This window comes from Alosa alosa, chromosome 14 (genome assembly GCF_017589495.1).
Source record: "Alosa alosa isolate M-15738 ecotype Scorff River chromosome 14, AALO_Geno_1.1, whole genome shotgun sequence".
In the NCBI taxonomy this organism is placed as follows: Eukaryota; Metazoa; Chordata; class Actinopteri; order Clupeiformes; family Clupeidae; genus Alosa; species Alosa alosa.
Genome location: NC_063202.1, coordinates 28,730,655 through 28,980,805, shown reverse-complemented (window position 1 = coordinate 28,980,805; position 250,151 = coordinate 28,730,655). Strand labels below are relative to the sequence as shown.

Below are 250,151 nucleotides of genomic sequence, written 5' to 3'. Positions count from 1 at the left end.
AGAGCATCGTATTACTCTGTAACACCCTCTCAATAGCTTCAATCAACGGTCCAAAGCATAACCATTTTCATTTGTCAATTTAGCCTGTACAGCAGTAGTAAGACTTTCACCCCTTAACACAATGTTGATAACTGCATTTTTCCCCACCTAATCTCCTTGAAATCCACAATATCGTTCAAGATAGCGTAACAGTGTTCTATGTATGAAGCCATGTCAGTATCCATGCCAGCCCCTAAAATTTAGCGCCTACTTAGTTCCATACTGTTGAAACGGGGCCTGGCTATAACTCGCATGACTGTCACATGACACCACATCCAATATGGATGCCAAGGGGGGCGTGGCATTGTTTGACAACAGACACATGACTGTCACATGACTTTACATTCAATATGGCCGCCCAGGGGTTTGACACCAGTCACATGACTGTCACATGACTCACAAAACAATAACAATAACAAACAACACGTGGCGACAACCACGTGGCTAATTTGCATAAAAAGGAGGCGTGGTTATGACGTGATTTATGACGTTTCAGGGGGCGGGGCTTATTTTGACAGATAGTTCATGATAATATACTACTCATAGGTCACTAATTTGTGCGTTATTTACGTTTAATTACATTTCAGATACATGTTGGTTTCCTGTAGGCCTAGTATAGCGCTTTATTCCCCCCACATACACAGCACATTGTCTTCAGGATCTTCTCCAACACACATCCTCTACATACTTACAGCACACTGCCCCCACCTACCCACACTCACACACTACACACACACACACACAGTCACTGCTCCACTCCGTACACACACACTTCTTCACTGTCATCCCTCTCATACATTACATACAGTACTCTGCTTGCAATAGTAAGTCCCTGCCCCAAATACACACAGCACATTGTCTCATGAGGAAGCTTCTCCAACACACATATTGCACACTGCCCTCTCCCACATACACAGCACACTATCCCATCTCCCCCGTCATCCCCCCAACACACACACCAAGACCCCTGGCAGTTGGGTTAGCCCCTGAGCCGTGGATCTGCCCAAGGTTTCTTCCTTTGGTAAGGGAGTTTTTCCTTGCCCTGTTGCTCTTGGGTGCTCCTTGTTGGTGCCCCCCACCCAATCCCAATCCTCCCCACCTTTTTATGCAGCCCCTTGCCACTTAATCTACTAATCCCCCCCCATTAATGCACAAATAGGCTGACACCAGACATAATTTCACTGCATTTCTTACTTCCAGTAACTATATGCATGTGACAATAAACTTCCTTGTATCCTTGTATCCTTGTATTCTTTCTTCATTTTTCTATGTCCGAATATTGGGGGGGGGGGGGACATTTTGGTCATATTTGAATATGGTCTATGGTGCCCTGGCCAAGTTGGAGATGAAACATTTGGACATAGACAGAAGAATGCCAAGAATAGAACTCGAGTCATTCGTCTTTCAACCACAGCAGAACAAATTAAAGTGGAGTTCAGGGTGCCAGGCAGCCAGCACAAAGAGCAGCCAAATTAACTACAAGGGCCACTACCACCATTACTGAGGAAGTGCCATGGCAAAGAGCAGAACGAAGCGTGAACACCATCCAAAACTGCACCCACAAAGAGATCATATCTGGAGCCCCTCGGAGGGGTGCACAGCGACTTGATTGGATATGTGCTTCCAAGACTGCCTCTGAGGAGTTGTGTAATGCTTAAAGCCCCTGAGTCCATGCCCATGTCAATCTGAATGTATGTGTGTATGCCAAGGTCACACAAATGAATAGAGCTGGGAGGGAAAAGCTTCTTTCTGTAGTTTAGTCGAGAGTCAAATTGATTAATACCTTTAATTACCATCAAATACAGAAGAGAAGCCACTGGACTGGAATGGAAAGGAATGACTAATCACAGGCGATATGAAAAACAGAGAGGTGCTTGTCTACGCCTTGTATGCCATATCAATTTTATATTTTGAGCAATCACAGTCCAGTCACAAAGGAAAAGTGAAAATGATTGCCTTGTATCGTATTAAAAACACAGGGACTTCATTTAGTATCATTAAGTGAATTCATCCGAGCAGCTCGTACTGCAAAATGGCACAGGCATCCTGTTGCCTCATTAATAACAATGGCATCATGTGGCAGAAAAAAGATTGATCTTTTACGGGTAGTTTTCTTCCATGAAATTGTCCTACATTGCTGTGTTTTTCTGCCCTCTCGAATTACTTATTTTCATTGGCCGACAGCAGGCAAAAGCAACTCCCAAGAGGACATGCTTGGAGAGGTACTAAATACTTACCTTTTACAGGATTCAATCTGCCTGTAAGGCTCTATGACATGAATGGCGCTCTCCATAACTACACATCTCTCAGCGCCAAGGGCTGCGTCTTGCCTGGCAAAGTGCGGATATCTGTTTGGTCCCGTGGGCTGCAAGGCTGTTTTGTGAGCAGCTTAAAGTCAAGCCCATAGACAGGGTGCAAGAGCAATGGCGGCAGTGGCCATATTTTACAGCCGCAGATTTGAGCACAGGAGACGCTGACGTGCACAAACTGTTTTCTGTCACAGCGGTGCACTGGGCACTACCTGCCTCTCACTCACAGGGCCCAGGCTCGTCACGGCGATGCAACAGTGACACCACATGGAGCAGTGCACACCTCCACCCACCAGGCCTGGGGGAAAATGCTTCATTGGATACATATTACATGGAGAAGCATCGGAAAAATAATAACGAAAGATCAAGGATGTGATCAATAAATAGATTGTATAATTCAACAGCGTTGTAATCAGCACAACAACAAAAACATTTTGTTTTACTTGTTTTATTTGTATTTATGTTCCATAATTGTTGGATATAGAATTATCCTAGAAACTAAATGATCAGCTGCATTGCAGATTGCCAATTTTAGATATAATAAGACAGCCAAAATAGAATGCCTTGGGTTTAAAAGGAATTATACATCTGAGAGGAAGACCAAGGCAGGCCAAGAGACCAAGAGACTCAGAAGTTAAAAGTCAATCATCTGGGCTTGGACTTTAAGAGGAATTTGTCAACAGTAAAGAGAATGCACAATGAGGTCAAGACATGTATTCAAAATGCATATCACAGTTGGAAACTACCATTAGAAGTCCATGAGAATGCTTCTTATCTTCACCTGCAATGTTCTTTGTCAAACAAAATCTTACATCTCCACTTTATGAACACAGGCTCAGATCCAAAATGTAAGCTTTAAAAGGAGAGGCCGAAGCTTGTGACCAGGAGACTCCATTTAACATTACCTTTGTCGGCTAAATCTAATAAATCAGCCGATCCTGTCACTAGGAAGCATGCCACGGAGAATAAATGGCATTCAAGGAGACAGTGTGCCAAGAAGCTTTATGCAGTTGGCAGCACTTCTAAATTCGATTCAGTTGGAGATAAATATTTGTTCGCTTTTTCCACTTCATGTCAGTGCAAAATGAGGTGCAATTAAGAGAGTATCTTGATGATTAAGTAAAGCTTCACGTGTGTTGCATCCCTATACACTTAATGATGGCTTTTTAATCAGACTTGTGTAGTAAGCTCAAGAATTTATATCCAGTTCCTGGACAAAGATGAGAACTATCTAAATGAAAAATAAGGCAGTAGAGGATCGCGTGAGACTTCTCTCCATATGCTCCTTTGATAAGATACGGCACTATGAACACGGCCTCTTTCAAAGGTCTCGGGAATGTCACCATCAAATGATCAGAAAATTGGCTGAGACATTTGTTTGGTGGCCAAGTCAGCCTCTGATCTGACAGCAAGCAATCTCTGTATGCTTTTTGACTGATGCTCAGTAAGTACAGACAATATTGAGATTAAAAGGAATCTGTGAACACAGAGCTTTTTGTTTGCTTTGGATTTTATTTCAAACACAAGAGGACAAAAGGCATTGTTTAAAAAAATCCTTCAGCAGTTTGCATGCCAAAAACTGCAAACAGTATTGTTAGCAAATGCAACATGCTACATTCAGCATTTGGCAAGATATAAATCATCACATCAAAAATATACTAACACTGCATAACATTTTCTCTCTCAAAAATAGGGTTCAATGTCAGTGTTTCAGCACAGGCAGAGGAACCTCTCTACATCCAGAATGGCAGAGCAGGACTCCCGCCCTGAAAGTCTGGCTCCGCGTTTGAAGCAGGTGCACGGGTGGCGCAGCCCATATGGCAGCCCCCCGCTAAACGCAGTCCGAGTCGCTGGAGTCCAGGCTGACCTGCGTAGGTGTGCGGGCACCGGACTGCCACTCTTGCCAGTGGCGCCACTGGGCTCCCCTGCACAGGGTTTCCAGGCTCTGTTGGAAGGAGCGCCGCGCTCTCTCCTCCTCCAAGTTGGAAACCCCCTCCTCCTCCTCAGGTATGCCGGCACAGGTGAACTGCATCTCCTGGTGCCAATTAGAGGCCTTGGCCGCGTGCGGGCGCTGGGGGAATTCCTCCACGGCCAGAGCTGTGAGGCGAGCAGGCAGTGCGTTTAACCTAGTCGTCTCCATCTGACCATAAATGAGATCCTGAAAAGAGTTCTTAACCCAGATTTCAAGGATCTCAGCGGGACTGGAGGTGGCGAAACCCCCGTTACTCTCCTCTCCCAGAAGATTAGCAGTAGCAATGAGGAGGTGGTCTCTGAGGTCCTAGTGCTGTCCTCACCGTGTCTGATCCTCCCACCACAATGTGCTCTGGCACTCGCAGCTGCTCTCTCTTCAGCACGGTAGACTTTTCTTTGCTTTTTTTTTTGCAGTTCTCTGGTGGCTGCCCTCTCTCTTCCGTTTCTTCACACGAGTCACACTTGTTTCTCAGGAGCAGCCGGTGCTTTTTTCCGTGGTGCCCTACACCAGCCGGGGTTTATATAGGCCTCAGCTTCCCACTCAGACGCACTGCCATTGGCAGGCCCCTCCTCTCGGCGCGCTGTCACAGTTCCGGCTTCCATTCTCATCCTCCGGAATCGAGGCCCAGAAATAGACATGCACTGAGCGAGCAAAGAGCAAGGGGATGTGCCGGTGGAGCTTTCTTGGCAACCACAGAAACTATCGAGCTGGATTAGAAAACACTGACAAGCTGGAACAATGAGAAGAAACACATCAGAGGGCTACTTGAGAAGATAATGAGAGAGTGATGCCGCTCATTCTTACAAAACAACAACCAAAAAAACAAGAGCAGCTAGTATCTCCCGCCCACACATATGCAAACATGCACTCTTGCTCAAACAACCTGGGGCCATTTGTGGGTGAGCTGTAGCTTCAGTCCTATTTTGGAGGCAGGGTGCAGATGGCCCCTGGCTGCAGGGGGGAGGCAAGCCTCTCACGGAGTAACAGTAGAGAGAGAGGACGGCTCGGAAAAGATGAGGGGGGACGAATTACGGAAACCCTCATCTAATGTGATAAAAGGCAACACATTAAGTGTGTCTTGGCAACAATGCAAACAAGGAGGATCTCTCATTGTCAGTACTGTACAGTCTACTCTAATGGACAGATCACCAAACACTGACCCCAGGTCAGGTGAGATGAAACGGCGCTGTGTTTCAATAATGAAATATGTAGCCAGGAAAATCTATGAACAAGTCTAAGGCGGTGCTTTAAAGTGAGGTGACTAAAGTATTTGTGTACACTTGGCTCCGATAAGCTCCCTGCAGGGTATCCATATGCCAATTACGCGGGAAGTGCACACGCAGCAATTCTGCTGTCTCCCTGGGACAGTCTGGTTGCGGAGCAGGATTCTTTGAGTCGGTGCCAGCAACAGAAGAAACACTTGAAGCCGAGGGAGTAGAGGATGGCGCATGTTACTGGTGGATATGTGACGTGTTGGGAGGGCCAGGAGGTGGCGTTCTAGATTCTCAATGAGGAAGCTCTCTAGACCCTTCCTCTCAAGGACCATGGATATCAAATAGCGTCTCTTTATGGCCAGCTGACAGGGATGAGGTGCGTAAGTGGATGTACAGCGCACACACTCAGAGGCAGACCCCAGTGACCAGAGAGCCTGGCAGCCTCACATAGCCAATGCTTAAAGGTTTAGCCATCACTTTCCCCTGGTTTGTTTTCCTGTCAACAGAATGATCAACTATGACAGACTAATTCCAAATTTCTCACAAGGGTCTGACCAAGTCTGCAAACCACAGGAATGGGGCTGGGCCAGTACATGACTACTTCAAATCCCAACACACAACAACAAGCAATACCCATTAGATAACATAGTGACTTTTCACTGGTGCTATGGAATGACAAAAAATGTCAAAACCACTTTTGTGCACAGAATACAAAGTGGATGATTCAGGTTTTGTACTAACGTTTTATTGTATTGGTGGGTATACTGATGCCACTTAAGGTTCATTTCACCCATATGTTGCCATGTTACATAAAGTATGAAAAAAATTAATCATGTCAATAAGTAGACAAAATGAACATTTGATGCTACGGATAGAATGATCACACTGGGACACATTGTGCACTTCCAGTTGTTTAGGGGTCAAGATTGCCACAGGCCAGTGGGATTTGTGGCAGCCATTAGAAAACGTGTTGTGCAGCTTAATGCCGTATGACCAGAGTGGATCATGGACATCTTCCATTTCCATGTCTAACTGCAACCCTTTTCACCCGAGGACACCAAGGTTGCATTTTTGTAGCCAACCTTAGCTACAGGAACATACAATAATCTGCCAGAGCAGCACGTTCGAGCAGCTCTAACAATTGCTGCCACTCGCCTTGTCGTGATAATCCCTTAGTATGGGCAAGCCTTCACTGGCAGATGCACAAGGACAACAGGAGAGGAAAGGTCATAGAATTGTCCTTGAAATAAAAAAATAGGTCTGCATTATTTAAAAGGATGAGACTGTCATGAAAGAAAATGATCAGCACAGAATGGTGTAATAGTGCAATAGGCTGCTTAGCCATAACACAAATGTTGAGTATAGAGCAGTCTTCTGTATTAATCAAGAAGCTGTGGTCATATTCATGTATGCAAAACCCATGATATGAAAATCTCAGAGAGCAGCAACCTCTTGTGGGGACTGTGCTTGAATCATCTCCACCAGTGGGATGGTGCCCTTGGAGCTGTAACAGTGGAGGGGAAAAAAACCCTTTGGCAGAACTTTCAATATATAGCGTTTTAAATATTTCAGTCTGGGAGCAGCCTTAAGGGTCCCCTCCATCTCCGGGACCTTGGGCCCTCAGGGTGATGGGCAAAAGAATGCAGGCAGTCCTTCATGAAAAACCAGCAACAGCGATTTGGGTTGGTGTGCACTGCATTATTCTCTTGTCACAATGCACACAATGAACCAGCCAAGGCCACATACTAGATCATCTTATGAAGCAGCTGTTCCACAGAGGTCAACAACATTTCAGTCATTTCCTCAGAGTCAAGTGCATTGTTTACCTGATGTCAGCAATCCATTATGTGACTGTACTGCATAACAATAACAATATTTGCATTTACATTTGCATGCATATTAAATTTAGACACAACCAATAAATAGCACATGAAAACAGACATAACTTTCAAAGCACTTTAATCACCACTGGGGGTTAACTGATACAGTAAAGAAGCATCATACAGATGAAACTCAAAAATCAGTTTCAAGCCAATTTCATAATGCTGCTCAAGGGAGCCCCTTAATAAAGGTCATCCATTGTGACAAATTTTTGGTCATTACAATGTTTCCAGTACACAATTTTGGAATGAGTGGGTATCTGTCAACTATTCACAGGGAAAATTGTTGCTATTATGTTACAAATGCCTGCAGTTCCTCAACACTTGGAAAAACAACAATCATATTTTAACGGACAGGACAAATATAAAAGACTCCAATTTCAGTGAGATTCACCAGCATCTCTTTCAAACAGATGTAGTGCGAACTAAGAGAAGTGCATGTCTCTGAGAACAATCCATTAAAAGTGTGACTGATAACACCATGTGGTGATAAGATGCCCTGCATATCCCAGCAGGAGAGTGCATTATGCAACCTGACTGGAGAGAATTTACACATTCAAAGACGGAGGCCCTAACATCACAGCATCTAAAACTAGAAACACAGAAATGTATATGACCAAAATCCCAGAATATGCTGGCGGGGGAAACATTCTTGCTTTGCAATGTACTTCAAAGACAGATGGCATGTTTTACACTGTTTCCATGGATATGAGTTGAACACTGAACTTCACATCTTCACATTGAAATAAAACAAAAAAAGTTTGTCTATGTTGAAAGCTGAAGAAAAAAAGTTAGTTCACATTTATGAAACAAAAAACCCATCACAAGTTAAATGGACAGTATGTTATAAACATGTGAGGTTTCTGACATTGTCTTTTTTTCCTCGTGTGTCAAGAAGTAATTTGTTTTTTCTTGTTAAATTGGAATACGCATGTTTTTGATACAGTGAGTGATGCAGGCAACCAACTGTCCTTTCTCTATAGCAAAAAGGACTGGCTGTAAAGCATTAATTCTTCAATCAGTAGTAATTTCTTTAAAAAAAAAAGTAAGTTAGTTAAGTGCTGATACAAACTTCATGACAAAAAAAAAAAAAAAAAAACAAAAAAAAAAAAAACCTCATCCTTTCAATTCCACTTTCACACAAACCTCATTTGAGCCCCTAATATTAAGACTGATATGGACACGCCTGTTCTTGGTCCCTCTAGAGCAGAGGAGGAAACGTGGAGGTGATGCTGATGGCTTTTTATGGTCAGCCTCTTCACCACTGGGTGTCCAGTGCGCTCCCCTCCCTCGTCTTGTCCAGCCTGTGTGGGCTCTAGCCCTGCTTCTGCTTTTTGAGGTAGCGTGCGCGCTGGGACAGATGCAAGCCCATGATGTGCTGGTTGAGCAGTCTGGCAGGGAGCAGCGCGGTGGTCACCCAGCCCTGGGGCGAGAGAAAGGGGGGACAAAACCTCACGTCAACACAGCGCAGGCCACGGGCTAACAATTCCCAGCAGCCATACAGGTGTAAACAGAGCTGACGCAAAGTTACACTTTGTCCCAGGATAATTGTTCATTTCGCATTAATACACTGTGTTTCCTCATCCGACTTCTCTGACACACACACGCACACACACACACACGAACACACACAGGCACACATACATGCATGCACACAGACACACACAGGAACAAACACATACAGTCTCTTCTTCCGAGGAGTTAACTTTGACAGCGATTGACTCACCATGATGGCGTGGGGCAGGTAGCCGTTGGTTTGACTCTCCAGGCCCACAGTGTTGAGCGCGGCAGCCACGTAGTGCTCCGGAGTGGGCTTGTCCAGAGTCGCTCTCCTGATCTTACTCAACTTGGTCGCCACAAAGAATGGCAGCACACTCTGGAAGGAAGCCAAGGCACCAAGCAGAAACTAACGTTAGCTGTACTAAGATGGCACATGCGCACAACTCAATCCTACATATCAGGCAGAACAAGGATGACAAAGATAAAACAGTTTCACATGACATGTTATGAGCACGAAAATAATTGTTTTTTTTTACAATAAGGATTGTTTAATGGTGTAATGCAGGGATGGGCAAACTTTTTGGCTCAAGGGCAACATTGGGTTTTGAAAGTTGCCCCCCCAACGACACACACATACATAAAAAAAAAATACATTTTTTATAGCCTATAATTTAGTACAAAAAGTATTTCTTTTAAAATATTAATTGCTTAAAAATACTGTTAATTGTATGCTGTTTAACAAATGTATAAATTGTGCACTGTCGCTTTAAGACAGTCGCTTTAATTCACGTTTATTTCTGATCTTCTGCCTGCTCCACTATGGCTAGTGCTGTACCTACGGCTGGGCCCTCTCACAGTTTTTAAATGGTCAGTAGTGGGAACGTCCCAATTAAGCGTTCCCAATTAAATGGATCGCATAATGTTCACGTTAGATCTGCTGCGAAGGAGATAACTAAGAGTTAACTTAATTTAACATGATGTTATCTCTATTCAACATGATGTTTTGACACTGACATTGTAAACGTTCTCTAAGGAGAGTGAAAAGCAGTTTGCAGTAAAGCTAACCAACGTCGTGTCTATCGCAGGAAAAAAAAATAGCGAGCAGCCTGATAACCAAATGAAATGCTCGGCGGGCCGGATGAATGTGCTTGGGGGCCGGATTCGGCCCGCGGGCCGCAGTTTGCCCACCCCTGGTGTAATGGTTAGATATACTCCCTCTTAATTGTACGTCAATCTATTTGAATTCGTGGCGAGATGGACAGGACAAAGCACTGGCAGTTCCTCCGTCTAACAGATTGACACTCAAATTTCTTTGAAATTCATTATTATTGTAACACTGGTTTTTTTATACTCACTCTGATTAATTATTTGTCTGTACATGCTGATTAAATTTGTTCAGCCAAACCTCGGGGATACACTCCCCCACTTTCACTGAGCTAAATTACACCCATTTCTGTGTTTATAGAGACTGCAGTATACCCATTGTTGAGGGCCTGTACCATTTTAAGAGTATCCATATAGTCTAAGACGCAACTTTACGTAAATCTTCCTTGAAGGGAAGAGAGACTATAGCATAACATATGGCTACAAGATAATGTGAGGTGGAGCCAGTGCATTACTCAACGCATGAAAGATGCAGCGTACAGTATGTTCAAGGTCATTCTGCTGTGGGTCTGGTCTATAAGGGCACAGAGAGGAGGCCTGCATTGATCTCACCTGAATGATGATGCCTTTCTTCCTGTACTCAGCTTCAAGCCCACGAGAGAAGAAATCCACAAAGGCCTAAGAGAGACAGGAGGCATCGCAGAGGAGATTTCCACACATCAATCAACTGCATCTCCACACATCATGGGTAACTAAGGTGATGGAAGCCTAGTGCAGTCATGCGGAGTGAGCCGTTTGCTTTGGGTTGACACTGTGTGGCTCTGTACTTCCATGTCTCCACAAATTGAAAATTAGTCTGGATGACTGGATGGGACTTTAGTTATTAAAAACATCATTTCTGACCGTGTGGGCTTATGCCTGTGATCGCACCCTTTTCTGTCATCAAACTCACAGCCTCTTATGGGAGGCCGAACAGACTAGTTCTAGTTGGTAAGCATGTTAGCTTTAGTAGACATAACAGGAGTAGTTACAGCATGAAATAGTTAAGAAGGCATTTCAATTGTGTGGGGAGAAAAAAGAAGGCCTAATCCTCGAAATGAGTCTAAATTGTTAAATCTCGATTGAACCATTGATCTAACATGTTTGTCTACAGATGTTAGTTTAATAACTAGATGTACTGCAAAACGGTACAAAATATGACCGCCACCCAGTCCTGCACATTATCTCTGCAAAAAATAAATCACTCGTCAATTTGTCTCCATCTCCTACTCCATTCTCTACTCTTGCAGGTAAATGAGTGTGTGCATGTGTGTGTGTGCTTTTGTGTACATGTGCGCTTCTCTGTGTGTGTGTGTTCGCTTGTGAGTGTGTGTGGGGGTCATGGTGTGTGTGTGTGTGTGTGTGTGTGTGGTGTCTGTGTGTTGCGTGCGTGCGTGCATGTGTCTTTATGTGTGTGTGTGTGTGTGTGGTTATGTGCGTGTGTTTGTGTGCAACTCTTTGCTCAACTCCACCATCTACAGGCCTACTGGTGTACAGTCACTAAATGTCCACATAATTTATTGTATGGCCCCCCATGAACGGAATTCCACGAAACTCAGCATGCATTCAGAGGCTGTCATAGTGATCTTAAAACGTCAAATTTTGTGCAGTTCTGAAAACGTCAGCCAAAGATACCTGCCATTACAATGCCTCATTTTTGCCTTTTCATTTTTAACTAGGTAGCACCATGTTCCTACTCTTCAAATTTCGTGTAGTTTTGAACATGTCAGCCAACTCTGACTAAACCTATATTCGCCAGAGCGACGGTCATAATAAATCAAACAAATTAGTGTATAGACAAATAGGTGGTGGTTGGTGAGGTTCCCCCCTTCACTGTAAAGCACTTTGGGTGCCTTGAAAAGCACTACGTAAATGCAATGTGTTGTTGTGTTGTATAAAAAATTACTATGACCGCTGTGCAAGCAAAGTGACGGTCATAGGATTTCTTTCATAGAGTTTCTTTCTTCCGGATTTTTTTTTTCCTTCAGTAATTTTTTGTCAACGATTCCCAGGACACTGAAAGACCGGGCTGCACGAAACTTAGTGGGGATGTAGACCCACAAGAATGACACGGATCCATTGATTTTCGTTTTGATCCGTCGCACCCCCCCACCCCCGAAATGTGGGTAGGGAGTGATTTATATTTGTGGACATAATGTGCAGCACTGGATGGCGGTCATATTTTGTACCCCTCTGCGGTACATCTAGTTTGTATTCATACTGAAATTATATTAGCACAAGACACAAAACACACTGTACTCCACCATGACAAATTATGCACATGCACACACACAATAATAACAACCTAATCAAAAGCATCAAAGGCAAATCAGTCCCACACATTAGTCTTTTGTGCACATGTACCTTGGTAGCAGAGTAGATGGTGAGAAGTGGGACAGGGTACATGCCACTGGCAGATGAGATATTTAAAATCACCCCTTTCGACCTGGAAAAAAGCCAAAACTCACATTAGAGGTTATCTGCATGTAAAAATGGCTCTAAAATGTCCTCTTGAAAGTTTTGCCTTTTTGCAGTTTTGAATGCCAGTAAGATTGGCTTAGAAAACAGGACCAAATGTGTCTGTAGAGGCACCTTGTTGAATTACAGGCCTTTATCAAACCTATGGCCTTGGAAGCTCGTCAAGGCAACTGTGAAATCTGGCGGTGACCTTGGTGTGGCCCATAATGTGAATTCTCATCCTGTTAAGGAAGCACTATGCAACAACTTTAGCAAAAATGTCCTTAATTATGCAGGTTGACACTTTCTGGGTCGTTTGGTGGGTGCTTCGTCTCCCCCCATCACTTCTCCGCGGAAAAAACGAATATGCAACTTTCTGAACCCGGTCCGAGTAAATCCGGATGTGACTCCGATTGTAGTTTCGAAGACTGCAAAACGGACGCCGACTTGGCTTTGTTGCTGCTGAAATTGTAAGTAGCCTACCCTTGGGTGAACTTCGTCTTTGTAATGTGGTTTGATAGTCTCTTGAACAATGGGTTTGCTCGACTGTTTTATTGTGAGCCCTGTATGTGTTTAGCTTGGTTTCTTGATGGCTAGCTGGCTAGCTAGTGGGGGTTTAGCGTAGCAGTAACATGCTACCGAAGCTGCAGGGGGAGCTGTGTAGTGAAAAATGCGAGCCCAAATCCGGTGAAAACCCAGAAACAGTGAAGGAATAACCAGACCTGCATAGTGCTTCTTTAACTTTCGCTTGGACCAATCATGTCTTACACTATTGTACAGCCACTGTATAGTAATGTGTGTGAAGCAGTACATATTTCAGTCTGGGGAAGGGGTAGGGGGTGCTTTGTTTGGCAGAAGTGCAAAAGTATCATACTGTCTCCAAGAGGGATGTCTTGAAATGTCTTGAATTTAGTATATATAGCAACATCTTCCTCGTAATATTTACATGTGCCAGTCACAAGCCACCACGTCCCTGTTCTGAATTACAGTATGTTCTGTATCTGGCAAAAAGAATCATGTAATCTTCATAGGGAGAGTGGTGCATTATGCCTAGCAACAAAGCAAGGCCAAGTTATGGGTATTTCAAAAGGTTAGACTCCATATACCTAAAGATATGGAAGGAAGTGGTTTAATTTATCCAACTTAAATTACATGTAGTCAGCAGTAAACAGAAGTTAGAAGCTACATGATATAAACACAAAGAAATGTCTTTCTTGTTGTTTCTATTCAGACAATGCAGCCTAATTAAAAAAGAAAGGAGTCACACGAGCCTACAGTTTGAATGCCATAGCTACCTGACAAACCCAACATGCGGTTGCAGTTAATACTTGAGATCACTAAATGTATACTATGAACAGTGGTCTACTAAGAAAAACAGGTTTCCATCTCAGAAAATGGAGCTGACCTCTCCATCTCACACAAGTCACACTGAAGCAAGTACCAGAATGTCTGATGAAACTAACATTTCAACAGAGAATGTAAGATGTTTTTTTGTTTCAGTATATAGCTATGAAGTTGCATTTCCAAACGAATGGATATCACATATTTTTAAATGCTAGGCCTAAATAAATTCTTCAGAATGGCCATGTGTATTGGATAGGCTATACTGATCTAGACAAACATTGCTTGCCATGGCTTGCTGTGACATGTTATTTTATTTTCAGGATCATCAAACATCACAGCTAAAATCAAGAGTGTTCAAACACAGTAAGTGGTGAGAGCCTGGCAGCAAATCATTTGTGGAGATGGCCATACCCTTGTGGGTTCTGGACAGTGTACTTTTGTGGTGCTTTTTCTGCTGTAAGACAATTACATTTGGGAACACATAATTGTTAATCCTCAGACATGTTTTAAAATACCCCACACCCATTTGGACTGGCTGTTTTGTTGTCACATCAACCATCAGAATGTCAGAATGGGGGAGGGGGGTGTCATCTTAGTGACTTTAACCGTGGCATGATTGTTGTACCCGAAGAGCTGTTCATTTCTGTACAAAGTAGAACTGCTGATGCCGCTGGAAGTCTAACACAAAAGTCTCTACCATGTACTCAGAATAGTGTGGGGGGAAAAAAGTCCAGCGAGCGGCAGTTCTGATGACAGAAAAGCCTTGTTGAGGAGAGAGAAATCAATGCCTTGCTTCTGATGAGAGAATGCCCAGACTGGTTGGACATGCCAAAAAGGCTACAGTACCTCAGATGCCCAGTCTGTACAACTATGAGGAGCAGAAAAACATCTCAGAATGCACAACACATCAAAACGTGAGGCCGCTGGGCTCCCACAACAGGAGACCACATCAGGTTCCACTTCTGTCAGCCAAGATCAGAGAGCTGATCTGAGGCTGCAGTAGGCACAGGCTCACCAAAACTGGACACTCAAAGACTAGAAACACACAGCCTGGTCAGATGGATCTCCATTTTTGCTGAGTCACACAGACAGTTGGGTCATTTGGCGCAAATAGCATGAATCCATGGACCAAGCCTGCCTTGTGTCAACAGGCCAGGCTGGTGGCGGTAGTGATTGGTCTGGAGAAAGTTTTCTTGGCACACTTTCGGCCTTTTAATTCCATTCGATCACTGCTTGAATGCCACAGCCTACACTCTTTAAACGAATGTGTTGGAAACAGCACATACTGTGTTGTCCTTTTCTGGATATATAGATGTGTCAAAAACAACACAAGTTGTGTTGTTTTCAGCACATTCATTTTAAGAGTGTATTTGAGTAGTGTTGCTGACCGTGTGCATCCCTTTGTGGCCACAACTCGCCCATCCTCTGATGGAACCAGTAAGGTAACAAATGCATCATGTCAAAAATCAAAAGTCATCTCAAACCCAGTCTCCAGATCTGAATCCAACAGCTTTTATTTGGGGTTTGATGGAATAGGTGACTCACAGCATGAACGTGCAGTTGACAAATCTGCAGAAACTGTGATGCAATCGTCTCAATAGCAATAAAGTCCGCACATCCAACAGCTCCCAAGCAAATATTTAATTATGTGACATTTCGGGGCAAGCCCTTCCTCAGACGTGAGTAATCATCTCAACATGGATCAGGATCTCAAAGGAATGATTCCAATATTTTTTGAGATCCATTACCCAGCCAGGAACTGCCTACTGACCTACAGAAACTGAGAGCTCCATCATCGGTTTTGGTTTCCAGTTTGAGATTCTACTGAAAAGAAATCCAAACACTCCAGAAGAGCTCTGTCACACACATACACCCCCTTGTGCTCTTCTATGGAACATTTATACTCAAGTGAAACATGCCATTAGCAACCTCAAGCTTGAGAACTACACAATACACATATTAAGGAAATAGGATGTTGTGGCAATATGGGGTGGATTAGATAAATGGGTAACTCACCTGTCTACCATCAAGGGCAGAACAATCCGGGTCATCTAGAAAGCAAGACAGAGACAATAAGTCAGGTCAAGTGATGTACAGGATTAAGATAGATTGTGAATTAGATCTGTTTATAGATTTATATAAATCTGTAATATCAGCATCATGTGTACATAACGTGTACATCTTCTTGGGACTGTTATTGATAGTAAACAAAAATGGCAGACACATATAGTTTGCATCAATTGATGAAGGATTTCCTTTTAATTACTGAAATTCACTGACATTGTTTTGCTCATAAGGTCTCTAATAAAGGGACGACTTGTAACTTCTAACTGTCCTTCGACTAATGATCATGTAGCTGGTCCATGTTGTGAACTGACCACGTGACAACATGCCTGATTGAAATCTATGTGGGGTAGATGAGTACAGGGGCAGAGTGCAGAATTGTAAGGGAGAGCCAATGCCTGCCTCACCATACTTTCCAACGCATACAGCACTCCCCCTACTGGGAACAGCTGAACAAGTTTTGAAATCGAGAAGAAAAATTGCTGTCCTCAAGTGCTACATGCACAAATATATAGATCATATATATTTGTATATATATTTATATATCATATATAAATATAGGGCTGCAACCATCATATATAAATATAGGGCTGCAACAATTAATAAGGAAAATGATTGCAGCTTCTTAAAATATATATTTTTTCTGCTTTCCTCTAACAAAGTAAGCTAAATATGTTCAGCGTGTGGAACACAACCAAAACGTTTTATATCCAACACATGCAACGCTCAATAGCAGAGTTAATAACAATTCCAATAATTGTAATAGGTTTAATAATTAGAATTATGCAACAACTTTTTGAAGTATGCCTTAATATTACAACTAATTTTGGTATAATTTTTAAATTGATAATGTGTAGTCATGTAAAAGGACAGAAGAACATGTGTCGTTCCCACCAGCCATCCAGGATATGCACTTTGCAGTTCAGTGCTCATGGTAGGAACATACTGCGAAAATGAAAGAATACCTTTCACAGCATGACATTGTTGGCTATATCACCAAAAGACATCAGTTAGCCCATGTCAGCTAGCCAACAAGCTTCTAGCGGTGCTTACAAGGCTTTGGGTGGTGTTTTGCAAGGTCTTAAAGCGCTGCTTTAAAGACAACACACAATGCGCTGCTTTAAAGACAGCACTTAATATCATTTTTAAACACTTACATGATTTACCAAAAAAATAAAAATACTTAAAAGTTATTAGATGTGCATTATACTTTTCAGTGGGCACTGATTTGAGAACACACTCAACGAGTGCAGCAGACGCCGTATGGTTTGGTAGGTGGACTGTGTGCTGGATCTAGAGCTATGGTCACTCAGGGTCTCTAATATGGATCTCTGGGCAGCCATGCTGGTGTGGGGCAGGGTGGCTACTCTAGCTGCTTCTGTCATGAAGGCACAATGTTTGTTTCTTGTGTTTCCTTTTGAGTTAACCTATTAGACACGACATATTATGGGGAGGCCGGTACAGGGTAACCTATGGTATAGGCTACTGGGCATGTGGCCTTGACATGGTCATGTTCCTCTACCGTGGACACTCAAGACATATCTTTGCTTTCAGCTTTGGGTTGGACCACATTTTTGTTTCTGTTGTGTGTGCTTAGGGCACTGTGCACGGGTGACCTCTCCCCATGCCCCAGTTTTGGTTGTGCCTACAGCATGCATCTTCATTTCATTGAACCTGGTCCCCCATTATTCCTTTCTTTTTTCTGCCAATATAGAGTGGCATCTAATCTTAGTAATTACATTTTTGAAAGATTCAGTATAATATGCATCAACATATCACACCAGTGTCACTAAATCAGGTTCATAACATACAGGTGATGCCATTTAATTTAAAGAATAACATTATGTGATTCATACCACTGTTCAGTAACAATGATGAATGTGGCCAATTGTGTTTGTGAAGCTTTAAACAACACCAGTAAGGTGAAACAAGTGATAACAACAACAACTAATAAAACAGAAATATTATAATGGCAATGGCGGGGCTTATTCCAACAAATAGACCTGCATGTGACGTTTGAATGTCTCATTTTTGGTCTATTGTTGTTGGAGAGGTAAACTTCACATTCAATAGCAAGAACACAATTATTCTAAAAGAACAAACCTGACAGACAGAGGTGATGTTGACATTAATCATTGTGTCGATAAACTGCAAAAAGGGAGAAAAATAGGCATAATGTCATGTCAACGGATTAACAATGCTGTCTGAGTTATGACCAGACAACAGTAATAATAAACTTGTTCAATGTGGCACACACATCCTGTCTTGATATACTTACTTGGTCCAAATTGGGGACGTTGAGGAAGAACTCCGGGTAAGAGTAGGAAATTCCAACATTGTTTACTATGGAGAGAAGACTATGATCAAATTTTCTGGCTAGCATTTAACCAGAAAGCAGGTAAGTATAAAAGAGTGTGTCTTTGTATGGAGTGCAACAGCCATCATATAGCGCCAAACAAATTAACCATTGGCAATGTAAACATAGGCAATACATTCTATACTAGACACACATGCCAATGGTAGATGAGGGTCTGACACTGGCTCGCTTGTAGAGGAGCTCTGGACCCAGAATGGACTTATGAGTGGCCTGCGTTGGTAAATGAGTTGGGTTGGCCGCTCATCGCACAGCCCATGTATTTAGTGGGGACAAGCGTGAACTCCAACCAAACCTAAAATACATTTAGCATCTATAACCCAGGGAGAATGCAGACATGAATTCTGAGATATTGGCAAAGAGAAGATGCTGTGTATTTTCATTTAATATAATATATGCTATATGATAACATTGAATTAAAGTAGCCCCACAATTCAGATTCAAACAAAACGGCCTGATGAAATAATCAACTCTCAAGCATCAATTTCAGCCACAAGGTGGCAGCAGTGTCTTTGAAAAAAGGAGGCTCCCTGCAATGGAATCACCCAACACCAACCCCAGCTACTCCGCCTTCGTACAGTGTGTTAACAGTATGGACGTGTAAAACGCCACTTACCTAAAACCCCAATCTCTAGTCCAGCCAGTCCATTCTCAATCTTTGGATAGATGTCAGTAGACCCAAAGTCCGCAGCGATGGTTTTGGTCTCAACACCATATTTACTTTCTAAAAAAATGTGGAATCAAGTTAGTGCATAAAAATACACATTAGGCCACTCCAGGGAGAAATCTAGTTGGCATTGTGTTGAACCTTACACTATGTAATGTTTATGTAGCATAGTATGCAGTATATATTTTAGTTTTGAGTGATGGAGAAGCACAGTAAAGAAAGCGAGAGAAACCCTGATCACCAATGTGGGTAACCATTGTGGGTAACAAATACATAGAGTGACATTTTTCAACAGGTTACTGTGAATGACCCATGCCTTTTGCATTCATAGAGTTATTCGATCAAAATTGAACAGACGTTTTTAAAGGCACTGCTTCGTACTGTAGTGGGTAGAGGTCTTCAAACACGTTTGACACAGCCTTGTCCTTATTTTAGCAGCACTGAGTCAAAGCAGCAGTCACGCTGCCCAAATCTGCTTCTCCATCAGTGAACACGAAAGAGAAAGTGTGTGTGTAAGAGAGGGAGAGAGTAGGGCGTGTGTGGCTATGAGCTGCTAGAGGAAGCAAAGTGGATGTGAGTGCATGTGAGAAACAGTCAGAGAGTTTGTGTGTGTGTGAGTGTGTGTGAGAGAGGGAGAGAGAAAAAGAGAGAGAGACAGAGTGAGACCATTTGCTGGCACTGTGTGCCATTCACAATTTCCCCTCAGCCCTACCCACATTCCCTTCACTGAGAAATATATTTGAGCGTTTTAACAACCCTCGGCAAAATAGCCTTTGTCTCTAGCTCACCTGAACACCACATTAGTCCAACAGAAAGAGGGGGAATTAAAAACTAAATTATCCTTAAATTGTATAAATCCTATCTGATAAACCATTAAACCATATTCACTACAGCAAAGATGACAGAAATAACTAAAATAAAGAATACAATACAACAAAGAATTATTATTAGTGATTAAATTAAATGTAAGTCTTTATAAAAAACGATCACGCAACATGGTGTTGCTGTTGCAATGGTTCAAATTGTACCAATGCCAGCGATAAAACCATGTGTACCTTGATCAAGGGCGCTTGATCAAATGCCCCAGTTAAGGCCACACTGCATAATGCAAACAGTCCTGTGCCAGAGCCAGAGCTCGTGACCATTTTAACCAGCATGCCCACATCTGGCTGGAGGGGTGTGCCAGCGCTCCTGAGTGGAGAGTTGGGAGTCGCTTCGCTCCTGAGCACCCTGGCGTCCCTCTCCCACCTCCCCTCCCTGGCGTCACGTCACGTCACATGCTCCCCGAGTTCGCCTCCATCTGCGCAGCCCCGCTCTGTCGCAGCAGCCAGGCAACTCGGCTGGCAGAGTGCCGGCCACTAAAAATACCCTCGGTGCTCATTAACATCGGCCTGACTGACATTCATTCAGCAGAGACACATACCCATTCCATCTCACTCTCTCTCTCTCTCTCACACACACACACACACACACACACACACACACACACACACACATTTGAAGAACAGAGACAGCCTCACCCGAACAGCCAACCACACTCCCCATTCATATAAATCACCTCTACAAAATTGACTAAGGCCGCATCTGTGCTTAACCAAAACAACAGAGTGTCTTACTGAATACAGAAAAAAAACACACCAAAAGCCCTCACCTGTTTACAAAGAACTGCTCTTTCTAACGTAGGTGTAAACATTCAACATCCTCTGCATTTACCTACAGAGGTCCTTAAACTGAGCTCACCATGGAGGGGTGTGTGTGTGTGTGTGTGTGTGTGTGTTGTACAGAGTGTGACGAGTACCCACCGATGGCTTTGGAGACGTCATCCAGCTTCTCCTGTGAGCGGCTGACCAGCACAATAGCAAAGCCTCGCCGTGCGAGCTGAGAGAAAAAAAAAAAACACAAACAATCAACACCAAATACACTTCCTAGCGCACTGACATGGAAATATGGAGATAATCACATGGCAACTTTATTTGTAAAACAAGATTTTTTTTTTTTCATATTACATCAAGAACATGACAAATTTGCAGACTGTTAAATACCAAGATAAATCTAGCTTTCAAACCATACCTCTAAAACAATCTGCTCTTCCTTTAGAACCACAGAGATTGACTCATATTTTGCTTCTCTTCTCTACCACCTCTACTGACTGAATTCCTGCACAGTCTATTTTCTTCAACATATTTTTGAAAATCTCCAAATAAATCCTTCTGACTGAGCTGCGGTGAATGCGCTAGTAGTCCTGAATTGACGTGGGGTCTTGCAGTGGACACGCAGCCCTCCGCTAGATGCCTGTGAATGCACCGAGGCACTGAGAGGCCTCCCCAGTCCTCTGGGTAAAAACCTCTCCGCTGATGACTCATCGTGATTTCCATCAAAAAAAAAAGAAAGAAAGAAAGAAAAAAAAAAAAAAAAAAAAAAAAAAAAAAAAAAAAAAAAAAAAAAAAAAAAAAAGGAACCCCGGGAATCTTACCTCCTCCGCATAGGCCTTCCCGATCCCATCTGTGGCTCCAGTTACAACTAATGGGAGAGAGAACAGGGGATGCAGGAGGCATTATATTGTGCTAGAACAGGATAGAGGCTCCTAGCCTTTCATTTCATGACCTTTCATTTCATGCCTGTTGTGTAAGGAGAACTTATCAATGAAAATGAATGAATGGCACATTGAATATTACAACTGCGGTCAGAATGCTTTGCCATAGCGGCCGGGAGCTGCAGAAATGACAAAGGGCCATAGCAGGGTAGGGCGTGTTCTTCTGCATTTCTCTCTTTGCCTGTCTTGCTTTACCAATGTAGCGATGCTATTTTTAGCCGCTCGGTACATTGCCTCTCTTTCAGCTCCTCGGCTAAAAATAGCATGTGGAGGGAAGCAAAAAAGGCAGGCAGCCTAGAGCGAACTGTATGCATTTTCAGCAACAGGAGACACCAACAACAAAAAAATAGAAGACACAAAAAAATGATGCATTCACTGAGGACATGTCTGTCTCTCTCTCTCTCTCTCCTCAGCCCAGGACAGCCCCAAGGACAGCCCTCTCATCCCCAGCCTTAACCTTTGCATCTTCAGTGTCAGAAAACCCTTGGCTGATTAAACATTAATATGTGCAGCCAGCTTCCATTGGAAATACAAAAGAGAGAGCTAAGGAGAGGAAAGGAGAGGAGAGGAGAAGAGAGGAGACGAGAGGAGACGAGGAGAGGATGGAGGGAGGCAGGCATGCAGGCAGGCGGAGAGGGAGGGGTGGATGACGAACAATAAGACAAGAAGGGAGGGGAGAGTGAGGACAGATCCTAGGGGCAGCTAAAAATAGAAAGAAGCAAGTGAAAGGCAAGCGGCAAACAGAGAGCATGAGGAGGCACGGGAGATTCATGCAGTCAGGCATCTCTAAAATGGACTGCCACACACAAATGTCAATGGGTGCGCAGCACAAAGGCACATTCTTTTGGAGACGCACCATTTTTGTACATTTGCCGTATTTGTCGAGACCAGTAGTAAAGCAAATAAAGGTTTTCTCCTGAATTGAAAAGGATCTGACAAGGTTTGTGCAGTTTATTCTTCTCATCTCACAGGTGAATGGCATCTGATGCTACGTTTCCATTATAATGTCTTAATTATCAGCCATATCATCAATACTGATGAAAAAGCTTTATTATCAAGGAGCAAGAACATTTCCTTGAAAACATGGCACAATTGACACTGGAGGTTGTTGGCTCCAACACAGGCCCCAGTAGCATCAAAGTCAATGTGATTAAAGTTGTCTTAATCTCATTAAAGCATGCCGTAAAGTACTCCATTCATAAAAGGCTGCTCCAGACACAAAGGATCTGTGGCTAATATCTCTAGTCCTGGATGGACTTCACTCTATACATGCCCCTGCCTTTTTTCTGATGCTCTCTACTGTCAAAATAATGTGTAGTAAAACATAAGGAAAGACACAAAGCAAGAGGTAAAGACCTACATCACGATTAAAGCTATAAGGGACTGCTGCTGATCCCAAAGGAGATACGTATATCCAGCAAGGTCTGTGAATGTGGTTGTAGCCTTGGCACAAGCATAAGCCATTCATAATCCTCACAATATTAACGGCAAATGACACACAACAGTAAATATGGTCAATCGCAACAAAATTTTTCTTAAAATAAAATGAGACAAAGAGAGTTGATTACTATGCAAGCTGATGCAGGCGAGAGGATTGAAATTAGAAATGTGATTTTATAAAACAAAAGACACCCTCTCACACTGCACACGGATGCAAATACTGCTGCCACTGCTGCTGCTGCTGCTGCTGCTGCTGCTGCTGCTAAATATTCCACAGGCTAAAAAAAGAACTGAAGATTAAAAATACCACGCAGCCACTGCAGCCTTGTCTGGAACAGCCGCAGCACTTGAATACCAACGAGATGCTACTCTCAGCAGCCCCCGGCATCTCTTGCACTCGTGCACACACACGCAACACACACACACACCATCACTCCACTCTTCCTTCCAGGGTACAGTGCAGCACTCTGAGGCTATGTGTGCATCTGCACATTGTGTGAGCAGAGGCCTGCCTGCCTGCCCGAGCAGCGCCAAAAGCCATTTAGTGTTGCCGTGGCTCCTGAGGCACATGTCCTCTGCGTGCGCATGAATGGGACATTCACAATTCCACAGGCGCAGCCTCCTCATTGGGTCCCAATGGCTAATATTCATGGCACCTTCTATTTTTAGATTTGCAAGACATGTCAAAGCGATTCATTCAGAGGCTAAAATTTTTTCAAAAAGTGAATGGTATGGAGTGATGGTGGTGGTAGTTGGGGGGTGGGGTGGGGCTGGGGTGGTTGTCATCTCCCTGTGTATGCAGAGTTATGCAACTACGCATCCAGCTCTACCCAGGCACTGGGATCCTCCCACTCCATTGGATGCTGCAGCAGAGACTTCAAAGGGCCTCCTGGGTCCCTGCTCAGAAACATGCCTCTCTAAATAGTATGGGCTGCCACATGCTGCGCGATGGCTTTATATGCTGCACATCAGGGCTACGTGCAATAAAAGGGGGAGGCTTCAAAATTGGCTCCTCTAAAAATAGTCCATAGATGTATTTAGTATCCCCGAGGCTGGATTTGAGCGAAGAGGATGGGGGCATGAATGTCTCTGTGCATTGCTCCAGTGTACATTAATTCATAAAAACGCATTAATGAGCCATTCTTAAGCTTCCATTACACCTAGAGAATCCCTCTTAGTGCTTCTGATGACCAAGCTACATTCAGGAAAAAGCCTAAGCTGCAAAAATCAGCATGCACAGATTGAGGCTCAACATCCTTGTCAACACCATAACTTATGCTCTATTATTAACCCACTGGTTTAATAATATAACAGTTTTGGTTGTGGTGGTACAGGCATTCATAGGATTTAACATGTGATTGGTATGGGTAACTGCAATCCAAAATCTACATATTGAATGAACCAGAAGAGGTTTTTGGGTTTGCAGAAGGATGCTGCATGACATAACTTTTCTTGTGTGTGTGTGTGTGTGTGTGTGTGTGGGGAAGTGAACGAGCACGCATGCATAATGGGGGAGGGGAGGGCATGGCATGGTGAGCGAGGCATGATGCTGAGCGGAGGGCTCAGTGGGAGGAGGTACTGTATGTAAAATGAAGAGCAGCAGCACGTGTCTCGGAGGGTGCCCATCACAAGATGACTCCATTCACAGAGAACGCACAGAAAACCACCATCCAATCACAAGCTTGCCGCCCAGGGAAGCCATAACAAGGAGCCTACTTTGGCCATGGTGTGACAAAAGCACCCATTCACAAAGATACTTTCCCTATAGACAAATGCTTGGAAATACATGCAATCCGTTGCAGCAGAAGTATATATTAGGGATGCACGATATATCGGCGGCCGATATATTATTAGCTGATAAGTGAAAAAATTAAAATATTATTATCGGTCCGCTAACTTTACCGCGCTGGTCGGGGAAACAAATAAACAAACTCGTTAGTGGGACGAGTACATAAGTAGGCCTAGTTCTAAGTTGTGTTTTAGTATTATATTTGCATTACTTTAGCTTGGGTTTTGTATTATTACCTAGAAATATGCTAACCATTCGTGCTTCAGTTCCAGACATGTCATCATAATATGTTATTAAAACCTTCAGGGCTTCGCCTTTCATTTCTGCTGCAGCAGGTTGTGCAACAGAGTAGACGGACATAAGATACAGTATGAGGAGTTGCAGCTTTATTCAGTTACCCGCAGTTGAAACTAAACCTAAGTTTCCCTCACAAACTCTGATTTGGTCGCTATACTGTAGCTTATTCCAAGCTGAGCCGTTTATGAGCGTTTAGTCCTAAATGAAAACGATTCAAACTCTCTAGCCACTCACTCGCAATTTACTGACGTCAGGTTCACTTAAAAGAGCCACACATACTGTAGGGCTAGGCTACTGTTATGTTGTTGACTGCCATACTATTGAGGACTAATATGAGTTCTGTCCATCATTTGGTGGTAGGTAAAATTACGCTTATTAAATGCTTTCCCCAAATCACTTTTCACATTTTTTTTTTCAAGAGTAATATTATCTGTTATCATATTGGCCACAACAAACCAATACATATCGGTTATCGTTATCGGCCCTAAAATTCCATATCGGTGCATCTCTAGTGGTGACCACAAGCATCTTGAACCATGGTGGTTTGCCATTGACATAAGTCAATTGTCCAGGCATTCAAGATGTCTACATGAGGAAAAAACACGTTGTTTTCACCTTATATTCATTAGTTTACCAAATCTTTTCCTTTCATGAAGAAGCAACCTGAAGTAGCACTCCTCTATGGGGAGTACCTTTCTATGGAACACCCAACAGACTTGTCCTAAGAAAACTACAAACAGCCAAGTTGGCACCACAGAATGCTAGCTAGCATGCTAACCAAAGTATTTCTTTCTTTGTCAATGCCAATATACATTCTACGCATAATGTCCATAAAACTAAGAGTATAAACTATTGCCCAGGACTAGGTTAAGATGATGCATGTTCAAAAATTATCTGAAATACACAAATTATTTATTCAAGATGAACTTGTGATAACATCTCATTCTTGCTAGCATAGAACATATATTTTGCTCACATGCCACTGCCTAATTCATAACATAGTAGTCCAAAACTGCTCTACCAAGATCAGTGTATTCTGTACCTCAGCACCAGTCATCCTTAGTGAAATGTCAACCAAGTCAACCCGCACTTCTGCAACTTCCTGCGTCATAGCAGAGCTCCCAGGAACCCATTCATCCGGTGGGAGTAGGCGCTCTCCAAATCTAATATATCTCAGTGATGCCCACCAAGAGCGTACTTCCTGGGATTCACGCACCACTGGGCTGCTCCAGCAGGTACTCATTCATGCAGTTGAGCCCTATCCTTAGGGGAAGTGAAGCAGCACTGGGAGATGTGCTTAAATATTTTCTCTGTGACCAAACCTCATATCAAAGAAATAATAATTCTCTTGAAGGTACTTAATAGCATGTAACATGATATATTAGCTATTCTATAAAGCTACTTTTTTCCAGTTTTTGAAGAACAAGCATGCACAGCATTCTGCACTCTGCACAAGCATGCACAGGTGAAAGGGTGTTGATGTTGAAATTTTTGGTGTTAGCTAAACTGTCCTTCACCATTCCAGTGTCATTGTGAACTGACAGCAGAGGAGAGGAGGACAAACCCAAACATACAGATAATAAACTAAAACAAATGTTTCACCTCATCCTTAAATGTATGGCCTTGGACATAGAATAACATAATAATAATGAAGCTCAACCAAAGCAGCAGGGAGCACGTGTTAATGATAGAATATAATCATACTGAAAGAATAGAATTATACTGAAAGAACAGGATTGGGCACCTGTAGGCCAGAAATCATACAGTATAATCAAGCTAACTCCAGAGTTTTGCCATCAAGTATGGAGTCAAAATAGGGTCTTTAATATTGAGAGCTTGTGTAAAGATGTTCACATGTGTAATAAAGTTTTGCAGCTGTGCAAAAGGAGTTCTGTGTGTGCAAAGACATTTCGTACCTGTAGAAATATTTTGTACATGTGTGATAAAATGTGTACCTGTAGAAATATGATGTACTTGTGTGAAAGAAATGTGTATTTGTAGAAATGTTTTGTACATATATGGGGGGGAAATGCGGATCTGTAAAAATATTTTGTACACGTGTGTAAAAAATATGTACCTGCACAAATACTTTGTATGTGTGTGAATCTCCTACGCGACGCTACGCTAAGCTTTCCTGCACAACACAGAAAGTTCGAGCTTGTGAAACTGATATAGAATGCGTACGGACTTTTGACCCTAATTTTACTGCCTTTCTGAAGAGCCAATCAACACATTGCTTACTGCCAACCAATCAGCCTTCCCCACCGACCACCCAGATTTTGCCGCTAAACCACAGATCTAGAATTAAAACCGGTGGTAACAGCAAGGGCAGATAGGTCGTAACATTACTACCGATAAGTATTTCTGGACTAAAATACTGCAAAGCGATTTGGTTACTTTATTTGTCATGCTTTTATCAGTTGTAACATAGTCAAACAGTTAAGAATATCATATCAGAACATGAAATGATAAGTGTAGCTGCCATCCTCCTAGCTGACATTTATCGTAGCTCATAGTGCTAGGGCATAGATATATTGTCAGTATATATATCTATGGTGCTAGGGCTAATGTAACTCGTCCGTTTGTACGTTGCCCAGCGAATAAGTAGGCTTAATTCTTACATGTCTTAAGTTAAAGAATTGAAAGAAATAGGAAATAAAGAAAACGCTTGAACGGGTTTATCCATTTACATTCAGATCTTGCCATAGACTTTTCCTAAGCGCTTGCTTGCTTGGTAGTCTACCGTCCTGTTCAGTCTATGGTTGCTATAGCAACCGCTGCTGTGTTTTATAAACTGACGAGATAACCGTGCAGTTGTGGTTGAAATACTCCCGAAACACAAAGAAAACAAAACAAAATGTACCTATGTAAGAAAATGGGATATTGTTGTATTCCAAACAATAAACCAACAGTCCTGGAAGGGCATTACTACGGTTAAATCTCACTATAATCTCCTAGCTGTGGATGTCCCATTAACACATTCATTTGATTCGTCTTTTTGCTGTCCACTAGGCTATTATAGGCTTGCAAAGGGTGATAAAATAAACGTATTCTCATATCAAATAATAGTAGCAGATAAACATAAATGTGTGTACAGTATTACTGTGTTATAATCATAAACTGAATCACCCTTTCGGAAATGGCTTTGAGTATACTCTTTGATATGAAGCCAATCTGTTTAGCACCAAAATCTGGGTGGTCGGTGGGAAACGCTGATTGGTTGGCAGTAAGCAGTAAGCGATTGGCTCTTTTGAAAGGCAGTAAAATTAGGGTCAAAAGCAAAGATTCGCTCTGTTCTAGAATCTTTGGTCAAAAGTCCGTATGCATTGTAAATCAGTTTCACAAGCGCGTACTTTCAGTGTTGCGCAGGAAAGCATCGCGTAGCTTAGGAGATTCACACACGTACAAAGTATTTGTGCAGGTACATATTTTTTCCCCACGTGTACAACATATTTTTACAGATACACATTTCTTTCACACAAGTACATAATATTTCTACAGGTACATATTTTTTTCACACATAGGCCTACAAAATATTTCTACATGTACGAAACGTCTTTGCACATGCAGAACTCCTTTTGTACAACTGCAAAACTTTATTACACATGAACATCTTTTCACAAGCTCTCAATATTAAAGACCCTATTTTGACTCAATAATAAAACTTGTTGAAGATACTGGATCATGTCCTGACATTACAACGTTTGCATGAAATAGTTAGGAATCCTACATTTATTCTATTTGATAGTGCAATTAATAGGAGAGAATCTACCATATTCATTCTGATCTTTGATTACAGGTACCTTGATGAGTGGCCTTTGAACAACATTTCACCTACTTCCTCTACTTGGGCAGGCCCAGAGTCAGAAAGAATTGCAACACTCGATCACGCCATCAATAGTTTCAAAAAACCTGTGCTGAATGGCTGTATCACAGGAGGGTGGTGTGTATTTCTGGATGCTGGAGGGCATTTAGCAACTCATTGGCTACTGACCAAGTGATTGGCCATTTCCAGTTCCAAAAATGTCTCCATAACCTAGAAACTGGAACAGAAGCTGCCATCTTTTCCCACGGTCTCTTATGGGAGTGTCACCACTTTCTAGTTTGAATTATGTCTCACTAATGATAAGAATCATGCTCGCCTGGTTAGTATTGCTAGGCCTACATTAAATTGCATTAAGCATATAAGGGATAAGAAACGTTACGTGAAATGAAAACTAGGACACACCGGACAGACCTACAGTGTGCACACTGTGTGTGAACAGTTGAACAATTTGGCCAAGTCCTTCCTTTATTCAGGAAGCTATCTGGAAATCACACCCTAGAAAGGACAATTGAATCAGATTAAGTTGATGGGCTACACATTCCTGTGTATTCGCATTAGATAAGCAGCCTTGCAGCGATTCTGGCAAGCTATCTACAGTGAGAACAAGACAAAAACGTGTCTGGAATTATTAACAAAGATCTTCAGAAGACCTTATTCCTAGTTAGCAAGGCAGTTAGCACATTTGAGTGTTATCCCGGATTTACCCGGCTTACTACTGAAGCAATGCTATCTGCATGGTTGCCAGTTTAAGCAGGAAAACGTTAGCTTGCACATTCTTGTTTGCATCGTTATGTGCGATTATACTGACCTGCCCATTTTCCAAGTTTAGCGGGTGAAACCAGCTTTCCATTACCCAATATCCATATCTTCAGGCCGTTTAAGAGTCGGTATACGGAGCAGACAGAGAACCAGGCCGCAGTTAAAGCACCTAGCCAAAACAGTGCTGGTTTCACGAGCTCTAGTATGGACTCCATAGTACAATTCAAAACGTTACGTGCATATGAGTTCCCGCTATTTAAATGCAACCAATTATTGGCTCAATTAGCGTTGCATACAGCTTCTTAGTATGCACTTGCTACTGATGCATGGAACCGGTTCGCGAAATCTTCCCTCTCCTGTCAGTGGTGCTTGCTCCGACAGATTGCTTCCGCGTGTCAGTGGATACTTCCGTTCGACGTTTCACCTGCTTGGACAACGATTGGTGGATTTCCATGTCCAACAAAATAGGCCTAACCTAATTTCTCTCCACGCCTTGCGTTGGCCGTTGAATTCTTACCTGTTCATTAAAATTGTGTGTAGTTTCTATTGTCAAAAATAAGATTTTATTCCTTGAAAAAGGAAAATCAGGATTTTAACCATGTCAATTTTATTCATGTGAAGTTGATTGTTACATTTAAGTCCTTGGGCTACATCGGGGAAAAAAGCAATGTTTTTTTGTGTGCTTTCTTTCTTAATGCCTACATACAGTCATTCATGCAGTAGCCTATGCCTAGTCTTTATATATATTATGCTACACCTTTTCACATATAACTTTGAATTGCATCTCTTCAAAAGCGCTCCCATGTATCTTCCTTGGCTGTTTCCATGACACACCACATTGCCTACCCTTTAGCCTACATCCTGTTAACCTTATCATGGGGAAGAAGGTTAGTGCATGTCTCAGAGTCACCAAGTCAAATGCATCAGATACTTCAGGAAATGCTTCCTCTTTACCTTGTACAGTATGTTGACATCCAGAATGGTGTATCAGCACAATTGTAGGTCACTTTCAATGACAATGGGCAAAACAAATATCAATTCTTTCCAATCTTGCTGCTTAGTTGCATTCATCGTCATAGTGTATTCTGCTCTTGATATCACACAATTGTTCCATGTGTCCTCAGCATTTCAATCCCTGATCACTGTTGGCTGCCATGACACCAGTCACTTGCAGTTGTTTGAATATTATTGCACTCTAGATTAGGCCTACAGCATAACCCAATGCCGGTAAATAAACCTACCTTTCAAGAATATAAATATTTGACATGGATGTAGCCTATAGAAAGCTCTTAACACTTTAGACTGAGTAAGGGTCATTCCATTTAGGCTAGTTCAAACAGCCTTAACATCAAATAAAGCAGTATTTTCGTAATTTCCCTACTAACCAAGGTTTATACATTCATTTTGCAAAAGCTATTCTGTTATGAGGTTAAAACAAGGGTGTGGGCTACACATGTCAATGCATCTCTTTCCTCCTTTCTTCTTTATGATTAAAGCATGATCTGATTTTGATTCATTGGTCTATTGGGCACTGTGGTTAATACACGGGCTGTGGTTAACACTTTACTTTTTCTTGTTTTCCCCGTTTGCGTAAAACAGGGTTCTGCGGTTTAAACACAATGCGGCTATACAAAGGAAATGACTGTAGTGCCTATGGCATGGGCAGCTTGCACATCTGGGAAAGGCTAAATGAATTCTGAATGATTCATACAGGTTTTGAGTTGCATATGTTGCCATCCAGACAAACATCTTTTTCAGGGAAAGCCATGCCAAACTGCATTCACATGTTACAACACTATGGCTTCATAGTAGAAGAGTCTAGATGCTAAAATGGCCTGCATTTGGTCCAGAGCTGTCACATTTGGAGCATAATGGAAAGAAAAACATGACTAAGAAGACCCCAGATTGTTGAGCAACTGACATCCTAAATTAGGCTATAATGGGACAACATTTCATTCTCAGAATTTCAGCAACTGGTCTCCTCTGTTCCCAAATGTTTAGAGACTGTTGTTAAAAGAAGAAGCGATGCAACACAATGGAAAACAGGCCCCTGTCTCAACTTTTTTGAAACATGTTGCTGGCATCAAAATGCACAATAGATATATCATCTAACAAGCCAAATGTCAGCAATTTTATTTCTTACAACAATGATTCATAAACCCACACACTCTGTAAGTTTGTAGTGCACATGACATTCTGTGTATAAAAGTGAATGAATAAAGCTGAAAAGAAATGAATGAAGCAAAGACAATGCTATCTTTCCACACATGTTCTAAGAAATCATTTTACAAATTGACTGACGTTGACTGAGGTAGCTTTTGCATGTTCTCAAGTCAAGGAACCATGCTTTTCATACAACAAATTACCATAGAGATTCAGGGTGTAAATCGCACAAAACATTAAGTTTAAATGTGCGTTATGTACAAATTCATGAACACATGTGATATGTTTATACAGTATGTTTTCTTTTAAACAATAATGTCTAATAATACTGTTTTTCTCATTTTCGTATGCCATTACATCTTATGCCATTGAGGGTTGAACAAATTACAGTCATAACTATGAAAATAAATCTGTGCATTGGTATAGAAAATAACCCCTGATATTGTGCAGCAAATATTCAAAAACTTGGTTGTGCAACATCTGCATGTGCTTTCTGGGTATCCCTTTGTGTGGCTATATTACCGTGGTTCCATGTGATCATGTAATGCATTCAGAGCAGCCTAAAGAGAGGGGAAGGTGGCATATCTAGTTAAAAATAGCTTAGTCTTAGTTAGGTGCAATTATTTTGGTTTGAATATTGTTAACATGATAATGATATAACACATAAGATAGTAAATGATATGGTCTTGTATAGAATGTTTGTCTAGTTACCAATAGTTTGTATTAGCTAGTAGTTAAGCACCCTAGTTCAACTTAAAAAGAGCACTCAAGGAATATGACCACTACTGCATGGGTCACCTTCACCCTCCCAATGGTCCTCGTCATTGTAAAATCTTTAATGATTTTAACTGACATGATAGTGTTGAGGCATGGAGTTATTATATTTTGCCGGCCTGGGACATCACTGACAATTTGGTGATTCAAACTACTTTAGGTAGCTAAGGCTACAGGAGACGAAGGGCGGAGAGAGAGGGAAGAGCGTAATTTCTCAGAAATAATGACCAATCTGTATATCTGCTTTTTAAATTGGTGTTTTATAATTCCATGGTATTCTACAACTTTCACATAGTACGTGATGGCTCAAAAGAGGATTATTGTACAAGTCAAGTCAGTGTTTTCCTGCAATTCTCTGTAAAGTTTCTTCCCTTAACTGTCAGATATTGTTTAACCATTTAGCATACCATTTTCCAGTTAAAGTGATTATTTTGCACAACAGTGAGTGATACCACTGTAGCCAACAATTTATGTCCCCCTCAACGTATATATTATGTTTACGGCCTTGCTTCAATCACAAACCGGCTAGCCTATTTAAGGGTAGTTGACACAGTGTTCGAGGAGCCATTCTGTAGTCAGAACTCCCACACCACAGGTGTGTAGTCATTATCCTCTGAGCTGGGTATGTTCATTCTCTGAATGTGTTAAAAAAACAATGCAAGTTGTGTTATTTTCAACACATATTGTGTAACAAATAACATAAGGAAACAACACAAACTGCGTTGTCCTTATCTGGACACAGAGATGTGTTAAAAACAACGCAAGTTGTGTGGTTTTGTTTTCAACACGTTCGGTTTTTAAGAATTAACCGGCAGTAGAGGAACATTATTCCTAGAACTAAACGAGTGTAGGCCTAATAAGAAGATGAGTCAGGCATTCTCACAGTCTATATTGTGGGTATATCAACTATGGATAGTAATATTACATTGAAGTGAACCATTTCTACATTAAGCGGAGTCAGGTTTATTATGTTTAACAGGGGTTTATAATCAATAGTTATATTTCCAACAGCGTGCGGAAAGCTTCACAATTTCCTTCAAACACTTCCAGTTCCCTCATTGGTTCTGAAAAGTGTTTTTTACAGCAGTGATTGTTGTCTCATCTCCATTGTAGCACCGCCAGTGTGACCATGGGGTTTTGATCACCTTTCTTACCAAGGCTGGTCTCTCTCAATCTCTCAGTTTTCCTGAGTGGCCAGCTCTGGGAAAAGTTTAATTGTCCTAACCATTTTCCATTTCAAAATAAGTCTAGTAAAGTCTTTTCTTAAGTTACTTCAACTTATAAAAATAAGTAATGTAGTTTCAACTAAATTTCATGAGTTAACAGTGTTTCAACTTTGATTTTGAAGTCAACTCAATAATATGTGGGCTGTACTTAAATTTGTAAGTTATGGTCCTAACTACAGCCGTTAGGGATTATGGGTAAATGCTACTTTCTTGTTTATAATGTTTTTTTTCTTTATTACTGTTTATTGTGGGTTTTTTGGATGTGTATGACGTAGAACAACTGATGAGCAAAATTAGTGTGTAAGAGATTTATTGTCAGGATTACCATTAAGGAGAAGACCATTATTGAAATGTATAGGACATTTTAGAAAGTAACCATACAGTGTGAAATTGACTACTTTCTCAATTAGCATTGCCTTTCCACTTGGAGGTGTCTCAAAGTTAGCCGCTGAATGCTTACTTGTATTATGTGTCTGTGTACTTTCTCCTGGGATGGATTTGATCTTCACCTTATGAGATGAAGGGTCTTGGACAGTATACATTTTCTACGAATTGATAAGAGAGATTATATTCACAATGAAAACACTTCACAATTAAGTTTGTGTATCTGTTCCTGCCTCCAGCACATTCAATACTTTACGCCCTATGCACAGGTTAGGCTGTTGTGGATGGTCATCTACTTGATGGTTTGTGGCACCAATTAATAATTACAGGACAACATGACAACAACAGTATAGCCTTTAGTGTCACTGTCACTTAGTGATGTATTTTATTTCAATGTACTCAAATTTCAATAAGGTGATATGTGATCTCTTTAAGAATATGTTGACAGGGGTATTCTGGGGGGAAAAACTTCCACTCAAGTTAAAATAGTCTTAAGTGACATTCACTAAAAATTATGTTGTGTTGACAAAGAAGCCTTAGTTGATTGTACTTCTCTGATTTAGAATATTAGTCAGATCAACATGCTATCTTTATTTGATGCAACTTAATTGCCTTCTTATATGATGCTCAATGAACTTACAAGGCAACCAGGTTACCCATTTTTTCAAATTAAAACGACAAGTCATTTTTTACAGTGCAAGTCCAGTCAATTTAATTTTCCACGGGTGGACTCCTAGGTCCAATGGGAGGCACCTGAAGGGCCTGAATATTTGTTTCAATGAGATATTTGTCTTTATGGGGTATTGAGTGTAGACTAATGAGAGGGGGAAATAATTCAAAGGATTGAATCATAAGGCAGCAATATGTAATGTAAAAAAAGGGGTCTGAATACTTTCTAAATACACTGTCACTTTGACATAATTCTGTACTATTGCATAAATTACTTTTGCTGATGAAACAACAATTAATATCTCAAGACCCAAACTTCAACACATTTACTTTTTGACACACCCACCATCTTAGGTCTAAAAGAAAGCTCTTGGTTTGATGTAACATTTTTAAGAAAGACATAATGACTAGCTGATTAGACAATTGATTAATGTCAGCACTGTAAAGTATTATCTAGTGCTGAAAATATTTTAGGTTAATCTACAATATGGGTTAAATTCATTGCAATGAATGACAATGAATAACAAATCCATTCACTTTCTCCTCAGTTTGCCGTAACAAGAAGTGCTGATATTGTAGACATTTTCATTAATATGTAGTCATTTTCCAAAGTGATTTAAATGAGGTAAATTCCTGTAAATTATTCATGGTATTCTTTTTCCAATGAGGGTACTCACACATATGTGATATTGCACATATGAGGGTACTGAAGTGTGTGTGTGTGTGTGTGTGTGTGTGTGTGTGTGTGTGTGTGTGTGTGTGTGTGTGTGTGTGTGTGTGTGTGTGTGTGTGTGTGGAGAGATTAACGGTGAGTTAATTAGGGGACGAAAGGAGATATGTGATTTTCTGTTAGTTTGTACAAACAATAGAGATGTCAGTGTGTGTGTGACTGTGCTTCTGAAAATGAAGAAATGCAGGAGACAGACAAAGACACATGCACTGAGAGAGAGAGAGAAAGACCGCAAATAGACCGTGGTTACTAGACTGACACACAGACCCATTCAAGAAATCTATTTCTAAAACTGTTCTAAAAACATTTTCTAAAAATGTTCTAAAAACATTTTCTCATCATTTCTATCCCAACTCTTGCTGCAAAATACATGCTAGGAAAAGAGCAACACGAGGGATTGCAATGTATGATGACTTTTTCAACATACTCAGACAATGGCCTGTAGCATTCATACACAAACACTAACTCACACTGTTTAAGTTTTGTTGTATATATTGGGTTTTGAGTGCATGTTTCACATTTAGCTTGAGGTTTGTTTGCCTATGTATTTATCTTGTTGTCCTTTGCCCAAATTATGTAATTTACTAAATTATTGACTACATTCTGACATCTCATATTAGCCTGTTTTGAGAGTTGTAAGAAATATTTTGTCATGTTATGGCATCAGAATAAATTGCTGAGCAAGTTGTAATGATGTGCAGGTTATCATGCTCCTTACACTTTTTGTGGATCTTTTCATGATACACAATTTGCGCAATGGATTGTTAATTTTTGTCAATTGGTTAGATTTATGTAGGTTTTTTTTACAGTTTTAAAGTGTTCTTTCTATAATGTAATAACCTGAAATAGATTTGATCGCACAGCCATGAAGGACCTGTCCTTCCCACTAGTTTCTCACCATGCAACTTCATGATCTGCTTCTGTGGAAAAAAAAATTGAAAAACTCATTTTGATACTTTTTACAGTTTTTTTTTTCCAAACAATGTTCAAAACAGGGTCAATTTTTTCCACAACACTACACACAATTAACACAACACCATACCCAACACCATAAGTAGCATAATCCCTCAGATCTTTTGCAAAATGAAACACTTCAGTCAAAACTATATACATATATTTATGAAAACTATGTTGTTGTCATATCTCAAACAAATCTATCATATAGTCTGATTACTCAGCTGATTGCATTTTCTTGAGTGCATGCTTTTTTACTTTTTTACTTTTTTACTTGTATACTTTTTTTTTAAACTTTTACACTGAATACGTTGTTTCTCTGGTCTCTACATTGTAAAATCACTCAAAATATCTATCCATTTCAAAATGCCGCATTGCTCAAATCTCATCTGATACATACATTTGCAAATGGTCCTTGTCTTTGTTCACATGCTCCTCCAGGTCTACCCCTATCTCTTCCTCTCCCTTTACCTCTTCCCCTACATATTTCCCCTATCATCCTCTCTCTTCCTCACACTCTTCCTCTCAGTGCTACATTGCCTTCAATTTCTGTTAAAGAAAGGGGTTCACCTGTCAGGACTGATTGTTGAGTTTACTATTATGCAGCACCTGAGTGTATTTGCACCCAATAGTTGTGTTTGATCAATTGAGTGTGGTATTTTGGAAAGTAGTGCCTTGAAATTGCAAAGAGAAGACATTATGTGATATTTCTGTGTAGAGAAGTAGAGAAATGTGTTTAGTGTGATGCAAAACAATGTGTGCAGTGTTTGGCAAAAAGTGTGAGGCTGATGTAATCTGGGCTGATGATTTGCTCCCTGGGTGTAAGGTTTTGCTAACTAGGAACACTTTTGATGTTACGCTACGTTAAGCAACCGGAAAACCTATTTCTGTACAGTAGTATATCTTAAATACATGCATTTTCATTTGTCATCGCACACAGTTTTTAATCTCAGTTTTACATCTTGTCCCATGTCCAGAAAATAAGAGGGAACACAAAAAGACAAAAGACTTACATCTCATTCAGTTGATTATCAAGAGGATCATCTATTCTGCAAGCTGTAAGTGTGGTTGTTGTCAACCTTTAAACAGACTATTTTGATATTTCAATAACCAGCTTAAAACGTGTTTGATAGCGTAATCGCTCACCATGACATTACTGTAATCTGCACCCCTACTGTACGGTGACCTCAGCAGAACATAACTGCATATTTTACTAACATTCCTCTACTTCATTTTCTGCTCTAGCCCACTGTTGTTCTTGTGTTCCTGAACAGGCAATAACAGGCTTCCATGTTGTTGTAAAATTACCGGTGTTGTGAATTATTATAACCCAGCAGAAATACTTTTCTTTTTACAGCAGATTTTAAGTTATGCCTGGGCCATTTGTTTTTTTCTTGTTAGAGAAGTTGAACATTTGTCATCCTGAAAAATGTTTCAAATTCTAATCATATTCTACATGGGCTCATTCCACCCATTGATGTTTGCCTTGTTTTACAGTCATTGTTTCAGACTTTTATTTGATAGATTTGTACTCATTTGTTAACTCGAAGTCGCTTATTATTTTGGAAGACAGGATTTCAACAGCTGATCATTTGTTTGATTTATTTATCATATGTATTGGAGGCATGTGCCACTAGAGACACAAGTGCTTCGTAAGCATCGCTCTGTTTAACAATACTTTTTAATTATAAACAACTGAGCTTCATGTTGAGGTGTTCTTATGTGTGAGGTTTAATGTTCGATTTCCAACAGAATCAGGTTATGGAAACAAAAAATAAATAAGATAAAATAAACCCTCAAAAAGAATTGGCCAGCATTTTTGTGTGGTCTGGATTCCAGCCTGATTTGTAAAACTGAGTGTATTATGAGGTTGTGTGAGACAGCGCTGTCGATTAGGTGCCTCGGAGCCCACTGCAAGACCCTAAATAAAGTGTGCAAGTTGCACAAGCGCTGTGTGATGTGATACAGTAGGAGAGTATTTGACTCTTAATTGGCCTATGCTCTCTATAGGCTCTGTATTGAATGTGGGACCTAACAATATCGATCTGAATTACTCTGAGGTCTTTATGCTTTCTATTGCCCTCGAGAGTAATCGGATATTTCCGTCTGCACTGCAAAACCTGCTTATCTAACCAAGTGTTATTAACCTTATATTAAGATAGAAAAAAATCATTATTATATTATGGTATTATATAAGATTAATAACACTTTTTGCAGTGTGTGTGTGTGTGTGTGTGTGTGTGTCCTCCTACGTGATCATTCAGACGTTTTCACTTTCTTTAACATTACAGCATAGAGAGGAGAACTGCAGTCACCGGACTGATTTTATTTGTTAGAAGTTTTCAGATAACTGTCTCCCTCTGTCAGTATAACATTAGAATAATATCTACATCGGCTGGACACCTCAGTTGAGCTCACTTTAGAATGTCTCAGTTCTGATGGCACAGTTCACTTTTCATATTAACATGTGGCACTTCAAGGACAAACAGATACTATAAAGCCACTTTGGACGTGACATCAGTCAGGGCCGGATTTATTGACTTATATTCTGTGTACTTGGTATCGTAGTGCTCTTGCTGTTGGTGTCCTCTCCTCTATATCTATAAGTTAGCTGTTCTGAGTAAAAGTATTTCTAGGTAAATAATTTGTCAGATGTGTGAGAAAATGTGTGAGTTCTTATTTGCCTTCTTTGTTCAGCATATTTTAAATTGTGCTTTTCATATGGCACTCCAAATGAATACGTACTACAGTATTTTGGGCCCTTTTCCTCCTTAGTGTCAGACCACTGCATTTTCCTCCATCACCCCACCTGGGTACTCCCCACTCCACTCCAATCCACTCAGGGGAAGAGAGGTATAACGGAAGTGGCTGAAAATGAACTAAAAAAATCCTTTGAATGACAGTGATAGAAGGAAATGTTTGTGTATGTTGATTTTGTGTGTGTGTGTGTGTGTGTGTGTGTGTGTGTGTGTGTGTGTGTGTGTGTGTGGATGGGTGCATGGATGTGTTTGTCCAGGTTCCCGAGTACAGAGTGAGATCAGATATCATGAAACATCCTCAGTTAAATGTAGGACTAGTCACCTTTACTAGGCCTAGCAGAGGCTTATTCTTCACTGCATGTTTATCATGCTTTGCCTCTATGTGCAAAACAGATAATCAGATAAACAGATAATCAGTGACGGCTTTGTGAGTATTTTTTTTATTAGTTGCAAAGACCAGCAGAAGACAAAACAGACAATGTTACCATGTCACCATCCATACATCTTCATCGACATAATAAATACTGACAGAATACCAGACCAGGATTTTTTTTTTAAAATTAAAAAAAATAATAATAGGGGAAATAGGGAAAGCTTCATGAACGTCATCATAGTTCAATATGTATTTATATAGTGGTGAATTCAGAGCATCCAAAAAAGGACATGACAGACCATATCCAAATTACAGAAGGATAGGATCTGAACGATACATTAACACTCATCATGGCTAATATTAGGATTATCCTTTGTTACATGTTCCAATTGATTTTACAGCTTTCTCTGGTACACTACTACTGTATCTCTCAGCATATTTGAGGTAAAACCTCTGCTGTAATGTCCCAAAGATTATACATTGAAGGACAGACACAAAGGTGTATCGTATCAGCCTAGACCACATGGTGCATAGTTTATCACAAACAACTCTCATCTGAAATTACATTACATTACATTACATTACATTACATTTAGCAGACACTTCTTGACCAAAGTGACTTACATATGTCAGCTATATTACAAGGGATCACATTGTCCCCGGAGCAACTTGGGGTTAAGTGCCTTGCTCAAGGGCACAACGGTGGAAGCTGGGAATTGAACCGACAACTTTCAGGCTACTGCACGCTAGCCCAGCTCCTTAACCACTACACTACCACCGCCCCCAAAGTCTCCATCATTTGGCAAACCACCCACGGGTATTTGGTAACTCACACCATTCACCTTTTCACCATTCACCTTCTATCACAATGCCTTCCATGTATGCACAATGTCTCAGAGCAGACACAACGTCTCCAGGCAACCTTGCCCAATCATGAAATCCTTGCTCTGCCATGGGATAGTATGGACTTAATTAGGAGTAATGTAAAAGATGCATAGCATTTTATATGGATCTGATCTATTGTACTCCAAACTCATAGAGGCTGTGAATCATCTGAAATAAATGTGCTGCGTAACATGGAACAGACCACAGGTCATGGTGGTCCAGTTAAAGAGGGATGGCTCCTGAGCCACTCACGGGCCACAGGCAGTCCAGAGACTCAGGAAGGAAACACAGAAATGGAGGGCAGTGAATAAAAGTCTTACAATACTTTCAATTCATTATTTGAAATTGATTTGTGTTTTCCTGCCCACCTGTCAGTAATTTGACATTTTGAGTGATGTGGTTTGATAACAAATGGATGTGTGTTTTGTATTTGTGTTTGTATGAACCGGATCATATTTAGTAACAGGTTTGGTTTACTGGACTGGTGTACATTTAGATCATTGAGGTGATGCCTGAAAATCTGAGTCTACACGAGTTTCATAAGTCTAAAGAGTTAAGTGAGCACACCTGCAGACACACTAGGAAAGATAATATCTGAACAAGTCCACTGCCCGACAGGAACCAGTAAATATGCTTTTAGCCTTTTATGAACTGAGTACCATCTCTAGAAAAGCAGTAGTTATCTAGAGTGAACAGTAATTTATGATCAATGAGGGACGGAAAAGTGTTAAAGGAAAGGATATGGGATACCTGAAAGGTAATTTGGAAAAATGATTACATAAACATATAAAACACAGTAAATGCCTGAGCTAATAATAATAATCATTATTATTATTTTATGGTTTCCTATTGTAAATCACTCCTCTGACTTTATTTATGATCTAGATTTTTTAATTAACATTTAGTGATGTAATCACCATACAACATCCGTTTGATTTAATGAAGACAATGTCGGTGTCAGGTAAAAATATATATGGTTTTGCACACCACTTTTTATTCCAGATCATGAGACAGTCAGTACTAGAGTCACTACACTACATCAGGAATATTCCTAAACAGACTGCTGCACAGCTTCAATACACCTTCAATAAATCAGTTGGACCCTGTAGGAGTATTAATATTAGCATATTAAATTGGCCTAGGTTGTGGAGCAGAAACAATGACAAAACATACACGTGTGTTATTGAAAATGTTTGATCATGTTTATTAGGACTTTTATTTACATCAAAATAGGTTATTGTTAGACTTGTATAACACACAAGTAAGCAAGGGAACAAACACAACTCTTAATAAACTTAATTGTGTGCAAAATGGCTAATGCCCAAATACACTCTGTATGTACACCCAAAGGAAAATGTCATGCAAATAATCTGCTTTTAAATAAAAACGAACAAGTTCTATGCCATACCATTTTCTTTGGAAGATATGTGACCTAATGAAACTCGTTGCTTCCTTACTCAACTACAATTAAGTTAATTTATTTTGGGTCTTCTACGCCTTCTCTTGGTTTGTTTACTTCTGTAATGTTGGACTGGTGTGTTTTGTAAGCTCGCAATGCATGTTCTGCACGTGTTACGATAATTTAACAAAAGTATTTTACAAAAAAGTTGCTTTCTTAAATGTCATTTCATCTGGAACACTCCTACATGAAAAGCACATAAGTGCATTCCTGTTATAATGTAGCCTGATACATTACTGCTGATCTTCAACAATCTGTTTTCAATACAAACATAATATTAACATCCAATTTGCAAATCCGACACTTTAGTTCAGTGTAAACAGAAGAGGAAATATTAAGTTAGATGTCATAACATATTTCAACCAGTCACAACCTTTACTCACTGGACATCTTTACCTTTTAAGTACACATCAGTTCACAATACTTACATTTTATTTATTGACAGATATAATGCTAACTCACTTTTCCAGTGAGACTGTGGCCCCCAAAGAAATATGATTTGCTTCAGAAAATAATTACCCAACTTTTCATGATAAACATATTTATGAACGTTGTGGTTGCTCATATACTCCTGGTCATATGTGGCATTATAATTCTGTACAACAGTGAAGTTAGGCATGCTTAGGCATTACTTAAGAAATATTAAGGGTTCAATTAATGTCGTGCATCATTGTCGTCATCATATCATCATCACCTTCATCATTATCATTTTTGACTAAGTGAAGTTCATAATAGCTGTATGTGTCCTTCGCAAATGCTTTTTGGGGTAAGGGCTTCCCATTTGATTGCTTAGAACAGCAAGCCCAGACCGCAAAAAGATTCGCAAAGGACAGGTGGTCCAAAATCCAGTTGGTTCAATGAAAAAAAAAAATATCCATGGGCTCGTCGCAGTGCTTTCCAGTTATTGTTAACCCGTATTCTGTATATCCAACAGTTCTGGGCTCCGAAGCTTCTTTCTGGTATCCGTTGCTCCATCTCACACCATTAAAACGATATTTTCCAGAGATGTCATTCAAGCAAGCTTAAAAGATATCCACCTTATTCACCATCCTTCTCTCATGAGCGATGGTTTTGGTTTACCTGTAGTCATTTCCTCATCTGCTAAGCCTAAATCTGTGGCTGCTATTTTACTACAGAGGCACATATTCTTATAGGTAGCGTCGCCCTCAGGAAAGCTGATCTACTGTTGTCAGTCGATGGATCTACCGACGGAAGAAGATTACATTGCTCCAGCTCACAGTAAATAGAGAGCAGCAAAGGATTTCATTGGAGCATATAAAAAGTCGTCACCCACCAATCGGTGTCTTTCTACCATTGGAACCCCCCTTTTTGAAAAAAGAAGAAATTAGAAAGAAAGGAAAGTAGATTGTGCGAATGCTATGCGAAAGTCACAAAATGTGCAAATGTACACAAAACTGATACACTTTGAGATGCTATACTACTTCATGTACCAATAATGACAAGCACACTATTAAATATGACACAAGCCCAAGACACTTCCCATAGCTTCCAACAGCACATTATAATAATGAAATCTGATCACTCTCGACCAACACAAGTCAGTGTTGTGGTATAGTAGTCCTGTATAATGCCTTTGTCCATAAACAAACTCAAATAATGTATTTCATACTATAGCTATTCAAGTCCTTTCAAGACGTTTCGAGGATAAAACAATTCCAAAGGATAAATAGATAGATTACACTTACCGCGTTCTATAATATCCTATTGTCGATCGCGCAAGGTTTCTACAGATTCCTGCTCAGTGTCTGAAAATATCACAAAAGCCCAGCATTCCCTGTCTCATAGAATATGGACATTAATTCACCGAGTTGGAGGATCAGGATCTATATTTGGATGCCCCCCTCCTCCTCCCGTCATAGAACCATAAGTGCCCCACCGCCCCCCACCCCCTTATCCCCAACCACCTCCACCACCACCACCACTCCTCACTCCCTTTCTCCCTTTCATTTTTCTCAATGTGTTAAAATTAGCTCCTGGACTGAAGGTCAGTGGCGAGAGCTTTCTTTAAAACGTTCTAGAGATAACATGTTAAGCTTTGTTTCATTTCCCTCGATGTGATTTTGATTGGGTTGCCGTCTGATTTGTGGATGTCTCCAGTCAGTCACGATTCCCTCCATCTGTCTCCGGAGCACAGTGCTCGCCTCTACTGACGCAGCCGACGCGCATTACTCACTTTAGCAGTCACGACTCCAGAAGCTGCGCCGTTCCCAACCAAACCCTACGCCAGAAATGAATTACCCAACAGTAGCTTACCCAGCTTCACTTCATCCTTTCGGTCAAACATGGTAAACAGGTTCATTACTGAACACTGGCGTTTTCCATTTCCCAAAATATGATATTTATTGATGTTCATATGGAGGACGTTAAGAATCTCCTGAAAGTATGGCGTGTAGTTATTGCTACACCATCTCACTATATGAGCAACATTGCAGTCAAATACAAAAATGTCCTCTTATCTGGACAACAATCTTTGCTGCTCAGTCTGGGCATGTGTAGTTGCGTTTGAATTATCCTGCTCCAATAATCATGGACTGAAAGCAATAAAGCTGATCGACAACAGAGGATAAGAATAAGCTGTATACGAAAAGCCGGAGGAGAGTCAAGGCAAGCACCATCTACAGAGTTTAAACAGCCTATAAAAAGGAAGTAATGTAAAAAAAAACGGCAGTGACTGCTATAAACTACCGCCATTAGCCCTGTACTGATCTTCATTGACAGACACGGCTGTTTTCTTAATTTAGATATAATTCTCCATTCTCCTGAGAATCAATGACAACTGACGTAAGGTTGGGAACCTGAAACAAGCAATTGCAATGGCAGGCCATCCTGTCTCGGATACTGTAGAATATTTTGCAGCATTCACTGTTTTCAGCACCACATTGTATGGACAGCTCCATTTCCACTCAATTATCCGTTCCAACCAGATAAAACTCTGTTGATATCGTTGATAAGTCATTCGGCGAATAGTCATGCTCAGTTGGTTTAATAAAGATCACATCTCGACCATTCATGTACGTAAGACTACTCGGAATTTGCCACATAACTGAGTGAGAGCAATTCGTAAAACATTGGATGAGTCGTGCTTAAAAAGTCTTTTGCATAGGTACGGATTCCAACAAAGATGATTTCCACAAACGTGCCTGGTCCATTTTACATGGCCTACATGCAAAATTTGCTCATCCATATAGGGAAGCCTTACCCAAAAGGAAAACACATTTGAACACATGAAATTATAAAATACATGTCAATGAATTACTGAATTACTGTTGAGACACATCGCGACCAACACCACATTCCATATATTTCCATTGTTTTTGTTTCTTGAAAATCAGTCTGTCTTTATAGTCGTGATACCCCTCGTCTATTTCTAGATCTCGATCAAACTCCACACCTATTTTTAGCACAAGGGTGGAAAAAAGACTCACAACCCTCCTTGGGAGACTTTTTCTTACGTGTAACGCATGACATGCACGTTCACATCTACTCAGAGGTGCGTACTGAATGCAAATGCTCCTCTCCACAATGGCCAAATACTCGACAGAAGATCAGGAGGAAAATTACTTTCTATCAAACGATCTTTCAAATTCAAAATGTCCTTCTATATATTATGGCACTGCTTTCTGTATTTCATTGTACGCTACCATTTCATCATCTACATTTAGACGATCCACATTCTTATATACACGGCTGGGCAACATGTAAGCAAATAGAGTGAATAACAAACACCTGTACCAATAGGAAGGATGGCAATAAAAAGACACATCTTTAAAAAAATAGCAACAACATGCCTTATTGAACACAACCTCTCATACAACTTCGCATTGAGGACAGATTCACGCATGCTGTAATTAAGGCGTGCAGTTGAGGGGGGATTGGGGGGGGGAGAAAAAGACCCCCCCTACCCCCACCTTTCATGACTACGTCAGCTACCCAGCATTGACGTCACGTTTAGATTCTCCCACCTTACAGTGTCCGTGATTAAACCGCTTTTGACATTTGTGGACATTAGAATGTGCGATTGTAGGCTATACTGACAGAGGGAAACTACTTTGTGAGTCTCAAATGTCTACTAGGTATGCCACAGTTGCAATGTTACTAGGTCTATAGTTTACATCAACTAAATAATTCTCAGAGACAGAATTATAGTGAGAGGAGAGAGAGAGTGTGTGTGTGTGTATGTGTGTTTGGCTGAATTAGCGAGGTTTCATTACTGTGGAAGCAACAGTTTGAGTGTACAGGGCGAGGGTCCTCTAATAGCATTGAACAGTTCAGAAGAAAGAATTTCTTACACGACCTTTCTAAACTAAAGAACCAGCCGCCCTCTTGTTGCCTGCAATATGCAAGGCTCACCGCACAATGTCGCCAGAGAATATGGTGTTCAAAACACAAGCGCAGAGGTCCACACACGCACACAGAACCCGAGAGAGACTCACGGTCTAACGCCAAGATGAGTAGGCTACATCTTTGCAGAGACACTGGCACCCATTCAACAATGGCCGTGCGCGATTCATGAATGGCATTCCCTGCACGATAGGTTTCATGAAGAGTGGGCTCTGGGCAGGCATCAGATTTATACCGAGGGTAGGTGACAAATATTTTGAACTGAACAAACTAAGATTCACATGAAGTGATATCAGAAAATTGGTAATTCATCTTTCTTTGTACTATTAAGAGCACCCATACATAGGGCGCTAATTGATATGCTGGACGGAGAAAATGACACAGAGCTCCAGAAGGAGCCGTACGCACTTTAACTTCAAGCGATACACTGCATCCCTGTCCATGGTGCTGAAACTAAAGGCGGTAACTTGCATAGACGGCAGACGCAACACCTCACTGCAGTGTGCTCTGCTCTTCTGAAGCACTGTTGTGTAAACACAATTCGAAATCTGTTTGATTATGCAGTAGCCTAGTACCACAACTATGAGCAAAATGTACCAAGTAAGCAGTTCAAATTATTATTGAATGCGCTGATTTTAGGAAAGACAAATATTACAAATGAACTGCATGCGCAGGAGAACAAGCTGCCAACTTGATCCATTCAGCTTCTCAGGAGTGATTCAAAGAAATACTCTGTGACAAACAACATCGTGTCCTTTTAAAAAAAAAACTTATCAGGAGACTATAGACTGGATGAGCACTTTCGAAGTTAAGAGCAACACTCCAGCAAAAGCATTAAAGCAGGCATCAGCGCGCAAAACCAGGCTTCCGTGTATCTTATAAACCGTGTCATTCATTGTTAACTGAGACATGAAAATGCCATTGTTAAAAAGTCTTACCTTAGTCAAGACTCGAGCTCTGGAAACAGACACGAGGCTGAAAGAAGATCAGAGGACGTCCATGCCGGTCCTTTCATTTTCCCGTAGCACCGCCTTTTAATGTACAGGCAATTGGGGTATTAGATTGAAGTGGGGAGGTGGGGACACCTCAAACTGTTTTGGACATGTCACTGGGCATTGGGGTGAGTAGCTTATAAAATGTCAGGTAAAGGAGAGCGCTCCCGCGCACCTTGCCAGCTAAATCGTGAAGACACGTTTCCTTCCGTGTTTTTGTGGGTTTTATTTAGCTTTGTGCATGAATCTCACGAATCATGCTTTTTTTCTTCTTTATTAGAATGCCATTTTATGTTTCCAAAAAGTTATGCCTCTTTAGATACTACACGGCTAGTCAGCAACCAATCGACATGCTTTTGGAAGTGATGGCGTCAACGCGTCATTACGTTTCCCTTAGAAACCCAGATTTTTAAAAATAGTGACAAATGAATTTAGCCGGTGAGATGGGAGGGAGGGGCTCCAAGTCCGCCTGTGCAGGAGAGGGGAATGTGAAAATCGTGCCTTCAGTCTCGATGGCTCACTGTCCAAAGCTCTCTGGCGAACAATGAAGGAAAATACTATTATAAAAATTTATTAGACTATGTTGAGCAAGTCGCAGTGACCGTTCTCTTAGACTGTGTCATTATGTGAAGACCGTGCGTAAAGTCTGATGGAAAACGTTTTTTGTATGCAATCAAAATGTGTCTTTCTGGATAGCAGTCAGGATTTCATCACTGCAATGAACCACTGTCTGCCACAAATCTTGTGTGTTAACTTAAATGAAACACTTTGAACAATCTACAGTATCAAAAGCATGAGAACACAATACTCAAGTGTATCAATATTTTCTTACATCATTATCAAACCTTAGGCCCTTAATCAGAAATAATGTGCAACTTTGTCACACACACACACACCAAAAACACACTCCTGCACGTTCCTCCACTCACAGGGTTGGAAAAACCCTGGTATTTATTTTCCAACAAGCTTTTGATGTTCGTACAAAGACAATGGATACACTGAATTTTTGAGCCAATGGAAAAAAGGTATTCACTGTCTAAATACATACAACACTGTAAATCAGATTTTAAATTAAGTCATTTTTGTATGATCTAAAGCAACCAATAGTTTTTTTTTTCAGTTTCTTAAATAAGAGCAAACAGAAAAGCACATTATTTCTTTAACGTTATGCATGAACATCACTTCCAACATCACATGTTCACTCTTTTAGGTCCCACATACCCATGGAATGATCATGAAATGGGTGCAAACATGATGACCAATACCCCTTTTCAAGTTCCAACAGCAGCAGTAGAATTGTGGTTTTCACGCTCATGAATCCATGTAGCGCAATCAGTTAGACTGAAATCTGAGTCAACTCCAAAGGATGAACCATTTCAGTTTCCAAAACAATTTGCATATTGTGTGCTGATCTTAACAGAAATGATCAAACCAGATTATTTTATTACTTCCCTATTAATTTGGGCTTAAATTGTAAACATCCCTTTTACACCATGACCGCGACTGCCGAAACTGGCATACAGACATACATCTCTTAAAATTAATAAAATTAACTTGCTGGTCTGTGGTCATGCCTGAGACACTTTTTCAACTTTCCATGCTAAACCGATTGGGGGATGTCAAGGGATGGGGTGGTGCGAGCACCTCTGTGGAAATCCAACTAAGTCTCACTATGGCATTTATGTTTGTGCAAGAAGCCCAGCCCTCCAGCCTGGGAGAGAGTGGTGGGAGCCGACTTGAAAATACTGCTAACTCCTGAATACACATTCACATCCCTCGCACCTGTCTTCACACGGATGGGAACAAAGGGCCTGGTTGGAGAGGAGGAAATGAGGGAAATGAGGAATCGGAGGCCCAACTGTCCAGAACGCCACCCCATTTGGCACACATGAAAGGGTTCTAGTAACTACACCCTACCCCTAAAGACCAAGATCACACCAGGAGCAGTCTGAGCACCTGGAAAAGGTTGCATTCTGAGACAGAACAATGTTGTCTAATGAAGGTCAAGGCTGGAGCTTTATGGCCAGTATGTTCTGGACATAGGAGGCTGCACATTCAGCCCATGCATCTTTGAACTCCTCTATGAGTGCCATAACATTACTGCACGTTGTGCCTGAACACTGCTTAAGTCAGTAAGTGTCCACAGGGCAATCCACCACCCAGTGCAAATGATGAGCTTACATCAGAAAACCTGAAGACATGGAACAGTTATTTAAGTTGATTAGGAGAAGAGAGGAGGAGCAAACACTCTTTGCCCTTAAGAATTTCCCCAAAAGCCATTTGAAACAATATGATATTATGGAGTTTAAGCACAAATTCTGAATAAAACAAATCAAACATTTCATTTCTCAAGGGTATCTAAAAACAGGTCTGCGTATGTATTCTTATTTGGATCTGTAGTGTATGTGTGTTTAAGTGTTTGTGCGTATTTGTGTCTAACTGTTTGGATGAGACTCTCCATGGATGAGACATGAAAGAGAAAGTATAGGTTTGGCCACTTGGCCCCTCTCTCCGTCCCCTGCGGTCCAGTCTTACGGGCCACGCCGCTCCCTCTTGGTGAGCAGGTAGCACTGAATAGTGCGGAGTCGATCTTTAGCGGGGGCGAACTCCGGCTGAAGCTTCAGGGTAGACTCGTACCAGTGCATTGCTTTTTCAAACTCCTCCTGCCAAAACACAAAGAAACCACACGGATTTAAATCCAGATGGCTACGGTCATACAAGCAGCCAACGTAACATAAGCCTCAATCACTTCTAAGTTTCACCAAATATTCTATTCTATGTAGCAGTTACATAGGGGTGAGTAAAGTGTGTTGTCAAAGCAGATGCTTTTATCCAAAGCGACAGACTCACAACAGCAGATTCAGGAATAGAACCTGGGTTGACCGACTGTCCGGTGGTGACGTTATCGCTGTTACACCATGCACCACTTCATCTAGCTTAAGTCAAGGTCATCTGAAACTGAGCTTAGCACAATTTTCCTTCTTTCCCCCTTCAAAAAGATACCAACATCCATTACAAACTAATCAAGAGACAGGAGGATATAAACTATGCTGCTCGACAATAGTGCAGACGTCTGTGCAAATATATGGATGACTTTGGTCAAGCTGGAAAGAAATGGACAGATTCGAACGAAGTAGGCTATGGGATTATGACTTCACGTCAACTTAAAACTGAAGATGCACAGTCAGTAAACTCCAATATCCAAAGTGGGTGATTGTAACAGGGTTTTCCCTATTGAACAATGTAGCCTCATGGATAAGGTAATGTCGGGAAATATGCCACCGTGTGACACCGTAATGGGGAAAAACATAAAGGCGTATCAGCATATTAAGCACCAAATTTGATACTGTAATGTTAATTTGTAACGTCCTGTGTACAACTAGTCCTACTGCCGACATCGAGCAATATGCTGTTTAGTGGCGCTCAACCTTAATACAGCCCTCCGGAGCGCGTAGCTGGAAAGGTGCTTAAGTCAGTGGCAGAATGCGTGCGAGAGGTGTATATAAGAAACGCCCAGATTTTGTAGTAGCTCCCAAAGCGCGTAACTGGCTCCATGGCGCGTAAATGACACACTTAAAGGAATTATCCGGAGTAAAATGCACTTTAGATCGATTTACGGATGATTGGGAGTACATACGTTGAGTTGACATCCAAATCATGTCATTCGGATGTGTTTTGAGAAAGTTCGATGTTACCGTTTTTAGTCAAAGCTTCGTTAAGCGTGGAAGTGAGAAGGGCATATTATTTCGCCGCTACAAAACGCTATTTTTATACCTCTTCTACAGTTCCAAACAACATTGCACTTACGTGGTAGTGAGTAGAGGGTCCCTAAAGCCAAACCCGAAGTATCCGAGGTCTTTATGTGGTCGGATAGAGAGTCCAGAATGAATTTCATCAAGCCAGTACCTTTCCGAAATGTTGCCATCTTTGCTGCCATCTTAAGGGGAAAGTCCATTGGGAATCGATTGCCAAGTGTGCTCTGGAAATTCACAATTTCGTCGCCGTTTAAAAAAAAAAAATTGTATGGACTGGACTATGTTTTTTTTTTTTTTTTTTTTAACGGCGACGAAATTGTGAATTTCCAGAGCACACTTGGCAATCGAGATGGCAACATTTCCGGAAAGGTACTGGCTTGATGAAATTCATAATTCATATTCAAATAGCGGCGAAATAATATGCCCTTCTCACTTCCACGCTAACGAGCTTTGACTAAAAACGGTAACATCGAACTTTCTCAAAACACATCCGAATGACATGATTTGGATGTCAACTAAACGTATGTACTCCCAATCATCCGTAAATCGATCTAAAGTGCATTTTACTCCGGATAATTCCTTTAAGTGAAGGGGAGAATACGTGGAGGCTGTAAAGCGCTTAGTGACCTTTTTTTTTACTTGACGCACCATTACACACATGGGAGAATTCGCCCCACTGAGTTACTTTCACATAGATTTTCAAGTGCCTACTAGCTACCCCGCATTCTATTTTCATTCTATGAAAATGACCGAAAAACACGACTTCCCTTTGTTTAATCCTTTTAATTCTTCAAGCCCATTTTATGTGGAGAGCTCAAATATTGGTACATTAATAAAATATAGTATGTAAAAAAAAAAGAAGACAAAAACAACAAGTTTATACTACCCTTATTAATGTCACTCTTTTTGCACTTTTTTCAAAATGGTAGGCCTTGTAGCAAACTTTTAACGGTTCAGTCATACTAAGAACATGTTTATCTTCCACCCTACAAAGTTTGGGCTGCCTATGAATAATACTTTTCATGATATTAATGCCCAAACATTGCTTCCCAGATAATGTGATTTTCAGGCTGTCAAACTGGTGTCATTTCAAGGGTTGAAAATAACATAGGACATAGGATTTGAACTATTTTACAGGCCTTGGCTTTGGGACCTATTCTTGATATAGACAAGGTTTGAACAAAATCTGAGACGGTGCTGCAACAACCTTATCTGATTTTACACGGAATGACCCCATTATGAGAAATGCCGCATCCCCTACTCAACTTACTATGACTGAATGTGCAAATATAAGAACTTATATTTTTTAAGATCTTTTTTTCTTAGCAGAACCCTAGTGATGTGAAACATTTTTGGGTTCACTGCTGAGACTCACCATTGCAATGTAGACGTTAGCAAGGGTGAAATGGTTGACCACAAAATGCGGCGCGATCTCAACGGCCATGCGGGCCACGGTCAGGGCATCTTCCCAAAGCCGAGCATTCTGGAAGATGTTAGCCAGGCTGATGAGGGGTACATCCTGTGAGAAGAGAGGCATCCTGAGTTTTTGCAACCCTGACACAGACTGGGCCGGCCAGGATGAGGCCGAAGCCCAGTAAAGCAACACTGCAGTCTTAGCCACTATGCAAGAGAGAACCCAACAGAGAAACTCTGATAAAATGTTAGAAGTAAACGCTAGTTCATGAGCACAGCCTTAATAGTGCAGGAAGGCTACAGTACCTTCATGTGGTGTGGGGCGTAGTTCAGTGCTTGACGCAGACAGTCAATGGCCCTCTTTCCCTGACCTTTAACCCTCCAGTAAAGTGCCGCCATGCTGGACAGGACCCATGATGTCTGATTCTGATAAAAATGAACACACACACACACACACACACAAACAAACACCCAATAAGGACATTAATAAAGATACAACATGTCCTTTGCATGTTTGTACCCTGTTCAGTCCCCTGAAGGGACCTATTTCCCGATAATGGCCGGCGTTCTATACATTATCCTGCTTATTACACGGCTACTTACCAAAAGAAATAAATAAACTCCCCATGATATGACTCTTTAGCTTACATAGCCTAGGCTATAGCCTTTTTGTTACCGTTTCATCGTGGTTTTTGCTGAGAAACAAATAGTTTGCAACAGCACACATTGAACTTGAATCAAACATTCTTTACACAGCTGATCAAACGTCTGCTTTCACTTTTGAATGAAGTTCCAGTCCTTGCGTAGTGATATGAAAGATGTGAATCAGAAGCACAAAACCCATTTTCCTTGACAGCGGTCTGTTATACTTAGCAATGGTCTGTTATCGAGAAATAGCAGACCATCGAACGTTGGGAAGGCCCATTCAAGTGAATGGAGCATTCTTCAGCATTAAAGAGCCATGTAATAAATGAATATATACTGTATCTGACCTAACTATTGACATTATCCTGCAGCCAGACAGCCTAACACTGTTTGTGTTAAACGGAATGAGACCAGTATATATTCCTTTAAGTTCCTAAAAAAACTGATGTACCACGTTGGCTTTGTGCTAATTGTGCAAATGATACAACTCCATTCATTTTTCTCTGATCTGATTTTCACAATAAAAACGTTGTCTATTTAATCATTTTAACAGCTTTCCTGGTTATGGTCATTATTACTACTGGAAAACTCCAGTTTACAGTATGGTGTAGAAGGTATCTATGGACATGCTAAGGCCTCCTTTGCTTCCAGTGGTGTAGTACCCAAAGTGCATACCCAGTCCTAGTGGGTCTGCCTTACCTTCTCAAGGACTTTGGCTATGCGGGTGCCCACTTGCTCAAAAGACTGAGGTGGATATTTGTCTTTGCCAAGATTCTGCAGCACCTAGAGCGCACAAAAAATTGCATTCAGAAGTCCAGTCTCCCCATACACACGACACCAGATCGATGAGTCACGGACACGGGATGGCAGACAAGGGCGGGTACCTCACGAAGCTGACTCTCCCCGGTGTAATGGATGCCTCCACGATTCGCCACCCCTCCCAGGTGGTCCAGCGTGTGCATGCTGGCGGGCAGGTTGGCGTTACACACGGGCTCCACAGCCGGTTCTTGAAGTGGGGTGGCAAAGTCGATGTGCTCTGTGATGCTGTGGAGAGAGAGAGAGAGAGAGAGAGAGAGAGAGAGAGAGAGAGAGAGAGAGAGAGAGAGAGAGACAGAGAGAGAGAGAGAGAGATATTTATTAACATAGTCCAACAGTAGGAAGTAGGAAAGCTCTTCCCTGTCACACGGCAATGGGGACAACAGTGCCAGTGATGGGAACCAAACTGAGAAGAGGTTCTGGGGAGGTTGGTGAATTGGGATGGGAGTAGCCACTCACTCGATGTTCTTGGCGGACACGGCGAGCCAGGTGCTGGCCACGGTGGTCAGGTCCACTCGACGCGTGCGTTGGCACTCCTCCGGACCGGGCCAGCCCAGACTGGTGTAATCACGCCAGCGGCCTGCATCACAGACACACAAAACTATGTAAGCACGCAGGCAGGAATCTTACACATTCAAGTATTCATTCACATTCATCAAGTCAACGATTATACACTTTTAGGTCGAGGGTGACATGTATGTTTATTTTAAGAATTAAATGTATATCCTTTTTTTCCTTTTTAGAGGCACACAAAGAGAAAAAAAAGCATACCAGCGGGTCCGGGAGATGGAATGGTGGGTCCACTAATCTCCAGGATGGAGTGAGCAGCTGACGGCTCCCCCTGGTGGAAGCCCTCATCCTGTATCCAGCCGTCTGCAGCCTCCGCCTTGGGCTTCCTCACGCGCTTCACCTGGAATGTGATCTGTGCAGTACAGTACAGAGTACCCAGGATGAGACGCCGCCTAACTGGGACATTTAGCTTCATTTATTTCACTTAACTACCTGTTGGGTGAGGGGGGATATCTAAAGGCAGTCTAAGCTGGTACTAGATGTATAGGTGGTCTATATTATCAGGCTTCAGTATTAACAGTGCAGAGAAGTACCGGTATATTATGTGTATGAATGTGTATGAATACTGCACACCAGTTGAAGGTAATTGGTCACTTGTACCTTATATGCTCCCCACACACCACTTACCCACTCTGCCCCCTCATCGTCCTCACAGTTACCGAAGCAGGGGCCTCCGGTGCGGCCGCCCATCACCCGGTCATTCTTCAGCACACGGATGCCCCGCAGGTCGCCCCTCTTCCCGCCGACGTCCAGCGCTCCCTCAAACGCCCCCATGAGCTCCTCCTTCAGGTGCCAGTCCTCCTCCTCGCCGGGCCTCTTGCCCTCCCTGGGGACGCCCTCCCCTCCGCCCTTTTTCTCCTGCTGCCCGGCCTCGCCAGAGCCGTTACTATCTAGCACCACCTCTGGAGAGAGGGAGGGAGGGAGGGAGAGGGAGAGGGAGAATATGATCAACTGCACAGGTACACTTATATTTACAATTAACTAATAACCCGCATGCCACAGGGTCCTGTGAGCTGGGCTAAGCTCATGTCTAGTTGGCCAGGGCCCTCTGGTGGTCTTGCTCAGGCCTGCACGCTGCAGAGCTGCTGAGGTGTGCCCAAAAGCCCTTACTCTCAAAGAGCAGGGAGTCCTCCACAGCAGCCATGGGCAGTGGGCGCCCTTCTGCCCCGTCCTGCCGGTCATTGCTGCCGGCTTCCCAGTCCTCCATTGGCTGGTCCAGCTCCTCCTCACCATCACAGCCGGAGTCCTCTGAGGAGAGAACAGCAGGGCACATTACATTTACACCAGCTGGACAGGGTTCAACTACAGCCTATACATACATACATATGACATGTAAGGGATAATGGACGACACGGTGGTCTGTTCACAGAAGTTAATGCGGTCGAGGTTGTAAAAGCGGCCGACGCCGGGCGGAGAAGCGTTTAAACCCTCGTAAGTGCATTAACTTCTGTGAACAGACCATCGTGGAGACCATGATCCCGCTTATTCTACTGTTGCCACTTGCGTTGTGTTCATTTCCTGTTACAATTTAAACGTTTTAATCGCTAAAACTGTCTTGTTTGTAGAACTAATTTCTTCCGACACATATCAACTAATTTCTCAACTCACAGGACAAACTGCCGTTACTAGTTCTAAATGGATGGTTGCTACGGCCAAAGGCCAGTCGTTAGTTCTATCTCTCCCGTTGTCAGGCGGGCGTATCCCAAGATTCTGATGAACTTTAGTTTTGAAGCATCGCTATTTTACCTAGCCTGCTGTCATCCATCTAGCTAAAAGCCACCTCCGTCATATGCTACAATGTTCTGAACGTCTGCATTTTACAGCTCAGATGCAACGTGACTGTTCATTTAAACTTCACAACGAGTTCGGCGAATTAATATACAAATGTGATACTGTCAAAAAATGGATCTACTTCATAGGTGTGCAAATAACATACGGTTAATGGTCGTTCTAAATTACATAGGACAATGGGAAATTCAACCAAGCAGTGGAATGAATGAATGAATGAATGAATGAATGAATGAATGAATGAATGAATGAATGAATGAATGAATGAATGAATGAATGAATGAATGAATGAATGAATGAATGAATGAATGAATGAATGAATGAATGAATGAATGAATGAATGAATGAATGAATGAATGAAATGAATGAATGAATGAATGAATGAATGAATGAATGAATGAATGAATGAATGAATGAATGAATGAATGAATGAATGAATGAATGAATGAATGAATGAATGAATGAATGAATGAATGAATGAATGAATGAATGAATGAATGAATGAATGAATGAATATATATATATATATATATATATATATATATATATATATATATATATATATATATACTGCATACATGCATCAAGATGAGTTTGATTGACTGCTCGTTACTGATGTAGTTGAAATGCATTTGATTTCAAATGTCTTGTGGAGGTCATGTTGGGACCAAGGATGAGGGCAGAAAATGCAGACCGTGCAGCAGACTCAGCAGACATACCAACTCAGCTCCACGGGTGTGTGCAGCCTGCGAGCGGAAGGGTGTGTTTGTACAGAACGAGAATGCAATTCTGTCTGTACGACACAAAGTCTTTTCTATTTTTGGGGCTGCTTAAATTATTGAGTGCTTGATATCTCCACTTCAAAGTCTGCCTTCTTGCTAGCCTCGACACGAGAAGGGGGGGGGTTGGGGTAGGCGTAGGGGATGGAGGGAGTCTCTGCTGGTTGCTCTGAGTATGCGCAGAGGCCGAGAGATGGATAAGGAGCGCTCACAGTTCTGCAAAGAAAAGCACAACAGAGGAGTGGAGCTAAATCAGGAGCTGAGAAGGCGCAGTCTGGGCTATAATAAGCACCTCTGCTCTGACGGGGGACAAAGTGCAGCGGTGGCCACACTAAATAAAGACGTGTGAGTGGCAGAAGCTTGATGGACGCTGGGAGGAAACCAACTACGCCCTTTTTATCCCCTCCGTGTTCCACAGGTCTCAAAAACACAAAAACACACTCAAGAGTGTTTCACCGAGGCTAGCGGTGGGCAAAAACGTCCACCTTAGTCAACGCACACGATACGATGATGAATGGTTGCTTACAGCTGTTTTGCAGCTTCAGGCAAATAAAAAAAAATAAAAAAGGATAAAACTGGACAAACCGAAGCAATTCAGACCAATATACAGACACAGACACTATGACAAATAAACAGTGAGCACACAGAGAGAGAGAGAAAGCAGTGGGCAGACTGACGTGTGCAGGGTGGGCGCTGGAGGTTGTAGAGGAAGGGGTAGAATTGCAGGCAGCGCAGCAGGGGCAGGCTGGCGTGGCACTGGGCACAGCTGGACTTCAGGCTGAGGGCACGGCGGAACAGGGACAAAGCCCCGGTCACGTTGCCCTGGGACAGGAGCACACTGACCAGGCTCAACACTGAGTGGGGCTGGCAGACAGAGACAGAGAAAGAGAAGGGGGGGGAGAGAGAGAGAGAGAGAGAGAGAGAGAGAGAGAGAGAGAGAGAGAGAGAGAGAGATGGGGTGAAGGGCCAGTCAGAGAGAAAGAAGGTGAGAGAGGAGACAGAAAAAAACAGTCAGCTGGACAATCCAAGGGAAAGTTCAACACCCTTTCCAAACTGCAGAGTAAGTGTTTTTTTCTCCCCTGCAGTCTGAGGTAGTTCAGCCTCCTGACAACTGTCTGGAACTGCCCAAGATGAGTCAGGGGTTTGTAAATGCACATTCACAGAATATTACAGCCAGGCAGTCATTCATTCGTTTATTCATTCATTCAAATACACACAGATGCTGGTGAATTCAGTGTTTCCCACAGAACTGAATTCTATTTGTGAGGGTTGGTTTGCAGAATTAACTTGAATTCAACAGTTTTTAACAAATTAGCGTAGCGTGGTTATGATAAACCAGATTTAAGCACAATTTTTGTGTGGTGGTCAATGTTGATATTGTGGTGGGCTGCCACAAATAAGTCAATGTATGGGAAACACTGGAATTAGCAACCCATTCTAATCTCATTCATACACAAAACTACTTCACAAAAAGCTCTGCCATAACCTGCTGTGGTATCAGAGCCTCACTAACAATTATTCATCATGCATTCAACTGGAGGGAGAAGTAGTCTTTGAGATTTAGTCAGTTATTTGCCCTGTGACAGAAAAATGTGAGATAGGAGTTCTGAAATCTTAATTCTGTGGTCCAAATAAGCTCAGTGTGCTAAGAATTATGCACTGACAGAAGAATTTAAAGGTTGGTACTTTGGAGGTCAGAACTGTGGTGGGAAAGGTCAAAGCAATGGAATGGGGGCATGTTTGTGAGCCCCCATGTTCATGCCCCCCAGAGTGTAGGCAGCTGCCTGGCTGCTTTAGCTTTAGCTGCTTTGCCTAACTCAAGCTAGGCAAAACCAATTATTTTCTTTTTTTTTTTCCGTACCAACAGTACTTGGTGGCCTCAAAAAACAGAGGTCTATGTGAAAAATTGCCAGATTTCTCCTTTAAGACATGTAATGCACACAGAGTAGAATGCCCCCCCATGCTTCCATGTTTATCCCTGCCAAGTGCATGCTATGGGTAATACCCAACCTGGCAAACACATCTGGTGCCAGTAACATCAATGGTCATGGAATACGAGACGTTAACCTGTAACTCTAACCCTACAGGTCCCAGTGCGGCGGGGTGGGTAGTGGGAGTTGCGGTGCGCAGTACCTCGGAGGAGTTGAGCTGCAGGGCCTCCTGCAGCAGCTGCTGGGCCTGGTGTGGTTGGCCAGTGTGCATCAGCAGGCTGGCGGCATTGACCAACGGCAGGTCGCGGTGCTGTGGCGGAGCGGTGCTCAGGGCCTTGCGGATGCACTGCAGCGCCCGCGTCCCGTTGCCTTTGGCACGCCAGAAAAGCCCTGCCTCGTTCTGCACCAGCCAGGGGGGGGCGCTTTTCTGAAAGCAGAACAACAGCCAACTGTTATCAACCCAACAGAAGTCATTACAGGCCAATATGATTTCATCCATATAGCTTCTATATCCGTTAAAAACCTACAAGCCAATGATGGACAAGGAAACGGAAATATAAAATGATAACAAAATTCTCCAAAATGTAAACCATTGAGGGATACCTTCTCCATTGCTTGAGCTATCAGTGTTCCTGTTTGGTCCAAGCTCCACCCACCACTGCGTGACAGTAAGATCTAAAAAAAATACCCAAGCACAAATGATCAGATGTCAGAGGTCAATAAGATCTAAATACCCAAGCACAAATAATCAGATGTCAGAGGTCAATAACACAAGGCCAACAGAACACCCACTTTCCCTGAGGGGGAAAACTGCCTACCACTGTCTTCTTAAGGCAACCGTATCGATCAACAGCTAACAACCTGTGAGGGTCTGTGTTCAATAAAGTTTAACAAAGTTTAATCACGAAGCATGGGTCAAATTAATACTATGCTATAACACCATGACCGTGTCCGTGGTCTCACCTGTGTGGCATGATGGTCAGGTAGGTCCTTCCCCTCCAGGGCCGAGGCCAGAGCGTCCTGTGGGGAGGCCTGGGGGCCGGGGCCACAGTCGGGCAGCTCCGCAGACAGAGGGGGGCTCCTGGTCTCATACAGAGCGCTCTGGAGCCTGTGCACAATACCACATCAGGTTAACAGCTACCTCCAGGGTTAAACACACTCTCTCTCATACCTCTAGCTGCGCTGTTAAGTCATTAAGTCATGAAAAACACTGAACCAAGTTAATCTTCTACTGCTGGAGGGTAGTAAATCACACCCTCATGGAGCAGGTTGCAGGTAGTAACCAACATGGAAACATTCTCTCTCTCTGATGAATGCCCTTGATACCACACAAGCATGGTGTACTCTAGTTAAGCTCAAACTCTTTACTCCATCGGCTCGTGCAAACTCACCCGTAGCCCCTGGTCTCTGGCGGGAGGTAGAAGGTGGGCAGCTGATGAGATGGGGGCAGCAAGGGGTACTGTTGAGTGCAGTCTGACCTCCGCGGCCACAGCACAGACAGACCAGCCTGCTTCCAACACACACGTCAGTCAACATTAACAGTCATTGGCACAATTCACTCTGCACCATGATGGCAAAACACTATGCAGAGATGATCAGCTATTTACATTTTTGTGGCATTTGACCTTGACAATGTTGAAAAGCAAATGATAATATATTATCAGGCTCCACTGCTGAAATTCCACTATTTTAGCTGGAGTCAACTGCTGGATTTTGGCATGTCTGAATCAATGCCAGTGTTTCCCATACATTGATTTATTTGTGGCGGCCCACCACAATATCAACATTGACCACCACACAATGATTTGTGCTTAAATCTGGTTAGAATCACAACCGTGCTGCACTAATTTGTTAAAAACTGTTGCATTGGAGATAATTCTGAAAACCTAGCACCACAAATAGAATTCAATTCTGTGGGAAACACTGAATGCAGAGCTCTTAAAGTATTTTACGCCAATTCAACAGAGGGGGAAAAGTACTGCAGTGTAACAGTCGAAGTGGGCTGGCAGATGCTGAGGGAGCTGACCGTGGCAGAGGCGGCCTCCTGGCCCCAAAGGGACGCTGGGTTCTCTCCGCTGGACACGGAGAAGTAGGGCTGTGGGCTGCGGCTCTCGTTGGCGCTCATCTCTGACACCAGGGCCACGCTGCTCGCCACAGACACCTCCTCGCCAAACTGAGTGGGCAATATGAGGATGCACACGTTAACTTTTGAAACATTCAGATTGTAGCTGACCACATGAATAACAAAAGTAACCTGTGTGTGTATATACTGCGATTAGGCCTGGACCTCACCTGGATGTAGTGTACATTCTCAAACAGGTCTCCACGATGGTAGCGCACTGGCAGATCAAATGGGCAGAAGAGGCTTCGCTGCTGCGGACCCAGGTGACACATTTGGTGGTTCCCTATAAGACACAGAGACAATCTCTTCACTACTGGTGTCTGCTACAAACAATTTTCACTGCAGACACTGTTAGCAAAGGTGCTTGTGTCTGAGCATGTATGTAAGAGTGTAAGAGTGTGTGTGTGTGTGTGTGTGTGTGTGTGTGTGTGTGTTCTGCCTTCTCGCTCACCAAGCTGCGCCTCCTTTGCCATCTGCGTCTCATGGATGATGTTGCGGAGGATCTGCTCCTCTTGGATGAGCTTGTGCTTGTCCAGCACCTCCTGCTGACGGAGATAGTGGTCATGCTGCTTCTGATACTCCTTCAGCTCATTCAGTGTGCGCTGGAGGGACCTGACAGAGTGGCAACCCAACACACTGTTACACAACTTTTACAAGGAAGTTTATAGTCACATGCATATAGTTACTGGATGTAAGAAATGCAGTGAAATTATGTCTATTGTGTCAGCCTATTTGTGCATTTATGGGGGGGTAAAAGTGCAGTAGAAAAGTGCAGTAGAAGAGGGGTTTAGTAGATTAAGTGGCAAGGGCTGCATAAGAAAGGTGGGGGAGGATTGGGATTGGGGGGGGGGGGGGGGGGCACCAACAAGGAGCACCAAGAGCAACAGGGGCAAGGAAAACTCCCCTTACTAAGGAAGAAACCTTGGGCAGATCCACGGCTCAAGGGGCTAACCCAACTGCCAGGGGTCTTGGTGTGTGTGTTGGGGGATGACAAGGGAGATCGGATAGTGTGCTGTGTATGTGGGGAGAGGGCAGTGTGCAATATGTGTGTTGGAGAAGCTTCCTGATGAAATAATGTGCTGTGTATGTAGGGGAGGGGGGGCAGTGTACTGCAAGTATGGTGAAGGGACTTACTATTGCAAAGCAGAGTACTGTATGTATGATGTATGTGAGTGATGACAGTGAAGATGTGCGTGTGGGCGGGAGGAGAGTGGAGCAGTGGCTGTGTGTGTGTGTGTGTGTGTGTGTGTAGTGTGTGTGTGGGTAGGTGGGGGCAGTGTGCTGTAAGTATGTAGAGGATGTGTGTTGGAGAAGATCCTGAAGACAATGTGCTGTGTATGTGGGTGGGGGGGGGTGTGCAGCAAGTATGTAGAGGAGGCTTACTGTAGCAAGCAGTGTGCTGTATGTATGTGAGGTGATGACAGTGATGATGTAAGTGTGTGTGTTGGGGGTGGGGGGTACTTACAGTACAGGAACATTACATTAGTAAGAAAAAAATATATTTTCAAAATAAAGTTGAAACAGCCTACATTAAGCAGTAATAGTAGAGTTAAGTAGTACTAATAATAATAACAATAAAAGTAAAATAAAAGTAATAATAATAATAACAATAAAATCAAAACACTATCAAATATCCCCCAGGAAGAGGAATGAGGAGCCTTGTCTCATTCTCTTGACACTGCGGGCAGGTGTGCGTGTGTGTGTACCTGTGCTGGGCCTCCAGTCTTTGCTCCAGTTTCTGCTGGCAGAGAACGGCATGCTTGCGTCTCAGGGCCTGCTCGAAGCCCGGCAGCACCTGTAGGGCCTGTTCGTAGCACAGCACCGAGTGGTTGTACTCCCCCAGCATCTGACGGGCACAAAGCAATCCCAGGCCATGTGACTAACCGGACCTCACGCAGGCCTTCATCTCACGTGTTTTATGTCATTTTATGTCATTCAATGTCATTCAATCTACTGAGTTCACAGATCACAATTAAAGGTGGTGGAGTGAACAGTGGCTTACAGCATAAATGTTGCCCAAGGTGTAGTGACTGGTGAGGAAATCAGAGGTGAGGTCCAGAGCAGCATGGGCAAGGATAGCAGCATCTGCAGAGAAATGGGCTCTGTGCAGGATATTGGCCATGTTCACCAGAGCGATATCCTTGTAGGCCCTAAAGGAAAATAAAAACAAACAAAATGACACCATTGGTGAAAGCAGCTACTGCTGAGATATGGCCATCCTTGGCCTGTCTTGTACCAATAACAAAAAGAAAAAGAAAAGACACAGGGACACAATCTAGTATTTGTAGTATAGCTGTATCTAGTATTTATCCCTAGTTCTGAAAGGAGTAATTCCAAAGAGAGCCATTTGCCCATGAATCTGGTCATATTGTCTAGCCATTGTCCATTTGATATGATAAACTCATATAAACACCATATGTTAAACAAATGCATAAAATCAAAGTGTTGTACATTTTAATGTAGAACTTCTTAATTGAGTTGCATTTTCTTACCTTGGTGAGAAATGCAGGGAACGGACCACACAATCAATAGCCTGCCTTGGTTCATTCTTCATGCGCCAATAGAAGGATGCCATGTTATACAGTACCCAAGACGAAGAGTTCTACGACCAAAACAGAACATATGACAGCAGCATAAGACTAGAAATGTTGAAGCATTTAATGGCATACAAGTAACTGAGGACTTTGATTATGAGTAACTTACACGTAAAAGGCCCTGATATATTCTGTGTCCCACTTCGTCCATGCTACGCCCCAAATGATAGGACAGAGATCCAAAAATGGGGTCCTCTTTTGACAGTAAAGGAGAGGTCAGGTTGGCTTTCTCTTGCACTCCCTAAAATGATTTTGAAAGCAAGTGAAAGAAACATTTACATTTATTCAAACAGCCTGTGAATGCACTGCACCAAATCAATAGTGGCCAAAGTCTCCACTTCATTTGCAAACCAAAATCTCACCCGGAGGTGCTGGAAAGCATGAATACTATACGGGAGGTCAAGGATCTTCGCACAGTCAGGCTTCTCCAGGTCAGGTGGCAGAGGTGATCTATGATCTACATAGTCCTCAAGGCTGGAATACACAAGCAATCAATCTTTCAGCATTGCATATTCACATGTTCTTACAAGATTGACATAAGTCTCACTGGCCCCACGAGAAAAGAGAGCAACACACTTGCCAAACAATGAACAAAATAGTTGTGACACACCACATGTTTTATTCCATACACGCTGACCTTATGTCTTTGCTCTCAAGGGAGATGTAAGTTCCATCATATAGGTCTAGGTCCCCCAGGGGGACTTTGGCGGTTACACAGTCTGCATCCTCCTTGTAATGCCGTTGTTCCAGTCCAGTGTCCCGATCTTCATTTTCCTCTATATGAATTTTCTGAGCAACCAACTGCTTCTATAAGTCCAATTCACATAGAGAATACAATTTTATGAAATATTACATACAGCATCAGGCTCATTATGAAATATTACATACAGCATCAGGCTCATTCAAACAGAAAGGTCCACGTTTCACTCTGCACATTACCAAAGAGTCTTTAGGTAGCCTGTCTAACAAATAATAATGTAACAATATGATTAGTTCAACATTGACAATATTGTAGCAAGATCCTTTGGGTGTTTTTCATATTTTTAATTACCTCCAGTTTTTTGAGGTAATTCACACGAGTTTCTTGCCTCATGAAAATAACAAGATCATGGGGATGCTTCAAATTGAGTGGTGAATCCACCTGTAACAACAATAACACAGGACAAAAAATGCTGAACCTCTGCTGACATTGCTGTTGTCTTGACCATTAACTTCAGCTACCTTAGAACGCAATTGGCTAGGTAGCTGGAATAAGTAAGCTTCCCTCCAACTAATGCCCTGTACTTTTCATGACCTATGACAGACATGACGTAATATCAAATACGTTAGCCATTTCCAATCAGTTTTTCACGATTATTCACGTTACTTAAGTCACATTAACAATTGATATGGATTACACATTAACAATACAATTAAAAGTAACGTTAACTTGGGATCTAGCAAATAGACTGCAACACTACCATGGCATATGCCATAACATTTACCTGTGCATGTAAACCTGTCAAAATCTAAAACTCATTACCCTAGGACAATAAAAGTCCAATAATCTAAAACACCTGCCATGATAGAATGTGCCACCTAGCACCCCATCAGATTCTGCCTGGTAGAAGTTATCCTAGCAATTTCTAACGTTACTTGGAACGCGTCTTGGCATCCACGAAATGACAAACCTGGCTGGCTATCATACCATTTAGCTTCCCATTAACTTACATCAATATCATATCAAACTTAGATGCTGTCTATCAGATTGGTGCGGTTAAAAAATAAGTAAACTTTGCTGGAATATAGTATTGCTGGCTTCTTTGCTAGACGTCGATAATTTGAATGCTAGCCTGGTTTAGCCAGCTAACGTTATCAGTAACGCTACGGGACAGTCTGGTGACCTAGCATTACCTGCTGTTGAATTTTTCCATCCTCTGTGACCACCCAATGAGTAGTAGCGTCTCCGGGCTTGACCAACAGCACGCAAAATAATATGCATACCCTTCCATGAAACGATGTTTTCCATGACACATTCGCACAACTATCCCTCTCACTACGTAAGGTAATATCCCTACATATGCTACTATCCCTCCTTCTCGCCAAGTCCGCCATTTTTCTTATGCGATTGCAAAGCTAAACAATTACAACACCGACCACTAGGGGGGGAGAAAAAGTAACGTTGACTTCCTGTGCAGAAAGACATACTTGCTTGCACCGACTTACCTCTACACTACAGGCATACAGTAGTCATTAACCTGTGTGGATATCACACACTGTATAATAAGGATGCATATGTTTAACTGCCTGGCTGTTTATAAAGTTACACTCAGAGCAAATAATTGTCATGCAAACCGCACACATCTGCTTCTAGTTTGACCTCCATCCAGTAGAGGTCAGTAAAAGAGAACACTACTAAATTTTCGAAGACGCAATGATGACAGAAACTTCACAGAACTGCAGGAAAAAGTCTACCCCGGCAGGAAGCAAAATCAACCCGTCGTTAGGTAACTTTGATTATTTTTTTGTCAAACACAGGCAATAAACACATAATACAGTTGCTTGATTTATATGTACGTTAGCCACTCTTATTTCTGTCGCAGTTGTGTGTACTTTCTTGCAAACATGTTTTAATTAGTTATCAGGCTAACGTTGAGTCAGTGAGTCAACGTTAACGTTATGCCAACGTCATGACAAAAGTGACATTTTAGCATTTGTTAAAGATCATAAAAACATGTGTCTATATAAATCAGATGAACGTTATGTTTGTATTAGTTAGTTACAAAACGTTTGTCTTGCATGTATCCTAGTTTTTATTGTGTTTTATCACATGCCCCACCCTGATGCTTTCTATCGAGGCTAACATGAACTTGTACTTGACTTAGCCTACTGTTAAATGTTAACAAACATATCTCCTCCTCTAACCTAATTCTTAACACACGCAAGTAGTGTGTTATTGTATAATATTGGCACTATGAGAAGTTAAAAGCGATGGTAATTAAGTTCACATCTTTTGGAGAAACTTCAGTTAGAAACTTAGTGTGGAAGTTTTTAAGATTCAAAAGGACCATGACCATGGTCATGGGAATTTTGACAGCGCATCATGTTGCCTATCCCTTTGAACAAGGCAACGTTATTAATGTCTGCAGTTTAATTTTGTGTTCATTGCAGGGCCACCCAGTATATCTAGTGGAGGTTTTTTTGATTGAATCGAATGTAGTGTATTCACCGTTGCATTTACCTCATAACAAAGTAAGTAATCTGATCAAAACAAACTGCTTACTGCTGGATTCAGTGAATCCCTGAAGTTAGTGCTAGTCACATTAATATAATTATAATACATTAATGAATTCCTGTGTTCTCTTCATTCTGTAGATGGCTTGCTGTGAGAGCACAGAGAAGGGCAGTCTGGAGTCTGACTACTGTGGTGCTGAGTGTTCCCCATGTGCTATAGCCATGATGGAGAAGGAGAGGGACTCATACGGAGTCATAGGGAGTCCCACTCAGAGCTATGATGTGGAGGCCCAGGGCTATGATGTGGAGTTTGATCCACCTTTGGAGAGCAAGTATGAGTGTCCCATTTGCCTTATGGCCTTGAGGTCTGCTGTGCAGACACCTTGTGGGCATCGCTTCTGTCGCTGTTGCATACAGAAGTCGATCAGGTATGCTCTCTGATCTTTGTGAATGCACTATAGAGTTATTGAATATATGAAGGGTTCAGATGCAAAAGCCTCTAAATGCCACCTACGTCAAAAATGAGATAAAGATGGTGAGTGAATGCTCTCCTCACATAGTATACGTTAATCAAATAATTTAACTTCAAAACACACCAAATAACACTCTCTTCCTGGTCTGAAATATCGATTTCTATGCAAAAACCTATAGGAACCGGATTTTAAATGCTCATTTAAAAGAAATGTGGTCAGACGGATTTAGAGGGTTTTGCATCTGAACTCTTCATATAACTATTTAGGTGATGGGACGCAGTAATATCTCTTTCTGTTTCATATCATATGACTAACTTAAGCTAACACTCTGCTTACTTAACAGGGATACGGGACAGAAGTGTCCAGTAGATAATGAAGTTCTGCTAGAGGACCAGCTCTTCCCAGATAACTTTGCCAAGCGAGAGATACTCTCCCTTACTGTCCGGTGTCCCAACACTGGCTGCCACGATAAAATGGAGCTGCGCAATTTGGATGTAAGTACAACTAACATTCACTTTGTGTCATAAGGGACAAAGCAGTGGCATAGATAAACGGCTCTGAGTGGTACCGAGACTTTGAATGAAGTAACTGTCTTCCTCCTTTCACCTCTAGAACCATATGATGGAGTGCAAGTTTGCCACAGTGCCCTGTCCTCACTGTGGGGAGGCTGTGAAGAAGACCCAGCAGGACGAGCATTCGAAAGAGCAGTGCCCTCGTCGCATCATTACATGTCCTGACTGTCTTCAACCGTATCTCTTTGAGGAGAGCAAGGTGAAGAATTGGGATTGTCTTGTATAGGTTCAGTTTTGCTTGCAGTGGCTGTGGTGATGAATTGTTGCATTGTTGTGACATTTGCTTTTATCTGCAGGTTCATGAGACAGTTTGTCCCTTTGCCAATGTTGTGTGTCAGTTTTGCAGTCATGAGCTTTTTCGGGACCAGGTAATGCTACCTTTCACTGTTTTATAATCTGGTGGATGTATTATTGCAGCTTTTACTGTGTTATAGGATGTTCAAAACACTAAAGGTATTTTTTATGTTTTGTCCATAATAGTTGGATTCACACCTTAATACCGACTGCCTGAAAGCCCCTGTAGACTGCACCTTCAGTTTCTTTGGATGTACAGAGAAGGTGGGTAATAGTTCATACATGTTGTGTGTGTGCTTGTGTGTGTGTATACAGTATGTGTGTGTATAGAGTTAAGAACAAAATTATGCATACCCCTGGCAAATATTGATGTAATGTTTATTTTCATGAAATGTTTTTTTATAATACCTACCAAGCCTCTCCATGTCTTCACAATGATTGTAGACCGCACCTTTTTAGCTGCAATCTGGGTTTTGAGGCAGGAACAATTATTTGCCATCACTTTGGCCTTGTGCTTTTTTGACTGATTGAGGTCTGGACTCTGGCTGGGCCACTCTAAAATGTTGACAGTGTTCTCTGTTAACCATTTCTTGTATGTTTTGGATCATTGTATGGTTTAATGGTCCAATGATGCCTATAGGGGCCGGTCTCTTGGCACACTGCCTGATCTTTTCCTCCAGAATCTCAGTGTAGCCTCTTGCTTTAGTGTTACGGTTTACTTTGAGAAGGTCACAGTCGAGAACCCTTCTGCAATTATGTAAACTCATAATGTAATCTGAGAACTGCTGTCCTGATTTAAAAAAAAAAAAAGTATTGGAGTGGAAAGTGAAATGGAAATTTCTAAGTGATCCCAATCTTTTGACCGGTAGTGTGTGTGTGTTTATTTTTATATATATGAGTATGAGTCCTTGTTAAAGGATAATTCCGGTGTGATTTTGACCTAAAGTGTGTTGAAACATGATAACGAGTGTGAACGTATGTCTCATAGCTCACCTCGGCTTGTCCCCTGCACTCAGAAATCTGGCGCTAGTTAGCCAATGCTACCAACACAGTCGTTGTGGTGCCTCGTGCATCGGCCTAGCCATGCAAATAAATCACTGTTTTACACCATTTACGAGGCTCAAAGTAGCTCCATACTTCATTGGTAGACTTCCGAGGGCCTTGCCATTTAAAACGAGACATAGAGAACTTTTGAAAAAGCACTGGTAGTTTATTTACAAGACGATTTATACAGACAGTACCTTAAGGAATTTTACCGTTAGACGCCATCTTGAATTTAGTCAAGATAAGTCGAGCGATGAGTACGAACGAACAGGTATGATAAGGGATCAGATTCCAAAAATAATTCAGTGGAAATGCATGGATTCCAGTTGCTGCTACTGGAAGAAACGGGAATCCATGCATTTCCACTGAATTATTTTTGGAATCTGATCCCTTATCATACCTGTTCATTCTTACTAGATAAAACTACATATCGTGACTAAATTCAAGATGGCTGCAAACGCTAAACTTCATGAATATACTGTCTGCATAAATCGACTTGTAAGTAAACTACCAGTGCTTTTCAAAAGTTCTCAATGTCTCGCTTTTTAAATGTCAGGGCCCCTCGGAAGTCTACCAATGAAGTGTGGAGATACATTGAGCCTCGTGAAATGGTGTAAAACAGTGATTTATTTGCATGGTTAGCCGATGCGAGCACCACCATTGAAAAAGCTGTTGGTAGCATCGGCTAACTAGCGCCTGAGTGCAGGGGACAGCGAGGTGAGCTATGAGACATAATGCTCACACTGGTATCATGTTTCAACACACTTTAGGTCAATATCACCCGAATTCTCCTTTAAATAAGAGTTCATAAGACATCACCTAATCAGTAAGTAGAATGAGGTGAGCTTGTGTTTTGGAATTCAACAGACACAAGAATGTATATACATTCTTGTGTCTGTTGAATTCCAACTCAAGCTCACCTCATTCTACTTACTGATTAGGTGATGTCTTATGAACTCTTATTTAACAAGGAAAAGTATAAAAAAAAAACACTTTTGTGGTCATCACTATCCTCTTGCAATAGGACCAGCTGCAAAAAACAATGCTAGTATTACTTTAAAAGTAATTGCAATCAAAAAACATACCAAAATAGTTGAAAAGAAAACTTTTCATTGAGGAAAAGGGTTCAATTCCGGCTTTACTGACAGAGGGATACAGCGAGCGTCAGGTTGCTTCCATCCTTAAAATTTCTAACACAGCAGTTCATAAGAACAAGAGGGTGAAAACGACTCTCCACTGACCAGGATGAACGTCAACTCATTTGAATGTCACTCAGCAACCAAAAGAATGACATCAAGACCTTTCAAGACCTTTTTGTGACCTACAAAAAGAATGGCAAATGGCAGCTGGTGCACGGCGAGACCGGTTCGAAACAGGTTCTTAGGGGCTCAAGTTGTGTAAAGCTAGAAAAAAGCCCTTCATCAATGAGAAGCAGAAAAGAGCCAGTCTGAGGTTTGCAAAAGAATTGGACCATAGAGGAGTGAAGTAAGGTCATCTTCTCTGATGAGAGCAATTTTATTACTTTGCATTGCTAAACTTTCCAGGAGTCCATATTAACAATATAAAGCAATTATTGTGTATCTTGATTAGGACTCAAATGAAAGCAAAGCAACTTACTTAATTAACTTAACTTTAAGACGTAGGTCTATTTGATTATTTCAAATCAAATTTCAAAAGATGTGCAGCAGACCTGAGGCAACACAATATATTCTTCAGAAATATAGCTAATAAAGGGCATAACAAACATAAAATACTATATTCATTATCTTTGAGTTCAGTTGAAAATAAGGAACTTTTCAACATGAGTGCACTGCCATTTTATAGGCTTACAGTCTATGGTGCACTGTCACTTGCCACACACATCAGCGCCGAAGTTTTTAACACACAAACACTGGATGAACAATGGATTTTATGGAGCGGCGTCGACCAAATATAACTGAATCGTGATTTAGCCTACACGGCCCAAAGTGCGATGCTGGTGTGCAGAGTTGTATTGAAAAGAATGGAATCTAATGTACAGTAAATGAATGTCGAAAGCAGAGTGCATCGCACTCATGTTGGCATCGGTGTCCACAGCAATTTAAAACACCATTCAGCTGACCGGGAGTTCAGAACTGCTGTTGGTGTTTATTATTCGAATCTACTCTTGGCCGGCTCGTAAGCCCAAACAAGTGTGTGCAGCATGCCTTTACGTAGCATCATAAAGATAGGCTACATTTAATCTGCATCACGCCCCATTTTAGCGGAAAACAAGTTAACATTATATCATTAATTCCAAAGACAGCTAGCCTAATCACACCTTGATGTTACATCTAGTTATTAATTTACAGGCCATTCAATCATTTTACTAACAGGGCAGTTATGAAGAATTATGTGTATGTAACTTACTCATGTCGAAACTATGTACATTACAACCCATTCAGCACGTAGCTACACTTACCATATCCCATGTAAAATGGTTAGCTTGCTAGCTATCTAACTGTGGAACTTCAGTATAACAGGCATAGCCAATTATCTCACCTAGTTGTAGGATAAAGGCTATGTTCATATTACAAGTGATAGAATGAATGTGTGACTTATGTTTTGTTGATGTTATGACATGTAAAGCTTGCCGAACTTATAGTCAGCCACGGGCAGTTTGACTGTGCCTACATTCGTGACACTCCTGTTAGTAGGCTATAAACTGGAAAGAGCAAAAAATAGGAACATAATGGTCACATTAATCCCATAAACACACAGATAACTCTTAACACCAACCTTATTTTGTGCCTTTTATTCATGTTTTTTTCAAGATTTAGTAAGTATAAGCCCTTTTCGCTCCCCACTTTGATGCAGCATAGGTTTCCATTATCCAAACAGCTCCCTTTCCCCTAAAAGGGGGCGTGTACATTCAGCATGGTCTAGCTAGATCCAGTGTGGTGTTGTAGTTGTTCTAACGTTACTAGTTATGGCAACAGTATGTGAAAAAACGACAAAGTTTGTTACACCAAAAAGAACGTTAATCTTGCGATAAAAAATTGACGCCGTTAAAATAGGTTTACGTTAACGCCGTTAATAACACGTTTAACTGACAGCACTAATTAAAATACATAAAAGATAGGCTAGATAGATAGCTATGATAGGAAATCAAATGTCCTTGCATGTAAACAGTGAAAAATAGTGGCCCCAAGATTGGCCCTTGTGGAACCTTGTGGTATCCGATTTGTTAAAGCAACACTAAAGAGTTTTTTGTACCTTAAAATAATGTTTCCAAAATCGTTTCCGTGGTTCATCAACTCGTAACTGGGTGAATGGCACTTCTGCATTCGCTTCGCGGCCTTCTATCGGCTATAACCGCACTATGTAAGTTTGCCAGATCGGGTAGCCGATCTGTAGTTCGATGGAATGAGACCTAAGAAACCACAAATTTGACTTGCTTTTGATGTCGCAATACATCATACTTTCGTAAAATCATGCAACTTACTCTACCTTGTCTGTGGACATCGTTATTTGCAAAGCCGGTGCTGGATAAACAAATAGCGTGTGTGCGACATAGGAAAAGTGCTTTGGTGTTGCTTTAAGTCGTGATGCAATAATGTGCTGTTAATTCTTTCTCTGGGTCCTACTGGTCCCAGAGCCTTTCATTATTTTCCATAGAAAGTAAAATAAACTTATTTTTTCGCTATTCAGAGTAGCCTATGATAATTTTTTTATTCTACTACTCACTTGCTCCCTCAGCTTAATGAAATCTTATTTTTTTGTGGAGGCCTGGACTTTACCCTTGATTATATTTTCTAGCTGCATAGCTATACTAACTAGATGTACCGCAGAGTGGTACAAAATATGACCGCCGCCCAGTCCAGCACATTTTTTCCACAAAAATAAATCACGCTGAAAGGCCTATATGATTCTAACTGTCTCACTAAATTGCATTATCCACACTCAATTCTCACTGGTATCTGCTAGACAACAAGTACCAAAACATGATTCGTTCATAGATTTTACATGTAAATTCTATACAACCCCACCCCCATCTTGCCTGTTCATAATTCTGAGAAATTCTTGAATTGTGTGCATGTGTGCGTGTACACGTTTATGTTTATGTGTGTGTGTGTGTGTGTGTGTGCTTGTGTGTTTGCCTGCGTATGTGTGTTTGTGCATGTGCATGCATGCGTACATATGTCTACTGTGTGAGTATGTGTCATACGTATGATTACTGTGAATGTATGTGTGTGCGTGTGTATCTGTTTATGCACATGTGTGCACATGGAATGGGTTAACATGACCCCTGGAGGCAAACATACTGAAAAAATTGGACATCCTAGGCCCTACGGTTCTCAAGATATTCACAGAAAACTGTGTCTGCCCTACCCTCCTTTCAGGGGGTCCAGTACAGCAGGGGGGCTACAAATTAAAACGAAAAACGATGGTTCCATGCTATCCATGTGGGGTTACATGCCCACCAAGTTTCGTGTACCCCGGTCTTTCAGTGTCCCGGGAATCCTTGTTGGTGTACGGTCACTAAATGTACACATAAATTATTTTATTGTAAGGCCCCCCATGAACGAAAGTTCACAAAACTTGGCATGTATTCGGAGGGTGTCATAATGATCCTACACTTTCAATTTCGTGCAGTTTTGACCATGTCAGCCAGAGATATTGTGATGAAAACACCTAATGTTTTGCTTTTAATTTTTTAACTAGGTGGCTATACATGAAATAAGTGGTAATGGGATGGGTTGACATGCCCCTTAAGACCAACATACAAAACAAAGGTGGACCTCCTAGGCCCCACGGTTCTCGGGATATTCACAGAAAACTGTCTCCGCCACCTACAGGCCAGTTGGTGTATAGTAACATAAATTAATTTATTGTGTGGCCCCCCATGAACGGAATTCCACGAAATTCGGCGTGCATTCAGAGGGTGTCATAATGATCCTACACTTCCAATTTCGTGCAGTTTTGACTATGTTAGGTCACAGATACCTGCGATTACCATTTTTACTTTTTTGTGTTTAACTAGGTGGCGCTATACATGAAATGAGTGGTTATGGATTGGGTTGACATGGCCCCTTGAGATCAACATACAAAAAAATGGTCCTCCTAAACCTTACGGTTCTCGAGATATTCACAGAAAACTGTGTCTGCCCTACCCTTCTTTCGGGGGGGTGCAGTCCAGCGGGGGGGCTACAGATCAAAACGAAAAATGATGGTTCCATGCTATCCATATGGGGTTACATGCCCACCAAGTTTCGTCTACCCCGGTCTTTCAGTGTCCCGGGAATCCTTGAGGGAAATTTGGACATGCGGAAAAAAAAAAAATCTGACTACCGCTTCGCTGCGCGGCGGTCATAATTACTATGCAAGAGTTGAGCAATTTTTTTTAAACCTTCACTAAAACCGAGGGGAAGTTGACAAGGTTTGAAGGTTGTGAAAACGATGCACTAGTAAACGATTTTGGACAAAAAAGCTGTTGGGCCTGTGACATCAGACTTAACGACCAAATAGTTGCTGATTGCATCAAGCTCTTTTCTTGTATGGTATGATTTGAGTTGATAACTATATCTATAAATCCAACCCAATGTTCTAGTCTGTGTACTAATGTTAATTAACAGTAGGGCTAACCAATTAATTGCATTTGCGATAATATCGCGATATGATGAAACACGATTTTCTAACCGCAAAAGCTCCAATTACACTTTGCAAAATGTGACGTCAACAATTTATACTTGTGCCACCGACTCTGCACAAACTAGTTAATTTGCATGCATGCGTATTGCGCTGCGGTGTTGATGATGCTAACCTTTAGTGAACACCAAGCTAAACGGTCATTTGGCAGCATTTGTGCTGCAACAATCTTCAATCTTCATAACAACAAAAATACATTGCTCACGTGCACAAAAAACATGGCGGACATTCGTTTTTCGTCAGCAGAAAGTGAAGAATTCTGAAAGTTTTCGGCACAAATATCTGTTCAGATTAAGTTTTAGATTGAAAAGTTGTGTTTTATTTTCATAATCTTGGTTCATTGAACACATACAACCGTCAGTTTGTTAGTTAACAGAAATTTCGTGAATATGACGTTCAGGCCTATAAACTATAAGTTTACCTGCTAACACCATTTGCTTGAGGAAGAAGATAGTGCAGTGTTCTCAGACATGGATTAGCACATGGGAGACCAGGTTTCGATTCCCATGTGATGCGTTTTGGCAGAGTGAGTGTGCATGTGTACCAACGTCTCTGGAGAGAAGGCACGCAATTTGAACAAGAAATCGGTTCTCAAACGGAAGTTTTGATTGCAACAGTTAGCTAGTTCATGCACCAGGGTGTAAATAGCATACAGTACTATATACACCAGGGTACGAATAGCATCCACTTCTAACTAGGGCTGTCAAAATAACTGATTCATTTCGATTCATTAATTTGAGAAAAAATAACTGATTAAAAAAATTAGTGCAGATTAATCTATTCCGTATGACCATTGCCCCTGAGCCGTTCTAGTCAGTAAAAATTAGACTGTAAAATGAAGAAGAGAGAAGAAAACAACGTGCTGCCTGGATCATTGATTGGAACATTTACTTTTAAAAAATGGCCTGATGGTGTTGATCAAAAATAAAGTGTTGAAAATAAAGTCCTCTGCAATGTCTGCAGCAAGGAATTGATCATCAACTCTATAGTCACACATCAATGCAAATAAATAAGTGTTGACATTGAGGGGAGTGTTAATTAATTTTCATTGTGTCCCCTAGGTTATATCTGTGGCCTGAAATGCCTTGTATGTGAGGAAAAAAAAACTTCTTCCCGAAGCACATTTGAATTTATTTCCTCAGCATATTAGGTCATATCATAGATTATTATGGCAATTATTTGAACAGTGAAAATAATAATAAAAGAGTTTTTGAACTTTAAATTCACTAATGCTGATTATTCCATGATTCATTTGAATTTAAATATTTAAAATACCTTCACAGCAAAAATTATATATGCGATTAATTTAGATTAATTAATCACAGAGTATGTAATTAATTAGATAAAAAAAAATAATCGATTGACAGCCCTACTTCTAACTATACATGGATGCAAACAGCATACCTTATTCAGAGTGTCTATTACATAGCTGAGCTATTCACACCCTCTTACATAACAACAAAAGACATGTTTCTTGTTTTTTTTAAATTATTATTACATTGTGTGATCAATATGCCCGAATAAATGCACAGGGGTGCAAATAGCATACACTGATATTTGTACCAGACGGGGTATTAATAGAACACATTGCTGTGTGCACCGGGGTACGAATAGCATACATTGATATTTGTACCAGACGGGGTACTAATTGCTGTGTGCACCGGGGTACGAATAGAATTCGCTTCTAATTGCACCAGGGTACGAATAGCATACACTGCTAATTGTACCAGGGGTGCAAATAGCCTTACCCTTAAAAAAAACATTTATTTCACTCGTCTCGCTGAAGTAAACACAGACCATGGGCTGTTGGTCAAATAAATACGCAAATAAACAAATTAGTGAAATGATCTGCATCTCCGTTCACCTAAAGCTATGGTTGTGCAAACCCATTTGCACAAAACATAATTTCTGAAAAGATGAGCTATGTCTCCATGCAGTGTCAAGCAGTGAAGCGATGGCAGGTAGATAATGTTCACATCCTGTGTGCCACACAGAAGCGGGCGCTGCTTGCTCTGTTCTGTCCCTCCCAAACTGCATTAAAATGGTGTGTTTAGCAGCCAGAATTGCTACATTTTCCCGGGGGAGAAACCCCTGTACACCTGCTAATGTCGCTAACATCCCCTCAGAAAAAATTCCAATGCCCATGCAGGGAGTTATTTAGCCTATAATTTGGCCTGGATTATTTCACTTCCCGATCCCAGAACTCCCCCCCCACTTTTAAAAAATATTTTTTGAAAGCTTGGCTCTGTGGTAAATATAAAACATCCCCATGCTGAGAGTGGACCACTGATGAAATTGTGTTATTCCTAGCTCATGAAAACAAACAGAGAAAAGCTCTGTGAAATCTTCTTTGACATAAAGCTGTTCTTTCTGAATATCATTTGTACCAACATGCACGACCATGTGTAATGTGATGAGTTTAATATTTTGACACTATTTCTACAAGTCTGTTTTTGATGTCAGACATGGATGCATCTGAAAGACAGCATACAATCATCCTCTCCCTTTATAAATGTCTCACAGTTGAGTCACCAAGAATGAGGTTTGTGGGATGAACAGGTGCTTGCTTCTTGTCTGTGTCCATCTTTTTATTGTTGTGGTTTGACCACTGTCCGCTTTGATGTTCCCTGGGAAATTCCTCTTCCTCTTCCATTGGCTGTGGATTTTCCTTAGGACTTGCAAGCTCTGTTGTAGTTTTCTGATCTGGCAATTTCACTATTTCTGATAGATAATTAAATAATAGCTAATTAAAGTTATTTTTGCATTTAGTTTTTTGCGTCTGCCACCTTGCCTGTGCCAACTCTGTGTACTCACATTTTGCTTTTTTGAGTCGTTGCATTCATATGCTTCATCAACACTGATATCAGCCTGTCGGGGGACATTTTCTCCATTCTCAGTTGTTGCTATACTCACTTCATGAGATGTCTCTCGTAGTTCATCCTTCTTTGATGGAATGGCATCAATCTTTGATTCCAAAGTTGTAACTCTGCATTTTCCACTTGGTGTGGAGGAGTGCACTTTGCCGTTCAGTTCTTTCCAGTGGCTTGCTCACGTAAAGTTATCTTATTTTTAAAACTAACCACGAAAGTTCGGGGTAGGTCAATCAGGAGCACTGCAGAAAAAAAAACCGTCCTACTTGCTTGAGTGTATATTAATAGTGTCTGTTTCATATTTTTGAACATTGTTGTCCATTCCTGTCTTGCAGATGCAGAGGAATGACCTGGCCCAGCACATGCAGGAGTTTGCTGGGATGCACATGCGCTACATGGCCGAGTACCTGCGGCAGCAGAGCCTGAGCGGGTGCAGCACGTCAGCGCTGGGTGCGTCGGTGGGCGAGCGGCCCGGTGCCCGGGGGGGTGAGCCGTGCCAGTGCGCACAGGAGCTGCGCAACATGACTGAGACGGTGAAGTTCCTGGAGGGCCGGCTGGTGCTGCAGGACCAGCAGCTGCGCGAGCTGGCCATCCACAACGACAAGCAGGCCACCCAGCTGTCGGAGACGCGGCGCAAGCTGTGCTCGCTGGAGGGGACGGTGCGCGAGCTGGAGGCCCAGCAGTACCAGGGCATCTACGTGTGGCGCGTGGAGGGCTTCTCCAACCACCTGCGCCAGCAGGAGGCCGGCCAGGCCATCGTCCTGCACAGCCCCGGCTTCTACACCGGCCGGCCCGGCTACAAGCTGTGCCTGCGGCTACACCTGCAGACGCCCAGCGCCGCCCGCTGTGCCAACTACATCTCCCTGTTCGTGCACACCATGCAGGGGGAGTTTGACGGCCAGCTCTCGTGGCCCTTCCAGGGCACCATCCGCCTGGCCATCCTGGACCAAGCGGAAGGGCAGCACCACGTGGAGGTGATGGACACCAAACCAGACCTCCAGGCGTTCCAGCGGCCCACCACTCACAAGAACCCTAAGGGCTTTGGCTACATCACTTTCCTGCACCTGAGCATGTTGCAGCAGAAGCAATTTGTGCGCGATGACACCATGCTGGTGCGCTGCGAGGCCATGCCGCGTTTTGACCCCTACCTGCGTCGAGAGGGCATCCAGCCCCGCGGACCCGAGCCCTCTCTGTAAAAACGAGGGCACACGCACACCGTAAACTCCATTCCAGTACTCTTCATGACTGTGCCAGTGTTCTGAATGTAGTATGTGTTTCACAGAAAACAGAAGGCACTCGAAATATTTCATTCTAGATTTAAACATTACGATCTAAATTCCTTTCTAAATAGGTATGTCAACATAGTCATAGTGGGGGGGAAATAGTTGCTTCTGCAACCAGCTTTTTAACTATTCATGGATGTGAAAACAACTGGACTTCCCAAAAGATTTCCCCATGTTGTTTTTTCACAGATTGCAAGGACAGTGGAAATAATGTGTCTTAACTCTTAAAAAGTGTGACTTTCCTTTGGGGCCTTGCCTTATGTGTGCACAAGCAAGTAGTCTTGTGCCTCATCTCCACACAAGCCAGAGTTGAACCAGTGACGCAGTGAATGCCTTTGTCAGCAAAAATAATCAATCAGGTTGAGTGGGTGATTAAATGCAAAGTTAAAGCTGTTCATTATCTCCCAAGAGCCATTTGGTGTTTAGATATAATGATCAACACTTTTTGTCATTCTGTGTGACTTTCATTTTGATCAATCAGCAGCTTCACCAACACCCAGTTCCTGGACCAAAGAAAAATGCTTACAGTACTGTTTAATACTTCAACATGACCTACATCTAGAAATGACATTAGCTTGGTTACTATGACCTACATCTAGAGATGACATAAGCTTGGTTACTGTAGGTGTACTTGGTGACCTGAAATAGTCTCTATAGTGGAAATGGGACTGTGTCAGAGTGTACACCTGAGAGATGTCTGGCTGGTGTTGGCTCACTACGGAAGACTTGCTTGGTTCCTCAGTAAGTAAAACTAGTGCATACTTGCTGATGGATGGACATCATCCACAAAATGTCTGAAGTTCTCAATTGTATCAGTGTTTTGTAAAGATGTGTTACTACATTATAATCATGTGGAACGGAAATATAATGGGGATTGTGCATCCAATTGTCTCTTATACGCTCATGAAACTGTCTGTAAGGACAGAACATGTTTGTTTAAAGGGGAATTGCAGTTTTTTTAGCTTAATTTACCTTAACAGCTTTGGAGTCATTGGAATGTTTATATGACTTTTTCGGGGTTGAATGGTGGCCATCTTGCTTCCCCCTATGTGAGCGTAAAAACCAACTTTGGTCCGATGAGCCGCCAGCCTTAGAGTCAGAAAGTGTTGCAGTCTCACGATGTAACAACTTGCTTTACGGCACTACACACACACACGCCAGGCACCGGCTACAACAAGGCAGCAATGGAGTTTCTCAGACATTCGTCATGACAGAGCTGGCGAAAAGAAGCAGAAAGCGAGTAAACCGTTGTCACAGGAACAGGGAAGGAGGAAACTACAGACTGACCGAGCGAGAACTGTCGTAAAATATATACTCTGAAGCTGTAGGGGGAGCTCTGTAGAGAAAACTGCGAGCAAAAAGCAAGAAAACAGTGAAAACTGCATAGGGTCCCTTCAATGATGCTTTATGACATAGTGATCGATATTGTTTGGCTCAGTTTGTGGAAGTGAATGAGTGGTATCTTAGTTCTGAAACCTGCCCTTGCAGAGTCTCTGCGATGGCCTTTGGATGAGCGTAAGCTTTGGAGACTTGGAGGGTCCCGCCACTAAGCTGTGTTGTGTTTGTTGCCATTCATACCAAGGATGGAAATGGAGCATTTTCCTGAGGACGGGAATCATTTCTATCTTGACACCCTGTGCAGCCCTTTAAGCTTTCTTCTGATTGAAACATCCAGATATTTTGTCTCAACGCAAAGATCACCGAGGCCACAACTTGCTGGTTTCTCCATCAATGTGATGAATCAAAATTCAGAACTCTGCAAAAGTAAAATGGTCTTCATGCCATGCTGTCTGTTGTGTCAAACTGTCATTGTCCATATAAAGATGCACCTTACTGGCAGGGATGGGAGGAAATGGTTCACTCTACCCTGGACTCTTGCCTTGTCATCATTGGTTCAGTGTCTGAATGGGAACACATTTGTCTTGCTCACCCCATCATCTCACTGATTCTTCACAATAGTGTTTGGTGCACAACAGGGTTTTATTTTTAAAACCACAACTTCTCTGCTAAGCATTTTGCTCCACCGACATCCTTCCTTCACAATCAAGACGACATCCAGAGAGGATCCCATTATAATAATAAAAAAAAAAAAAAAACAGCTGTGAAGTACTCTGGAAGACTAAGCCCAAGAGTGAAGCCCAATGTGTCGGTGCATTTGTGATGTTTGCCTTTCTCACGATTTTATGTGTGCAATGTCATTTTTTCAAATATGTTTTCCTCGGCTGCCTAGATTTGGAAATACAATCAGATATTTTCATGAAATATGAGTGAATGAATGAATGTGTTTTGTTTTGTTTTAACATATATAAGAATACTGCCCATGATACCCCATGGTTCCCACACATTCTAGTACTGCACAAGCCTGTTATTGACATGTGCGCCTTTCAGTAACCTGTTCTCATGCATTGGGCCTCATGGAAGAACCTTTCGTATAATCAGATTATCTTATAACTGCTCAAGAAAGCATTTTGCAAGAAGCTAGACTAGAGAGATTCTTTTTACTCGCTGTGCTGGTGTCCCTGATGTGAATCATGCACGTACATGTGCTCTACAAAGCCAAAAGACACTCCATTTGGGCTCAGCTTGAAAGTTTTTGTACTTGGACTGAATATATCTACAGTTTGACTTTACAAATTTGTCGTTCACAGGTTATTTGCTGTTAATTGCTGTTTCTTTCTGGAGTAACAATGGTTCAAATCAGGGTTTTGTACAGAGTAATGATATCTGTGGAGGAGAGTATCTCTTTCATGATTGGTAAAGGGTACAGCTTAACTTTTTTTGCTTTTGTAGTTTGCTTGCAGATTGATTTAATGGTATGATGTCATCATGATGAAAAGAGATGTATTAATTTTGCTTACAGAAGGCCCTTCAAAAGATCACAATGCACAGGGAAATCATCCCTTCACATGCCATTATAAAGTGGTTGCATCCACACTGTAGGTTCTTTCTTTTGCCATTCTTGTCTTTGGACAGCAATGTCTGTAGCTTTATTTTCTGTGTTTGTTTATTTATGCGTTGAGAAGCTTCATGTAAGCTCGTTTGTTTTTAATGGTCAACGCCTTTTAGAACAAAGACACAGGAATACGAAAGTCTTACGTGAGGTCCTTTGCATACTGTGTGATGTGTCTGCTGTACATAATGCAGTTGCACCACAGGCAGTAGAATGTTATTTATGGCCCATGGTGGTGTTTCTTTATCTTCATACTGCATCTGTGCTAACTACGATCTGTAGTGCAGCAGATTTGTTATGTTGTGTTTATGTTCCTCAATATTTAACAGCATTGTCTTTGTCATTGTCAGCCAGAGTTGTAAAAGTCTGGCCACATCTTTGCTCCCACCATTCACTAAATCAGCTGAATCTAATAAATACAATTCATCAGCCAGATAGATGAGCTAATTAGTGAAATCACCTGTGCTAAATGCACAGGTAGAAACAATACATGGTAGGACTTTTACTTTCTGAAGCCAGACTTTTACACCTCTGTTGTGTAATGTATTATTATGATGCCATAACTGGGGCCTGTCTTATGAATTGTATTAGGACCAATCAGAGACTTGAGAGACACACTCATATGCTATTTTAAAGCCCTAGTGATGAGACCCATCTCTCTGTGCTTGTCATGAAATTGTGCTCTGTGAGGTTATACAGAAGGACCTGATGACAAAACCTTCCTAGATTAAAAATAATCATTCTTACATGATGTAATCCAGCCACAAGCAATCTTAAAGCCACCTATCAGCAAAGAAGTTGGTCTCATGCACTTTTCATTTTAAATGAGAGATTATTCCTGTTTGTTGTGGACTTCATTTCTATTTTCCTGTGTGTCTTAATATACTATTGTGGTACTAATGTACTATGTTTGTCTTTGCCTTTATTTTCAACAACTTGAATTTCAGGGTTTATCTTGCAGAAAAGAAATCACGACACTGTGCCTACACTGGAATTATGCTTTGAGTGTCACTGTTTACTAACGCTGAGTTAATAATAAATTCGATGTTTTTTCCACTGTCTGGTGTTTTGAAATAGTCCTGTTCGTAGGTCACAGAAAGAGAATTCTTTTGGCTACACAGCCTTTGGAAAGTCCTGGGTCGACGTTTAAAAAGTGTTGCTCATGCGGGAAGGGGCCCGCTCTGCCACTGTGAGATGCGGTTCTCCAGCAACACAGCTGCCCGCTCCAGGCACTGTGAGCAGCTGGGCGTCAGAGTGAGCGTTGGCCACCGTGTGGCGCCACATGGTGCCCATCCGCTCCAGGTAGACCTCCCCCTCCTGCTCCAGCAGAGGGTCCAGCAGGGAGCTGTCTGAGAGGTACTGTGTGATCTGGATCTCTGGAGGGCCCAGGGGTGCTGCTACTCGTGAGTGCCTCGCGCTCCCTTTAGGAATGAAAAACTGCAATGTAGGTCTCTTTCTCTCCATAATCTGAAATATTTGTGATGAACAGCAGTTTGGAAAGAAATCATTGGGAATTGTCAACTGTTTTCATAAGGAATCTTACTTGTACAGCTGGTGGTGTGATTCTTGTGAAGGCAGTTCTTTAGGTAGGGAGTAATCACCATCTCAATTAGGTTTTCCAGCTTGCAGTAGTGCAAACTCAGGCCTCTGGGCTCATGAACACCCTAGAAAATAGTAAATGATAAAATAATATTGTGAGGCTAAAGTGCAGAAATATAACCAGGAAATGATCGATCACAAATTGTAGGCTTTGGTTGTGTCTTAGAAATAAATGCAACCCAAGCAGACCTGCAACACAAGGAGCATTTGCATTATGGCAGCTAGAGGTAGGATTGGGGCCTGTGGCAGCAGCTCGTGCAGTGGGAGCTTCATCAGCACAAGATCTCTGAAACTGAGGAGAGCCATTTCCCTGACTGTCAGTTCCTGGCCCTGGGAACAGTGATTCAGAAATGAGACACTTGTCTTTGAGGAACTCCTGCAATCAATGGTGACATATAAAGTTTCATGTCTGGGTGGCAACCTGCAGTGGAGAGAAAATGGCTTGCAATGTTGGAAGGATCTCTGTGAAAAATTGCTCCCATGTTTCAGACAGGACAAGGAGCATTCTGTCACCTGAGTGAAAAAGTCAGAGTTAAAATGTCGACGAGACTAGAACTCCATGACGTGGTAATGTGATTTTAGCACTCACCTTCACATCCTTGAAGCTTGGCAGCTATATATGCCAAACCTTTGTTAATGAGCTGGTTCTAAACACAGAAGATGATACATATAAGTTACAGTAGTGCCATATAGATACAACCATGTAAATCTCAATGAGCACCTGGAAATATTCAGTGATGAACGAGCCCATTTCAGTCTTTAGGAGCCACCTGAAATATTGAACAGATACAGCCATTCAGTTAAATGTGTTGTTCATGTGTGACAGTGATGCTTTTTTTCTGATTTGTTAATGTGAGTTGGAAGTCATTTAGGCCTATGATGTGTCAGACTACGTATATTGTTGTTACCTTATATTCTCCATTAAAGCATGAAGCTCATTGGTCTGCAATGCTTCTCCCTGAAACACTTTGATCACAGCTCCGCAGACACTACAAGAGCATTACAAGAACATTTTTAGGAAGTGTCAAAAAGTGAGCACTTCCTTTTTTTAAGTTACTGTTCTTTTTTCTGTACCTATCACTGTAATACTGTTCATACTGACTTTCTGAGTCAAGAAATAAATGAATTGAAATAGTTTATACCTTAAATCAGATATAAAGTAACAGTTGTTAAGAGGCCATACAATATCTTAATAAGCAACACAATATCCATACTGAGACCCCCTTCAGATTAATCATTTGTGGAGTGCGTCCCTTTCTGGGTGGGAGCGGGTTTGTTTGCCTCACCTGTTCATGACGCTGGTGCTGGGGCTCTGAGGGGCTCTGGGCAGACTGCTCAGAGTGGGAGCGCTCAAGCGACTGTGCTGATGCTGTCTTTTACTCATTCTACTGCAGCGTATACATGTCAAATGAGACAATATCAAGCCACAATTGTAACATCCTCAACACGGGTTAGGAAAGACTCTTCTTAGATGTTTGTGCAATACAGTTCCTAGATTAACCTACTTTGCAAATTAAATTGTTGTTAATTGTATTGTATCAATTATCATTTATATATATATTCAGCTAATTAAGTGAGGCATTTCTTTTTTGTGTTTTAGTGCCATAGGGCTGAGATTACTGAAGTGCTCCTATGAACGGTAGCAGGTGGGTTTGGTGTTTATCTGTCCACTTCCTGTGGTGTACTAACTTCCTGTTACTAAGAACAGAAATACAAACTATTGCAACATGAGCTGAGTGTTTATTATCATGGCAATGTACATGGCTGCGCATGAAAGAAGGTCAGTTTACAACTGTTACTAGGGATATCTTATCCCATCATATACCTACATGAATGCATACAAATATTAATAGTATACAAAGTGTATGCATACAGAAATTGAATCTAATGGTGTACAATTGTTATATATGAATTATATAACAATGTATGTGTATATAGTGCAACATTCTGTAAATGTTTTGTCATATATTTGCTCATGCTCAGGCTCAAATAAAGCAAATGCAATTACTCCACATAATGTCAAGGCATATGTAACAATAACCTGTTTAATAGGGAAAATGTATAACTTCATCATATACTCCCAAAAATGGAAGTGTTGCAAAGTCATTGGAAGACTTACCTATTATCCCCCCACAAATGGAGTTTGTTGGCTTATATCTGTGTCATCCGATAAACAGCAAGCATTTTCTTGCTGGTCATTCTGTCAGAATCAGTCAAGTGGACACCACTGTTACGGTGATGGGTCTTGAAACTGACTATTATTCCAGTGTTTCACTTTCTATTGAAGCCATACCAAGAGTAGCTTCTCTTTGGAAACTGCGTGTCCAGGCTGTGGACAGCTTATCCTTGCTCTGTGAATTAATAGCGGCATTTGCATGGTTATCTATTAGCTTAAAGGGGGAAACGTGTCATTTCCCATTGAAGCATGTCATGTGTTTTGTCCAAGCCTACGTAAATAGGTGAATTATTGAAATGACCTCTGAACTCTATTAGACAGGCAAGTCTGTGGAAGCCTGCGTAGAGTGTGTGAAAAAGGGAAGCTTGAAAAAGGAAGCAGTTGTTATTAGTGTCTTCATTCACAGTGCCTCTTCCAGAGAAGTTCAGAATGACTGTCATTTGTAATACCTCTGTTACTGGACTGAAAGCACAGCTGCTGCTTTGCTCTTGAGTAGTATGAACTACTTGAAGAGGAATATTTAAATTAAAACATTATCACATACATGGGAGACGACAAAAATGGATTTGGAGAAATGGAAAATACTTTACTCTGTCTCTGAAAATACTTTATTATGTCTAAATTATGATGATATATATGTAAAGACTGTAATAATGATGATGATTATTATTATTATTATTATTATTAGATTACATACAAATACCCATAGAAATAAATAATTTAAATTAATTTGAATCTAAACTAAATCATATTCAAGAAACAAAAGATAAGAATGTTGAAAAAAAATATCAATATAAACATATCAAATCATCTCCTTAGCAAATACATCAGCATAAACATTTTGTGCTAAAGTACCTCATCTTTAAGTGAGCATGGGTAAAGAAGGCTCTTTTCAAGGCGACGACAACTCCTGTCAATATAAGTGTAATAGATGCATACTTAAGTGTTTTGGCAGTGAAAGGCCATGGATTTCTGGTAAATTCATTATGTTCTGTATACTAATATTGCATTCCAGCACATTCCAATGCAACTTTGTACATGTATGTCAGGAAATGTGGCCAAAATGCAGTTGCAATCCCTTGCCATCAACATGAACTGTCCAAAACTGTCCGTTATTCATCGATGTAGGGGAATTTCTTGTTGGCACCATATCCCAGGTGCCCTCTCTCTTCTTTCACCGTTTCACTTTGCTGTGGTTGTGGACCAGTGGGGCCGCTACCCTTAGAACCTGCAAAGCAGCACACAAACACACACAAACATACATACACAAGTCCAGTTACACTGAGTCCTGCTTTAGCGAAGGCCTATATGAAACCAACATTATTAACTGTGCGATTGATAAGAGGTCTCACGTGGATCCTTTGCAGGGTCTCTGTCCAATTTAGAGGTGTTCTGAGCGAAACAGTCAGTAATCCAGTATTTTACCTAAAGTATTTAAGGTTTGTCATAAGCATTCATTTTGGTCTGGCACAGAGACTACTAATACAAGTTTTAGTCATAAACAATGGACAAAATCACTTCAATTACACACAACTCAAACTATACCTGAGCTTCCATAGATGACAGACGTTTGAACTGTTCTTTGAATGCTTCAACAGTCCTCAGTACACTCTGCACTCTGAGTAAGAAAATATGAAATGTATAAAGTTAAAGGTTATTACAGTATTTTCAACCTTATCCAAAATGCTTTCATGTAGTTCACAATCCACTGACAGAACAATATTTAAAAAGAGGGTCTTAAGTAGAGGTCAGCTGTGCTTCTGGACACTGTATCAAATGAAGCTCACTTGGAGGATGTGTTCCTAAGTCTCTCCTCACTGCTCTCCAAGTGCTGGCGCTCCAGTTTGGCTAAATAGTTCTCCTTCTGGACAGTCTCCCACGTCATGAGCTTCTGGTCCAGTACTGGAGGAAACTCTCTCTCTAGTTGCACACAAACATAAATATAGTTTATGCCCTGTAGTTTAGGATTATAGTTTATGCCCTGTTCAAACACGTTGGCATGTAGCCAATTTTGATTAAAGGCTTTTTATTTTTATCAGGAGTGCCTCAACTTTTTTGACCCAGAGAAGCATTCCTTCTCCTTTTCTTTCATAAATATAGTTTATGTTTGATTTCAAATAGAATTTTATGTGAAAATACATATTATTATAAAATATATTACTATATATTATATTATATCAAATAAAATATATTACATGTATCTCATATACTTATATTATAAAGTTTCACTGCATTGCATGTATGTATATGTAAATATTATAGATTTCTAACTGGAATCAAGCGGAGTGTCCACTGACCGAGATGCTCCTGCTTGGACTCGGTCTTGTTGCACACGCTGAGGAGCAGCTGGGATAGATGGCTGATGATGATGAAGGGAGGGGCCAGCGCAGGGCGGCTGTGGTACTCCACAATCAGGTTGTACCGCTGGAACTTCCAGAAGATGTCCGTGTTTCCCTGTACCACCTGGAAGGTGTAGCTGCGGTGGAGAGGTCAAGACGAGAATGAAGGCCATCACGGAACAAAATGACACAGTCAAACCGAGATTTCAAGTGATGCATGTTGACTAACAGGGAGGCTACACCGGTTACATAACTCAAGTGTTCTGTTCATGTTGCGCCTGTGGCAACAATTAAAAACTAAAATGAGTGGAACTTGTTACACCAGAAGTGACAGCGGTGCGGACAATTAAAAAAAATTAGACCAGTCTTCTAAAACCCTACGCGAACAGAATGCTTCAGTTAAACGCCTGGTCTAGCTTCTCTGTAAGATGGACGTCATTATTAACCCTTAAAGGTGTAGGTTTTTGAACGTTCTAAGTTACGCAACAATTGAAGGTTCTAAAATTCTATGTTGAATTCAATGAACCCAGATATTCTTTAGAACGTTCATTTCTCAACATTCCCATCACACCGGTGTGACGGTACTCCTTTAAGGGTTAAGCAATCCATTTGGAGTTCAGATAAGTCAAGCAAAACAAAACATTCTTCAGCTCCTGTGTGTTTCTGGATGAATCCCCCCACCACACCTGAACATGGCAATCAGCAGGTTGAGCAGCAGCACGTTAGTGACCAGAAGGTAGATGACCAGCAGCAGTATGACCAGCCAGTTGGCATAGATGTTGGGGCAAGGAGGGAGGGTGCCTCTAATGATCTCCCCTATGTCTGTGGTGCAGTTAGTCTCTGGCATGAGGGCCGCTGTCCAACAGCAAAGGTTAGTAGACAGTTATGTGTTTTTGTACTGCCATCAGCAAAATATTCACTTTGATAAGTCAATATTTTCTTTCAAATGTGTGTTAGAGTGTTTATATATTGTCATTGAATCAGGCAAATTCAATTAAGAGTGTTATATTGTCCCTTGATTAAATTAGTAAATACAAGTGAGTAAATCTTCAGGCAAGGTGGGAATGAAACACTTTGTTGAATGGATATGAATTATGACTCACCATCTATCTCCTCCAAGGGTATCTGACCAAAGATGTGGAGGTAGGGGCGATACAGTGTTCGTCTGAAGATCCAGTCCAAGCGATGGTCGTTGGGGTGGAGCAAAGCTTGTGTGGTTACACCATAGGCTATCAGCCACACACTCAAGAAGAAGAGGAAGAAGAACACATCCTTCATCTGCGGAGGAGACACCAAGACTAAGCTCGCCATGTACCTTCTGTTTACAAATGAGGCTGGAAAGCTACACCTCAGAATGTGTTGTGGTAAAGGCATATTTTTCCATTATGACAGTAAAGCAAATGTGAAAAAAAAGAATCACCATTCTCTCAACAATGATGATCTTGGGCCCAAGCTGCTTGTGTATGGCAAAAATATGGATGAGTCTTAAAGTGAAGACCATGAAGTCCAATGCAAGGACAGTCCGCCCTGCATCATATGTACTGTTCACCATCCTGGATGTAGAAGATAAAGATAGCCCAGGTCATTTGTCTTTCAAAAGGAACACCACCTACTTGCTACTATCAATAAGGCAGCACACACTTATACATACTGTAATACTAACACATCTCTCTGTGTGGGAGGGTCATTTGGAAAGTAAAGGGGAAAGAGAAATGCAATGAAGTACCTGCAGGACACCCCCACAACAAAGAGACTGATGGCCACCATGTCACATTTGTTCCAGTTGTCTTCAACATAGAGCTTCAGCTTTTTCAGGATGCTGGTGTCCTCATCGGTGAAGAAGCTCTGAATCAGGGGGAGACAGAGACAGAGAGGGGGAGAAATTACTGTAGAATCTCACTGGATGCTATCCAGAATGTTATGTATGGGGAAGTTCTTTTCAAGTTCCCTATTACACAGGGAGTGTGCTGTCACTGGAAATCACCTTTGCCTCTGTGTAAGGAGGCAAAGTCACATGATTTTTTGAACATTCAGTCACCACATTGTGTCCAAACTATGAAAAGTACATTATGAATCCATTATAAATATGTAACACTGGCCAATGATATATATTAATAGAAACGTTCCTCTATATTAATAGAAATAGTCTTCATTTGCTACATTTTGCATTCACTATGCGTCTGATGTAAATCACTGCATATCTGCATACTGTAAAGGAAGACGAGAGAGAAACCGATGCCAGAGTTGCAGCCGCTCTCCCACCTGTCTCAGCTCCTCGAGCACCAGGGTGAACACCCAGAAGTAGAGCATGATCTCTGCCCCCGAGGGGCCGAGGGGGGGCGGGGGCTGGAAGTCCAGGAGCAGGACGTAGGTGAAGAGGATCAGGAAAGCAAAGTACATGATGACGTTGCCCAGGAAGACGGTGACGGGCGCGCTCCAGAATCGACGCCAGCGGCGCAGGAGGAAGCGACTCCAGGTCGCCCCACTGCTCTCTGTGCTACGGCCGCCCACGGCCGCAACGCTGCTATGAGACAGAGACGTGTCAAATTTAGTTATTATTTTATCTTTCACTTCATATGTTCAGTGTTTGAAATTTGTTTGTGGAGTCATATCTCCAGAGTAAATGAATGTGATTTGGTGAATATTTCAGTGTCAAATATCATTGTGCCACCTGCATAATTTCTAAACTTGTATAGTTGTTATAACTGTTGTGCTAATCCTAAAACATTTTCTTGTAAGTTACTGCTGCTTACAGAGGGTCCTCATCTGACAGAAGTAGGGCTTTCTCTGTGTCCAGGCTGTCCAGCTCTCCAAACTGTTCACCACGGCCTCGATTCTGCAGTTCGTCATCACTAAAACACATCAGCACATGTGGAGTAGAGCACAGACTAAAGGAGCATTGTAGAGATTAAGACAAAATACTGCTGTACATCCGCAGATTAAACAAACCTAAACTTTATGAGATTAGTCCAGATGAGAGGAGGGCAGAAGAAGGAGAGGACCAGTTTGGAGATGGCCGTATCTGTGGTCATGGCTCCCCACCAGATCTTAGTCAACATTGCCTAGGCCATACAAGATTTGTAAACCATTATGAACTATTTCACAAACAGAGATTAACATTCAAAGGTCTGCAAGATTTATAATCATGCAATGGAAATATATTCAAGAATATGGATTCTTGTAATAACTGCCTTTGTGCACTGATACACATCCAAAACCCACATCCCTCTACATTTTTCATGTTGGTCCATTGATCACTAATTCGTTTTAAAAGTCTGTGCGTGTTGACTGCTGTACCTTAGTGCAGTGCGTGTGAGTCAGCCTGAGAGAGAGACTTTGGAACCATTTACAACGACAACACTTTTGGAACCTTGTCCAGTAGCCCTGATATTGGAAAATATTAGGGCATCTGCCAACTAGGCACAATCGAGGCATACATATTTTCTGCAATATTTGATATGTCATGACTCATGTGTGACATATGATATGTGTAACAGATAATACAGGTGTTATGTATGCAGGTAGTAATAGGGCATAGTCTCTTAAGGTAAGAGCTGCAGGTACCATTCTTCTCCAGAAGGGGGCTGTCTAACTTCTGAAACTAACCACACACTGAGGGATATCTTTGTCATAAAGTGACTGCTATAATTCAGATCCAGTGTAAAGCTTGTGTTAGTAAGCCTAGTCCTTTCTTCTGCTGTGACACAGCCCCTTGCACTCTGTGGTGTAATGTTTTTCATTTTTACCTGTACACCATCATGGGCAAAGAAAGACTTGGCATCTGCCTCAGTTGCCAGCGTAAGGACAGTGGACTTGCTCCAGCATTGAGTTTTTCTCACCAGCAGAGCATAGGCACGGTCCTCACTATTGGAGTAACATTCACTAAAGAGATCTGGAGGGGAAAGTACAGTTTCAGTGGTTTTGTGAGTTTGTTTTCATATCTGTAATCTGGATTTATTATATAGCTCCATTAAGGTTCACATAGTATAGTGCAAAGCAGTACGCAAAATTGATGTATTTAACAACACACTAATTTCAACCATTCATGTCCTAGTTTGATTGGCTTGAAATGTGCATTTCTCACCCAGTGCAAACTGCTCATATTTGGCCTCCTTCATACTTCGTGCGGACTCTGCCTCTGACTCCAAGTGGGCCATTTCCTTCATAATTTTACAACCAGCCAAAGCTGCAGCCACTGCCTCAGGACCCTATTGAACACAAGGGTCTTACTGTACATATACTCTACATACCTTTTGTCATGTAAGGCACAGAAATGTGAATTAGTTGAGCACTTTCAGTACAGACAACGCAGCACTGCGCATTCTTCAATATTAAGGCCATACATCATGCACACCTCGTAGTCTGTCAGAATTTTCATTTGAATAATGTTTCTGAAGATAAGATTGTCTTTTGAACATTATCTTGAAGCAACAGACATGCAAAAGAGGTGCTCACCATAGCCCAGAAGTAGTTGGCCATCTGCTGTCGGTTCTGCAGGATAGCCCACAAGAAAAGATCTCTCCAGGGGTTCTCACTGCGCTGCTCCATATCTGGAAGGTTCTTGTGACTTTGAAAGAGGCGACTTTTGCTTCCTTTCTCCTATGGGGAGAATTACCCGTCAACAATTCATTACCAACAAGATTACGTTTTATCCTCGACTGGTAATTCAGATATTTATGAGCAAGTAAACCTACAGCTGGCAGCTTCTGATAGAAGCCTTTGCAGGAGTCATGGAGGAAGTCTTTGAGGACTTTGGAGACCTCGTGGAGGGTGAAGCGAGTCCGGCGGTCACCCTGTTCTGAGTAGGTGGGTCCGGGGACGCGGGCCGAGGCCAGGATCAGCTGTTTCTCCTGGAGCTTCTTCAGCAGCAGGAAGTGGATCAGGCTCTTCTCCGACACGGAGCAGTAGAGCTCCTGCAGGCGCCCGTAGGTCAGGAACTCCCCCAGGTTCACCCCGTTGTCCACAAACAACCGCACAAAGTCGGGCTTGTCATTGACTAGGGCATCCATCATAACTTCCTCTAAGTCACAAGCCTGCAAAAGAGGGAAGAGTAACCAGATATGAGTGATGTGTAGTAAATGTTTACTAAACAAATTTGATTTGAATACATTTTAGAAAATCTAGATAGACAACTGCAGAGTGCTAAGGAAACAAAAAGTATACAGGAAAAATAAACATAAATACTATTATTATTATAAGTGATGAATAAAATGTAATTGTACCCTCCACTCCACATCTCCATTGAAGATTTCACTCTTGGCAATGTCTACTCGGTTCCATGCAACTGCTAACTTCAACTCATCAAGGAAGTCCTGAGCTTCCTGACTTTGACTTTTGCAAGCTAAAGAGACAAATACACAAGTTTGATGGACTCAGTTCATTGTCTTCATAATTAAAAAATCTGTTGGAATGTTGTCAGTGTACAGCAGAAGAGATATGCATGAATATAACAACATTCTCACCCTTCACCAAGGCTTTGAGAATGACAGTGTCTAATTCAGAGCTATCCTGCTCGGGGTCATGCACAGTTAACAGGTGGCCATGGTCCAGTATCTTCTGAATCTATTAACACATTGTTATAGACATTTTATTATAATTTGATTTAATTTAATTTAAACATTCTGATGGGACAAGTGTTTTATTGGCATCTTCTTCAGGGTTGCAATTAGTGTCTGGCTTACCAGCTTTACCCAGGAAGTGATGTCAGCGCTGTGATGTCCATTGGGGAAAGTGTCCTGCAGCAACTCCTGCACCATGTCAGCCTCCCAGCATCCTCTATTTATCAGCGTCACGAGGATGTCCGCCACGCCCCCTGACCCTGCCAGTATCAACCAGGGGGTTGCATTTAAAATGCCTTTGAACATTCTCTGTTGGAAAAAAGACAGCAGGAGACTCCTCAAACTAGCTCAATCAGGGGATGTAATTAACTCATGGAAGTTACTGCACTAATTAAAAGAAAGCACCAACCTGGAGGATCTTTGGCTCTCCATGAACTAGCCAACACAGCACTGGGATCTCAAAACTGCTTGTACCTACAGAGCACACCAGTATTAGCACCTGGAAATGGGGATGGGGTTCCTATTCTTTGCCTTAGTTGTGCTTTTTGTATACCATTGCATCTCATTCTCAAGTGTGTCTGTGGTGTACCACACACCTGGCATTCGTGGCTGCCTACATGGATTTTAGAATACATTTTACAGCAGAATTACTCAGACCAAATCTGCAACCTTTATTTACCCCCATATCCAGTGCGCTGCAGGGAGATGTGCTTGAGGAGCTTGACTCTCATCTCACTGGTGGCCCCTGGATGCTGGGGATCCTCCTCCACCAGGACAAAATGGGAGTGGTTGCAGTCCAGGGAGTACACTGCCCCATGTGGCAGGTCCTCTGTGGGGTAGCTGACTGGATGATCTGGCTGGAGGAGTAACACCAACAATAGTATTACTCCATTCATTCATGAGGACAACTATGTTAAAGGTTTTCAATACAGGTAATATAGGTAAGGAATGTGCAGAATTAAACATGGCTACAATACAGGTAGTTTAGTTTAGTTTTAGTTTATTTATTTAGCACACATTAACATTAAATGGTGCAAGGAGGGAACGAAGCTCAGTGGGCTTGTACAGAGCTCCACCCCTTTCAATAATCACACTTAATCATGTACGGCTGACAAAGAATTGAAGCAGGCAGGAATTAAGTAGATGATTCATGACAGGAGAAGATGTTTTTAAGCTGTTTTTTAAAGAGAGAGTGGGAAGCTATGGCTCTTAATGGGGGAGGTAATCCATTCCATAGTATGGGGCCTCTGTATGGCATATTAAATTGGTGATGGGATGAGCAGGTGAAAGGTACAAATAAATTATTATTGTGGCTGTGTCTAGTGCGATGAGAATGTATGTCTAATGACCGGGCAAAGAAAGATTGAAGGGAGGCCGAAAGATCTTGGGTACTGTAAATTAACTTGTGAATGAACAAACAGATCTGGTAAGTATTCAGTTTGTGAATAGGTAGAATAGAGAAATTAATAAAAAATGAAATAATTTCTTGAATAAAAAATCAATAATTTCTTGAAATGGTTTGGAAATGAAGCTGCCCAGACCATGTTACAGTAGTTTAAATATGGAAACAAAAAGCTGTAGTAAAGAGTTAAGTGAGCAGAGGGATGAATTAGAGGACAGACTTTGTGGACCTTTTGCAGACAAGGTCTATATAATTTGTCCAATTAAGTCTTTCATCTACTAGTACTCCCAAGAATTGTGTTGCTTTTACTTGCATGATTTCTGCTCCACTGATAAATATTTTAGCTAACTCTTTGGGGTACGACTTATTTGTGCTGCAAAAGATCACAAAGTTACATTTCTTCACATTTAACGTTAACTTATTAAGTTGAAACCATTTAGAAATAACAGATAATTCATCATTTACACTGTCAATCAAATACTTAAAATCATTATGAGTTGCTATAAGATTAGTATTATCAGCAAATAATACAGGAAGAAGCTGTTCACAGGTCATGGCTAGGTCATTTATATAGATCAGAAATAATAACGGGCCCAGAATAGATCCCTGTGGCACCCCATGAATAATTCTGGACTTGGTAGAATTATAACCATTAACTGATACATATTGTTCTCTGTTTTTTAAGTAATTTCAGAACCAGCTCAGGGCAATATCCTTAATCCCATTTCTATTTAATTTGTCAATCAAAACACTGTGATTGACAGTGTCAAATGCTTTGCTTAAGTCGAGGAAGATCCCGATGGCATACTTCCTGTTATCCATGGCAGATGAGATAATATTGGTAAGCTGGAGTAACGCATGTTCTGTCGAGTGTTTCTTACGAAATCCATACTGGTGCTCATATAGAATGTTGTTCTCATTTAAAGCAACACTAAATAACTTTCCCTCTGTCGCACGCACAATATTGTTTATCCAGGACCGGCTTTGCAAATAACGATGTCCACAGACAAGGTAGAATATGTTGCACGATTTATGAAAGTACGATGTATTGCGACATCAGATGCAAGTCAAATTTGTAGTTTCTTATGTCTCATTCCATCGAACTACAGACCCGCTACCCGATCTGGCAAACTTACATAGTGCGGTTATAGCCGATAGAGGGCCGCAAAGCGAATGCAGAAGTGCCGTTCACCCTGTTACAAGTTGATGAACCACTGAAACGATTTTGGAAACATTATTTTAAGGTACAAAAAACTCTTTGGTGTTGCTTTAAGTCCTTGGATAGTCTTGTGTAAACTAATTTCTCTAATAACTTAGAAATGCAAGGCAGGATGGATATAGGTCGATAATTTCCAAAGTCGTCCGCCACACCTGTTTTAAAGATGGGATCAACTTTGGCGATTTTTAAATCATGGGGAATAACCCCAGAGTTAAGTGAAAGAGTAAGAATATGGGTTATGGGCTTAACTAAATAATCAGCAGTTTCTTTAATAAAACAGCTCTTAATACCATCATGCCCCGGCGCAGAATTATTTAGTCCCATGATGGTATCAAGAACTTCCTGTGCAGTTGGAGGACTAAAGTTATTGAGAGACGGATATTGCCCCCTTATCAAGTGACAAGGGTTCTCATCAATATGCAATATACTGGAAGCCAGATCAGAGCTAATATTAACGAAAAAATAGTTAAAACCATCAGTAATTTCGTTGGGGTTTGAAAAAAGCCTCTCTTTCCCACGCATCTCTGCAGGTACAGATGCTGCTGATTTTTTCCTATTCAATATATTATTAATGAGGTTCACATAGTTTTGATATCATTTGAAGCATGTGAGAATTTCTCTGTATAGTACTTTTTTCTCTCTTTCCTTAGATCAGCTATACATTTGTAGCCTACTGCTCAAAGAACTAGATGAAATCCGAACAATACAAAAAGGAGGAGGGACATTATTTGTATATCTTAAGTATTTAAGCAAATAGTCAGAAGGTGGTTTGAGGGCTTGAACTAAAGTGATGGTATTTACACACAATTCCACTACCCTGAGGCATTCATTAATTTAGTGTTAAAAGCTTGTCAAAATCATAAAAAGTAATTGTGAAGCAGTGTATAGAATCAAGAAAACGACTCACTCTGGCAGTGACCAGCATGTCTCTGTTATGGATCATGGTCCATGGTGCAATGCCTATAGCCACAACACGCACTTTAGAGGATGTGCTGGCAAGAGAGTGGTCCCTCACAGCCTGTCCAAGGTGTTTGGTAATGCCAAAGCGAAGGCCACTGGTAAGTATCCATGCACCTATGGAAAGATACAGTTGGTCAGCTATACAACACTGCCACTGGTGGTGCATAAGACACATGCACAGGAACTTAAACAGTGTAAGAGTGAATATACATTCAACTCTCACATCCAATAGAAATCCTGATACACCTGACTCCTGCATTATGTGTGACTGACAGCTGAACTGCAAATGAACACCACAATGGAACATAACAAAGTGTTCAGGTGCAAACCCCACCAAAACACCACCTCCGTCAAAAATGAAATAATGATGCTCTCCACATATAGTATACGTTAATGAAATGATTTTGCTTTAAAACCCGCTAAATACCACTCTCTTCCTGGTCTGTAATATCGATTTGTAGGCAAAGACTTATAAGAGGCTAAAGAGCCTGATAAAAAAAGCCAATTTAAAAGAAAAGTGGTCAGACGGATTTAGAGGGTTTTGCATCTGAACTCTTGATGGAGGTTGAAGTTGAAACATTTCTGTATTCTGTATATCAGTGTGTTCTGTGTAAAAATGTAAAAGGTTGTATGAGCCACACCTGTACTCTGAGCAGCCTTGACAAGGCCTTTCCTCACTGTGTCCCTCAGCCATGGCTTCATCTGGGCCAGCTCGTCCCCCCCGACCAGCGCCACCACCAGGTGGGGTGGGGAAAGCCCCCACTGCTCTGTGAGCAGCTCATAGATATCAGCAGGATCTGCGGAGCTGCGCACCCGCACAAACTGTATGCAAAAGACAGACACAGTAACACTACAGTGTACACTACACTAAGCTGCAGTATACTGCATAATAGTATATATAATGACTATATTGTTAAACAAACATTCATCATTATTACATTCAAGACATTGAGGTGTAATTGAAGAAGAAAAGTTCTCACAAACAAACGTTTCTAAAAGTGAAGGTCATGATAAATGTTGGGTATATCTAGTAGATTCTACCACATGTTTAACATCATTTACAAATAATGCAATTGTCTCTTCCAATCCAAACTCAGACAGGGCCATGCACACTGGTCTAGAGCTTACCTTTCCTCTGGTCCGGCTGGATCCAACAAAATCAATGTCCCCAACCCGTCCTGCTGCCCAGTGGCCCCTCTCTTGCATGTCCCTTTTCGCCATGCCTAGAGTTCTGAGTGCCAGTCTCTCCTCAGCCATCTCATGTCTAGAGTAGCACCTGCATATATATAGAGTCCTGCTAGGAGGCACAGACACAGGAAAACACATACACAGGCATAGTTACTAACAGACACAGGAAAACACACACACAGGCATAGTTACTAACAGACACAGGAAAACACATACACAGGCATAGTTAATAACAGACACAGGAAAACACATACACAGGCATAGTTACTAAAATACACAGGAAAACACACACACAGGCATAGTTACTAACAGACACAGGAAAACACACACACAGGCATAGTTACCAACAGACACAGGAAAAACACACACACAGGCATAGTTAGTAACTCTGGCATTGCAGCTCTCCCATCCTGAGGCCCATGAATGTGGGTTCACTCTGCTCTTTACCTCTGTGCCTGTGTGACCTGCAGCTCTCCTCCACATCGTATGCACTGTCTGCGGGGCTGCAACAGGTGCTGCTGGCACAGGGCACATAGTCACACAGTCATATTCAAAAAGAGCACAAGCGTTATCAACTGTTTGAAATGGATGATAAGTGGACACAAGTGACAGATGACCACATGCTGCAGAACTTGTCTCTATGTGCAATCCAGACATTATTTCCATTCTCTACACACATGCAAATATTGTCATTTCTGTCTAGTCTCCTCCACAGGTGAGTTTGAAGGGCAATTTGCATCTCATTTCACTGAAACCCTTGCCACGAAGGAGTACACACCTCTCATACTATACATGGCAATATGGTGAAATGACAATGATAAAGGAGACATACATACATACAGAATTCTTTCACCATGGGAAAGACATTTTCACTTCCATCCGGCATAAACCTAATGGTGACAAATGGTTTAATGGCGACATGATTTAAGATTTGGTATTTATGTCTTAGCATCAATTTTCAACATACTGGGTACACCTTAAGCATCACTTTTCAGTGTGCAGGCCACAAAAGTCTATCGGACCACCCTCCCAGGGGAACCCATCGGGTCAAAAGAGATGATAAGAGTCATGCTCCTGCACAGTACACAGACATTATAGTGCAATACCAGGCACTCAGTTGCACTGTCAGACACCATTCCTCCTATGACAAGTCAGTGTACCATATAAATGAGTTGTCATAAATGAGAAGCCATAAGTGGGTAGTAGGTAAGGTATTTTAGTTTAAGACTTTGACAGTAAGTTGATAAAGACCCAGGGCATTTCTTCCAATTCACCACAGAATGGAACATGCATAGAGCATAGCTTAACTAATAGCATACAGCTACACCTCATTGTACCTTGTGCCACAACCACATACTACCATACATTTACAGAGAAGCAATTATTTTGGGATCATTATTTCCCATGTCAGCTACAGCCAGTGTGGTACACAATCTCATTTTCAGTAGTTCTGGAATGAGAAATGACCTCTCCCGAGCCTTTTAGATAAAGGGGCAGCAGGGTTGAGGTGAGTTTATTTGACTAGGGAATAGGGCAGGATGTGTGAGCTACAGATGCCTCAGCAACCAATCGTCATGCAAAACTAATATTTGCATTCGGGAATAGTAATTACATCATTGCATAGGTTATGTGTGTGTCTTTCTGTGTGTGTGTGTGTGTGTGTGAGAGAGAGAGAGAGAGAGGGAGAGAGAGAGAGTATATGAACCATGTACATACATAAATACATACATACATATATACATACATACATACTGTACACACATATACATATGTACATACATACATGGTTCCTCTACAGTTTAAATGTCCTTTCCCTTTATTTTTTAAGTTTGTTCAAAGTCACTTATTTGATTGTATTATCACAAAATATGTGTGATAATACATTTATCTGTATTTAGTCTTTCATTACTGTTTAAGATACTTCAAGCAAATGATGTAACATGCCTCTTATTTTGTATTATGTAGGTGCTTGCCATTGCACAGGAACTTAGCATAATGGGGCCATTAATGATAGCACTAGAAATGCCTGAAGGCCCTAGAGATGATATTTTCTCTATATTTATAAACTGTATAATTGCCCATTTTGGGAATGAACTACTGTGTGAGATCATGAGCATGGGACTTTTCTCTGTGCCGCATATTATTCAGCATTATTCATAACTAGTAAAAACACTCTACCTGCCTTGTGTGAATCAGAATTCACACAAATCACATCACAGATTTATACTTGACTATAGAGTATAGCCTCCATTAACTAAGACCATTCAAAATACATTTACAGCAGAAACAGGCCTTCTGCTCTAAATAAAATGCCACATCTACTTTGCCGCTAGTTTAACCAACTATAGTGTGGAAGAGGTGAAGAAATGCAATGAATGAAGGAATGAAGGAATCAATAAATTAAGAACTCACCAAGGGACTTTCATCCAGATTTTGCATTGCGATAGGTCAGTATATGGGATGCTTCATGAGCATTTGTCTGAGGTCCTCTTTCCAGCGGCCTTTATCTTATTACTACATCAGGCTTGAAGTTCACCTGGGAGTGGGAGACGTCATCTCATTTTGACCACTCCCTGGTCAACCAATGCGGTGTTTCCTCTTTGAGTGTAGCCATAGCCTACATTAAGGCTGATGGTATTTTTAAAGTACAATTAGTTAACACACAACACACACACACGCGCACACACACACACGCACACACACACCGCAAATCTACACGTCCGACCACCCAAGAAAGACTTCCGAGTTCCGAAATAATTGCCGACTGTCTAGGTAAATGTGTTGGCGCACATGACAACCTGTATTTATCTCACTCGTCCACTAGGTGGCATTACAACTCTTTAAAATAATGCATTACGTCCACGCGCCTCGCAGGGTTTAAAATAGTCACCTGTAGCATATATAATAGGCTGCACCGTAATTTATTGATAATAAAGATATTTTTATTTACTGGCTATTAGTCCATTATTTTTGCAAAAGTGCATTATTTATTTTGAAATATGAGGATTATGATTTTTAATTAATGATTGTTCTTTCTGTTTCCAACAAAAGAAATACTGTAGTGAAACAGGATGAATCTATTCAAATAGGCTGGCGTTGTTGTGTGCCCAACGAAAGAAGTTGCTTAAACTTGGCAATTATCTCATAGGCTAAGCTAAGATAATAGAACTTCATTCATATCATAAAACCCTCTCTGCTGGCACCTTAACAATTACCATTCTTATTCAGTAAGAATCACGGGAGGGGTGAGGCTGTTATTGGGCGGGGCTTATTTCGACCAATGGTGGATTTCTCCAAATGCACCCCACACAAACGCACTGAAACCTTAAATAGGAATACGTATGGTTGAGTCTCAGTTATGTTTGTTGATACCTACAGTGGTGGGACTGAAGTAAGCAGGAAAACACATAAGAAAGGATTTGTATCTCTGGGACTATCGTCTTGATCCCTCTCATATTTTGCCTCTGTCGGACTTATACTTCATCATGTCAAACGTGCAGCTCTCTGGCACTTTGGAACGACTCGTTGCGAGGCGAACGTTCCCTTTGCACGCGCGTACCGGCGTTTGTCGGAACTTATTTGGACCGGTTGATCACGACGAGCTAAGCGTTGAGTTGAGAGGAAAACTCGGAGAAATTATTGAACGGGATCAGAGGCGCTGGAATTTTAATTTTAAGGAAGACACACCGTTACCAGGCCATTACGCGTGGGAAGATGTATCAACAATAGGGCCTGCATTCTATCGGGATTGTCTGAAAATCGGGAGAAAACAATCTGGTCTATCAGAGAATGAAATAGTAAACCCAGAATCGACAACAGTGGACTATAAAGATGCTAAGGTGTCAGTGTGTAACGAACTCCTTTCGAGCAACGTGAGAGTTTTCTCTGCTAACAGCAGTGGGATTAACCAGGAGAACCGCTATGAAAATGTAAACTCTGGGAGTAAGGGATGCCCGTCTACACCTTCTGTTTGCAGGAAAAACACACAATCGTCTGACTCGTCAAAATTGAGCTCCACACAAGTCACAGGTAGGAACAACCTTATAATGCCTTAAGTATTCGTATGAAATTCTGGCATTTGGAACTTACCCCTAACCTTATCCTAAATATTTGTTGTTCTTCTTTCAGATTTTTTCCACAAAAGAAAACGCACATATGCCGGAAAGGAAACAGAATGCACATCACCAAATCTTGGTGTTCCAGTTTCTGCAGAACAAACACTTCGTAAAAGAATACGATAAAGGTACGTCATGTTTCAAGTGTAGAACTTAAATTTGTATTTATACCCATGAAGTCAAATGCCTTTGTCCTAAACCAATTTCAAATAGACTGTCATACATTTAGGCCTATTACTTTATTTCAGGCTATTGAATTTTAGATAGTAGGGGTATAACGTTTACAAGAAGGCTTTTAAACTAACCATGATGTGTATCATCTTCAGAGGCCTTGCTGTCAGGAGTTCATAATTTGCAGCGCAGATGAATGGCACTCCGAAGAACCAGAAGGAGGATGGACGGTGAACGGGACCCTGAAGTCCAGATAAATGTAGCAAAACACTGGCACTGCTGCTTATAGTGTTGTGTCTTAAAGACAGTTTAAAGTGGCTGAGACGTAGCGATGGAAATTAAATGTTAGTGCGTTTTGTATTGTTTATTTCCTATTTAATTGTTATTTTCTTTATAAATGTATTAACTTAAACTTTATTTATTCTTATTATTCAACCTTTGTTGATGTGTTCTATGTACTGTGTGTTTGTAAACAGTTTGTTGAATCGGCGGAGAGGTTTGGTTTTAATTATTTTATATTTTGTTATATGATTTTAATTATTTTTATTCTTTTATATTAATATTGAAATAAATATTATTTTGTCCCATATCTCTGTCGTTTACTTCATGATTCATGTATAGGTTCCTACATTTAATAATCTTCCAAAGTTTTTGCAATCAACGTTGTTGTGATGCTCGAACTTTTCATAATATAAGCTACATCATACAAAGGACCATGTTGGCCGAGCACCTACACTTAAAATAAAACAAATAATTAGGTTCTCGCAGCTAACCGCAACACCCACCCCTATTCTGAGAATGAAGGCAGCTGCGAGCTATAGGGAGATTTTTAAATGCCGTTTTCTCTCCATAATGAACGAAGCAGGTGCCTTAGGAACCCTGCTTTGTCCATACAGAAGCCCTCATTATCAGTCCCCACTCAACAATTTCTCTTCAGAAACACTTACAAACACCATTAAAGCCCTTGGCAACAACGTGCATTAACCTACAAAAGCCAGCCATCTGCCCACACCCCATCTGCATCCATCTCATTGTATAGCTGGAGAAATCTCTCCATCTCAAATATGCCCAGAAGTTAGCATTTAATAGGCATTTAAATCCACCAAAAGGGACTGCTGAATCAGAAAAATTACCAGATCTAAATTTAGGTTGGCAAAACACACACACAAGAAAGAATGTGTGATTCTATACATAAAACCTTAATCTCTGGGTGATTTGTCTCAAGGTGCTGCTTGGGCCAAAAACTATAAATATAACTGAGATGTTTTTGCGTGCTGGTTCTTTTTTAATGCATTTGAGTACTTGGTGTTGCAGCACCCTATTTTTATGAACGTAGTGGGTGAATTTAGAGAATCTGAAATGGAACCCCCATTTAGGCATTGAATGGCATTAGCCTCACAGAAGCACCATAACAGACACAAAGCCACATTTTGTACAGATATTTTTGGCAATAAATGTTTCTAATAATTTAAGTAAGAGTGAGCTAAAATAATGTTTGGTTTTAATAGTTATATCTGTTGCCATTAATATTCAAAAGTCTCTCTGATAAATGATTTGTCATTATCTCAGAAACTGACTGAGACAACAGTTTGACAAGTTAAAGGAAAAAAAAACTTGATCAAAATATTTGACGGTTTGTCAGTTTAAATGAAAAGTTCATGGTTCATTTAAAGTTCATGTCTGCTTACAAGGCTCATTTTAAAAGCTTAATAAGCTTTTTTTTTTCTCATCCAACATCAGTGGCACGTGTATATTATGTGGCATTCCAATTTAACTTAGCTTAAGGATACAGGTTATGTGAACATTTACACCCCTAAACCTTTTAGTGAAAATATTGGAAAATGAAATGCTTTCTCTCTCTCTGCTCATCTATCGAGTTATTGATCCATATACTTCTTTAATTTGCTAAACAAACAGTTGCATCATGCTCATCCACAGCTGTTTGAGACCTCATCATTTGTGCTTTACACCAAGATAATGAGCTCCAGATTGTCATGTGTTTCCTGTGGGAAGGCTTTACTGGCATGTTCCACCCCATATGAGCTATCTTTTAATACTCAGGGGACTTTTTAAGCACAGCCGCTGTCTTGCCACATGTCCACTTTACCAATACACAGGAGAATTCAGCTCAAGGATGAGTCCAACTTGTCTGTGAAATACTAAAGCATTGTGTGTTGTGTTGTATTCATTCCATTCACTGATCATGAACATCATTACTCAGAAATACTGTAAGGCATTTCCTAGAGTATTGCATGAATCACTGAACTTTTACTACATATCAGTTCAACATGTATGGCCACAATTTGCTACATACTTACTGCAAATTATAAAACCTTTTAGTGTAACACACACACACACACACACACACACACATTGGCCACAGAACATAAAACACACATTGCAGATTTTCTGTAACCTCTTCATCTGTTGTGATTTTGTCAGCAGATTCTCTCTGAGCAGTGCTGTTAGCATTCAGCACATCTACTGTCACCTCTTTATCTGTTCCACAAGCATCCCATGTCCCTCTGTCTTTTTTACATGGCTTTTTTTCTTTTCATGAGCGCTTGGCTCACACATCTCTGAGATCCTGGCAAACGTCTCCTTCAAGGCTGGGTACACCTCTATGGGTTCACTAGCTTGAATTAATACCATTTGGACCCATTCGCATTTGCTTAGCGGGCCCCGTGAATGAGGCAGCGATGCTGTCCTTTTAAACGCGTAACAAAGGCCTATCATTTATCTGCCAACACATGGCTCAGGCCCCCGCCACAGCACTTCTGCACACCAGTGACGGCTGCCAGGACGCGCGGCCTGCTGCTCTGGCCCCTGCTCTGGCTCTCTCGGAGCTCCGCTCTTTCACTGGACCGCTGCTCTTCTTTTTCTCTGGCCTCAGGTGCCGCACAGGACTGAGTTGTGATGGTGTGCCACTGGTGCAATATGGCTGTGCATGTTTCTATCTTCTGCGAAAAAAGATACCCAAATAAATTAAGTAGGTGGATTATAACGTAAATTGAATTTGGTAAAAGGAATCATCTCAGAACTAAACTGAGCATGTTTTTTTCCCTTATGCAGTAGGTGTCAACCCACACTGAGTACATAATCTTCATATCAAATCTTAGAGACAATAGTCTTGGTGATGAAACATCTTACATTGCAAAGAGATACATGGCAAGGGATGGAACTGGGAAACAGAATTTATTGCTATTGGAAGCAATTTGTCATTATAACTTCAAATGAACTGAAAGCTCATTGATATCAAAACATATATAAACATAATGTAACAGAGTGTGAGAGCAGAATCACAGAGTTTAATACACATAACTACAAGAAACAGTGAAATAATTCAGCAAAATATTAAATTCTAACTTATAAAGAAATGAAAATAATTCATCGTTGCATTTGCACATAATTTCTATAAAGAACAAACAATGATTTTATTAGTTCTGTATAGAGAAAATGTGGGGGAAACTACAACTGAAATACTATAAATTAGTTGTCAACAGAAGGTTCACAGATAAAATGGAGGTTCAATGATATTTCTCTGTATACTTAACAAAGTATAGTTTCTTAAATTGTTAACATACAACTTAAAAAGTCTTCAGGCAATCGGGTAATTTTAAGGCACACAATGCAGGCAGAGGTTTGTGAATATGTCTATTTCTGTTATTACATATCTCAAATCATTTCCACTGGGAGCATTCCCATAGGCATTATTCAGTCATTACAAAATATAATTTCTATACATCATTCACATCATATGGCAGAACCTAGGTTCTTAAACATATATGAATGCAAATGCATTACAAAGCATGTATTCACATTTTGGGCTAGCACTTGATCAAAGAACAAAAACAAAAACATTCCATATGACATATCCTTACAGGCATCTGAATTCATAAGACTGCGTCTGATTTTCTCACACTATTTGATTAATCATTGTGCTAATTACGCCGTCTGACACACAGGGTTCACTGGGGGCAAAGATCCCGTCATTCACACAGTCTCAGGCGCTCTCCTCGTTGGAGGGGGGGGCCGGCGGGACGGGGAGCTGGTCGTAGGCGTGCGCGGGGCCGCTGAGGGTGTGAGGGGAGACGCCGAGTCTGTCCTCCTGTCTGCTGCCCCGGCGGCTGGACCCTGCCTGCTGGCCCATGCCGGCCAGCATGAGGTTGAGAGAGTCGGCCAGGCGGCTGAGCGTCTGGTCCATGCGCGTGATCTGTGGGGGTTACAGTAGTGAGTGTCTACTTTTTTACGCTCATTGTTTTAGACAACTGTGGCTACTCTAAAATCACTGTGTAAATGTATTTACCGAAGGACATATTCACCTGGCATATTCAGCTATGCTTAAAAATTAAACATTGGAATAGAGATAGAAGAAGAAGAAGAAGAAGAAGAAGAAGAAGAAGAAGAAGAAGAAGAAGCAGAAGATGAAGAAAAAGAAAAGACATCTGTTCCGGGCGCATCTGGAAATCTGCCTTTGTGAAAATATACAGTATCTTACACAAGGTCCTGTGAAGATAGTGTGGCCTTTATCTCTACTTTTGCTGAAGATTGGGGTGTTGTGTGGATTCCAAGCCAAGTGAACAAAGGACTATACATTCCTAAATGTGTGTGTGTGTGTGTGTGTGTGTGTGTGTGTGTGTGTGTGTATATGTGTTCAGTAGGCCTTCGCTCCAGAACATCTTGTCCTGTTCCAGAGCACCAGAGATGGCCGACCCAGCCGACTGCACACCCAGCACCATATGCTCTCACCATCCCCCCAAACAAATACTAAAACATAAACACATGAGGGCTCTCCCACACAGACAAACATCTCCACATATACACACTTGAAACCACAAAGGGACAACAAACAAGCCAGTGACATGAAACTGCGGAGTCTGGTCTGCTTGCCAGCACTGGGCTCTGAAATTCCCCAAGCCACAGGACTGAGCTGAAAAGTGAAATCCATTTCAAAGACACCTACAGTTGAGCCTAAAAAACACACATTTTGCTCTACGTAGAGATAAACATTTTGATTTTTAGAATCTTATTTAAAGTATTGAAAATATCAATAAATAAAATGTGATGCCCAGCCAAAATCACAGAGGGGGGAGAGTGGAAAACAGAAAACATTTTGGCACAATATGCAATGTCTTTCCCCAGCACTAAACACACACACACACACACACACACACACACACACACACACACACACACACACACACACACACACACACACACACACACAGCAGTTTAATTTACAATTGCTGTGTGCTGTTTTCATGTGCTGATCTGATGAAGTGACATGAGATTAGGGTCATAGGGTCAGAGCAAGGCTCAGCCCTCCAAAAAGTGTGGCTGCATATAAAGCAGATCTGGGAGGTGTTTGTACAAAGCCCTGCCTGTTTGTTCCTGTTTACCTCAAATGGATGGGAACACCATTTGGGCTGAACTTCCTGTCATCACTAGTGTGTGCCTTAGGACTCATGTGTCCAATCCAAAAAAGTTTCCTCTCATGCCAAGGGACTCCTCCATTCAATAGTATGTTATACTGACACCTCAATAGTCAGTTGTGCAACCCTTAAACATCCATCAAGCAATTTCTGATGTATGTGAAGTGTTTTTGACATTATGAACTAAAGTCTGGATGAGCGGCTGATGTTTGTGAAGAATGAAACTTGGCATAGACAGTTACCCTGTAATTAAAACACCACTCAGAGGCAAAACTGCAGCGCAGGGCATTTTCAAGCTTCTCAGTATGTAAACAAAAGAAAACTGTAGCCTGTATTATCTCTAAACCATACTGCATCTGTGTGTACCATGTGTGTATGAAAGAGATGCACAAAGACAAATAGCCAGAGAAAAAACTTGCTTAAAGAAGGACAATGCTATGAGTGTATCCACAAGAGATTAGAAGCTTGTGCATGCTTTTACGACAGTGCCGTGCAACCAAAGTGTACCAACATGTAATGCTTCTGGGTGGCACATGAGCAGAAATCAAGAGGACACAGTGCCTCAGAAAATACAGTAGAGGTAAACATGACATAAACATTTATACAGTGGAATGGAAAATGTAGATGATCCTTGTAGTCAGCCAGTAAAAACATTTAGCAAACAACATTAGTCCAGTGGTACAACCGTTTTGCAAACATCGTCTAATAAATCTGTAGACACAGTGTCTATTTACAGTAAATATGTGTGCTTATTTGCATGTCACACAGTGAGCGTATCTTTCCTACATCTGTCTCACTGCTCAGGCTGCCATCACGAGAATCTGCAAATTGTTGTAAACAGGAAATGGCTAATTCTTCTGCTTGGTGCATCAGTATCTAAGGGTTGAGGTAATTATGACTGCAGAGAGCTCTTGTCGGGAAATCTTCATCACATCACAATTCCTTCCTTTCATAGGATTTGATGAGAGCCCTGGGAATGTACTTGTAATTCTGCACATACACTGTAACCGACAGACTTAGTGGCCAACATGTCTCACAGTGGACCTAGTGCAGAAGTAATTCATTGGGATGTACAGTATATTATAAAACAATATGCCACTGAAAGTAAAAAAGAACAGTTTATTTCAGTGCCATATGTAGCTCTTTAAGTGGTATTATACGCTAAATATTTTATGTCTTGCATAATGTTCTCTATAGGAATAAAGCTCATGGTTTTGCTTACAGTATGTTTTCATCAACTTTTAACTCTTGCCCAGTGTTTTATACATTTACATGATATTTTTAATGGAAAACTTTGACAGCAGCATTTATAACAATATTAGTGTGCAGAGTAAGTTAATATTGTATGACAACCTAGAATTAGCCTCATGATATAATTACATGGAACCTTTGTCGTACAATCAGAAACAATGTGGCTAAACCACACTACCCTCCGGTAAGTTTTTGATTATAGGGGAGTCTCACTCAAGATTTAGAGAATCCAAGTAGCTGGTACCTCCAGTCACCATCATCTGCCAGAATGATCTCAATAATGGAGCGCTGCCAGCAGGAGGATAGAGCTGGCTGGGCTCTTAATGCTCAGGTTCCTCTATGCCTCCCTTATGCCTTCATCATGTGGGATCTCAGGAGTTGACTTAGAATTTGCACACAGAATTTGTGTATGCCACGCTGTGCTATGCTATTGTGTGCAGTTTGACCGGTTAAAAATGTGGAACTCTTCAGACAAGGTTAAATGACAATGATGACATTCATTCCTGAAGAGCTTACCTTATCTTCCATTCTGTTGAGTCTGGAGCCAATAGTGTTGGTGCCTTTGTCTTTAGCCCGTTCTACAGAAAGTGGGAAAATTCTTAAATGGACAAGGTTTCTCTAACCACACTTATCAGGAAGATTAACAAACAAGAGTAGCAAGTCTTAATAGCAGATTCAAATGGAGAAAAACATGTTGCTATCAGTCTTCTTTCTTCTCTACATTCACCAATTACCATTAATGCAAGATTAAGTCATTGAGTTACGAGAATGCTCAGACGTCTTTGCTTTTAAGATTCCCAACGAGCACATCTGACTCCACTGGTATCTGGGCCTGAGGCCTTTCTAATGACCTCCCTCAGACGGGGAATTTGAGGGAGAGATGTGGTGGTACCTGAACTGGTTTGAAACAGAGACAGTTTCCCCAGTGACTGATCCAATCTGCAAGAACAAAGTATCGCGTTTAGGGCATGTTATCACTCAAAAATGTAACCCCCATACACTAGCATTTTGCACCCTCTGTAGACTATGTTTTTCTGTATGTATTAAGTGTAGGTTTGAGAAGCCAACAGCATGGCACTACCACCAGACATCTATCCTGATCTTGACCTAATATTTATTTACAGCAAGTCCAGACTTGTCTCATATACTATTGGAGTTTCAGATATGTAATTTAATTCCATTCCACAAGCCCTCAAGTAATATTTCATGAAATCCATCAAAGTGAGGCTGGTACTTGTTGGGAATTGCAGATAATTGCCTCATTACTCTGAGGCCCTGAAGGGCAGTGTGGGGCAGCGTGAGACAGGGTGTCTACCTCCTCTGCAGCTCCTTGATGCGCACCATGAGGTTTAAATGGCCTTGAGAGTACTGCTCGATGACATCCCGTACATCATAGGGCTTGCGTGCTTGCTGCAAACAACAGAAAAGTGATCTATGTTAAGCCACTCCAGCTCTGTTTGCAAAACACCACGGCGTCGCTGCTGTCACATGGTGGTGACACATGACAAACACTGTGTGTGTGTGTGTGTGTGTGTGTGTGTGCCCAGGGGTATGCTGTTTGTGTACAGGAGTGGGATGAGGAGTGGAATGGCAGAAAAAGGAGTCTGAAAACAAATGATAGCTGGAGAAGGGAGAGAGAAATGAAGGTATCAAATAAAAAAAGTAAGAGCACAGTCCCAAATGTGTTTGGTCTCACCTGAAATCTTTTCTTTGCCACAAAGTACTTCATACGCAGGATCACACGAATGGCCACTCTGTGAGAGTCCCGCATCCTGTCAGGAACAAGAGTGATATAATACTGTTAATATGAGCAACTACAGCATTTTGGGGAGTCTGCTTATATTTAAACATCAGAGAAAATAGATGTGTTCATTTTAATTCTCTTTATGTAAGTCGCTTTGGATAAAAGCATCTGCTAAATGGATAAATGTAATGTAAATGTAATTTTATATAAGTCGACCCCCGCGATCACAGTGGCACAGAATCTGATCCATATACATGATACCTGGTGCAACTGGCATACAGTCCTTACATTCTCGACAAATTCACTTTCACCCTGTGCACCACATGTCATCCATCTGGCTAAGCGCACACCTGCGAGCTAATCTCGTCTGCTGTGAAAAGCCCCTCAGGTGGGACTCCGAGACACTCCAGATGGCACCAGCGAGGACTGCTCCATGTAGGGAGGTCACTACCAGGTTAGAGCATCCATTAGCCAAGACAAGTCAGACAAGCCTCTATCAAGCATTGGAAACGCAGGGCTGAGAGACAGCCTACTGTGTGTGAGATGAATAACACTGTAAACATGTAGGTCAAATAACAATACAGATTGTCGTGCCACAAGTCTCTCCACTATAGCCCATGTCTGATTTACCAGTGAATGAACTACATACTAGTAAATTCACATTTACTCTTCATAAGCTCACCTGGAACCCAATTAGTTCTCCTGCAGACAGTGGGCCCTTCAGGCTGATAAGTGGTGAAGGGGGGAGGCCCTGATGTTTAGGCTTCAGGTTTGGCCCGCTCTGCATTGCAGTGTTGCACCCGATACATTTTCTTCATGAAGAAAGCCCTAATCTTGTTTTGACTGCATCACGTCTCCATGCTCGGGAAGGCTTTTTTTCGTCCCAGCCCTTGTCAGGCTTTGATGTATGGGCTGTGAAACACGAGCGGCCCCCTCAGCCACAACCGAGCACACAGCACAGCCAGTCACTCAGCCAGCCAGGCAGTCAGCTCCTCCTCAGAGAACGTGCTCAAGACGGGGCATTTAACGACCATTAGCAGCAGACCGACTGCAGGCTGTCAGGGCTCATTAACTTAATGGATGTGGGAGCTGCTTTTGGGGGGAGGGAAGGGGGGGGGGGTAAGGAGAGACAATCGACTACTTCATAGGATCAGGTTTCGATGTCCTCCTCCCTAGCTTTTGTCCCCCCCATGCAGTGTGAGTGAGCGAAACGCTGACTGAAATAACACGAGGAGACCCCGCTTCTCCAAATGCCCCTTTGAGGTGGCTGTTGTGTATACAGGTCGGTCTGGCATTCTTGAGCAGAAATGGGATGTGGTGTTTACCATTCATTTGCGTGACATTTTTGAGTGGATTAGCGCCAGTGGAAAGTGGAGCACTTATGTGCTGCTGGTATTCTGACTGGCGCCTTCAAGAACACGGCCTAAGTGAAAACCTCGGAATCTCCAGCACCAGACATGAAAGAAACTGAGAAAAGGATAAGTGAGAAAAATGAAATCACTAGAAATGTTCACAAAGTAAGACAAAACTGTGACTGTGGCCTCTGATAAAGGCTTCTGGGCCTCCTGCAATCAAGCCAATTTGTTTTCTACGACACCCAGAATCACTGCCATATCTTTAGCCCCACACCCTCTTTCTTCGTCTCCATCTTTGTCTCTGTGTGTGTTATCTCTGATGATGACTGCCCGCTGATATGTGTCTGTCTGCATGAGCCGGGTGTCCTTGTTGTGTTCCCGGAACACACACACACACACACACACACACACACACACACACACACACACACTGTGCTATCTGAGGCCACAATCTGAACAAATAAAGAGGAACCACTAAAAAAGTTACACATAGCCAAAGGAATGCCAAATGAAAACAAGCGACAGAGAATCTAGTCGGACAACACTGCACAGACAATGTGTGAAACACAGGTGTCTTGGAAAGCATGTCTGACCTTCTTGTGAGGCGGGAAAGTTGTTGGCTCACTGTAGGATGAAGAAACCCCCAGATTTCAACTCCCACTGAGCATAGAAGTGTATGCTTTGGAATGGTGGATGAGCATAGAGTTGACTCCATATGAAAAAGCCTCAGCAACAGTACACAGTGCTAAAAAGTACCACTTGATTTAATGCTTTTGATAGAGCACTCAAAAAACAAAGAGAGTTCCCTGCTTGCTTTTTTATCAATGCCTTCAAAGTGCACAGACGTTCCTGTGCCTGTAAAATTCTGGCATAAAAATACACATTGTTCTGATCATGACTCATAATATCCAGATGGGTTCATCTGTAGAGCAGGAGACAAGAGAGTGAATGGAGGGAGTGGGGGGTGGGGGGGGGGGGTGGACGAGCGAGACCTGACCGCCAGCACATATTTCGCTCTCTGGAGCTGGACTGCCAGGCATGTTTGGGATTCCAGCGGAGTGTGGAGGGAGCAGGGGCACATCCCCGCCACTGCCTCCCTGCCTTGGCGCAAGTGAGGGAGAGAGGGAGAGAGAGAGGAAGAGAGAGAGGGAGAGAGAGGGAGAGAGAGAGGAAGAGAGAGAGGGAGAGAGGGAGAGAGGAAGAGGAGAGAGAGAGCAGGACAGGACATAGGAACGGGCCCATCTGTCCCCCGGGTAGTGCTTCCTGCTCCAGGCCTGGCTCTGCACGAGTGGCGACCATGGTCTCATGACCTCACGGGGTCACCATCTGCTCCTGGCACCAGCACAAAGCCCACCTCACCGCATGGCTGTCCAAACTTTAACTGCAGGGGACGGCCCCCCTGGGACTTTCTGTGTGTGTGTGTGTGTGTGTTGTAGAGGAAGCTTCTCCAGTGTACAGTGTGTGAGGGCTATTTGCCACCTCAGTTCCTCCTCTGCTGGTGTGTGTGTGTTTGGGGGGGTGGCATCAGTGATGCTGGACACAGGACTCAAGAAGGTCATTAGCCTGTCCTTTGTGTCAGCCAACGCAAACCATGCCTGCTCTTCTCCCCATGCACGTCCCATTCAGAACACCTCCTCCCCTCTCCTGTCCTCCCCTCTCCTCTCCTCTCCTCTCCTCTTTCCTCCCCCGTTCCTCTCCTCTCCTCTTTCCTCCCCCGTTCCTCTGCACTGTGCTATCCGCTCTGTGTGAGTGGCAGGCAGATGTGAAAGGCACAGCACACATGCTCAGAGATGTCATGTGTCAGTCGCGTTAACCACCCGTGGAGCGATGTAAACAGTGTGAATGACACCTAACGCCTACACAGGGAAACTAATTAGGATGAGCAGAGACTCAAGCATCAGCCGACATGGTATTTGAATCACTACAAAACAGCATCTTCCCTCATGACGATGTTTCAAGAAGATTATTACACTAGTAGACTGTTGCATTCCATTTAACTTGATTATGATTAGCTGATGCACAGCTACACATGACCAAACTACTTCAGTATTACAATGACAGTTTGACAGATCATTAATAATATTAACTTAAATGGTTCATGACTAAGTATTGTCTATGGTAAATAATTCACTATATTGTAATGATGAAAGTTAATAATTTAACGATTAAACTCTGAGATTCAGTAATAGTAGTTCAGGGAATCTTACTCTGATCTATTACTTCAGGAAAGACTGAGTTATGACCATATGATCACTTAACAGTATGAATAACTATGTTCATCATGTACATTAAATACTCAGTTGGTGTCTTTTAAAGATGTTGCAAAGCACAACAGAATTCTCCATAAATGGGCCACTAACATTTCTGAGATAGCAAATGTGATTTATTCCTGTCCATTTCAAAGCCATGACTGCTATGTGAGACCTCTGCTTCCATAAACACAGAGTTTACGAGCAACCGAGCAATCTTACCGTCATTGTCTATCAACAAACCACTGTGTTTTCATTTTTGCATACCTCCTTGGCGTCCATCAAAGTAAAAGCTAATACGAGTCTGGAAAATGAGCCATAGTTAAAATGCCTTCCAGAGGCCTGATTCATAAGTCATACTAAACACACTGGCTCCATTACTTCAGACACAAACTCACTTTCATGACCACCCTCAGACTGGCCTATTTTTAACCAGACCAGGAGATCATTTTGGAGAGATTGTGAGAGCTATGTGATTGTTGTGCGGTTTTGTTTGGCCTTTTAATGACTCTTTAAAAGCCTTGGTGGACTTCATATAATACAACCAAAGTTGGGACGTTATGTAAAATGTGAATAAAAACAGAATGTAATAATCTAAAAATCTCGTAAACTCATATTTAGCTGCAAAAAGGACACAGACAACATATCAAATGTTAAAAATGACAAATTTGACTATTTCATGGAAAATGAAAAAAATCAAAAAGTTAATTTTGAATTTTATACCACGTTTCAAAAGTTGAGGGCAGGGGCAACAAAATGCTGGAAAAGTTGTGTGATGATAAAGAAAACAAAATGAGGAATGTTTCACACTTATTAGGGTAATTGGCAACATGATTGGGTATGAAAATTGATTAAGAATACCCCATACTGTTAAGCAACTGAAATTGGGCAGGAATGGGACTTCATTTTCAAAACTAGTCTCCTTAATTCCTAAACATTTACAGAATGTTGTTAAATGAAGAAGTGAAGCAGCACAGTGGTAAACATACTCCTGTCCCAACTTTTTTTGAAACATGTTGCTGTCATCAAATTTAAAATGAACATATTTTCCATGAAATAGTCAACATTTTCATTTTATGTCCTTTTTGCTGCTAAATATGGGTTTACAAGGTTTGTACATTATCACATTCTGTTTTTATTTGCATTTTACACAACGTCCCAACTTCTTCTGATTTGGGGTTGTACTTTTGCTTGACTAGTTAAGCCTTTAATCTGAATGACAGTAAGCTTATGATGAGCAATTCATCGCTATTCTGCTTCATTTCTCCATTCTCTCCACTGGCAGAAACGCTGTGGCTACATCATCAACACCAGCAGAGCACCCAACCTTGCCCTTCAGACAAGCGTCCTAGAGCAGAGGTCAGGGCTTGCGTGCTGGCGTTTAACACAGCGGAATACGCTTGACAATGAACCTCACAGTTGCACACGAAAAAGCCACATGAAAGGCAGCAGCGCGATGAAGCAGGAAGCAGCCATGCTGCAAGCGCAATCAACACCCGAGTGTAAGAGAGCTCCCTCCGTCTGTCCTCCACCTCCTCCAACCCCACCAAGCCCTCACGCACGGGGCGTGGCTGGAAAAACAAAGGCCGTGTTGGGAGCATCTCCAGGGCTGATTAGAGCCCCACTGGCAGTGCCGCTGGACGGGCCAGTAAACACAACAGACACTTCAGAGGGGCACCACGGGGAAGGAAATGGCAAAACATAAACACGCAGATATGCTGCTGATATAACCAAATGACAGGGAGGGGGTTCCAGAGTCTCATCTCCACTATCATCTGTTTGGGCATGGCATAAAGTTTATAGCCAAACACGGGCACCTCAATTAGAGCCTTACCTAAACTGCTGTTTGCACTCATCAGGTTAAGTGGGAGGCGCCCGAGGAGGCTGTTTTGAGAGTGGCTCGGTACAAAAACGACACTGAAACTCCCTTCCCCCCACCCAGACCACTCATCAGCAATCAGGGCCAGATCAACAGGAAAGAAAACAATTGCAGGGCTATCTCTATTTGGGGCGAGATACACCAAAGATTAACCCTCACCAAGCCTGAGAAAACATGAACAAGACACACTCTGTGATGGTGGATTTAGCAAATGGTGACCGCAAGGTCAAACTGGCTCAAAGCTTTTGGTAGTTCTCAAAACGCTTTTGTACATAAATATTGTAGCAACAGATATCACTGTCAACAAAGTCACCAAAGAAAGCCCAGTGGCCCACACCAGGCCAGACGCCAAATGTGTAATTAATTGACCTTAAAACTGCAAAATCAATACATTCCTGAAGAGAGGGGCGCAACGTCGGGTGAGCACCATCATGTGACAAGTTGTAAGCTGCATTCTTCCTCCGAGGGAGAGACCCCTCGCCGGGATTGCACCCTTGCCCCTGTCACCATGAGGCAACAGTGGAGATCTTTTGTGCGCGGCGGTGTTAAGCCACAGGGGCCCCTGCACATGGCACCAGCCGCCAGGAGGCCCCGAGCGCGTCGCAGCCCTCTAAGAATATCCCTCTGGGGCGGGAGAGAGGGGCGACAAGCCGATTAACGCCACCAGCGAGCCACCGCAGCCATGGAGCCGAGGGTCCTGGGGCAATAAAGCTCCCCTATCTGCCCTTTCCATCTCCAGGCTAGAATGTCTCAATGACATTTTAATAAGTGGCCTTCGGTGATAGGCCCCCTCCCCCTCACCACCCCCTTTAGCCATAATGAGAGATAATGATTGACCAGGAGCTGGACATAAGACAGTATGACAGCATACCATCAGGACCCTTGGCTTTTTTGCCAGGGGAGGAGAATGCAGACTCACAGACACACACACACACACACACACACACACACACACTTCCAAAGTTCCCCTCATGTTGCAGGCAATGGCTGTGATGCCTGTGGTTCACACCGGGAGATCCACTCTTTCATCTGCATCATCAAAGGCCTGTGCTCTGACAGATGGTATTAAATATCTTTATTAAGAATCGCTGCACAGAATCCCGAGCCTCCTCTGACATCCAGTGGCAAACCTTAAACGGCTTACGTCTGGCGCCTGCTGCTTCACATGCTAGTGCACAATGCAGCGGCTAAACAAACTCCAGCCACAGCACTGCCACTGCCTCCTCCAGCCTTCAAGGAATGCTGTGACCCAGCTGTCCCGGAGACACACATCAACATACACACGGTACACCACACCAGCACACAAACACGTGGAAACATTTTACAGGTACTTAGAGAGAGGAATCATCAGAGTCATACTACACAAATAATACATCTAATGTTGATGTAAATGAACATGAAATATGAAAGAGTTTGATAAACTCTATTCTTGAGATATTCTTGTTTGTATTCTTTCCTGTTCTTCTTGTTGTGTTTTCCAGCAATATTCCTCATTAGGGTCAACTGACTAACTAAATGCAATTACGGTTGAAGAGGAAGAGGGGGAAGCCAAATAAAGACACTTGTGCTGACAGAAGACAAAACCAAAGCATTAGAGGGCCTCATTTCTCAGAAACTCTTGCCGTAGATCCTTTCAACTGTCACAAGGCCCTGAGCTTCCCTTTTAATACAAGTAAACATTTTTAGTGTTTCATTTTCATTTATTTTTCCATGTTCTTTTATCTTGTCAAGTACCAATGTGTATGCGTTGTGTTATATAAATAGACTTGCTTTGACTTGTGAATTTACATTAAAACAACACATCATGTGTTTCTGTGATACTGATCTGTACAGTGCATTGCAGCTATACTTTTGTGCCCAGTCAAATGTCTGCTATGCGAGGGTAGAGTAAATTGGCCTTACTGCGTGGGTGGATGTGGAAAGGTGAAGAGAACAAACATTATGTGAACAGTGGACCTTTGATGTGCAGCACAGACAGTGTACTGTTGCACTCTGAATGCTGAATAAAGGGTCTCATGTAACTGTTGCACACTGCAGAGCCGTCTGAGTGCATAATATTGCAAATGAGGAAAACCTCTATTACCTCAAGTTCAGATAAGTCCTCAAAGGCACTGAACCACTGTAAATTACAGCATGAAGGTTCAATTAAACTGTGTTAACTCTCTGACAGCACCCACCCAAACATGAAATGAATGGAAAGTGGAATAGTCTATGAGTTTAAAAAAATGTTGTCTAGATCTCTAATAATGTGGATAAAACCCTTGCATGAACTGGCAGGACGTGCTTGCGCTATGGTGATTGTTTCTTACAATAAGAGTGTTACTAACAAAGCTGCCATTGCAGCCCTCTCCCAGAAGCCCTTGGGCTAGGGGTGCTTGTCAATCAGCCTATTGTTGGCGTGTGTAGGGCCCGAGACAATGGCCCTTTGTCTGCTCACCAGAGCCGAGAGCCATTCTACTAGGCATAGTCTGCCACTAGAAGTCTCTCTTTTTTTGTGGCATAAATTTGTCTTTTCAGCCAACACTTCCTCTCCTTCCCCGCGCACCCACTGCCACACTGAAAGTGTATTACATATAAAAGCCAACAAAACCCACAGCTGAGACACACGCACAGAGAAAACTTTCTCTCTCTCTCTCTCTCTCTCTCTCTCTCTATTTTTTAGCAAATGTTTGCTTGGTCCGACTGGTTACATTTCTCTTCTTTCACAGACCACAATGGCTGTCAGTGGTAGAAGAGTGCAGGGTGTGAGTGTGTGTTTGTCTGACACATACACAGTTGCGCAGGCTAAGCTGAGCCCTTGGTACAGCCACCCCCACCCCCACCCCAAGCGCAGCGCAGCGCATCGGAGCTCGGCTCTCTTTTAGCTCTAGGCACGAGGAGCCCATTGTGCTCCTTTAACCTCTTGAGTCAACAGGCTGGGGTCAGGGGTCAGCGCAGGAGTAAAGAGCTGCGCAGAGAGATGGACAGCGCCTGAGAGCGGACAGAAGAGGACGAGCGGGGACACCTCACCCGGCTTTTCAGCGCGCTGGTGAGATGCAAATACAAACACACAAAAGTACAAGGGAGAGGCCCAGCTGTTCCCAGCCCACTCTGAAACACAGCTCGCATCCTAGTGCGGGTTAAACAAGGACCCATTAAACATTTAACCATATATCAGCCCTGGCAGACTCCAGAGAGGCCCGGCACATGAAAGAGGGACAATATATTTTTTTTCTCTGTTTGACAAAAAAGGACTTCAATAGTACCAACAATCTTTGAGAGAAAACACAGCAACAACAGTTCTTTGGTAAACAGAAAAAATAAAAACAGTAGTTAAGGGTTCCTGTGATGTTGTGTTGAATGGAACGGGTGGCAGGAGAGGCATTTGTAGCAATCCTACAGCCATGTTCACAAATAGACATGGAGCAGACTGCCGGAAATTGTCTGAACACAGATCAAGAACGGTATGGCTCAGGTCCCACACAACTTATAAAGCAAATGGTGGAGTGGGGGGGGGGGGGGGGATGGGAGGCTTGATTTGTGGCTTCAGCTACAATCCCTCAGACATTCCCAGACGGACATAAAGCACATAGGAAAAGGCTTGAGTGCAATTTAAAGTTGATTTCCTGACATGTCATTCTATGCTAAGATAAGCACTCATGCTCTTTTGGGTCTTGGACTTGCATTTAGACAGAATGTCCTAGAATCTCAAAACAACAACACAAACATTCATTTTTGTAAATACAGCATAACACAAACAGAATAATGGATTTATCCATCCAACAACAATCTGATGGTACAGCCTAGAGTGGATGACTAAAAAACTTCCGTCTCTTAAAAAACTTCCGTCTCTTAATCCATAGGAGTGGTCATTTTTTTAAATGGGGTGCTTTAATTAGAGTATTGTAGTATAGTATAAACTCATATAAACATATATAAATATACCACAATTATTGTGTTGGATGGCTTATCACAGAGGAATAATTCATGAATGTGTATCATTCATAAATGATTATGATCAATGTGATCAAAGTATGTAGTGTTAGGCAACACATACATAATTAAAAATTGACCATTAATCCACCAAGACTGCAAGTATGAGTGGATGAATGAAATGAAAAAGTTGTTGTTAACAGAGCCCAAGCAAGTCCAGAGATATTTTCAGTTCTCTCCTTCTCTAGATATTTTCTCTTCTGTAATTCTCTTTCTTCCTTCTCTGTTGTGGAAGCTTTCAGAATGACAACTACAACAACAACAGCTTCCTGGTAATCCGTATAGTTTACAGCTGTCATTTATTTGCAGTAGCAGCAAGTTATTGACCATAGAGTATATTCACCAGGATCTAACATCCGTTTTCCAGTTAGCAGAGAAATATCGAAACAGAACAAAACACAGTTCCTCCTGGTTCACCACATAAGAGGAAGCAGCAGATCTTAAGCCCTCTCAATCACAGCTCGTTCTCTCTCTATCGGCCAGGCCTGGGACGGACGTGGGCCAGCATCTCCTCCTGCTGCTGGAGAGCAGCCCCAGACGCAAAGATGAACTGATACCGCGCAGAGAAAGGCATTCCATTACCATGACAGCCGTCTTATCACGTCCATTAGTAAAGCTATCCAGATCATCCATCACAGCCCTTTAGTTCAGCACCATACAAAAATGCCCCTTCAAGCCACCCCCAAAAATAAGCATTCACTGCTGATGAGCTCCACTTTTGGCCCGGGGCAATAAATGGCATCTCTCTCCCATTGAGGAGTTTAATGGGGACACAAATTATTCCGATAGAGGAATCCAACTGAGCGTCACTCAGCAGGGCAATCAGCACTTATCTCCTATCTCTGCTGTTTTTCCACATGAGCTCAGCTATTGCTCTCTCTTTCGCTCTCTCTCTCTCTTTCTTTCTCTCTCTCTCTCTTTCTCTCTCCCTCTCTTTCGCTCTCTTTCTCTCCATTGCAGAATATCAGGGAGGCCGCCGAGGCTAAGAGTACGTCTAAAATTCACAAATTGTCTTTTTTAATTGTTAGGATGTTAAGTGCAGTTTTTTTCATGCTCATGAGCGTGCTATGTGTTTATCATTAAATCCTATCTCCACCACTGTGGGAAATGATCAATAGAGCACCCTTTCTGTGTGCAATAAACATTTTTCATAATTCTTAAAGCCATTTAGGCTCTTTAAATTATTTTCAAAAATATGTTCAGGTAGGCCTCAAAGAACTGTTATGATTACTAAAAAACTCTTCCCTAAAATCGTGCCTTGTCACAGTCCATTAGTCCCTGCTCCATCAGAAATTCATCTCCATTGCCCTCTTGTGGTACAGGCTGCACACAACACACTCACAAAATATTTCAGTTTAAGTCCCTGTAAAATCAGGGGGGTGGCAGCCTGCAACGTGCTCCTCCATGTTAGACGTTCCTCATCTTAACCTCTGTGGGAAGAATAAACAGGCAGGCCCTGCTTGTTTTGGTAAGCAGACTCAGAAAGCAGGGGGCACATTGCGGGCCCACCGTTGTTGTTCCACGTGTTTGAGGCCTAATGGGGCGCAGGCCTCCTGCTAATGGCACCCCTGCATGCAATCCACACCCGGGCCCATTAGCCAGCTCTGCTCTGGAGAGTCCTCAGGGGCAGGAAGAGACCCCTTATCGGCCACTCCCCCCAGGAGAGAGTGGACACACACACACACACACACACACACACACACAAACACACACACACACACACACTAATTTAAGATGTGAATCCCAAAAGACTATTTTGTACTAACTCTGTGTTATTTTTGGAAAAACGACTCAAAACCACACACTGTCGTAATGCCTTTTCACACCATGACGGTTAAGTTTGTAACAGGCTGAATGTGCGAATAACAAGTACTCTTACACCATGGTATTTATTCCTTCCAGTAACTGACCAATTAGCAGTGTGGCTACAACAAACCATGACAAAAGAAATACCATTCTAGCCATAAAAAAAATCAAACAGCACAAGATTCCAGGCAAACCCAGAGGAGGTAGACAGACAGGAGCCACTGTGATGTGATGGGATGGGATGGGATGGGATGTGGCTGAGCAGGACACACTCACTGGGACACATGAGTGACCGGCAGCAGCAGGATGTCTGCCTCCAGCTCCAGGTCATCAGGGAAGCTGCTGTTCCTCTGGAGTGGGGGAGGGGAGTGCACCTCCAGGAGCCCTGAGCTCTTCTTCACTGCTCATACACACACACACACACACACACACACACACACACACACACACACACACTCACACAGCATACACACGCACACACACAACCAAAGGCACATATGACCAAAAACTACTACAGCTACAGATAATCATGAATTCGTTTCACCACTTAGAATCTTAAAACTCTTAGAAATGTTTACAATCAACGTTGTAAACAAACTACGTGGATATGCTTGGTGTGATGGATTAGGTGGGCTGGCTCCTTACCTGGGGGTGGGGAGAACTGGAAAGAGGAAATGGAGGTCCAGGATGACTGCCGGTCTGAGAGGATGGAGATAAAAACACGCTGTTTTATTTGTGAAGACCACCGGCTCACTGACCCAGCACCACTGACCCCTTCAAACAACTTAAACAACTTCCTATTGGATTACAACTTCCCATTTAGCGACATGTGAGGAGGAGGAGGAGGAGGAGGAGGGGGAGAAGGATGAGGAAGAGGTGAAAATGTCTACTAGCAGGGCTTCCTGTGGGCTTAACTGGTCTTGGGGCATTTAAAAAACATCAATTATATAGTCACTCATTTTGGTTTAGCTAAAATGTTACATTATGCCCTTTGGACTTCCTTGAACCACATACTGCAGAGCAGCACAGGGATTATATTAGTTTTCTGTAATCGGATTTACAAAACAAAAACAACAGCAGCATTATGTAGCATGAAACTCCAGCACATGATGACTGGTTAGTTAGTTCACATACTCCAGTTACAGGGCACAAGGCACGAGACAAAGAACTGCGGACAGACATAATGATGAAAAGAAGAAGGCTGTGGCCACAGAGAGAAGTGAGGAGGAGGAAGCATGCAGCAGAAGACACAAGCAGCAGCTCACCCCATCTTCTCATAGCAGGAGTTCCCACTGAGCAAGGAACAAACCAGCAGAGAGAAATAGAGAGAGAGAGAGAGAGAGTGCAAATCATCAGCAAATGACAGAATAGACCGTATCCCATAAGCATCACTGTAGCCAGTCTACATGCACAGTATTTCTACATACATAATAATGCATAAGAGCAGGCAGGCACATATGCAGAGTCAAAGACACCGGCGCTCCTACCTGACTGTTGTGTGTTGTACACGTCACTGCCGTCTCTCCCGTCATCAAAGTCGTAGGTGATGCTGGGCACCGTGGGAGAACTGGGACCGTTGTCCTTCTCCGTGCTGCGCTGTTTCCTCTTAATCTTTACCTGCAGGCAAAAAAGCAGACAACTTGGTATCTTACAACTCTGAATACTGTTTACACAGTATGAATATTTACTGTAATATTATGCTATTGGGATTCACTAATCAATCACTTCAAAAATCCTTAATTTTCACTGTATACTATATTATATTTGCTTTAAGTTTAGTCAATCAATTTGTCAGAATGCCATTTGCTGTTCTACTATCATTATGGTAGCACTGAAGAAAACTATTTGTTTGCTGCTGAGTAAGTACCGTTTTCTTGGGCTTTGGGCTGTAAATTGCGGAGCTGGGGAGCGCTGGCCTCCTCTTGACAAACATCTTGTACGTGGCTGAGTCATGATTCTCCACGGCAACACACCTCCAGGAAGACTGAAACAGCAACAGAGGGACAGATGAAGATTCTCAGGACGGCACTCTGTATGTCTGGGGGGGAAACAAACATGTCCGCCTGCATCTGTGATCATGGCTTCTGAGCCGGTCTAACCTGGATGAGACAGGCAGCAGCTGGGATCTGCCTGTTGAAGTGCTTCTGCCTCTGCTTCTGTTGGACCTTCAAAGCGAACCCGGAGCCCAGGATCCCCTGCGGAGGCACAGCAACAGGCTGACTAGTCACATACAATAACAATCACACCATCATATGGTAGTCATTTACGATATGTCTAACAGTCCCTCCTTCCTCATAGGAATAAGGATGGGGGTGAATGAGAGGCCATCTACCAGGATGTGTTCAGCATTCAGCATGTTATGATGTCTGGGATGCTCTGCATTTGCAAGCTTGACACATTCACTCTCATCAGCGTACAATGCAATACATGTATGCATCAACTTACTGCTGGCAGGGCGAAAAAGGAGATGGCAAAGACAGAGAAGCAGGATGCAATGGTTTTCCCAATCCAAGTCTGTGGAACCTTATCTCCATAACCTATTGTTGTGACAGTCACCTTGGATATAAGACACATTACATACAACAAATAAGCCAGGGTTATCTATAGAGAAGGCTTGGCTCATGTAAACTTCATTATCTTGACAGAGATGGATGAGGACTCTTACCACTCCCCACCAGAGAGCGTCAGCATAGCTGCCAAACTCTGTTACGCCGCTGCTGTCCACTGCGTCCTTCTCTGCCAGGTACACAAAGTAGGAGGAGAAGATGAGGCCTAGGAAACCAATGTACAGTGTAGTGATCAGCTCCTAGAAAACAAAAAAAAACACACAATCAGGAAAACAGACAGAGAAATGCTCCGTTGCTCAAACATGCTCTGACGTTCTATTTATCGGTGCGGTCCTATTCAGTTGATTCATTTCAGATGTTCGTAAATATAATATGAACGGGAGCATTGTAGTGATGTGGAGAGTGTGGTAGTGTGGCTCAAAGCGTTGCGGTCCAACCTGTCGGTGGATGAAGACCACAGAGCCCAGGAGGCGCCAGGTTCCCCCCTGCCTGTCCACATGCAGCATCCGCAGGATCTGCAGGAAGCGAATCCCCCTGGAGTGAGCACATCCACCATCACTATCAGTCTGACCGCACTCACAGTGAGCCAGCTGAGGTCAGCAGCACACTTACCGGACTGCAGAGGTCGCAAACACTTGGCCATTGGAGCCCACAGCAAGCACAACGACAGAGGCCAGCACCACAATCAGGTCTACGAGCACCACACAAGAACAAGAGGTAGTCATACAATACATTCAGCATGCAATTTCAGAGCATTACGTTTAGTTTGAGGAAATGCTGTGAAAACCATAATGGAGTAATTGGGTTGTACTGCACCGATGATGGAGATGGGTTTCCTGGCAAATCGCAGCCTTCCCAAGACGCCCACATATTTACTCCGGCATCCAGCTGACCAGAGTCTGACCACATACTCTACGCCAAAAAAACACCACAAGCACAATTTCCTGCAGGGAAACAAAATTATGTGCCTTTCTGAAAGACAGACAGAGTCTGGGGTAGAGTTTAGAAGATAGAAGACATAATAAGTTTTGTTTGATAATGAAATGCCGGGATGTGTCCTGTGGCGATTTTTATCAGTGACAGTCAATAATGAACTGACAACTTGAATTTCAATTAGGAATACCAGACTTGCCCAGCAGGAGAAAAAAAAAGAAATGATTTTGATTGGCAGCATATTTAATGAAATTTCGGGTTTAACAACACATCTGACAAGAATACAACTACAAGATAACAGATGTATTTCACCCTTTACCGTGTAAGGCAAAACCAAAATAAGTTTAGTATCATCACCACTAAAGAAAGCACCATACTGTACATCTGGAGGGAGAGAAATTAGAATAGACAGCTACATAAACACAAAACAAACAAACCAATATCCTAGTGATAATGGAAATGATCTTTCCTAGAGGACGATGATGAAGTCGTGGAGACAGTATTGACAGGAGGCTATGTGAAACCACAGAGAGGCCAGCACGCCCGCATGGCCAGCCACCACTAACCCCCCACCCCAGCTGAACCACTTGCTGGAGGCAAACAATGGGGACCTTGGTGTCTGCCGGCCAGGGCCCCACTGAGCGCTGAAGACCCTCAGACAAGTATGAGTTATGAGCTTGGCCAGGGAGCCCCTGTGTTGGGGAGCGCGGTGGTGGTGGGGTGGCCAGGTCCCCCAACAAGCAGCCTGGGAAAAGGGGGGAGCCTCGTCTGGAGAGGGGCAGACGGGCAGCAAAGGTTAGCTTGTCCAAATCTCTCCTCAGAATGGCCAGGCGCAACAGGACCTGCCCTGGTGTGCCGCGTCGACACGGGGTGTGGACCAAACAAAGCAGTGGACAGATGCAGAACGGGGCGCACTGACAGAGGGAGGGCAACAGGGACGACTGGTGCCACAGGGCATATAAGGCATGAAAGGCTACACATAACTTTGTCTGTTCCAGTTACGCCACTGCCAGCCGTCTTCAGTGGTAACGCTATCAAGGGGCATCACTGTGTCCTTTATGCAAATGTGGAGAGAACTGGAGCTCCATTAAATCCAGAAAAAGAAATGGGGCTAATTTCAATGTTAAAAATGTGAAGCGTCCACCTCATTGGCCCAGTGACATAGTGACCCCACCGGCCAGCTGTCATGACATAAAGTCTGAGTGGCCAACAAAGAGAGAGGGCGCCTCTGGCCATAAGAGTGTGGTGGAGGGGATGCGGGGGGGGGGGTACAGGAAATCAAGCAACAGATGCAATGCTTCTCCGGGTTGCCGTGGTAATGTGATTTCCAATCCAACCTGCAGCAGGGCGGATTGGGCAGCAGTCGGTTGACCACAGGGGGTTGCGATGGCAACACAAAGGGAATGGCTGACCAAAAGTAATCAATCTTTTTATGTGCCCTATGAAGGCATGATATTGACATGAGAGATTGTGTTCAGTGTGAGAGATGGACAACAAATCGTAAAGTTCTCTAGTTGTATTCATCTTTTTTTCTGGCCGACTTATTCTCTTAATTACTGTATGAAAGAGCTAAAGAACGTATTTAGAAAAAACTTATTTAGAAAAGTATTTAGGTTGATTATCCTGTAAAATGGCTTGACAGACTAAACATAAAATGTTTCAGGTCTCAAACACATCTGAAATTCAGCCTCTGAAACACTTTCTTTAGCTTTATGGCTTTTTTGTTGTTGTTTTTGACGGTAAATAGGCTTGAATGTTGATTGGTTACTGTGTGAAATCCCCTGCCTATAGCACTAGGAATGTATCATGTCTCCTGTGTATTTGAAATTGGTTTCCAAAGCATCTCCAACTCTAATCCCCCCACACCCTTCAGACAGAGCTGAGCTGGGGAGGGCGTTGGATCCTAACCTCCCCTCCCTGTAGGACAGAGATAGATGGAACCAATGCCTGCCCTGTGGGGGGCAGGAAGTCATGCCACTTAACTGTCTCAGTGATGATTACTCTCTCACTTGCAAACTGAGACGCTGAGGAAACATAGTTCTGCATGCGTCACTGACGTGAGAGCAGCTGTAAGAAGGGGGAAGGAGTGAGACTTCTCCTGGGTGACGGCTTGGTGCTGTTTTATCGCAGTGGGACAACGTTTATCTTGCACAAGTGTTGGGTCACTGCTCATTAGAGCCTGACACGCCAGCAAGGACATCCTGTTGGACATGTCACTCTCTACAACCCTACACGTATTCTGTCACACCTTCAGATAGAGCAGACATCCTCAATGAGCTGCTAATCTTCACAGCACCACTGCTGCCTTAACTGTGTATTTGGTATTTGTGTGTGTGTGTGTGTGTGTGTGTGTGTGTGTGTGTGTGTGTGTGTGTGTGTGTGTGTGTGTGTGTGTGTGTGATGCCAATTGTCAAAAACAGGACCCTACAGCAATCCTTTGGAAAACTATACTAACATGAATACTAACTAATTCTGTGCTGTACATCCATAGTGAAATGTGAGTCATTAAAAAGTGGGTCAATGGATAATTTGAAAATGGCTTTTGCGCATTCCCATTAACAATAATTAGCATTTGAACTTCTTCTAACTCTGATTTATGACCCCTGCCATAATGTGATCATTTGCCTGAATAACAAAGGAGCATCATGAGACAGTGTAAACAACATGTTGACCATGTCAAAGCTTCCAAATTGAATGACCTATCCATGCCTGTTGTTAATAGCTGTAGGGGAATTCCCCAACTGTGTGTCCTGCTTTAACAGTTCAACCTTGTGATAGTTATAAAATATGCACGACTCTAAATGAGTTCCTCTCTAAAGACCTCTTTTTAATACAGTGCAATGTGTTGCTGAAGCCTAGAGGTCGAGTGGACTATAAAGAAGGGCAATAAACATGGTGACCCAGGTCAGTTTAATGTAGTTAGCAAATATCCAGCTGAGAGTATTGTACTCAATGATCTTTAGCTCAAAAGAGATCAGGGGGATTGGGATCACCATATGGCTTCAGAAGGGGCTTTAAATTGGAAATGGGATGCCACTTACAGCTTTAAAGCAAACTACAATAAATAAAGTATAAATGTCAAAATTCATGCAACTCTGACAGATCGCTATCAATCTACAATCAACATTTTAAAACATAATAAAATCTTTAGTAAAATTAGACCACTATCTTAAATTAAATAAAAGCAAAGAGCAAGAGAAATAATGTAATATTAGGCATTGTCTTATAATTAGCTACATATACAATTACTATGTATCAGTATTAGCAATTGAAAACTCAAGCAAATGATCTACCCTAGCAAACACCCACTATAACTTCAGAGAAGCAGAAATATTTTCTTTAAATGAAAGTGCTTGAGTCAGTGCACTATGGCTCTGATGAGGAGAATGTGGAGGAGTATGTTGGCGGGAGCTTGGATGGGAGCTGTATTTTCTTTGTGAACATTCTGTCGGTCAAAGTGGAGTTTATCAGAGGTCAAGTGCTATAGTACAAACACATCCTGCCAGCACTGAATGGAACTGAACAGACAGTGCTCTTTAAACACCCCACACGTGTGCATTCCACAGCCTGCACCTCTAGCAGCGTCTGGGACTGTAACACTACATAACGTCTTCATTGCTGGAATCTCCCTGTAAGATCTCTCACTGATGAAACGCGATCTGTTGAGGTCTGATTCATGACATTTGGCGACGGAATCGCCTCGGTGGCACAAAAGGGGACACCTGTTGCGAGGCTTGGTTAAGCTTGGAGCCTCTAAAGCAGGCAGGCCACTCCTGGCCCTGGCTTGACTAATCCCTGCAGGGGCTGCCCTGCTCCAAGCCCCGAGTCTGCTAGATTAACTTGTGATTCTGGGCGTTGCCTAATGAACCGACCGTGCTGCTTTAATCCCATTAGCCATTGGCTGGCTTGCACTTTGACCTTGTGCGCCTCGAACCGGCAAACCCCAGCCTCGCTCAATCTGCCCCCTAATCTCCCTCCCCTTGCTTTTGCCTTTCGCTGGCTGTGCGAGGGGCCACAAACGAACCCCCATCCCAAACCCCCCCCCCCACCCCCTCCGTCCAAGCCCTGGCCTTTGTCTCTGCTCCGCCGACTGAAGAAAGGCAGATTTACCACACAAACAGACAAATTATTGTGAGTACGAGGCCTGTTAATCCCAGCATCTGGCACTCAGAGTTGCTGATTTGTGAGTCGCTCAAATCCCCCTTTGTCTCAAGTACAATTGCCACTGCCACCGCCCCCCATCCCCCACCGCGGCTGCAATCATTTACAGTATTGAGCTAATCAGAAATCACTGAGTAATTCTAACACCAAATGGGTAGGGGTAGGGGTACGAGCCCAATATAAACAAACTGTATATCACTCACACTGACTCAGTGACTTATTGTTCTCAGAGATGGGGTATTGTTGCAGGTTGCCCTTGAAAGCCACACGTTGCAGTGATTAGGCATGTTTATCAAACAATGTTTGTTTATTGGTTTGTTTCCTCTAGTAGTTTGCTTGTTCAAATGTCTACTCAAAACAACTTTAGGAATGAATGGCAATACCCTTACATAGTTTGAACCTTATCAAACACACTCATTAAAATATTTATAACACATATATTTCCCTGAAAAATTGTCATATGTAAAAGGTTAGACATATCACATCATTTCTTATCACATTAGTGGCCTACACTATTGGTTACAGTTACAATTAACTGTGTCTAAAATAGTCTACTTGCAGACACTTTGACGTTAACGTTGATTTTAGACTCTAGAGTTGAGTTTGGATGACTGAGAGTTTGGATGATTTCAGACCACCTGAGTAGAGGTAACTAAAACACATGCACTCATATAACTCATAATTTAAAAATACTCTGTAAACATGACACATTCAGGTCAGTTTATAAAAACTGATAGACTACGGTTCTGGTAAAGGTAGTGCTTGGTCGCCCTCTACTGGTCAGCAAGAAATAGGGCATATCAGTGCAATAACGCTGCCAGCACGAAATCTAGTTGACCTCGAATCAGATTTGAACAATGCTGAGATAAGATCTTAATCTGTCCTTGAATCATGATTCCTTGGTCACATTTTGGAGCACACAAGAGGGAAAAGACACACAGAGACCTCAACAGGTTTCGCACTTCAACAGCTCTCTTGAATGTCAGCAGAGTTTGACCTTGAGCACAGAAGAGGAAATTCCACCTGTTTTGCAGTGAATGGACACTGTGCGGATTAGGGGGAGCACTCACCACCCAGAAGAGTGTTCCATGAGCCAAGGCCTGGTACTGATCGATAGTGGAAAGCACACTGAGGATTAAGCAAGCCAGGACAATGAGAAACCTGCCAGGGAGAAAACAAACAATTAGCTGCTGAACACCATCAGCCGTTTCACCACCAGTCTCCCAGTGGCCTGGCTACACTCATTACCTTGGAAACAGAAGTAGGAGACATTTAATGCAAGTGGACAATGCAACCTGAGGTCATACCAACAAAGCATGGAAAAATGAAACCAAATGTCTACACCTCTAGCATGTCGAGGCAAAGTACTTGGTTAACCATATGTAATTCACACACATCTACAGTATATAACAATGTTCTAAATTTCTAATAATATATAAATATCCTATAAATATAACAGGCCTAAATACATCGAAGTGGACTTTAAACAAACAAACCATATTAGTATTTGTGTCTGCTATAAACTCTAATATAAGTGCAAATCAGACCATAGAATAAATAGGAAAAGCTGGGAAAGTCCATGGGGGCTGCCCTCAAGCTGTTCTTGAAGTCAAACACATCACTAAGTTCACTCTCCAAGCAAGGTCACTTGCCCCTTTCAGCCTGAACCAATACAGTCTGCAGCAGCTCCTCAATACATTTGAGATAAAGTTGTTTCCTTTTCAAAGATAGGCTGAACTGTTTGGACACGGCTGATCTGGCAGAACACATATGAGTGCACACATTTCCATTTCACCTGCGTAATAATTTTCCTAGAAGCAAAAGTTACGTGCACGTGCTGGCCTCTTTATGATATAATATGCCCAAATGTTTCTGACAGCTGATAAGGCAACCATATGAACTTGAAATAAGGGTTGGATGAAAGCACTAGGTTTGCACTCAGGCACTTTTGGTTTAAGTCAGGAATAACTGAGAGTAAACAGAATCTTATCACTGTTATGCTTTACGTTTAACTTAAGATCAAGAAAGCACAGCCCCCACTCCAAACAACAGGATGAGAACACTACAGTACATATACACATTGCTGGCATGAATGGTAATGATGCAGTATCATTGCTATGGGAAACATTGAATATGTTGGCCCATAAATATAATAAAGTGTGAGAGAACAGGTCTTGTGTGATAGGAGGAGAACGTGGGAGAAGAAGAAGGACGGAGTGGGAAGTGCAGTATTAGTTACAGTTATTCCACACAGTCAGACACAACCGACACAACACTCACGTGAGTTCAGCTACACACACACACACACACACACACAGAAGTTAGAGTATTACACACAGTCAGACACAGAAGTTAGAGTATTACACACAGTCAGACCACACACAGTCATGTGAGCTCAGAAACTGCACACAACACAGAAGTTACAGTATTACACACAACATGATCACGTGAGCACACACACATATCCACCAATGTAGACTCACACTGGTACACTGGTAGACACACACATTGGTTTTTAAACAGCATATCTCTAAGAATAAAGACACAAATATTGTATTATCTATTATCACTTATACATAGTGAAGTCTGTAGGAAACTTAAAACATCAGATCAGCAGCATCCTTAACAAAACTGACAAACTGACAAAAATTGATTTTGTGATTTATGGAACACTCATTATGTCTTTAATATATTAAGTGAGGAACAGTCATAAATAATTTCAAGTACACACTTGCACCTTTACTCTGTCATTAATTTGTTTGGATAGCCTATTACAGAAGATAAGGTAAACGATTAGTTAAATGGGATAGTGGCTACAGTGGGCAGCAATATGTAACACCAACACACATATGTAGGTTAACTACATTACAGTTCAAAAAGCAAAGATAAGGCTATGATGAGTGTAATTCTAAATAAATATAGTAACTTTATGAAGGCTTAGTAACTGAACAGCAACTGGGATACACTGCAGCACTAAACAACATTATTATATGAATATCATCATTATATGCAAGTGATAATTCACATGCAGACAGAAAAAGGTAAACTGAACACATGAAAGGCAACAGCTGGTGCAACAAAGAGGACTGGCCTTTCATTTTCACTGAAGCTTTCAATAAGATCTTTGAGGGAGGGGTGTGGGTTGAAAACAAACAGGCTGCTTGCCCTGGGCAGAGTGAGCATCCACACACCATTCAAACCAACTAGCTCTCCATCACCATCAGACCTGCTGGACCAGCAGCATTCTCCTCATTAGGGAAGGAAGTCGTCTTCACTTAGCTCGTTCTCCTCCAATACTGACATTATTATGACTATTGTTGTTGTTCTATTGCTGTAATTATTCTTGGTTTGGATGTCGCTTGTATTAACAACAACAATAAAAACAACACAATTGACATTCTTCCAAATGTATAGGCCAGTGCCATGCCATGAAAGTAGTTTAAACTGATGTATTACCTGCTGTCTTGTATTGACAGACTGGTCTACTTTGTACGACATACTGTACATGAAGTCAAAGAGAAGTCAGTGTGTCTTACCCTGACAAAGCTTTCCTATGTCACTACATGGCTTAACCAGCATGCATCCCAGCTGAATGGCAGCAGATTTCTATAGTTATTCATTATTGATGAGGGGGATCATTTACACCCACCTGTGCTGGTACCATTTGTCCAAGTACCTTCCACTCAGAAAACAAAATCCCCCTGCTAGACTTTAGTCATTGCAGCATTTACACACACAACCCAAGGGCACAGCTGCCATTGGGACTGAAGCTCATGGACTCTTTCTCTTTTTCTCTGATGTCCTCATTTTCCAGTTTTCTGTGTGTATCTCTCGTGCCACTGGTGGTGAGGGTCGTAAACATGAGTGTAACATGAAAGTAGGTGGTAGGCTCTGCTGTCATGCCCACACACACCACAGAAGTCTGAAGAGGTCATGCTGTCCAGATAAAGGGCCCTATATCCCTCTGAAGCTCTGAAGAGCGATAAGGCAGCTCACATTCTTGGCTAGCCCTGCTAGCCTCCCACTCTCACTCACTGAGGCGAAAGGCAATGTTTCCTTTGCTCATTCTCCAGCAAGGATCTTCTTCTGACGGCAGATGTTGATACATTTTATGACATTGCCACTGGGGTGATACATGTTGGAGGTTAGGAGAGAGGATAGGAAACCACCATTTGTAATGTCATCATTGGGTTATGTAATGTTGATGTTGTTGACCCCTCTGAGGACTATTTTTGTCAAACATCACAGACCAGATGTGTGTGCCGAAACTCTGGCTCTCTCCTAACCATTCATATACACACGGACGCAAACACGTCATAAACCACATGCACACGCACACACAAGCACGTACGCACACGCACACACACACACACACACATACACACACACACACACACACACACACACACACACACACACACACACACATGCATACATATTGGAAATACTTTGGGAAAACAAATGTTCATTTTACTGTGTTGAGCAAACATATATTCCCTTTCCAAAGCAAAATTACGATAATAGACTTTCAGTTCATTCATAAATATTATGGCACATCTACCAAGCTCCCAAAATGGTCATTGGTGTTTATGTCCAAGGCCTTGTGCCAGTTACTCTCCCTACTACTGCATCACGGCTGTACCACTGACTCATGCCTCTGTTAAGTTTCCGGCTGGCAGTCTGGCTGAGGGAACACTCACACTCTGCTGGCACCGCTCTTAAACACCAACAAGTCACAGGGTGGCCAGGCCAGACAGGCCCTTTGGCTCCACAGGACCGTCAAGCTGCCAAGTTTAGTCGCTTGCTATCACCCCCTGTCCTGTGAGAGATACGGTATGACCATCAAGCATGGACTTCATTCTGAACATTCCTCTACCACAGATGTACTTACAAATCCCCCCACTGAACTGTATGGACACCTAACATATTTACCTATATAAAGCGTCAGGACAATCCATGCCATTACTGTAATACATACACTGCATGTGATGGCTAATACCTGTGCTGTAATGATAAAGCCATTGGTGTATTTGTTAGCAATGTTTTCTTAGAAAGTTTTTTGACATTTTGACTCCAGTTTCAAATTAAATCACTAGTCAGTACGATGCAAGTGATTTCACTCATTAATCCGAAAGGGAAATATAAAACAATCGGTTTGCTTGGTTCGACATTGAACATAGGCTACACCTGAAACTCACAACTCAAACCTTGAAGAGTAGTTATGAACAAATTCACAAATGAGTAGAACATCATTATGAGACTTACACTGCGAAGTGATATACAAAACATTTCCACCCGGATGGTCTCTCCAAAAAGTTGTAGACGCGTCCTTGGACGTAACCTCTGGTGAGCACAGGGCGAGTGGTACTGTACACAGACATCCGGGGGTTGAGGTTAAGTCCATGCAGGTGGGATGCCCGTCGTTGGCCCGCCACTGTGCGGACAGTGATGTCTTCAATGCTCTTTTTTCTCCCCATGGTAGTTTGATTTTGTGGAATCGTTAGGGTATTCTTGCTACAAGGAGTCCCAGATTGAACAGTGTCATATAATGCATTAGATGTCTTTTCGGACATTTCCAGCTCAGACGGTGTGCTTCCCTGCAGAGGTATGGACGACCCCGCTATATTCCAAGCGTTTGCGTTATTCCCTGTCGGAGAGGACATATCTTAGTCTGCGAAAACGCTCCGGGAGAGCGGAGAAGAGGAAGGTACAGAATCCAGCTCCGTCTGTAAACTCACTTGTTACGCGCCTCCGTCCAATGCAATTGTTACGATATAGTTTATCGTGCGTTTAGAGAGACCAAACTGTCCAAAGTAGTTCAAAACATACTTTAGCCTGTGTTACCATGCAGATCTAAGCAACACCATGGTTTTAATTAAATATAGGCTATGCCATATGCTTTCCTAAGAGCGCTACAACCTACACTGATCGCTGCGTTCCAAGCAGTGAAAGAACTGCTGGCCGAAGAGGGATAAGGGAAACAGCAATCTACCTCTATCACGTGCAACATCATTAAAAAGGTAGCCTACCTGATGGGCTTGAATGGATGGGATGATCCCTTAAATTAATGCGTAGGACTCCTTCGTAAAACGAAAACATTTAAGTAATGGCGTGGAAAGTTGTTGTGCAAAGCTAACTGTGTTTTGTGTGTGCTACCAAGGTATTTGGGGGATTTTGTTGAGTTATGAATTGTGAAATTCTCCAATCAATTTTACTACTACTGTCGACGTCTGCATGACCTTGAGTGCCTGCCATGTCACTCATAAGAGGTCTGGAGAACTATTCTATTCATTCAGAGAGACGCGCTTCTTTTCCACTGAGGTCACATGGCTCACAGGCGGTGACAGCTTCTGTTGTCGGGTAGATATTGCTGTTTTAACAGATGCAAGCAGATATCGGATAATAATTCACTGAATGTATCCCAGTAACCTTCACACACACAGGAAGTTTTGTCAGAGATATGCATTCCAAAAACCGGTCTCTAGGCAAAAGAATTGGAAGTAATTACAGACCTGAAAATTAATTATGCACGTGAAAATGGCAAATTAAAACATTATATTTTGCGTGGTCTCTGTGGAGATTAAGTCATAGGCCTACTCATTTTTATATCTAAATCAACATAATTACCCTATAATTTGGTACTATTGGTACGTATTAATATGAATAATTTTGGTTGCAGTGCCCTAGAGTGACGAAGGAGAGCAGCATTTCTTCATCTTTACGCTGCAGTCTAGACGTCTATCAAACACCCGTTTCTCATTGGTCTGCATTTCTAGCCTACGATTGGTTTTGTTTACAGTAAATGACTGCATTACTTCTATGTAAATGTATGCTATCAGAACAACATTGTTTTAAGCACTATAACTGTCCAAAGCACTACAACATCTCTGCCCAAATGCCATTTAAATCAAATTTCATAGCTCACAGTGATCATAGTATAATCTACATAGCCTATGCTTGTTGTTTGTTGTTGATACCTTGAGAGAGAAAAGAGAGAGAGAGAGAGAGAGAGAGAGAGAGAGAGAGAGAGAGAGAGAGAGAGACATGCTCAACAAGCAAGTTCAGGAAGGCGGCTTTGTTGGTGATGTTTTTTGCTGCTTTGGTTCTTTGGTTGCACATTCAGGCTACTGCCAGCACATGTTGTACTGGAAGGAGGGCCTTTATGGATTTCGGGTACAACATGCAATACGTTTGTGACTGCTGCCAGCCAACAGCATTGCTGTTGTATCCTGCATCAGATAGATAGATAGATAGATAGATAGATAGAACATGAATTCAGCTCTGGTGTCCTTTAGTACTATGGTAATTTTGCTTTCAGGAATCAACCATCTGCTGTAGACAGTGCTGAAAAAAGAAATGGTTCTCCTGTCTAAGTTCAGACCATTTCTTTGGTCTCAACCTACTAATTTAAGGCAGTTACATGTGCTACCAATCCATGGCATGAGAAAAAATAGTATGCTGGCAACCAGGCCTACAATTAAGGTCAGTTAAATATCGTACCAAGAATGGGTGTGGCTACAAACAAAACAAAGCAGTGAAGCTTAGAACAAAAAATACTTCATGTATTTGTTGTAAGACCCAACAATAGCCCAAGGACAGCAAAAAGAAAAGAATAAATTCCTTTGAAACAAAAGTGTTTATCAATTTATAGAACGTTAAGCATAGATAAGAACACAGTACATCAGACAGTCACATTCCGTTCAGAGGATACAATGTTACAATGGTAGTACTGATGACAATGGTGCCAGTCCATGTTTACAACTAAGCTACAGTACGTATTGGGGAATGTACTTTGCATTCATGTTACCTTTTGATCAAAGAAAAGAAGAAACTTTCAGTCAACAAATTATGAAAAATTGAAAGGCGGAATTTAATTTGTAATAAAAAAAATCCTGAAAACTTTAAATATTAAGGGGAAAATAAACAATGTTGTACAGTTTACCATTCATCATAGGTTTAAATTTAAAAGAACTTGGATACATACCAGGCATTAGAGACTGACCCAGCATTAGAATCAAACTTACCAAGATTATGATTTATTTCAAGCATTTTCTCTGTGTATTACAGAAGTGAAAGGCTGGTCTCTCTCTCTCTCTCTCTCTCTATATATATATATATATATATATATATATATATATATATATTTTTTTTTTTTTATTTATATATATTTTTTTTTTTTTTTTTTTTTTTTTTTTTTACTAAGAAACAGTTGTTACAAAAAGAAAAAAAAAAAACAACTGAGATGTTCATCATTTCTGAGATGTTCACTTGAATTGTTATCTTTCATTTTTGGACAGATTGACCTACTGAAAATGACTGAAAAAGCTCTGCAAGCCATGCTCTCCAAAGAATGGAAGAGCTCCTTCATTGCTTCTCATGTAAAGTAGCAGAAGCACCAGTACGGCCAATAGCACTAGTGGCACCAACAGGTTCCATCCGGATGCCAGAATGTTATACCACTTGGCCTTTTCGGAGCACTCCCGGGCCTCTCTTAAGTTTCCCAGGGTCTTCTGGTCCCTAGCCTGGAGACACAACCCAGTTAATGTGAAATATGCTTATCACTGGCATGTTCCCCCCATAATATCCATTGTAATGATATTTGTCACAGTATTCCACGAGACATTCATTATCATTTTGTAGTCACTACTTCATGTAACAGAAATGACAAGACTGACCTTTACTGAATAGACGAGAGCCAGGAATCCAAGGCAACAGAAGTTGACATACAGAGTGTTGCAAAGGGACCAAATCAAGTAGTCCTTGGGGACCTTTTCTGAGGTTCCCATATTTATGGTAGTGGAATGCGCCATTTTGCGAGTGGATTTAGTAGTAGTTAGTGGGGTGTAGTCGGTGGAGTAGCAATAAGTCGCATTATCCATACTGATGGCTCTTTTCTCCTCAGGTGTTGAGTTCTGGAGCTGTGCATAGAGTTCCCCAATGTGCTGCTCTGCTCCCTGTCTGTCTCTTGAGAGATTTTTGTGGCATAGTTTTTATGCAGGGCAGGGCAGAGAGGGCTGGCAGTTTGTGGTCTTTCCTCTGATACGACAGCAGTGCTGGAATTATACACACCGACTTTAGTCACATCACATATCCATGGCTTACTAGTTATTTCACAAGTCAGCAGTATTTCATTCATGTGATGTTTGGTGCGATCAAACATCTGCAAGCGATAAAAATGCAGAGTAGGTATATCTTTTGAGGTGAAACATCTCATGAAAAAGAAATGTTGAAAACCCCGGCTGTGGTGTAGGCACATGGCCTTAAGTGTTGTGTTGTGGTGGTGGCAGGTAAGCAGTGGTGGTGTGAGTGGGAGTGTAGTAGTAGTAGTTTCATCACATTTATCCCTCAATGACAAACATGATAGATCTCCAAAGTAGTCCACACATTCTTCTTCTGTGTAGGCACACGAGTCTCACTCAGCCCGAGGGAAGAAGTCTGCAGCTCTACTGTTAAGAAAAAAAAGCCAATGGGTATACTTAGACGTGACATGAATTACAATGAATTGAACTAAACTAAGTGGAGTTTCCAGAATAATAACAAAAAAATACCTGATATGTGCACATATCATGGCCGGGTGAATTAGCGAAAAAAAAATTTTTTTGCTAGACTCTCAGCCTCATTCAGTGTTATCTTTTGAAACCTTGGATGATTGATGTCGATTTTGTTACATGTTTACTGGGTCAGGACAAGGCCCTGGGGCAAATCAGTAAGGTGGCTCAAAAGGTTTTTGGAGAGATCTGTTAGATCGAAAGCACTTTCTTTTTGACAAACTGAATACCAATGAGGATGTACCAGAAAGCAGCTCCCTCTGTGTGGACTAACAGGTTTATCCTCCACAGTTCTCCTCTGTCTTTAATATTGTATGAACTGTACAGATCTAGACTGACGGCCTCCCTGATGCTATGCTAATCCATTCCATTTCATATTATATTTTCCATAATAATAATAATAATAATAATAAAGCTTTATTTGTATAGCACCTTTCATACACAGAATGCAGCTCAAAGTGCTTTACATTTGAAACATGTAACACAATAATAGTCAGTCAGTCATTATCAATCACTTTTTCTTTGCTGTTTATGTTATACTCAGCAACATATCAAAAATATAGAAAATGCGTGGCAGCCTTAACCCTTCCCCCCACAAGTCATGCATCACTCCCATATTCCAGGAAGAAACCTTGAGCAGAACCTGACTTAATAGGGGAGCCCATCCGCTTCTGGCTGGCTAAGCCCTCAATAATAGTAGCAGATGTAGAATAATCTGAAAATGTAGTCTACAGGATAAGATGAGTTAACAAAAGCTTTCCTGTACAGGTTGTTTTCAGATCTTTTACAAATATTTACTGAACTTGGTGTTGATTACAGTCCAGGGTGTTCCATAGTTTGGGGGCATAATGGATAAACAGCTTCTCCACTTTGTTTGTGGAGCACTTTGGAGTGCTTAAAAGATTAGAATTGGATGATCTAAGTTTCCTTTGTGGTTGATAAGATATTAAAAGCTCAGAGATATATGAAGGTGCTATGCCATTCCACTTTGTATGCCACATAACCTTAAAATCAATTCTATTAGGAAATAGGTGCAGTTCAAACAGGGGTGAACTTACCCCAATTTCTTTAGATCTTTTTGGGAAGACCAGTGAAAAGTGCATTGCAGTAGTCTAACCTGCTAGTGATTTTATTGACTGTCTTGTTGAGTTAAAAAGCACAATTTGGCAATGTTTCTCAAAAATTTGCTGTCTGAGTAACTTTATTTTATGGGGCAAAACTTAACTTGCATCTAAGATGACACCTCTTATTTACTTTTTTTGACCTGGTTTGCCAAGTGTTTACTAAGAATAATATCTCGCTGTTTGGTCCAACCAGAAGACTTAAATCATTTAGTTTCAAAATGTTTTGCTCATCCACTGATTAATGGAGGCACATGGCCTCATGTAGTCATTTAGCGGATGCTTTGATCCAGAGTGACTTGTTATGCAGCGAATGCACACATAGTGTCAGAATATGGGCTCCCAGGGGTAGAGGAAGTGCTGACCTTGATAATTCCACTGTCATGCATCACACTTTAAGATGATGCTATTATGGATAATTGATACTCATGTGTTTAAACACATGCTCGTGTACTGTAGGTCCCCAAATGACCCAAGTGACAGTGTTTGCTGTCTTTCTCCCATTCTGTTGGCCCTGGACTGTCTTGTCCTGAAAAGCTACTGCATGACTGGATGTACATTTTCAAGATGCTAGAAGAAAAGATACAACTAAAAATAACCAGACAAAAGAATCATGGTATTGGAAGGCGGTTGTGTACAGCCTCTTTTGTGCTCTGTCTTCCGGAACCTTTTTCTGCCCACTTTGGAAGAAGCTGCCTTCTCCCTCGGTAGGGTTTGTTTGGGGAAGTGTTCATAATGGGCGCACTGAATCATGGTACACTGAAGCATCACAAGGGATGCCATTTGCGTAATATGAACATAATGCAAAGTTAATTACTGGATCTAATTGACTCAATTAATGCACAATAAATGTTGTATTTACTAAAGCAAACCTTTATTTCACAAGCACATCCACTGGAGACTCATGACTATGCACATGAGCTGGCTTGCAAGTTGCAACAATAAAAAGAAAACTGAAACAGTCCTGGGTGGACTAAAGGCACAAAATTCAGTGATTTTATTTCCTCTTACAAAATGACCCCTGTGAGAGCTAGGATAAACACCACCGACTGGCTGCTTACTGAATATACAGAAGAAAAACAGTCAATTTACTGTGCCATGCTTGACAACGAAAGGACAGAAAAGGCTAAAAGTAGCAGAGGACATTTCTGGTTTAAAAACTCTCTAAATTTTACCACTGTTATAACGCTGAGAAGAAACCACAGTAATGCTATGGTGGAGGAAGCCATAGTAATAGTGCTGGATTATCTCTGCTGCCTGAATATCAGCCACTGTCCATGCAGCATTGTAAGCAAGCTGTTTAGACGGTCAGTTATTTAAAACATCTTTATGATCCGTCAATGTATGGAGATGGAGATCTATAGGTCTATCTGCTAATAACTGAAGCTAATGTTTACCATGTCTATGAACATCTTTGGAGAGAGTTATTTTCTGCACAATATGCACAAAATGCTTATTTATTAATAGTTGCTAAATTATTAACTACTATATAAACATAATTGTATGCCTTGTGTGGCCGATATACTACACAGGAGGAATACATTTTCTTGAGGCTCATCCTGCAGATGTCTAATAAACAAAAATATTAATAGCATAAAAGGGTTGGGGCTGTCTTTTTGATGACAGCATATCAACACTGAAGTAGATGTTGCATGAAACTCCCAGCGCTGCATGTCAGCCGGGCCGAGGGCTGCAAATAGCATCTATTCGCTCGTCCGTTTGGAAAACGGGGAAGGTGTATTGCCTAGTATGAGTCGGTCCCTCGATGCTCTGAAATGGAAGAGATTCCGACGCGTTGTGTCGTGACATCACTCGACTCTGGCTGAGGTCAGGGATGAGGTAGTGACTCACTCACTCTCTGCCCCCCGAGACACTTTTATTCCACACTACTAAACTAATATCATCAGCCTCTGAGCTGCTCAGCCTCCACCATGACTACATGGGGGAAATGGTGGCCACGGTTGGACTTGTGGACAGCGCATGGCTCGAGGGGAATTCACAGGTACGCTGTGGCTCGGACCTCGGAAAGTCACCCCAAGTCAGCCCACAGCGTCGTGAATGCCACAACTTAGTTTGGAGTCATGTGGTGTGTTAGAGTAGCAATGCAAATGTAGCCTTTGCTTTGTTTATGCCAAAGGACGGTCTTAAAAAGGGCCTTTGGTGAAATCAGAAATCAGTCATTTGTGCGGAGGGTATAATGACCGAGGGCCTCTGTTCATGTAAATAAATGTAAATAAAGTGCAAGCCCTGTGTGGCATGAAAAGATCTCGGAGCCGCGCTTACTTCATTTAATTCTTAATAGGGAGGACTACTTCTATTTATTCCTGTTTATTAAATGTTGATGTGTACTAAATCAGTGATGCTAAGCAAAGATATACCCAGTGTGCAGCACCGAATGAACAGTGTCCCTTTTTGTTTTTGACAAGACAGAGGAAGTGTCCTTGCCCACTGAGACTGTGTAATGTACTAATCTAGTGCAATCACCATAGGGAGCTGCTCAAATGCAAATGTATAATTGATGTGTTTCATTACTGTGGTGTAATGGGCAGAGGATGAATCACACACAGATATCATTGTGTGCAGTAATAATAGTAACAATAGCTATTTATGATGCAGTTATCATGGAAGGTACTCAAACCACAATTTAAAACTTGTGATTGGAAAGCAAAGAGCAAGGATCTCTGACATTTATGAAAATGTAAGGGCATAGCATCAGTGTGAGTCCAAGACAAACTGATGTACACAATAATCCATTGCACATATAACACATTTTTCATAATCAATGCAAATTGGTTGTAGCGATTTGCAAATTGGTTTGATGCTCAGACATGGCATCATTGCTCTCTCTCTCTCTCTCTGTTTCCAGGCTAATGATGGTTAAAAAACATAATGATGATAATGGTAATGACCATGGTGATTATTCTGCCTCTCCTCTCCATTGAGGAGGTGGTGGTCTGAGAGGCCAAAAGCAATGCTATGCTCGATGACAAGAGCACAAGGACAAGGGACGCGGCAGCAGATGATAGGAACCCACTTAGAGTTCTGAGCATGGTGATTAGCACTCCGGCTCAAAAAGAAAGGAGGTGAGAGTGGAAAAAAAGTAGAAATTGCATTTTGTCTGGTTTTGCTTTAGCTAATTTATCTCTCTAATTTCATAGTCACTACTGGGATTAACTCATTTTAATAGGAATAGATCACGGAGAAAGTCATGTCTGGGTATCATATTTCTGATCAATTAATATATTTTAACAAGAGGTTATTTTAATATGTGGTTAATTTATACTAAGTGGTTGAAGTGCACTGCTTGTAAAATATGAATTAATGTGTATATCCACTATGGTATAGCACCATAAGAAAATATTGTTTGAAGATAGCTGAAACAGAAGCAGTCCAGAAATATGTCCATATGCATGAGATTACTGTAGTTATCAGCATGCGGCATGGCAATAGATTGTTGTTGTTGTTGATGTTGTTGTCCTTCTCATTCACATTTCTGTACTCCCCCTATGTGTGTGTTAATGCTGTGTGGTGTATGGGGCATTAAAGTCATGTTATAGCTGAGATCTCTTTCTAGCTAGCTCACCACATCAATCTCATAAGTGGGAAGAATGGAAAGTGAACTCCAGAAACTGGAGCTGGCCGCTTATCCACTATTGATTAGAAGGCCTGGTCTGGCAGAAGACAGTGCTGTTACAGAAGGAACTTACCTGGCCTGCACTGATGGCTTCAACACACGGTGTCCTTGTCGTCCCCCAGAGACAGCGATTCTACTACAGGAGAAAGCCAGCTGTCCATAGCAACCAGAGCTGCCCCTGGAGTGCCCCGGCCATGCCAAGCTGCCCAAGCACAGCTCGAAGTAATGAAGAAGTGGCCACCCACCTGGCACAAGAGGCGAAGGCATCACTGCCAGAGTAGTGGTGCCTTTTTATTCCCCAGGAGGTGGGGGCATAGCAAGATGCAAGATGATCAAAATAATGAGAAGGAAGAGGAAGTCTGCCAGATTTAGCCACCACCGTGATAGACTGAGCAACGCCCTCCACCATCCAGATGATGTCCATTCTGGCTGACCAACCACTGCTGTGCATGCAGGGTGACGAGCCTGGTCACATAGTGACACATGGTGACAGGAGAGACGGGGGTTTGGAGAGCAAGAGTTCTGGCTCATCGATATCCAAGACCTGCGCATCATCCACCTGGACCTGTTGAATCGCTCAAAGAGCCTGTGGTGATGTGTCGGGGACAGCTATCACCCTTGGCACAGAGACCGTGGCACTCCAGTTTGGTCAGGGGAAGAAGAACGGATCAGAAGGCTGAATGAACTAGCCGCTGAGCCACTGTCCGGACCTCTGTGCCGTCACCGGCAGCTGAGGGGAACACAACATCGTTGCTGACAGCCAAGGAGAAGCCCTGATGTGGACATGGTCAGTCAGAAGGGCCGACACAGTAGCCTGCCATTTCACATCATTCCTGCTCATCCTCTCACTTGTGGTGTTGTGTTATGCCTGTCACACCCTTGAGAAAATATAGATCTAATCTAAAGCGTCCAGAGCAACTAACCTTCAGGTCATCTCCCTGAAAATGAGAAACAGGATTATGTGTTTGTTTTCATCTAACCTATTTTGTCAGCTTGTAGAAATAGATTGGGTTTTTCTATGTTGTGTTTTAATGCTGCAATTCATGGGGAAATAAGCACAGATAAAGGACTTGAGAAAAATTATAAAAGGAACTTAGATATTACCCTCACAAATCCTCATCCCAGCCTCATTCCATGCCAGTGAAATCTGTAGTAGGAGAAGACAGGGATATTAGACTAGCAAAACGGCATGCCTAATTTGATAACTAACTAATGTTTAATTAACATATTTCAAAATATCTCCATGATGGTAATGACATGGGCCATGAATGGTGAGCAACTGCAAAAATAACTCCTTTTAGTCTGCCATAAAGTATTTCAGGCTACAGAGCCATAAAACCATGTGTGCAGAACATGTCCCATTACTCTAGAACATGGTGCACAACTGCACGCATGTGGCGAACAATCTCTTGGGACATGCAGCTATTGCCTGCCACTTGGATTGGCTTGACAGCAGGTTTTCATTTTGGATCGTCCCATTTAGAGAAAAAAATAAAAGAGTCCAGTAATGAGACCATTAAAGGGGAGGGTGTGTTTGGCTGGATAGTGGAAGATCAAAATGAGCTGGTACGGTGTTAATAAAAGAGGGAAGTCCCTCCCTACATGTAGGACTATGTGATATTCTGAATTTTAAAAAGGATTCCTAGTATGTCTGTGTTGGAAAAGAGAACAGGACAATCATGCAAAAAATACTGCATAGACCCAGAATCCTGTCAGCTCAAAGCAGTGTCAGTCACAAGACATAATGTGACAGTGTCATAGTATGGGAAGGAAGCCCATAGCAGGGATTATGCTTATGCATGTGTCTCTGAGGAGGCTTCACTGCTTGAGTGGCAGGACATCATACCGATTTTGGGAGACAGGGACCAATATGAAGTCGAGTTATTCTGCCAAGATGGTCTGCAATAGGCAAAAACAATCCCCCTTGCTCCCGGCGAGGCTATGGTGTAATGTAGCTTGAAATTCAAATCTCAACTGAGAGTTGCCTGTCACATGAAGCATTTACCTGCAAAACCATTACATTAAATCAAAACAACACACCACACTGGACACAGCACAACTCCAAAATTGAAAAACAACAATGCTATTGTTTTGTTTACTCTGTTTGTAAGATCTTGGTCATACACCATCCAGCCCAGCCTTATATCTACAGGAACAACCTGGAAAAATACCTTTAATGGTTTAGAGCATCCTCTGTGGGGCAGTGTCTCCAGGGGTGTTGGTTCGTTCTGCTGGTGTGTCAGCCATGCACCTTTAATTAGCCGCTCATTAAGTCTGACTCAGGGCTCATCCAACATCCATGGCACAGCCGTGGGCTCTGGGTCAGTACGGGGTCTCCACCACTCCGCCTGGCCCCCATCACAACAGCTGGTGCGGGACGCACACATGTGTGTGCGGCAGTTAAAACCGGACCCCCGCGCACGACCCAGCCGGCGCTCATTACCGACACCAAGGGCCCTGGGTGGCTCAGCACGTTGCCGGCCACACGTCTGTTGGCAGTGCTGTCGCGGTGGCCTCTTAGCGGAAGCTGTGTCATCTGTGATGCAGTGCTCAGCTCCGGCGCTCCAGGGCGAGGGGTGGGCGTAGTGGTGGGCATGGGGATGGTGATGGGGACAATGCGAGGGCATGACAGCCCTTCGAGTGGCTGTTCGTTTGCAAGCATAAACAAGGGGCTTCTCAAAATGGTAGGCGCTGATTGGGTTTGTCATGTCTCTTTGCACTGTTTAAAACCTCAAACCGAGAGTGCAGCCCCCCTGGGGCTGACCTCTGACAAATGCAGTTTGGCGTTACTTGTGAATAATACTTTAAGACAGCTGTTTTTACTCCCCAACCATTTACATTCTCCCCATAGACCTTATTCAACAGCACTATACCCTCTCCTTATAGTAATTTTGAAAGGTTTTGCGAAGGTTTTTCCCACAACTGCGTGTAGATAAACAAATATTTATCTCAGTCGGACTTGTAAATAATAGATAGAGTATGAAATATTAAATATGTCCTACTGTGTTTGGAATTCTCTTGCCAGAATATCCCACTGGTTATCCTCCAGTGAACTGCCACAGTTCTCTCAATAGCACATTTTTCATTCCATCCATTGGGGACACAGAGCCACACACCCCCCTCTGAGCCCAGTGGTTTGAGTTTATTGCAAAACGAAGCTTCTCATGCACCCCATGCCTAAGAGTTAAATGGCTATCACTTCCACAGTGCAAATTGTGCAACACATATTTAAATGGGGGAAAAAAAGATGGCGACTGTTTACTTAAATGAAATAAATAAAAGTCTACAAATAAGATGCTGACCTTGAACTACCCAGTCAGTATGCTAATACGTATTAGTCAAGTAATTACTGTGGAGTACTTGCAAAAAATGGAGAGTGGAAGAGCTTGAGAGCCCTTTGAGTCAGCACACAGTTTTAGAATCAGTCCCACTTGCTCTCCTTCTCTCTGCAACCGTGTGAGATTCCTTCTCAGTTTCAGCTCACTTTTCATAAGCTGATAAATGGCTGGGGCCTGCTTCTGGTTTCAGATGGTGACACAGAATGGGTCCCGCGTGATGCGGAGCGCTGACTAGAGCGGCATCCCCGTCGCTGCGTGGGCTTTCATAAGAGCCCTCCGGAGGGTCAGAGGAGCTGGGAGCCCAGGGCGTTGAGCCTGTGCTGTGGATTAATGAGCAATAAAACTTACTAATAAGATCCCAACTTCAAATCACTGCCCCAATTACAGGAAATGTAATGCATCAGTTGGAATTGATTCCATTAATTATGCAGTCCTGAATTAATCAAATCTGAGCAGAAAATGAATGTGGGCCATGAATGAAAAAACAACAACTAGACATTAAGAATATTTTCTTTTCTTTTTTTTTAAATATGATTTCATTATATGGTCAAAACAGCACAGAAGTGTTCAGATGCTGATAGATCTCACAACTCACTTAATGTTTGCACAGTGGTAGGCTACCACTGTGATAAATAGCAGCAAGATTCAAAGCGCTTCCCTGTTTATCTCGCAATTTATTTATTGCATTTGATTAGAAACATGCTGTCTGATTGGTATGCTGAGAGAGGAGTGGGTTTGATGGAGACAGAGAGAGCAGCTTGATTTGTCTGTCATTACTTCACAGAACCACTACCCCCAGCATCTGTGCGCTCTCATCACCATGAGCCCTTGTACGGCAGAATTCAAGTGACAGGTCTGACAAAATTGGGACACCATGAGGAGCAAGAAGAAAGTGCACAACACGCTCTCGGGAGGCACGAGGGACAAAGGGAATTGAATTGATCCACAGAAGAGGGAAGCGAACACCCGAGCCAAATGGGCAGCCATGTTGTTGTCTGTGGGAGAGGAAGCCAAGGAGACACAGTTATTAGGATGGATGGTCCTCAACTCACCCGCTGTTTCTTTCCACACATTTCTTTTTTTTGTCTAGCCCACAAACTGTGTTTATGAGTTTGCCAGCCAGCCCTGGAGAGTAAAAAAGCCAATAATTGTTCACCGTGTCAGAAATCCTAATCACATCAGTTTGAATATCAGGGGTGCTTTTTTTCCGGCTCATAGGTAATGATACTGTTAGCTTTTGACAAATGATGTCATTAACAAACTCATGGGGTGGCCAACACCTAAAAAGAATGTTGCTGCCCCTAATAGGAATGATACACATTCTATCAATTACAGACAGACACACACACACACACACACACAATTCATTGGAGGAAAAAGGCAAATGGGAATCTAATTTAGAAGGTAGCGTATTAGGAGTGTAGCGATTGTGAGAAGCTTGATGACTCTTCCTTGTGTGACACTCGCACAAAACCTCTCAGTCTGCAACTTTATTAACACTGTAGTTAACATTGCAGAATGGCTCGGCCCTTGTGAATTCAGCCTTCAACAAGAGAAACAAAACAAAAAGTCCCCCTTATATATTCTATGGTGGCACACAAAGATGATTTCCCCTGCATGTTGTTCCCTGGTGTTGAGAAGTTTGGGAGAGCAGCTAGATTGTTCAGTTTAACAGAGCTAGAGGACATTCGAAGAGTTCCAATCAATTTCATTATGTACTCTTTCATCATTCTAATTATATCTTGTAAAACTAACTTGCAGTCCTGCACTTTTGTAAAACAAATGCTAAGGAAGGCTACATATATTTAAGCTAACTTATGAATATGTGATTCAGTCAGTTAGGAATACTTTTTAAGTAGTTGATAAATATGCATGGTATGCAAAAAACAACAACTGTGAAACAAAATTGTATACACAAACAATTTTTAAATTGTTTCGGTTGATGTAAATAGCTGCTTGCAGCACACTTGTATTCAGCTGAAACAAATTTGAATCTTGTGCAGTGTGGCATTGTGGTCCACACAAATAAGCTTCTCAGAGATGAGATACATATTGACACAATCAGTCATTTAGAACAATGCAATGTTTTTCATGGGACTGTTGTGGAGTGGAAAAACAGCTGGCACATTTCTCCAAATCAAAGAAGATTTGGCATCAAAAGGCTCCGATTTAAATGAGCTACGAAGACACAGCTGGCAGACCCTCTCGAGGTGGGAAAGCATCTGAATGGCTTGATTATGTATCACTGATGGCCACATGGGAGCTGCTCCATTAATTCATATTTTGTGCTCCATGCCAGAAAAGTACCACTTCAGTGGGTGTTGGGGGTGGGGGGCTGTTACTGTAGGGGACATTCGCAGTGCCCTAATGGAGGGCGCTGAATGAACATGTGCTGCCCATCACAGCTGGTCAGCTGGCCAGCAGCTCCTTACCGTGGGCTTGGACTGCCATGAAGGATTAGGCCCTGTTGAGCGTGCGTAGACTGCCAGAGAGATTTATTCATTTTCTCCGGCTTCTGCATCTTGGTGAATGACACTGTTGTTATGGATGGAAATCCTTCAAGGCTTGGGCTTGAGAATTAGGCTACGCTCGCGCCAGGCTGATGTGCATTCGAGACCGAGGGAAGATCAGAGGGATCTGTGCCTTGTTAGTGACAAACTCGGCCAACCTCTTAACTGCCGGGGATGTGCATGTATATGTGTGTGTGGGTGACACATGAGAGGGAGAGGGAACATGAAAACCAAACTGTCAAATGGATTTGCTGTGGCTCTAACAATCAAGAGGACTCTAACCTCTGATGCTTGGCTCTTGGCTGATGTTTAGTTAGCGTAAGCACAAGCGCACACACATGCACAGACACATCAGTTTTGTTCATCAGTACATTTCAATTTTTGCGTTCCTATTTCCGAAGACTACCGTGGGTGAGGACTGTTGTAGACGGGGCTATGTGGTATGTGTGTCTTTGAAGGACTATTGACAGGCCCACGGCTCCTGCAGTGAATAATTCTTAAATGAAATTTCCTTTCATTAAATCTCATTAAACAGCTGCCACCTCGTGAGGGGATTCTGGCAGCTCCAGATGCAGTGAAATACTTCAAGAGTTCTGCCCTCATGAATAATGCAATGTGTTGATCAGACACCAGCAGGGGGAAAAAAAGAGAGAATCCACTGTGTTCAATTCACAAAGCTATAGCAGACAAGCACCACCAAAAAATAAAACCACTCTAAAGTTGTCACAATGCCTCACAACTATGCACGGGACCGTCAGACTGTTGCTCCCCTAGCTCCACTTCACAAAGTGTGAATGCGTGAGTGATTCCTTGTCTAATTAGTGCTCGCAGGCTTGCATGTGCAAGAGCAACTATGCCAGAGGGTACATGTTACTGTGGTATTGCAGCCTTTCAGCACCGTTACACCTCTTAGGTGCCTGTAGACTGCAGTTCTAATTCTACTTCTACTGCTCTTATCACAGAGCAGCTTCCTTCACCCATGGATTAAACTTAATTGTGCAAAATAACTAGAACACTGTGCTTTAGTCTCACCCCTTGAGGCAGTGATATCCTTTTTTCCCCATTCATATTTAGCAGGCTCACACATCTGATATGGATAATTAATAGTTTAGTGGCTAAGGTGTGGCGGCTATTTGTTTTTCTCACACATGTTTGCCGTTTACCCTGTGTGCATGCATGCCAAATGCAATCGGTTGCTTTTCCGTCCACAAATGTCACAGCATCAAAGTGCGCACATCCCTTAACCAAACAACAGACTATTTCATTTTGATCATTTCTTTGCTTCTTGAATGTTGAGGCTGTGGCACGATCAGTGTCAGGTTTCACAAAAGAAAGGGGAAAAAAGAGAAAAGAAAGGTCACCCAGAGGAGTTAATGGTGCTGCTTGTGTTTGAGATCACTGTGGGCACTCTGCCATGCGGCCGGTCTCTTCTCTGGTCGGGGTTGCAGGGACCTGACATCACCCGAGGCTAGTCTCCTCTCTCCTGGCAGCAGCAGGGAGGGAAGCACACACAGTGGGGAATTGAACCAAATGAGATTTGGCAGTTTTGGCATTCTTAGTGTGTTTGTCTTCATACTAATATACACAGGGGAGAGGGCTTTGCGTGTGCCCTTCTCAGAAACACATGGATGTTTTTCAGGATGTCATTCAGGAAGACTGAGGAAGGGAAGATAAACATGATCAAAGTCGGAGACAACAAATATGGATGGATTGGCCTGGCTTATACTGCTGCCTATGGACTTGGAAATGTAATGACTGTGTTGTGTTAATGTCATTATCTTCATTAGTTTTGCACTTATCAATGCAAAGTACTCAGATGACATTAGAGAACACAGTCTACGGTCCACAGACAGCCTAAAGCTTTCACATACTTGTTTGTATTTCATATTGTGTGTAGATGACAAATGAGATCATTTTTCATGAGCCAAAGTAAGCAGGTAATTTAGAATCTGAAATACCAAAACCAATAGCTTTTAGGCATCCGATTCCTGCTATTATGTATGCCTATTTCAACACAGAAAAATGTGCTGGATTGTAATGAATTCTTCCATTTTCATTCCACTACAGGGAGGTAGCTCTGTGTGTGTGTGTGTGTGTGTGTGTGTGTGTGTGTGTGTGTGTGTGTGTGTGTGTGTGTATGTGTGTGTGTGTGTGTGTGTGTGTGTGTGTGTGTGCCCCACAGCAAACTCTGTTGCAGGAGCAAACTAATTTGGGGTCTGTGGAAGTCTGATTGGGAGGTAATTGAAAAGGACCAAATGAGATTAAAGACTGATTCATGGACTTTCAAGGTGAGCAGCCGCAGCAAGAGGAGGAGGAGTAGGAGGAGGAAGAGGAAGTACAGTAGACTTCTGCCGGAATGAGGCCCACGAGGAGCCCCAGCCCCAGAACACCCTGGCACACCTGCCCCGCTCAATCTGCAGAGAAATGGTGCCATCCACACCGCTGCAAATGGGGAATCTCCTCACCACTGTCTTCATGAATGCCAGAAGCTTCTATGCAGAGATGCCCCAAGACACTGCCTACATTGCTCTGCATATTCTCTATCTCATTGTACAGGCCTGCGAGGAAAACAAATGCCATTTGGCAGACACTGAGGTGCACAGAGCTGGATTCTCACAAATAAAGGGTATGCGAGAGCGTCATTGCATGAAATGTCATTTTAAAGGTCTCAGGATTATTATGACTATAGGATCAGATCCATACCATTCATTGGAATGCCACAAGTCAAGTAGTACACGGTGCATTGCTAACATCAGGTTCCGCTCCTATGGTGAATATGGTGAATTGTGCATCTTGTGATAATTTAATGACCATTATGAGATTGTACAGAGTTTTGTCCTCCTCCTTTTGCAATATCTGTCCAAACTTGGTGTATGGTAAAATAGCCAGGAATGAATGACTAAGAACAGAATATCTGGAGGAAGCTCAGTGGCCATAAGACAATATCTTCTCTTTGGTGTATTTTCCTAAATGTCTAAAAAAACTAAACAAGAAGACACACACTTTTCCACTTTGCCTTTGTTTTGTAAAGAGTAAGGCTAAAATGAATGAAAATATTAACAGCCTTTATCAGAGTGGAAGAGAGGACACCTTATGAGGCCTTTATGAAAATTGTTCTGATCAACAAATGCAACATGAATTGGATAGGAATGGGAAGACCCAGCTCGTCTTCCGAGACAAACAGACCCAGACATTTATGTAACACTATGAATGTGCCAAAGCCTCTTGCTGAATACAAACGGAGCATCTGAGCGCTCCCATGTTTCTACGCAGAAAATTGCCATTCTTCCATGTTGCAGGAGCATGTCACATTTCTGACACAACAAAAAAGAGATGTAGGAGGACTGTGGCAGTTGGATCTCCTGCAGTGATAAAGTGCAGGTATTGCTGAGGCTTTCATGTAGAGAGACATAAATGATAAACTATTATTCGCAGCACTTTGTGTCAAACTCTTTGTGTTCCACTCATGTTGTAGCTCTTACTTAAAACTAGGCTATTTTCTACTACTGTTTCTAGTTTTTCCTCTCTCTTTGAGACGGCACTACCTGAAGTTCGCTTGAAAGTCCACAACGAATCCTGGCTGTATCTTAATTATACAGTCAGCTGAGCTCAATTTTCTTCATTTCCTGAAATCCTCTTTACTGTATTCAGGGTAAGAAAACGTCGTCGTTTGGAAGCACTCTCAATTTGTGTGAGAACTTACGGGTACATTTTGATTGTAGTTGAGAGGCGTCATCTTTCAATGGGATTTGGAGTAGCCTACTGAGAGAAGGACTGTACAAATGCAACTATTCATCCATTCACAACAAATTAGCTGCAATTGTGCTAGTTAAAGTTGGAAATTAATATTCACGGCTAGAGCTACAATAGATTGTAGACAGCTCTGAGAAATTATTACAGGATATAATTTGGCAGTCATTTACAACCAGCTCTACAGAAAATAGTAGGCCTATAATGTATCATGGCACTGACGCTAGCATTTTTGAGATGGACATTTTTGATGCTAAAGGTAGAACTGACCACACCTCTGCACGTGAACCATTCTGTAGAGTGCCCCCTTGTGGCACGAGCCTATCCAGTCCATGCAGATAACAATCAGGGGTTTGCAGCATTGGAGGTCGATACAGATAAATGCATTATAAAATTATGGCTTGGACACAACACGTTAAGTTTAACCATACAACCCTTTGATTTTACTCCATGGCCCCCTTTGATGTAGAGTAGCATAAAACGTGGCCCCATAAAAAATGCAAGGGCACAATTAATAAATAATGTAAAGATGGATTTGTATTTAATAATTAATAGCAAAATGTGTTTTCTCTTCATGTATTATCTGCTGTGGGTTTTTTCCTAAGGATTATTTTTAAAAATCCACTCATTTGAGCTGTATGGTGCATTCTCGATTGTCAAATAGCGAGTGAAAACGTCTTCGCAGTAGTTTTAATGATGGCTGCGCATGACCTACATACTGAAACTGCTCGAGAGCCTCATCCTCTCAGCGGTGAGAGCGTCTGCAATCCCTCCTGTCCCATCACTCACAGGGGGCGAGATAGAAGTCTCCAAGATTTGTCCTTGTCGTACCTCAAATCCCCCTTCATCCCCCTGACATCAAAATCACACGTCCCCTGATGTTACTGTTCCTCAGTCATTTTTGTCAGGTGGATTTGTGTTTGCTGACATAGAAATGTCAACAGGAACATCATCTGAATCATTTAAAATATCATTGGTAGGAAGCAGAGGGCTCTTGATGGTGGTAAACTATGTGAAATTGGCTCATTATCTTCCCCCCAGATTGCGTGGGGTACGAGTAACAGAGTCAGTCATGTGTGATTTCCTGTTTGGTCATTGGGGAATATCTCTGAATTTCAAAGATGCACAAAAAGAGACCTTCAAGCAAAAGTTGCTCTTATGAAAGAGCTTTGCTGAATGATTCACATACCCTATGAAATCAAACATCTTTTAGCCATATTTTTTGCGATGGTTGAACCATCTGCTACTTTCTATACATGGCTCAACTGGCTGGCTGGATCACGACATTGTGTACACTTTTGTCCATGCCAGAAAAATCTAAGCTGAACCACAAAAATATACTTTAAAATATATTGTACCTGTGTTGTTGCAGAAGTGCTGTATGCTTTGCAGCAGCAATTATGTCTACACTTAAAGTGCTGAGCTGTGCTTGGCAATGAGAGTGACTGTCATACTTAATACTTAATACCTCATTCCTCCACATTTGTAGAGAAAAATATGCATTTCATTATTACACTAAGCTGCGAATTTAATCAGGCAATGTTCCATCCCAGTGAACCTAATGGGATATATTTGATCAGGCCTTTTAGCCTACAAACACCATCATATATCAAAGTGTTTTATTGAACTCCATCAGCATAATTGGGAAGCTGTAAATTGAATGGGTACAGCGGACACTCTGGCAACAGTGAAGTCTAAAAATACTGGCAGTGGGACCCGACACAGGATGGGAAAATTGTGTTTTTTCTCTTTTTTAAGTGAGACAACAGCATGAAGGTCACTTTGGAGGAGCAGTCCCCTTTAGCGCATAAGAAAAAGATCCACTGTCTCAATTTGTAGGTCAGACTTGTTGTCAAATATCAGCATGGCATGTTTTATTCACTCATGTTTGGTGCCTCATCACCCCAGTTAGTCAATACCCTGCATCTAGGTGCTCGTCTCTGTCTCTGTCTCTGTCCCATTCTGCGCCGGCCGTCTCTTGATCTTGATTTTAAAAAGCACACGTGGCTTAGGCAGCACAGCTTTGTGAGTCATCCTCAGGAAACAAGGTGGAGAGACGGAGTGTTACACAAGATTTGATATCCCTTAAAATGTTTAAAATAGGTTTGTTATTTCTATTCCTATCCAGGCCCAAAAGTCACTACGCAGGGATTCTTAAAGGTAATAAAAGGCTGATTTTGCAGTCTATCTGTCACAATTTGCTATTTATATTTGAGCGTTTCCTCATCAGCCCTGTCATGTGCTTGTCTGGGAATGTCGCCAACATCTGTTTGTTAAAGCCATGAGAGATAAAAAGAATTTCACACTCAGGGCTCTCAGTAAACATTAGGGAGTCAATAACTAAAGTCCTGAACCGGCAGACATACATCACACTTGTCAACCAATATAAATCACAGCAGGTTGCTACAAAAACTGAAAAAATATTAGTAAAAAATCAAGAACTTGATGGCTTTGCTTTGCGAAATAGCGAATGGCGAAACCAAATGATTAATTAAGACATTATGCTAATGACAAAAAAACTATTATATTCACAGAGTTCTGTCAGTATTCAGTGGGTTACTGCTTTAAGCTACGGTGAGTTACATTTATTCATTTACACTTTTGTATGCAGGGTTGAGGAGAAAATATTTTTTTTTTATAAAGCTTACCATTTTAATGTTGTACATTTTTTATATCCCAAAATCAGTGAGGATGGCATTTCAAGGTTTGATAAACACTCTTCCCCCAGAGTTATCCATGGCTTGTGAAACCAAGAACAGCACAAGACAGTTCTCAACAAATACAAAACCCTGTTTTACAATGTTTGTTAGTTATGCTGAAAACAAGGGAGAAAGAAAAGGCAGAGTTTCCCAACTCGTAAATAGAGACTTGAATGCTTTTGTATCACCAGATGTGCACTTCACATTATGGCTACCAAGTGTCCCTCTGTTTACCACAAGTATGTACCTCTGCTTTGTAGCCTTAAGAAACATAAAGCTACATATGGCCAAAAATGTTTAAGCGGATGTCAATAAGTCAGTAATAACTTGGCATGGAACTTTTTTTTTAAGCATTTAACACTTGACCTTGATAATATGATTGTCAAGCATATTTTTTATATATCAAATATTTGTAATGTAGTTGTCTCATGGTCACAGTTTACATTATATAGCCCTTGTTACAGTGTAATATATTAAGTAATGATCAGTTATAAGGGACAGGCCACTAATACATTATACAGTTACAGTTTTGGGATGTTGGGTTCTGATAGGTAACTACAAAGGTTCATGTGCTGTTTCACATTGATAACTAGTATGTTGCATTGCACTGACTGGCACTGTAACAATGTAATAAGGGCCATGTAATGTAAATTGTCACCAAAATCACAATGGAGATCTTATGGTGGTGCATCTTTTGTGTTGGCATGTATTTGACCTGTGCTTATACAATACATGCACGCTAATAGGCTCACCAACCCATGAACATCTTTTTAACATTAGCATACAACAAGTGCATTGCCCTATGTACATAGAAATAACAATGTACAAGAAAACACAGACAAAAGAACAGACCCCAATAACAATCTGCCTTTTGAATTCTGGCTCACACAGAAAGGAAAGTGAATTGTATTCAGTTTGAAACAATCTATTGCCCATACAAATCCACACATACTCGAGTTCCAGTAATTCCATCCAGGTGTGCACTTTTAGGAACCTGTTGATGGTAAACACTGAGAGGTTGGCTTATTTTTCCCCCCAAGATATTTATATCTCTAATAGGTTCGACACATAACCAGCCCAATGGCTTTCAAATAGACTGATTCACCGATCACTTTGTTCTTACATCATTTTCATATTGATTTTACGGGGCCCCTCGGTTGGGCTGCTATCGCCCGCATCTGTCTTCCTAGGTACATACTCAATCTCGATGTTTGGCTTGGCGTTGCCTTTCCCTCTGCTCCAGAGGAAGAGGAGGACGAGACAAAAAAGCACGACGCCGAGGAACGAGATAAATCCCATGGTGGTGGCGATGATCAGAGTTTTCATGTCGAACGGGAAGGGCACTATTCCTCGGGTGGCATTGGCGCCACTTTCGCTGGGCTGATTGGAGATGAAGGCAAATGTTTTATTTGGCTGATGGGGCCAGTTGGGGGAATAGCTCTGCACATGCAAATGGGCGAGGCGGGTGTCGTTTCCCCCCGCGTTGCTGGCGATGCATGTGTACGTGCCATTGTCTTGGATTTGGGCATAGCGCACCTCCAGGGTGCCGTCTGCAGAGACGCTAAGTCGACCAATCGTTTTGACGGTGATGAACTGCTTCCGCGGCGTCTGCCATATGATCACCGGGGCGGGATCGCCGTCAGCCTGGCATGCGAAATGAACCGTGGTGCCCTCGTCCACGAACTTGTGCTGGGCCTTGCGTTCACGGATCTTCGACTTGAGGCAGGTGAAGTAGGTGGCCGGCAGCACGTCGGGGAAGTCCTTGAACTCCTTGCCTTGCACAAACTCCGGCGAGGCGCATGCGGGCTGCTGCCGATTGAAGTTGAGCCTCCAGCGGCGGCGGAACACCCACAGGAGGCGGCAGTCGCAGGCCAACGGGTTGTCGTGGAGCGCCAAAGTCTCCAGGTTGCCGACCGAGTGAAAGGCGGACTCCTCTAAGGTGCTGAGGGTATTGCTTGACACATTGAGAACTTTAAGATAGTTAAGCCCTCTGAAGGAGTAAGGCTCGATCGCAGCCAGTCTGCCCCCTACTAAGTGAAAGGCCTGGAGCCTGAGCAAGTGGTGCAGTAGGTTCCCCTCGATAGTATGAATAGGATTGAAAGACAAATTGAGGGTGCGAAGGTACACTAGGTGGCGAATAGCTTGGTAAGGGACAGCCGTGAGATTGCAGTGGGTGATTGACAAGGTAGTGATGTTGAGCCCGTAGAGGGACTTGGGGGTCATGGTGTCCAGGAGGGGCCAGTGCACGATCTCCAGCACCTGGAGCCGATAGAGTCTCCGGAACGAGTAATCCCCGATGGCGTTGATGTTGAGGTGGCGCAGCCTCAGCGTCAGCAGGTTGTGGACATGGCTTAAGGCCTCTTTGGGCAGTGTGGTCAGATTGCACTTCTCGATGGTCAGCTGCTCCAGGCCACTGAGGCCGTGGAAGGCGCGGTGGGAGATGAAGACCAGGTCGTTGTCGCCCACCTCCAGCGACTTCAGGTTGTACAGGTCCTGGAACATGTAGTCCAGCAGGATGACAATCTTGTTCTCGCTGATGTCCAGGTGGGTCAGGTTGCTTAATCCCGTAAAGACCCCCAGCTGAATGAGCTTAAGCTTATTGTTGCGCAGGCCCAACGTCCGCAAGCCGTAGAGATTGGTGAAGGCTCCCGGCTCGATGACGGAGATGATGTTCTCATTCAGCTGCAGCTCCTCCAGGTGCGGGTAGCTGATAAACTCCTCGGGATTGATGGTCTTCAGGCGGTTTTTGCTGAGGTCTAACAGTCGCGTCTCGATGGGGATGCCCTCGGGGAGAGCGATCAGCTTCCGGCGGTGGCAGACAACCGAGCGCTCCTGGCCGTTGCACTCGCAGCGCGACGGGCAGCCGGTGGCGGATCCGGAGAGCACGGTGCCCAGCATCAGGATCAGGATGGGCTGCCAGCAGGCCACCAGGTAGTTGGGCCCACCTGCCTCCCCAGCCACCATCCTACTGGTTACCTGCTGAGACGCACAGAAGAGATGTCTTGTCAGGCACACATTTGAAGAGAACATTCGAAAACAGTGTTTTCTTATACAGTATGGACAAGCCACAATCTATACTGTTCACTTCTCATGTTCTACACTGCAACCACAAGTAAGAAAAGAAAGAAAGAAAACAGAACTAATCAAACTCTACAATATTAAAAACAGAGATCAATTATTCACACAATGCTTGTACACAACTGCACATAAGAAAATACTTCTTATGGGGAAGAGGAAATAAGATGTCCTCCATTCCACTATTAATAAAATGCCCAACAAAATCTTTACCTCAGGTGGAAAGTGTTATGATGCTTTGACAGAAAAATAGATATTTTCCTTAACAGTTAGTGGCGAAGCCGACATTCCACCACCGTGCGGAGGGGAGTGCAGTCATGTGAAAAAGCAAGCTCTTCCTGTCTGGGATTGTGCCCATTGTTACTGCAATGTACAGTGAATCATCTCCTGTAAGGAGTCTCAAACCCCAAGATGTGTCAACTTCAATACTTTGTCAAGTACCTTAACATTGTGTTTGCTTGCTCTGATGTTGACTGTTAAACTTCATCTATCACTATCTCTCTACCAGACCATCTATCCATCTGTCACTACAAGGGGCTTGGACTCTTTACAGTGTCATTGTGTGTATAATAGCGATCCATTTTTCCAATATCAGTATTCCAAAGCAGTTGTCTTCTTTGTTTTAAATCTTTTATTTTCGTATCACCACCATGGTATTTAACTTTCAGACAGAATATCTAGTGTGCTCAGTAGACGTAGTTAAGTATGCACTTTAATGTTCCAGTCAGCCTGTTGTTATATTCAGGTCAACTGGCCATTTATTTAACACAACCTGAGATGGAAACTATCAGCTTGGGCCAGACAGAACAGCAATCTGATACCAAAAAACGGAAGGAAAGGATTTATCATTAACTGTCAATATAACCTTTGAATGAAATAACCGACCTGGAAATATGAAGACAACAAGATCGAGCACCTTTGAACTCTCTAAAAGACAGATGCATTCCCTCTAAAAATATTTGTTGTGAGGTATCATGATAAAGAAGGATGTTTTACTGAGGTTGCAATTAATTGCATCATTGATTATTGTCTCTCATCCTGACTAACGGTCTTTGCCATTTTATCAAGAGTACCAGGTACTATGGATTTGCTTTTACATCTTTTTATTTTCAATCGATCACAGAAGAGTTCATTTACAAATGTACATTAAAAATTTCAATGGATCTCATGAACAATTTTTATAAACAAGTGCTCTACATCCACATCACACCCTCATCCTCTCCACACATGCATGCGCGCACACACACACACACACACACACACACACACACACATGCGCATCCTTATTGAGTCATCTCTGCACGCACGCTCATACGCACACACACACACACACACACACACACACACACGCCCACATAGATAGATAGATAGATAGATAGATACTTTATTGATCCTCAAGGGGAAATTCACACTCATACACCGATGCCACTCTCACTAATACACAAGAAGGGGAAATAATATTAATAAAAAAGAACAACAGCAATTAAAAAAAAAAGGAAAAGGAGAAAAAAATAATAATGTAAAAAAAAAAAAAAGCCAAAGCTGCCATGGCTGCCCACTCCAACAGCCAGAGGTCTCGGTCGCTGCGTGTCCAGCTCCTACCTGGGCTCCTCCCTGCGGAGTGAGGGTTGGCAACCGCACGCCAGCAGCTAGTTACCCATTCAGGCCCAAAAAAAAAAAAAAATTTTATTATAATCACACTGGAGTGTGTGGAATAGATATTTCTCATATGACCTGCTTTTCCAGGTGGGAAAGTAGTAGTTTCAAAGGTCATGAAATAGGTCACCCTTATTGTGACTTTCAAGTGTTATCTTTTCTAGGGGAAGAAATTGAGAGATCTGTTCTATAAACATAGTGAATGTTGGTGCGAGCTCGTTTTTCCACCAGAGAAGAATACATTTCTTTGCGAAGTGTTTGATGGAAATCAACAATCTGCATGGTACTATGGATTTGTTTTGATACCACTTCACCAAACACGTTTTCATATCTAGAGAATGACACGGTAACTGTGCATGAAAAAACAATAGCAAGCTGTGAGACTGTAGCTGGCATGATTCTCACTGGCTGAAATCTGCAAAACCAAGTTGAACAAGACCTGAACGCAGCGGCATGACCACCTGGACAGCTTTGCGCTGCCGCAGCACCCTCTACTTCATTTCAGCCATTTTATTGCTTCAAAGGAGAGATGGACGCAGAGAATGAGAGAGAGAGAGAGAGCGAGACAGAGAATGAGAGAGAGAGAGAGAGCGAGACAGAGAATGAGAGAGAGAGACAGCTTCTGCGCCAGAGCTGCACAGTGCTTCTTCTGATGGATGGAACCGTGCTTGCCTGCCTGTCTTCACAAGTCCAAATGTTGTGATGTAATCAGCACTCCCACCTGTGTCGCTCACTAAATCGACATGAATTAGGGCCACAAGTGGTGACGGCAGCTCGTGGAGACGTCTAGTTCTAGTCAAATGACTCTACCTGTGTGGCAGATGGAAAGAGGGGCATAACGTAAAAAGGAAAAGATGTCAAAGTCATAATGAATTCATAAGCCATCTCCTCTGAGCTCAGGTACAGTCACGTAGTACGCACACCACGCACGGGATCACACCTATGAGACTATGGTGAATCAGAACAACATGGGCGGGAAAGCAAGATGGATGGCTTTCATCGCAATGGTCCATATGTTATTGGAGCCATTTGTTTCCATTATTTAATAACTATCGTCTAAAAGGTAGACCTAAAGGCTTTTTTAAACTGGTTACAGAAGTAAACTGTTCTACATCAGAAAGCAAGAGTCTTCTCACTTTTTTCAAATAGCCAGATCAACCATTTCATACCCATGTTTTTGTTTGTTTTCAAGAAAATTGCATACATTTGATAAAATCATCTATAAGGCTATGAGCCTGAAAGGATCCCGCATTTGTCTTTGCTCTGAAACTCATTACAATTCAATTAAGGGTAATTATGCCATGAGAGTTCTAATGGGCTGTGGCAGCAGAATGAAAGGATTGGATAGTGGCACACCCCAATACAAAGCCCAATACTGAATGAACAATACAATACCGACAACCATCTGACTGTTCTGCATCTTTCACTACTGATCTGTGGGCCATTGATCATATTTACAGTTCACCACAAATATATTTCAGTTGTCGCCATTTTCACTACAGTTTCAAGTGGTAACATTTCACAAGCCGTTTTTTTGTGAAAACATCTTTTGAAAAGGTAAAACAGGGCAGCGGATGCTTGCAGCGTACTGGGAACATTTCACATCAAAGCGCCAGTGACAAAGTGGTGTCATTGAAGATGCTCCAAACTCCTATAGACCTGTTTCAACATTTTCAGCTTGCGATTGTATAAACTCACATCCCCTCCGTCATGACGCTTTAATCTATTAAGGTCGGTTTGGGATGGATCAAAAACGAGCTGTTCGAAACAGTCCAAGATTTCATGAAGAGAAAACCGAGAGCATGTAATCCATAATCTCCCCCTGAACTAACACCCACCTCCAATTCTCCAATCCTCGAAAAGCCTCCACAATTTACATATCTGGCATGAGACAGAACAAAGGAGCAATCATTTCTCCAAGCCCGTCATTTCACCTCAGAGTGAAAGTAGGTGCAATGGATCTTTCAGAATGGATTGCCAAGTGAGGTTGGATAGACATTACCTGGTTTATAAGGGTAACTAATGGCAGGCGATTCTCTGGCATTGATTGTAATGCCTCCTAGGTAGTCTTGATTGCCTGCTTCCAAGACAGACTACTTTTCCTCCCCTCTGAGTGGTGGACTAAAAGCAGAGAGAGGCGGCCATCATTTCACTAAATTCATTTTGGCCTATTTCTGAACGGACAAATTTCAGCACAATCATGCAGTACATCTGTGTACAATGCAGATTTAGCAGAGTTAAAGTGGTGACCAGTGAGCAAATGACAGTCTATCACTATCCTAGGCCTGTTTGTTTGAATATTTGGCCAGCTACTTTCTGAAGTTGAAGAATGCACGCAGTCAAGACCATACTAATTTAATCACAACCGACCCACAAGAGACTTCCCCAACAAACCCAACCTGTGCAGACTCACAGAAAACAACAGCCATTGTGTGCTTACAGTGAAGCATATCAACAACACGCAAATGTTTCTGTGATGTATGTGTTGCCAAGGAATAAGGCACACAAAACCAACAAAGATATATTTAGGGTTCTTTAAAGGATACAATGCAAAAAGAGATAGAAGTATAAGTTAAGCTCTGTAGCTTTAAATTTGTTTTAGTAGAAAAAAATAACAAAAAGAAAAGATTTTCACCTCTGTCTCTTTATCTGTATGTACAGTAGAATATATGTTTACCCTTTCACCTTCAACTAGGTGTTTCACTGACGCACATCTAACTTTCACTGGCTTCACAAGTTAACACGCCTTACAATACACAGCCTACAATGGCTTCTTAATAAACAAACTCATCCATCAAGCTTTATTAAGTTACATACTAGTACACATGTGATATGGGGTTATTTGAGCAAATATGCAACTTATACACAATTTTCACAAAGATTTGCCCAGCTTTCACTCAGTGGCGTAGACAGAAGTTTTCAAAGGGGTGGACTTTTGAGAAGTAAGATGAGCCACTATTTTTTTACGTTCAGATTTCTGCCAAACATCCGTACACATCCTTTTAAAGCTTCTATAGCAGCATGACTACAACTTCACAAAACAAATAAAGCCTAATGAGTGACTTCATTCATACATTCATTTCAAGTGAATTGTTACAGCAGTAAGATTCTGATTCCGACAATGTGGCCGATAGTCAGGGACGTTGAAAGTATTTTCTGGGTGGTGCGGATGCTATTAGCATTTTGCCACCTAACCACTCTTGCGCGTGCGATGTTCAACTTTGACCGCGGTGTGCTGTAGGCCTAAATCAGACGTCTTTTGTGCTGAGCCCAGCGGCAACCACAACAAAAGTCTTTGGGACGTTACCTCAACCAAGAGCAACCAAGCGGCGATGCCGCGTACAATGTGAAGCCCCCTAAATACCAACAGAGAAAAGCGCCCGACTTCTGTCTGACTCACAAACATTGCCTAGGCTTACCTGCTGGCTTCATTGCTTGAAGCCGGGTTCACATTGTACGTGGCGATACTCTGCGGTCGCTCTTGATTGAGGTAATGTCCCAAAGATTTTTGTTGTGCTTGCCGCCGGGCTCAGCGCAAAATACCTATGATTTACAGAGCGCTGCGGTCAAAGTTCAACATGGTTGAACTTCGACCGTGGCACATGCAAGAGCGTCAAAACGGCAAAATGCCTTTTGTGCTGCGCTGCACTTTGCTTAATGCAGCGGCAGGCCTATTCTTGCGCATGCAAGCCTTTGAAAATAATCGGTTTCATAGCGGTTTCATAGCATTTACAGTGTGCCGCAGTCAAAGTTCAACATGGTTGAACTTCGGCCGCAGCACACACAGGAGCAGCAAAGTGGCAAAATGCTACTTGCACTGCGCTTTGCTCGTCGCAACGGCAGACCAGTTTTTGCGCGCTCAAGCCATTGAAAATTTCTTTCATAGCGCAGCGCTGCCGTTTGCACATGCAATGCGAACCGTGCTTAACCCCGCATTCACATTAGCTACAAGAGACAGTGGTAAAGCGGCAGGCTGCCCTTCATTTTAAATGGGAGTGGCCATTTGCTAGCGTTAAGTGACGAGGCCAAAATAGACAAGAAGTCTATTTTATGCAAATGCTGAGTGTTGTGACAAGGCCAATCAGAGTGAAGGCGATGTGACGTTCATTGTTTTATCCAAGATTGCGGAGATAACATAGAAGGCTGTATTTCTGTACTAACAAGTTTAGGCTGTGGCCTTATATTTTGGAATAGCTAGCAAGAAATATGAACTAAAAAGTCAGGTTTTGTAACGAAAAAATACATCTGAAGTATTTTCTGAGTCTGATTATATCAGTCATTTTACTTAGTTACTTTTCAAAAACACTAGCTATACACAACCTGAATACGCTTTTTTAAAACTTGGTTTATTAGTTTCAAACTTAACTTTTTGGTGTGTATAGTCCTTCATTCGAATAGATGTAAATAAAATGCAGCAATAAAATAATTAAAACCAAAGTCTCTATTAACATTTACATCTTTTAACAGTTGTAGTGCAGAGAGGAGTAATGCATTTACCAAAACAGAAAATGCTGTTGCATGCCACATTTAGGCTGTTCTAATGTCAAAGAAGAGTATATGTTTGAACTGTGTGTGTACAGTCCGCTGCTGGCTATTTTGGTGCCCAAAGCACAAATAAAATGATATTGTAATATATATTATTTAAATGATAATAATGACAGTCATTTTAGTTTAAAATATTTCTTAAGAAATACTACTAATTTGATGCAGTTTAACTTCCCGGAATGCTTTGCGGGCGCGTTAAAGTCCCTTGACATCACCCATAGGACTAGAGTGGAATGCGACACGACAAAATGAAGTGAAGTACAAGTGGATCTGTACCGTTAGTCTCACAAAGCAAAATCCATACAGAAAAATCCCAAATTATTTTACTGTCTATGGCAAAATCACGGTTTAGTAACGCAGTAACGCAGGCTGCTTGCAAGAAAGTAAAGTAGCCTAATCTCATTACTGTTTTTGCAATTGTAATCCCTTACTTTACTCGTTATTTGAAAAAAGTACTGGGATTACAGTAACGCTACTTCTAACACATTACTGCCCATCACTGATCATGACATCACTGTAGTTTTCTCACATTTAAAGGAGACGTGCACTATTAAAACTTGCAAATGAAATGAAAGGAAATAAACTCTAAACATATGCTGATAGCATATGCATCATTTACATATGCTGGTGAGCACTGTGCATGCTGCCTGTCACTGCAATATCACATGTTTATCCATCGTGTGAGATGCAATGCATGATTTTGTCACAAAACATTCCAGTACGAGATTAGCATTCCAGATCAATACCGTGATTGGGATGACAGATAAGGCGCTTTTCATCCACAATCACCATATTCTTCCCCACATAACCCTCCTCTGGTTTGTCTTCGAGCTGCGTCTGCTCTGCTACAGATGCCAGACAGCGTCTTCTCATTAGTGGGAGCTCATGCTCTGCGCTCAGTGTATATATCATCCAGTTCCCCTCTTTTCTGGAGGCTATCACCGGCACCTCCATCTTTAAAATGCTAACAATGCATGCATGGAATATTGTTAATTCAAATGGGGATCACTGGAGATGGCTGCCTTTGCTGCTGTGCGTGAGCTGAAATAGATTACCTGCAGAGAGGACCACATGGGAGTCCCAAAAAGATGGAGGAGGCCTACACACCAGAGGCTCAGGTCTCATGTGCAGCACTTAGGCACATGCTGGTCTACCATAGACTACAGCAAATCAATTAGCACTCCCATTGTAAGAAACAGTTGCATTTATATTCCCAGCAAACTTGTAAAAGCAAGGAGCCTATGACTAATGTGAGACCTTTAAATGTGCCAACCTCACAACCCTCTAAAAAAAAAAAAAGGCACGACAATAACAGTGGGAAAGAAAAAAAAACTGGGATACTGGAACACGCATGCATAATTGATTGCTATTTGACACGGGCACGCAAAATATTGCTTGATTGATTTTTATTTCATGTTGCATTGCATATCAGTTTGAACACTCAGTGTGATATCCGTCCCCTCAAACAGAACAGGAAAAAAATGTAATTCAACCCACAGAGCTCATTTCATCAGGATGGCTCTCTCTGCTCCCCCCACTCTCCGGTGGTAACCTTGAGCACAGTGCACTGGTGGGCTGGTGTCCCTCAGCCTCCCTGTTAGCCATGCATTATCTGACCCCACTCATAAATTAAAGCAACACTGCACAGTCGCCCCTGCAAATTTAGTGTCCGTGGAGCCACTGATTGATTTTATCTGAAGGGTTTAATAGAAATATTTTTTTGAACGCTGCATCCTCCATCGCTTATTTTTCATTTGTTCATAGAGATTTTATGGAGCATAAAAATGCCTGACCCAAGTGCCATTTGTATGTACCGGACTCAGATTCCTCACCCCTCCTCCCCTCTGGCTCAGCACCCAATGTGAATACATCACAGTAAGAAAAAAATCTTTAAGGAGATGTGCAGTCTACCATGAGCCAACCTTCCTGACTGAAAATATTTGGTCTTCTCTGTCATGTTGTAAACAAGTCAGTTGTGATCGTCTGAAAAGATACTGTTGTAACATCAGTTCTCACACTTCACAGACTTGCGAGTTAAATGTTCTAAACCAAAGAGTATAATGCTTTCACTTCAAACATCACAGTTCAATACTGACATTGGCTTTCCAAAGGGACCAAGTAGCTGGCAAGGTTCATTATATCAAAAGGTGCATGAGGAAATTAGAGGGTTCTGCTGCACGCCTGGCAGAAAGAATACGAGAACAAGTGAAGAATGCCTGTCAGCAGTATTAGACCACAATGGCTGAACACTGGCTTGGTAGTACAGCATTGACGAGCTGCAAAACCTCTGCAATACTTTGAGGGCTTTTTCATTCCTGCAGTTCTCTGGGACTATCCTCGGTTGAAATGGAAAAGCAAAGCAAAGCTTCATCATCAGTATTCAGTCTAAGTTTCTTCCATCGCTCTGCCTTTAGATGTGGCAGCCGATGTGTCAAATGTTGAAGAAATGTTGTTGTTCTAAATGCAAATGTGTATACTGTTTGTTGCCAAAAATGTGGAAACTCTGGAAACTCTTAATATCAATTTATGTATAGTTGACTGTTTTTGTGGCATCATACATTAATCAACTTAAAATCTCAATTTTAATTCTCAACCTATGCAATTATTTTACCATTAATTCAGGGAATGTGGACTTAATCACAAAAAAAATTCTTTGTATGATTTGTGGGGTACGCTATCATGGCAGAAGGATATGACATCTTCTGTGAACTGAGGTGTTGAATTAGTAATAAGCAACCTGAGGGTGTTCTTTCTGCAGACCAAAATATTTACTAAATCTAATGAAAATCCTTTGAAATCTTGCCTGCATTCGTTTGTATGTGCAACTGGCCAGATGGTTAAACCTGGGTTGACTGCTGTGGGTAGGTTAGACATGTACAACCGTATAACAAATACCTGAGATGGCTGACAGAAAACAAGCACTGGCCTGTGTCAGTGATATCACTGGCTACCACATGCATGTTAGAGAATTACTACATTTACCAACCAATCTCAATGTGAAGCATGTGTATAATGCAACTTCAATGTTGTAATGTTCAATAATTGGAAAGATATTAAAAAAAAACAAGGTCAATGAATATATTTACTAATATGCCTTAATATTCTTGATTAATATTTCTTATTACTTAATAATGTCATGTCATATCTCAATAACTCTGACAGTCTTCTAGAGAACAGAGAGAACTGTCCCCATTATCATTGTTAAAACTGTTCTGCTGACTTGCCATTCTAAATAATGTGAAAATGAAACGTGATAATTGTCAGTGTTGTTTTGCCAATCTCTGGTTCTTTGATGTGATCTATGGAAACAAACCTTTTAGGGAGAAGAGCTTCTTATTTGTTCACATAAAATGACTGCCTCAAGCCAATGAATACATAAATGTGTAAAAGTGTACACAGTGTAGGGCTGAGTTCCAAACAAACATAACAAATCAGTCAGAAAATGTTGTTGTGCTCTAAGATTTTGGGACAGAAATGTTGGATTGAATAAGTAGTATACTAGTGACTATATATATATATGTGAATAACGGTGAATATAGCCTAGTATTTAAGTCCTTTCATCATTGAGATGGCTATGAACCAACTATGAAATCTATGCTTTAAAAATGTTAAGCATAGAATATTTAAACGCATATAATTTAAACCATGGAATATGAAGACTATGAATACATGACCATATGTACTCTGTAAGAATGGGTATGAAAAGCTTGAGACGCTGCTTTTTACCAATCCGTAGGATTTGTTGTTGCTATTGTTTCATTTTCACAACAAACAATAAGCCAGCAAATACTGGTAAACCAAACTACATTTACGAACTATCTCTTAGTCATGCTTTATCAGCAAGGAAACAGAGTTTGCCTCTTGGAAGAAGCAATTTCTTTATCTGTGGTTCACGTCAAATCAATGATTAGATGTTCTGCCCTGCTCATTAGTCTTGAATGCTCCACATGCAAACTTACTTAATGTTCAGCATCACGTTTGGAGATAATTACAGGAACTGAACAAGGTGAAAAGTGAATTTTATTTGTTTGTTTTTTCAACAGCACAGGCACATTGTGACACAGAAACTATTCTTTTATTTTGTGTGTTTTGTATAGACTCTGTAGCTTGGCCCTTTTGATCTTTCTTTTGACTTCACAAAGCTTGGGATCAAAGCTCAAGTTTTCATGAGCAGAAAAATAGAACAGTTCACAAAAGCACCTAGCGTACACCTTGATGTAGAAATGCTTAGAGCAGTTCTGACACATGTAGAGGACAAAAAAGTCACCAAAGAAAAGGCAAAATCAATATTGCTAGTGTTTCAAAAGGGTATGCCTACGAAAGGTTCCTTATTCTCATATATCCGCCATAATTGCATCTTGAATTGTTGTAAACCTCATGACAGATAGTGAACATAATTGATGTCAGCACCAGGGCCATTCACTCCATCTAATAGTATTAATGACATTTGTAAATGTTCCATGGGAGAAGAGTTAAAGTGTTTAACACGTGTTTAACTCGCCATGGCCTGTAATGGGCATGGTGACTTGAATGGCAAACCACCACCAGGATTGCATTTCTGCATATCAATTCATCACTCCAAACACTCTCTCTGAGGAGTGGACAACTCTCACCCTGTCTCTGGGATGCTTTCTTTGTGTTAGCTAATAGACATATAACATTGAATGAATATAGAGATTTACAAACGTATACGCATGCAGATTAAACATGCTACACCGTGAAACTGATACTACCAGATGGACTTACATCGGATCAGATTGGATTAGGCGGAGATCTGACACAGTGTAGACATGGAGCAGAGTTGGCGAGAGGGAGTGACCGGAGCCTCCCTTCTCAACTAGTGAGACGGTTGCTGCACATTACTGCCCAGTGCTGCGACTTAATATCTGTGGATTACCGTGCAAAGTCTGCATTTAAATATGCTTGGGTCAGGAAGACCATTTCACAGACATGTACCCTCTTGCACAAGCCCTTAGTCGAGCTGATGAGACACTTTCAGTGCACCTATGTGAGACATCAGCCTCATAGTCGTTCATTAGATATGGAAAGTGTTACAATGTGTAGCCTTTCAGATGGGTTTTGCTGAATTAGCATTCAGTGCAGTAAGTCCGATTGCTAGCCATGCACGGTCTAATTGGTACCCGTTCCACCCGAGTCTGTCTCTCAGCTCTCTGACAAGGTCTAATAATAATTCCATGAAGTGTTCCTCTTCTCTCATTAACACTCCAGAGATTCGCTCAAAATTCACCGCAACCAGAGGGCTAAGCTGCTAATTATTCAAACATTTTCCCCTCCTAAGCACACTGGGATCTTTGTTTGGGGGTTAATTGAAAAAAAGGGAGAAATGAGTAAATGTAATCCTATAAGGAATGTCAGCCTGGCCGAGCTCCTGTGACAATAACTGCAGGGGCTCCCATACAAAGCCAACACGAGTGAAATACCGAAGACTTGTATGCAAATGACAGCACATTCATTTTATCAATAACATCCCATTGAGTGTGTTTCAGCATCTCTTTTCTTTTTTTGGTGCACACATAAACGGCTCAATTTATACTAATTGGGAGGGAATATTTAAGAGTGAGCACAAAACTTCACCCTCCCGGTGCTATTTTCTACTAAAAGGCTCACCCTAAATATCCAGAAGGATGAAGAAGAATGGTCTGGGGAGAGACACTTCCATCCCTCTTACATGTCTGTCTCATATTTTACATAAAGCTGTTTTTATGAAATTTTAATGGGGAGTCTGCGGCAGTGTAGTGACACTGTGACCTTCTGAATACATTTGTGGGAGGCAAGATTGAGTGCTCTGTGTCTGATATGCCACCGTGGCTCCCCTCACAGTGGCACCCTCTGTGCCTCCCTGTGCCATGTGCCGGCCATTGGAAACAGTCGCTCATTTTGTGTGACAGAAATGAGCCATTACGCTGATATCCTCTGATTTCCTGCAAGCCTCCATAGTGAGGCCCGGTTCGCCTCCAATCTATTCTCATGAGTCCATGCAACATGACAAGGCTTGGTCTTATTCGCCCTCTATCTCCCCGAGAAACGGACCCGAACGAGTTTTACAAAAATGGGATGGGGAGCAGAGAGGGCGAACTCGAGCAAGCTCATTTGTCTGGTTTTGGGAGGTTTTGTCTAGAGGAACAATAAAAGAGAAAGCAATTTGGGAGGAGTAAAGTTACTACAGTAAGAGCATCTACGGTTGGAGTGTGTATATGGAAGAGAGTATTGTGCACTATTGTGCCACAAGAGGAACGTTATCTTGTAGCAGCATCTTATCTTATTAGATCTTGGGTGCAATGTTGTTGGAGATACCAAGCGTAAGTATTACAACAGGACAATATCGGTTACCACCCAAGCTAAATCTTTTGTGAATGCAAATGCTATAAAAAAATTTAATATTTTCATTAGATTAAAGAAGTAATGTTTTGCAGACACCATGGTGACATGGTATGGCAGCGCACAGACTGTTATGTAGTGTGTGATAGCATGCCAGACTTGAGGAAGCAAAAGTACATACATGCAAAAGAAAAAAACAAAAAATATATAATAGGGCAAAGGATTGATCTCTGGAAGCTTTGTACCTGTTTGGTTTTGTGGAATACCTGATGTCTAGCTTTAGACATCTTAACTCTGATATATGTCTTGCTGATACATCTGAATCAGAATCAGATGATCTGATGCACCGCAGATGTGAAACCACAAACATGAACATAACAGTTGACAGGTCTGAGCATGTTAGTACATGTTACAAAGAGCAGGAAATGTAGACGAATAATTTAATGATTGACACATAAATGTGGAATATATTTTGTATCACCTTGCTCTATATTAGGAGAGGTGCAGGTGTTAAACCCATACAATGCAGCGATGTTATTTTAAAATGGATCACAAACACATGCATAATAAAACATCTGTTAAATGTATACCTCAGTTGAGAGACATTCCGATTACTCCACAGATGCCATTTTGAAGATGATGACATAAATCATCTCATGAAATGTTTTTAATCTAGGTTCTTGGGAAATATTCTTGACATCCTATAGGATGACAGCTTGAACACACACACACACAAGCACACACACACACACACACACACACACATAAACACACACACACACACACACACACACACACATATACACTCACACTCATACATACATACACACACACTCTCAGACACGCACACAGACACACACACACATGCCCTTACACAGTAAGCATTTGTATTCAAGCATGGAGACCCTACAAAAGCCGATTTTGAGCCATGCAATTTTGAATCTAATACTGTATGTAATATGTATTGAGCACCATTATTCAGCATTTTCTCCTACTGAATGTGAACCCTCTCTGTCTTCCTCTCAGACACATATTTCTCCCTTGACAATTCTCAACTCTCATCTGAGTACGCTATCCCACCACTGCCCTGCTGAAAATGAGCTTTCCCCACATTTGTCCCCAATCATAAGGTAAGACTGTCCTTACCACAATCGTCATGCAGAGAATCCAAACGTTAGGCTATTCCATGCTGCCACAATCGGTGTTAAATCCAAATTGCCTTTGAGTGCTGGAGAAAGGTTCTAAGGCCTTTGAAGACAGTCATAGGGAAAAGAGGAGTCCCTACAGACTCAGGAACCATTTAGAACGGAGCGCCGGAAGGTGCAGGTCCTCTAGATGCGGGCATTTGGGCTTCAGAGAAAAGATGGCATGTAAACACAGGCGCACACGCTCAGATAGGCTCACATACATGCTGTACCTAAGAGACAGAGGCAGAGAGTGAGGAGGAACGATGGAGAGGGAGGAGCAGTCACTGGGCAAGGTGGAGGGAGGAGCTGCAGCAGGGCGAGGGAGAGAGAGAGAGAGCGAGGGAGAGAAGGAGAGAGCGAGAGGGAGAAGGAGAGGGAGAGAGAAAGGGAGAGGGAGAGAGGGAGATAGAGGAGGGGTGGGGGCAAAGATGAGGGGGAGCATTTTCAAGACTGCCTGGCAGAAAGGAGAACGCGAGAAGGAGAGAGCGAGGGAGAAATTGAGGGAGCATGAGACAGAGAGAGAGAGAGAGAGAGAGAGAGAGAGGAAGAGAGAGAGGGGCTGGGTGAGAGACAGTGAGAGAGACCGGCTGCACAATGCCGAAAAACAGGGCCGATGGAACTAATGAAATTCAATTCCCCCTGTACGGAGCCGGGGCGGCTGGAAGAGCAAGGGAGTGAGGGAAAAATGGTGCGAAAAGGAGATGTGTGAAGGAGCCGGCGGGGGAGAGGGTGATGGAGGAGAGCTGTGCCGTGCCGCGCTCACTCGATTCAGACCCAGACACCCCCATCAGACTGTCAGCACATGGTGATTAATGCCTCCCTATTATGCAAAATGCAAAACACAGCCATCATCAAAAGAGTGCCTTGCTGTAATGTGACAAACGGATGAGTCAAAGAGGTAAACAGGCAGAGAGAATAAACAGCAGCCACGGAGAAAAAAAAAACAGAGTGGAAGGGGGAGAAAGAGAGAGAGAGAGAAAGAGGGGGGTGAAGAGGGTGGAGCAGAGATGTAGTATGGTGATGGGGGCTGGTATGACAAGGTAGCAAGTGAAAGACTTGCAAGATGACACCGGGAGCAAGTAAATTCTGTGCAAGGTCACTCGATGGGGATTTTCTCACCATGCCGTCATCCTCGCTTAATCCCCGTCCAACTTCACGGCAATTCTAAATAACGAGCCGGATGCCAGCGCACCTCCATGGAAATGACAAGCAAGACAGATCAGTGAGATTACTGTGTGAGCATTAAACAAGCAGCCAGGTGTTGGGGAGAGAGGAGGAGAGGCTTGTAGAGGCGACAGAGATAGGATGAAGAAGTAGCACAGTAGCAGATGAAATGACAGATGGATATCAACAAACAAACAGCTCTGTGAATAAACAACTTCTTCACTTCTTCACTTCCATTCAACTTTATGCCTTTTAGTCTTTTCTTATTTATTTTCTTACTTCCTTATTGTGGAGTGCCTATTGAGGCGAGCCCTGCAGGGTTTTACAGGGACGAGGTATGGTTTTACATGGGCATGACTGGCCTCATTATGTGGGTGCTGAGAATGCGGGGTGCTCTCTGAGACATTGGCATTTCGCTTCCCTCACTTAGATGTGCCACAGGCAGAGGCTGTGGCAGCAGGTGGGAAATGACTGGATCGACCAAGACCTCACATCAAAGGCCCGCGCTATATCTGTTAGGCATGGCTGGATTTCCAGTGAATTTAATTTGCGAGTTCAAAATTGCTGCAATGTAAGTCAAGGCATTTTGCATAGTGTACTGGAAAGCATGAATGTGTGGACTATGTGTTATGTGTAAAAGTCAAAAAGACATGCACATCCAAGGCACAATCTAAGATACTGGATAGAAATATAAGTGAAACAAATGGAAAAGTATAGAGCCCGCAGGCTAGATCCTGCTCCAAAACTAATTTAATTTTTCAACGTTTCAATGTTTGGGACCATAGCCTTTCCTCAGGGTATGTGTTACATGTATGTGTCTTGGGGAGCGTTGTCTTTCCCTGCTTCTTGCCTGCCCAATAAAACCATATTGCGGATACTTCTGCTATTAGTTGACCAACATGGCATGTTAGGGTGTTAAATAAGAAAACTCAGGAGGCTGTGAACACATTCATTTGTAATGGCTGCAAATGCAAACAGAGGGGTTTGGCAGACAGGGAGAGAGAACACTTCAAGTGAGTCTTACAAAGCCATGAATTATGCAGCAGCACCTGCAGACAGTCTTAATCTTATGTCCACTAGCACACGAGTTTCAAGATTCAAGGCAATCTGGTTTCAATTACCTTCATAGCATTTTCCCCTGTAATAAAGTCATGTGTATTCTCCAGAGATATTCCGTCCCATTGGCCAATCAAAATGATGTCGCTTTTTCCTCCCAATAGAGTCCTCATCCCCTTGAAACATATGTTGGCCAGTAGGTGGCCATGGTAATTCCAACGCTAACTGATTGCCTGAACAACCCATTGTCGTTAGTACAAATATGAACGCTCAAATATGCAGAAATTATTTGTGCAATAAATCTGAAGGCAAACACTAGTGATGTTATCATATTTCAGAGTAAGACACTCATTAATTATACTGTCCCTGCTCACAATCCTGACAGTTTACATTTTAACTTTCAGACACCTGCAAATTATACCTTTTGCTTGAGTTTAACTTCAGGCTTGTCATCAGCTTGTAAAGAAATACTGTAAGATTCATTCTGAAAATCTGTCATTTCATCGGTTCATCTAAAGGGACTAACTGCTGGCAGGGCTATGACTGATGAAATACAGGTGGAGAAAACCATCAGAGGCTTGACAGCCATCCTTTAGCTGGACTACTTGTTGTGCTCTTTTCATCGTGACCCAGGTCCGCTAGCGGCCACCTTTTGTTCCCAGACTGCTTCATAATGGAATCAAAGGAGGATGAATGGTTCCCTTACAAACCGAATACAATGTCTTTTTCTCACAATTACAATGTATTCACATACAGTATCTTACAGCAGGGCTATTTTCTTTTACATGGATTTTACATAGATAATGTGTATAACTGAAGATTAATGACTTTGAGCTAAATAAGAGCAATATTCCATTAAACATTCTGATGGTAAATTCCTCAGCCAACCCAATGACAGTTAAATGAGTTGAGATTCTGTTCTGAGCTGAAAAGGCTCACCCAGAAGGCAGCATTTTAATGCAAAACAAATGAGGAATGCAGGCAACATGAAATCTTATCAGTTAATGGCAATGGAATGGTCATTGACATTTAGCCATTAAATGTCTCTTAATTTAAAGACTCATTTATTAGTTTTTAGTTCAACTGTCAATGTTTTGATTTTCTTTGTTGTAAATGTCAGTGTTAAATTGGATGTCAGACAGGAGACCTTTGAAGACAATGGCCATCAATCACATTATCTGCCAGACATGAGCACACCATGTTAATTTATTTACACACATTAATAGCAGCAAAATGTTTTACCACAGTCATTACGGTTGCTAGTCCTATCTGAGCATCCCTATTATATTCTCTATTCCGTGGATGCAACTATTGAAAGTGGTATTTTGAAACGACAGCTGGACTGGAACATCACAGGTTCAATGTTGTGAAATGTGGTGTGTGCTTTAGCTGAGAGAGACAGAAATGAGCAAAGATAACTAGCAGAGCTGCATTGAAAATGTGCAAGTGTGAGTTGTCATCTGGGGTCCTATCGGTGCAATCAGTTCACTATTGAAGTGTACCAGACCCCCTGGCCTTGTAGTTTGTCATAAACGTATTGTACCGTAGCCCAAGAGCCAGTGATTGCCATTCGCACTGTTCACACTTGGGCATAAAACATTTCCAAGTATCCTGATGGTAAATAGAGAGCAGAGTAGAATCATGAGAAACTGCCTGTAATTAACCATGGCATAATTAAGTGTAAGTGAAGTGATTCTTCCCAGGGGCACTTTCACATGTCCCGTGCTTGCAGACGGAGAGCTGAATGGATATGGAGCTCATCTCTGGCTCCTCAGTCTGCAGACATGACCTGAGACGCTGGATGGAGTCTCCAGAAAACAAGTCTGAAAAGTAGCTAAGGTGATTACATTCAAGTAGATAAAAGCTGCTCCTGGTTACCTTTGTTCATTTAAATAAATAATTAATTAAAATGTGTTGCTGTGAGGCTCTAGCTCCAGAAGCTGATGGCAAAAATAACTGTCAGGTGTTCTGGTTTTATTCCACAGCCCATTTACTTTGTATAGGTTACTGAGGTTGCCTGGCAACAAACCTAGTGTACCTTCTGCCTGACAACATTCATAGCAGCCTTACTGTCCTCCACCACTGCTAACATCCACTAGCCAATCAGTTATGGATATAGTTAGGAAATTGAGGATGGAGGAAGGCTAATGAGCTCAAATGAGTATGAAGATAAACAGTGTTAATACATTTATGGTAAAAAAAAATCACACCTAAGCCCTCTGCTGGGTTACACACTGTTCCAGTGAGGTAGCATTCACAAAAGCACAATAATTTGTGATGCAATTTATATGGGATTGAGCCCTATAATCATGTTGTATAACATGAATTACTCATAGCCCAGCATCACTCTGTGCCAAAAAATAATGTAATACATTTTTGTTTCTGAGGTGCTTTCATCTGCTACGGGTAATTTCTGTTTGTAGCAAAGAGGTCACTTAGAGAACAGAGCCTTTGACAACACATTCGTTTCAAGCATGGTCCTCTTGCCACACTCGTCCTCAGGGCTGGAGTGCCATATCATTCATGTGGCATCTGCAATGCAACTGATAGTGATGACTCATCCCTCTAGAGTCACACACAGCCATTGGATCATGTTTTAAAAAAAAACAACTGAATATAAACTCCGAGATGATCAGGTTGCAGTCCGAATCCATTATGATTCACAACTCTCGCATGCTTTGTTTTGCCCCCTATACATTAGTTATGAGCTACAGTGGGGCTGCACTGCCAGCAGTTTGAACCAAAGACCTAGTTGGACGGCGTTTGAGGCCAACTACAAAGCGAGCAAAAAAAAGAAACTCCAGCAATATGTATATTTATCCGCTGGCCCGATGTCCCAAGAGCAGCTTTCTAAGATTCACCAGTGCTGAATACTGCTTATCAATTGCACACAGCACATCCATATGGAAAAAAGTGCTTTTCAGGCAGATAACTTAACAAATGCATGGTATGTAAACAGAGGCATAATCACTAAAGATACCACATGTGCAATCCCCTTGCCAATTCCAATCATTTCTCACCACCACATGTATTGGAAATATTTCACTGAAGTGTTGTCAAAGAGGAATTAAGAAGATGATGACGCTGCACACTGCATGTAGGTCAACAAGAGACAAAAAGGCTTAAGTCCTACCAAGAAGCATTATAGATGTCTACACACATGACAGGTATTCACCTGAACTGCAAAAGACCTGCATGTGCCAATCAATCGAGCCATGGAAATGAGATTTGTCTGAATCTTGGCTCACATTCAGGAGGAAATGAGGAGAGAAAGCACCCCAGATTGGCTTTCTGAAATTCATACTAACCACCACAGTCTGAAAGCAGCTCATTCTCCACTCACAGTCCTCAGTGACAAAAGCAGACTTGACAAATCTGAAGGCTCTAGACAGCAGCTAAGAAGGCCCTTCTCTTCCATATGCATCTCTATGATTGCTCCAGGCTTCTCTCTAAGAAATGCTTATGCTAGTTGCTATAATCTGCACCTCCCTATGGCAGCATCCCTTTAATGCCATCGACCCACAAAATGAAGATGGTCGGATATGGTGTTAAGTGGAGAGGAGACGAAATAGCGCCTGTGTGCCAGTGAGCTGCATGACTCATAAATGTCCTTCGCTTAAGATGCATGGAGCAAAGAGATCCAGTGGCACACACGCTCAGACAGATTCCGAAACAAGATGGTTCAACATGGAATATTACTTATCAGGGTCTCCCATACCATTTCAAATTGGTGTGCCCTTCTGAGCCTTTTGACTGATTCAGCACAGGCATAAGAGGAAACAAGAAAACAACAATCTCATTGGGAGCTGTCCTACAAGGCTGGGCACGGCTATACATCACACTCAGCGCAAGCACACATAGGAGAAGCGCATAGGAGAGGAAATAGAGGGTCACATATGATGCACCAAATCATTTGTCAAAGCTTTGGAGATGATGGTGAGGATCTGATTACCACTGATGATAATAGAGGGCTCTTGCAGGTGTTGTTTGTCCCATAAGCCCAAGCAAGGGCTCTACTACCATGTTACTTTCACTAACATGAATAGATGCCGTTCAATAAATGGCTGCACAAAACATGAATCAGCCTTATAGACATGATTCCGAAATTAGATATAGACATGCACTGTATAATTTAATATAAACATGCATAATAAATATGCAGTGTGACAATTAACAGTTAACTGAAATTGTGTGTCCATGGTTTGTTTGACATAGGCTAGTATACATCCACTATAGACTAGGTCGATTTTCAGATAATGTGACACCCTCAGCATATTTGAGTAAAAGTTGGCAAACTGACTTTTCTAGGGGTATTTTTTCTGTTGAATCCATTTTTGCTATTTGCCAAGCTGTATCTTATGTGAAACAGTAGAGCGCAAACTCCATGTCAGGAAATTTCATATTTCCGCATCAATTAACAAGTATAGAAAGTTTATTTAGGTGGGAATTAAGATACTTGTAGTTGTATGTGACAATGATTTGCATTATTTCTGATTGTAGTCATGAAAAGATCAGTTTTTATCCTTATATTTCAAATGGACAAAAAGAATATCTAAAATGCGACAGTCACATGCATATTGTCTTGTCTTTGGATCAGTTATTTCCACACATCGTATTTTTCATCAGAATTAGTTTCTATATCCAAGGAGCAACATGAACCGACACAAAATATTTCCAGTTGTGAAATTGTACCCATGAAGTTGGTCAGATTATAAGATCACCATTATGGAAGCTGTGTGTAGTTTGAAGCCTGGTCAATGTCATTGGATACTGTACTTGCATTATATGCTAAGAATCCAAGAAGGATACGCTATACAATGCAACAGAACAGGGCCTTTTGACACTAAAAGCAACTGCACAAAGTAGAGGAAAGCTTCACAATCCTCAACACAGAGAAGCAATTGACAGAGTGCTTCTTGTCCAGATTCAGAACACAGAACAGCACATGGTCTGGCACCGCTTGTGCGTCTTTTAGAAGTTTAGGACAAGAAGTTCTGTTGTGACCATACCATGAACTAGAATGCCTGCATGTTCTGCCAAGAAGTGAACTCAAAGGTTAGACTTTCCATGGTCTCAACAATGAACATGAGTGTTCGAATATCGGCAGCCTCAAAATATGACCAGATCCTTTCAGTCCATCTTGTATGTATGGGGCAGGCTGGTGGCTGTTCCTGGGGATGGCAGCAGGCTGGGGCTGGTGCCTGTGACTGGGCTAGCTCTCCAGGGCAGCCCTAGGGTTAGGCAGGGGGCTGTGGCTCCCTCCAAGCCCTAGGGTTAGGGCTAGGGTTGGGGTTAGGGTTAGGTCTTAGGCAGAGGTGGAAAGTAACGAAATACATTTACTCATTTTACTGTATTGAGTAGTTTTTTTTGTGTATTTTGTATTTTTTAAGTAGTTTTTCAAATTAGTACTTTTATTTTTACTTGATTACATTTTGAGTGAAGTATTGTACTTCGCTACATCACAAATCCCATGCGTTACTGAGTAAAAAAAAAGTTAAGTTAAGTTAAGACTAACGACAACCGAAAGGAAGGGGGGAAATTGCGCCCGGAACCACTAGAATGATCAGCATGTAGCATAGGGCATGAATCAAGCTGGCACCAAGTCTTTCTGAAAGAGATGGAGATAGGCTACCTCAGATTACCTGTGTAACCGAGGAAAGTGTATTTTCCGCTCTTTCAATGGGTAGCCTCAGTTCTATTGCGGAGATATTCAAGCAGTTTAACACCTTGGGATTTTGTGTTTTAACGTGCGTGCTCAACTTTCTTTGGAAAGAAGTTTATTAGCATCTGTTTCCCCTCATTTTCATCTCTCTTTTTCTCGTTTTTGCCTTTGTTTTTTGGTAATCCGACTTGGTTTTCTTGGAGAAAGACATTGTACCAGTAGCACAACAATTAGCTGTCCACTACTAGTAGCGATGCTCAACTACGTAAACAAAATGATATACCTTATCAATCCTTGTGCAGGCGGACCAAACCATTTTGCGCTTTAGCAAGGTAGAGTGACCTTAGACCTTGTCAAACTCATATTAGGTAGTGGGCCGGATTTGTTGAAATGAAACCTTGTGGGTGGCTGTCATTGTCATGGTCATTATAATTTGTCTGCTCTTTCTCTCTTGAAATGCCCTACTTCCATGTTAGTTTTTCTGCTAATCCTTGCTGATAGTTTGTAGTGCTAGGTTTAATCAATTTGTCATATCATAGAAATATTGCTTATAACCCATTGTTGAAGACAACTGGATGTGAATTTCTTTTTTTTTCTAATTTTCCCTTCCTACCAAAAACATCTGGGGTATGAAACCTGCTGGCGGGCCTGATGTTTGACACCCCTGCCTTATACAGTCTTCACCATTTTTCAGTCAAACATTTCGTCTGACATTCATTTTGACATTTAATTTGGAAATTAAAATATCCAGGTAAAATAAGATATACTCTAGACTTTTCAAGGGCCTTCTCCTCCATTGGGGCCCTGTAATCAGTCCCAGTTTTCCCACAGTCCGAGGCCCTTGGATCTGCTGAACTCCTTTACAAATAGAGTTTCTCTCTGAAACTCAACATGGGCCTGCCTGCCTCAGATGCCTGTGAGCAGCTTTTCAGTTGTGCTGGATTACTGTTCACTGCAAAGTGAACAAGGATAAGCACAACTAATTTTGAAAATCAACTGCTGCTCAAACTTAACTCATTGAATGCCAAGCTGTTTTCGGGAGCTTTGTCCTAGAGTGCAGGCAATCTAGACCATTGTTGATTAGTTTTGTACAGCCACAGCATATTCTGTGTTATAGCTATGAACACATACACTAGCTCGATTAAAAAGTGAGACTTTAAGCTCTCGGTGGGTGCAAACCGTGTATTTCTACACGCCTCTGCTCCTGAGAAATCCCAAGCTAAACAGTGGCTAGTTTTCACCAAAATCGCTGTTTTTTTTTCTAGAAATGGAGATATAACGTCTTTCATGAAATATGAAGTGTTGCCTGTTACTTGTGTGAACTTTCCGGTGTTACCAGATATACGGTTTCTGAGATTCTGAGTTTCCATGGGTGGAGTCGGGTGGAGTTTAGCGTGAATATTTATAAACTTATATATTTATAAATTTATAAAGGTCGACGTGCGCGCGCGCCTAGAGAGCATTCATGAAGCGTGACTCAAATGGAACTGAAAATGTTGGTAAAGAATCTAGAAGACTACAGCAATTTTAAATCGTTTTTAAATGTTGATATGGGATATTGTGGAAAAACGTGACAATTTCGACGACCACTGGTGGTCGAGTAAGTGTACGATTAGGCAATTTGGCGTCTATGTTTTGATCTTGTGTAGCTTTGACAGGCTAGCCTACAGCCTATCAAATGGTCATTACTTTCATTTAGCACTTAAGGTTGTAATGTCAGTGGGACATCATGGTAGATGTCTTGAAAGTGTTAGTACATCATCTGTTTTTGTGTGTGATGTCCAATGAGTTTCGAGGTTTGGTCATGCATGCTTGCCTACACAAACATGTTAGCCTAGTTTGACAAATTTACTTGTGCTGCATTACAATGCCCAGCTAGCTACCTCTGTTGCCAAAAATGCTTTATTGGACATTCTGATATCTTGAAGTCTTGTGAAATAATAAAACTTGTTTTATACAATCATGTTGTTATTGTACCATTAGGGAAGCAGGGCATTAATATGGGCCATGCACTTACAGTATATTGGTTATGTTTATCCATAAAGGTCATAACTGCATTAAGTCAATATGCTTTATTACCTTACAAGTACTGTCTAGCTTTACATGGATGATGCCTTCTGTAAGAGAAGTCCTTCAGATACACAAGATGAATGGGTTATGGTGTGGTGAATGGGTATGAATGGCTAGGGGGGGGGCGGGCTATAACGTAAAGTTCATCAGTCATCAGATTGAGGTGAATGACTACATATGGGCTGATTATAACAGGTAGTAATCTGGCCCTTCAAACCCCAAATTAGTCATGTGATGCATAAAGGACCCCAGAGGAGTTTTTACCTTAAAATGTTTCCAAAATCATTTTGAAAGCCCATGAACTCTTAGTTAATGGCATTTTGAGCAGGTCTTATCGCTTTGAAAGTTTACTGTTCAGGTAGGAACAGAGAAACACACCACTCCACTCGTGTATTTGATGCCAGAAAGGCTCATATCATGCTGTTCTATATGCATGCCTATTAATTTACATTTTCGACCAAATCTGCTGTTATGTTCTATTCCCTAAGAATATTAGGCTAACTTGGCCAGACTCCCTCTTACTATGTAAAATTAAAATTGAAAAGAATAAACTGCTCTACAATAGATAGACAGGGCACCCCATTTCTGTCCTTTGAAGGCTGATTACCCAAACTTTATTTTGTATATCCTTATCCTTGCACACAATACTCTGTGGGTTTTTTGGTATGGTAATATATATATTTTTACAACTTTGGCTTGACATCAGTATTAAGCTTAACTTAATGTTTTTTGTCTTGAAGATAAAATGTGATTGCTGCCAGGGCTGGCAGGCCTACCACTGAATGTGTAAACTGGCCTGACACTGAAGGACAGTTTATATGCCCTGGCTGTAAATAACTAATACAATACATTGTTTTCACAACTTTTTGTGTGTTTAATTATGTGTAGTAATTCCTATATTATGTCTCAGAATAACATATCACATGTGCATGCGAGCAATGACAGGATGCCATTTGTTCAGAGTTAGGACACACACAGGCAGGTATAACATGCTATTTATTGCACAGACATTTGTGTTGTAGGCTATACAGTGGGTCAATTTGATGTAGGCTATGTTGCTGCCTGGGCTAACATGTCACTACAGATGCACAGAGCCTAGGCTACAATCAAAACGATAAAAAAAAAACATAATAGCCTAGCTAGGCTAAGACTACCATCAAGGCCTACTGTGTAAAAATCGCCAATATCCTTAATGGGAAGCGACCCACTGAATCTGACACAAAGTTTTGTTTGACTGGCTGCGACACAAGATAACAACATTGACGCCAAATTGCATCTAAACTCGAACACAACATAGTCATACTTTCCATTAATAACACATGACAACATCCAAAAACGTGTTAAAAGGCCGTGGTCTTCTACTTTCTTCACTTTCTTTGACAACATTTTCAGTTCCATTTCATTCACGCTTCAGCATTGGGCGTCTAGGCACTCGCGCACGACATCCTCCGTTCATAAATATTCACGCTAAACTCCGCCCTGGAAACTCAGAATCTCAGAAACCGTATATCTGGTAACACCGGGAAGTCATCAGCGAGACCTGGCGAGACTGCCACCTAGTGATAGACCCACGAAAATGGCCTGGTTTTGACCTGACGTGCATGCGTCACTGATTCGACCCAAAGCGGTAACCGAGTTATGATAAAATGTCCAGATAAAATGTCCAGATTGTGCGTTTTCATGAGTTTCACGATCGTCATATATTTCCTTTCAATTCATCACAGAGTTCCCAAAATCACATATAAGGTGTGTTAGAGTGTCTAGTTTCGTAATTTAAAAAAAAGAGCTAAAAACGTAATATTACGTTTTTGGCACTCAACGCATGGTAAGGAAAAACGTAATATTACGTTTTTGGCACTCAATGAGTTAAAGGAGAACTCCGGCGATTTTTCACATACTGTAGATCTCCATTTCAGCAGCTAAGGTAGCCAGGCAGCTGCAGCACTACACTCTGGGGGGCATGAACATGGGGGCTCACGAACATGCCCCCAGAATGTAGTGCGGTAGCTGCCTGGCTGCTTTAGCTGCTGACTGCAGCCACTAGAGCTGGGTAAAACCGATTTTTTTTCTCGCCCCAAGTAACTAAGTAACTTTTACTTAAAGTACATTTTAAATGAACTACTTTTTACTTTTACTTGAGTACATTTTCAGATAGGTAATTTAACTTGTACTTGAGTAATATTTCATCAAAGTAGCCTATTGGTACTTTTACTTGAGTACAATATTTTTGTACTTTTTCCACCTCTGGTCTTAGGTGTGGGTGGGTGTTTGCAGGAAGCCTGGGGCCCAGGACAGCTCTGCCGGGCAGCACTAGGGTTAGGCGGGGAGCTGGGCCTATGCTGGAGTCAATGTGAGGGTTAAGGTGTGACAGTGGTGAGAGTGGGTGTCTGCGTGCTGCTCAGGACCTAGCAGAGCTATCGTAAAAGCATCAATTACCGGCCCTTTCGTTCGAAAATTCTAAAGCGATGTTTTTCAATACTTCTAAATAATAGTTCAAGATAACAAGATACTTCAAGATAAATTAACCTTACATTTTTCATTAGCCATAGGTGTGTAGATTTGAACAAATTCTGGTTTTGTTCTTACCGGGGCTTTTACTGCCTGAAACATCAGATTTTATTTACCACGCTCGCAAGTTAATGATGGCCTGGTGGGTCGCCTATTTCTCTCCTTTCTGACGGCACATCAATGGTTAGACAGAGATACATGTACACATAAGAGATCGGAAATACAGGACGGCCGGTAATAGGTGACGTTCGGATATACAGGGCAGCCCTGGGGTCAGAAGACAGCCTGGGCCTATGTTGGAGTAATGGTCATGCTTAGGGTGTGGACAGTGGAGAGGGTGGGTGTATGCATGCTGCCCAGGGCCTAGCAGAGCTCTACAGGGCAGCCCTGGGGTCAGAAGACAGCCTAGGCCCATGCTGGAGTCAGTGTTAGGCTTGGGGTGAAGAGGGTGGTAAGGGTGTCTGCATGCTGCCCAGGGCCTAGCAGAGCTCTGTGTTGTTGTGATCATATTGGAGAATCTTGTCATACCATTGTTTAAATAATATTCACTTTTATATGCCATGCAGTGTTGTAGTTATTATTAATTCAGCCAATGTTATGTCCAACTTCATAAGGTAATTTTAGACCAAGTTTACTTTATTTATTTTATCTGTTCAAAGTTAATGTTAGTGGTGTGACACATTACCGTGATATGTGTTGTTAATTTGTCTCAATTCTTAATATGTACAACCAATCTTTCTGGGAATGTATTTGGCATAAATAAACCAACAGAAAATTTAGTTTGGTGAAATGTCAGTCCTTAAACTTGTTTACATGGACATGTAAATGTTAAAAAGTAATAAACACTCTTAACATAATGTAATATGATGGTTTAACCTTTGTGTTACCCTCAAATCTTACCGACATGCTTTATCCTTGGGGTCAATTTGACCCCAGCTAAATAAACCCTCAGAAAATGATTATAATTCATATTGTTACCCAGTTTTTTGTGACAGGTACTTAACAAGAGTGTAATAACCACCATCAAAAGCCCTACAAAACAATATTGCCCATCCAGTGTCAGCAACCCAAAGGCTTGCTGTTGCTTCCCCTTTTGACTTATACAGTCCTGCCAAAATGACTTTTATGTAATATGTACTTGTGTATGTAATAATGATAATAACAATATGTTCTCCTACTATTACAATAATAATATCCATAATGTGTCAAATATTCATGTATTTTATGTTTCATACAGCTGGGGTCAAACTGACCCCAAGGAACATCAATGTACAAAATATTTTTATAGGACATTGAAAACAAATTATTGTATAAATGTCATGCTAACTCTGTTGTACCCTTCAATTGAGGAAAAGTCATGAAACATGAAGCAAAAAAAAAAGTGAAACATATATTTTATGATGTTAAACGTTGCTTGGGGTCAAATTGACCCCAAGGATAACAGGAGGGTTAAGATAGGCCTTTTGCTGCCACCAGCATGATGTTGATGTTCTTACATGGACATACTCAAAAACACAAAATAACAGGTCAGTGTTTACAGTAATATTGTAAGACAGAATGACTAACTTGTTCTGACTATTCAGTTGGTTCCCTTTACTCAATTTAAATGCTATATCACAATAAAAACAGAAATTTGCTGATTTTGGCATGAGGATCTTGGAGTTTACTACTGAGTTTCATGTAAGAGATACAGCTTGGCAAAGAGCAAAAATGGACTCAGCATAAAAAAAATACCCCTAGAATAGTCTATTTGCCAACTTTTACTCAAAACTGCCTGAGGATTTTATTTAGGCACATTTTTGTGATTTCAACCTGGTCTAGTTTTTTTTTAAGATTCCAGATTTTAAATTCAAACATAGATGGCTTTTTTGATCCAACCATGTTGAACACACATGGTTAGATATTTACAGGCTAAAAACACAGTTGTGCAGTAGTCTGGCATTTCTTATCTCCGGACAATTTCGGATCCCTTAGGGCCATAGAAATGTCACGTTGGCAAACACGTCAAAAAGCCTTGCACAGAAAAAATTGCTTAGAAAATTGCCCTCACATTTGAGTTTGATCTTGGCCAATTTAGCTTTGTTTGTTTTGAACAAACGGTGAACAGCATGTGTTTGCAATGCATCCATAACATCACCATTTTCATGACTGAATTTTCTTTGCCATTACAAGAGCCCTTATTTACAGTCTTTTTTTATTTAACTCGAAAACATATTCACACATGACATGGGCTCTGATGAAACCCTCAATTCAAAGTGCATGCAATGTTCTACATATTCTATATTCAAACTGGATCAATAAGATTCAAACCCATTCCCAGTGTATATGCTTATATACGTCACATAGCAGACAGTTCAACATTGTACAGAAGATGCAGATCTAGCTGCTACCTAGAAAGCTAATGGGCTGTTGCATAAGTGTGATGTTTAATTTGCATATCACTTTAATATTTCTAATTCATTCAGAATGCTTTACTGGATTGTAAGTGAAATTATTCATTACTTCACAAACATATTTCACATGCAAATCTTTTCACTTGCACTTTCCCAACTGGTTTCACAGATGTAAAAAAAATCACCTGCAACTTTTTCTACATGTTTAATTCTTAAAAAGTAAACAAATAATAACAGCTACATGAGACATGTTCAGATAAAAAAAATAGAACCATAAGTGTTTTCAGCTTTGTGTTTAAGGGTTTGATTAAGCCACACATCTTCAACCTGTCGTGTCTCATAATCTGAGAAGTCATCCATTTGACAATGACCACACATTAATTATAAATGCACCTACTGCATTTATAGCATCATCATTCTTTGCTTCATCTGATGTCAGTTACCTGAAGAGATTCTACAACCCTCAGTCATGCCAACATACTATTCATATTGATTGTAAATGAATAACAGAGCTGAATTCATTCAAGGTCTTCTCAAATAATTGCACACGAGTGGATATTGACCATGGCTGCAAGTTCATGGTGCAAGTGAAAGTCATGTGCAAGAGGCAAACCACTGGCCTCAGCCTCAGACAGCCGCCTACAAATTGCAGACTGTCTGATGCATATTACTCACTTGGTTGGCAACACTGGTTAGTTGGTTGTCTGCAATGCAAATCACAGGACATGCTTCCAGAGAGCAAGAATGAATATATATTTTTGACGGTCTGGTTTGCCTCTATGCTGCAGGGACCAACCTTGTCTTTAGCAATGTGGATGGTATTTAACCAATTAAATCAAACGTTTTGAATATATACTCGAGTGCTTTGAGGTTTATTCCATTTCAAAGTCTGTCTAGAGACCCGTTCTGTTCACATTAGTTGGTTCTCAGATACACAAACACACACACAGAAGGACAAGATAATAAAGAGCATTTCTTTACCCAGAAAAAGCTATATTTTCTATGATCTAGAGCAGTAAAATCAGTTCCTTGTCCCTTGTGCAAAAAAAACTGCTCCAGCTTTACAAAAGCAGACTGACCTGTAGTGTCCAGCAGGCCTATTTTGAAATTGGAGCATGACGAGACAGGTCAGGACTCTGCCTCCACCTGCTGGTAACCACTTAACAGGCGAGCCAGAGTGGAGAAGGGAAAGGCTCCCATAGGATTTGGACTAAGGTTACGTCTAGCAGCTACTGCATATACTCCTATAACAATCCTCATTGCTCAACTCCATTCTTAACTGAAAGTATTATCACCAGTAGCCTTGTAAGCATTTTGTGCTCGGTACTGTGAGTGAATGGCCTTGGGAATTTGGAGGCAGAATCCATTGATGAATACTGTAGATAATGGCATCAGACAGACAGTGTTTCGAGACTTTTATTATAGAAAACTCAATCCAAACATATTTACTTAACACACATTTCCGATTAACTGCGTCTTTTGATTCACTTGTCTTTTTCCCGCTGCTCCTTCTCCTTCTTGTCTTTCTCAGCCTTGGCCTCCTCGGCCTCGTGCTTCTTGATGAGCTCCTCCACCTCTTTCTGTTTCAGCACTTTTATTTTGGTCTTTCCGTTCTCTCGTGTGAGGGTGGCAATCTCCACTGGAAACAAAGAGACGTGCATGCAGAGTTAGACGGTTGCCCTGCGAATACCACTCCCTCTTCACCAAACTCCTGCAAAACTCAGCAAAAATGTCCCATTCCTGGCTAACACTCATTCACATGTATATGCTTAGAAATGATCTGGCTTTTGATCATCTGTAAACTGATTAAAGCCATCTTTTAGCATTTTCTCGTTCGGTGATCAAAGTCAACGGTGGCACCAGTTGGGAGAGGGACCGTACTCTGACTGGTATAGTCTGTACTTACCCCTTCAAAACAAGCCACTGCCACTTGGGTCTTTTCTACAATCTAGCCAGAAAGAGTATAAAAAGCACTTTCCCAAAGCTATTAAGGTGGATTTTCACAGCTTTTGCATCTTTGTGCTGCTGACCCTGAGGCACATATGTCTGTCTATTTCACACTAACCAAGCTTCTCATTTCACTCTCACCATACAGTAGCTTTACACAAAGCAGATATATATAAAACGGTGTTAGACACGAAGATATGGGCTGCTTCTGAGAACCCAAGGGTAAATATAAGGCTGTACTTTTGTGATGTGGAAGAAGCAATAACAAAATGTATGTGTTGCAATTTAGCCATACCTTTTTCTGCAGACAGTTTGCTCACATCCATTGTCTTGTTGAGGACCTTAACTGCTAGTGCAAGTGCAGAGGACAGAGTCATCTCACCCTCTTTAAAATCCTGCTTCAGCATAGATACTGCAGCCTAAAACACAAGAGTAGGCTCAGAATCTAAACAACACATCTAATCATATATTTATGCTCAATAATTTAAACTTAACGACAGATCTGTGTGAAACATCAAGAGCCTTTATTTACAGTCTTTTTTTATTTACCTGTAAAAACATATTCACACGACATGGTGACATGGTCTCCGATGAAACCCTCAATTCAAAGTGCATGCAATGTTCTACATATTCTATACTCAAACTGGATCGATGAGATTCAAACCCATTCCCAGTGTATATGCTTACATACGTCACACAGGAGACAGTTCAACATTGTACAGAAGATGCAGATCTAGCTGCTAAATATTGAGTATACTATTAACTCATTGAATGCCAAGCTGTTTTCGGAAGCTTTGTCCTAGAGTGCCAGCATGCAGCAAAGACCATTGTTGATGATTTTTGTACAGCCACAGCATATTCTGTGTTATAGCTATGAACACATACAATGGGTCGTTTAAAAGGTGAGACTTTAAGCTCTCAGTGGGTGCAAACCGTGTATTTCTACACGCCTATGTTCCTGAGAAATCCCAAGCTAAACAGTGGCTAGTTTTCATCAAAATCGCTGTTTTTCTGCTAGAAATGGAGATATGTCTTTCATTAAATATGAAGTGTTGCCTGTAAACTTTACGGGAAGTGATCAGCGAGACCTGGCGAGACTGCCACCTAGTGATAGACCCACGAAAATGGCCTGGTTTTGAGATGACGTGCATGAGTCACTGATTCGACCCAAAGCGGCAACCGAGTTATGATAAAATGTCCAGATAAAATGTCCAGATTGTGCGTTTTCATGAGTTTTCGATCGTCATATATTTCATTTCCATTCATCACAGAGTTCCCAAAATCACATATAAGGTGTATTAGAGTGTCTAGTTTCGTAATTTAAAAAAAAAGAAGCTAAAAACTTAATATTACGTTTTTGGCACTCAACTCATAGGAAGGAAAAACGTAATATTACGTTTTTGGCACTCAATGAGTTAAACAAATGAAACAATCCAAACATTTTTGTATACCGTTATGGGGAGTAATGGACTTTAATGTTGTATCAACAGAACACTTACCGCACTGTTGTTGCCAATGCATGTTGCTTTCCAGCCTCCATAGTTTCCACTTGGGTCACTCTGGTACAGCTGGAAGCCGTAGTGCTTATCCCAGCCCATGTACAACAAGGACACTCCAAAGGGCCGTTTCCCTTAGAATTACACATACTATTAGCTTTGATTTCAACATGCTCTCTCACAAATATACACATTATAGCCCTGGAATTTAAACACACAGTACATTCCACAAATCCAAATTGTATTCCTACAGCCTTTAACACAGGGTGAAGACATTCAAACATATGAACCATACAGTAGTTTCCGTAGTTAGCAGCAGGTAACCGCTAACTACCTGTAACTACTCAAATCAAACAGTATTAAAAGTCAGTAACATGAGTATTTGATCATGTTTATTTTGACATTTGTAACCTTCAAGTGACCATCTCAAGTTCCACATGAATGTCAAGTCAAGATAAAGAAGGATCTGTGGAATCAATTTTCATAGCCAACTAATTAAAAGGTGCTCTAAGTGATGTTACATGATTTCTAAGCTAAGACATTTTTTGTCACATACAGCAAACATCACCTCACCATCTGCCTGTCCCCTAAATACACTGTAAAAAAAAACACGGCCTCTGCCTCAGCCCAGGCTTTAAAACAGCAACAAAAACAGCTTGGTGCACCCTGGACCATGAAACATAACACACTTTTCCAGCCATTCCAGTTAGCTCTCGGTTTTGTCTGAACTTCAACAGAAGTGACGTTACCCGACATCGCCTAGAGCACCTTTAATATAATGTATTTTAACCAAATCTTCTATTTATCTCATACTAAAGTCATATGTAATTGATGTCATATAGATTTGCGCACATACTAACTGTTGGTAGTATTTTTGAGGGAAGACATATTAATGTTACTGATGGAAAAAGTGTTTTCATTACAACTACAAAAGTGGAAAATGGACCCATCTGAATGTAAAGGCAGGACATGCCATCCTCCTACACTTCATCTCACATGTTAACATCCAAGACAGAAACTAAAGCATCACTATACTTACCACCAAACTGTGTGTAGGCCTGTTTGATGTCACACAATGCTGTCACCAGTTGCTCACATGGGATAGGCTCTTGATATTGCAATAAATACCTGGTCAGAAGAAGAAAAGTTAACCTAGTTGGCATTGGAGTGATGGAGTGATGTCTAGCAATGTCACCTGAACTGATACTTTGATGGCAAAATTCTGAAAATGTGGAATTACTACTACACATTTTTCCATAGGCAGCTTGGTACCATAGGTACCAGGGAAGCAATTCTTAAAGAATTGATGGGGGCAATATGCCTACAAGTATTCTAGTCTGCAAGGAAAACTTCCTTTGAGATTAGTGGTGTTAGAGCACCTATAGACACAACACCACTATGACTCAAAGTGTAGGTTATTTTGTGTTCAAGGCAGATCAGTGATTAAAAACTAGTCAGTTTTCAAGACAATGCTAAATGTGTCAGAAGATGTCTTCAGCAACTGAGTTGACATGGGACAAGTAAATATCTGTAACATAGAATATGCAAATGAGCTGAATGGGAACCCTCATTTTTGCTTTGTCAGTCTACTGGCACACATTTAGAAAGTGTAACGAGATCATTTCAAACAATTTACATTGCGCAGAATTTTATTGGATATCAAAAATGATGGAACTTCATTGACATTAGTATTGACCTGCCAAATTTAGCAATGTCATGTTAGGGACTAAGTGAACCGTCCCATCAATGGCAATGGGAGCAAATATTCACTTACCTCTGTGCAATAAGTCTCAGCTCATTGGTCAACACATTAGCATCTGAGGTGATTCCAGCAACACTGCAGGCCATGTCCCTAGAAGAAACATGTAACCGTTGACAATACACACTACACTACAAAAGCGGTACACAGTAGTATCTTCATAAATGTAAGTGGGATGTAGTAATTATACATATATACAATATACATATACAAATATACATATATACAATGTACTACACAAAACATTCAGATGTATAAACAGTGGAATCCAATGAGAAGATAAGCAGCGTGTAAGAAACATATACAATATAAAGCCAAGTACCAGTGGTGGAAGACTTACTCATTCAACTTGTAGATTTTCTCTGAGAAGAACACCTCATCCAGAAGTTTGTGGATGTTCCTCCTCTCTGCTGCCAGCAGCACACCATCATTAGCAAGAATTCCCAAGCAGGTACCAGCATGGCCGATAGCTTCCATAGCATATTCCACTTGGTACAAGCGGCCTGCAATTTACAAACCCATTAGTCTACCGCAAATTATTCTCAAGCGGTTTATGTAAAAATTCAGCTGCACACTGGGTCCATATCACTGTGAGGATAGTGCTTATAAGTAGAAGCCTACTGTAACGTTTACATGGAACTTGCCTTCAGGTGAGAATATGGTCGTTCTTGAATCATATCTGCGGGACTGAAAATATATATTACGTTACATTATGGCTTTAGAGATGCAAAATGAACTAACATGGCTTCACTACTACTAGAACAAAACACATGTAGGCGTGTTTTTGGATACATTTTGGATTTCTACGAATCAAGTACACTGACGTTTACTTACATAAACTGGGCTACTAACGATAGCTAGTTGATACTGAAAATGAATACTTTAGATGGAACACCTAACCATTTCTAAAAATCATACACGTACAGAACTCGATCTGTCAAAGTTAGCTTACTAACTCATAAGGTTTGATGTTAGTCAACGATCCTTTATTACTTCACTTCAACCCTCCATGGTTTAATCAACCCATTTCCAAAATGTTGCTGTTTGTACAATACTGTTCTACAACACCGTTTCGCTTTCACTATAATGTCCATGATTAAGCATTCACTTGCAAGCTAGCTTTTGATACCTAACTCACTCGGCTAACATTTCCTAGCTAACATAACTGACAGTAACATGAATGTTAATTGAGTAAACATTGATGTTAGATATTCATGATAACCTAAACGCTATGGTAAAAAATATTTTTTAGTAACTTACCATGGTTGCCTATAATTATGTCGGCCTGCAATGTAAAAAAAACAATCAACTCAAAAAAAATAAGGATCATGTGAAATAGAAAATGTTTAGCTGTGGTCTTTTAAAGCTACCTTTTAACATTTAACGTTATCATTTTTCACGTTTAATAGTTAACGTTACGTTAGCCTATGGCTACGATAAATCTACGGTAGCACCACCAGTCATGCTAGCAGAGACATTTGCTTTATACTGAAAGGCTGGGCTAGCTAAGCCTAGCCGGCAAAATAGCAATGTTACACCAAATTATTTGGCTACTTGCAAGATAGGAACACAGCTCAAAGTGCTCACACCTGTTAGTCAACCTTACAGAAATTATGCAGCCTGGTATGAATAACTGCTATGTTATCTCTTACCTCGTTACTACACGTTAGTTAGCTGGCTACTTCCTTGAGGCCAAAAGCAAATGTTAGCCGCTCTTGACTCAACAAAATATTTCTTTTTCTTTCCTCGTGTAGAGATAGCCTATTGTAGTTCTGTGTCTTTACCGCCACCTATTGGATTGGGGTGGTGCTAGACTCCACAGACATACCAGGGGGAACGGCACTAGGGACATTGAAAAAGGAAAGTTTCACAGACCTATGCATTCAGTGCATGTATATTTTCTGTTGAAGACATGCTTTTTACATTATGTAGATGATTAGATGTGGGGAAATAACACAAAAATAGCAGAGTATGTTTCTTTTAACTCATGTTTTTTTCCCTGCTTTAGTTGGCAAGTTCTCTCTTTCTCTGTGTCTCTCTCAACATTTTCAGCTAGTTGGAGTAGCAACAAGTATGTCTACATATACCAAGAAAATATATTTGAAGATCATAGCAGTAATATCTGAAAATGTGTCAGAAAGAAGCACATCCATCGCTAAACATGTTTTAAAAGCACAGACTATGGGCATAGTCATATCAGACAAAAACATCACCATATTCCATACCAAATAAAAACATTCACCTTTGCTTGTGAATTTGAACGCACCTCTCTTTTGGGCTTACAGTGTGAGCTGGAGTGCCAATATTCCCAGTGATGGTCTCTTAATTTTAGGAAAGATACATAGGCTTAAGGACTTGGTCTAATCAATTGGGCAGCCGTGGCCTACTGGTTAGCACTCTGGATTTGTAACCAGACGGTTGCCAGTTTGAGCCCCAACCAGTGGGCCATGGCTGAAGTGCCCTTGAGCAAGGCACCTAACCCCTCACTGCTCCCCTAGCGCTGCTGTTGTAGCAGGCAGCTCACTGCGCTGGGATTAGTGTGTGTTTCACTAATTCACGGATTGGGTTAAATGCAGGAGAAATGCAAAAGAGTATATATACTTATACTATTTAATCAACATATTATGTTGCCTTTTGTCAGACAGAAATCCACAATCTTTATTTCAATGTCTTTCCTCATTGTTTATAGCAGTGGTTCTTAACTTTATAGCAGTGGTTCTTAACTTTTTCTGTCATTCCCCATTGGAGGTGGGGAATTTTCAAGCACCACCTGCCCCCATCAACCTAGCAAAATGATAATGTTAAACATGTTTTTTTTTTTTTGCATTTTGGTTCCACTTCCCGTTTTGGTCTGCTGGATCAGATGTCATTTTAATCTGTTTATGACTCGTATGTTTGTGTGTGGCTATTTTGTTTTGAAGATTCCTTTTGAAGAGACACCTGTCATGTCTCTATTTCCCACTAGTGGGGCCTGTTCCACACTTTGAGAACCACTGTTTTTCGGCACCCCAGATAGGTTCTGGTTAGGCTACAAGTATACCTATAGCTAAACCAATTCCTTATTGCAGAGCACATCCCAGACAGCAGTTTATGGAAGAGATGTGGCCTGATCTGGTGTGGATGAAGCAATCCCGTATCAGATCAGGCCTCAGCTTGTTCACTATCTGGGATTCCTAGTTCTCAAACCACTTTTTGAGTGGGACCCCATTCCTAGAGTCCCTCACACAGAGGTCAAGTTAATTGAGCCCCACATGTGCCTCACACACTGAACCCCCAGGTTAGGTTGAAACCTGTCTGTGGGGCCCCAGTACCCCTTGGGCTTGGCTAGGAGGCAAGATGTGTTGACTGATTTCTTTATTTGCTACACTGTGAATAAACCTTTTAAGGAAGGCTAGGGACTCATTGCTTACACTGGAAATGGAATTTGACCAATTGCATTTTAACTGTGTGTACACATACTGTCAAATCGAAACCAACCTGTCAGTGTGAAATACTGTCAAAGTAAGTTGTGCATCATGTTACTGTATCAGCTTGTACCCCGATCCTTGTCTTTCTATTCATTGACCTTTCACCTTTAGTGGTGTGTCGGGTCAGAGCCCAATCATTGGATGTCGGAGCGGCATGACATTCGGGATGCATGAATGGTAACTGTAATGGTTAATTTGTCACGTACACAATGCTATAACGTAGTCAATTTAGAGATGGGTTCCGAATGAAGAATTTGTCTAGCGTGGTAAGTCTTTTACAGTGACTGATTTTTTAAGGTCGTTCTCCATTGTATGGCTAGCTCACGTTCATTAGCCAACCAGCTAGCAAACTGGTTTTGTGAGCTAATAGTGCTTTTGTGAGAGTTCCCTGTACGACATTTTGTTGTTATACCTTTAAATTAATGCAGGAAGCTTGTAATTTGCAATTTAGCATTAAAACCAGTGAAGAAATGTGGCGTGTAATGCAAGAGCTAAAGTCAGACATGGCGCTGGGGAACACTGTGTCCTGAAACCTGTGAGCTAACTTTGCTAAGTAGCTTGCTTGCTAATAACGTTAGCTAGCTAGCCAGTATTAGGTAACTTACACGGAACTAAACGGTGAGCATACAGCAGTATGCTAACTGGTAGAACAGTACAAAATGCATTGTTTACACTTTACAAATATGAGATCTGGCTAGTAAGTGGGTTAATTTCCTGTTATGGAAAGACACCCAGTTACCTGGGTGGCATGGATTTGGTTTAGTTATCGATACCTTCACCAGAGAGGGTTAAAGCGGAGTAATCAAGGATCTTTGCCTTCACCTCTTTGCTTTAGGCTAGCTGCTAGCATTTGGTGGAAGTTGTGAGGTTAGCTATCCATGCTGTGGTTACATCACAACGTAATTTAGTAGAAGGAAATCATACCCAGCAAATCCCCGTGAATTTTACACGTACGAGTTTTAACGTTTATTAATTAATTATTTGACCCTCTAACGTTATGCTCATGTTTGCCACCGCTGCCCTGAAGGCAGACCACTTGAACCAATAAGGCTAGTCATGTCGAGACTTGCAGTTTGGAGAAAAAGGTCAAATCTTCTAAATTCTGCACACAAAAAACCCCCAACTGTGACATTGTTTGATATGTGTCTGTTTTGTAGACAAGTTGCCGAAATCTGATGTGGGGTGCTTTAAGGAGCGAGGATGCAACAGAAGCGGAATATTCAGATCATAGAATGGGAGGACCTGGACAAGAGGAAGTTCTATTCCTTTGGGGTCTTCATGACCATGACCATTCGGGCCACGGTATACCCCGCCACCCTCATCCGCACCAGGCTGCAAGTGCAAAAGGGGAAGTCCCTCTACAATGGAACACTTGATGCCTTTGTCAAGATCTTGCGAGCCGAGGGCGTGAGGGGCTTGTACCGCGGATTCATGGTCAACACCTTCACCCTCATCTCAGGCCAGGCGTATATCACCACCTATGAGCTTGTGCGCAAGTATGTCTCCACCTACTCTAGTAACAATACTGTCAAGTCATTGGTGGCGGGAGGCTCAGCATCTCTGGTGGCCCAGAGCATCACTGTCCCTATAGATGTAATCTCTCAGCAGCTTATGATGCAGGGCCAAGGGGAACATCTGACACGCTTCCGCATCAAGCCAAAGATGGTGGGGGCAAAGCACAAAGTCACTTTTGGCCAGACTAGAGACATTATCGCCCAGATCTTCGCAATTGATGGGCTTCGGGGATTCTACAGGGGCTACATGGCGTCGCTCCTCACCTACATCCCAAACAGTGCTGTCTGGTGGCCTTTCTATCACTTTTATGCAGGTACGGATTCCGAATTTCCCTGTTGCAGTGAGGTGCTTCTTGAAAATCAAGCAGTACACTGACCTATTCAGAGACTGATGGTTCTCTTTTAGGCACACCTTATAAGCAAAGTTAGACATTGGTTGAGTAGTTTAAAGCTGTATAACTATTTATGACGGCTGATAACTTCAGACAGACATTTACCTTAAAATTAATCTATACTCCGTTGCAGTGACACTGTATGTTGTGAATGAGTCGGGGTGTGAATGCTTCTTTGTAATTACATTTTGTACATGGCTAGTGATTCCTCACTTTTCTAAACCATTTTGTGTCTCCCACAGAACAGCTATCGAAAATGGCACCTAGTAATTGCCCCCATCTGGTTCTGCAAGCCATGGCCGGACCTCTAGCTGCAGCTACTGCCTCCACAGTTACAAATCCAATGGATGTTGTCAGAGCCAGAGTCCAGGTAATTTACAGGGCTGAGATTTAAATTTGAACCCGCCATGTTTATGTAATTCTAACAACACTGCACATTGTGTTATATAAACCTCATTCTGTAACCACAACAACTGCCATTGTTTATAAAAGTGTTGACAAAGTTGACATTGACACTTTCTGTATTAAGTAACATGATATGTTCTTGACCCAGTATTGAATCCGATTGAATCTGGTTCTCCTCTGCACAGGTTGAAGGCAGGTCCTCCATCATTGTGACATTTAAGCAGCTGATAAGAGAAGAAGGATTCTGGGGAATGACCAAGGGACTGTCGGCCCGCATCATATCCTCCACACCCACAGCGATAGTCATGGTGGTCGGCTATGAGACGCTGAAAAAACTGAGTCTCCGACCAGAGCTGGTAGACTCCAGACACTGGTAGAGGACATCTTGTGTACTTGCCCAGTCGAGCCTGTACCGACCCAGTAATGACTCCTCTAAACACCTCATCCTTTGTCAGTCAGCCTTTTAAAACTTTGTTGCCTTGTGATATTTCATTGTGTGGTGGAGACCATTTTTATTTTGTTTGTGATGAAAGAAGAGATTGAGAAGCCTCAGTGTTGCAAGCATACTTTGAGCTCTGTCTGCATCAGTCTCGCCTGACAGTCTGGGTGATGTGTAGAATGTGTACGCTTAGCTCTCACTCAATATTTTCAACCCCTTACCAGATGTGAACATTTTTAAACAAGACATGGATTTAGTACACATTCATTATTCTAAATTGTAAACCAACTTTGTTTTTTAAACTGGGTAAGAACACAATTAGGATTTGTAATTTTATGAACTGTACAGTTGTGTACCCCATTCCAGATGTGTGTATATTGTGCTAAACTGGGTGTTGAACATGTCATTGCCACCGGTCCTGAGTGTGATGTATTTTTTGTTGTTGTTGCACATGAAAAGATGTATATGAAAATGACCAAATTTGAACATCAAATTTGCTGGAGTAGGCATCTCTCTGATTTACTTAGCTGATCGTTCAAGTGTAATGTCACAAAGAAAGGACATGAAAATGGGCCCTTGAGTGAGGAATCATGTTCTTTCGTGAGCAGTAGTACATAAAACAATGTTATGTGTGTGAGCAAATCCGTGTCAATCACTTGTGTATGTGTGTATTCCCCTAGATCAATGTGCATACAAAGGACTATTGAAACCAAGACGTGTCACATGCTCTAGTTGAATTTATATGTGACATACCGATCATTGGAACAGTTTGCTGTAAATTAAGTAGTCACAGACAAATTGTGTGTTTGAATCCCGTGTCTTTACCCAACACCAGGTAATGCATACATCTCAGATCAGACTTTTCCATTGTGCCACAAACTCTAACCCCATGTTACAGTTTAGTGATGGTAGTAAGAAGTGGCCTCTCCTCTCTACAATTCTTTTCAGCTCTTGGACCATTTGCATAGCACCAGGTGTTTAGATTGGACTGCACAGTAAGCATTGTGTGTTGGAAAGGTCAGGAAGGCAATGAATGATGTTGGAATGATGGACGCTGAGTGGAATGTGGTGCTTCCTCCCCCTGCTGTAATGCTGTTTTGGCCCTGTAGAGGGCACAGTAAGAGGAAGCTAACCCCTTTAGCCAGGGCTGTGCACTGAACTAATAAACCTTAACACTGATCTTTGTTGTGAATCATGGTTGTACTCATTGTGAAAATTCATGATGCAATACAGATGAAAAGTAATGATGCTCACAGAGACTAGCCGTGGCCATGTGCTGCAGTGCAGTGATGTCAGAAGCAGACCTTATCACATAGCTCTTGGGATGCAATAGTGAGTGTTTGAAAGAGTGTGATTGTATAGATATATTAAAATAATGATGTGTGATATAGGCATATTCTTTACTTGACCTTATAGACAGTAGAACAAATGTCTGGTTAACCTTTGACCCATAACCTCCTTATTTAGGTGGGAATTCAATGAAATATGAGCGCCTCAGAAGGGAGACACTAATGTAGGACCACTGTCCTTGTGGGAAGACAAGAAGGCCTTAAACGTAACAGTGGAACTAAGTGTCACAGGTTTCACCAGAGTTTCATCATCTGACTTACCTTTCATGTTTTACAAGGGGGATGGTCTGGAATAAAGAGCTCCACTTGCCTACTGCTGAGGAGGACCCTGTCTGTGAAGAAGAAGACAATGTGAGTCTTGTTTTGGCGGATTTCAAAAGCTTGAAAAGCTCCTGATTGATATCCCATTTTTAAGATACTTTAGATTACTGGTCAGCAGAATCTGCTCAGGTGACAGATTTCTTTGCAGCAACCTTGTAGCACATGACAGGCCTTTCACTTGGATAAAAAGGCAATTCATATTAGGTGTTAGCACTGGCCGCTCTTTGACGGGTGGTGGGGGGTAGGGACGCGTGAGCAGTGTGCCACATTCACTGACATCTCTGCTCAGAGGTTAAACGTAGACAAATGATCATCAGTGCGTGATGGGGAGATGGAGGAGCTTTTAAGAAAGTGCTCCCAAACCATACGGGAGGTTGGGGGCCAGTGAGGAGGTTAGGGTGAGACTACTCCCTCAGGGAGTGCAATGACCAATGGACAATCAAACGGCTGATGGGAAAACAATGACATTAGGTGCACCAAATGGCAACTGCCCACCGTAAAGCCTCCAAATACTTCATTTCCAAATGAAGCTGTGGCAGAAGGGTCTGTCTCTTCTGTTGGTTTGCCCGGAAAGACAGATGGCCACCATTAAAACAATGCTACTTGATTGGCTGTAACGTAATTAAATGTCGCCTATCAGGCTCAGTGGAATTAGCAAGCACTCCCTTAGAGTTGGGAACTGACCCAACTAATCACCGTTACAAAGAGGTTACACAAAGGGGTCAGATGATTACACTATTTCTATCTTTGGGTCACATGTGTTGGTAAGATAGATTTTATTCAGCTAATTTATTTTGGGGGTAGGGCCAGTTTGCTCTGAGTATTTTAACACTGCCACAAGAATTCATGAATTAAAAAAAAAAACACCTGGATTTACTGAGCTCAGAGAAAGCATTTGTCACTTTGGACAACTGCATCATTTCCTCTTTGAAACAAAGTAGAGTTACTCAACGTCTTCGGTATTGCTGGTATGCATAACTAAAGTGAACCAAGCCAGAGCCTTTTTCACAATGTAACGATCCTTAGATTTTCTCTATCATAACATTTAAACTTTACACACAGACTGGCAAAAAACTTTGTAGGTGACATCATCATTTTGGTCAGTCTGTCAAAATTTGGTTAGACTATCAAGTTCAGTCTGGTTGCCCTATATACATACAAGCGAGAACTGAAGCTATTCATCTTTAGGATGGCTTTCTCACACAACACTTTCTCGGCCCCTCTTAAAAAAACGACATCTGAAGACCAAACCCAAATTCATTGACTGATGGCACAAACAGCGGCCACAGAAAAAGCACTGGGGGGGTATAGACGGCTCCATGCCTTTTACCGGACACTTCCTGGGAGGAATGACAAAGTGCTCCCTGCCCCTTCTGTACATTAATTATCAGCTGCTGTCTGGGAGGCACTTTGTCAAAGAGATTGATGAAGAGCCATCAGAAAAGGAACAAATCAGGCTTGAGGGGAGGGAGAGAGGGAGAGAGAGAGAAGATCTGTGCCCCCCGCTCTCCTGGGGCCCCAGTGTAGAGTGGAGGAGGTGGGATGGCGGGGGGAATGAATCAGCCTTCATGGGAAATGCGCTGAGAACCTGCTCCAAGCGGTTCGGTGGTGCCATTTTCAAAGGCGGTTATAGGCTCAATCTCTGCTCTCAATTTGAGATCATCAGTGCGTGAAAAGTTTATGGACTTCATTGTTGCCTCTCCATCACAAATGTGTGGCAATGGGGAAGTATTTTTAAAGGCTTCCAGGGCATGTTTAATTCTAGATGTAGATGCAATTATACCATCCAAAAATATGCACAGTTCAGTAGACAGACTTGAGCCTATTCTCAGATACCAGTCTATTTTATGTTTGTTTTTCATGAATATTTCACCACATATAGTCCTAAAATGGCTCAATGTTGCTATGCCATTTGAACAATTGAAGGAGCAGCATGCAAACTATATTACCCCAGTGCATAGCAATGAATAGCTTGTGGTGAGAATAGTATGGCGCTTTTAAAGTACCCATGGGCTTCCTCGTACTCAGTCAGTCCAGATGCACTTAAGAATATAACATACAAAGCTGACATCTATTATATCACCATTAAATCATGAGCAGACAATGACAGGGCTGGAAAGAGAGGTCTGCAGATAGAGTCTGCTCCTGTGAACCACTGCCACCTTTGAGTAATGAGAAGGCTTTCCAGGGGGAGGGAACTTTGACTCATGTTCAATACACATGCTATGACTAGTGGTCCAGAGAGAGAGGGAGAGACAGAGAGACAGGGAGACAGACACAGAGAGAGAGGGAGAGAGAGAGAGAGAAAGAGAGAGAGAGAGAAAGGATACAATAGGAGTACCGGCGAGAGAAGGAGGAAGCGCAAAGAGCCGCAAAACTGCGAAACCGATTTGCTCTTTTTATTTTAAACCAAGCCCATGAAAATGCCCAATTTCGCAGGCACCTGGAAGATGAGAAGCAGTGAGAATTTTGACGAGCTCCTGAAAGCCCTGGGTAAGCCATTTAGTGTTATTTCTTCCATTCTGCCATCCCAGTCGATGCACAGATTTGTTCATATCTCTGTAACATTTCATCAATCATAGGGGACCATGGTGCAGATCAGTCGCTTGCATTCGGTGACAGTGGCTGGATTGCTTTTGTTTGCGCCTTTGTTTTCTCAGGCTGGCTGTTGTTCCTAGATTAAGGCGTCTCACGTTTTACTAGAAAGGCTCTCATGTGCTCCCAGTTTAATTGCTCTGTATATTATACCGCTTATGAATGATCACTTTAATCTTAAACTGAACTACATGGACACTGACAGGAAAAAAGACATTACTTTGAATTATGGTAATGCATAGAGTGGTCTGATGGTGAATTGAAAATACTCGCTCGCACTTCAACCTCTGTCGTGTTATCTGAAATGACAATGAGTTGAGATATTGTTCTTGGCTGAGCAGACTGGGAGTTGTCTGAACCCAGCTATGTTTCTGACAGCACAATAAACACATATTGGGCTGTAATCTAATCACGGGGGCCATCCAAGTGCTCTCATTTGTGCTGGAAAGCACACAGAGACAGCCTGAGAAAGTGTCTTTTTTGATGTCCTGGGAAGCACACTGGAGCCAGAGGCATATTCCTCGCAAGGAAACAGTTTATAACCCAATTGTTTATCAGTGAGCCATGCCAGAGGTGGATACGGTAGCGTGGAGTCACTGAGTCCGCGAAGAAACCATGCAAAACCACCACCCCAGACATTCCTTTTATTCAGCACCTTGTCATTGCACACCCTTGTTTGCAACATCTGCTGATAACAATCTCATTTGGAGTGCCGTGATACCTCTGCATAGAGGAAACTGCATACCAATGCTATGTGAGATCCATGGTAAAAAAGTAAGTCACTCTTCACATTACTGTGGATGTATAAACACACTGTCATTTGCATGTGTTACAGATAATATCTGCAGAAATTCAAATCTGTAAAAGGCATTTCATGTACAGTAACTGGCCCCATTTTCTTAAATGTAAAGAATTGAAGAGACATTCCAGCATTTTTAATATTATCACATAAAAGAGTTTTGGGCACTCTACTATGCATATGTGTATGACATGAAAATAGATTGACTGATTAGGGTAAGCGTATCCCATCAACCCAAGTTTAATGTAATTCTCTTTTGCAGGAGATCTCACTTGTGATATGGTTTGTATATATGTACAGGGTCTCTAATTATTATTGTGAAATGTCATTGACTTCATAGGAGTGAATGCCATGTTGAGGAAGGTGGCAAATGCAGCTGCATCCAAACCTCACGTGGAGATCCGGCAGAATGGTGATCAGTTCTACATTAAGACCTCCACCACTGTACGCACCACCGAGATCAACTTCCACGTCGGTCAAGAGTTCAATGAGGAGACAGTGGACGGTCGGAAATGCAAGGTAATCCAGCCTGCGCCAAGCTGTCTGAAAGAGCTGATCTCCTCGTAGAACCATTTAATGAATATATTTATATATTAATATGTTTGCATTCAAATGAAGGGCCGCTTGCGAGCATGATGTGCGCATTAATATGATCTCTCCAAACATGAAACCTTTTTCCTCATCCTCTTACTGGTTGTTCACATAAAACTATTCCACATAGGAAATGGCATATTGATTTTTTAAGTAAAGACCACATTATTGAACCTCACATGATCTTACTGTTAAGGTAATCAGCATTAGCCCATCATTATCTCACTCAAACAGCTTAGTGCATGATGGCCCCTGTATAATAATGGAGAACTACACTGGGATCACCTCTGGCCTTTGCAACTCGAACCCAAAAGCTAACAATCCCACCACCTCATTCCAAGCATGACACTGGCTTGGCTAGAAAAGAAATATCTTTCAAGCCTCATCCCTAAATCCACTCATTTTGGACAGATAAAGCAGACAGTTTAGCGAGTGCTTACATAGCCACATTTTTATTTGAACATAAAATATGTGGTGTCTGGTTAAGCACAACAAAACTCTGTTCATGCATGGGAATAAAGGACAATATGAGTACATGCCAAGGAGATATATGATTCCGAACAGAGTAATATCCTCCATTTAAACACTTCTCTCGCTCCATTCCAGTAACCTACAGTTGTTATTTTTGGGTGCTGCATTGTGGTGGAGATCAAGTCCAGAACATACATTTATTCTCAAACGCCTCAGCTTCTCACAATGGTTGTGCAATGGACACATGTACTGTATTTTTTGAGAGTTGATTTGAATCATCTGATTTTACAGAGTCTGCCAATATGGGAGACTGAAAACAAGATCTATTGCAAGCAGACTCTTTTGGATGCAGGAGGCCCAAAAACATTCTGGACAAGAGAGCTGAAGGGAGATGAGCTTATTCTGGTAAGTTGTTTCCAATTAGTTTGTTTTGCTCTGTTTTATTTCTTTTTTGAAGTTAACCGTAAACTTGATAATTAGACCTGCCATATGTGTTCTACTGACAGCAATTACCACATGTCAAACCCACGGCAGTAAATTTGACTTCTGAGGGGAAACGAGGGTGGCACAGTGCCTGGAGCATATATATATATACATATATATACAACTTAATTAAAATGTGTTAGTACAGCTCCTTCCTCGTCATGGCTTTCCCTTACATGGTGTGCTTTGAAACACACTGTACTAGCTGAAGCGATTGATGGTACTTTGCTGACAGCTGTAGTCTCACATGAGGTACTGGTTAAAAGAGAAAGCCATGCCCTTTCTCATGCACTTGCATGCATCAGAAACACCTCTTTCATTGTTTTCCCCTCGACCCCAAAATAATGCAAAGAATTTACAGGTGGCACGCACATGGCTTGTCTAATTTTACAGACCAGATGGACAATAGTAAAAAAGGTACCCGAAACAGTTAAGTCCATTTTATTAGTGTTGGAAATACCCTCTTCTCTGCTTCTTTGTGATCCCTTTGGGATATCAATACTGTCTTTCCCTGGCACTGAGGGCTTGATAAAGCCGAGCACAGCAGTTTACCAGACAATGCAGTCATTTTACATCAGGGAGAAATCCAATGGAAGATTTCAAGATCCATCAGTCAAAGCTGCAATCGAACCAGTGAGCGGTCCAATAAACAGCATAAGTCCTTCATGGGACATGTTTGGGAAAGCATAGCCATTGTTATTAGGTTCCCTGTTATTATGATAAATGAGCTTGGACATCACCCCTGCTGTGTCCAGGTCTTCTGCATGATTGCACTTAAATACTTTACAGTGAAGTCATTCAAACCTCATTCTGAGTTAAGTCATAACATGGCTGGAATGTATTTGTTTTTGTTCTACAAAAGTCTTGAGCTGTCTGTGCCAACTGTAATAGTCAGTTACATAAATTACCATTCGGAGCATGCAAAACACCCAACCATTACATCTTGTTAGACAACAGTAAATTAGATGCTTGTCATGCAGACGTTGAGTTGAGCAGAGCCGCTACAGTATGGCTGAACAAAGGGATCGGATCTGTTGGACCATAAAGTTACAATGATCACGGCTGATATCAAAGAGGCCCAGGAGCTGATGAGAAAATTGAGTTACCAAGAGGGGAGTGAATCATGAATAATGCATTTCTCCTCCTTTCCTCTCATCATCAAACCCCTTATAACTTTATACGGCTGAGCTGGAAAGTATCCTCTCCAGAATATACAAAGGTCATCTTCAAGGAGAGAATTTATGTGGTGGAACATTCTAGAATTTCTCAGTCTCATATAACCGCCCACTTTGAAGAGCAGATTGACGAAAAGGAAATAACTGAAAATGAACTGCAGATACAAATCGTTGTGTGGCCTCATATCGTTCAATTAGATCTCATGTCCTCAGCATCTTCTCTCCAAAGGTAGGCTTGCGTGCATGTGAGATCATATGGGTCCATTAGTAGGAGGCTGGCATTAATGTGCAGGGCTGGCTATGGGGGCCGCTGGCTGTGACCCATGCGAGACAGCGCTAATGTGGTTCATTGATCATGTCTCATAGCAAAATGCCAATGGTGAGGTGGGCCCTGACAGTCCTTCGGCTAATGTCTCCCAGGACACCAGGCCGGGCGGCAGATGGCCCATCTTAACCCCATTCTTTTAAAGGCCGTGCTCGTCTCTCTGTCCCTCATTTCCTGTTCTGGGGCGCAGATGCTCGGTGGTGCTGACAGCAGTTCCATTTCTCTCGCCCTAGTGCTTCTCAGACTCAAATAAATCTACAAACTCAACACGCTGCAGTCTGAACATCTACTACTTCTCTGTGTGGCTCTCCCCCATGCTGGTGGTTGGTATATGGGCTGGTGTAAAACTTAGCATGCTAATGGTGAAATAGTGAACCTGTGAAGATGTTCATGGTTGATTTTCTGTCTTCCCAGACCTTTGGAGCCGATGATGTGGTGTGTACACGGGTCTATGTCCGGGAGTGATTGACCTTTGACATATGGAGTAATTTGCAGTCTACAGTGCCAGTCAGAACAACCCCTAACCATGTGGCTAGTCTCTGCACACACAAGACAAAATTCTGCTTTCTAAACATGCTTATCATTTTATAAATTCAGTAGAGCCTCCCAGTTACAAACACTAACAATAAAAACAGTTACAATTTGAAACATTTATTCTGTGGGGAGTTGTCTGTTAATGTTGTCTGTTGCATGTTCTGTGAAATTGAAATCAACAAGGCATCCAAGTATCATGTTTCTAAACTCATCTACACATTACATTCCAGTTACACCTTATACATCCTATCTTTGGAATGATGGTAACAAACTCTTTCCTCCTGGCCCATGTGATGGAGACCTCCACTATCCCAAGGTTCCCATGTGTCTGCTGAAAGAATGACTCATTGACCAACAGCAGGCAGAAGGTTACAACGTACTGGAGATTAAAGCCAGCCGTGCAGGAAGTACACATTAGATGGTCTCTGGGTGTGTGTAAAACAGCTGTCCTCTGTTGACTTCCAAGGATAACAAGCTCAACATCATATCACTCATGGGGACACCAGACTGGATGAACCCCAGATCTGCACAGACTGGTGTGTGTGGCGGATATCGGGAACTTGACCTCGTTTTGTTTATCTGTCTTTTACTTCTCCTCCGAGAGCTCTGGTTCCAGCCCTAATCTAACACACCCAATTGCACTTGGCAGTCTCAAGACCCTTGATTTATGTCTCTAAACACCATCCATATGGTAATAATAGTGATTAGAAAAAATCAGTCCGATGCTACAAAGCAAAAGAATAGGCAACAATTCAGGGGATTTTTATGCGTGGTCTCTGAGGAAGGGGAATTCAGTCTGAGGGTGGGTGGTGCCGGAGAAATTAAATGTAGGACGAGGGGTGTAGCTTTGAGTTGATGTAGAAGTGGATCAGAGTGATATACCACATCAACCAATCCAAATGCTGTGTCTATTCATCACCATCACATATTTTCCTCACATTGGACCCTGTAGGTAGTAAGTTATCAGTTTTTGTGAAAGTGTGAATTTGTTTATTGATCACTGCAATAAGACACCCACACACATCTGAGTGCCTTAACAACATTTTCAATATTAACATTTGCAAGTAATCATATTGTAGGCATATATGGTATATATGCTCTATCAGATAGGAAGATATCCCTTGCAAACAAACCCCCTCTGCTGTTAGCACACAGTAATGCAATGCTACAGCAACATCAGGACCACACATTCACTTATGTTAAGACCTCAACACAAATGGTTGATCTGCTCCAAAGTACAGCATCAAGGCATTTCACAAAAGATATTTAATTTGTCTGAAGAATCTAAATAGATTATCTGACCTTTTTCCTATGAAACTGCAGTTGCATTGAGGAAGGAAAATGGAAGCATAAGTGGTAGAGAGGTGTTCATCTGAACACTAAAGTGCTTCTGTGGAAGAAATGTTTCTCAGGGGGGAAGGGGGAGGGGAAGGTATAAATCTTGTTGGCACAATGAGGTAAAAGAGTACTGGCTGGGCGGCGCAAAACAAATCTATGATTTTTCTTGACTTAAGCGCTATGTTGCAATAATGGGGGTGGGATCCTTTCAAGTAATTTTACTGCTAGAGCCATCAAGCTCTGTAGTAGGTGGCAAAAGTGCTCAACGAAATTCAAGCTTTTGGAAGTCAATGTCAAATGACGAGTAAACCTGTTGGCAGTTTGCCAAAGCAAGGTCTTACATAAGGGAGGAAATCCAATTTCAGCCAATATTCATCAAAGTGGAAAATCTCAACCATTAACCAGCTGACAAACTGTTGAAAATACCTCTAAATCTATAATTACCAACTACTCATAGTGAGGCCACTATGAATGAACTCTGTGAGACATGTAAGATTTGTCTGGGTGTCTGGTGTGAATATGGTCACAGTGGCTTATCATTAAACTAATGTGGTGACGAATCACAAATCTCACGCCACAACAAACATGGAGCCAAAGTCAACTACTACAATTTCACTTTATTTAATAAACAACAATGAAATGAATGAAAGGGCAATACATTTGCACATAAAGACATGCCTCCGTTGCAGTAATCGTTCTCCACAGTGAGCCAGTCAGCCTGCTTTTTCTTTTTCCTTTTGTTTTTTTTTTAACATGTATATATCTGGAGGGTACAGAAGGACTTTCTTAGCTCTACACCATAAGATGCTAAGAATTTAAAATGTTAGTGGTGTCAGTGCTTCGAATAAAAACAGGATTTTAGAAATTGAATGAAAAGGCATTCTATAAAACTTGCATTTAAAAAATGCTGGACTTTTTTTCTCTACGCTTTCAAAGTAACATTTACGTGACAATACAATAAAAGAGGAAAAAGGAAAAGACCAGACAAATAACAAATCTCCCTTTGGTAAAAATGGTAATAAATGATCTTTCATTGTACATACTTTACCAGCTTTAGCCACATCTCGAAGATATCCACAGTCGGTCAGTTAGGGTCTACTACTTTGAAATGAAAGTCTGATATAAACAGTTGGGTCTATGTACAAGATATTTACATGGGGGTACGCAGCCTGTAGCTTTTATATCTGTTTTGTTCTTGGTTGGCATGTTTGCGCTGGTTGATTGGCATGGGACACTGACAGTAACTAAAGACATCTGCACGAGGGCGGCAAGAGATTTGCGAGAGATTGATTCAGAAATCACAGCCTCTATATAGCTTCACAAAGTTGAGACTGTAGCATGATCTGACACACACACATACAAAAAATGCTGTTACAATGAAACAAAACAGTGCATACAGCTCATCCCCATCAGCATTTGTGATGTGGGACTACAGACAATAAAGAAGAAAATGCTGTCTCTTTGACCTTTGCTCTCCAAACAGGCAGCTTGTCGGAACCTCTCGTTTTTAGATATAGTATTGCTAATCTACATTTCCTCTCTCTCTCTCTCTCTCCCCCTCAAGAAGAACTATGTACAAAAATAAATGAAAGGAAAAGCCACTCAGTAACACCATGAGTCTGGAGTGATGGACAAGTCTGCCTGTGGAAGTCGCTTGTGTTCTGATGGTGAAGTGTCCTTTAGAAGTGCTGAGGTGCACTCAGGCGTCGGCGGTGCCCCCCGTAGAGCTGGTACTTAAGTCGCACTTCATTCGTGTAGCGTCACAATCACAATCAAAAATACAGGAAGCCAACCCCTCCAGCACTGTGCAGTGGACCCATCGATTAAATTAGTTTTGAGTTTTAGGGAGATTCCAAAACAATAGGTTGTAAAAGTCTGTTCCCCCTGACACCCTGGCTCTACCCCCGCCCCTCCCTCCAAAAAGCCTGCCATCGAAGTTCCAATGTAAAAAAAAAAGAGAAAAATAACAAAACAAAAAAAGAAACTGAAAATACAGAAATAAATGTGTAACTTGAGTTCATAAAACTTCCTAATACTTCACATCCATAAAATTTTTGTTTTTTCGTTGTTAAAAATACTGCCCCTCTGTGGCAGGCTGTGGCTCACGGTGAGGTGTACTTCACGCGGTACTTGTTGATGCCCACAAAGTGCAGCACCTCGGGGTGGCAGGTGGTCTTGCAGGGCAGCAGCCCCTCGCGGCCCTCGCCCATCAGCCACTTGCGGTTGTCGGCAGCCATCTCAGCAGTCACATGCTCCTTCCGCCACTTGTCCAGCCACGCCATGAACCGCTGGTGCAGGCGAGTGCTCACCCGCTCATGAGACTGTTGGCACACAGACACAAAATCAGTGCTTGGACACACAGCTGCTCATACACTAGCTATTTTCACCTAATATTCAGATTTGCTAATCAATTTTATGGAAACACAGCGCACTACACACTAAAGGAGTACTATAGTTTAAAGTTAAGAGAAAGCGCACTGGCTGTTTGCGAAATAATTATATTTATTTGGAGGATTTGAGAAAAGGGATCTTTTAAAATGAAACCAAAAGCACACATAATTTCATTTTACCTGGTGGGCTCGGAGCAAGGCAGTGCGCCGGTACATGTAATCCTCCGACTTGAAGACATACACCATCTTGTAGGAGTTGAGTTTGAACATGCACTCCATATTCATGCTGTCGGCCGTCTCGGCGGACTTCTTGGCAGCCTCCTTGGCCTCCCGCTCCTGCATCTCCTGGCCACGCTGGCACTTACGAATCCTCCGCAGGTTCCTTATGGAGAGGGATTACAGACATTAAAAAAAAAAGAAAAAAACAGCCAGAGGATGAGTTCTTGAGCTCAGCAAATACCCTTTGCTCTCTACTTTACATCAGCCAGTATGAGTGTCTGTTCCAAGTACCAAAGCTCTGCTGTTCCTAGAGTATAGACATATTAAGGGGGGAAAAAAACAATTAGCTAAGGCATTTGTTCTACAATCGTTTTTGAAGTGCATCTGTATGTTTTTGTTTGCCCAAGAGGCAGTTTTTTAAAAATCAAATTAATATACACACCCTTGGCACAATGTAAAAAATATCCTAAATCAAGCTAACTCCAGATTCACAAGCATTTTTAAAAATGCAATTTGACATCCCCGCTTTTCATGAAAACTAAATTAAATGTGTACTTACCGCAGGTGAGCGGGGACTGAAACCATGAATCTTATTTTGCATTCAGGGCTCCACTGTAAACTAGCCAATTATTTATTAAAAAAATTAGCAAATACTTTTTTACATTGCTGCAAAAAGGTCAACAAGCCAGGAAACGAGTTGGCATAATTTTGTTGAATTTTGTGAAAAATACTTTAAATTGTTTATAAAAAACCATTATGACCATGCAATGGAGGACTTGAGAAATTACATGAAGCCACTTAGGTTTCCCCATTGCTGGGAGCAAATAGTGGAGCAGAGCAAACAAAATAAACCATGTGCTGATAATCTGTACCGACTGCAGCAGTCTTGCTAATGAGTTAATATAAAAATACACATGAGAAATGGGGAGGAGAGGAAACACTATCAGAAGTACATCAAAATGAAAATACCCAACTACTGGTCAATTTGTCGAGTGAAAACAATAAAGTAAAACAAATTAAAATTAAATTAAAAAAAAAAAAAGAGAAAAAAAAAAATATCAAGATGGGTTCCAGATGTCAGGACAGCCAAGCTTCAAGTTCTATGGATGTACAGCTTGTGGGGAGCATGCAAAAAAAATCAATGGAAGTCGAGACAGGTAAACACACAGGCTTGACGTTTGACACTCTGGTTTACACCGAAGCCCAGAAATCAGAACCAACCCCATGCAATGCTCTCAAACCTCTGGAAAGAAATACACGCACATTTTTGAGAATACAATTTGACCAGCATTTATTGACAAGCCCCTCTCTCAAATACAGGTCAGGTAGGGCATGACAGACCATGGCAGTTATCACTCAGCAAGCTGGTCATTCTAACCCACAACAAACAAACAAAACAAAACAAAAAAAAGAGAGAGAAATCTTCATCTGGAGAGCAGTCTGTCTTTGATACCTTTTATACACAATGTCTGATGCAGTTTCATTGACATAAATCTTTAAGATCACAAAACATTTCTAACTTTACAAAACGAGTCTAAACACGGATTAAATAAGTCACATACAGAATGCCTCATATGAAAAGAATTACATGAATATATAAAAAGGGTACTAATGAGATAGAGAGTGAACAAAAACATCCTGGGCTCGCAAACACAACATCTCTCGGACTTTTTAACTGAATGCAGAGCATTCAATTCTCATCAAGCCCTTTGATTAAAAAGTTTTAACCCCCCCCACCCACCAAAAAAACAAAACAAAAAGAAGTAAGTCACGGTATTTGAGGCCCAAAGAAATTGAGGCTGCCCTCCACAGCACCCATGATTGATTATCCTGCAAATCCTTGTCAGGAGACAGCATAGAAATGCAAAAGTCAACTTAAAAAATGATCAGCATTACAACTTCCCCATCACTGACCCCATCATAATGGTCGTCCTTTTTTAAATCACTGAATGACATAAAATAATAAAAGAGTAAAAATCACTTCTCTGTGGACTTTTAAAAATCTCAAATAAATAATGATCCCCCACCAGTACAATCTTTGGGAAAAAATAACAAACAAAAACAAATTTTACACACACGTACAGAGTGGAAGATTTCACAAACATGGTGAGTTTTGTTTTGTCCCATCCCCTGAGCAGATGCATAAATAAATAAGTCCCCCATTGTGGAGTACGTGCTCTAATAAAGTGCAATCAAAATGACAGGGGCCTGGTCTGCAGCTTAGTTTTTGGAGTGGATGCTGTCGAGACATGGAACAAAAAAAGGAACAGGACAAAAAAAGTGCCTCAAAAAAGAAAAGTGAGACACAAACCCACAAAATGACCACTGGACATTGTCTTTGAACTTAAAGGTTGTAATACTAGGACTCTGTCAGACAGCTTGTACAAATCCTCCACACTTGACTCTCTGACATTCCTCTCGCAAAAGGTATGAAAAGGACAGAGTGTGCAGCTAAAAACAGACTAAGAGGGGACTGTGGAAAGCACTGGGAGATATAAACAAACAAACAAACAAACAAACAAGCAAAAGAGGGATTCAGACTATTTATTTGTCTACTGTGGGTGGGGGGTGGTAAGGGGGGAGAACAGGGTATAGGGGGGGGTTGCGCCTTCTGAAGACTGGCACAAGGAGAGGGAGCCTCACCTGGGCAGGAACACAGGCTTCTGAGCGAGGTGCTCCCGGAGCTCAGGGGAGGTGGAGTCCGAGTTCAGGTAACGGTCCACGTAGTCTGACCAGCGCTGCAAAAACCAGAGCCAGAAGAAAACTGGTCAAAAACACTGCCTCCTTGTGAAACACAACAGCAGTGCACCTGCACCAACCCTTATCTGCATAAGATCTGTCGTCATGATCACACAAACATGCAAGAATTCATACATGGTTGATTAGTCTGAGTGGCGTAAAAAATGAGATCAATCAAACAACATCAGCCTGGCTGAATACGTAATACTTTTCTTTAGTGTTCATTTCTGTACTGAGCACCCATGTAAAACCCCTACCAACACGGCTACTGTTTTGGAAGAGTTGTAAAGACATGTCTGTGTGGGAGGTAACCTTTACCTCTGCCTCAGCGGGTTCGTCCGAGTTGTCCTCCTCCGTGTCCAGGAGTTCCACAGCCAGCTGAATATTCCCTCTGCTCTTCTGGAAGTTCAACTGCACCACAAAACACAAGTCAACGTTTTGGCCTGTAAAGCTTATTAGCACGGCACAGTCTTAGTCTTTATTTGGTTCTAGGGAGAGTGATCCTACTAGATGCACAGTGTAAATCTATATTTACACTGTGCACTTCAGCCGTGGCCTACTGGGGGCAGCCGTGGCCTACTGGTTAGCGCTTTGGACTTGTAACCGGAGGGTTGCCCGACCAGTAGGCCACGGCTGAAGTGCCCTTGAGCAAGGTACCTAACCCCTCACAGCTCCCCGAGCGCCGCTGTGCTGAAGTGCCCTTGAGCAAGGTACCTAACCCCTCACTGCTCCCCGAGCGCCACTGTGCTGAAGTGCCCTTGAGCAAAGTACCTAACCCCTCACTGCTCCCCGAGCGCCGCTGTTGTTGCAGGCAGCTCACTGTGCTGGGATTAGTGTGTGCTTCACCTCACTGTGTGTTCACTGTGTGCAGTGTGTTACACTAATTCACGGATTGGGATAAATGCAGAGACCAAATTTCCCTCACGGGATATATACTATCTTTTTAGTACATTTTGATTCATGGCTAATCTCAGGTAATGTTACCCTGGCTACAGCTTATTTTCCTTTCAGTGGTAACAGTCCTGGAGTTTCTACCAGACTGTGTTAAGAAAATCAATCACTGAACGTTAACAAGGATAAATTACTAACAAGGTTTCCACATACTTAAGTTCCCTGTTGGCTGTCTGCCAAAATTTCATTTGTCAAATGCCTTCCATATGTAATGGAAGAATAATTGCAACAAGTTGTTTTCCAATGCAAATCAAAAAGTCAGAATGAAGAATTTGTGGTGAAAGGTGACCAGAACAGAAACCGGACTTCAACTAAACTAATGACCAGCCAAAAACAGCTTTGAAGTAGCTGCGTGACTGCACAGTGTGGGCTGATGGAGGAGGTGGTGAGTGGGCGGTGGAAGCGCTACCTTGAAGCAGTTCTCGTCGGACATGAGCTGCTCGGCCTTGCGCTGGTAGGTGGCCTCGGCGGTGCTGCGGGAGCTCTGGGTGGCCAGCGGGCCGCCGGTGGCACGGTTGGCACACTCGCTCAGGTACAGCTCGGTCACCTGCACGCAGATCTCATCGCTCACAATGTGCTGGAGCTGGGGGAGAAGATGGACCGTCGACACGGGTCAGCAACACACAATACAGACCTCTCAACACTCAAAAAGCAAGTGTCCATTTGTTTTTTTTTCATTTCCAACACAATAGGCTTTGCATGTAAGGTCCACGTGAATGCAAGTTGGGCAGAGAGGCTAACGCAGCGACACTCACCTGCCTGACGATGCTCTGGATGAGCTTGTCCATGGTGAAAGCGATGTAGGCGTGGATGGTGAACATCTCCCTCAGCGAGTCCTCATACTGGGACGCCTCCATGTTGCCATCCAGCAGGTTGCGCACCATCTCCAGGAAGGCCTGGTAGTACTCGTCCACCTCCATGTCCACTGCAGGCAGGAAAAGACACGGTTAGTTCCCAAGCCCTGTTGCACTGGCATACCCTTCACAGTGCAACTTGTTTATTGTTTACAGTGAAATTCTTGATATTTCAATTCAAGAATGAACTTCCTACATCATAAAATGCCAGCTACACTGACAAGCTAATGACAAGCCACAAACAGGCTGGAACATAGTAATAAACCTAAGAATTTCATTCACATTAACATATCTGTTCTACAGTGCACCCCAGTGGCCAAATCATTTGTTTTCTCTCAGCAACAACTAACAGGAGTTTGTTTGCTTTACATGATACACAACCAAAACTAAAGAGTGAGTGTGACTTACTGGGCTCTTTGAGGCGCAGCTGGATGGCGGGGCTGTCCCCTTTCTCTCGGCGCAGGCCGAGCACCTCCCGCTCCCAGGCCCGCTCGTGCGTGTCCTCGCCGATCTGCCGCTCGGCCTGGTTGTAGATGCGCAGCAGGCGCGTGCACAGGATCTGGTGCAGCCGCAGGAACACGTACCAGTTGTTGTTGGCGTAGAACAGGTTGTAGGCCTCGTCGCTGCTGCTGCCGGTGCCGCGCTGGGCGGCCGCACTGCTGCTGCCAAACAGCAGCTTGGAGCGCTGGCTCCCGCCCGACGCCGCCGTGCCATTGGGCCTCTTGGTGGAGGCGTTGCCGTCTTCGGCTGCCTCGGCATCCTCCTCCTCTTCCTCCTCCTCTTCCTCCTCGGCGTCCGAGAGCTCGACGCGGCGCGCAAAGAGCATGTCTGGCAGGAAGTGGTAGATGACCTGCTTGATCTTGTGCTTGTCGTCCTTCTGGATGCCGGCCTGCCGCTTAACGTGGTGGATGATGAGGCCGGCAGCGTCCTCCAGGATCTGGCCGTCCTCGTAGGGCAGATTCATGTGCGGGCCGGTGGGGGGTGGAGTGGGGCCACCCTCCTCGGACACCTGCTCCTGCCGCTTGGGGGAGAAGGAGGAGACAGATTAGTCAATGGTTAGTCAAGGTTTCAATGGAACGGTCTCAACATGATGAGAGCTAAATGAAAGTGTATGTTGTTGAATGGAAGCTAGTGTCTTGTTAACAAGGAGTCTTTTTTAGCAAGAAGTTTTTTCAAACACAAGAGCACTGAAACAGCCTAGCAAAAAGGTACAATTTGCTACACCTACATTCCTAAAATAGTTTCAGACAGACACTTCTTTTCTTGAGACAAGCACAAATGAATGCATACATAAACTGACAGCATCTCAAGCATAATTGTGACTTTCCAGGCAATCTCTGTTCTAATGCACCCTGACAATGGCAAAAACCCTGGCAGTAGTTTTGCTGGGGCCTTCCGTTCTGTGCAGACCAACTTCCTGACAGCTTATAAATGACATCACAAAGTGGGAAAACATCTCCTGCCAAATGAGGCGATTCAAGTACGTGCTCTTACCTCATCGTACAAAGTCTCGATCTCATTGAGCAGCGTTTTGGAGCGGAACACCTTTGTGTCGTTCTGTTTGAAGTTAATGCCCTGATGGTCCAGAGACTTCAGGTAATACTTCTCATTCTGCTCCCTCCAGATCTTGTTGAAGCCTCTCTGGGCTTCCCGCCATTCCTCTTCTTTTATCTTTAGCCTGGAAACGAGCACAAAGAAGATGAAACGATACTCACATGAAATCAAACATGCCACCAGTGCGCTCGCTGAAATCCCTCCCTGGTGGCAACTTAGTGTTAGAGCTCTTTCAATAAGCATGGTGCAGCGTGGTTTGGTGCGGTGCGGTTGCCCACAGTTAAGAAAGAAAATAAACTAAACTTGCTGATTGATTGGTATACATACAGTGAGGCTCATAAGTATTTGAACCCATGCTAAAGTTGACTAAAAAGAGGAATATAAAATTATCTTTTGGAAATTGATCTTAATGCCTTAAGTAAAAAATTAGGAAATATCCAACCTTTAAGGACACACTTCATGTTCTTCCTTAAAACACAGGGGTCATAAGTATTCACACCCATATGTTAAATTCTCATAGAGGCAGATTTTTTTTTTTTTTTTAAGGCCAGTAACTTCATGGATCCAGGATACTATGCATCCTGAAGTTCCCTTGGCTTTTGGAATTAAAATAGCCCCACATCATCACATACCCTTCATCATACCTAGAGATTGGCATGGTGTTTGATGCTCATTGGTTTGATGCTCATTGAGCTCAATGAGCATCAACTTAAGTGGTAGCACTCAGTCTTAACAGTGAGTCCTGGTGTCGATATGCAAACCCAGCTCACCTTTTCAGCACAATGGGGACGGAGACTGCTGGGTTCCTCTTGAGGCCGTCAATGATATCTGGAGCCTTGTCCCCATATATCCTCTGGATGGCCTTGCGGTGAATCACCTCAGAGGTGCCACCCATGGTGTTGTCCAGCCTGAACTTGGCCTGCTCCTCAGCAGACATGCGGGACAACTTCTTCTGCACACTCTCCAGGACACGGATGGTGGCCAGGTTGGTCTCCAGCACCACATCCAACTATGGGAATTCAAAGATGTGTGTTTACCATAAGCATTTTGAAGTTTGTTTAAAAATATACTTCACAAGTTAATTCATTACATGAATGGCTAGTCTTACTTACATGTTTCCTTAATACATTTATAATTTAATGCATACAAATATATCGGTGTTGAGTTCCTACCTCAAAACGCTCATCCTCACATCTGTATATGTGTTCTTCATATTGGGTCTTCTTGGAGCTCACAAAAGTAGAATCCTCAGACCAGGAGGGGAATGACACCCAAGTGTCATTAAGCACCTAAAACCAGTCATGGGATACACTGTTACAACAAACAGACATCGTTCTAACGCTGTAAAATGACAAGGAAAACAGAAGTCTTTGAGCCTGGCTCACCTCTTTACAAAGTGGGGTCCTGCCTGTGCATTTGGGTTGCTGGTAGCTCTTGGGCAATGCTCTGTAACTTGAGCCCAGTCTCTTGCAGGAAGCATAATCTATCTCCATGGCGATGCCCTCGGTGGCCCGCTCCTTGGGAAAGCTCTCGATGTGTGTGGATTCTTTGTAGCCCAGGAAGTTTTTGAACCAGGTGAAGAGCTCTGGGAATTTCCTGTGGGGAATATTTACGAGCGTTTACTTCAGCTGAGCAGAATCGCTTTGCCAGTTTACCAAAGCCAGAATATAGCCTTCACTTTATACACATGAAATGCCACACTTTATACACATGCTAAGGTTGCACTCTCACCCCAAGAAGGGAACGACCAGCTGGACCAGCTCTGCTCGAGCGATAACCTCCTGATTAAAGAGGACCAGGCAGCGCAGGAAGTTTTCATAGGCTTCATTACTGCGCAAGGCTTTCCGCACCTTTAAATAAAAACAAGTTATGCACCATTACTCTCAATTCCATTCACCCAACAACCTACGCCAATAAAAAGATAAATTAAATTAAGCTCTTTGGCAAGAAAAACATTTGTTTGCTATAGTCATTGAAGTTAGATAAGACAGTCAAAATGAAATAGCATTTCATTTTAAAATAATTATGTTCTAACTCACCTTCTCAAAGAACATAGACTCTGTTCCACCACCAAGTTTGCTTGCCTCTGCCAACTGATGATCTTTCCCAAAATACTTTGGTTTCTTCTGCAAAAAAGGAAAATGTATTATCTGTTCACAATGTTAAAGAGACAAATCTCAAGTTCCCAATCATGCTCCCCAATCACAATTAAAAATGCAACTAATTCCAAATTAAAACCGCAGCTAACACTTTATTTACCCAACAGTGCTCAATTAATTCAGACAGCGTGGGCAATTATACTATGAGGAGCAATATTAAAAGTCCTAGCTAAATGAAACTGCACCGTGCTGCATACCTTGACAGGGGGAGTTGAGGGGGGCCCAGCATGCCTTCTGATCGGACAGCCATTCTGACTGAACCTTTGCTTGTTGTTCAGCTGGGGCCTCTTCACTGTTCCACCATGATCATTCCTCACCGACTCAGCCTTCTCTGCAGTCGTCTTGCTCAGCAGCTGCAGGGGGGAAATTGTTTTAATGAACTGGGGGAGAAAATGTTTCAAATATTTCAACAGAGATATTCTGCATTGTGCATATGCAAGAGCACCACTCACTGCTGAGCTGTTGGCATCAGGTAAGAATTGGCCAAACTCTGAGAGGAGATCCTCCTGGTTCTTAAAGAGACGGGCCACTTGGGCATAGACTTCCTGCTCTGTGAGTGCAGGAGTGTAGTTCCCCCCAGCCTCCTTAGCATTGCGCTGCTCTTTCTGTAAAGATTAAATATGATATCAGGATCAAGTAGGTCATACATAAATAAAGAATGAATTAAATACAGTTGAATGTGGCAAACAGTGCAGTATTAAATTTAAAAAGTTGATAAATATCTCCCAAAATTAAATTAGATGTCAACTAACATTCCATGAGCAGACTTATTACTATTATTAAGTTCTCACCTGATAAGTATGCAGGATCTCAAGGAAGGCTTTGTAGATGTCTGGCTGGCCTTGGAAGCGGTTCTTGATCTTATTGACATAGTTGATGGCATGGTTGAACTCTACCGGCTGGTTGTTCTGCAGGGGCGGGGCACTTGCTGGTGTGCTGCTGACTGGCGTGTGGGGCTGGACTGAGGGCGAGCGCGGAGACGCATAGGAAGGGATGGACGGGTTGGGCTGACTGGTCGGGGTCAAGGCTGGAGACTGCATGGGCTGTGGGAAAACATACAGCTCAGAAACTTCCTAATGGATCACAAAACTGGCTATAGCAGTAATATTTCATGATTTAAAAGATCAGGTCACAAAAAGTAAGTTTTACTTATAAGAATTCCTGCAAACTGCTACCTCTCCTCAAAGCCCATAAAGATACTTAAGTGCACTAAAGTTGACTATTCACCTTGCTGATTTTGGCTGGAGCTGGCTGACCAGTGACGGTGGTGGCAGCGGTGGTGGTAGGAACAGGCGGCTGGGCCTGGTGCGGCGGAGGCAGAATGTTCTGCACCGATATTCCATGGGGCGTGATGTGGTGAATTTGACCTGGGGTGGTCACATTGACCAGGTCATTGGTCTGCACCTCGATCTTGTAGCCAGGGGGCAGGAAAGTGTTGAAACCCATGATAAGGTCTGGGTGGCCTTTGAAAAGCTGTGACACTCTGCTGATGACTCCTGGAGTGTCAATGCTGGACAAACACAACCAAGGAAAGCATGAGGCACAGTGAAATGACTACAGAATGTGATATGTAAGATATGTACCAACACTGACACAAACTAACCTTTGAGACTTGAACTCCTTCATTATATCAAGAAAGTCATTATAGACTTGAGGCTGATTTCCAAATTGTAACTTCACCTGGTCCAAATAAGACAGCGCATCCTCGACCTAAGACATGGTAAATAAATTAGATGAGATATTTAAGCCCTCAAAAAGCAAGTGTAGTGTAGCTTGGGATGAAAGAGAAGTTTGAAAAAGTTTGAAAGTTTGATCAGCAGACCTTGAGTCTCTGGAACTGCTGCTGGCCTTGTGCAGGTGCTGAAGAGGCTGGAGGGTGGTGGGGTGCTGGGCCCACAGCAGGCCCCTGGGGATGGACCGCAGGGGTGTGGTGGTGAGGCCCGCTGTGGACCGCCGGGCTACTGGTGTGACCATGACTGCCTGAACTCTGGGCCATTGGAACCTTAAGGGAAATTGAACAAAGACACACACACAGGATTACAAAAAATGTGCATAATGCAGCTGTAATATAATAGAAGGAAATGTGTGCAAGTAAAACATTACATATAAGAGACAATTTTACATTGAGGGGGGAAAAAACAGATGATATCAACACAATCTAACCTGATATCTTTGCATGATTGGGTATCTTATCAGTAACTGAATAATTCAGTATACACCTCAAAAAGTCAACACGGAGCATAACAATATAAACCTCTGAATTATGAGACTCTTGGCAGTGCATACCTGATACCCGTGAGGGACGGAATACTGCATGCCAGAGGACGGTTGCATGTTGTCTGAAACCGCCTCGTACAGAGCTGTTGCTGGGGCTAGGACACGATGTTGGAATCCGTCAGTACTACCAGGGGGTCGACGCTGTTGAGACGCAAAAACAGTTGTGTCCTGTTCCTCCAAGCGCCGCTTCATGGTGTGCTCATGCTCTACAAACTGTGAAATCTAAAAGATGGCACACTAGGGGTTAACCGCAGTACAGATGGGAGCTACGTGTTGTGTTGTTTTCAGTTTCACTGATACAACAGCAGAGCAAAACAAACTAGGCTATACTGACAAAAAAACTTGATGCGTGCCACCCTACGGTACAATGAAACCAATATTTCATATTATGTTAAAAAACGATGAAGCTAATTGGCCGTTTTCATTTATTATTGCCAACAATATAATTAACGCTAACATGAAAGCCCTTCGTATGCAAACAAAACTAGGAATGACTGACAACACAGCCACGTGATACAAAAGTTTTCATAAAGGATTTTTGTAATAGAACTTAGGTAACGTTATGATTCTTGACAGTTAACTGCTACAGGTAAATGGCTAGGACGCTAACGTTAGACGTAACATTAATGTTAGTTAAATAGATTAACAGATCAACTTCTCAGAATATGTAAATTAAGGAGAGACACCCTAAAAGCGTGAGTAATTTGACAGCTGTCATGAGCGGTATCTATGGCTATGCCACGACTATTTGCATTCGTGCAATTAATGTTAGCTGACTAGCTACCGTTAGCTCCTACATATAAAACGTCAATAAAACCTTTCCAAAAGCCAAACTGGTCGACCCGCTCGTTTTTTTCTATCACAATTAGCGAGGTATATACATTCGGTTACCTTTGGTTTGACAAAACTGAACATTCTCTTTACCAAAAGAAAAATGAATCTTATTAAATTATTTTTACATAGATAATTATCAATAAGTTTGTGGTAAGGCTGTAATTCACGTTAACGTTACCTGACGTTAGACACGTTAGCTAGCGTAAGCTAACAATAACGTTGGCTTAACCTTAACGTTAGCTATCCTACGCTCTCTGATCAAATATTTTTTTTACATGGCTTTGACGTTTCGATTCGTTTTTGAGGGCGCTACTGTCAGTTACACATACAAACAGTGGAACACAACAGAGGAGCAAATATTTTATTTTTCGTCTTCTGTGTGTAAGAAAAACAACCATGACTGATACTTAGCATAACTGTCGCTTGTGCTAACTAATAACATTGCGAATCCTCGTGCAGTTTGTCCTGCTAGACGCTAACTGGTACGCTTCCGCAAACTCAACTATCGTAACACCCCCAATTATCACCACTTTTGTTCAGAAATTCTAGAACAACGATGTTTTTTAACACTTCAAAATAACATTTGCTAAATTAACCTGACATTTTTCAGTAGCCTTATGTGTGTAGATTTGAACAAAATCTGGTTGGTTTGTTAACGGGAGCATTTACTGCCTGAAATATCCGATTTTGTTTACCACGCTCGGAGTTATAGTGCTGGCCTGATGGGTCGCCTATTTACACCGTTTCAACGGCACATGAACGGTTAGACCGAGAATTCTCGTCGTGAAATTAAAATTCCACTGGAGCTCAAAGCGGTTGTGTACACGCAGCCTTACAACACTGTCTTTGAGTCACGGTAAAATGTCATTTTTGGTACATAGCTAATTTAGATACACCTATGGTGTGGGTGGTTGCGTTTCTTTAGGAGTCTGCTGTCTTGGTTTGTATAGAAATTGATATTAAGTGACGCATACACGCAAGACGGTGGAAATACGGGACCGACGATAATAGGGGGAGTTCCGATACATATTTAGCTAGCATGTTAGCTATGGGTTTTCAAAAAGTTAGATAACGAGACTGCAGCTTGTGATGTAAAATCAAATTAACTACCGATATAGAAACAAATCGTACGAACTAGTATAGCAACTACGGTTGAAGATATTAAGTTATAACATGCTCAAGACAAATCAGACAGGCTTGCAAGGTACGATACAGTTAATCGTCAAACCACCGAATGCATTTGTCTGCACACCCCTCCCCCTCTGCTTTGCGGCCTGTGCAAAGCTGGCAACCACATCGCAAGCGTCGAACTCGAGGTGAATGTAAACAGCGTCTAGCCATCAAGGGTAACGCAAATAAGCTAGCTACAGGCTATTTGCAAGTCTTGCAAACAATGATGGAGATACTGTTAAAAAATCCGACTGAATGAATTAAATGTTTGTATGTGTCGACCCGCCAATAACATTAGCATTTCTGAACCAATACACGCATCAGGCGTCCGCAGGAATATTCTGTCTTGTACATGGCTAACATTAGCTGCCTAGTTAGCAAAGAAACAACAAAGCTAGCTGAATAGCTAACGTTAACATCCTACTGTTTTATAGCGCACAAAATGTGTTTTCATTGGGCACGCTAAAACTTGCAAGACCTATCCGCAATGGTATCTTTAGAGTAAAAGTCATCACTTGAGTTATAATTTTCGACTCATCGAACAACTTAACGTGAGAACACTTTTTTCACTGATCCATGCATTGCTTCTGTCATTGCTAACGTCAGCTACCTAGCACCGTTTTATGCGTCCAACCAGCTTCTGTTGCAAGATGTGTCAGTTAGCAACGCATTTCCAACTTAGCACAGCTGTTAGCTTCATTGCTAACATTACACGGGAAACACTCTCTGAACCATCTTGCCATGTACATGCACCCACTTCGATGCCAAGAGCAAGATTTGGATTTTTTGTTATTTGCCAGTAACTACATGTAATGTCTGTTTTCACAAAAGACTCCTTGCGTGGTTTTCCAGCGAAGTGTTTTATACGCAAGCTAAAGTTAGCCAGCAGCAAGTATTCTAAGAAAACTCACCTCGCAACACTGCGATCCGAAGAACCAAAGTCCCGACCAAACTGCGTTTTATCTTAAAACAAGTCGATGCGTAAAGATCGTTCATTAATATCGCCAATGAATGCGTACTCCTTCACTCATCCAAAACAAATTAGGGAAACTGTACCTATCACCAGATAACGCGCCAGACACAAATTCACTGCTAGCTATGTTGCTAATTGGCTAGCACTGGAAAACAACCTCTGATGGTCGCGTTCCCACAACGAGAGGCGTGGCTCTGGATAGAGCATTTTGTTACCGCCCATTGACATTTTAAATGCTCGAAGAAGTCAGGTTAAACAGTCCAAATGAGCTGAAGTGCCATGCTATAAGCAGTGTGAATAAAGCTTCGAATTCAGTGCATTTCCTGACATGGTGTGCATAAACGAACAATGTATTTATAAGGGTAGATATAGGGAAAACCGCGGAATGACTGACAGGTTAATTTGTTTTGTTTCGTGTTCCTCATGTCGTTTCAGCTCAAGTGCACGTTCATGCAGTGTCCATGCAGTTTGAAGTCAGTCGGTCACAAGACATTCCCATGGTGAAGAAATGCATAATGTGCTTCATTTAAAGCATTTAGGTACGAAGCCTTCCGATAATTATGAATACATTAAAGGTACGTTGGCTACACACTACTCAATTCATAATAATCAATGTTCTATAAGGGCGTTTCTTTTATTACACCTATCCCTGAAACAGTCAACTATTTCCGAGTAGCGTTGGCCGGAGGGAGTCGGCAATGCAGATGGAAGCCTAAATGTTGATATTTGGGGTTGTGTTTCACCTAAGACTAATAAACTATTAAGAAAAACACCACAAATGCTAACGTAGACTGATAGTATATGGCATAGCGCCAAGCTTCTTGGAGTTGAGTGATGGGCCTGTAAGCAAATAGCCTGGAAAGTCAGGCTTTGACTATAGGTAGATGTGGATTTTTCAGTAAGGTATAGAAAATAAATAAAAAACTCTTGCATGGGCTAGAAACATTTAAATGTTTAGAAACATTTAAATGATAAGACCCTCTCAATTGAATCTGAAGCACTATGGTAGACTATAAAAATGCTCCTGTATCCTCTGTTTATGATGACATGTTTGAAGGAAAAGATGTGCAAGTACAGTAAAAGGGTACCCAATTAGAGCTCTTATACATTTTGTGAACAATAGCTAGACTTTTAAAGCCTATTTTTTATTTCCCTTCAGCGTCCTGATATCTAATGGTGGTGTCTTCCCAATCAGGAAGTCCAGTTGGCTTCACTATAGATCAGCATTACTAAGTGCAGTGACCAACACTGCCCCCCCCCCCCTCCCCCCAAAAAACTGACAGACAAACCAGCTTTACATATCCTTAGTTGTTAAATTGAGTGAGCTAACAATAAAGCAATGCTTTGAAGTCAAACAAATAATTTGCAATTTTAAGGTTTCAGTTATTTCACTCAAATTCAAATTATCAAGAATTTATGAATAGGAATTGTTTGCCAAGTAGCCCATTCAATCCAGAATGTATAACAGTATGCAATTCAGCAAGTGTCAACTACAGCTCTGAATAATAATAAAAAAAAAGCATTCTCTAAATCTCCCCCCATATATGCTCAGGCATCATTGACAACATTGCTCCAAGTTTAAATGCAGAATTCATGGGTTTCATCAGGTCCCTTTCCACAGGTGTATAAAATCAAGCACCTTGATTATCAATGCAGACTGCATGGTGCTTGATTAATACACCTGTGGAAAGGGACCTGATGAAACCCATCAATAGGAAAACCTATTTTCCCTCCACGGTGTTACAAAGTGGAGCACTAGATGGAGTACTAACTAAACTAACTAAAATGCAGGGCCATTATCCCATACATGTATTAAGACTAGACCTTGACCAAAAAATATTTTTTATCTTATAGCCTTAACTTATTTTTTATCTTTATCTTATAATATATTTTTATAAATATAAATATCAATTTCTCCCTGAAAAAAAATGGTTGAAGATGATTGATGATTTAATATTCATATTGCATTATATTGTTATTTATAGTTCCATATACAGGAAACTGACCCTTTGTGCCTGACCATAATGAAAGCAATGTCCACATTATTATGTGTTTTTGTTTGCAAGCAGTTTGCCATGTATGTTGGACACATGTTTGGTTCTCAGACCTAACAACAATATGGAAAAGACTTGACTGAGAGATGTTTATATTTTCTTAGTGTTCTTAGCAGATATTTGTCCAAAGCTAACAATGACCTCAGTAAACATAACATTCACAATAAAATGAACAGTTTAAAGTAAAATAATATAGCCTACATATATTGTAATACTGGTATGCTAAATAAAATTGTAAAATAATATAGCCTACATATATTGTAATACTGGTATGCTAAATAAAATTGAACACAATAATAACAATAACCATAAACATACATGCCACATCTCTGTAAGAATGATAGAGTTACAGTACGTTTACTGTAAGTAAACAGATGAGTCTTTAGACCTTTTGAAGATCCCAAAACTATCTCTAGAATGAAGACCAGTAGGTAGATCATTGCACCAACGAGGATTCACAGAACAAAAGTCTTGACTGTGACCTCTTAGTGTTGATGGAAGGCCGACATAGCAGATGCTCATCAGAGGACCAATGCCGGGTAAAGGGGATGTGGATCTGGATCATGGAATTAAAGGAGAATTCCGGTGTGATATTGACCTAAGGTGTGTTGAAACATGATACCGAGTGTGAACGTATGTCTCATAGCCCATCTCGGCTTGTCCCCTGCACTCCAAAATCTGGCGCTAGTTAGCCGATACTACCAACAGCTTTTTCAATGGTGGTGCTTCGGCATCGGGCTAGCCATGCAAATAAATCACTGTTTTACACCATTTACGAGGCTCAATGTATCTCCACACTTCATTGGTAGACTTCCGAGGGCCCTGACATTTAAAACGAGACATTGAGAACTTTGAAAAAGCACTGGTAGTTTACTTGCTGTCTGCATAAATCGTCTTGTATCTTCACGAAATTTAGCGTTTGCAGCCATCTTGAATTTAGTCACGATAAGTCGAGCGACGAGTAAGAATGAACAGGTATGATAAGGGATCAGATTCCAAAAATAATTCAGTGGAAATGCATGGATTCCCGTTTCTTCCAGTAGCAGCAACTGGGTCAGATACTTTTCTCTATTTACACCACTTCCTTGAGTGAGACCATTAGCTCCCAAAGATTTGACTGTCACTGCTATGAGGATGATACTCAACTTTAACTGTCTCCCACCCGAGGACTTTTTCCCGTCGGATTTCTGCATGCCTTAAAGATATTTCAGTCTGGATGAAAGATCGGCACCTTCAGCTTAATCTCTCAAAAACTGAGCTTTATCGGCATGTAACTTGGGTGTTGTAATTGATGACCAACTTAACTTCTCTGGGCATGTAGCCTCAATTGCAAAATCATGTCAGTTTGTCCTTTACAACATTAGGAAAATCACCTTATCTGACACAATTTAACAGAACTTCTTGTACAGGCCATGGTTATCACTATTAGCTGGCCTTAATGCTTGTCTAGTAAGATCGTTACAACTAATTCATAATGCTGCAGCACGCCTGGTCTTCAATCAGCCAAAGAGGACACATGTAACTCCTCTCCTAGTTACTCTCCATTGGCTCCCTGTAGTGGCCAGAATTAAATTTAAATCTCTCACTTTGGCCTACAGCACACTTACTGGATCTGCTCCCTGCTATCTCAATTCTATAATCAAGCTGTACATCCCCAACCGTCCACTGCAGTCTTCTGATGAGCGTCTGTTATGGTTTGTATATTATATATAGTATTGTTTACTTTCATTAGGCTATTGATTGAATTGACAGTATTGTTATTGCTATTCTCCTTAATGTAGTCTTACCAACATTTTAAAACTGTTCACTGTTAATTTTAACTATTGTATTGTTTTTATTTGTATGTCGCTTTGGACAAAAGTGTCTGCCAAATCCCATTACCATAACAATCGATAAGGCCTAATCTTCCCAATATTGTATAGCAGGGCTCCGACTAACTTTTTGCATTGGTTGCACTGGTGCACCTAACTTTTTTATTTAGGTGCACCAGCACAACATTTAGGTGCACCCAAATTTTTATTGCACTGCCCTTAACGCCACAATTTCAAAGTCACCTTTTCGCTCTCGATACCCAATCTGTGCTGCCTGTGTATGTGCAAGACGCTCATGCATGCGCAGATGATAATCCTGTTTTACGATGATTTACAACACTGCCCGATCTGTTTCACTTCATTTGCTTAGCCACGCCTCATCGCCGAGTCATTCTCTGGTTGTCTTTCTTTTTGCTCTGCTCTTGTATTAATTGACATTATTTAATGTTGACATTATTTAATGTGAAATTGTGCTCAAGTTTTAACTGCAATGGGAGAGGGCGTACAGAGTTGATAAGTAGTTCTCTAGGCTATCGTTACAAGGTGAACATTCACATATTTTATTACAGTGCAGTGTTGCCTGAGAAAATAGGCTACTTGCTCTTGTACTGTTTAGCTTACTTGTGTACATGAACAACACACAAACGTTACAAATGTTGCAACCTTGTTGCTCCTTGTCTAATATCTATGGTTCCAATTGACCGTCAAGTGATTTAACACATCCATGGTACAGATCGGGCAGAGAATTCGATGCTTTCTGGCGGAGCACTTACACACATGTGCAGAACAGATTGGGCAGGCGGCACAGATTGGGTACCCACAGATGCAATTCATTATGGGCGTAATTTCTGGAAATATTCCAAGCTGGAAACCTACATGGAATTTCAAGGAAATTATGAGAATTAATGGGAATTTACGGGAAATAACTGGGAATTCTGTGTAATTCCTACACAAACTGCTTCGTATAGAAACATAAATCTAAACATTTTGTTTCATAATAAGCAATATGATTTGTTTAGCTTAGCATATGACGCTAGCTAGCATGCTAGAGGGAATCCCATTCTCTGCCTGTGTTTTACTAGCATGCTAAGCTAGCAATACCGAAACCACTAAACTTCCCAAGGTACACCACACCACTCAACAACAAGACATTGGAACATTGACCGACTATCGCTTTGTCCATTCAGAATCCCAGAAAATGGTAAAACAAATAAAATAATGATAAAAAATGACAACATATCATCCCAAAACTCAGATTATGATTATATATAAAGTTGTCAAGCTAAATCAGACCAGGAATATGACCATATGGTTATTAACCTTCCTGTTAGCCTAGAGCTTATGCAGAATAACGTACACCCATTATAATGAGGACAAAAGTGACAACAAGCATCACGACAAGGTTGTTGGCCACAACTGGGAAACTCTGTTCGCAAACTTCCCCCAGTTTCCCACCAGTTATTCCCATGTGAGATGACGTTCATAATGACGTTTTCACTGGGAAAAATGTTTTTCCCATATGCATGAACGCACAATAGGTTTCTTTTATGTCTAGCCTATGCTGATTGCTGTATTTATGTGATTGACTTTTGTGCAGGGTAGAAATCTGACTGAATTTGCATTAAATCAGGATGTTTTAACTAATATTATGCTGCAAGATGGGGTTGGATCAATGAAATACTTCCACACTTTTTGACAGATTTCTGGCTACAAACTTAATTTATCAAGAAGCGAATGTTTACCTGTAAATGAATCACCATTGAAAATCCCAGATCATGCTCTATCATTTCATCTATCAAAGCAGGTTTTAATTTTATTTGTGCATTAAAGGGACACCAGGCAACGTTTTCGTGTTAATTAATCATCTTCGTAAGTCGGGATATGGTTAAATGACTCATTACGGGGCGAATGAAGGCTCTCTCGCCCGCCCCTACTGCCTGTGGAAAGAATATCCCACTTGCAAGTTCGGTGTATCCTACCCGCCGACCGAAGCAGGATCAGTTTACAGCACAGAGGCAGGCTAACGAAGCGCTAGAGATTGTTGCAAACGTGTGTATAATGGCAGAGCCGGCGAAGGAGCAGCGAAAACCCTTGACGGAAGACGCAAAGAAAAGGAAAAGAGCTTCAGACCGAGCGAGGGGGAGTTTCGTAGAGAAAAAGCATCAGGCTTGCCTGGTGTCCCTTTAACATAACTCCTGCCTTCAAAGATATTTTTGATAGGAACTTTGCCCCACTTATTGTTCAACTTACCCCACATTTGTAGGTTGGATTTATCTTAAATTTGACCAGCTGGCAGAGTCAATTCAAGATTCATATGGAAAGCTAAGACTCCTAGGATAGGTAAAGACTTACTCCAGCGACCAAGAGCAGTAGATGGGTTGGCCCTCCCTAATTTTAAGAGCTATTACTGGGCAGCAAACATCCACAAAATATTGGGTGCAATCTCCAGATACAGACTGGTGCGAGTTTGAGTGCAGGCCATGCATGTCGACTTCACATGCTCTGGTCTCATCTAGCCTTCCTGTCAAGATTTTGCAGTTTACATCTAACCCAGACAGTCATCTCCACTTTCAGAATATGGACTCAGTTTAGATGGCATACTAACATGTGGGGAACACTTTTGATTCAGAGCCCGCTGTGTAACCATTTTTACCAGCCAAATTAGACCAGGTCTTTGCAGGGTGGCATAGAAAAAGGATTCAAAGATGACCTTCAACAAACTGACTTATTTTGTTACTTTCAAGAGCCATAGCTCACAATTGTATAGCCTGGGTGCCAGCCAAACTTAGCCGCGCCCACAACATTGAGGTTGGGAAGTTCGGTCTGGCATTGCTCCGTTGTGGAGCAACTATGCTCGAACCAGAGCTGTTAGGACCAATCAAATCGGGCTTTACGATGATGGACAGGTGACCAGCAGCGCCTCGTCTATCACGTCATCTGAGCTGTTGATTTTGTTTGCAACAAAAATGCTGTGGCTAGAAGGAGACTGATGGCTTCTAGACCCCATATTTTCCATATGCAATGCATATTATTTCAATGAGGTTTTATCGCTGAAAATAATTAATTCTGAATACTTTGGCCAAAGTTGAGATGTGGGAAAACTCATGGTTTAACTTTCATCAATGGAAAACAGCGTGGTGTTCCCTCATTCATTTGAAATCTCTGATTGACCACCTGTTTGAGGGATTTGCAACAGCCTTCCCCAGCTGTTTACATGTTTGTAGCATATCGGTGTTCTACGGAATTATTTTTAAAAATGGAGGGGAAATATCAGTTTTTCCTAATAGCCTACCCTGCTATGTATCTCTTAGATTTCGCTAACCAGTGTTGTAGGTGACGGCACAATAACTTTTACAAAAGACCAGAAAACAATGTTAAAGCTGCAGTTGGCAAGATTTTTTTGATCATTTTGACTGAAACCGACACTATGCTCTGACAGAACAACATAAATCAGTCAGTTTTAGAAAAAAAAATCCGCACTTCTACCTCCACCTAGAGCAAAACTGCGTGGGAAAAGGAACTTGGAACTGAAATGTCAGAAAACGAATGGACTAAAGCTCTAACAAGAATGAACAACAGCACTTCCTGTGCAAGACTAATTCAATTCAAGGTTGTTCATCGCCTACACTGGAGTAGAGCTAAGATATCCTCATTCTATCCTAATATAGATAGCAAAATGTAAGATGTCATGTTAATGTAGCTGACTTGTCACATATGTTTTGGTCATGCCATACACTAGCAGGTCAACTATATTTGCTGTATTGTCTGAAGTTCTTGGGGCGACTTTAGAACCATGCGCTATAATTGCAATATTACCAGAGGAAGAAACAAACTTAAAGCGAAAACAACTCAACATCATAGAATCTGTCCTTTTTCTCTGAAGGTGTTGAATGTGTATATTTGTTTTTCCTTTTTTGTTTCCTTTTTTTCCCTTTCTGTCTACATCTGAGTGCTTACACAGGACTGGTTCATTTTACTGGCGCATAGGCAAATTTTACTCCATTGGAAGTCAAGCGCCCCACCCATTGCAGCACATTGGCTGTTTTTACATCTGGAAACGATTAAATTCACTGTAAGAGGTTCTAACAAATTCCTCTCAGTGTGGGAATCTCTATTGTCATACTTTAGTAACCTTTAGTACCGGTGTAGGAAGTGGCCATCCTGGCTGACTCCAGGACTGCCCCCCTCTGTATTCAAGCTACATAAACACCTGGCTACCCAAGATCCATGGTGTGTCATGATGGAGTTTTGAAGGCGTGCTGTCCGTCACAGAAATCATATTTGTTTATTCATGTTTCAATTCAAATGTAGTATTTCCTTTAGAATTGTCTGTATTGTTAATACTTTCTTATTTGGTCCAGTCGGGGTGGACTGGGAGGTGGGTGTTTTGTGTGTAAGAAAAAGAAAAACTCATGAAACTGTACTGATGTGTCTGTTCATAATCTATATTTCTATATAAAAAGTGGTTTAAAGAAAAGAAAACAAATAAATCATCCCATGTTTATGAATTTGTACATGAACTGATGCACATGCCGCCATGCACATTTGGTCCCCTCAAATGTTGGCTCCATAGCTACGGCCTTGTAGCCTGGCCTCGCCCACCTAGATCTTCTTTCAGGGAGATCTAATCTGGGACACCATAGTTCATAACTGTCTCCCTCAGACAAGAAAAATGTCAGACCAATCACAGACGAGAGGGGAAACTTATTGTGATAAAACAGAAGCAGCAACACTTGCAAACATCAAAAAATGCAGTTGGAAAAATGCAGAAATGTATTTACAGCAAAGATAGACCCAGACACATTGTTTCCTGACTGTTGATGCTGTTTATTGCCAGTTTGTAAAGGTTAGGCGAAGTAGGAAGTAACGTTAGGAATCTCTGATCAATTTGATTGGTAAGGCTGGACCAATGATTTCAAAGCTAGTGCCAATCGCGAGTGTTGCAAATGTTTCCCAATCCAGAGTCACCAGACTATTCACTTTGTGAATGAGTTTGAATTTTTCCAGGCTAACGGCCTTGCTAGGATTCTTTCAAACGTGGATAAACTGAAAAAGTGGAATTTAGCAGTTTCCATAAATCTGACTTGTATGTCATGATATTTGCCTCAAACCTTTTGCACATTGAAGAGGTGTCTGCCTTTTTAAACAATACAAACAGAATTTTTGTATTAAAACCTGTTACTCAGGCAATACTGCCAATCACCATGTTCAGAACCTATAATAAATTCAGTAAACACCTTTAAAACTTTCTACAGTATAACTGGGAATTTCTTTTGTGTGTATGTTAGTGTGACAAGAATGCCCTGTTAACTTTGTCAAGGCATATCTTAGTCTGCTATTATTATTATAATAAGTATGCATCCGATTATGTCCACTTATCTGTTTAGAGAAGAGATCAACCTTATGTACCCGGACAATAAGAAGTGAGAAGTGGAGAAGCAGAAGGGTTAAATGCACAAATACTTTAAAGAATAAGTACAGTGTAGACCCTGTTATTTCAGGTCCATTTGGTTGCGTCCTAAAAAAGTATCATGCACTGAAAAAATAAAACTAATAGGGACTGCAGAACAAGCCAGTGTTCGGATCGGATGTCTGATAACGTCTGACCAGTCAATGAGCATCTCCAATCGGTGCAGTGTGCATGGCTCTGGCTACACCGACGGACTTTCGGATGTGTGCGCAGTGAAACGTATTTCACATACGCAGAGGCAACACGTGTGTGTGTGCTGGGGATGGGGGCATATGTGTTGTGTGTGTCTGTGTCAGTTTGTGCTCGTGTGTGTGTTCACAGTTAGACACGTGACAGGCCCTCATTGTCCATTGTTCAACAGTTTGGTGGAAAAAGCTGTTACTGAGCCTGCCTGTCTGGGCCTTGAGACTGCGATACAGCTTGTCAGACAGCAGCAGCTGAAACATGTGGCTAGGGTGGCTGGGATCTTTCTTCTGTAGGCTTTACTGACGCATCGTCTGGTATACAAGTCCAGAATGGAGGGGAGCCTCATATAATCCGCTGATGCCCTGGGTTGTCCACACGACTCGGTTGTTGGCAGTTGCCTGCAGTTTCCAAACCATGCAGACCATGCCACCAGTCAGGATGCTCTCTGTTGTGCTTGTGTAGGAAGCCCGTAATAGGATCTTGGTCCTCATGCCAAACTTTTCCAGCCATCTGAAAAGAAGATGGAAGAAATGTTTGTTTGCTTTTTTCAATACATGGTCAGTGCTCACATCCCTGTGATGGTAATACAAAGGAGTTGGAGAAAGTCAGATGTGTGTGTGTGTGTGTGTGTGTGTGTGTTTTGACGTGTGATGAAATAAGAAAATAAATAAAAGGTCTGTAGCATAGGGAGAGGGATGTAAAAGTGCTAAAAGTCATGTAGGTTTGTGTGTGTGGGGGGTCATGAGTGCTGAGGAGTGAATGAGTGCAAAGTCAGTATAGTGTGAGTTCAGAGTTGGGAAATGTTTGAGAGTGCTGAGGAGTGAATGTGTGCAAAGTCAGTATAGTGTGAGTTCAGAGTTCGGATGGCCTGGGGATAAAAACTTCTCCTGAGTCTCTCAGTTCTGGCTTTGTGACTACATAGGCGTCTTCTTGATTTCAGCGGTAGGAATAATCCATTGTTAGGATGAGAAGAGTCCTTCAGAATCTTTTGGGCTCTTAGGAGGACTCTTCTGGAATAGATATCTTGTAGAGCAGGGAGTTGAGTTCTTATAGTACGTTCAGCTGAGTGCACTACTCTCTGCAGAGTACTACAATCTCTAACTGTAGAGTTCCTATACCAGGTGATGATGCTACCAGTTAGAACACTCTCAACCGCTGAAGTGTAGAAGGCCTTCATGATGGATGTAGAAACTTTGAATTTCCTTAGCTGACGAAGGAAGTAGAGTCGTTGTCTGGACTTCTTCAGAACATATTGAGTGTTAACAGTCCATGTTAAGTCTTCAGTAATGTGGACACCAAGGTATTTAAAACTTGTGACTCTCTCTACAGGTTGCCCGCTTATCATTAGTGGGGTGTAACTGTAGTTCTGCTGCTGCCTTCTGTAATCCACTACCATTTCCTTGGTTTTAGTGATATTCAGTGTCAAGCTGTTAGATTGACACCACTGTGCCACCTCATCAACCTGATCCAAGTAGAGCTGTTCATTGTTGTTACTAATCAGGCCCAAGATCACTGTGTCATCTGCAAACTTGATGATGGAGGTATGACTACTGTTGGCTTTGCAGTCATGTGTGTAGATGTTGTACAGCAATGGACTCAAAACACAGCCTTGGGGAGCACCAGTGCTGATGGTTAATGAGTCAGATGTCAGACCCCCCACACTAACCACTTGTGAACGGTTGGTGAGGAAGTCAAATATCCAGTGACACAGGGTGGTGTTCAGTCCTAAGGCCTTCATCTTTGTGACCAAGGTGAGAGGTACTATCGTGTTGAATGCTGAACTAAAGTCAATGAACAGCATCCTCACATAATTCCCATTCCCCTCCTCCAGGTGAGTTAAGGTGGTGTGCATGAGGTTTGAGATGGCATCCTCTGTAGACCTGTTGGCTCTGTAAGCAAATTGGAGGGGGTCGAAGGAGGCAGGGAGGGATGAGCAGATAATGTTTTTCACAAGCTTCTCAAAACACTTCATCACTGTAGACGTCAGGGCTACTGGGCGGTAGTCATTCAGACATGATGGACTTTTGTTTTTCGGTACTGGAACAGTAACAGACTGCTTGAGGCAAGTAGGAACTGTCTCTTGAGCCAATGATGTGTTAAAGATATAAGTGAACACAGGAGCTAACTGAGCAGCGCAGGATTTCAAAACCCTGTTAGAAATTCCATCCGGTCCAAGTTAATGGGGTCCAGCCTTACTCCTTTTCCCCTATGTAGTAGACAAGCAGCTCTCTTGGTGACAGAGTGTTTTCTTGGTAACATTGTGATAAGTTAATGGTCATGTTGGAGCTGTCCATGGCCACACAGTCCTGAGTGTATGGAGAGTAAATGAGGGGACTCCAGACACAGCCCTGGGGTCTCCTGTAGTCAAAAGGGAGGAGGTGATGGAGCTCATTCGCACCACCTGACATCATCCTGACAGGAAGTCCAGGGTCCAGCTACACAGGCTGAGGTTGACACAGACTTCTGCTGCATGGAAGGCACTAGGGTTAAGCGGGGGTTGGGTTTGGTGTTAAATCTGGAGGGGGCTATAGTATTAAATGCTGAACTGTAGGCAACAAACAGCATTCTGACATCATTTGTCTTCTCCAGGTGGTGAGGGCAGTGTGCAGAGCTGTGCTGATGGCATGGTCCGTAGACCTGTTTCCTGTATGCAAACTGATGAGGGTAGGTATCATGATACTGCATATCAAGTTTTCTACATGCCTTTCAAAGCATTTGCAGCTGAGGATGATCGCTTCCTTGTTGTCCCTGTGCCATGGTCGGGGACCCCTCAACAGACACAAGCAAGATGCAATATACAGTTGCAAGAGTGGGGATAGTGCAATATCAGTATAGACTTAGGTTTAAGATTAAATATAATTAGGGCTGTCAATCGATAAAAAAAAAAAAATCTGATTAATTACATACTCTGTGATTAATTAATCTAAATTAATCGCATATATAATTTTTGCTGAGGAAGTATTTTAAGTATTTAAATTCAAATGAATCATTGAATAATCAGCATTAGTGACATTAAAGTTCATTATTATTTTCACTTTTCAAATAGTGGCCATAATAATCTATGATATGACCTAATATGCTGAGGAAATAAATTCAAAAGTGCTTCGGGAAGAAGTTTTTTTCACATACAAGGCATTTCAGGCCACAGATATAACCTAGGGGACACAATGAAAATAAATGAACACTCTCCTCAATGTCAACACTATTTCTTTCCATTGATGTGCGACTTTAGAGTTGACAAACTCCGGTGATATGCAAATTCCGTAATGGTTACTAACTAGAATGGCTCGGGGTCAAAGGTCATACGGAATCGATTAATCTGAGTTATTTTTTCTCAAATTAATTAATCGAAATTAATCAGTTATTTTGACAGCCCTAAATATAATATATAAATATAGTGCAAGGAAGTTCAGTGCAATGATCATGTATTAATAATACTATTGTAACTGTAAGGTTGAAGTACATGAGGTAGATGAGCAGAACAGCGTTGATTTAAACATGATATCAAGTTTATTTAACTATAAATCAACCTCAACCTGTCTTTTTTAGTATTGAAGTAGTCAATTAAATTCAAATGATCTAAGTATTGAAGTATTCATTAGAATTAATATAAGTTTATATTATGAAGAAAGTTAGCTTGATTTGAATCATTGCAACATCACCTCGACTTAAAAAATCTAATGCAGCCTGGACACTAATTTCCAACTGAAGTTGAAATTGAAGTATTTCACAATGAACTATCCACTCTAGATTTCCCTAATGCCATCAAAATTCTTTAACACCCGCAATACTCTGCATGGGAAATATATACATACTGCACTCTTAAAATGAATGTGTTGAAAACAACACGACTTGGTTAAAAACAACACAACTTGCGTTTTTTAACACATATCTGTGTCCAGATAGGGACACATTTGGACACATTCGTTTTAAGAGTGTGCATTGAACATCTTAATCTAAGTATTAGAATCTATCTCAGTTAATATGGCCCCAGGATACTAATTATCACCTCTATATTATTTAATCTAATAGTGTGATTAAATATCCATAGGTTAACGTTTTGAGAGAGAGTGAAGAAGGGGAAAAAATCCTGTTATTAAAAACAAATCATCCCTTCCATTATTTATGTGTTTGTCTGTTTATTTATTGCGTACATTGAATTTCACAACAACTATTGGATTGGACAAGTGGCTCGATGACAAAACATTTTTTTTTCTGAATAAATAAATTCATAAACATAAATACATTTTCAATATTCATTCAATAGTATTAATTTTATTTCATAATAATGCAGTTCATCTGCATAATTATTAGCTGTTTTATTTCTCATTTACTTTTAAAAGCACAGCAGGAAAATGGTTTAATTTTGTGTACAGGACAGCAGATGGTGTTCTAGAGGCAAAGGTGCTCTCTGCTGGAGCAGGTGAAAAATAATCTCACAAACTTGTAGGCCACAGTGTAAGAGGGTGTTTTATGAAGACCAGTTCCTCATTTCTGTCAATCAATATTTATCCAAACAAACAAATGTTTACCTAACTGATTTGTTGTGTTTTTTTCTGTATGAAGGTATTCCTCCTATTGCACAATTGGTATTATTCCTCTGTTGTATGCCAAAGATGTTGTCATTGTTAAGCATAATGTGGCATGTTATGATGCTAAAATATTTGCTAAAATATATATGTATATATAAAGGGCACGGCATGGCTGTACTTTGTCCCAATTTTAGCTAACCTATAGGATACATATCGTTGGGTAGCGATTGAAATAGCTACTTCAGTGAAAAAAGATATAGGGTAGATAAATATCATTATGTATGTATTTTATCATTATGTATTTCATTATCTGTTGAAGAAAAAATCCATGGCAACTGACAATTCTATCTGTTTACAATTCTAAGATGTAACTTATGTGTGGGCGGAAATTTGGACCATATTTTAATTACTATAAATTCCCATTTCACAGCCATCACAATTGTAACATATTGCATATTGCATATTGTCCTAGTGATCCTGTTTTCTGCCCACAGTAAAATAGTGTTAATATGTGTTGAGGTAGTGTAGTTTTAAATTGAAATTTCAGTTTGAGGATGAAAATGACTGAAAGATGCATTTTTGCATTTATTTTCCAATTGTCTAGATGCCTACGAAGTTATTAATAACAACATATAGTTATCCAACATATTTACATATTTTGAAGTACACAAACATGTATGCGGAAAATGTTAAGTGCTTAACCTGATGGTGAAACAACCACCATGTATTTTCTCTTAAAACTGATAGTGTGTTTTGTCCCGGATTTTTGTACACGATTCGCAAAATGTATATTTCAGTTTAATTGAAGCGTGCCTACATCCATAAACGTATGTACAGCCTTATTGGGTCTACAAAAATGACGTAGCATAACATGGGTGGTGGTGGTGGGGGCACGCACCGTGGAGGTTCATTAGAAATGGTAAGGTGAAGACGGAGAGTGTGTGGGACAAGGAGAGACAGGGAAAAAAAAGTGTATTCCACATAAGCAAAAAAGCAGAACCTAATTATGTATTCCCCCTTTTTTCTCAATACTGCCCCCAGGTGTCCACAACTAAAAACTGTTGAAAATATAACAAAATAATAAAGGTCTGCTATTAAGAAATTGTCATTCTTACTAATTTTAGCTATACAATTGTCGCTTAGAATGATGTTTTTTTATCTTGGGTTAGATGTGCGAAAGGCGCCGTTGCTTACAAACAAAAAGGTCGATTGGATGGTCAAAAATGTCCAGGATTTTTGTCAGACACAGGTGGCAACCCTAGTTTTGACCACTTGAGGGCACTCTAGTCTAGTATGAATTTCACGGTGGTCATGTAGTCAATGCTCCTTTAGTCCAAAAAAAGAAGAAGAAGAGAAACAGGACATATTTGATGAGGTCATATTTTAAGCATGAGTCTCCTGATATTTTTACAGCTAGACCACCTGCCATTCAGACCCTCAGGCACTTTCTTCATCTTGCCCTTTCTTGGTGACACTCTCTGTCCACTCTAATGCAATCAGACATGCTGCTATTGTGACATTTCTGCTGGCTTTCTGGCTATTAACACGATTACGAACATGTTTTGAGATTAAGGACATTTGTGAAATTATCTGGGTGGTAGTTTAGTATCTTGCAGATTTCTACTCTGTTGAAGTGTAAGAGTAGGCCTATTTTCTCTGTAACAAATAGTAGTCGGAACCTCTAATAAGCTGAATCTTCCAACTGACCTTCACGGTCCATTGCTTTTGAAGTAGGATTTTGTTAAGGGAGTGAAAGTGGAGTGCTTCTGAAACGTCTTTTGGTAATTTAATCACAGGCCAAATTATCTTAGTTTAATCACATGCTCATTATCTCTAGGACATTCCTGCCTGTGATAGTTTTTCACATGTATGCTGCATTATTCGTTTTTTGCATGCTGTAACTGAAGGCCATGTTTTGTGAACTTGTAAATCGTTGATATTATTCCAGTCTTTGTGTAATGCTGATATTATTATGCATGTGTGTATGGGATCATATGATAAATTCTCATCAACATAGTGCTTTGTACACCTCAGTGAATGGTACATATCAAGCAGGTCCATTTTCAAAGTTGAATCATTTATGTCATTGTAGCTATCTGTGGGTGGCTAACCTGCTTAATATTAAACTTCTGTTGTTTGACAATGTTCTGAAAACAGCACTCTCTTACGCACTCACGCTCCATAAATTAGCCTGCACAAACTGTTGTGTCCAGCAGTCTGAAGTGTGATCTTAATGGATCAGTGCATCTAAATGGATCAAGATCCATTAATTAAGCTTCTTTTGGTCATCAATGAGAGGCTTTAAATGAATGAGGCAGAATTAGAAAGATGTCGGGTCTGATGACTCTGGGAGAGTGATGGTGTAAAATTAGCTGTCACCGTTTAATGTAGAGCAATGATCCTTTGTGGAATCTAATAATGTTGTCAGTACATTTATACATGTCTTCAGTGCATCACACCAATTTCAGATTCCTTAATTTAGTCTTGTCACTATCACTTATCCATTTCATTTAGGTGCAGCTTAATAAATTGTACAATTAAGACTATTAAGAATATGATCTTGCTAACTGTGATATTTGTGCATTTTCTTCAGGGGTGGGGTATAAATGTTTGGACGTACGTTTAGTTTGTAAGTGAGAAATACGGTGGTGACATGCGATGATTTGTAGTGTAATGGCAGTGATCAGAGCCAGTTCAGCCTCTCATGAATAATGGTCTCTGGATCCAGAGCCTCACTTCCATTAGTTGGTCGTCTGACCTTCTGCTTTTATAATCCCTGTGGCTAAATTTAGTAGCTCCCATGGCAGCTGCAGGTAGGCTGTTAGGTCACACTCCACACAGCAGGTACCGACTTCTCTTCTGTAAGCTCAGGTCTCAGGTGAGTCATTCATAAGGAACGGGCTAGCTATATGACGCCACAACCGATGATTTGATGACAAAAGTTTTGGAAACAATAAACAGATTTAAAACAAATCTTTAATCGAAGGAAAGGTGTTACACTCCTGCAATAAGGAAGTTGCTAAAATGGTCACACACATACACACACTAGTGAATTGAAAGCTAGTCTTCATAGACAGCACTTATTTATTTTTAATTTTTTTTTGTTTTGGCAAACTCTGGATAAAACTATGGAAGCTGAAGTTTCAAAGCCATCATACAGCGTCTGAACATGATCTGGAGTGGAGTTTCAGGAAAAAGGATTACGAAGCCCACCCAACAAATCCTCAAATTATACCCATACAACAGCGCCATTCATTTATGTACAGTGCTGCACGATATATAGAAGGTGTGAGTTTTCAGGTTTCATCTTGAAGAGTCTGGCAACAGGAGTTTATTTTGGCTGTGTAATATTCGTCAGTGATGAGTCTGTCAAACCCTTTTTAAAACTACCAATGCAAACACGCTATCTTGAATTTGCAACATGCTATAGTAGACCTTCATAACTGCATGCATTGCTTCATCATTGGTATGAGCTATAATTTAGTGGTTGTGTTTTAAGTCCTGGAATGGTAAATGCATCCTCGTAGCTGTGAAATAGGCCTACACATTGGACCCTGATCTACATAGAAACGTACAATAAGGCTTCATCGGTAACAAGCATAAGGAAAGTGGAAGTTGCACAAGAAATAAACATAGAAGTGGAAACAGAGACATTGCTCTTACTCCTTGTATAAACAAAAACAATTTGATTGAAAAACAGGCAGAGCAAACAGAGAATGAGGAGGATGTTGAGTGTGGTTAAAGCACACCCTCGTCAAGGAGTTTGTTTATGCCATCACAGATCTTCCGCAGATAGAGTCTGTACTCGTCTGAGGACCCGTAGAGTTCAGCGAGGAATTCCAGGTCAGCAAAGTGGTTGAAGACATGGTCGATGCGCCCGTGTGACCTAGTCGTCAAGTGCTGCTCCACCACTTCGTGCAGTAGATCTCGGCACTCCAGGAGTAACTCTGAGAGAATGTTCCGGTCGAAGGTGTAGTCCACCTCGTAGAAGCTGACTGCAGTCATGGCTGTCTGGTTCATTTTCTTCTTGAAGCGCTCCACTGTCTCCAGCTCTTCTGCACTGAACTGCTGGTTGCGATAGAGGATGCCGATTTTCAGGGCGATTTTGATGACATCTTTGACGATCTTGTGCGCCTCCTTTTTGCTCTTGGTGTACTCACGGCTGGCCCTGTAGAGCTCGTCTAGTATCTCGCTGCTGGTGTCGTCTGTTAGGAGGTTGGCCACAGCCATGGTGGCCATCTTGCTCAAGATCTTCTTTTGGGCTTGTAGTGCTAGACTCTTCGAGTTGAAGGTCTCCTGCCCTGTAACACAAATATAAGGAGAAGGGGTTAGTTTTTTCCGCTTGGCACATAGTGATCCTGTGCAGTTGGGGAGGTGAGATTGCCAGTTCAGCCCAAAATGATTTGGAACATGTTTATAAGTCCTCCCAAGTGTTCATAAACTCTTATGCTGACACAAGGAAAGCTGAATAGGATGGGTTATTGGATGGAGAACGTAAACACTGAGAGAGGAATGTTGGCTGGAATTCCTGTATATCAGTCCAGTCTGGTGAGCTTTGAATGTCTAACTTCCCCACTGGCTGCCATGTTTTCACAGTGTGACTCTGGATTGTTTTAGAGCTCACTTCCATGGGCCTGCTACACAAAATGACGCAGAGTACTCTTTAGTAGCCACCTTTTAAAAGTATTGCAAGGAAGAATTGAAGCGTCAGCGTGAGGGAACAGACGGAGGAGGTGGTTTAATGTGAGGTGGCACCAGCCCAGTCGGTCTTTGTCTTCATGTGAACTGGAGGAGGCGTGGGCAAGCACTGGAAATGGGTTTTTATTTAGATACCACCCAGCAGCAAATTACACGGCAGATATCACCAATTATGACTAAAGCTGGTGGCAATGGAGCACTTTTATTCTACCCTCAGAAAAACATCAAGCCATTTCTCCTTCTCAGCAGAAATGTTCTCAAAAGCCACAGCTGTCATTTTAGACCAATGGCGCTGTGCTCTAGTCAAAACCACACACACATCAGCCATTATCTGCAAATCCCAGTCTCCGACACCCAAGCCAAGATCAGGGCAGCACAATCCTATAAACCTATGCTGTGTTGGTTTATTTTTTCACCAAATGCGCTCAAAGCCTTTGTTTACTTTTGTCTTTAGCTGTCCTCGGTGGGCCGGAAAGCCATATTTGTCTAAACTTGCACAGCAAAACTGTCAACACTGAGTTTGAGTGGAATAATAGTGATGCAGACAGGAAATCCAGGAGGGTGAACACCATTTTTGAGTAATTGTTGGTTCCAATAGAGGCTCTATTCGGAGCCACGATCACTTGTCGTCACTTATGAACAATTGAATCCAGCTTAACTTTTTTTTTTTCTGGTATTACATTCCTTATTTACGCCACTGCTTCCCTGACTTACTCTTTACAAAAATATTTGAATGACAGATGCTCTCAAATACTACAAAATCTCTTGTCTTGAATTTCTTCACCGAGCCTTAGTGTTTCAGTTTCTGAGTATGCCGTAATGAGAGAGAGAAAGATGATTGTTTTTGTTTCAGGTAGCATTCCGTTAGTATGACTAGAATAGCTGTGTTACTATTCATATATACATCATTAGATTAAGTGGGATAGTGAGCATAGACAGCTGCAGATTCTTCAGTTGATTTCCTGGTGGTGATAGCATAAATCTCAGGATCACCATAGGATAGTCAGAAGACCCTAATCTAAGAATCAGTTGAACCCAATAGCGTTTCTACCCAATGAATCTGTGAGCTTTTTGGAGTGGTTGAGGTGATGACAAGATGAATTGAGTGAATCAGAACCAACAATAGCTGAAGAGGTTAGCCACAGATCTATTTATCTAAGATGAGTTGTTTGGATTATTTTCCAACCAAAGCAGCCACTGAGATTTTGCCCACCCTTATACTTTATTGACATTGCTAACCAAATGTTCCATGCCATATTCAAAGTATAATTACAGGAGTGATCACAAGAGTGATCTTGCTACGTTCAGTGTAAATTTAATCTAAACACATTAGCGGCACACATAACCCAAATGAACCTCTGTGAAGCGATTCCAAACCATGTTAAACACAGTGAAGATTGAGGATAGCAGTGCCAGCCTACCAGTGGAAGGTTGCTTTCAAACTTTTCACATCACATCAGACTCTTGTACCAAAGGGACATAGTGCCAGTGTTTCTCCTATACTGGGTAGCATTTGCATGTTTCTGTTGTGAGCTTTTCTGTGGCCTTTTTCTTACCTGACCTTTAATTTGCATTGCTGGAAGCCGGAGGAGCTTGTGCTCAGGGCTTTGCGTGTGTGTTTGTGTGTGTGTGAGAGAGAGAGAGAGCATGTCTTTCACTGTGTGTATCTATGAGTGTGTGTGTGCAGCAAGCACTTCACCGTTCTCCAGAAAAGAATCACGGAAACCACCCAGAGTTCTTCAGCATGAAGGAACATCTTTGACCTCCGAAGCATTGAATTTCCATCTGGGCTTGCATGGTGTCTATTCTCTGCAGAGGCAACATCTCTCTCTTCTGTCATTCATCCCTCACTTCCTTCAGGACTGCCATCCAATACACTCGTCTCTCTGCTCAAAGCACTCTCTGCGGGCTGCGAGGCAGGGATCAGTTTTACATGCAAATGTTCGCATACTTACAGCTGTTGTATTGCAAGTGTAGATAAGGGTCTTCAAATGTTTTTCTTTGCCCGTGGTTAAAAGAACCAGGCAGTAGATCTCACACAGCTGCCTTTAGATTTTCACAAGGATGTCAGAATTATTCAGCTGGCAGCTCAACCTCTCAAGTTTAAGTGCATGATTTGGCAGCCAGCACTGTCTGATGTAATGTGTGTAGATAGAGGAAATTGCGCCAGGCTCATTAAATTCTATGAAGACCTGCATGATAATTAATGAACTTAAATAGAAGCAAAAGCCAATAGGGAGAATTACAGAAGCTTCACAGGGCTTAGGGAGTTCCGCTTGAGGATCCATGTCTAGATAGCAGAGTCCCTCTAATCATAATTCACTGCTTCATCCAAAGTAGCCCTCCCAATAATGTGACTCTCAGATATCAACACCATTGATATTCACTGAGTTTTGCATCTAATTTGAATGTGTTCTGAAATTGAACAATGTCTGCTTATGCTCCCCGAATCAGCATTTCCTGCCTTTTTTGGGATGTGAATCAGTTCCTTTGTCCCTGTGAGCTGGTGGGAAGGCAGGGCTCTCAGCCTGTATCTGTGGACGAGGTGCAGGCAGAGAGCCACGCTCTGTCCTTTGCTATAAATCTATCTGATGGCTGGTCCTTGGACTGTGCAGAAAGAACCTTCATGCACTATGGCAATGTCCAGCGTGGTAGGGGGGAGGCCCAGGGGGAGGACGTATGGGATGAGATAGCTCCTGGTTCAGAGACGTGAGATGAGCACAGCTGTGTGCCGGGGTAAAGGTCAATACCAGAGACGGGGAACCGGCCTCACACTCACAGCGTGAGGCTGGACGTCACGCCCACCACATGGATGGGCCTCAGCGTGGTAATTAACAGTCTGTGTGTGTGTGTGTGTGTGTGTGTGTGCTTGAGTCTGTGTAGTTGCAAAAGAGTTATTAAGTTCAGTGCCAGACCAGAGTAATACCACCACCCTTTACTCCACTGAGGCCCCAGCCTTGACTGCTGCTACCCTGCCATTTAGCATTTGTGTTATTGTTCACTCTGCCCTCTAGACATGGAGCACGTGGGGAGCAAGGTGAAGTGGAACTAGCACTAATCCCCAGGAGGCATTATTCAGCTGGAAGTGGAAGTGCACAATATTTAGTTGCTGAGGAACCAAAATTATACAGGAATGAATTATTTGCCTTCTCTAGTTAGTACACTGATGAGGCAGATATAAGGGTAGCCAGTGGATTGAGTATTTTTTCTTTCGAAATCTGAGGATATCTGAGGACATGTCCACATTTTCCTTTCAAATCTACATCGCTACAATATGCCTGATCCACAACAGAATCTTCACAATGCACTGTCGCAAAAATGTTGAATTTCACAGGAGAACCCAGTGATCTGTGGTGGACATGATCATTAAAGCCCATCTAAGTCCCAAACGTCTGAGCAAACGCACGAGTGAGCCTGTGCCTCTTCAGAGCGCTGGAGAAATGAGAAACAGACATGGCGCTGCCTCGGGACTGGAGCGCACTTTGAAGCCCCGCTTGAGCTGCAGCCCAGCCAGCCCCTGGCCTGAGAGTGGTTATTTTGGGTCCGCTCCCTCCATCGCCCTCCGTCGCACCCTCCGTCGCACCCTCCGTCACACTCCATGCAGCCCAAGATTCCTCTGCCTGCTTGGCGCTGATGAAACTCCATCCCTGTCTCTGTATGTGTGTGTTGCACTTCAGGCACAACAGTGATCCATTGAGAGGGACAAGCTATTTTTTTTCTTTTTTGCATTGAATTCTGAATGCTTGTGTTATGTAAATAGTCCTCTTGGTGTGTATGCCTGCTTGTGTGTGTATGTGTGGTGTGTGTCCATGTATACGGTAAACATGGTTGGTCAGTGCGTTTATGTTTGTTTATGTTTGTGTTTGTTCTTAGATGACCTTGCAATAGAGAGAACTGAAGAAGTCACCTGCCTGACATCACTTGATTTTACAGTAGGCTTACATTGTCCCCTTTCTCTGAGAATTCCGAATTCAGTTCAACAGTTCAATATTTGTTTTATCAGATAAGTTGATCAAAGATGTTGACCTGCTCCAAAATTTTGCAATGATGTTCCACACCTGACAGGATCAAAATATAGAGGTCTGGAGGACAATGGCCACGCGTCAGACTCAAGAAGAGTGAGAACCATCACAAATGTTTTTTGGCGACTTTTTCTACACGTCCAGATTGCCTGCAGCCAAGCAGCAGTGAGCAGTGTCATCTGGTGTAAATGACCCCTGCTGTCCATCCTGTCTGCCGCTCTCACATATGAGTGGACACGCCCGACTCACTAGGCGCCCATGACACAGCTCACACGCTGGCTCGTCACGGCACAATCAAACAATCACATGTGGCAGGCCACTGACAGGCGCTGGATAATTGACACTCACAGTCCCTTGACACGTCCAGCTTCACTACTGTGTGTGACAGTTTGGGAGATATTATGGGATGTGCTTGGCCCCCTTTGCATTGCGAATAAGTTTGTCCTGAGGCTTGCTCGAGAACCTGGCTTCACAATAAATTGCCTCAGCAAATTGCACTCTTCTTTCGGACAGCCCCCTAAAAATATGTTTTAAAAATGAAAGCTTCATCTAGCAGCATATCTTTGAGTCACAAACATTCATGGAAAAGTTATATCCAACCAGTATCCAAAATGCTGAGTTAGCTTTCTGCAGCAATATATCAATATGTATGGACTGTAAGGACAATGAGGAACTAGGCCAAACCCAAGGTATTTAGGTAAGGATCCAAAAAATAGACTGGAAGCTTACTTTGGATGAGTCCCAGTAGCCAGTGGATTTATCCATCAGAACAACATCGGCACAGACACCAGGTTTCCCATTAGTGTGCATCCGGAGGGAAATGTTTCCCTGATTACCCCCGAGGCACTTCAATAAAAGACATTTTGATTGAGAGTCCCTGAGTCAGTTGGGACCTAAGTTGAACACAGTTGGAAACCATCAGAAATCCCTAACATTAAGTGGTCCAATTCATTTAAAAGAAAATGAAAAATAAACATGTATAAATAAATGTGAGTGTAAATTCTTTATATAGAAAATAAATATATAGTGTTAGAATAGTTGTAAAACTTCCATCTTCAAACTACCTCCCTAAAACTATTGAGCAGCTTGCACAGGGGTGGGGGAAGCACTTAATTGAAATGTTTTACTTCTGTAAACAGACATTTAAAGGCCATGGCTGCTTCCATTTACCAGTGCTGTGAGAAAGAGGCTCATCTGTTTTACATTCCGGCCCCCATCACTCAACCCATGATACAGTCATTACAGCTGATGATGTCCTTCTTTCCCATCAACATTACAAGACAGGTCTCTGTTAGCTTGGCCTGAGTTCATAACTTAGCTGATACCTCAGTATGGCGTCACAGATATCACC

At 41.9% G+C, this 250,151-nt stretch overlaps 14 protein-coding genes and 1 long non-coding RNA gene across 23 annotated transcripts in view; 5 read left to right on the top strand and 10 right to left on the bottom strand.

Annotated features, from left to right (window-relative positions):
- Positions 1-7,476: 7,476 nt before the first annotated feature.
- Positions 7,477-30,040, bottom strand: hsd17b12b (hydroxysteroid (17-beta) dehydrogenase 12b). The gene is made up of 11 exons (XM_048263348.1): positions 29,717-30,040; positions 21,437-21,483; positions 20,766-20,841; positions 18,913-19,020; positions 18,201-18,265; positions 18,026-18,070; positions 15,875-15,909; positions 12,422-12,503; positions 10,631-10,696; positions 9,141-9,290; positions 7,477-8,837 (listed from the first exon to the last, which is right to left on the bottom strand). The coding sequence occupies exons 1-11, from the start codon at positions 29,880-29,882 to the stop codon at positions 8,730-8,732; spliced, it is 948 nt and encodes a 315-aa protein (XP_048119305.1). The 5' UTR covers positions 29,883-30,040; the 3' UTR covers positions 7,477-8,729.
- Positions 30,041-48,317: 18,277 nt separating this feature from the next.
- ttc17 (tetratricopeptide repeat domain 17) lies at positions 48,318-65,944 on the bottom strand. Its single transcript, XM_048263333.1, has 25 exons — positions 65,704-65,944; positions 64,862-64,951; positions 64,448-64,617; positions 64,173-64,284; positions 63,920-64,051; positions 63,709-63,818; positions 63,219-63,366; positions 62,923-63,062; positions 61,668-61,828; positions 61,387-61,499; positions 61,121-61,267; positions 60,486-60,601; positions 60,058-60,202; positions 59,698-59,769; positions 59,297-59,521; positions 57,841-58,027; positions 55,707-55,844; positions 55,224-55,498; positions 54,798-54,948; positions 54,486-54,606; positions 54,095-54,254; positions 53,910-53,993; positions 52,872-52,991; positions 52,528-52,671; positions 48,318-50,060 (listed from the first exon to the last, which is right to left on the bottom strand). Exons 1-25 carry the CDS (start codon positions 65,902-65,904, stop codon positions 49,929-49,931), a joined length of 3,594 nt encoding a protein of 1,197 aa, XP_048119290.1. The 5' UTR covers positions 65,905-65,944; the 3' UTR covers positions 48,318-49,928.
- A 225-nt stretch (positions 65,945-66,169) lies between these two features.
- On the top strand, positions 66,170-83,235 carry traf6 (TNF receptor-associated factor 6). 2 transcript variants are annotated; one of them, XM_048263136.1, is made up of 8 exons: positions 66,171-66,296; positions 66,961-67,041; positions 67,165-67,451; positions 67,840-67,990; positions 68,109-68,267; positions 68,365-68,436; positions 68,549-68,626; positions 78,279-83,235. In XM_048263136.1, exons 3-8 carry the CDS (start codon positions 67,165-67,167, stop codon positions 79,137-79,139), a joined length of 1,608 nt encoding a protein of 535 aa, XP_048119093.1. In that variant the 5' UTR covers positions 66,171-66,296; positions 66,961-67,041; the 3' UTR covers positions 79,140-83,235. The 2 variants fall into 2 exon arrangements, with proteins under 2 accessions (XP_048119094.1, XP_048119093.1); XM_048263137.1 differs by lacking the exon at positions 66,961-67,041 and having other exon boundaries at positions 66,170-66,296.
- LOC125307263 (proline-rich protein 5-like) lies at positions 83,082-86,091 on the bottom strand. 2 transcript variants are annotated; one of them, XM_048263140.1, is made up of 9 exons: positions 85,895-86,091; positions 85,062-85,163; positions 84,684-84,764; positions 84,497-84,545; positions 84,365-84,422; positions 84,197-84,288; positions 83,965-84,105; positions 83,720-83,840; positions 83,082-83,597 (listed from the first exon to the last, which is right to left on the bottom strand). In XM_048263140.1, exons 2-9 carry the CDS (start codon positions 85,157-85,159, stop codon positions 83,323-83,325), a joined length of 915 nt encoding a protein of 304 aa, XP_048119097.1. In that variant the 5' UTR covers positions 85,160-85,163; positions 85,895-86,091; the 3' UTR covers positions 83,082-83,322. The 2 variants fall into 2 exon arrangements, with proteins under 2 accessions (XP_048119097.1, XP_048119098.1); XM_048263141.1 differs by having other exon boundaries at positions 85,062-85,160.
- A 579-nt stretch (positions 86,092-86,670) lies between these two features.
- On the bottom strand, positions 86,671-101,074 carry trpm5 (transient receptor potential cation channel, subfamily M, member 5). The gene is made up of 26 exons (XM_048262860.1): positions 101,030-101,074; positions 99,065-99,132; positions 98,558-98,726; positions 98,071-98,251; positions 97,377-97,543; positions 94,528-94,705; positions 94,258-94,322; positions 93,972-94,157; positions 93,753-93,852; positions 93,513-93,631; positions 92,985-93,323; positions 92,746-92,889; positions 92,375-92,498; positions 92,037-92,182; positions 91,240-91,352; positions 91,044-91,142; positions 90,553-90,814; positions 90,017-90,135; positions 89,711-89,843; positions 89,394-89,568; positions 88,977-89,145; positions 88,249-88,427; positions 87,739-87,871; positions 87,497-87,569; positions 87,304-87,376; positions 86,671-87,179 (listed from the first exon to the last, which is right to left on the bottom strand). Exons 1-26 carry the CDS (start codon positions 101,054-101,056, stop codon positions 87,064-87,066), a joined length of 3,657 nt encoding a protein of 1,218 aa, XP_048118817.1. The 5' UTR covers positions 101,057-101,074; the 3' UTR covers positions 86,671-87,063.
- Positions 101,075-101,967: 893 nt separating this feature from the next.
- LOC125307087 (cyclin-dependent kinase inhibitor 1B-like) lies at positions 101,968-103,492 on the top strand. The gene is made up of 3 exons (XM_048262859.1): positions 101,968-102,646; positions 102,746-102,860; positions 103,059-103,492. The coding sequence occupies exons 1-2, from the start codon at positions 102,103-102,105 to the stop codon at positions 102,856-102,858; spliced, it is 657 nt and encodes a 218-aa protein (XP_048118816.1). The 5' UTR covers positions 101,968-102,102; the 3' UTR covers positions 102,859-102,860; positions 103,059-103,492.
- A 2,667-nt stretch (positions 103,493-106,159) lies between these two features.
- kcnq1.1 (potassium voltage-gated channel, KQT-like subfamily, member 1.1) lies at positions 106,160-136,181 on the bottom strand. Its single transcript, XM_048263514.1, is given in 19 exon segments — positions 106,160-107,116; positions 110,103-110,164; positions 110,479-110,525; positions 110,902-110,996; positions 111,283-111,358; positions 122,868-122,991; positions 123,237-123,290; positions 123,857-123,883; positions 124,079-124,208; positions 124,459-124,575; positions 124,691-124,786; positions 125,037-125,147; positions 125,257-125,397; positions 125,596-125,692; positions 125,771-125,849; positions 125,975-126,083; positions 126,085-126,102; positions 131,323-131,413; positions 135,518-136,181. Coding segments are annotated over 19 exon segments (2,082 nt in total). The 5' UTR covers positions 135,916-136,181; the 3' UTR covers positions 106,160-106,906.
- A 2,342-nt stretch (positions 136,182-138,523) lies between these two features.
- On the bottom strand, positions 138,524-139,174 carry LOC125307507 (interferon-induced transmembrane protein 5-like). Its single transcript, XM_048263523.1, has 2 exons — positions 138,928-139,174; positions 138,524-138,774 (listed from the first exon to the last, which is right to left on the bottom strand). The coding sequence occupies exons 1-2, from the start codon at positions 139,129-139,131 to the stop codon at positions 138,556-138,558; spliced, it is 423 nt and encodes a 140-aa protein (XP_048119480.1). The 5' UTR covers positions 139,132-139,174; the 3' UTR covers positions 138,524-138,555.
- Positions 139,175-155,760: 16,586 nt separating this feature from the next.
- On the bottom strand, positions 155,761-173,904 carry lingo1b (leucine rich repeat and Ig domain containing 1b). Of its 2 annotated transcripts, none has more exons than XM_048263760.1 (2): positions 173,614-173,904; positions 155,761-159,831 (listed from the first exon to the last, which is right to left on the bottom strand). In XM_048263760.1, exons 1-2 carry the CDS (start codon positions 173,623-173,625, stop codon positions 157,972-157,974), a joined length of 1,872 nt encoding a protein of 623 aa, XP_048119717.1. In that variant the 5' UTR covers positions 173,626-173,904; the 3' UTR covers positions 155,761-157,971. The 2 variants fall into 2 exon arrangements, with proteins under 2 accessions (XP_048119717.1, XP_048119718.1); XM_048263761.1 differs by having other exon boundaries at positions 155,761-159,828.
- Positions 173,905-189,909: 16,005 nt separating this feature from the next.
- On the bottom strand, positions 189,910-195,480 carry psma4 (proteasome 20S subunit alpha 4). The gene is made up of 9 exons (XM_048263024.1): positions 195,362-195,480; positions 194,970-194,994; positions 194,354-194,396; positions 194,050-194,212; positions 193,725-193,802; positions 192,990-193,078; positions 191,954-192,084; positions 190,750-190,873; positions 189,910-190,146 (listed from the first exon to the last, which is right to left on the bottom strand). Exons 2-9 carry the CDS (start codon positions 194,970-194,972, stop codon positions 189,992-189,994), a joined length of 786 nt encoding a protein of 261 aa, XP_048118981.1. The 5' UTR covers positions 194,973-194,994; positions 195,362-195,480; the 3' UTR covers positions 189,910-189,991.
- Positions 195,481-197,264: 1,784 nt separating this feature from the next.
- On the top strand, positions 197,265-201,105 carry slc25a44b (solute carrier family 25 member 44b). Of its 2 annotated transcripts, none has more exons than XM_048263023.1 (4): positions 197,265-197,353; positions 198,334-199,004; positions 199,325-199,452; positions 199,673-201,105. In XM_048263023.1, exons 2-4 carry the CDS (start codon positions 198,377-198,379, stop codon positions 199,862-199,864), a joined length of 948 nt encoding a protein of 315 aa, XP_048118980.1. In that variant the 5' UTR covers positions 197,265-197,353; positions 198,334-198,376; the 3' UTR covers positions 199,865-201,105. The 2 variants fall into 2 exon arrangements, with proteins under 2 accessions (XP_048118980.1, XP_048118979.1); XM_048263022.1 differs by having other exon boundaries at positions 197,286-197,442.
- A 2,730-nt stretch (positions 201,106-203,835) lies between these two features.
- LOC125306719 (cellular retinoic acid-binding protein 1-like) lies at positions 203,836-208,689 on the top strand. Its single transcript, XM_048262178.1, has 4 exons — positions 203,836-204,089; positions 205,331-205,509; positions 206,344-206,457; positions 208,450-208,689. Exons 1-4 carry the CDS (start codon positions 204,014-204,016, stop codon positions 208,498-208,500), a joined length of 420 nt encoding a protein of 139 aa, XP_048118135.1. The 5' UTR covers positions 203,836-204,013; the 3' UTR covers positions 208,501-208,689.
- Positions 208,690-211,317: 2,628 nt separating this feature from the next.
- Positions 211,318-226,163, bottom strand: sin3ab (SIN3 transcription regulator family member Ab). 2 transcript variants are annotated; one of them, XM_048262915.1, is made up of 21 exons: positions 225,966-226,163; positions 223,060-223,272; positions 222,596-222,775; positions 222,377-222,483; positions 222,001-222,283; positions 221,565-221,816; positions 221,226-221,378; positions 220,971-221,153; positions 220,654-220,740; positions 220,346-220,464; positions 220,000-220,210; positions 219,787-219,903; positions 219,385-219,623; positions 218,555-218,738; positions 217,469-218,081; positions 216,962-217,131; positions 216,616-216,789; positions 215,574-215,666; positions 215,160-215,254; positions 212,478-212,679; positions 211,318-212,228 (listed from the first exon to the last, which is right to left on the bottom strand). In XM_048262915.1, exons 2-21 carry the CDS (start codon positions 223,240-223,242, stop codon positions 212,010-212,012), a joined length of 3,864 nt encoding a protein of 1,287 aa, XP_048118872.1. In that variant the 5' UTR covers positions 223,243-223,272; positions 225,966-226,163; the 3' UTR covers positions 211,318-212,009. The 2 variants fall into 2 exon arrangements, with proteins under 2 accessions (XP_048118872.1, XP_048118873.1); XM_048262916.1 differs by having other exon boundaries at positions 220,971-221,126; positions 225,966-226,162.
- LOC125307123 lies at positions 223,661-249,736 on the top strand. Of its 4 annotated transcripts, XR_007195655.1 has the most exons (6): positions 223,661-223,745; positions 226,463-226,602; positions 229,680-229,775; positions 238,138-238,212; positions 248,652-248,710; positions 248,844-249,736. It is a non-coding gene; the product is annotated as an uncharacterized LOC125307123 (long non-coding RNA). The 4 variants fall into 4 exon arrangements; XR_007195653.1 differs by lacking the exons at positions 248,652-248,710; positions 248,844-249,736 and adding an exon at positions 239,925-240,239; XR_007195656.1 differs by lacking the exons at positions 248,652-248,710; positions 248,844-249,736 and adding an exon at positions 239,600-239,630.
- tnfaip8l3 (tumor necrosis factor, alpha-induced protein 8-like 3) overlaps positions 243,039-250,151 on the bottom strand; it is a 19,257-nt gene continuing 12,144 nt past the window's right edge. The window contains exon 2 of the mRNA XM_048262919.1: positions 243,039-244,381. Within this exon, the coding sequence (XP_048118876.1) occupies positions 243,819-244,381 (563 nt within the window). The 3' untranslated portion in view covers positions 243,039-243,818. The remainder of the gene's footprint in view (positions 244,382-250,151) is intronic.

Excerpts from the sequence above, each read along its gene's own strand:
- hsd17b12b (XM_048263348.1), bottom strand. The coding sequence starts at position 29,882 with ATGGAGTCCATACTAGAGCTCGTGAAACCAGCACTGTTTTGGCTAGGT. Across the intron at positions 15,910-18,025 it reads ACATCACCTCTGTCTGTCAG|ATGACCCGGATTGTTCTGCC; the intron begins GTTTGTTCTTTT and ends CTTGCTTTCTAG. Across the intron at positions 10,697-12,421 it reads CCATCTACTCTGCTACCAAG|GCCTTTGTGGATTTCTTCTC; the intron begins GTACATGTGCAC and ends TGTCTCTCTTAG.
- ttc17 (XM_048263333.1), bottom strand. The coding sequence starts at position 65,904 with ATGGCGGACTTGGCGAGAAGGAGGGATAGTAGCATATGTAGGGATATT. Across the intron at positions 64,285-64,447 it reads CTTGAGAGCAAAGACATAAG|CCTTGAGGACTATGTAGATC; the intron begins GTCAGCGTGTAT and ends TGTGTATTCCAG. Across the intron at positions 53,994-54,094 it reads GGGAGAGTCAGCTTCGTGAG|GTGCTGCAGAATCTTGGCAA; the intron begins GTACCCGCCCTT and ends TGTGCGCTCTAG.
- traf6 (XM_048263137.1), top strand. The coding sequence starts at position 67,165 with ATGGCTTGCTGTGAGAGCACAGAGAAGGGCAGTCTGGAGTCTGACTAC. Across the intron at positions 67,452-67,839 it reads TGCATACAGAAGTCGATCAG|GGATACGGGACAGAAGTGTC; the intron begins GTATGCTCTCTG and ends CTTACTTAACAG. Across the intron at positions 67,991-68,108 it reads TGGAGCTGCGCAATTTGGAT|AACCATATGATGGAGTGCAA; the intron begins GTAAGTACAACT and ends TTTCACCTCTAG.
- LOC125307263 (XM_048263140.1), bottom strand. The coding sequence starts at position 85,159 with ATGAGTAAAAGACAGCATCAGCACAGTCGCTTGAGCGCTCCCACTCTG. Across the intron at positions 84,423-84,496 it reads TCATCACTGAATATTTCCAG|AACCAGCTCATTAACAAAGG; the intron begins GTGCTCATTGAG and ends TTCTGTGTTTAG. Across the intron at positions 83,841-83,964 it reads AAATGCTCCTTGTGTTGCAG|GGTGTTCATGAGCCCAGAGG; the intron begins GTCTGCTTGGGT and ends ACTATTTTCTAG.
- trpm5 (XM_048262860.1), bottom strand. The coding sequence starts at position 101,056 with ATGCAAAATCTGGATGAAAGTCCCTTG. Across the intron at positions 97,544-98,070 it reads CAAGGCTGCTCAGAGTACAG|GTGCATGGATACTTACCAGT; the intron begins GTGTGGCTCATA and ends ATCTTTCCATAG. Across the intron at positions 93,324-93,512 it reads ATGGAGATGTGGAGTGGAGG|GCTTGTGACTTAGAGGAAGT; the intron begins GTACAATTACAT and ends CCTCTTTTGCAG.
- LOC125307087 (XM_048262859.1), top strand. The coding sequence starts at position 102,103 with ATGTCAAACGTGCAGCTCTCTGGCACTTTGGAACGACTCGTTGCGAGG. Across the intron at positions 102,647-102,745 it reads GAGCTCCACACAAGTCACAG|ATTTTTTCCACAAAAGAAAA; the intron begins GTAGGAACAACC and ends TTCTTCTTTCAG.
- LOC125307507 (XM_048263523.1), bottom strand. The coding sequence starts at position 139,131 with ATGGATAATGCGACTTATTGCTACTCCACCGACTACACCCCACTAACT. Across the intron at positions 138,775-138,927 it reads CTCTCGTCTATTCAGTAAAG|GCTAGGGACCAGAAGACCCT; the intron begins GTCAGTCTTGTC and ends TTGTGTCTCCAG.
- psma4 (XM_048263024.1), bottom strand. Across the intron at positions 193,803-194,049 it reads AAAATCTACAAGTTGAATGA|GGACATGGCCTGCAGTGTTG; the intron begins GTAAGTCTTCCA and ends TGTTTCTTCTAG. Across the intron at positions 192,085-192,989 it reads GGCCTACACACAGTTTGGTG|GGAAACGGCCCTTTGGAGTG; the intron begins GTAAGTATAGTG and ends TGTAATTCTAAG.
- slc25a44b (XM_048263023.1), top strand. The coding sequence starts at position 198,377 with ATGCAACAGAAGCGGAATATTCAGATCATAGAATGGGAGGACCTGGAC. Across the intron at positions 199,005-199,324 it reads TTTCTATCACTTTTATGCAG|AACAGCTATCGAAAATGGCA; the intron begins GTACGGATTCCG and ends TGTCTCCCACAG. Across the intron at positions 199,453-199,672 it reads TTGTCAGAGCCAGAGTCCAG|GTTGAAGGCAGGTCCTCCAT; the intron begins GTAATTTACAGG and ends TCCTCTGCACAG.
- LOC125306719 (XM_048262178.1), top strand. The coding sequence starts at position 204,014 with ATGAAAATGCCCAATTTCGCAGGCACCTGGAAGATGAGAAGCAGTGAG. Across the intron at positions 204,090-205,330 it reads CGAGCTCCTGAAAGCCCTGG|GAGTGAATGCCATGTTGAGG; the intron begins GTAAGCCATTTA and ends TTGACTTCATAG. Across the intron at positions 206,458-208,449 it reads AGGGAGATGAGCTTATTCTG|ACCTTTGGAGCCGATGATGT; the intron begins GTAAGTTGTTTC and ends CTGTCTTCCCAG.
- sin3ab (XM_048262915.1), bottom strand. The coding sequence starts at position 223,242 with ATGAAGCGGCGCTTGGAGGAACAGGACACAACTGTTTTTGCGTCTCAA. Across the intron at positions 222,284-222,376 it reads AAGGAGTTCAAGTCTCAAAG|CATTGACACTCCAGGAGTCA; the intron begins GTTAGTTTGTGT and ends GTGTTTGTCCAG. Across the intron at positions 217,132-217,468 it reads GCTGCGCCTCAAAGAGCCCA|TGGACATGGAGGTGGACGAG; the intron begins GTAAGTCACACT and ends TCCTGCCTGCAG.